The 241,376-nt window shown below is 41.2% G+C and overlaps 11 protein-coding genes across 33 annotated transcripts in view; 5 read left to right on the plus strand and 6 right to left on the minus strand.

Moving 5' to 3' along the window:
- ccnyl1 (cyclin Y-like 1) overlaps positions 1-1,746 on the minus strand; it is a 19,044-nt gene extending 17,298 nt beyond the window's left edge. The window contains exon 1 of one of the 2 annotated variants that reach the window (XM_061792405.1): positions 615-1,741. In XM_061792405.1, the coding sequence (XP_061648389.1) occupies positions 615-777 (163 nt within the window). In that variant the 5' untranslated portion in view covers positions 778-1,741. Of the gene's footprint in view, positions 1-614 lie in introns of both variants that reach the window. The other variant, XM_061792406.1, reaches the window with a different exon arrangement.
- Positions 1,747-5,388: 3,642 nt separating this feature from the next.
- On the minus strand, positions 5,389-28,064 carry creb1b (cAMP responsive element binding protein 1b). Of its 2 annotated transcripts, none has more exons than XM_061792360.1 (8): positions 27,876-28,064; positions 23,258-23,370; positions 20,148-20,294; positions 18,746-18,846; positions 13,904-14,055; positions 13,649-13,831; positions 12,425-12,578; positions 5,389-12,353 (listed from the first exon to the last, which is right to left on the minus strand). In XM_061792360.1, the coding sequence occupies exons 2-8, from the start codon at positions 23,360-23,362 to the stop codon at positions 12,209-12,211; spliced, it is 987 nt and encodes a 328-aa protein (XP_061648344.1). In that variant the 5' UTR covers positions 23,363-23,370; positions 27,876-28,064; the 3' UTR covers positions 5,389-12,208. The 2 variants fall into 2 exon arrangements, with proteins under 2 accessions (XP_061648344.1, XP_061648345.1); XM_061792361.1 differs by having other exon boundaries at positions 27,782-28,064.
- A 27,842-nt stretch (positions 28,065-55,906) lies between these two features.
- LOC133486831 (Krueppel-like factor 7) lies at positions 55,907-91,715 on the minus strand. Its single transcript, XM_061792555.1, has 4 exons — positions 91,250-91,715; positions 67,701-68,295; positions 61,819-61,942; positions 55,907-60,969 (listed from the first exon to the last, which is right to left on the minus strand). Exons 1-4 carry the CDS (start codon positions 91,349-91,351, stop codon positions 60,918-60,920), a joined length of 873 nt encoding a protein of 290 aa, XP_061648539.1. The 5' UTR covers positions 91,352-91,715; the 3' UTR covers positions 55,907-60,917.
- A 7,538-nt stretch (positions 91,716-99,253) lies between these two features.
- On the plus strand, positions 99,254-120,852 carry LOC133486956 (MAGUK p55 subfamily member 4-like). Of its 7 annotated transcripts, XM_061792838.1 has the most exons (20): positions 99,254-100,141; positions 100,613-100,727; positions 104,327-104,382; positions 105,197-105,318; positions 105,404-105,481; positions 106,727-106,810; positions 106,875-107,006; positions 107,116-107,197; positions 109,220-109,305; positions 109,422-109,493; positions 109,572-109,768; positions 111,158-111,243; positions 111,357-111,386; positions 112,137-112,175; positions 112,282-112,449; positions 117,192-117,272; positions 117,399-117,492; positions 117,637-117,745; positions 118,686-118,820; positions 120,547-120,852. In XM_061792838.1, the coding sequence occupies exons 3-20, from the start codon at positions 104,361-104,363 to the stop codon at positions 120,730-120,732; spliced, it is 1,803 nt and encodes a 600-aa protein (XP_061648822.1). In that variant the 5' UTR covers positions 99,254-100,141; positions 100,613-100,727; positions 104,327-104,360; the 3' UTR covers positions 120,733-120,852. The 7 variants fall into 7 exon arrangements, with proteins under 7 accessions (XP_061648822.1, XP_061648820.1, XP_061648827.1 ...); XM_061792836.1 differs by having other exon boundaries at positions 99,255-100,141; positions 104,327-105,318; XM_061792843.1 differs by having other exon boundaries at positions 99,259-100,141; positions 104,327-105,318; positions 106,640-106,810.
- A 1,134-nt stretch (positions 120,853-121,986) lies between these two features.
- Positions 121,987-129,782, plus strand: tmem237a (transmembrane protein 237a). 3 transcript variants are annotated; one of them, XM_061792661.1, is made up of 11 exons: positions 121,987-122,268; positions 122,921-123,073; positions 124,383-124,505; positions 124,705-124,810; positions 124,887-125,041; positions 126,512-126,635; positions 127,171-127,362; positions 127,433-127,506; positions 128,782-128,869; positions 128,951-129,072; positions 129,491-129,777. In XM_061792661.1, the coding sequence occupies exons 2-11, from the start codon at positions 123,010-123,012 to the stop codon at positions 129,556-129,558; spliced, it is 1,116 nt and encodes a 371-aa protein (XP_061648645.1). In that variant the 5' UTR covers positions 121,987-122,268; positions 122,921-123,009; the 3' UTR covers positions 129,559-129,777. The 3 variants fall into 3 exon arrangements, with proteins under 3 accessions (XP_061648645.1, XP_061648644.1, XP_061648643.1); XM_061792660.1 differs by having other exon boundaries at positions 121,989-122,268; positions 122,924-123,073; positions 129,491-129,776; XM_061792659.1 differs by lacking the exon at positions 121,987-122,268 and adding an exon at positions 123,886-123,977 and having other exon boundaries at positions 122,945-123,073; positions 129,491-129,782.
- A 172-nt stretch (positions 129,783-129,954) lies between these two features.
- Positions 129,955-150,072, plus strand: LOC133486875 (abl interactor 2-like). 4 transcript variants are annotated; one of them, XM_061792654.1, is made up of 12 exons: positions 129,956-130,137; positions 133,040-133,207; positions 135,447-135,623; positions 135,745-135,762; positions 136,510-136,589; positions 139,631-139,732; positions 139,994-140,109; positions 141,179-141,412; positions 142,982-143,152; positions 143,767-143,844; positions 143,927-144,091; positions 146,544-150,072. In XM_061792654.1, the coding sequence occupies exons 1-12, from the start codon at positions 130,021-130,023 to the stop codon at positions 146,717-146,719; spliced, it is 1,602 nt and encodes a 533-aa protein (XP_061648638.1). In that variant the 5' UTR covers positions 129,956-130,020; the 3' UTR covers positions 146,720-150,072. The 4 variants fall into 4 exon arrangements, with proteins under 4 accessions (XP_061648642.1, XP_061648638.1, XP_061648639.1 ...); XM_061792655.1 differs by having other exon boundaries at positions 140,000-140,109; XM_061792658.1 differs by lacking the exon at positions 141,179-141,412 and having other exon boundaries at positions 129,955-130,137.
- Positions 150,073-152,279: 2,207 nt separating this feature from the next.
- cnot11 (CCR4-NOT transcription complex, subunit 11) lies at positions 152,280-164,519 on the plus strand. The gene is made up of 7 exons (XM_061792075.1): positions 152,280-152,950; positions 155,923-156,087; positions 157,068-157,220; positions 158,339-158,541; positions 159,198-159,400; positions 160,365-160,461; positions 162,889-164,519. The coding sequence occupies exons 1-7, from the start codon at positions 152,647-152,649 to the stop codon at positions 163,084-163,086; spliced, it is 1,323 nt and encodes a 440-aa protein (XP_061648059.1). The 5' UTR covers positions 152,280-152,646; the 3' UTR covers positions 163,087-164,519.
- Positions 164,520-164,827: 308 nt separating this feature from the next.
- lcp1 (lymphocyte cytosolic protein 1 (L-plastin)) lies at positions 164,828-184,628 on the minus strand. The gene is made up of 16 exons (XM_061792073.1): positions 184,480-184,628; positions 181,244-181,383; positions 177,384-177,459; positions 177,158-177,306; positions 176,966-177,089; positions 175,376-175,508; positions 172,802-173,049; positions 171,333-171,475; positions 171,100-171,195; positions 170,008-170,203; positions 169,853-169,931; positions 169,225-169,339; positions 168,272-168,405; positions 168,080-168,203; positions 166,377-166,501; positions 164,828-165,096 (listed from the first exon to the last, which is right to left on the minus strand). Exons 1-16 carry the CDS (start codon positions 184,496-184,498, stop codon positions 164,964-164,966), a joined length of 2,034 nt encoding a protein of 677 aa, XP_061648057.1. The 5' UTR covers positions 184,499-184,628; the 3' UTR covers positions 164,828-164,963.
- A 3,621-nt stretch (positions 184,629-188,249) lies between these two features.
- On the minus strand, positions 188,250-210,960 carry LOC133487116 (serine/threonine-protein kinase Nek5-like). Of its 10 annotated transcripts, none has more exons than XM_061793174.1 (23): positions 210,855-210,960; positions 209,383-209,519; positions 208,276-208,372; positions 208,104-208,201; positions 207,822-207,905; positions 205,140-205,210; positions 204,934-205,020; positions 204,810-204,864; positions 201,849-201,962; positions 201,671-201,739; positions 201,483-201,537; positions 198,968-199,047; positions 198,768-198,832; positions 196,666-196,815; positions 195,011-195,089; positions 194,829-194,942; positions 194,678-194,758; positions 192,800-192,892; positions 192,638-192,718; positions 192,213-192,465; positions 191,069-191,191; positions 190,909-190,990; positions 188,250-189,910 (listed from the first exon to the last, which is right to left on the minus strand). In XM_061793174.1, the coding sequence occupies exons 2-23, from the start codon at positions 209,512-209,514 to the stop codon at positions 189,751-189,753; spliced, it is 2,223 nt and encodes a 740-aa protein (XP_061649158.1). In that variant the 5' UTR covers positions 209,515-209,519; positions 210,855-210,960; the 3' UTR covers positions 188,250-189,750. The 10 variants fall into 10 exon arrangements, with proteins under 10 accessions (XP_061649158.1, XP_061649161.1, XP_061649156.1 ...); XM_061793177.1 differs by having other exon boundaries at positions 210,775-210,908; XM_061793172.1 differs by lacking the exon at positions 210,855-210,960 and adding an exon at positions 210,116-210,210 and having other exon boundaries at positions 192,800-192,889.
- Positions 210,961-212,123: 1,163 nt separating this feature from the next.
- dhrs12 (dehydrogenase/reductase (SDR family) member 12) lies at positions 212,124-221,378 on the plus strand. The gene is made up of 10 exons (XM_061792028.1): positions 212,124-212,302; positions 212,732-212,865; positions 212,941-213,023; positions 214,847-214,939; positions 215,011-215,092; positions 215,776-215,837; positions 216,676-216,780; positions 216,866-216,956; positions 220,836-220,973; positions 221,053-221,378. The coding sequence occupies exons 1-10, from the start codon at positions 212,247-212,249 to the stop codon at positions 221,163-221,165; spliced, it is 957 nt and encodes a 318-aa protein (XP_061648012.1). The 5' UTR covers positions 212,124-212,246; the 3' UTR covers positions 221,166-221,378.
- Positions 221,379-222,127: 749 nt separating this feature from the next.
- On the minus strand, positions 222,128-238,262 carry wdfy2 (WD repeat and FYVE domain containing 2). The gene is made up of 12 exons (XM_061792027.1): positions 237,947-238,262; positions 234,646-234,713; positions 231,398-231,471; positions 231,222-231,276; positions 230,993-231,143; positions 227,894-228,006; positions 226,448-226,574; positions 225,062-225,167; positions 224,887-224,988; positions 223,698-223,828; positions 223,505-223,613; positions 222,128-223,419 (listed from the first exon to the last, which is right to left on the minus strand). Exons 1-12 carry the CDS (start codon positions 238,084-238,086, stop codon positions 223,390-223,392), a joined length of 1,206 nt encoding a protein of 401 aa, XP_061648011.1. The 5' UTR covers positions 238,087-238,262; the 3' UTR covers positions 222,128-223,389.
- Positions 238,263-241,376: the final 3,114 nt, after the last annotated feature.

Here is a 241,376-nt window from a genome sequence, read left to right on the forward strand (position 1 = left end):
ACAATTTAAAAAGTTCATTTTCAAGAAGAAATTTTTTTTCTTCGAAAAAAATGTAAAATCTTGCGAGAAAAAAATATTGATTTTTCAGGTATTAACAATTTTTGCAATACTGTTTATATGTTAGATTATAGATTCTCGTTGGATCATATTCCTTTAAGGAAAAAAATATTACTAGAACATGTCCTGCCTCTATATGAGATTAAAAAAAAAAAGCCATGAGAAAAAAAACTGAGCAAGAAATTTTTTATTAATGTTAGAACTTTTTTTCCCCAGTCAACAATTCTTAAAAAGTAACACAATTGGGGGGGGGGGTCTATATATTTATGAGGAAAAAAAAAAAAACTAAACTTGTTTTGTTTTACGATAAAGGGCGTAATGTTATGAGAATATTACATTTTTTCAAATATAATGATTACAGTAAAAATATATACATATTTTGTAAAAATATATTCATTTTACCCAAAGTTTGAGTACTCCGAATTCCCAGTTTTATCAAACGCAGCTTGGGTAAAACTGGGTCAGGCCCGATATTTCTTTTTTATTAGGTTTTTCCCCCCCAGACAAACAAGATAAAAAGTAATAAAACTAAAAAGAAATAACCAAAACTGACGAACCGTCTGGGACTTCTCTGTCGCTGATGTGCTGCAGGTAGGGGGCGCTGTTGTCGTCACTGACTTCCGTGCTGGTGAGAAACTCCTCCAGCCGTTCGGCCGGCTGCCTTGACGGCAGCTTGGGGCTGGACTCCGGGGAGACGCAGCATGACACAGTGTTCCCCATGCCGGACGGGCCGCCGGGAGGCTGTGTGCGCGCAGCGTCCCAAAGTGGTCCAAATGCTTGTAACGCTTCGCTGGCTGATTGCCTGATACCTTGCCCTGCTCTCACACACCGGGGCTCAGTGTTACCATTCCAATTAGCTCATCATGCTAAACGGCTGCCGTCCGCCAACTCCCAGCGACGGCATTCCCCTCGGCCATTAGCGGGGGAAGCGACAGCCAACAAGTCCCGAGTTACTCGCACCCCGAAAGACCAATGAGGAAGATGACGACTTTCCCAATAAAAAGGAAGCGAGTGGCTATAAACGTCCCCCGGCCTCATTCATTCATTCATTGCGCTAGCGATCTTGCAACCTCGGGGAACTTTTTAATCACGTAAGACACTAAACTCACTTGCAATTAGGTAACGAATGGATGTACCCACGTAAATTTTAATACGGTACACGGTTAAATGTCGCTAAAATTGTTTTAGCGACTTTCCAGCTAGTTCCGAATGTCCTCCTGGGCCAGCGCAATAAATCCAGCCCGAGGCTTCTGCGGCCTTTCGAAGATTATGGCGAGTAAATCAGCGAAGTCCGACAGCGCGAGACAACCCTTCTATATTAAATTAAAAGCATATAACTAAATGTATATCGACACGTCACGTCGTTAAATGTCGCCACACGGGCTTTATGAGACTTCGCAGAGAGCTCCAGATGCCCTCTCGGTCTAGTGACAATAATCCAGCCCGAGGTTTCTGCGGCCTACCGCGACCAAGACGGAACTCCAACACTGCAAGACAACCTATCGAAATCCAATTAAATCCTCGAGGCGTTCTCTTGGTTTCCCATCGCACAAGCAACTCGAGTAACCCCTCCAGACTCCGTCCTAATCGTTTGTAGGCCGTACAGCTGACATAATCGCCATCTCGTAGCTAGTTGCGCTCATACCGCAGCAGCAGCGCTTTGCAATGAAATGCCTCTTGCCCCGCCCATTTAGGATTCCAAACGATCCAATTGGTCGAGGAATCTCAACAACTAGTATCCCAGGCCGCCTATTGGTCGAGACAGTTGCCCTTCACACAGTATTTACAATAATGCTATTTTCGTGGCGTCACACCCTTTTTTTCGGGAATCACTGCGCTGTCAATCCCCCCAAAATATTGGATGAATTAATTTAGCTATTATTTAAAGTATAAATGACTATGTATGTCAAAATACAGTAAAGTACAGATACAAAGTCTAGATTTTTTTTCTTCTCTGTTTAATAATTCGCTGAAGCCCACGGTCATGTCTTTTGCTGGTGCATCTTCTCCTGCCACTAGACTTTCCATTGATATGCTTGGACACAGCATTCTGTGAACAGCCAGCCTCCTTAGCTATGAACTTTTGTGGCTTACCCATCCTATGGAGGGTATCAATGATGGTCTTCTGGCCAGTGGTCAAGTCTGCAGTCTTCCCCATATTTAACCCAATTGAGACAATTGAACCAAAGTGAAGCAATTTAATAACACCTGGGGAAACCTGTGCAGGTGCTTTGAGTTTAGTAGATGATTAGTGTGTGACACTCAGTTTAAAACATTTATGGCATGCAAAATTTGAACTGATTTCTTCACAGTATTCAAATTTGTTGAATTCCTGATTTTGTGGGTTTTATGAGCTGGAAGCCCAAATTACTTGAACTTGTTTAAATTGTGGACCCTGAATTGATAATTTATTAAAGTTTACCTTTTTGAATGGAATCATGGAAATAAATAAACTTTTTAATGATATAAAATTTGTTGGGAACGGGTCTGTATATATATATATATATATATACACAAACATTAAAAATGTAACACCAAGTGCTTTACAGAAATTAAAATGACGACAGTAGCTTTAAATATGTTTGAGATTGAAGACGGCGGGCGACTGGTTAGCACATCTGCCTCACAGTTCTGGGGACCAGGGTTCAAATCCCGCCTGTGTGGAGTTTGCATGTTCTCCCTGTGCCTGCGTGGGTTTTCTCCGGGCACTCCAGTTTCCTCCCACATCCCAAAAACATGCATGGTAGGTTAATTGAAAACTCTAAATTGCCCATTGGTGCGAATGTGAGTGTGAATGGTTGTTTGTTTCTATGTGCCCTGCGATTGGCTGGCGACCAGTTCGGGGTGTACCCCGCCACTCGCCCAAAGATAGCTGGGATAGGGTCCAGCATGCCCGCGATCCTAGTAAGAATAAGCGGTGGAGAAAATGGATGGATGGAGACTGAAGACAAGACTATCTGACTGACAAGACGTGTGTTCAACCTATGGATGAAAACCACTTGGTGTGAGTGACTGTGCGGACTGCTGACTACTGTTGTGTTGATGTATGTGTGTGGTGTTTGAGAGACAAATAGTGGAATCTTGGCCAAGTGTTTGGTGAAAGTGCATTGTTTGATTGATTACAGGAAGATCTGTTGTTCGCTGTGGATACTATATGTATCTGTGTGGGTGTTATTACTTATGTATTGCGCTGTCAGCTGTTTCTGAAGGGGAAAAATAAATTGTGGGAAAATGTTTTTTGAGGATTGTTGATTAACTAGTGTGACGCTTTGATTTTGAAGTAGTAAGAATGAGGCCTAGAGACCTGAAAGGGAGTAGCCTTCTGATAACAAGACAGATTCCATTGGAGGGAAAAAAGAGAAAAGGAAGATGCTCAAAGTCTTAGAACAGTGCAACTCAAAGTTCAGACAAAATAAGAATTTTTATAGAATCCAGTTATTAGTTTGGGATAATTATCAGTGTGCATTCAAAGTAAAATATAGTACAATTTTAACAATTTCAACATAAACAGATATTTAATCGTTAAAATGAATGTTATATGCTGTATCTAATATGTATTTCATTATGGCATTTTGAGAAGATTTTTTGATTTTTCTTTTTACAAGACATTCAGTCAATATCGGCAATTTTTTTATCCCCCCCCAACAGTGTTTTTTATGTTGGTTGTCTGTTCTCCTAACCAAAACACTGCACATTTCTCTGGCAGAACATTTAAAATTTTGCAGCTGACCTCTGCAAAAACTGTCTCACATGTCCAATCCAATCCACTTTATTTATATAGCACAATTTAAACAAACACAAGGTTCCCAAAGTGCTGTACAATGGAATTAAAAACAAATAAAATAAATCTCCCTTTGAGATCCTCTTTGCAGGGCCTCCAAATGTCAGATTGAACCCTCTAGGCTTGCTGACGGACACACACCTTTGCAAAGACAACATGATCAGGTATTGCCCGTCTTTGACTAATTTACTCCACAAGTCTTCTCAGCACTGCCCAGAGGACCCCCGCAAAACATGACATGTAGACATCAAGCCCCGGCTTGGGCCCTTTCAAATCCTCTTGCAGTCTGTAAAGATGGCTCACTTTTGGATACAATCAGTGCTGGTAACTGATTGCAAGGTGACACTTGGCAAAGGGTTGCCTGTCAATATGTCATAAGATAAGCAGACCATAGGTCATGACCTTCAAGCCGGGCAACTATCCATCAACTCAAATGTTGCGCGCACACTACACACCCTTGTGCACTTTCGTCCTGCAAGAAAGATGATGACTTTTCCCCGGGGTTTCAACCCCTCCTTTGTGGTTTAGCATTAATTGCAATAATTATTGTGATCAATGTGTATTGATGCTCCCACTTTGACAGTTTTGTACCTTACGAGAAGTGGTAACTATGACGAACTTCTTTTGTTACATGCGATCGCCACTATGCTAATTTCCCTGAATGGTTTCTTTGCGCTCCTTCATATGGCACGCTCTCAAAATTGTTCTAACTGCTGTTTGTTTTTTCATGCCGCTGCAAACCCACATCACAAATCATCATCACTCTTTCCTCACACCTTAACTTCTATTATCAGTTCACAGTACCTTAACCAAACAGTCCGTGAAGTTCTTGATTCTAGCTGGTTCACTGGACTCGGTTGGCAGACTTGGCTATATCGTATTGCACTTGTTTTCTGTGCTGCTCTCCTTAAGCATGTTTGGCTCTGCGTTTGGCCAGCATACGCATGTGGCCCCCATTTACCCTCTAACACTGTCCTCTCCTACTTGTGACCAACATTTTCCTGAACTTTTTCCTCATGCTGACTGTTTGGATGACATGACTGACCCGAACTCGGATTCTTCAGTCTAGCTTTTTTGTGAGCCTGAATTACAACCTGCTTATGAAGGATTTTCTTAAACCTACTTTACGATGTGAAACTCTGGATGTTTCCCCCCCCCCCAAGTTGTTTGTTAAATACACGTTGTCCGTATCATACCGTTATTTAAAAAAATATATTTTCAATTGACTGATTATCAAAATGGGGGATTTGTTATGACAAAATATAGTCTATATTCTTTTATTATATTATCCCATAGTTTCTGTGTGATTTTTGTTACTTCAATAGTACATTGTTCTTGTGTGACTTTTTCAAATGTACGTAGTAGCGTAATTGTTTTTTCCTCCCTTCTCAGTGGCTCTACCAGCCTCCCTTTTCGCTCAAGGACAAGATAATTGTGTGAATATGCCTTTCTTCCTTGTTCTTCAGAGACAGGGAGAAGCGCGAAGCAACTGCAGGTTGCTCTCTTGACTGTTTCTCCCTTTGCAAAGATTTCATTAAAATGACAAAAGACAAGATTGTTTCCTGATTTAATTCCAAAACAACTGTACACACAACAAATATCTAGCGCCTTTATGTCCGTTTGATTGATTTGAGCCATTTCTACATCTGCTCGTGCAGTTTATTGCAACAAGTGCTTGCAAAAAGAATAATAAGACGCTATGGTATCGTTAAGCGGAGTACAGTAACTCATATAGTGACCTTAACGAGATAACATTACTTAAAATGAATAACCTGCAAAGGGCTCCCATATAGAAACTAGAAAGTCATCAGGATAGAAAATTCCTAGAAATGTTCCTGTTATTACTTTCCTTGTGTAGACCAGCACCAGCACAGCGTGTGGATGTTACAAACAAAATAAAACATTCATCTATGCACGAATACATCCCCGCATCCATGTACACATACAGTACATATGTATACTGTAATGACTTATCAGAGCTCCTCAGGACATGAGAAACACACAACAACCAGAGCACAGCCGCCATCTTGTTTACACTACAAATGTCTACTGTACAATAGCAAAATCTATCAGCTAGAAAAATACTGCTGCCAGAGCTCCTTAATCATGAAATAAAACAACAAACAAAAATGATTACACAGCGGTGAATGATTGATGGTGTGTAAGGTTCAAAGTAACAAATCATGAGTTTGGAGGTGGGTCTAAGGACCACCTGACCGTCAGTCAATGAGAAGGCTGCGGTGATTGTCAAGCAGACGAGCCCACTGGCTTAACAACTGACATGTAGATTAGCCAATAGAGTAGGTGATGTAATCGACTGATCCTTGCATAAAGATTGACATTTAGACTAGCCAATGACTGACATGTAGACTAACCCCAAAAGTTAAGCAACCAACTGGTTGGTGCGTAATAATTGAAATGTAGACCAGCTAATGAAAAAAATATGTAGGCGCCCAAACTGCTGCATTGTGATTGGGATGTAGACTAGCCAATGTGGAGTGAGCAGTGACTGGTAACAATTCAGTGATCGACATTTAGACTAACCAGTGTGGGATGACTGGTGAAACAGACCATTCACTTTAATGATTGAAATGTAGACTAACCAATGAGGTGATGTAATCGTCCAATGGATGCTTCATGAATAACATGTAGACTAATCAATGAGTGAGTGATGTAACCGACTGAGCACGACATGATTGCCAAGCAGACTAACCAATGAGTGAGTGATGTAACAGGCCAATAGATGTGTAATGATTAACATGAACTAATGACGAAATGATTTATCTGACCAATCGCTGCAAATTGACAAGACTACACAATGATTGACATGAATTACCAATGAGTAGTGAGCGATAACCAACCGATACAGTCATAGCGATTGACATGTAGCGTGGTCAGTTGAGCGAGTGGTGTCACGAACCAACAACTACATAATTGGTATGGAGTGACACAACCCACTAATCACTGTGTAATGACATGTAGTTGAACCAATAACGAGTGATATATCAGATCACTTCGTAATGCTTGGCAATGATTGGACCAGTAGACCAGCTAATGAAGAGTTAAATCATTTAACCAACAGATTGCCTGCGTATTGACTGACATCTTAACAAAGGGCGTAATGAATTGGCCGTCAAATAGTTCATAAGACATGAAAGACAAAACCAAAAAAGTCCACTTGAAAGAACCTTTGTGCTTTCATTAGCTGCTTGTGTCTATGTGATAAAATACTATGGTTGGTTATATTTAACACAAACAGTTTGATGTTTGCCTTATAAAGATAATGAATGAAAATAATAGAAAAATATGGCACTGCAACCTCATACACCTCCAACAAACTCATAGCTGCCGTGACCGCTAGGCCTCGCACACACCGATGTACAGTATGTTACAAATATATCAATAAACAGAGATACATCAAGTCTACACATGCAGTAGCATCTATGTACACATGTTGTATAAAAAAATAAACACGTATAAGACTGGATGTGTTACTCATGCAAATATTTGAAATCACACGTCTTTTTTGTCAGTTTGTGTACTAAAAGTTGTCATACCTGGTGGTTTTACTGTAAAAGTGAAATAAATTTAGTCCAAAAAGGACATGTTGAAATAAAGGACCTCAGTTTGACAAATACAATGTTAAAAGTGTTGTCACATTATGTTGTTGACCGGAAAAAGTGGACTGTGTTTCAGCCCTACTGGTTCTTGAGTCCTGGGGTGTCCTCCCATGGAAAGCAGGCCTTCCAAACGACTTTGAAGTCTTTGAACTGTCCGTGGCTAAGCTTGCCCAACTTATCTGTAAATGGCTACCAGGGGTCCGTTAGATTTTGTAATCCTAGTAACAATGATTTTTTTTGGTATTTGGATCAAACGAATGACCTGTTCATGCACTGTGACTATGACCACCACAGTATGTTTGCTTCATTATGGTGTTTGGGCCAATAACCTGTTCCTGCCCCAAACCAGGGTTTAAAGCCCTGTTCTACCAGACCTAGTACCGGATCAATGGTTTAGGATAAAAGCTAAAAATCTTTCAGAAAAGATGCAATTACCTGTTACTGCACTGTCTGCACCCAAGCTGTCATACACTACCAGGTTAAAAGTCTGTTCTAGCAGACATAGAACCTGGTCTACCGTTTACGCCAAAATCAAATATAATCGGGAAAAGATGTAATTAGGCAAAAAAAAAAAAAAACGAACCTGTTATCATACTTTCATCAAAGTTGACATACAGGTGTTAAAGTCTGTTCAAACACACTTAGAACCTGGTCTAAAATAAAAAATAAATCCAGAAAAGGTGCAGTTGGGACCAAACAAACGACTTGTTTCTGAAGTATCTGTGGCAAAGTTGACATACGCTGTCAGAGTCCGCAAAGGTTGAATCAAGGTAACTATACTGTTCTTTTTTGTTGAAGACATTTCACCTTTAATCCAAAAGGGCATCCTCAGTTCTAAAATTTTAGTTGTGGAGTCTCCCTATTTATGCCTCGGCAGGTGTAGTCCTTGGAGGTGGTCAACAATTGGTTGTTGTTGTTGCCTGATGTGGTTAGTGAAAAGGCCATCTTGCATACTAGTCCATTGTTCACACGATTTGTTGCAGAACAGCTTATTAGGGCTATTCTTCCTGTTGAATGAGGAGACCTTTGGGGGGAGAGATGTCATGACGTTGTTACGTATATGTCTCAAACCTCCTCTGTTGAGAGATGGCTTATCTAGTTTAACATAGATGGCTTCTCTTACACCTCTATAAAACCAGCGGTCCTCCCTATCCAGAATATAGACATTGTTGTCCTCTAAGGAATGTTCGTTCTTCTTGAGATGCAAATGAACTGCTGGAGTCACACCTAAAATTATAGAAGTGCAGAATCTATTTGGATTAAGGGCAAAACGTCTTCAACAAATAAAAATAGAGCGGCCAACCTATAAATATTCAGCTCCAGAACAATTTGTCCAAATTTGTCTGAGTTTACATATTTTAAAAATGTTGTTAAGAACATGCGGACGTAAAGGGGGGAAGGGTGCGTGAAGGAGGACGCTAAAGCCACGCCCCCAGTAGGTATATAGCGCCGGGGTGTGTATTGTGCAAAACAACATCGGTTTGGCTAAGGACCCCCCCCAAAAAATGGCACCTACGAAGAGACACGCTTACGAAGCACAGTTTAAACTGCAAGCTGTCAGTTATGTGGAGGAACATGGGAATCGAGCAGCCGCGAGAGAATTCAAGATCAACGAATCCATGGTTCGCAAGTGGAGGAAGCAGGAAAACGAGCTTCACCAAGTCAAGAAGACGAAGCTGAGTTTCCGCGGAAACAAGGCGAGGTGGCCCGAGTTGGAAGACCAACTCGAGCAATGGATTAATGAGCAAAGAACAGCCGGGAGAAGCGTCTCTACAGTCACCATTCAACTGAGGGCAATAACGCTGGGTGACTGGTTAGTACATCTGCCTCACAGTTCTGAGCCTATGTGGAGTTTACATGTTTTCCCCGTGTCTACGTGGGTTTTATCCAGGTACTCCGGTTTCCTCCTACATCTCAAAAATATGCATGGTAGGTTAATTGAAGACTCTAAATTGCCCGTAGCTGTGAATGTGAGTGCGAATGTTTGTTTGTTTATATGTGCCTTGCGACTAGCTGGCAACCAGTTCTGGGTGTACCCTGCCTCTTGTCCAGAGTCAGCTGAGATAGACTCTAGCCCGCCCGTGACCCCAGTGAGGATAAGCAGAGATAGGCTCCAGCACGCCCGTGAGGCGTGAGTGAGGATAAGCAGTACGGAAAATGGATGGAATGGATCTCTAAACACTTATTAATTGGCCTATTATTTTGTTGATTAAAGTTGGTTACGCTCTGCAAAAACACGGTTCCACCCAGACCTATGTGACAACTGTACTGTATCACCAAAGCACCTGTCGATGTTTTGCGACTGCTTGTAATGCTAGCTGAACAATTAGCATGGCTTTGACATCATCTTCACCTATCCAGTCCTCGTCCTCCCTTTGTGACACTTGGGCGGATAGGGTAGGGTAATAAAAGCGTGCACCAAGCAGCTGTTCAGTGTGGACGCACCGATAATGTTGGAAGCTGGATTTCCCCCCCCAAAACATCCGGAACAATCAGCGTTACGGCAGTAACGAGTCAACGTTCAGTGATTTCCGTAGCATATAGGGACGTTCCGTAACATTTGGCAGCTCTGCAAAAACCATCAAGTTGCCACGATTCAACCTTTGCAGATTACCCATGACCTGGATGACTGACAATCTACACACACATATGCTAGCAGGATATTAAGATTTCTTGTAGCAGACCCTCTGCTTGGTCTGTAAATTTAGGCTAAAAGTTAAAATTGTCCATCAAAACATACACTTTGGAATGAACGGACGACCTGTTTCTGCACTGTCTGCGCAAAAGATGACTTATGCTAGCAGGTATTGAAGTCTGTTCTAGCAGAGCTAGTACCTGGATATACAACCCCAATTCCAATGTAGTTGGGACGTTGTGTTAAACATAAATAAAAACAGAATACAATGATTTGCAAATCATGTTCAACCTATATTTAATAGAATACAATACAAAGATATTTAATGTTCAAACTGATAAACTTTATTGTTTTTAGCAAATAATCATGAACTTAGAATTTTATAGCTGCAACCCGTTCCAAAAAGCTGGGACAGGGTCATGTTTACCACTGTGTTACATCACCTTTTCTTTTAACAACATTCAATAAACGTTTGGGAACTGAGGACACTAATTGTTGAAGCTTTGTAGGTGGAATTCTTTCCCATTCTTGCTTGATGTACAGCTTCAGCTGTTCAACAGTCTGGGGTCTCCGTTGTCGTATTTTACGCTGCATAATGCGCCACAAATTTTCAAAGGGAGACAGGTCTGGACTGCAGGCAGGCCAGTCTCGTACCCACACTCTTTTACTACGAAGCCATGCTGTTGTAACACGTGCAGAATGTGGTTTAACATTGTCTTGCTGAAATAAGCAGGGGCCTCCATGAAAAAGACGTTGCTTGGATGGCAGCATATGTTTCTCCAAAACCTGTATGTTACCCATGCCATTGGCACTAACACAGCCACATACCATCACAGATGCTGGGTTTTGAACTTTGCGTCCATAACAGTCCGGATGGTTCTTTTCCTCTTTGGCCCGACGACACAACGTCCAGAACTTCCAAAAACAATTTGAAATGTGGAATCGTCGGACCACAGAACACTTTTCCACGTTGCATCAGTCCATCCTAGATGAGCTTGGGCCCAGAGAAGCCGGCGGCGTTTCTGGGTGTTGTTGATAAATGGCTTTTGCTTTGCATAGTAGAGTTTCAAGTTGCACTTACGGATGTAGCGCCGAACTGTATTTACTGACATTGGTTTTCTGAAGTGTTCCTGAGCCCATGCGGTGATATCCTTTACACATTGATGTCGGTTTTTGATGCAGTGCCGCCTGAGGGATCGAAGGTCACGGGCATTCAATGTTGGTTTTCGGCCATGCCGCTGACATGCAGTGATTTATCCAGATTCTCTGAACCTTTTGGTGATATTATGGACCGAAGATGATGAAATCCCTAAATTCCTTGCCACCTAAGTTCAAGACCCCGACGTTGGAACACGTTGGAACGTGTTGCAGCCATAAAATTCTAAGTTAATGATTATTTGCTAAAAACAATCAAGTTGATCAGTTTCAATATTAAATATCTTGTCTTTGTTGTGTATTCAATTAAATATAGGTTGAACATGATTTGAAAATCATTGTATTCTGTTTTTATTTATGTTTAACAAAACGTCCCAACTTCATTGGAATTGTGGTTGTACATATGCTATAGACTAAAAGCTAAAAAGTACCGAGAAAAGATGCAGTTCGGACAAAACCAACGACCTGTTCCTGTACTAATTGCACCAAAGCTGAGAGTTTAGAGTTTAGAGTTTCAGATCTCTTCTATCAGACACAGTACCTGATCAGTAGGTTTTGGCTAAAAGATCAAATAATCTGAAAAAGAAGCTTAAATTTTGAAGGACCATCACCTCTGACCTGACGCAAGGTAGACATACGCTAGCAGTTTTAAAGTTCTCTTATACCACTACAACCTGGTACATGGTCAGTAGGGTCAAGATAAAAGCTAATTTAAGATGTTCAAGTGAGGACCTGAGGGGGAATCACAACAATAATCGGAATCAGCATCCACTTCAAGTCTTGCTAACTCACTAATTTTCATTTGTTTGTACTTTTATACCCATGGACCCATGGCAAATGAAGTATGACATTATGAAAAAGTTGAGGCAAGTGAAGCCAAACAGTCAAAGACAATGAGCACAAAGGCTAACCAGGTCCAAAGTGAGGACGTCGTTCTGGGCTGGAAGGGTCGAGGGGGATTTAGTCGGATTTGTGACAGTAAAGGTCTTTGAGGGCTTTGAGTTCTTCGATGAGTGTCTTGTTTTGGTTCTCCAGGACAGCCACCCGGTTCTCCAGACACTTGACGTACTCCTTCTTCTTCCTGCGACACTCACGCGCCGCTTCTCTGTTGTGAGATATGTTTACAAACAATATTCTTGCGGACGTAATCTCGGTACCGGGTCTACACATTCGTACCTGTTCTTCATGAGGCGGACCTCTCTCTTGCGGGTGACCTCCTCGGTGGCACCTTGAGTGGGCAGAGCAGGCGACGAGGCCATGACCACCCCAGAGGTGATGGTGTTGGCAGGCGCCGCTCGGATCTGGTAGGCCTGGACATCTCCAGACGCAGCTGAGTATGAGGTTAACATAAGTGTCAAGCAAACATAACCAGGTAGGAAACAGATTTCTGTTGTTTGTTCTTTAACATGTAAATCCCAGATTTAATGTTGTTTGGCATTTGATGTGTAAATCACAGTTAAAAAGTTCAAACGCTTGGATTGGAGATTTATTAGGTGTTTCAAAGGGATTATGTTTATATAGGTGTTTGGGAATCCATGTTAGGAACACTTTTCAGTATGTTCCCTTGAAATTCTGCTCAGAATACATACATTTGATCATTGTTTATAATAAGACAAAAACCTAAGACAATCATATTCCTGTCAAATGTGATTTGGAGTAAATGTGTCACAAACTCACCAGGCTATATCCAGATATCCCCATCCTGATTATATGTTATTTGTCCACAACGTAAAACTTAATAAATCCCACTCAACACATTCAGGAGCTTATTTTGGTCTTGTATTAGGTCTTTCAAAGAGGTTAACTTTATATAGGTGTACAGGAATGTATGTTTGACAAGATTTAGTACTCTTAAGAATGTTCCCTTGAAATTCTAGTTAGAATCCACACATTTTATTATAGATTTTATGTACTGCACGTTCTTACAGCTGCAGTTTTTAAAGTACTCTGAAATATAGCTGAGTTGAGTAGATCCAAAAGGGCAAAACCTAAAACAATCTGTCAAATCTGATTTGATCTGTTGTGCTGATGCATTTGCAGTGCCAGAAACTGTCAACCAAGTTTGATCCAGATCTGATGACATTTGTCTACAACGCAATTGTAACATGTACTGTATAAACCCCATTTAATACATTAAAGCACTTTGATTTGAGATTTATACATCTTTCATAGAGGTTATGATTGCGATGTATCTTAATGGCTAGATTGATAACCATGATAACCATCTTTGAGCTATTGGGATTCTAGGGCCCGTGGGCCAGATGAGACCCAGTGAGAGACTTTGATCTGATTGCTGTGCAGTTCTAAAAATAAAAAAAGACAAAAATCCCAAGATAATTTTGACAATTGAAGGAAAAACAGATTTGACAGTTCAGGCCTACGTAAAAGTATCCCGCTCACCTTGCACTACCACTTGGTTACTGGGCACCAGTATCTGCTGGCCGTCGCTGGTCTGAGCATACTGCAAGATGGTGGCCCCAGGCTGGGCGGCGGCCGCGTTGGTCATGGTGAGCGCCTGCAGGCCCTGAACGCCGTCTGTGCCGTTATTGGCCAGCTGGATAGCGCCGCCCTGCGTGATGGCGACTGCGTGTGACACGGGAAAAACTTTAGGAAGTCTCCCAGAGATATGATGGTGTCACATGAGAAGAAACTTACTGTACTGGCCGCTGCTGGTCTGGTAAATAGGGGTGGGCACGGTGACGGTGGTGATAGCGGGCGTGGCAGCTGCCGCCAAGTCGTCCTCTGCCTTTTCCTCCTCGATGCGAGGGACAGCCGGTGCATCGGATGACAGGTCGTTCAGGATTTTCCTGTCGGGAGAAAGAGCTCAGGTCGGTTTCTTTTTATAGAATATTGAACATTTTTATGTCTACAGAATCATGTTAACATTTAATTTTGATCCGCATTTTACTATTATTAATTAAATGTTTTAGGAAAAAAATAATTCCTCCTTATTTTTTCAAATGTTTAAATAAAAAAATAAAATGACTTTTTGTGAAAAAGAGATTCTATTTTTAGGCCATATACTATCATTCGTCCAGCCCTACCTCAACTTGGAAAAACATGCCCGTTTCAGTCCAGTGCTGTCGGTGGCAGCACAAGACAAAGTGAGTGGAAACAAACCACAGCCCCATTTAATGGAAGTGGTGGGTCACTGCCCCACTTCGCCCCGATACAGAGACGGATACGCATGCCATGCGGAGTCAACTCCACACGTCTCTGCTCATGCGCATGCCACCGCTCTGTCTCGGCGAGACTTTAGTTTTCAAAACACTGTAATTTCTCATGTATAATACGTCCTTGAGAATAATACGCACTCCCAAAGTTTACACCAGAAATCAGGAAAAGTCGCCCACTTATGTACAATGCGCACCCAAAACCTTCTGTACTTTAGTATACTCACATGCTATACGTAAATGATGGTGGTAATTGCCCTTTACGCTATACAGTGGAACCACAATAAAACAACCCGGATATAACAGATATCAGATAAAACGGACCTTTGGGACTGAACAATGTGTCCAAAAATAGTTTTCATTTGTCACTTAAACTGCCATTGACAACGTCTGTTAGTTCCAGAATTGTTGTTGTTTATTGGCGCTGTGGCGCAATAGAGGCAGAGAATGGGACATGCGTATTTCAGGGTCACAGATATACAATATGACGAGATCAAACCATAAGACTTGCTGCGAGAGCGTGGCATGACGGTGGTTTTTACAAAACAAGTCCCTGGAGTTTGGAACACACAATTTTTGGTACAGGAACATTTTTCTTTTGTCGAGCCATTCGTCTATGGCAATGGATTTTGAACTAAGAGGGCACACTAATTCCTCATGGCTCATGAAAGCGACCTCGATTCGCCTATGACAGGGGTCGGCAACCCAAAATGTTGAAAGAGCCATATTCGACCCAAAAAAAAAAAATCTGTCTGGAGCAGCATAAAAATAAAAGCCTTATATAAGCCTTATAATGAAGGCAACACATGCTGTAAGTGTCTATATTAGCCTGCTATCCAAATGACATAATGAGCATTCATGATTAAATGTTTATTTTTCCTGCAACGCATCCAGGAGAGAATGACGCACCACCTGACTACTCTGCTGTACGATGCTGTTTTAAGCTTAACTTCCATTATTGATGTGTTATATTTCGTTCATTGATGAAATTCTAGAAATATAATAAAAAAAACAGACTTGTTTATGTCATTTTTATTTTGACGATTTAAAAAAAAAAGCAAAATAGAACATGCCTCCTGTAATTTCAGACCTTCCCATGGACATAAAATGCAGTCCTCTTTAATCCTCAATAATACAAACAATCCTCTTCTCTTTTCCCCCCGTATCTGGGCAACAGACAGAGTGTACTAAAACACAGCCTGCAATTATAAAAATAAAACAGCAGCCTTTTGAAAAGTACTACGAAAATAAGCCAGTTTCATTCCAATTAATAAACTAAAATAATGCACAATCCTTTTCTCTTTCCCCCCTAATGGCGTTAACAGACACAAATGAATAGGCTACAATTGCAAATGAGTGTGATAAATCACAGCCTGCAATTAAAACGCAGCCTGCTTAAATAATAAAACAGCAGCCTTTTGAAAAGGTAAAGTATATAAAATTTAAATAATACAGTTTAAGTTCTATTTCTGTGCATTATCCTCTTCTCTTGAGTGTTCTACAAATGCTATGTAAGTGCAAAGTAAAAAGCAGCATCCTCTTCTCTTTTGACACGCACAATACAACGCAGCCATCCTCGGACCTGAGCAACAAAACACAATAATATCCCTATGTGTCATTCCAAATATATACTGACAAAAATCAGAAACCACTTTATAAAAACAGAGACTTTGTTGCTAAATATGTGCATATGGCAGAATTGTGTCATTTAATGTGACTTCTGTTTTCAGACATCACTGGACAGCTTCTCAACATCGGCCATGTAAGATGTAACTTTAATCTTGGCACATGACTACAAACTCATCTGTGAGGTGGTTGCGGTATTTGGATTTAATGTAGTTCATGTTTGAGAACATCTGCTCACACAGGTATGTTGATCCAAAGATGGATAATACTCCAAATGCATATTTCTTCATGTTCCTATAACTGTCAGGAAGAGCATTCCATGTTTCAAACAGTTTCTCGGGTGTTGCAAGGCTTTCAATTTCGCTCCATTCACGGCCTTGGGCAAGCTGGGGTTTCTGGCGAGTGACATTTTCAAGCACGGCTGTCAGAGGGTTAGGACACCCATAAATCTTTGTTAGCTAGATCGGCCATTTCCATTTCGACGTTAGCTTGATTTACTCCTGGGAATGTGTTCAACAAGGACAGCTTGCATGCCTTCCCTGGAAATGTTTTTCCACATGACTCTTTGTTATTTGACAACTTCTCATTACAAAGCAGACATGTAGCCAAACCTTCCGCATTGGCAATGAAAGCAAATGATTCGGTCCAAGAACTGTTGAATCCTCTGTTCTCCTCAGGTATCTTTTTATAGCCGAGCTCAAAGAAGCGCGCGTCGCAGGCTATGGCGCAAATCTTCGTTGACAGAAATGTTGAAATGTAATATTTATTTCACACATTTTTACAGTTTTTGTCATGTTTTTCCTACTACAGAAACCACATCAAAACAAAAAATATGTTTTTCTCCCCCCATCTATTTTCAATTTTCATACATTTTTGAAAAAGCTCCAGGGAGCCACTAGGGCGGCGCTAAAGAGCCGCATGCGGCTCGAGATCTGCGGGTTGCAGACCCCTGGCCTATGATGACTACGTAAACAATGTCACAATCAAGCACACCAGCATGGTAAGTTTGGATAAAATTTTAAAATGTTTAAAAATTTCAAGCTTTTTTATATTTATTTACAATAACGTTTTACTGGTCTGGGCTTTTTAGGCCATGAAAAAAGTAAAAAAACGATAATTTTGTACTGTACAGTAATATGGGTGCAAATGCCCACAAAAAAGTGCTTCAATGTAACAGACAAACGGCTGCAACAGACGAGCCCCCGTCCCTATTAGTCCGTTATATTGAGGTTCCACTGTACCGCTAATAAATTCTAATCAGTTACACTGACTCTGTTGAGTTCCTGTAATTCTTGATTAATGTATTTAATATTGTGTTTGTGGTGCACGCTAGAGTTTAGTTTTGACATTGTGGCTTAAAGGTGGGGGCTTATCCCTCCCACATAAGAATTGACAAGCCGACTTGCATGATGAAAGAAAACGAGATAGGTCATATGTTGGGATGATACATTGACTTTTGGTTCCATAATAAAAAATATATACATATATTTATATTTTTGATTTATTATATGATTTCTGGTGTAAACACGACCCTTGTGAGGATAAGTGGCTCGGAAAACGGATGGTTACTTTTCAATCACGTGATTGAAAAGTAACTCCCTATTTTAAAAACTATCCATATATTTTCCGAGCCGCTTATACTCACAAGGGTCGCGGAAGTGCTGGCGCCCATCCCAGCTATCTACGGGCAGGAGGCGGGGTACACGCTGAACTGGTTGCCAGCCAATCGTAGGGCACATATAAACAAACAACATTCATATCTAAAGGCAATTTAGAGTTGTCAATTAACCTATCATGCATGTCTGGGATATGGGAGGAAACTGGAGTGCCTGGAGAAAACCCCCGCAGGTACGGGGAGAACATACAAACTCCACACAGGCGGGGCCGGGGATTGAACCCCGGACCTCAGAATTGTGAGGCAGATACTCTAACCAGTCTCCCACCGTGCCGCCCCTATTTTAAAATACTTATTTATTCATATGTTGTAATATTCTTCTCAATTATTTTGTGTATGTTCCATGATTAAAGGAGCAAGCCTATTCTACCAAACCAACGACTTTGGAAGAACTTGAAGGGCACATACAGGAAGTTATGTCTTCCATCCCACAAGAGTTCCTTGTGAAATCAGTTACTGCGGTTCCCAGGCGGCTTGGGAAACTGGTGGATAATTCTGGTGCCCATATCGAATTTTAAATAAAACTCCATGCAATACACTTTCTTCCCGTGTTCATTTCTTGTAAGAATTATAGTTCAGAAATAAATTACAAGTACTTAAAAATAGGGAGTTACTTTTCAATCACCCGGTAGTTAAAATGCAACAACAATATGCACACACACACAAGGTCTATTAACATTCATATTATTAACTATTTAGGGGATTTGGGCACTAAATTACATAAAACGGCATCTTATCAACTATTTACGACGTTAAGCATGCTGGGAAATACTCTGATAGCAAGCTGCCATGTCAGAGTATGTGTGCATGTATGTATGCATATATGTATCTATCATGGATCTTTTTTGTTTTTCCCTAAATTCCCCAAGCTTTTGCATCCCGCAGTCGTATACATCCGATTACCTGATTATAAGTAAAATATATACAGTGGAACCTCGATAGAACGGACTATTGGGGGGATTGAGCCACATACTGCTACACTAAGTTTCAAGACAAAGCCAGAAGAGTATCCGTAAGTGTCACCTGTACGAGGGTCGTCGCGATAGGATTTCGCGGCGTTTCTGCGAGTCAGTGACGCTGTCCACCGACTCCTGCGAATCCTCGCTTTCGGCGATGGTGGAGATCTACAAGACATACACGCACCAGAAAGGATATATTATGAATACATTTTTATATCAACCGAATTATGATACATGTTAAGCTAAATAAGGAAGTTAAAATAAAATGCCAATAAGCTGGAAACACAGAATTATTCTGCCTGTGGGTTTCTTCTACCTGAAACAAGTTGTTAGTTTGCATATTTCTTCTTAATATTTACATAAAATGTTTCATACAATGTTTTATATATAAAAATATATTAAAAAGATAGTACGTCTTCAATGAAAGAAAGTTATTCTCAATTTCTGCGTTTTTATATTTATGTCATTTGACTTTTATACCGGTACCTTAAAAAATGTAAACCATTTTTCTACTTTAATATTTTTATATTATATTAAACATTTTTTAAATGTAAAATTAAATTGGACTTTCCTGAAAGGCATTATATAAATCCAGTTTCTTATTAATTTGTGCAATTCTTACATGTAACTGTAGGTCATTCCACTTCAATCTGAAAAAATATTTGCAATTTTAATAATTGTATTTTTCACATTCAACATTTAAAACTTCACTGGCCTCCCTTAAAAGGCTATTTAAATCTTAATTTTCCTCATCTATCCATTTATATCTGTCCATCAGTTATTATTACAAACCCTAATTCCAATGAAGGTGGGACGCTGTTTAAAACGAATAAAAACAGAATACTATGATTTGCAAATCGTTTTCAACCTATATTCAATTGAATACACTACAAAGGCAAGATACTCAATGGTCAAACTGATGAACATTGTTATATATATATATTTTTTTTGTGGGCAAATATTCTCTCATTTGGAGTTTGATGCCTGCAACACATTACAAAAAACTGGGACAGGGGCAACAAAAGATTGGGAAAGTTGAAGAATGCCCAAAAAACATGTTGGAACTGTTTGGAACATTCCACAGGTGAACAGGTTAATTGAAAAAAGGTTAGTGTCATGATAGGGTATATTAGGAGCATCCCCAAAAGGCTCAGTTGTTACCAAGGATGGTGCAAAATTCACTACTTTGTGAACAACTATGTGAGCTAGTGATGTCACGATACCAAAATTATGACTTCGATACCACACCTTGATACCGGTACTGAAACGATACCACAGCAAAAATATAATATTTACTAATTTCATGTTTACATTGATTACAATAAATGTGGGTACTTGTTATTGCAAGTGTGTAGAAAAAGATCACAAAAGCGAGTGAGACCAGTGGAGGAACCCTATTAAGTAAAACCTATCCAGTAGACGTCCTTGGAGATGCCTGACTGTCAAAAGCAAAGTCTCTGAATTACCTGCACAGCTTGCAATTGTGGGGACTGTATGACGGATGACTGCGCCGCCTGAATCACACCATGCACTTGGACCGTCTGTCCATTTGGAAGCTGCACCAGCGTCACTGTGGGACCTGTTGCCGAGCCGTGGCCAGTTGCCATGGATACCTGAAGAAAAACGTATGCAAGACCAGATGGCGGTTGTAAGGGGCAGGGAACAGTGTGAAGTTTAACACCAGAGTCTCACTGGTTATGGCCATTTGTTTCGAAAGCAATTGTCTAGGGCGGCAACTATTATTTTAATAATCGATTAATCTGTAGATTTTTGGGGGGGATTAATCAATTATTCTGATTTAAAAATTGTTTTTTTTGGTCAAAAACAGGACATTATTCTAAATTGCCAGGATAGAAATTGTACAAAATGATTATTATTCAGTTACCGGTTTGGTCCATAACATCAGGAAATCAGCAAATGTTGATCATTATTTTCCAAAGCAAAAGCAGATATTTGCAAATGTCTTGTCAGGGCCCGACACTCATTTTTGCACTTGTAGCACTTTCAGCTAGCTGCTCATTTGTTTGACTCAGAGGGGCCAGTTTTTATAGTGAGGGCTCCTAACCCTCTTCCCCTGGGAAAACCACTTAATTTTAAGTATTACCACAACCATATGATTGACATACATTTAAAAATGGTCGCATTAGTGTACCACCACCATATGATAGAATTGTTTATGATTATTAATACTATTTTGCAAAACAAACCAATTACCTATTTAAAATCATAGTCCCAAACAGAACATGGATAAACCATTACTGCTGCAATTATTGTACTTTATTTTAATGATAGTTTGTTTTTCTGTACAATCCACTTTAAAAGAGTCTGGGCTTTTTAACTTTGGACATACAGTATCTTCATATGTCTATGTTATGTTTAGACAGATTTGATAGCTTTGATAGCTTCATAAAGTTATTAAAATCTTTGCACATGACTCTGTGTTTGTAATAATGAGTAAAATGAAAACGACAAGCAAATTAAGCAGGCAATCTTTGCAGTTACTAGTATAGCCCCCCAAAAACACACATACACACCCTCCTAATTCTGAAACAATTATGCAAGACTTCACTCGGGGAAACTACTTTTGGTTTTATTCCCGTGACAAATGTAGTAGCATTGATAATCCATCCATCCATCCATCCATTTTCTGAGCCGCTTCTCCTCACTAGGGTCGCGGGCGTGCTGGAGCCTATCCCAGCTATCATCGGGCAGGAGGCGGGGCACACCCTGAACTGGTTGCCAGCCAATCGCAGGGCACATAGAAACAAACAACCATTCGCACTCACAGTCTTGCCTATTGGCAATTTAGAGTCTCCAATTAATGCATGTTTTTGGGATGTGGGAGGAAACCGGAGTGCCCGGAGAAAACCCACGCAAGCCCGGGGAGAACATGCAAACTCCACACAGGCGGGGCTGGGGATTGAACCCGGGTCCTCAGAACTGTGAGGCTGACTCTCTAACCAGGCGTCCACCGTGCCGCCAGCATTGATAATGTTGTGTGTAAAAAGAAAAGCTGGAAGTGACTTTCGGCAGGAGGAGTTTACCACCTTACCGGACTTTACAAGGTAGGTACGGGCTCGCTCGCTTGCTCACCTGTAGGCCAGATGAGTTGACGGCTCACACTTGCCTTTTAAAATTACTAAGTAGCGGGCCAGCGTCCACAAAGGTACGTGGTGACCACTGGCCAGACACAACCGCATACTAGCCTGTCTGTGACGAGCATATGTGGCGCACATGTACACAACGGTGCTGTGATAATAGCGTGTCCTAAGCAGTCAATTACTGTAGTTGCAGCAGGCAGCCAATCACATTGCAGCAGGTCACTATTAACTCAAATGGAATTCATAACAATGATTGAGACGGCGCCACAGAATTCTCTTGCTCCCGCTCTAGTGATTGCAGTGGAAAAAAGTCACTTTCAAACAAAACATGCATTTGCACAAATGCAACAAGATGAACATTTTTAATCGCACAAACTGAAAAAAAGGTTGCTTATGCAACCAATTGGGTCGCACCCTCGGGCTCTGTTTATTTTGAGTCAACACAAACTATACTGTCTGCTTTCATGAAGGATGACAGAAATTGGAGAATATTTACTGGTGAGAGGCTGAAATCAGAGTATTAAGTTAAACAAGATCCCTAAACAATTAATCGATTATCCAAATAGTTAATTAATTTGACTTTAAGATGATTTTGCCACCACACATGCAATTACCTCAATGTGAAACCGCAACATCTGCAGGAGAACACGGCACTGTTTCACTACGGCAAGTTTTTCCTGAGTGTGTGAAGTTTAACACCAAGGACTCCCTGGCTATGTCCTTTTACATTAAAAACAATTTTCGCTGCCGTACACATTGCCGATGTTATCCGAATTACTCGGCGTCTGACGAAGTAATGTTCTGCTTCATCGAGGCCTATCACGATTAATAATAATTACTACATCAACTTATCGTTCGATATATAAAATGGACACGATCGTTTCCCCCTGACTTTTCTGGATAAATTCTCGTTGTTGTGGCGCCTCGCGCGCGGCTCACGCATCGAGCCGATGGCGAGTTGGACAGCTCCACTGTGAAGTGGTCTGCTACTAGCGGCTAGGCTCGTACGTATTAGCCGCTAGTAGGCTTGTGGACCGCCGGTGGACTGGCGTTGGCTTCGCCCAATACTCCCCAACCTTGCTCCATTCACCGTGAGTAGATCACACGACAGAGCCACTCAAGGGAACGCTAACTGTTAATTAAGTTCACTAGGCTGCGAGCTAAAAAACTAAGGAGTTTAACAGCTCGCTCAACTGCGGCGACGTTGTTGTGTGTGGGTCCCCACATAACACACAAGGGAAAGTTAATTGTTTATTAACCATAACTGCAGTGGCACATTATATTCAGCCAGTAGTTGACGACAGAGAAAGTATTTGATTGACAGGTGAAGGGCTCTCATCACCACCTTCAGCAGACACAACCACACAGTCTTGCACATCAAGGGCAGGCCTTATTTTAAATGATTTCAGAGCCTTATTTTACATATGTGATGATTTTTTAAATTTATTTAAAATTGGCAGGCTTTTAAAAATTACCTGCGCCAATGTGGCAAGCTGTGCCGGCGTGATCTGCTGCTGGTTTTCAGCCTCGGCAGACTCGGCCGCCTGCTGAGCCTCGGCCGCTGCTGACTCCATCTTCATCGGCTGAGCTGGGGAATGAAGAACAACTGTTAGGCATTGGAATAGAAGACAAGAACACAACCACCCACCCTTTTTCTATACTGCTTGTTTGCCCTTGTTAGGGTAGCTGTGGCGATACCAGCTGACTTATGGTGAGAGGCGAGATACACCCTCAGGGCTCAAGACTATGACCAAATTGGTCGTATTTGCTACCTTTTTTCAGCTTTTGCGATTAAACATGTCATGCGGTCGCACTTGCGCGAGTGCATCTGCTGAAGTATGATTGGCTGCCTGCTGCGACATAACTGGCAGCTTCTCCAAGATAGGAGACATGCTATTATCCACAGTGCCGTCGCGTACACGCATACCAAATACTCTATGTGCATTACAGACAGGCTAGTGCGCAGTGTCTGGCCACCACGTATCTATGTTGACACTGCCCCACTTGCGTTAGTACAAATTAACAAGTGACCCAAAAACTTCACCCGCCGAAAATGGCCCCAAACTGATATTTTTATCATGGAAACATCCCTGAGACAGGATGCTGTGATGATGTAAAGAAAAACCACAACCGGCTCGCGCGTGATTGCTAAAAGCGGCCACTTTGAAAGCGACACCGAGGGAATGGAATAAAGTAGTGACTATTCCTTGGAGTGGAGACAAATTCCTTGTGTGTCTTGTAACATAACAACATAAAATTTGTCAAAAAAGCAAGATTCTGATTTGGACCATGTTCAATGGAGTACTTGTTCTTTGGAAATGACACTTACAAAGTGTGAGCTGTCAACTCATCTGGACTGCTGGTGAGCGAGCTAGCACGCACCTTGTAAAATACTGGTAAGAATTTCTCCTCCCGCTGCATGTCACCCACAGCTTTCCTTTTTACACACCACATTATCACTACCAGCTTATGCTACATTTGTCACAGGAAAAAAAACAAAAAAAACTTGTTGTTCACAGTAAAATATTTTTCAAAAATGTCCCTGTCAATCCATCCATTTTCTGTACCGCTTATCCTCATTAGGGTTGCGGGCGTGCTGGAGCCTATCTTAGCTATCTTCGGGTGAGAGGCGGGGTACATCCTGAACTGGTAGCTAGCCAATCGCAGGTCACTGTCAATCTTCATACGAAATCAAGGTATGCCATGGTCATGCCGTACCTCCTCAAAAAAGGGTGCGACTACCTTATGTACTGGTGTAACTAACAGAAAAAGATGGTCGCACCAATGCTACCAGTGCAAAAGTTAGTGTCGAACCCTGACCCTGGACTGGTGACCAATCAATGTCAGGAAACATATAGACAAATACATAAACAAGCACTTACGCTCACATTCACACCTGTGGACAATTTAAGGCTTCTTTATACTCGCGCGGGCGGTGACCGCGCTGATGCCACTGCGGCTATCCCGTGCGCAGTTTGCCGTTGTATTCGAGCGCAACCCACGCACGCTGTTTTGAAAATGTACTGCAGTTCTCCTCCAAGTCGGGGGTGTCGCTATGGCTGGTATTGGCTCAGACACCACAGGGTGGAGTTTCCTCTGCATTTTTTGGCCATTTCCGGTAACCGTTTTTACTTTTCTTTCCGTAACAAAAAGAAAGCAACAACAATGGCAACCGTGGAACAGTGTCTGCTTGAACAAATGGACCTCGATGACCAGATGGTACGGTGAATTATGCTACAAAATCGATCAAGAAGGCGGCGGCGTAGATGGTATGTAGAAACAAGGGGCACGCTGAGTACATCATCACAGCATGTGATTAAAACGGACCAATCACGAGAGATGATCTCTGCGGCATTCTACGCGCACCAACAATGTTTGCCTTGTGCGCGTCAAGTGACGCAGGGGGGCCTCGTGGGCCAATGCGTCGGTCACGTGATGCAATGGAGGCGTTGTCGGCCGTGCAAGCGCGGGTGTATAAAGACGCCTTTAGTAGTCAATGAAATTAGCATGCATGTTTTGGGAATATGGGAGGAAAAACCCTCAAAGCACTGGGAAAACATTAAAATTCCAAACAAGGAGGCCTGAGCCCAGATTTGAACCCAGAACCACAGTAATGTGAGGCAGAAGTGTTAAAGACTAGACAGGGGTGTCCAAACTTTTTTCGCCGAGATCCACATACAGAATATTTCCAGGATACAAGGGCCACTTTGAAATTCCATCCATCCATTTTCTGTACCGCTTACCCTCACTAGGGTCACGGGCGTGCTGGAGCCTATCCCAGCTATCTTCGGGCGAGATGCGGGGTACACCCTGAACTGGTCGCCAGCCAATCGCAGGGCACATATAAACAACGAACCATTCGCACTCACATTCACACCTACGGGCAATTTAGCGTTTTCAATTAACCTATCGTGCATGTTTTTGGGATGGGGGAGTGCCCGGAGAAGACCCACGCAGGCACGGGGAGAACATGCAAACTCCACACAGGCGGGGAAGGGGATTGAACCCAGGTCCTCAGAACTGTGAGGCAGATGGGCTAACCAGTTGGCCATCGTGCCACCCCACTTTGAAAGTCTTCGACTTTAATCTATTATAAATGCTAAAATCAATCTGCGTCACAGCTTTCTGTTAAAGGTGATGAAGCAAATAGTTTAGAATTGTTTAAAGCTTTTGGGGTGCTTTGTTACTGTTTTAGTTTTAATTAGTTTATTTGCATCTCCAGTACATAAAATTAACTAATTAGTAGTAGTGGTAGTCCCCATTAACCACATCACTGATTTTTTTTCAACACACACACACACTTCTTATGCTGCCCACCTCCACTCTTACAAAACTACCATTACAGGCCATCTCAAATGTCTTTTTTAGTACATGCTGGGGGGGCCACTGAAAAATTGACAGAAAATGTCACTCGGGACGTAGTTTGGACATCTGTGCACTAGCACAACGTGATGTCCTAATCTAATAAAATTAGGGAGCGACTGATTATAAATTGACCAATTATCAGAATTGTGACACATATTTACATTGGCCTTTTTTTTTTTAAATCCAAAAGTGGTTAATAAATCAATTTAAAACTGGGTACGCTTCTGGGAACTATCTATTTATTCAAATTTTTAGTTAACTTGAAGAGATGCTGCTGAACATGGGAACTCCTTGCACTTTTTATTTTTTTAACTTAAAACAAAATGAAAAACATTAGCATTTCAATTATATTGACATTTTGGAAAATTTTATTTACTGTAGAAAATTTAAGGCTGCGATTGGCTGGTGACCAGTTCAAGGTGTACGCCGCCTCTCGCCCGAAGATAGCTGGGATAGGCTCCAGCACGCCTGTGACCCTAGTGAGAATAAGCGGTACAGTAAATTGATGGATGGATCGAAAACTTCAGGGAGGTATGTACTTGTTGAAGTTTTCACTTAGCTTTATAAAACATGGTCTTAAGTCTGGGATCTCCCTGAATTTTCATTACAAATTTAAAACAATGACGCCTATTGTCTAAGATAAAAAGAAAAACCCTTTAACATGTTACAAATCTCAAAAACTCTTTAATAAACATGTTTAAAACTATTGAACAAAGTGCTGGAGTTTGTATTATTAAAAATGTTGATGCCAATATTCCCTTTTACTCCAAATTAATATCAGCTCCCAATACTTGATTATTAATCGGTATCGGTGCAAAAAAACAACAACAAACAAAAAATAACGTCTCTCTCAATGAAATAATAGCGTATTTCATCAAAAGCACCAGTTGCTGTTATTCAGATGTTCAGTGAAAATGAGTAGGGATGTGTGCATTGTTTGTGACGGGTTTTACTTTCCCCATAACTTTATTTAACATTATATCACACGTAACAATGTTCTATTATACTGTACATGTAGTGACTTGTGTGATGGTAATGGAGGCGGTGAGCTCACACTTTGCGTGGCTGCTGTGCGCGACATGATTGGCTTTGCGCATTTCTCCCTCGACTTTTCAAAATAAATAAATAAATAAATAAACCAAAAGAAGGACAACCATCATCAACATCACCACCACTCGCCAGCCGGCCACATGGCCAGCTCGGGCGACACCTCCGTCTGCCACCGCAGATCCGACGGCCCGGTGTCCGAACCGGGGGAGCCCCGAGGGCTGCCTTACACTAGAGCGGCGGACCACCCTAACCTAACGAAAATTTTAGGTTGATTAAACTGTGAGGGAGTAAAGATATGTGGAACAAATTAGTCCAACATGGACAATTTATACAAAAAAAAAAAGAAGAAAAAAAAAGAAAGAAAACTGGAATTTGCAGGGGGGGAAAAAAGCGGGAACCTGATCCAAGCTAGCTTGGATGATAGCGCACCATGCTAACATCGTAGCTGCAATGCAAACAAGCCGTCAAGCTGCTTTCCATTCATTCAAAGCATATAAATTCATTTGGGTCCAATCTCCCACCGAAGCAGCCGCAGAGCGCCCCTCCCTCTATCCTTCTCCAAAATGGGGGAAAAAAACACACACCACCGAGCCGCCATGATCTCTTTGTTTCCTTCGGGCCGAACCCGACCAACACCGAACGTTTTCCACCGTGCCGCCTTCCTTCCGCCGTCCTTACCGACACACGCTCCCTTCACTTTTTTCGCTCCCCGGTCGGGACTCCGTCCGGAGCTCCACTTTTATTGTGGCCGCCCGCCGCCGACACGTAAGAGGCCGCGTCAGGCTACACCTCCGCCGCGTCACCGCCGACAACAAGACAGAGATTGGAGAGAAGAAGGAGCGAGCAGATGGCGACGCTCTCCGGAACTTGCCGAGGAAAAGCGGAAGAAGACGAAGGTAGGCGGAAAAAGACGCTGTGACGCGGATGGAGCCGAAGAGGCAACTTGCCCCTTTTCCTGGTAAAATGGGCACTTTTTCTCATGTATCCGCCATGATTTATTTGATTCAAAGTCCAAGTTATGTTTCACGTAGTTATATAAAAAATATATAAGAAAGGATTCGTTCACCAAATAACAGAAAGGGCATCATACTCCTTGTTGCCTTTAGAGGGCAGCAAAAGACCAAATTCACATTTGATAGATAGATAGATAGATAGATAGATAGATAGATAGATAGATAGATAGATAGATAGATAGATAGATAGATAGATAGATAGATAGATAGATAGATAGATAGATAGATAGATAGATAGATAGATAGATAGATAGATAGATAGATAGATAGATAGATAGATAGATAGATAGATAGATAGATAGATAGATAGATAGATAGATAGATAGATAGATAGATAGATAGATTAGATTAGATTAGATAGAAGGTTTGTGTGTCGGGCTCACATCCACACACAGCTTGCGCTTCGGTACAAGTCCTCTTGGACTCTTTTCCACTCTGGAGTTGCCTACGATTAGAGGTCCGATTATACGTTGGGGTTCACCCCGGTGGATGAGAGGGTAGCCTCCCTCCGCCTTTGGGCGGGGGGACGGGTCCCTGACTATTGTTTGTGCCTATGCACCAAACAGCAAGTCAGAGTACCCACCCTTTTTGGAGTCCTTGGAGGGGGTGCTGGAGAGCGCTCGCACTGGGTACTCCCTCGTTCTGCTGGAGGACTTCAACGCTCACGTGGGCAATGACAGTAAGACCTGGAGGGGCGTGATTGGGAGGAACGCCCCCCCTCGACCAGAACTCTAGTGGTGTTCTGTTATTGGACTTCTGTGCTCACCATGGATCGTCCATAATGAACACCCTGTTGAGACATAAGGGTGTCCACATCTGCACGTGGCACCAGGACACCCTAGGCCGCATTTCGATGATGGACTTTGTGGTCGTTTAATCGGACTTGCGGCCGCATGTCTTGGACACTTGGGTGAAGAGAGGGGTGGCCAAGGGTGGGGAAAGATGCCGGGGGCGACCTGGCAGACCCAAATGTACTGTGAGGGTCAGTTGGAAATGTCTGGCAGAGTCCCCTGTAGAAGGAGGTTCAACTCCCACTTCCGACAGAACTTCGCCCACGTCCCAGGGTACATTGAGTACGAGTGGACCTTGTTCCGTCCCTCCATTGTTGAGGAGGCCAACCGGAGCTGTGGCTGTAAGGTTGTCGGTGCCTGTCGTGGCGACAATCCCCAAACGCGTTGGTGGACACCAGCAGTAAGGGATGGCGTCAAGCTGAAGAAGGACTCCTATTGGGCCTTTTTGGTCTGAGGGACTCCGGAGGCAGTTGATGGGTTCCGGCTTGCCAAGCGGAATGCAGCTTTTCATGGTTGCAGAGGCTTTGAGGACATTTTGGTCCACCATCTGACGTCTCAGGAGGGGGAAGCAGTGCACCATCAACACTGGCACTGCCACGGCTGCCCTTTGTCACCGATTCTGTTCATTACCTTTATGGACAGAATTTCTAGACGCAGCCGGGGTGTTGAGGGGCTCTGGTTTGATTCCGCAGGGCAGCCATGTCAAGAAAACTGAAATGACATGTAATTTTATTTCTTCAACCAGCCATTTATTGGAGAGGTGTCTATCCATTCATCCAGGCTTGTCCTCATCAAGGTTGCGGGTGAGCTGGTGTCTATCCCAGATGACTTTGGGTAAGAAGCAGGGTACACCCTGGACTGGTCACCAATCAATTACAGCGCACATATAGACGACCATTTACACTCTCATTCACATCAATGAAAAATTGTAGTCTGAGCCTCCAAGGCCTTTATTCGTACAAACATTAATGTAAAAGGTGTAACAAAGACTCGCTGCTTTCTGTTAAATGTTGGATTTCTTTTTATTTTTCCTGAGGCGAAAACAGCAGGCATCAATATGAAGTGAGGCATTTATTTCTTTAAATGGAGATGCAACCAAAGAGGTGAATTGATGCACAGTGTTTGTTAGAGGCTCAAAACATCAGACACATCTTATAATGATCCACTACAGTTTTACGCCCATTGCGGACTACAAGCAGTTTTCTGTTTTATGGCGAGTCGTCAAATTTTGCTGCCATGTTCAGCCCACACACAATGATTAAAATTCAAACTCTTCCCAATTTAGCATCACCCATCTGTCCAGTATACTGTATAAGGTTCAAAGTTGATAGCTATTGGACTCATTTTCAAGTACAAGTTTGCCTTTGAAGAAGACCTGAAAAAAATGAATCTATTGGCCAGTTAAAACCAAAATGACAAACTTCCTTTATCTTTTTGGGCATGGCTTCTTGAGACTTTTTCATTGGTCTATTCATGATAGGAATGCCCACCAAATGTCATCTTGCTAAATGAAACTGGTTTTGGGGGCTGGATTTTTACATCGTTTGGTTCAACTTTTAGCTTGTGGAGTTATTCAAATTTTGGTGCCTGGCTCTGCCCATACGCAAATTATGGAAACTCAAATTCTTCGTAATTTTGGATCGCCCATCGGTCTAGTGGTCTTCAAATTTGGTAGTAATCAGACAAAGTTCTGTGGGAAAAGTTCCTTTTTGAAGGACATCTGGAATTGGGAAAAAAATCACTCTTAAATGGTAGCCTCAAACTAAAATGGCAGACTTCCTGTGACTTTTGCAGCAAGTCTTCTCTATACATTCTTCTGGGTCTACTCATGATAAACGTATACCAAATTTCTTGTTGCTACTTGACACTGGCTTCGGGGCTGAATTTCCCCCAAAAATGAAGGTCCCATGCAAATGGCCAAAAGGATCATAAAATGGCTGTATCAACACTATAAAAAAACGATTTTGGAGGGTTATGGTTGTACTCTTGCTAAACATGTATACCAAATTTCATGTTGCTACATGAAACCGGCAACCGGGGCTGGATTTTCCAAAGATTCCAGGGATTGTCCAGGTACCTCATGGTGGCACTGTAGAGCTGCAGACCCCCATCCATTTCTCTAACTATCCTCCCCCCTGTCAGCTCCACGGAGGCCCGGACGGCGCAGATATGTGCGGAGTTTATCAAGGCAATTCCTTTTATCATCCTCCTGATGCTCGTTGGCGGCTGTTTTATCTGTTTAATAGCGTTTTACGGCTGCGAGGCCGTAAAAGGAGCCTTTTTATTGTGACACCAAACACATTGTTTGGGGAATTGACCCCGCCTGACTAATGAACAGCCTTGAATTTGCACCCAGTTGTGTAAAATGCAAGCAGAAGCAAGTGTGTGTGTGTGTGTGCGCGTGTGTGCATGCCAGCATGTGTGTGTGTGTGCGCGCGCGCAGTTATGTCTCATTTGAGATTTGAACAATAGCGTCACTTTATGATGGTAAGCAAAGCTGCAGTAACTTGAAGCCAAATCAAGTAGCACGCGTGAGAGGATAAACATGACAAACAACAAGAACAACAACACACGTGTGTGTGTGTGTGTGTGCTTTTGTTTCTCCCCGTCCAAGAGTTTTTAATGTTTTGACTTTATTTACAACTGTTCATTAAATCCAACCTTTAGAAGTGGATGTAGCAGAAAATAATAATGTATGTGATAGTTAAATGTAAAACAGTGGAGCCTCTCAGGTGGAAACCAATACAGTGCATCCGGAAAATAACAGCACTTCCCTTTTCCACATTATGGTAAAGTCTTATTGAATACATTCATTTGTTCCACCTCAAAATTCTACACACAAAAAACCCTATAATGGCAAAATGAAAAACCTTTTTTGTACATATTTTGCAAATGTATTAATAATTTTAAAAAAACTTAGAAATCAAATGTACTGTATCTCAAATTATCTTGCCATTAATTCGTTACAGCCTCCTTCCCCCAAAAATGAAAACATTTAAAAAAAAAAACACTATATGATATTGAACTTCATAAAAACATACAGTAAGCTGCAGTAACAGTTGTTCTTCACAGAGGATAAAGATTATATGCCCGTGAGTACTGTTATATTTTTTGTCCACATGTGTTGGTGCACGTTTGTGTAAATATCCATTGCGTAAAGCGTTATAACCCCACCACATACAATAGATGCTATTCATTAGCCCGTCTATTGCGTTTCCCATTATGTGTTAGCATTATAGGTGCCATATTTTACCATACCAATTTTTTCTCGTATTTGGGATGTAATATTGGCTCTTTGGTGCCTCAGTAAAATATGAATTAAAATCATCCACGCATTCCTGACTTCCAGACGTGTTTCTGCCGAGAGGTCTGAAATTAGATCATTCGAATTTCTCGAGCTTATCTATGTCACTAGCGAAGATCGGCGGTGTCAACATAACAAACATGTGCTCTCAGAAGTGGGTCTTCTACATGGGGGCAAACGGTGAGAGGAAAGGGGGCTTTCTTAGCCAAAAGTCAATGTTCGATTGGCCCTTTAAACTAAGCAGAGGAAAAGCTTTTTGGTTGTTTTAAATACACAATTCTCTTTGTTTCATGGGTATTTTGACAGTAAACTTCAGCTGGGAGTGGCGATAAACAGCTTGAAGCCTCTTTTTGGAAGATTTTTTCACTATCTGCTAGGGGTGTAATGATTCACAGACGTCATGGTTTGGTTTTTCTTTAAAAAATGTGTTTGTCTACATTGTCAACAGTCAGGGCAGACTACTATAATATAGAGGCACCTGCTGTTGAGAAAACTATCGTTGGGGACTGAGGGGGCAGGTACAGCTGGGTAAAATCTGGTAAAATTCTAAATAAAAAAACTTGCTTGTTTTACTCTGCTGCATGCAACCAGGTCAACATTGCAAAAGAGAATCTGTTCTCAATTGCCTTACCTGCATAATAAAGGTTAAATAAATAAATTGGGTAACTTGCCAACATGGTTTGATTTGGATAAACAGACTTACTAGCCATCCACCCGCAATAGGTTTGGAATGGACTGAAATGCACTCAGAGTTGAGTTTTCTGCCACCAAACAGTGCTTGTATCTCAAGTTTGCACTGCAAGTCAAAGCAAAAAATCGGCCAATCGACGGCTGGTGTCTTGAAAAACATATAAATCGGGTTACTCTTATCTCAAGGTGCCACTGTATTTTATTATGTTACTGCCTTATTCTAAAATGGAATACATTCATTGATTCATTTTTGGCACTTTTTCAACCATTTTTATCATAGGCGTTGGAGTGTTTCAAAATGCAGTCCAATGTCAAAATGAAAGCGCACACACACACACACACACACACAAAGCTGAAAGAATCAATGGCAGCATTTGGTCCATTATCATAAATACACTGCGTGTGTGTGTCCAGATGGTTGACTGAGACTTGGCGGGTGTGTACAGACGAGGACGGGAGAGAAAACAGTATGACGGTGTGTGTGTGTGCGTGTGTCTGTGTGTGTACGTGCGTGTGTATGTGAGTGTGTGTGACCTTGAGAAACGAGTCTCAGTTGGAGGAGAAAGGGATAACATCCCCCCATCTCTCTCCCTCCCTTAAACCCCCCGTCAGGGGTAAAGATGAACTAGACTCTTCTTCTTCTTCTTCTTCTTCTTCTGCCTTTTCTATTTTGGCGCTGTTGTTGCTTTTTGCATTCCCTCTTTTCTCCTTGTACAGAATTCTTGTATTTGGGCTCCAGTACACACCAATACCCTACCCGTGGAAATTAGAGTGGGCACCTCTGTAGAAATGTTAACATCTTCACTTAAGACTAATTTATACACTCTTGCAATTGACTAAACAACACCTGCCTCCAAATTTTGTTGATGCCGGGTCAGACAGTCGCCGTAGCGTTCGGGTTAGATTTTTGTAAACAATATTTGCTCGTCAACGCTCCGGCATGCTCTCGAGGGAAAATGAAACATTTCAAGTTTCAGCGATCAAAAACTACGAGTGTCGATTATTGATGTGTGGCGTTTTCTTTTGATTTTCATGTGTGCCTTTGTGTGAGGCGTCTATAGTATTAGCCCGTGTGAAAGGCAGCCGCACACGGCCTCGCCGAGTGAGGCGCGGGTAAAATGAGACGACCGGGAGAACTTTTACACTCGTGTAAACATTATGCCAACGAAAAATATTTCGACACGTTGCCTATTAAATTTTGAAGCTTCTGGAGGATCAAAGGCTGACTTGGAGCCACTCACACAGAGTCGGGCCGCGCTATTAAGCCACGTAAGTATGATGTAACTCCTCTCAACTCTGCGTTTCTTTGCTTATCCAGGTGTATGTAAGTTTGAAACACAGTGTTACGCAGGATGGGCACATACCTGTACACCCGATGCTGTCAGGGCTAGTTAAATAAAACAAGAATCCCCCAAATTTATTTTATGTTCCTCAGTATTATATTTGTTAGGCTTCCACTAACAAAGCACAAAACCCTATTTCAAATGATTTTGGGCAGCGTAGCGCATAGGTTAGATGCTTTGGAGACAAAGTTTCCATCCATCCATCCATCCATTTTCTGAGCCGCTTATCCTCACAAGGGTCGCGGGAGTGCTGGAGCCTATCCCAACTATCATCGGACAGGAGGCGGGGTACACCCTGAACTTGTTGCCAGCCAATCGCAGGGCACATGCAAACAAAGTAAATTTTTAAAAATAAAATAACACAAAATCACATATCCACCTAAATTTGCAGGAAATCTTTGTCCTTGGTGTGTAAAAGGTTCCACTCAGATATGACCTCAGTCTAAAGGTTCCTGGAACTCTCAAGAGTATTATCAAGCAAGCAGGATCTTCTATTGTCCCTGATAAATTACCCTGGAATTAAATTTAGACAATAGTTCCTGTGGTCCAAAAACAAAAGCCTCATTTTTACCTAAAGTTCCAGAAACCTTCTCGTAGTTCCTGGAACTCAAAGGTTCAAGTCAATTCAAGTCAAGTTTATTTGTATAGCCCTTAATCACAAAAGAGTCTCAAAAGACTTCACAGGCCCACAGTTGCCAATGATTGACGACATCCCCCAATCTAAACCCCCCAAACGGACAAGGAAAAACTCAAAACCTTGAGAAGGGACCACAGATGGGGGTCAACCTGGAAGGGGGGCTTCCAGGTTGACCAGGCTGCAATGGATGTCGAGTGTGCAACATTTATCACATAGTCTGGTGCTGTACAATGTTCATTACGATGGCAAGATGCTGTACAATGTTCATAAAGATGGTGTAACAGTCAATTTAAAGAGAAAAGGCGCCGCAGCGTAGACGCCTTTGGTGGTTCTACCTCAGGACCTGGCCTGGTTGTTCAGAGCAGAATCCTCCATGGCAATGATTCCGGGGGAAGTGGTCCACATCAGATCTTGTCGCAGTTGGTCGGTGCAGAACCCAAACAGGAACAGCCTCAGATTCGGTCAACATCACGTAGCCCTCTCTTCGAGCAGGAGACGAGGGGCGGCAGTAAAACAGGCCTACTTTTACTGTACTTTAACTAAATGTCATCCCGTCCATCCATTTTCTACACCGCTTATCCTCGCTAGGGTCGCGAGTATGCTGGAGCAAGGAGGAGCCAGGAGGCGGGGTACACCCTGCACTGGTTGCCAGCCAATCGCAGGGCACATAGAAACAAACAACCATTTGCACTCACATTCACACCTACGGACAATTTAGAGTCTTCAGTTAACCTACCATGCATGTTTTTGGGATGTGGGAGGAAATTAAAAAGTTCTGTCAGTCCTAAAGGTTCCTAGACCTCTCAAACGTACTACCCCCGCTTCGAGAGTTTTCTTTTGGCCCCTGTTACATTACTCTGTACAAAAGCCTCTTTTCCACCTATATTTCTGAAATCTTTAGTTCTTGTAGTTCCCGGAATTAAAAAGTGCCATGCTAAAGGTTCTCGGTCTTGCAGGGTCTTCTTTTGGCCCAATAAATCACCCTAGAACTACGTTTGCACAATAGTTCCTGTATTCCAAATAAAGTTCCAGGAATTTCTTTGCACTTAGGTTCTTGGACTTCTCAAAAGTCCTGCCCTCTGAGCAAAGTCTTCTTTTAGCTCTGACAAATTACCCCAGAACACAACTTAGACAAAACGTTTCTAGTTCCAGGGTAACGAAAATTCCTGCCGTGGAAACGCGCTGTAAAATTATTAGCAATGGCATTTTGGTTGTGTTGCGTAACACAAAGTCACAAATAGATCCTGACAGTTCCACAACCTCCCACGTCCATTGTCTGCGTGTGCGATTGAAGTCTCCACTGACCAGATGGGGGCGCTGCGATGCTGAAATGGTAATCTCACGATCAAAGAGTACATGACGTCACTCCCGTTTAAATGTAAACAAACAACTGCAGTTTTCTGAGAGCCGTTAATTCGTCCGCTGGCGAGGAACACACAAAAACAAGGAACGGTTCAAATCCCGTTTAGTCGTCTTTCTCGCTTCACTTGATTTTATTGGCAAAGCTCCTTGTGGTTGTAGCATCGTAGACAAACAATATTCTCCGTAAGGCTGTCACTAGAGTTGCTATGATTTATTGATCAATCAATAACTAATCGATTATCAAATTCATCGGCAAGTGTTTTGATAATTGATTGTTTAGAGATCTTGTTCAACTTAAAATTGTGCAAATCCTCGAAATTTCAGCCTTACACTAGATATTCTGAGATTTCTGTAGTCCTCCATGGAAGCAGGCCGATTAAGGTTTTTTTTTGTTTGTTTGTTTTTTAATCAAAATAGGACATTTGCAAACATCCGCTTTTACAACAATTATTAACATTTGTGCCTATTTTTTGACATGTTACGGACGAAAACATAATCAGTTTATGTTTGGGCATCAATTTGATATAATGTCCTGTTTTTGAGAATAAATGGATGGAAATTGAATTTTTCAAATCCGATTCATCGATTAATTGAAAAAGTAATCAACAGATTAATAATTTTTTAAAATAATTGTTAGTTGCTGCCCTAGCTGCCACTATAGAATATTTTATAATCTATGATTCAGTCGATTATTCCATCAATTAATTGATTTATTGAATCAAAAAATATTTTGCATTAAAGTTTATTGCATTTTTTCCCCCAGATTAGTTTATTCACCAAGTATTGTTATTTGGTATTGTTTACCATGTTGTGCTCACCAAGCTTTTAAAAGTGAGCGCGACTTCTTGACAACAATCATTAAAAATGTTGGTCATTGTTTTCCATAGTAAAAGAAGTTGTTTGCAAATTGCTTAATTGCAAATGTCATTATGATTACATTGTTCTAGAAGTGGCGGCACGGTGGCCGACTGGTTAGAGCGTCAGCCTCACAGTTCTGAGGACCCGGGTTCAATCCCCGGCCCCGCCTGTGTGGCGTTTGCATGTTCTCCCCGTGCCTGCGTGGGTTTTCTCCGGGCACTCCGGTTTCCTCCCACATCCCAAAAACATGCATTAATTGAAGACTCTAAATTGCCCGTAGGTGTGACTGTGCGTGCGAATGGTTGTTTCTTTGTATGTGCCCTGCGATTGGCTGGCAACCAGTTCAGGGTGTACCCCGCCTCCTGCCCGATGATAGCTGGGATAGGCTCCAGCACGCCCGCGACCCTAGTGAGGAGAAGCGGCTCAGAAAATGGATGGATGGATGGATGAATCATATTATTCTAAAGTAAGAGTACACTTACTTGAGTACAATTGTTGGCTACTGTACCCACCTCCGGCATGGATGCCTCTCACTCATGATGACACTCTTCATCTTCCTGCTGTGTGACCCTCAGTTACTCTGTTCTTTAATTAACATGTCTGCTGCGTGTGTGTGTGTGTGCGTGTGTGTAGGTGTGTGTGTAAGTGTGAGAGAGAGATACTTTCAAATTAAGGTGACTTCCCTCTGATCCACGGAAAATCTGAGGTCACAATTGGGAAGATCCACAGGGATGGATGGCAGCCTTACTGGAACAGTGTGTGTGTGTGTTGTGTGTGTGCGTGTGTTCGTGCAAACGCATCATCAGTCCGTATACTTGAGTGTGTGTGAATGTGTCCTTAGGCACTTTTGCACCAAAGGTACTAGAAACTAAATGGCACTTCCTTTACCCCAGAACTAGGAACCTGTGTGGGGCCATTGTGAGTTTGAACCACAGAAAGTTTTCTAGGCTAATATACCAGGGCCATAAGAAGACCCCTCTAGTGATCTAGTACTTTTTAAATGTCCAGAAACCTTTGGAGGGGGGTATTGTAGTCGTGCCTTGACATATTGTGGTTCACTTTTCGCAGTCTCACTTTATCGCAGATTTCTAAATCGTACCTATCAAATTTTACATCTCAGATTTTACGCTCTACCGTCGCGGGATTTTGCGGTGACCGGTTTTCCACACGGACAAATGGTACTGCAGACCCCCGTAGCAATGAGCGCGAGCCAGGAGGAAAGAGTGCATGAAATACAGACAATGGCCGAAGTTTGGGATCATTTCACACTTAGAAAATGAAGATAAAGTGGAATGTGTTGACTGCAAAGCTGAACTGGCTTAAACAACTGCACGTCTATGATAAAGTAAACATCATTAGCTAATTGAATACAGCCTGCCACTGCTAACGAATTGTAATCGGTCCACAGGTGGTCAAGGATAGACACAGCCGCGAGGACATTTTCAATAACTTTAGTCAACAAATGCTAACAAAATAAACATGTAACAAGTGCACTCATACACAAGTTGCTGATAGACACAACTGATGCCGAGGCACTCAGCACGCAGACTGGCTAACACTTGGCCAGTTAACAGCTGCTATCCTGAGCCAACAAGAGCCAAGTCTACACTCTAATTCGCATACACCCATGTCACTCACCAGGTCAGGCTCAGCCTTTTAGAGCCACACACATTCAAAGTCACAGATACTACAGTGTAAAACGTGAGGATGGCAAACCCAAGCAGACAAAAATAATACCTGCCCCTCACATGCATATTTTGTATTGGTATTATGCGTAAAGCCTTGAAGTATATATACATACTAAACAGGTGAAGCGCACACACGCACACACCTGCGCGCGCATGCACGCATACACCCGCGCAGATGGTGGTCATGGTCCTTGCTGGTTCTGGTATGTTGTTGTTGATGGGTACACTGAACCACGCATGATGAAGTGGAAACACATGCACACACCTGCGTGCACACACACGCACACATCCACACACACACACACGGTCGGCCTTGGCATAAAAGTCAGAGTGTAAATTGACGAAATCAACTTCAAGCATGGCAATGCATGGTAAGGGCGGAGAAGCTAATCAAGCGATTTGTCGCACAAAAGCATCGCATTCGGCCTTCACGCTGAAAGGAGTGAAAAACATTCCTGGCTTTTCATTGGACACGAGACGCTCAAGGCTACAAAACAAATGCAAAACAACACGCAAAAGAGAATATGAAATCGTTTTGACATGCAAGACTTAAAGAACGTGTTCAGTGAAAAGGGTGACGTGTCCTGACTGCTCAGTACAATAATCACAAAGCAAGAAGCAGATGAGGGACTGACTTGCAGGAAATATAGAATAGAACACAACTTTATTGTCAGTGTCACAGGAACAATAAAAATCCATTAGTCATCTCACAATTCGCAGCGTTGAGGTAAAAAAAAAAAAAAGAAATATAAGTACACGATTATCAAAAGACACTTACTGTATTTACAGAATGTACAATTACATGGAGAGATACAGTGTGTGCGTGTGTGTGCGTGTGTGTGTATGTGTTTGAGAGAGAGCGAGAGAGACCTATGACTTCCTCTTCCTCCAGGTGCAGCACACACACTCACAGTCAAACACATACACGAAACTCGGACTTGAAACCCTAACCTTCGTTTGAAACCACAACACTGGTTGGCTGAAAGCCCTAATTTAAAAAAAAAACAACAACAAAAATATCCCTTGTTTGAAACCCTAATTTTGAGACTTTAAAATTTGTTTGAAAACCTAATTTGAAACCTAAACCCTTAATTCAAACCTTAACCCCAGGTTGAAACCCTAATTTGACACCCTTCCCCTTATTTAAAACCCCAAGCCTTGCTTGAAACCCTTACCCTTGTTTGAAATTTCAATTTGAAACCTGAACACAGGCTAGAAAACCAAATATGAAACTTTAAACCTTGTTTGAAACCTAATTTAAAACTCCAAGCCTGTCTTGAAATGCTACTTTGGTGAGCCAGGAAGAGTTTGTTTCCCTTTACATGATCTCCTGTCGGGGAAAATGTATTTCATTCTATCATACAACAGCAGCAGCATTCAATTGTAAAACAACAGGATAAGAATATACAATATGGATGTTCTCGTAGAATAAAACATAAGCTTGTTTGTGTGTATGCGTGTGTGTGTGTGCTGTCACGTCCTTGGCGTGTCCGCAGGTGACATCACAAGTTAGCTCCCTGACAACGTGTCAATGTTTGCCTTCCGCGTGGAGGCCAGTGGGCCAGCGCCACCATCTGGATGTGCGGGTGTCAAATATAGGCCAGCACACACACACACACACACATAGACACACACACACATTAATGAGGCCCACAGTGGCGGCCTCCCGAGAGCAACAAGATGATGGCGGGAAGTAGGCGACGTGGACGTGAGGCGAGCGGCTCTGACAGCCTGACAAGATGACCCCCAGCACACACGTACACACACACGTACACACACACGTACACATGCGTACACACACACGTACACACGGTGGTATCCTGCAGCCTGGCTCATTGTCTCACTGGCCCGTCTCCATGTGAGTCATCTCTCCCCTGGACGATTTCCAGTCAAAATAAACTCAAACTGGTCTCCTTTTTATGAAGGCGCAACAACAAGTTGTTATGAAGTCACAACCTTTTGTTTGATAATCCTGTCAACTTTTAATTGCTGAAAGTCAAGTGTTGCGGAGTAACTAATTACATATAAGGAGATTACGTAATTGAATTTCAAATGTATGTAGTTGTTATCCATTATATTACTGTGAGAAAATGTGTAATTAAATTACAGTTGCTTTTGGAAATATCCATGATTACAATTTTAGTTACATTTGAAATTAGCCGCAAAAGACAAGATTTCTTTTCAGATCACTTCCTCCTTCTAAAGCTGACACTTGTGATTGGCTCACTCTGGTTAATATGTCAAACATGACATATTTTTCAAAATATGACCTCGAAGCGTCACCTTGTGGTTCAATCTATTAGTTTGTCCGAGATTTTGAAAAAGTTATATTTGCAGTTTTGAATATGGTTGGACATTGTTTGAATTTGAGCCATTCCGATTCCGGTTTGTCGTTTCAATTACGGTTCCAAACGATTCTCGATTCTGATTCTTTTAGGGGGCTGGGTCAAAAAATTTTGCATGGCCAAAATGTACATTTGACACAGTCCATATCGGTTGCCTGCATTATACTAAATACTTACTTTCTACACTGGGTGGCAAGGCAGGAGAAGAGAAGCTTGTTCTCATCTCTCACTTTTCTCACATTTTGTCATGCTACTGGCCACCCCAAAATCCTGAAAAATCATTGTTTTGCGTTATTACCTCGCTGTTTTTTTTTTTTTTTTTTTAACAATACAGTATATATAAAAAAGAATATATTATAACTTCACATAACTTTACCTATACTGATTGATTGGTTTATTATATTAAATGGCCCTTGGGAGAAAAGGTTTGGACACTCCTGGTTTAAAAGAAGAAACTAACCAGTTATTTATGGATTAAATCATCTGAACTTGTCTATTAAGTTTAATTGTATTCACTTTTTACTTTCAATGGACTTTGCTATGAATTTCTTACAGGGTTCTTTTTAACCAGTATTAATATCAAACCTATGAACTTGAATGTATATGTTATAAATTTTCTTTTCACAGGATTACTGGTAATAACTTTGTCAAGAGAGCTTTTTTAAAAAAAAAAAAAAAAAAAAAAACTTCATAAAAATACATTTACATGTGAGTGTCAATGCTGCGGGACATAAAACATGTTACTGAGATGAGCTCCCACTGATGCTGTATCCTGGTTTTTACAACCCTAATTCCAATGAAGTTGGGATGTTGTGTTAAACATCAATACAAACAGAATACAATGATTTGCAAGTCATGTTCAACCTATATTTAATTCAATACACTACAAAAACAAGATATTTAATGTTCAAACTGAAAAACTTTATTGTGTTTAGCAAATAATCATGAACATATAATTTTATGGCTGCAACACGTTCCAAAAAAGCTGGGACGGGTGACACAAAAGACTGAGAAAGTTGAGGAATGCTCATCAAACACCCGGTTGGAACATCCCACAGGTGAACAGGCTAATTGGGAACACGTGGGTGAAAAGTGGAAAAGTGTTCTGTGGTCCGACGACTCCACATTTCAAATTGTTTTGGGAAACTGTGGAGGTCGTGTCCTCCAGGCCAAAAAGGAAAAGAACCATCTGTTATGGACGCAAGGTTCAAAAGCCAGCATCTGTGATGGTATGGGGCTGTGTTAGTGCCAATGGCATGGGTAACTTACACATCTGTGAAGACATCATTAACGCTGAAAGGTACATAAAGGTTTTGGAGAAACATATGGTGCCATCCAAGCAACGTCTTTTTCATGTACGCCCGTGCTTATTTCAGCAAGACAATGTCAAACCACATTCTGCACGTGTTACAACAGCGTGGCTTCGTAGTAAAAGAGTGCGGGTACGAGACTGGCCTGCCTGCAGTCCAGACCTGTCTCCCTTTGAAAATGTGTGGTGCATTATGAAGCGTAAAATACGACAACGGAGACCCCGGACTGTTGAACAGCTGAAGCTGTACATCAAGCAAGAATGGGAAAGAATTCCAATGTTGTTAAAAGAAAAGGTGATGTAACACAGCGGTAAACATGACCCTGTCCCAGCTTTTTTGGAACGGGTTGCAGCTATAAAATTCTAAGTTAATGATTATTTGCTAAAAACAATAAAGTTCATCAGTTTGAACATTAAATATCTTGTCGTTGTAGTGTGTTCAATTAAAAATAGGTCGAACATGATTTGCAAATCTTTGTAATCTGTTTTTATTTATGTTTAACACGTCCCAACTTCATTGGAATTGGGTTTGTATTTGATGATCATATCTGCCCTTTCAGCCAATGTGCGTGAGTTTCGTGGCCAGAATGACTCACCGTTTAATTTGTTGGCTGCTTCAATGTAATGACAAGAGACGCATTTTATTATATTACTCACCCAATTGACTTCACTGAGGTTTGGCACGCTGTAGGCTGAGGCCTGCAGCGGGAAGGAGCATGTCAGATGTGGCACCGCGTTACTTCTACACATCGTGAAACCTCCTTTGCACAATATAATCTTATTTCAACTGTTGCAATGAGGCGACTGGTCATTTATTTTAACAAATTTAAGACACATGATGAATCACGATGAAGCACTTTGTGCTTGTTCTTCTTCGTTGTTTTTTGCAGTTTCTTCTTCATTGGTTTTTGTTGCTTTGTTCTTGGGGGTCAGCGGAGTGGAGGCATCAAAAATAGGAACCGAAATTTTATAATATGAATAATTCCAGGAGCATCGGAACGTTAGTCCTGCTTCCCATCGATTCTCGATACTCTGTGCCCAGCCTTACTTTTTAACACATAAAAGAGCATGGACTTTTGAACAGTTTCATATTTATAATTTTGGAGTTTTTTATGGAACATTCACTTATCTGGTTTGGCATATGAAGCTCTATTGTCTAAATTGTGCACATTCGTCATTAGGTCAACATGGTGTCATGTTTTTCATATGCTGTACACACATATATATATATATATATATATATATATATATATATATGTGTGTATGTATATTGCTACCAACATTTTTTTATTATGTAGTTACATTTCATCATGTTTTATCATCAGTTTATTATTTTTGTAAAGAACAAATATGTGGTTAATTCCAAAATAATGATCAACAGTTTGAATCCACTTTTTTAGAGGAAACATCCAAGGATCCTGTTGATGCATTCATTAGAAATTGAGAAAAGTAATCAAAATGCAATAAAATGTAATTAGTTATATTACTTTGAGAAAGTAATTGAAATAATTACCCACTTGAAAATGTAATAGTTGTATAACTTGATCATTGGAACCAAGTACATTTCCAGTGTCAGCTTCCCAACACTGCTTATAGTAAAAAAACAACAGGAAACAGTTTTTGTTCCCGCTCCTGGATGTGTCATTGTGTCTGTAAATCGTTTCACCGTATAATGATTGACTTGTAGATGAATACATGCCAATCCTTATGTGGTGATTGCTTGGTTACATCAGTCACACTTCACTGGCTAGTCGACATGTCTATCATCACACGGGAATTGGTCACAATTGATCGATTAATGAATAACGAATCGATCATCAAATGAATCAACAGCTATTTGGATAGTCAGTTCATTGTTTAGAGCCCTTGTTTAACTTAAAATGGTCCAAATCCTCAAAATGTCAGCCTCTCGGCTGTAAATATTCTTTGTTTTCCGTCATCCTCCATGAAAGCAGCTTTATCTTTGTGTTGAATCAAAAGAATCAAAAGATTTGCAAACATCTGCTTTTACTTTTGCAAACATCTGCTTTTACTTTGGAAAACAATGATCAACGTTTTTGCTGATTTTCTGACATCTCATGGACCAAACCAGTAACTGAATCATAATCAATTTATTCAAAACAATAATAGGCAATCGTTGACATGTAGACGAGCCAATGAAGAGAGCGACGACATCAACCAATCAGTGTTGTTGATGACACAGCCGTATTGTGTTGTACTCTTTGCTCCACCAATGACAGAGGAAAATAGGTGTGTAGCAGCAGTAGCGTGTGTATGTGAGTGTCTTTGTGTTTGTATGAGAGAGAGAGCTATTTGACTTCCTCTTCCTCAAAGTGCAGCACAAATTCTCATGCGCACAAAATGTGAAGCCCTAATTTCAAACCCTAATCCTCATTAAAGCCTTGCTTGAAATTCTAATATAGGACCTTAACCCCTGTTTGAAACCATAACACTGACTTCAAATCCTATTTTCAAACTCTAACCTTGGCTTGAAACCTTAAATTGAAAGCCTAATTTAAAACTTTTCCCCTTGCCTGAAACCCGAATTTGAAACCCTAACTCTGGCTTGAAACCCTAACCTGAAACCCTTACTTTTGCTTGAAAACCTAATTTGAAACCTTAACTCAGTCTTGAAACCCTACTTTTAAACATTAACTCAGTTTTCAAACCCTAATTTAAACTCCCTAGTACTGGCTTTAACCCTAACACTGTCTTGAAACCCTAACCTTGATTTGAAAACATAATTTGAAACCTTAATCTGTGTTTAAACCCTAATTTCAGAAAATAACTCAGTCTTGCAACCCTAATTAATACCTGAATTTAAACCCCTAATCCTGTCTTGAAAACCTTACCCTGATTTGAGACCTTAACCAATATTAAAATCCCAATTTGAGAAAGGAACCCTGGCTAGGACCAATAATTTGAACCCATAATCCTGATTTGAACCCATAATTTTAGACCCTAACCCTTGTTTGACACTCTATAATCAGACTTGAAAGCCCACGTTGAGCCCAAAGCCAGGCTTGATATCCTACTTTGAAACCCTAACTCTTGTTCAAAGCGTGTTTAATGTGGTGGAAAAGTAAGAAAAAAGAGAAGATGCAATGCGTCTTGTTCATCATAACGTCGCTGTCGATTGCTTTTAGGTGTGAACAAATCTTCTGTGCGTCTTTCAGAATTCTCCCAATCAGATTCTTGTTGTGTGTTTTTTTTCCCAGCATGCTTAGCTCTACCCGCCGTCATCCATCAAATAAAGATGAAGGTGTCGCTGCTGCGACCGACATTGTCCCGCATGAATCATTCAGCAGTGTTAGTCTAACGTTCGCCTTCCAGGTCAGCGCGTCTCACTGCGGCTCCGGTTCCGCCCATCCAAACCCGGCCCCCTAACCCTTGGGCACTGTGTCTCCCCCCCCCCGCCCTCTCCTCTAACTTCCCCCAAGCAGTAACATGCTGAAGGCACTACGACTATACCACAAATGACAACGTGACATTATGAAAAGTTGTAGTGCCAAAAGATGATTTGAGATACGAGTGTTTTGAGTTATGAGCGTGGTCACCAAACAAATTCAACTCATGTCATGTCTGTATACTGTATGGTGGACCCGTCAAGTATTCACCCTGCTTCCCTTTTTTCACATTTTCATGTTACGCAAATTCTACACACAACATCCCATAATAACAACATGAAAATCCAACTTCCATCACCGCTACTCAAGATCAAACAAAAGGATGACTTTCAGATGCAAACAAATGTTGCACTGTTGATGCCATTGGACTGGGTGTGTGTGCGTGCATGTGCGTGCGTGTGTGTCAAAGTAGGTCAAGCAGAGGAGGCTTCCCGAGAAGCCGACGTGAACTTGTCACCTTGAATCGCCCGCCGAGGAAGGAGACGAGGAGAGACGCTCCAGCGAAGACGAGGATGACGAGGATGTGATGAGGACAAACAGTGACTTCCTAAATCTCATCTATTATATACGCATTACATACACACACATCCATGTGTGCATTTTGCAATATGAGCAACTGCACGGCAGCTTTAAAACTCCTTTCTTGTGTGTAAATTATTCACGATATAATGCGAACGCCAAAATCGACCCCAGAAATCAGGAAAACCCTTCTACCTATGTATAATACACACCATCAATTTCCTGCTATCCGGATGCTCAAAATATGAAATTATTTTATTAGGGTTTTAAAAGAAATATTCTGCTCTGTGTGCATGCGCTGACGTGCATAGATTTTTTTCTAACACTCTGGGGGGGGGGGTGGATCGTGTTTTGTTGAGAATTATCCCCCCCAAAGATGGCTGATTACCTTTGTGTTTCACAGCGTAGCTTCTTGATTTTTCTGTGCCTTGTCAAGATGAACATGGGTGTTGGATTTTGTGTAAATTTGACGCACTGGTGCCGTTTACTGATATTTTCTAACACATCCGCGGGTGTATCATGTTTTCGCAGCCAACTGTCAAACCCCCCAAAAAACGTCAATTACCTATATATTTCACAGCGTTGATTGTTGAGTTATTTTCGTGCACCCTGTCATTATGGACATACTTTATGTGACAGATTTTGTGCAAATTGGACACACTGGTACTAATATTTTCTAACACTCCACGGCATGTCTCTCTGTGTTTCATCTTCGGAAAACAACCAAAAAACAAAATGTCTGACTACATATTTGGATTTTTGTGTGTCCTGTCATGATGGACATGTGTGTCAGATTTAGGGTAGGGACTATTACCGCATGGTAGTACTGTATTTTCTAACTCTCTGGGTAGCGCAACCCCAATGCGGAAAATCAGCACCTTCAAAATATTGGACTACCTATGCATGTCAGCACAGTTTCCAAGATGATTTTCATGCTTACTAATGTCATGAACACACGTGCCGGATTTCCTAAAGTCCCCCAAAACACAAACAAAACCATTAGAGTTTTTAGCCTGTAGCTTGTCCATCAAGCTTTGACCGTGAACTTAATGGTTTCAGCGTGCCATCAACCACGGTACTTGTTGACTTTCTACCTTCGTTTTTCAGAAAACATATTGCAAACCCTGAGATTTCATTTTGGACACATAATGGTAAAGCTTTTTTGGTATTAAAAGTGAGAACATTTTACTTCAAGACACTTTTTTCTTAGAAACAATTATGATCTTTTGAACAATAATAACTAACAAATTAATTGATTTTCAAAATGAAATTCAGTGAGGTATGTCTTCCCCGTGATTGAACAAATTACATATTTGAAAATGACCCATATGGAATAACTGCTCAAACGGCTTGCCATAGGCTTTGATGTTGTTTGCGATGGAGGTAATCAGAAACTGTGCTGCTTTGGTCTCTCATTCAATAGAATCGTAGAAAGGAAAATGACAATGACAGTCACACGCATGCATGTGCACACACACAGACGCAACAAAAAAAAAAGTCAGTTCAATGCTGCAATGACGTGAGCAGGACAGTGTGCTGTCTCCTTGAACAATCTAAAAAAGCTCAACTTGAAAGCAAATGAAAGTATGAAAGCCATAAAAAAAAATTTTGAAAAACATGCCAGTGAGGACGTCAAACAAAGTCGGACGCGGGTTATCGTCTCGCGACAAGCATATTTCGGAGCACATGAAAGGCTGCCGGAACACTTTCATCACCACGACAACCTGCCACCGTTTACGCACACAAAAAGCATCAAAATGTTGTCATGGAACACGCTACCCCAAGGCTTTGTTTCGTTCTTCAGCAGAACAATGACCATCAAAGAAGCTGTATGACGCCGTGATGCATTGCCATTGTTACCAAATTGCTGTTTACCTCTCCTAAGTGGAATATGCATCACAACAGTCACAGAACATCTTAATCCAAGTCATTTGTTCACAAAAGCTGCTGACTGAGAGTCCTACCATCCCAAGCTAGGAATGTGTCCGCTTACTTGATCTTAACTTTCCACATATGGCAACTAGCCAAGCCAGGGGGTCACTGATGATGTAGTGGTACACTCGCCTGACTGTGGTGCGAGCAGCGTGGCTTCAGTTCCCACTCGGTGACGGTGTGAATGTGATTGCAAATTTGTTGCCCGAGCAGGATAAGCGGTGTTGAGAATGGATGGATGGCAACTAGCCATTTGATGGCAAGTTAGCGAGCAGATAGCATGAGAAGCTATGCTGTGTCGAACAGTCACAGACGATCCAAATCAGTCCTGGGTTTACAAAAAGATGATCGATACGTCAGCTGAGAGGTTTACTGAGCCAAGTTTAAAATGTGTCACGCTACCGTCCGACACATGGCAGCTAGCCAGTTGACGACTAGCCAGCTAGCAGCTAGCGTGATCAGCTAATGTCACAAAGAAATGGACTCACACCAGTCACAGAAGATCACAATCAATGCGAAGTAAACAAAAAGCAGTTGGCGGCTAGCTCGCTAGCGACGAATCTGAGAAAGTAACGTAACATCACACCACACCACAAAGTCAAGTTTATTTATGTATCCCTTAATCACAAAAGAGTCTAAAAGGGCTTTACAGGCCCACAGTTTGCAATTAACGCCATCTCCTATTCTAAACCCCCAATCGACCTAGGAAAAACTCAAAACCACCACGCAACATCCAAATCAAAGTCCTTTGTGTGCTGATTAAGCGTATTTTGGGCCACTGCAGCTACACCACTAGGGGGTAGTCTAAGTAAAACCTTACCTAGCAGTAGAAGCTGCAGCAGGATATTAATGTTGTGATTTTGAACATGCAGCATCCAAGTTCATTAAAAGGCTAAAGCTAAAAGCCACATCTATTTTTTGTTTCATTGAAAACATAACACTTTGTTTACAAAAATCTGGGCGAGAGACCAATCAAGCCAACGGGATATGCAAGTCAACAAAAAACAGGAAGTAGAAAACAAACATGGTCTAATCATTATCTGCATATGCAAGCTAGCCAGTTAGCATGAGAAGCTAGCATAGTGTCAAACATCCCAAAAAAACAGTCACAGAAAATCCCAATTAAAGTATTTTGCTTACAAAAGGCTTCTCGACATTCTCAAAAGGGAACAAAAAAATAAATAAAAGCAGAAACAGCGTTCAAGGGTTAGCACGAGAAGCTAACGTAGCGTCAAACAGACGCAAACGCAGTCACACAGGATCCAGATCGAAATTCTTTGTTTACAAAAAACTGCTGGACCAGCTGACAGAGAGGCTTCATCTACTGGTCAAAATCATTTGGACACCGCCACAGTGGTTTCTGCATACGTCTTGCTTACTTTGGTCCATTCGTAAAAGGCATCCAAAAAGCCACAAAAAAAGCCAAATAAAAAGCAAAGTGCACTCAGACGTGATCCTTTGAGGTCTAATGAGGACATTTCTAAGCTTTTATGGACACTTTGAGTCCATAATCTCGAGAAATCGATAGCGAAAGAGAAGCGGAAAAAGACGCAACCATTAGCTACTGGGAGCTAATTAGCATCCATTAGCTTGCAGAGGGCATCAACATTTAATGAGAACACACACGCATGCACGCAAGCACGCAGACACATTCAGTGTGTGATGCTTGTAAAAAGGGGGAATTAATACATTTCAAAACACAATATAGAAATATTAAAACAAATACAAGCAATATAATAAAACTGAATTTATTTGACCCCCCACCCAAAAAAACGAAATATTATTTCCAAAAATATTGTTTACTATAAGCCTTTTACATGTGTAACTCTTTCAGTGTTGAACATTTTGTTTGAGGTGGTATCGGATTCAAAATCAATACGATGCTCGTTCTACCACGGAACAAACATTTGTGAAAGCGTCCAATAGATCAGAGTGTGCATGCATCCGTGAGTTTCATCCTATTTCCTGTCAAGTAATGACATCATGGCTTGTTCTTCTGTAACATAATTTATTCAGAGATGACATCATTTTCCTGGAACACACACACACGCACGCACGTACGACACACGCACCCACATGCATGCACATTAGACTGCCTCAGTAAGACCACATGATCCACAAATGAGGATTTTTATGTGTTGGGAGATTTTTTTTCTCCAAACTTGAACTCCCAACCTGCGTCCACCCACCCACCCACACACACACGCACACACACACACACACATACACACACACACTGGCCGCCCCCTCACCTCCTGTTTTTCCGCCTCCAACTTCCTCTCTCTCCTGCATCTTTCAAAACTTGCTGATGGATTCCAAAATGTTGCTTGATTTGAGTTATCTGTTGTGGGGACATCACCCCTTTTCATTACAGTATATCAAATGTTTGTGCCAAAATACAACTTTTTGTGGTCAATTATAGCATTTTTTTTTAAGCACAGATATGAATGTTTTGGAGCCAATTCTTTTTGGGGCAAAGTATAGCATTGTTGTGCTGAAATAAAATTTTCTGTGATCAACCATGCCATTTTTGTCCACAAATATTACACTTTCTTAATAAGTAAAATTTTGTGTGTTAAAATGTACATTGGTTGGGGGAAAAAAGTGTAGCATTTTTTGTAACAAAAATACAACTTTTTGTTATTAACCATTGCATTTTTGGGCACAAATCTTACACGTTTGTGGCCAAATATATAATTTATCACTGTTTTGGGGGAGGGCGGCACGGTGCCCCACTGGTTAGCACATCTGCCTCACAGTTCTGAGGACTGGGGTTCAAATCCCGGCCCCGGCTGTGTGGAGTTTGCATGTTCTCCCCGTGCCTGGGTGGGTTTTCTCCGGGCACTCCGGTTTCCTCCCACATCCCAAAAACATGCATGCAGGTTAATTGACAACTCTAAATGGCCCATAGGTGTGAATGGTTGTTTGTTTCTATGTGCCCTGCGATTGGCTGGCAACCAGTTCAGGGTGTACCCCGCCTCCTGCCCGATGATAGCTGGGATTGGCTCCAGCACGCCCGCGACCCTCGTGAGGAGAAACGGCTCAGAAAATGGATGGATGGATGAATGTTGGGAACGTCCAGCAGAGTCCCCTATCAGAAGGAGCTTCATCTCCCACCTCCAACAAAACTTCGACCACCGCGCGTGGGAGGCAGGGGACATTGAGTCTGAGTGGACCATGTTCCGTGTCTCCATTGTTGAGGCGGCCAACCGCAGGTGTGGCCGTAAGGTTGTCGTGCCTGTTGTGGCGGCAATCCCTGAACTCGTTGGTGGACACCAGCTGTAAGGGATGCCGTCAAGCTGAAGCAGGAGTCCTATCGGGCCTTCTTGGCCTATGGGACTCCGGAGGCAGCTGATGTACCGGCTGGCCAAGCAGAACACAGCTTTGGTTTTTAGCTGACTTCCGGACAGCTTTGAGAAAATTCTGGTCCACCATCCGAAGCAGTGCACCGTCAACACTGTGTATAGTACATTGCTGACCTCAACTCAGGACTTTGTGAGTCGGTGGGCCAAATACTTAGAAGACCTCCTCAGTTCCACTGACACGCCTTCCCACGAAGAAGCAGTGTTTGGGGAGTCTGAGATGGGTTATTCTATCTCTGGGGTGGAGGTCACTGAGGTTATGAGAGCCACCCTGAGTTCCTAAAGACTGTGGATTCGTTGGGGCTGTCCTGGTTGACACGCCTATGCAACATCGCATTGGACATTGGGGACAGTGCCACCGGGCACGTCCCACCTGGAGGAGGCCCCGGGTACGACCCAGGACACACTGAAGGGACTAAGTCTCGGCTGGCTTGCGAATGCCTGGGGATACCCTCGGAAGAACTGGACGAAGTGGCTGTGGAGAGGGCAGTCTTGGCTTCCCCGCTTAAGCTGCTGCCCCCGCGACCCGACCTTGGATAAACGAAGGAATGATGATGGTTGGATGGAAATTCTGACCAAATTTAAAACATTTTATTTAGAATTTTTTGATTTTTGTGCACAATTATTAACCTTTTGTAGCCAAATATACTCCCCTCTATATTAGTAACAGGCAGTGCTTTGAATCCCGAAGCTTTGGTGGGACTTTTATACACATTTGCAGTTTTTATCGCTTAAAATTGCTGATACAATACATCTTTTTGTGATCAACCATTTCAGTTTTATGTACAAATATCCTACTTTTAAGGCCAAATGTAAAATTTCAGCGAAAATAGAATTTTTGGGCACTAAGTCCAGCATTTTGTGCCAAAATACACCTCTTCCTAATCAGCCATTAGATTGACTTTTTACTTTTTTTGGCATACCTTAATGAATAAAAGCCAGAGCAGTCCTCCATTTTGTCTCAGGCACAAACATGTGCACTAAAGGGCATCCCTGGTAGGTAAGGCATCTCCTTTGGGGAGCTTGTTTCCATGCCAACAAGGAAGGACAACAAATGAGAAACGATAAACACACCCAGCACCCTATCGCAGGCAGCCACAGTGAGCTCCCTAATTTGACACGGCCGCAGTGGCACTCAGTCCGAATGGAAAAGGTCCATCTTGTTAGCGTGTACCTCTCTAACGAGCGATATATCCAATTAGTGCTAATGAGACAGATGCTGAGGAGGAGTTGCCGTCTTCCGCCATGTGAACAAAACAAAACACTTTTGACAGCGCATGGTCAGAGCGATGAGCGTTTTGCTGCCTTGCTACCTTAGCATGGCAGTGTACGATTCATTCCAATTATGACGCGATATGAAAAAACGGGATTCACTCAAGATTCAGTACCCGTATGAATCAGTACAATTATGATAGATACGTGATAGGATACAAATCACTCTGGTTACAATGGCATACAATTCATTGTAATTACAGTGCAATACAAAGCACTACGATTACGATATGATGTGATACCATACGATTGAATCCAATTACAGGATTTGATTCGACTTACTCCATTTACAATATGATACGATTCGATTCACTCCAATTACAATGTGATACAATGCCATACGATTTAATCCAATTGCAACAGGATGTGATTTGATTTACTCAATTTACAAAATGAAACGATTCAATCCAATTATGAGGTGATACCATTCGATTCACTCCAATTACAATGTGATACAATGCCATACGATTTAATCCAATTGCAACAGGATGTGATTTGATTTACTCAATTTACAAAATGAAACGATTCAATCCAATTATGAGGTGATACCATTCGATTCACTCCAATTACAATGTGATACAACGCCATACGATTTAATCCAATTGCAACAGGATGTGATTTGATTTACTCAATTTACAAAATGAAACGATTCAATCCAATTATGAGGTGATACCATTCGATTCACTCCAATTACGGTGCGATACAATACGCTACAATTCAATCAATAATAATTTGATACAATATGAGTCACTCCAATTACAATGCGATTTATATTCACTCCACTTCTGAAACGATTCAATCCAATTATGTTATGCGATACTGTATAATCGGAGTCACTCCAGTTACGGTGCTGATACGATTCACTCAACTTACGACTCGATAGGATATGAATCAATCCAGTTACGATGAGGTAAGATTAATTATTTTTACGGTGTTGTACAAATCACTATGATTAGGTTATGATATGATAAAATATGACGGAATCTAATTTGAACACAATACGATACGATTAACTCCAAATACAAGGTGATACCATTCAATTCACTCCAATTATGATGGGAAAGGATACGAAGCACTCCGGTTACGATGAAACACAATTCATTCTAATAAAGGAGTGATACAAATCACAAACATTTGTTCTTATAAGGATATGATATAATTCACTTCATTTACAATGCAGTACGATAAAATCCAATTATGAGATGATATGACTAGATTCACTCTCATTACAATGGGAGGTTTTTGTTACAAGATGAATGCCACGTAATGTGGTTACAAACAAACAACGAACAAACCTCGCTACCTTTAAGTTTCTGAGAAAGCTGGATTAGTCTTAACATGAGTCAATGTTCATGTTTTGACCTGCAGGATGGATGAGAAAAAGCCCAAAAATTTGGAAGCACTGATGAAAACTCAAACAGTGCTAAGGAGTTCATGTTTTATATTGATGAGTTATTAAAGATGCATATAAGGAAAACGGAGCACAACCTTATTCGAGCTAAATACTTGATAACGACCATGTTTAACATTTATGTAGTCCCGATTTGATAGTGCATAGGGTTCCTTTACATTTAAGAAGGTTGTAAATGTGGTTCAAGTAAACTTTTGCACGACATAGTCTGAGAAACCACTAGTTTCCAAAAAGTTGGTCTGACCATAAATTGCTTTTCACTCCACTAACGATGCGATGCCGTACGACTCGATCCAGTTATGATGCGATACAGTACAATTTAATACATTTTGAATTTGATACGATATGATACGATTCACTTCACTGATGATGCCATGTCATGCGAAACAGTCCAGTGATGCGGTGATACAATTCACTCCAATTACAATTGCTCCATTCGTGTCTTGACCTGGCATTCCACTAACACGTTATCAAATCAACATTTCAACAATGTATGAGCAGACTTGCAGTGCATTGTGGGTAACTGACCATGGAGCTGATATGATCTCCCATACTGTATGTAGTGTGTTAATCACATCACGTGTGAGTCATGTTGCCCGGTCGACACCCGCGGTAACGCCGGTGGGCATCGCGAATGTTTGACTTTTAATTGGTCGCCTCCACGCGCTGGCTGGCTTTTAATTGGCCGACTTCCCATCAGCCACCTGCTGGACACACAGCAGCAGAATGCTAATGTGATAAGGAGCTTTAATTGGGTACAGTCCATGCTGGGAAAGCAGGCACGCACAAATGTACGCAGGCGCACGTCTTCTACTTGTTGCATGACTGAACAATCTCGGGCTCTACTTTGAAACCCTAACCTTGCCTTAAAACCCTAATCCACACTTGAACCCGACTCTGAAACTCTAACACTGCTTTTGAAACCATACTTTGAAACCTTTACCCTGGCTAGAAACCCTACTTCTGAAAAGATAACCCTGCCCTGAAACTTTAATTTAGAACTCTATCCCTACTTTGAAACAATTAACAGTGTTCGTAATCCTGATTCAAAACCATAACCATACCTTGAAACCCTACTTTGTCACCCTAACCCTTGTCAGAAACCCACTGCATTGACACCCCACTTTGACACCCCCACTCTTATTTGAAACCTAACCCAGGCTTGAAACTCTAACCCTAGTTTGAAACCCTAACAATTGCTTCCAACTCTCATTGTACATTGAAGTCCTATTCCTGCATTCTATTACGGTATGAAATGTTAAGGTAGCGTGACATGATGAAAAAAAACAACAACAAAAAAGACGATACCTTCTTAACGTCTTTGGGAAAAGGTGACTTTTTTCTTTCATTACTTCCTGTTTGGAGGGGAACTCAGTTGTGTGCCCTTCATGGCCACACTTACACCTGGTGGCTCCTTGCAGCATTAGAACACCAATCCGTTCCAAATGAATACACAAAAGCCAGAGTTGAGATTCTACCATTTATGACACAGATTTGTACATTCTTAAATAAAAAGGCTCCACTGAACACGCGTTGCATAGATATGATACAATACCAATTTAGAAAAAAACAATTATCAAACACATTCAGTAACAAAAATAAACTCTCCCTCGTCAATAAACAACATAATGTTGTATCATACAAATCATATCATTTCAACACTTTGTACAGCAAAAAAAGGTGCCGGCTATGGGACTCGGTGACCACAAAGAAAACTGATTTGATCTGAGTATTTTTTTCCTGAAAAATATCACTTTTTATGTCATGTTAATTGATGTTCAAACATATTATCAAAGTGTTGATGAGAAAATTATTTGAATGCCTTTAATGAGCAAACGAGCACGCTGTTGCAGTACCAATTTGCTTCTTTGGTGGGCGCCACTAACTTCAGTGGGGGTCAACATTTCTTTTGTCAGAATTTCATGGCAAAATATTTTGAGAAAAAAAAAGTTCAAATTCAAATAAAAGAATTTCATTGTTCCCACTTATGATGGTTTGATTTATTTCTTTATTTATTTTTGGCCAGATTCGTTCGGTCGATTCGTTGGGGTGTGTTCAGTGTGTAAAATGTTGCAAAACAAACATACGTTAATGATGCTAGTGCGTCTCTGCTTTGGGACTCAGTGACCACAGCTAAAATCTTGTTGATTTGAGTATTTTCACAAAATCTGTCACTTTTTAAAGTTTTTTTATTTAATGTTAAAAAATAAATAAATAAAAGAAAAATCCTTGTGAAGGCCTAGCATGAGCTCGCTCTGTTGTAGTACCACTTAGCTCATAAAACCAAAATGTTTCGAGTGACTTTTTCGGGAATTCTCAACATATTTGGTGACAGATTTCGCTTAAACCCCCACCACCCCCCCAAAAAAAAAAAAAAAAAACAAACAAAAAAAAAAAAAACATTTGTGGTATGTTTGGGTTATAAAAAGGTGCTAAAAAACACACACTAATGATGCTAATGACGCTAGTGAGTCATGTGATAGCAGCGACGCCAAGAGAGTCACGTGACTGAGTGTCAAGGCATTTGATTGACGGGTATGCGACGCGTTGTCGCCCTGGTGGCGAGGCGTGGATGTGCGACGAGACTACGCTAGCAGTGCAGCAAGTGTGATCACATACGTAGTGGAACGTTGGCGACAACTAAAGCAGGAAGTGGCTCAGGAAGTCACGCTATGTACAAAAGCTAACAGACGCAGCTGGCAACTGGTGAGATGGCCCCGCCTCCTTCAGGCAGTCCTGCACCACGATTGGCTGGTGAGTCTCTCTTTGGAATCCTTCGGAGTCAACAAACCTAACCTAAAACTTAGGCCTGGTACACACATAAGGATTTTTCAAATCTTAAAAGATTGTTTATCTGTTACACATGAAGATCGAAATAAAATACAAATAAATCAGGCATTTAACAATTTTTGTCATACTGTGTATGGTGTGCTCTGATAATGTGATGATAAAATTGTGGAAAAACTTGCCAGAGACATTAAATAAACACTCTCAGGCTTCCCACAGCTTCACGAGCTTGTCCTCCATTTCTGAGGTGCGGCGGTCTTTTGTGTTTTGGGTGTGTGAACTCTGTTATTTTACTGGTATGCTTTTATTTTGAAGGGCTGATTTTACAGGCAACCAGAAATATTGCGCCAATGTTTGTTGCGTTGCCTGGAATTGGGAGTGTTGTAGAATGGTGACAAAATATGACAGCTGGTACAGGCGCCACAGTGAAAAACTGGTAAGGACATCTGCCTCACACAGTTCTGAGGTCCCGGGTTCAAATCCGGCCTCCCTGTGTGGAGTTTGCATGTTCTTCTCATGCCCGTGTGGGTTTTTTTCCAGGTACTCCGGTTTCCTCCCACATTCCAAAAACATGCATGGTAGGTTCATTAAAGACTCCAGATTGTCTGTAGGTCTGTCAGATTTTTGGTTGTACATATTGAGCACGTTTAATATTTCCCATTGTCAAACCCGACCCTTTTGCACTGTAAAAACGCAAAATCTTACCTAGTGAATTATCTTATTTCTAGTGAAAACATCGTACTGTACTTATTTTAAGAGAGTTTTGACTTTTCAATTTTCAGCAAGATAAAAAGACTTGTTTTAATATACAGCATCTTATTTTAAGAATCTTAAGAACTTAGTTCATACTAGTTCCATTGACAGATTTTCCACTTACGGAGAAAATGTCTTGTTTAAAGTGAAAAAATCTTACGATTCTTAAAATAAGACCCTTTATCTTAAAACAAGTCTTTTCATCTTGCTGAAAATTTAGAAAAAAAAGTCAAACTTTCTTTAAGTACGGTAAAAGTTTTTTTTTTTTTTTTACTAAAATAAGCTAAAATCACTACGTAAGGTTTTGCGTTTTTGCAGGGTGGTACCCTATTACCAGGACAAAACCACTCTTAAAAAACCTCAGACCACAGGATTATTTTACAGGATAGTCTTGTAGACATAAGATAGCCTGGAATTTGTCATCAGTTGCGAAATCGGGACAAATAACAGCCCGATTATCTTTATGTGTGTACCAGAAGAAGTCCTTTGCCGATGCTAAGCTAGCCATTAACTAGTAGCTACTTGCATTACGTTAACATGACGTAACTACACTAAAGCTACAGCTCGAGCTTCTACCCTGGCTAGATAAGCCACATTATTTTACACTAAAAGGCCGTTTTTAGCATATAGCGGCTGTTCATGCTAATCTACTCATTTGTTAGCTCCCACTAAACGGATCCACAGGGGTTGGACGCGAGGTGTCACAATTCATTGATTAATTGACAAGTAATCGACAATCAAATTCATCAGCATCTGTTTTAATAATTGAATAATTGTTGAGAGACCTTTTTTTTTTTTAACCTTAATATGGTCCAAATCGTTTGATTTCTGCCTCACAACAATACAGTAACTATTCTCAGATTGCTGTTGTCCTCCATGAAAGCAGACGGATTAACTTTGTGTGTAATCAAAATAAGACAGTTGCAAACATCTGCTTTTACTTTGGGAAACAATGATCAACATGTTTGCCGATTTTCTGACAAATGTTAGGGACCGCTATCACTATCGAATATTTTTATAATCGATTATTCTATCAATCATTTCAATCCATTGAATAATTGGATACAAATTGACGATGCATTAAAGTTGCAAAATCATTTTTGTCTCATTTTGATTCAGCACAAAGTTAATCAGTCTGCTTTCATGGACGACTACAGAAATCAGAGAATGTTTACTGCTGAGTGGTTCAAATGAGAGGATTTGGACAATTTCTAGTTAAACAATGGCTCTAAATGATGAATCAATTATTAAAGTAGTTGTGTATTAATTTGATGATTGATTAGTTGAAGATTAATCAATTAATTGTGACGCCTCTAGTGCTTATGCTAATCGGGAGCTAGCGGGGGAGTCAAGCTGAAACAAAACAAGCAGGCCGAGCGAGGCCGAAGCGTCGGGAAAAAAAAAAAAATGATTTTGATGAGTTTTGTAATGACCAAATTACGAGTAAGAGGTTTTACACAGACGCAGCCACACGTTCGTGCCTTGAAAAGTGCAACTGGCGTCCCTCCGTGATTGTACGTCTCATTATGAGCCCCTTTCACGTTGAAACTAGCAAAGCAGTATAAAATATTTGGACAATTGCTTTTGACGCAAAAGGGCTGGAAAAGTGAGTGTCAGTGTTAGGAATTCCACACAGCTGTCATCCCGCTTCTGATCATACCTCAGAAAGACGGAAATTCGCTAGTCCACTTTAACAGCCTTTTCCGCTTGGGTACCTTTTACACACAACAGCAAACGGAGGGGAAATTGGCTTTGACGGACGGCGGTGTATTTTTTTTCGTACCCCCTTTTCCTCCGTAAGGGAACGTGGTGGAGCTGCCTCAAAATGGTGAATCCACGCCGGAGGTTTTTGGTATCGATTGTTCCAAGCTGCACTGTGGACCCTCCCGTGCCGCCCTCCAGGTTTTTACGCCGTCGACGGCACCAGGCAGGCGCAACTTTCCAGCGCACACGGTTGATGTTTCCAAAGAGAAAAGCATGAGAGAAGCTGATCGAGAAAAGGTCGCTATGGAAACCAGGATAAGATCATTTGTCGTCAGAAAAAAAAAATTGTGAAAAGCCATTTGAACATCAACAGTGTGTGTGTGTGTGTGTGTGTGTGTGTGCGCGTGCATGTTCATAATGTTTTTGTGGTTTATCTCCATTTTTTTGTTGATTTTTTTTTTTCCATTAGCAGTAGCAAAAAGCATGGAACATTAGAAAAACAGTCAGTGCAGTCATCAGCTAACAAGTTAGCGGCTAAGTTTACGGTTAAGTTAGCGGCTAATATAGGCTAATTTCGGCTACATCAGCAGCTAACTTAGCAGCTAATTAGCGGCGTTCCTTGTGACCTCCCACATCGTGCGGCACAAACAGGAAGTTTTAAAAGAAGCACTCCCTGTTCCTGTTTCTTTGATTGGCCAGTCCTCTCACATTCTGCTGAGTTCCAAGACATTTTTCTTCAAATGAGAAAAAGAGCAAAAAGTGTCTCAAATGTCATCAACAAGAAGAATCCTTGTGGTTCTCCCAGTAGAAAAAAAATCAAAGTGGCGCTGCGCATTTTCTCCCGCCAGGTGCCACGCATCGGCTTCCGTTGCGTCATTGGCGTCGGAGGAGAGCCGGCAAGATGGCGGCGAGTCTCTGGGATGTCAGATTGTGTAGTTATCTTGGACTGGATGGCGCTCTCGAGAGGAAACGCCACAAAACCAAAATCCAGAAAGTTGGACTGTACAAAGACGAGCATGTGACGACTTTTTCTAAGAAAGGTCAAGAAGTTAAACCGGTGTGATGCGTTCGAAGACGGCGTGTTAAAAACAGCGAGTGTGTGTAAGTGAATGAAAAGCAACAATCTAACTATTCCTCCTCCTCCTCTCCCGCGAGACGCCGCGCGGTGGTCGGCGGGCTTCTTCCTCCCTTCTTGTTCTTGTTATTCTGTCCTGCTGGGTGGTGCGGCCCCCTTCAGACATGGCGCTTCATGTGCAGCGCCAGGTGGTCGGACCTGGAGAAACACCTGCATGCACCCACACACACACACACACGCAAGCATCCATATTCAATAAATACAACACAGGAAAACAGCATCCATCTGTTTGTGGATCTGTCCATCCATCATCCATTTGTTCATCCACCCTTTCATCTATGCATCGATCCATCCGTTCAGCCATCATCGATCCATTCATTCACGCAGCCGTGCATCTATCATCATCATCCATCCATCACTCACTCCATTTATGGATGCATTATACATATATTCACCACTCCATGCATCCATCCTTCCATCTTTGTCAATCCATCTATTCATTCATCCAGTCATTCGTCCATCCATCCATCCATCCACCTATCAATGTATCCATCATCTATCATCCATCCATCACTCCAATTATTAAACCATGCAATTGTCAAGTTTTTTTTTTTTTTTTTTTGCAACCTCAGCAAAAAGCAATACAAGGACACACACGACTCAAATGTGTGTGTGTGTGTGTGTGTGTGTGCACGTGTGTGAGCGCGTTTGTGTGTGTGGACAGATGGCCATGCGGTTATTGTGTGCTTCAGTTTTGGGGGTCCAGCTGGTTACATTGAGAGCCCCTCTCCCTCAAATCCTCTTCCTCTTCACTCTTCTTTGTGTCCTCTTCCTCACCTCAGGGGGCCCCAGCTTGATTATGCCTGATTAATGTGTGTGTGTGTGTGTGTGTGTGTGTGTGTGCGTGTGTGTGTATCACAGCTCAGGTTGTTTTGCTTTTTTTTTGTGACTGACTGACTTTTTTCCATTTGAAACTGACTCACTGTATCGTCACAGTGGATGGTTATATGATGTTAGATGTGCGTAAAAGTGCGTGTGTGTGTGTGCGCGCGCATTTACCTGTCGCAATGGTTGCACTTGAAGGGCTTGGCTCCAGTGTGTTTGCGATAGTGTCGCGTCAGCTCGTCGCTGCGGGCAAAGCGCCACTCGCACCCTTCCCATGAGCACTTGTATGGCTTCTCGCCTAGTACACAAAACACACCCACCCAAACACACAGACAGACACACACACACACACACACACCAGAGTGTATCACCTCACCACAAAAAAATACAATAAAATAATAATAATAGGTGGCACGGTGGACGACTGGTTAGCACATCTGGTTAGCACGTCTGCCTCACAGTTTTGAAGACCCGGGTTCAAATCCCGGCCTTGCCTGTGTGGAATTTGCATGTTCTCCCCGTGCCTGCGTGGGTTTTCTCCGGCTACTCCGGTTTCCTCACACATCCCAAAAACATGCATTGTAGGTTAAATGAAGACTCTAAATTGTCCGTAGGTGTGAATGTGAGCGCGAATGGTTGTTTGTTTATATGTGCCCTGCGATTGGCCGGCAGCCAGTTCAGGGTGTACCCCGCCTCTTGCCCAGAGTCAGCTGGGATAGGCTCCAGCACGCCCCCGCGACCCTTGTGAGGATAATGGATGGGTGAATAATAATAATAACAATTAGCTTTATAGAGCACTTCATAAAACTCAAAGATGCTTTACACACACATAAAACAAGCAATAACAGGGAAAAATAAACATACACAAAATAAATGGTTGATGGGTAAAGTGAGATTAAATGCTAATTGTAAGAGGTCAGTTTGTAACAGTTGTTTGAATGATTATGGTGAGTCAGAGGCACAGATATGTGTGTGGGTGTGTGTGTGGGGACGGGCAATGGTGACAACATCCCGTGTCCCACTGGTTTAACACAATAAGCAGTCATAAATGAGTAGGAAATTAATTCTTTACTGGTGCACTGTGGTTATTACAAATCATACACTCACTCACTCACACACGCACACACCACACACACACAAAGGCAAACACCTTTATACATACAGTGGGCACGGAAAGTATTCAGACCCCCTTAAATTTTTCACTCTTTGTTATATTGCAGCCATTTGCTAAAATAATTTAAGTTAATTTGTTTCCTCACTAATGTCCACACAGCACCCCATAATGACAGAAAAAAACGAATTGTTGATATTTTTGCAGATTTATTCAAAAGAAATACTGAAATATCACACAATCGTAAGTATTCAGAGCCTTTGCTGTGACACTCATATATTTAACTCGGGTGCTGTCCATTTCTTCTGATCATCCTTGAGATGGTTCTACACCTTCATTGGACTCCAGCTGTGTTTGATTATACTGATTGGACTTGATTAGGAAAGCCACACACCTGTCTATATAAGACCTTACAGCTCACAATGCATGTCAGAGCAAAGGAGAATCATGAGGTCAAAGGAACTGCCTGAAGAGCTCAGAGAGAATTGTGGCAAGGCACAGATCTGGCCAAGGTTACAAAAAAAAATTCTGCTGCACTTAAGGTTCCGAAGAGCACAGTGGCCTCCATAATCCTGAAATGGAAGACATTTGGGACAATCAGAACCATTCGGGGGAGAAGAGCCTTGGTGAGCGAGGTCAAGAAGAACCCAAAGATCACTGTGGCTGAACTCCAGAGATGCAGTCGGGAGATTGGAGAAAGTTCTAGAAAGTCAACCATCACTGCAGCCTTCCACCAGTCGGTGTTTTATGGCAGATTGGCTCGACGGAAGCCTCTCCTCAGTGCAAGACACATGAAAGCCTGCATGGAGTTTGCTAAAAAACATCTGAAGGACTCCAAGATGGTGAGAAATAAGATTCTCTGGTCTGATGGGACCACGATAGTACTTTTCTGCCTAAATTCTAAGCCGGATGTGTGGAAAACTAGGCACTGCTAGGCACCTGACCAATACAGTCCCAACAGCGAAGCATGGTGGTGAGAGCATCATGCTGTGGGGGTGTTTTTCAGCTGCAGGGACAAAGAAAAGATGAATGCGGCCAAGTACAGGGATATCCTGGAAGAAAACCTTCTCCAGAGTGCTCAGAACCTCAGATTGGGCCCAAGGTTCACCTTCCAACAAGACAATGACCCTAAGCACACAGCTAAAATACCGAAAGAGTGGCTTCAGAACAACTCCGTGACTGTTCTTGAATGGCCCAGCCAGAGCCCTGACTTAAACCCAATTGAGCATCTCTGGAGAGACCTGAAAATGGCTGCCCACCAACGTTCACCATCCAACCTGACAGAACTGGAGAGAATCTGGAAGGGGGAAAGGCAGACGATCCCCAAATCCAGGTGTGAAAAACTTGTTGCATCATTCCCAGAAAGACTCATGGCTGTATTAGCTCAAAACGGTGCTTCTACTAAATACTGAGCAAAGGGTCTGAATACTTATGGCTGTATATTTCAGTTTTTCTTTTTTAATAAATCTACAAAAATGTCAACAATTCCATTGTTTTCTGTCAGTATGGGGTGCTGTGTGTACATTAAGGAAGAAAAACAATGAACTTAAATAATTTTAGCAAATGGCTGCAAAATAACCAAGAGGGAACAATTTAAGGGGGTCTGAATACTTTCTGTACCCACTGTACACAAACATATTAATATACACACACTCACACAGACACACACATAAAGACAAACAAAACACACACGCACACACAGATCCACGCGCTCACAAACATACTTATACTTAGTCTCATAAACACACGCACACACGCATGCACACATAAACAAAAACAGACACACACAAAACAGATGCGCACACACACACACACACACATTTGGATACAACAACACTTCCACACGCACAAGCAAAATGAATAGAATGCTTGCTTTGCCGTGTTGTCCAATCAGATGAGTGAATGTCTAAATGAGTATTAGTTGTGTTTACTGGTCATATGATCTGCTATCATATGATCTCAGTGACAGTGACCTGCCTTGCCCTCGCGGCACTCTTGCTCTTGTTTGCAGATAATCCTGCACGACACTGCTGCTGCTAATCCACCATGATGCTACGTCTCGTATGTGTGTGTGTGTGTGTGTGTGTGTGTGTGTGTGTGTGTCTGGGCGGCGTCCTCCCCTCCCGGTACAAGTGTAGCGCTTTCATTAGCCGTTTAACAAGCTTAATCCTCCTAATTAATGTTACCCAGTTAACTTCTTTTTACACTTGACATGAAAAATTGCCTGTACGGTTATTAAAGGTTTCATGATGGCCACAGTTTGACCCTGGAACAGGCTATTTATATTATTTCCTATCAGAGAAAACCTTTACCTGGGCTGTAGCTGTACGGATGGATGGATGGATGGAAATATGGACAGCTGTATAGATGATATATGGATGGATGAAGGTTGCAGCAATGGATGGATGATAGATGCATGGATGGATGTACTGTGTACAGTAGACAGTTGGATGACAGGACGGATGGATGCCAGTGGATAGACCTGGCACAATATAAATATATCAAAATGTTCATTTATTAAATAAATATGACGGTGCATGCCCACTCAATACAGCGCCCCCCTCCCCCTCAATGCCCCCCTCCTCCGGTTGCTTGACTTTGGTTGCTAGGAAACTGCATCACTCTCCTCCCTAATTGGCTGCTGGGTTGTTCGTGTCTGTTCAGCTCCCTCGCTCTCTCTCACATGCGCACACACCTTCCCACCCTCCACGCACACGCACATGCATGCACACGTTCTGTCAGTTGCTAGGTGACTGGCGTCATGGTTGCCGTGGCGTCAGGCGTCCCGCTTCCCTCAGCATGTGTGTGTGTGTATGCATGCGTGTGTACACTTAAGAAACGCGGGGTCGGGTTGAGATGGGGGGTGGGGAGGACAATTAGAGAAGACGGGTGTGATACGAGCGCCTGTCTGACACCTGCGGCCCAGCACACACATACACACACACACACACACACACACACTCACACTCATGAGCGTGCATGTTGTGCATGTGTGTCATGTGTCAAGGATCCACACATATGTCAAAAACATGATAATTGTCTTATTGACTTGTATTCATGTATGCAGTGTATAACATTGTAGTGTGATGCAGGTGGATGATGTTGTGGTGTACCACAAGGCTTTATACGCAATCTTCTGTACTTTTATGTATTTACTTATACATGAGCCATGTTATACTGCTATGTTATAAACATATATTGTAGGGCCATGTTCCAGAATATAAAAATCATAGAAAATTATTTGTCAAAATTAAACAGCCATGTTACATAACCATATTTTAGAACCTTGTTGTAGGACTATTGACACGTTAGAGGAACATGTTATAGACCCACAGTACAGGACTATTATACAGCCATGTTACAGAAGAATATTGTAGACCTTATTATAGTACTTAGTTATAAAACCACATCATCATGTCATTAAATGACATTTATTGAAGCACATTATAGAACCATGTCATAGAAACACATAATAGTCCCATATTATAGAATCACATGATAGAGAAGACCATGTCAAAGGACCTTGATTTGACCATTTTATAAAATTACATTATATAGCACTATGTTATAGTACCAAGTTATAGCAGAATCTAAAAGTACCATTAAAGTACCACATTAAATAGCAATGCTATAGAACCACGTTATAGTACTTGTAATAGGACCATGTCATAACACATGCGAAAGAACGACATTATAGACATCATAGATCCAGGTTATAGCTCCATATTATATAACAATATAACAGAGCCTTATTATAGGTCCACGTTAAAGGACCACTTCTAAGACAACCGGAAAAAGTTCAGTTGCGATTGAGTCAATGCCCTGAAAAGGAAATGACCTGGATGAATGACAATAGTCACGGACGGTCATTATAGGACCACGTTATAAACTCCTTCTTTCCAACCCTATGGACCCATGATATAGGACCAACTTATAGGGTCATGCTATAGACCAGGGGTCTAGTCACAGAAGGCCAAAATTAAAAATTGGGACCAAGTCGCGGGCCAAACGCAATATTTATCGAAAATTGACTGCGATTGTGCGTTTTCCCTTCTCTCCAGATATGTAATGTTAAACCTTATCATATGAAAACAAACATAAATTTTGCTTAAACAGAGACTCAGGAATAAGCTAACTTTAATATTCTAAACATGAAAAATCAAATGTGCAATAAAAGACACGTCAGTGGTCTTTGTTTCTTTTTTAAATAGATCAATTATTTTGTCTCTCTCTGTAGCCTTTCAAGTTCCTTGTCAACTAAACCAACAACAAAACCCACCGCTATTTGTTTCTTTTTTAAATTGATAAATTATTTTGTCTCTAGCCACCTGTAGCCTTTCAAGTTCCTTTTCAATTCAAATATTTTTCAAACAACAAAACAACCCCAAAAATAAGAATGTCCTTCTATGAAAATCCAGGCTTTAAACTATTAACCGTTAAGTGCCATGGAATAGAAAAGTACAGAAAGAAAACATTCATTCAAGCTTTGTTATATTCTTTTATTACAGCCAAGTTGCCGCCGCACACAAGAAAATGTCTGTCCTTTACTTTCGTGGACAGATCATCTGCCTAACACCTGTCTTTCGTTTGGCCATTTGCCCAAGGAGACTGGTAGCATGGTTGCTAATGACTGCAAAAGAAAAGGGCGGAGCGCTTGCTGGCCTCAACTGACGCGCCAACACAGCAGCAAAGCATTGTAGGATTTGTAGTATTAGCGGTGCATGCGCTATACAGTATACCGGCAGGCCATTTTTTGTTGGACATATATGCTATAGACCCTTGCTGTAGAACCAAGTTATAGTACCACATTACAGACCATATCATGGAACCATGTCCAAGGACCATGATTTAGCCATTTTCTTGAGCCACATTATAGAAATGATGGCATTGTTGAACAAGTTATAGGAGCATGTTATGTCGTAAACGTGTGTAGTATTTGTGTTACCTGTGTGCGTCCTCTGGTGTGCCTTGAGGTGCGAGCTCTTGGTGTAAACCTTGCGGCAGCCATTAAACTGACACCTGTGTATTCTCTTCTTGTTCTCAGGCGAGTCTCGCGCCAGGCCGGGCCCGCCTCGCTGCTCCCCGTCGCTGAGCGCCCCCTCCCCCGGGCCCGGCGGCCGCGGCGGCGGGGGAGACGTCAGCGCCCGCGCTGCCACCAACTTGGCCGCCCCCAGGCCCTCCTTCTTGGCCACCAGCTTGAGCGTGAGCGCGCCACCCGCCTGTTTCCCCTGGTGTCGCCCCAACTCGGGGGACGAGGGCGGCGTTAGCGACGTGACGGCGGCGCTGAGCTGTGCGGCGCTCACACCCGACACCAGGACTTGATCCTTGCTGTCTGTCAGAGTCTGAAGGAGTTTGGCGTGGACTTTGGGGAGCGGGCTGGGCTGCGCCGGGAAACTGGGCAGGAGGGGGTCCGTAAGCTCCTCGTACCTGTCGCTGCCCCGCGTGAGGGCGGGCGCCAGGAGGCGGTCCAGGTCCTCGTCCAGGAGTTCCGACAGTCTTCTGGGCTCCGTCTGGAGGTAACGCTCCAACTCCAGACATGTCTGGCAAAGAAAAGACACAAAAGACAAATTAATGCTGCACTACTGCGCCTGCTTGAGGCCTGGAGGGCTCAACAAGATGTCGAGCGCATCACCAGGGAGAAAGGATTAACTCTGTGATCGATTGATACTGCCTGGCTGAGCTACAAATGACAAGAATCTCACATACCGGTACTTACATACAGTTGTGCCTTGAGATACCAAAGATCCGAGTGTTGAGTTTTTCGATATCTGAGCCATCGTTCGGACGATTTTTTGCTTTGACTCGAGAACAGAAAATTGAGCTACGAGTGCTGTGTGGTGGCAGCGAACTCAACTCAACTCACTTCACAAGCCACAGTTTGGAAGATTGTTAATTACACGTTGTGTACTTACAAAAAAACACATAACCTTGCCTTCAAGTCCACCAGCTTAATATATATTTCAATATACATATTGAAAAACGCCATAGAGGGGCTAACTAATAGCGTCTATGCTGCGGTGTTATAACGCTTTACGCAATGGATATTTGGACATAAACTGTGCATCAACACATGTAGACAGACATTTTTATGTAATTTGATCAATAACGGTAAAGACAAAAATTCTAATTTAGCAATTATTTTATGACACCTTCATTTTACTGTCTATGTATAAATGTCTTCCATGCTGAAACAGCCATACTTAAACTCGTATTTTCCAAAGGTTCTTGATGATTTAAAATTTTAGGCATTCATTGTAAAGGCAATCTTTATTAACAGAGCAAATGGTGGTGGCCCATTGAAATGCATGTCTTTTTATAACGGTAAAGACAAACAGTTTCATAAAAATCGTGTGAGCTGCACAATTTACATGTTGCCCTTCAAACGGATAAAAGTGCATAAATGATCCTTACTACTACGTCTTTATAAAATCTTAATAACGGTAAAGACATGCAATAGTTCCAACATTTTCATAAATTCACACATATTCACTCATATCGCTGAAATAACACCATTTACAGTATTTTGCTGTCTGCCATTGTGTGAATGCAAAATGGCTGCCTCATCCTGGCACGCCAGCCCACAGATCCATCTGGTGTATTGCAACTACATAATGAGGCTCGCTTCAGCGGCATTAACGGTAAAGACAGCTTGAGCGATGAAGAAGGGCCGTTTGTAAAAGAACCCCCCCCCCCCAAAAAAAGCAACTCTGAAGGCGGGAAGATGCTTTTGTGTTAGTTCTCATGGGAAAGGCATATTCAGCAACAGCAGAAAAATCCTATATACTGCATCCAAAAATAGAATCAGCATCTTCAGACAACATAATTCCAAACAACATCCCATAATGATGCCGTAAAAAATTTTTTGGGGAAAAAAATCAAAACAAAACAAAAAACAAGAAATCTATATCAGTGGTTTTCTTAACAGAAAATATTATCACGTATGTTTCCGTGCCTTTAACACTGAACCAGCAAAACAGGACATTTTCACACATCACCAATCAGATAAGCGCCACTGTCTGGTGTAACAAATTGTCGCTGGATAGTGACAATTGCTTTCGACACAACAGGACGGTAGAAGTGAGCGTCGGGTGTCAGTCAACTGTACTAGCTACCGAGGTGGAAAATTGCCAGATTGACTTTGTCCATGACACGTCGACGCTCTTCAACAAGCTGTGTGAAAGGGGCTTCGTGAGAGAGTATAAATGTATGCATGGGCGAGAGAGGGCGGGCGTGTTGAATGTCAGCATCATCAGCTTGCGAGCTTGACGTCTACGGCTGCCGCACGCACTCGCGGGCACACACACACGGACACGTAACACACACCATATAGAGAAAGGTGACATTGGGTAACACACACACGCACACACACACACACAGAATAATCAAGTTGTGTTACCTTGACAATGACGTTGAGTAGTTTTACTGCTTTTATATATTTGAATATTCAATTTACTACTAAAGATTAGTTGACATTTTAGAGCCCTGTTTATAGACTTAAATGGGTCAAAATATTAGGAACCAGTCTCAGAATGACAGTCCACAATTACATGCACAATAATTAAGATGGTGTGTAATGAAGAGCTCACTAACGATAAGAAGTCAATGTTTTTACCTCCGCCAAGCATGCAAACACAAGGGGACAGCTTAATTTTTTACTTAGTATTGTAGCTAATACGTTAGCATGTTAGTTAGTAGGTTAGTTGGTACATAAGTCGATGTACTTAGATATCACTTAGATATCACAGTTAGTGAGTGAGTGAGTGAGTGAGTGAGTGAGTTAGTTAGTTAGTAAGTCGGCTAGGTTGTTATTGTCTAGTGCATGCATTAGTAAAATATGTTTTAAGCGAGCTTGTACATTAATTAGGTGATCAGCTGGTAATTGAGTTCCTTATATAGTGAGCCACTTTTAATTTGTTAGTTAATCATCCAATTAGTCAGTCAGTTAAATAGTTTATCCGGTAGTTACTCAGACAGTCAGTGCATTGTTACGATAGCAAGTAGGTAAGTTAGTTAGTTGATGAATTGGTAATTTAGCTTCGCCTGTTAGTTTGTGAGTTCAATAGCCAGTCAGTCAGTTAGTTGCTTAGTTGTTGTTGTAAGTGATTTAGCTAGTTAGTTAGTCAGTCAGTTATTTAGATATTATTGTTACTTAATTATTTAGAATGATAGTGTGCTAATGAGTTAGTATGTTTGCTAAGTGACTAAGTTAGTGTACCTGCTCATTATTAAGCTACCTAGTTCCTGTGACTGACACAGGAACTAGGTAGTAAGTTTATTTTTGTTGTTACTGTCTAGTCAGTGTCAATAGTTGGTATGTAAGTTTGTCTGTTAGCTACCGGTAGTTATTTCATTAGTTGGTAATTTAGTGAGTTAGTCAGCCTCTTAGTTTGTTAATTCTTCAGCCAGCCAGTCCGTTAGTTAGTGGGTAAGTTAGTCTGTAAGATAGTAGGTTCGTTGGTCAGTCAGTTAGACTTAAAAATGTGTTAGTTAGTTAGTTAGTTAGTTAGTTAGTTAGTTAGTTAGTTGATTATTTGGTAATTTCAGCCTGTTAGTTTGTTAGTTCATCAGTCAGTCATTATTTAGTTTGTACTTTAGTTAATTAGTTGGTGTGTTAGCTGGTAATTTCAGAATTTAGTCAGCCCATTAGTTTGCTAGTTTAGCATCTAGTCAGTCATTCAGTGAGTTAGTTGGTATATTTTCATTTTTGTGGTTACGGTCTACTTGCATTGTGAGACACAGGGCCTTGGGGGAGGTCTCCTGCTCAGTGACATTCATTCAAACACACACACAACGTTGTTTCTAGTCAAACAAGCGCTGATAAGACAAAGACAATAAAACAGTTAATGTATATTGAGTGTGTGTGTGTGTCTCAGGGGTTTCTCCTATCCCCGGAATGCAGGGGCCTGCCAAGCCCTGCAGTGTCTGTGTGTGTGTGTGCGTGTACGTGCGTGTCCATCCATCCATCCATTTTCTGAGCCGCTTCTCCTCACTAGGGTCGCGGGCGTGCTGGAGCCTATCCCAGCTGTCATCGGGCAGGAGGCGGGGTACACCCTGAACTGGTTGCCAGCCAATCGCAGGGCACATAGGAACAAACAACCATTCGCACTCACAGTCATGCCTACGGGCAATTTAGAGTCTCCAATTCATACATGTTTTTGGGATGTGGGAGGAAACCGGAGTACCCGGAGAAAACCCACGCAGGCACGGGGAGAACATGCAAACTCCACACAGGCGGGGCCGGGGATTGAACCCGGGTCCTCAGAACTGTGAGGCTGACGCTCTAACCAGTCGGCCACCGTGCCGCCTGTACGTGCGTGTGTCAATCAATAATAAATGCATGCAGGCAGCTCACCGAGAGGCTTTTGACAGCAAAAAGCAAACAGTCAACTGGCTCCTCCAGGAAACATTTGCGTGCACACTGATGAGATCATTAACCACAATGATGATGACGACGATGAAGTCATACTATGCCACAGCATGGACTTCACACTTCAAATATGAAGCGCCATAATCATCAGCAAATGTCATAATGTACAAGGCTGAAGCATTTGGACAACAAATTCAAAGCAAACACGATGCTGTTCTCCACAAAAATGGCATAAAATGGCATTGTCTCAGAAAGTTGTAGTTTGCCACAAATATGATACAAAAATGATACAAAAATTTGACAGTAGTGCTTTGAGAGATACGAGTTTAATTCTTTTTGATGACCATGCACATGACTCAAAACACTCATATGGCAAATCATCATTCGCCATTGAAATGAATGATAATGCCATGAATACAGACATATGGATACACAAAGAGACGGTCACAAGCCCTCAGTAAGCCGCAGTAGTATCAGGCGTTTTTCCTCAGAGGATTCAGAATATATGCCTGTGAGTATTGATATACTGTCTGTGTACATGTGTTGCTCAACTGATTGTCTTCAAATATGCTTGAAGCATAACACCGACAGATAGATGCTTTTCGTTAGCCCTTCTATGGCATTTCCCATTATGTGTTAGCATTAAGCAAGCAGCCGTTAAAGCAAAGTTACGTGGTTGTTTTAAATATGTTTGAAGCCTCTATTTACATTTTTTTTTACTATCTGTTAAACTGATGCTTCCTGTGAAGAGAGTTCAGTTCACTGCCACCATACAGCGCTCGTATCTAAAACATTTTTGCTCGCAAGTCAAAGCAAAAAAATCGTCCGATCTCGAAAAAAACTCACTCGTATCTCAAGACACCACTATATTGTAGTCCCAAAATGTTATTATTTTGTTCAGGATCAAGTTGTATTAGGCCACAAAAACATATTTTGTGTCAAAATGCCAAAAATTGCACAAATAGTGTAGTATTTGAGCACAAAAAGTGACACCGAAAACACCACGTATTGTCACAACAAAATATAGTTTTGGTCAGGAGAGTTATTCCTTCTCATGAAAGTATAACATTTTGCCATTAGAATGCTCTATATGCTCACAAAAAGCATATATTAGACCAACCATGCAATTTTTCCATCATCAACATTAGTGATCAAACAAAAGGACAACATATTCCCCCAGACAAACACATTCCATCGTCTTGTAGAAAGTCTTCCAACAATGTTTATTTGCCACAAAAAGGCAATATTTCACCACAAAAATGCTACTCCCCCACCCCCCAAAAAAGAAAAAAAAATCTATATTCTCACAAGAATGATATATTTGACAAAAGTGGTCGTTTCCCATGCAAATGCATTTTGATGCTGTTAAAACAAGATTTGCTCACAAAAAGCATACACTAGGCTATGAAAAACGTTACAATAGGCTATAAAAATTGCCTCAAACGGTGGAGCACATTAATCATGACTCAGCGTGTGTGTGTGTGTTTATTACCCTCTTCAGCTGGTGAGTGTTTTCTTTCCCTTTTTGTGTACAAATGTCTCCTAATTAAAACCCTTTTTGGGATCTGTAAAAGAGGCTCATTGAAGCGCCGCCTCCTCCGTGGAGGGGAGCGCTCGGATGGCTCATTAGACGCGAAAGAGGCAAGAAGGATGAGTGTGTGTCTGTGTGTGTTGTGAAGAGGATAATGACTTATAACTGATGATTGTGCGTACCGCATATTAGAAAATTACCGCATCCAGCACCAATGCATCTGATTTGCACGAAATCTGGCACGCATGTTACGCACAGGAAGTCGTCCATTTTGATTTGAAAGAGCAGTTTTCTGGATTTTGAGTAGCACCTCCCTAGAATGTTGGAAAATATTAGCATCCGGCACCAGTCCGTCCGATTTGCACGAAATCTGGCACGCATGTTACGCACAGGAAGTCGTCCATTTTGATTTGAAAGAGCAGTTTTCTAGATTTTGAGGAGCACCTCCCTAGAAAGTTGGAAAATATTAGCATCCGGCACCAGTCCGTCCGATTTACACAAAATCTGGCACACATCCATCATGACAGGACCCATGAAAATAAAAAATAGCTTACATTGTGAGATGCACAAGTAGTCGGCCATTTAAATTTTAGTGAGCAGTTTTTCAGGACTTCAGGGGGCAATACCTTAGAGTGTTAGAAAAAAATCAGCATCTGGCACCAGTGTGTCTGATTAACACCAAATCCGGCACACATGTCCATCATGACAGGACACAAAAAAATCATTAAAAACCTCTGCTTCAAAACACACATTTTGGTTCGAAGCGGAATTTTTTTTTCCAGGCCATTTCCAGGGGTCAACCCCAGAACGATTGTTAGATAATATTAGTGTCCGGTTAAGATGAAATCAGGTATGCGTGTCCATCATGACAGGACGCAACAAAATGCTCATAGAACCCATGTTGTGAAATGCCATTTTGGTTTGAAAGTGCCATTTTTCAGGAGATTAGGTAGGCCCCTCCTCCCAGAGTGTTAGAAAATAACCACATCCAGCACCACTCAGACCAACTGACACGAAACTTGGCACGCATATCCATCATGGCAGGACACACAAAAATCCAATCAGAACCTATCCTGTAAAAGGTTACGGGAAGTTGGGCATTTTGTTTTGAAAAAGCAGTTTTTCAGGAATTCAGGGAGCACGCCTATAGAGTATTATGATTTGCACGAAATCCCACACACATCCATCGCACGAAAATCAAATAAGAACATATGCTGTGAAACGCACAGGGAGTCAGCCATTTTGATTTGAAGGTACCCTTTTTCAGGACTTGAGGTAGCGCTCCCTGGAGTGTTAGCAAATATCCGCATCTGGCACCAGTGTGTCCGGTTGACACAAAATTTGGCAGGCATGTCCATCATGACAGGATGCTTGAAAATCAAATAAGAACCTACAGTATGCTGTAAAATACCCAGGAAGTCAGCCATTTTGTTTTGAATGTGTGGCTTTCTGACTAGTGATTAGCTAAGTGCCACTCTGGAAAGATAATATCAAATATCCACATCCAGCACCAGTGAGTCTGATTTGCACAAAATCTAGCTTGGTGAATACGTAGTCGAGTGTTTTGGTCTGAATGTGCCACAAAACACCACATTTGTAGCTCCCCCGACACACAGACAGACCCCCCTACCCCACACACACACACAAATACAAACCTACATCATAAACACATACGCCCACACACTCACACACACAAGCACATGAACAAACACACAAACATTTCTCTGTCACTGCTTATTAAATACGGCGGCATAAAATTAATTAACAGCTTAATCGCACACACATGCACACGCGCACACACCCCCACGCACACACACACACACACACTAGACTAAGGGGACAAGGCAGGTACAAGCTTTTAATTTGAAGCATAATTTAATACTGCTTAAACAGGCTTATGCCTATTGTGTGTGTGCGTGTGTGTGTGTGCGTACGTGTGTGTCTTTGTGCGTCTGTGAGTGTGTCTGAGTCCCTGGCCATTTGAGTAATTGGCTGAGATGGAGGGATTGGAATCGGCGGTAGAATCATCTGTTCCTCCGTCAGCTGAGCTTTCTCTTAATTAAACTCTCACTTTGTGTGTGTGTGTGTGTGTGTGTTTGTGTGTGTTTGTGTGAGTGCTAGTTATTTGTCATGTCGCCCTGCACTGCCAGGAAGACGATAGGTCTGCCGTCCAGACATCCTATTCAGACGCACTCGCACACACATGTGCACACATACACACACACACACACACACACACACACAGTCACGCACGCATGCTGTTTATATAGAATTTCCAGTGAGAGCAGCAGATCCTTCAAGGCACATTTTGCTGCACAATTGATAACGAAAAACAAATCCTAATCTTGAAAGGCAAATAAATAAAGACTAATTAACTGATTTAGTGTTTGTATGAGGGTGAATTATTTGTCAACTGTAGGATAAAAGATGCTAATTGGACAAGAGCTGTTGAAATATGTCCCGTAATTTGCCATTCAAGCGGCATTCTTTCATCTTGATAGTGTTTGGTGAGGCGACAATGCGTCTCCACGGCATCGTTAAACTTTCTTCTCCTGAAAAAAGACAATCGTTCTCAAAAAAAAAACCCCAAAAAAACATGACCTTTTTTCTTTAAAATATACAAACCCCAATCCCAACGACTTTGGGACATTGTGTAAAATGTAAATTATAACAGAATACAATGATTTGCAAATCATTTTCAAACTATGTTCAACTGAATACACTACAAAAACAAGATATTCAAAGTTTAAACTGATCAACATTATTGTTTTTGTTGAAATATTCTCTCATTTTGAATTTAATGCCAGCACCACGTTCCTAAAAAGCTGGGACAACAAATTACTGGGAAAGTTGAGGAATGTTAAAAAATAAATAAATAAATAAAAATAAAAAAACCTGCTTAGAACCCACCTGTAAATGGAAACAGGTGGGTATAAAATGAGTATCCCCGAAAGACTCAGTTGTTCACAATCAAGGATGGGGCGAGGTTCACCACTTTGTCAACAACGGCGTCAGCATATAGTCCAACAGTTTAACAACAACATTTCTCAATGTACAATTGCAAGGAAATTAGTTATTTCATCATCTACGGTTTATAATATCATCAAAAGATTGAGAGAATCTGGAGAGATCTCTGCACGGAGGCGGCAAGGCCAAAACCAACATTAAATGTCCATGACCTTCAATCCCTCAGGCGGCACTGCATTAAAAACCGTCATTTATTGTGTGAAGGATATTGCCACGTGGGCTCAAGAACATTTCAGAAAACCATTGTCAGTTAACACAGTTCGTCGCTACATCTACAAATCCAAGTTAAACTCTACCGTGTAAAGGAAAAGCCATATATCAACCTCACCCAGAAACACCGCCGGCCGGGCTTCTCTGGGCTTCAAATTGTTTTGGGAAATCATGGATGTCGTGTTCTCCGGGGAAAAGATAAAAAAAAAAAAGGACCATCCCGTTTGTTATCAGCGCAAAGTTAAAAAGCCAGTACAGTGGAACCTCGATTTAACGCACTAATAGGGGCGGGTACTCGCCCGTTACAGCAGATTATCCATTATATCGAAGTTCTTTTTGTGGCCATATACACCGCAGTGACGTGCGGTGAGGTTCATGATTGGTGAGGCACGTGACGTCTGGAAGTCGACGAAGCTCAACTCAACACTGCCACATGCTGGTTGTGGCACCGTACATACCAGACTCCACTGTGCAGTTTTAGTGGCTTTTCTGGTCGATAAGAAAGACTAAATGTCACACACTTTGAGTAAATATATTAGACAGTCTGTTAAACATCAGTAAGTGCAGTACATGTGTGATAAAACGTATATTATTGGCAATGTAATGAGGAAACAGCAATGTCTCTCGTGTGAAGCCACGGACCAATCACAGCCTGCCTGGATGGATGTGTGCGTGGTCTCTTGAAGCATCGTGCGAGCGGTGACTCAACGTGACTCGGAGCTGCGCTTCCTATCCATTTGAACAGGAAATATGAAAATTCTGCTATTTTAATGATGAAATCATTGAAATTATTGGATTGAAAAATAAAATTTATGTAAAGCACGGACCATAGAACTCAAATGCAACAATTTAATGTAATCATAAGGTTTTATTTACTATTCACATGCAGTGGAAAGGAAAGACCATCCGGGGGCAGTGAGGCTCTGCCTCACTTGCCTACCCTGACCGCACATCACTGATACGCCCATATTAGTATACAGTACAACATTTTTGTTTTGTACTTTCTTCGTGGCCGTGACGAATTAGCATGCTTCCTATTTCCAAATCTGTTCCCATAAATGAATGGCTTGGCAAAAAAAATAAAAAAATAAATAAACTGTTACTGTACCAGAAATAGCATGTTCCAGACTTGTGTCATATTCCTCTCCAACATCATCGCCATGTGCGCTTTCTCTGCGCAGAACTCTATGCACAATAGATAGAACTGCTGCCCATCATGGCCTCCACATCAATGCATGCATGTTGCCACAATCAAGATGGCCACCATAATCAATGCATTGCCTATATCCATCCATCCATCCATCCATTTTCTGAGCCGCTTCTCCTCACTAGGGTCGCGGGCATGCTGGAGCCTATCCCAGCTGTCATCGGGCAGGAGGCGGGGTACACCCTGAACTGGTTGCCAGCCAATCGCAGGGCACATAGAAACTAACAACCATTCGCACTCACAGTCATGCCTACGGGCAATTTAGAGTCTCCAATTAATGCATGATTTTGGGATGTGGGAGGAAACCGGAGTGCCCGGAGAAAACCCACGCAGGCACGGGGAGAACATGCAAACTCCACACAGGCGGGGACGGGGATTGAACCCCGCACCTCAGAACTGTGAGGCTGACGCTCTAACCAGTCGGCCACCGTGCCGCCATTGCCTATATATATATATATATATATATATACATACATATACATATATATATATATATATATATATATATATATATATACATATACACATACATATACATATATATATATATATATATATATATATACATATATATATATATATATATATGTATATGTATATATATATATATATACATATATATATATACACATACATATATATATATATATATACACATATATATATATATATATATATACACATATATATATATATATATATATATATATATATATATATCCAAAAGACTTGCCTACGTGGCAGCCATGTTGAATGTGGGGCATGACGTGACAGCCATGTCATGATGGATATATCTATTGTCTATTGTATGTAGACTCGCAGCGCAGAAAGAGAGAGAGAGAGCGTCATGGCGGCAGTGTTAACTCTGAGGAACACAAAACACAAGTCTTTGGAGTTTGGAACATGGTTTTTTGGTACAGTAAAAAAAAAAATGTCAAGCCCTTCACCTTTGGCAACAGATTGGGAACTAGGAATCACACTAATTCCTTGCAGCTCATGAAAGCACACATCTTTAAAAAAAAGTCACATATCTTTAAAAAAAAAAAAAATCGATGTTCTACAAAAAAGTTGCACATTTTTCAGAAAGAAATGTGCATCTCCTTTAGTAGGGCAGAGAAAGAAAAGGAGGACGTCATAATGAGAGAAGACTAATGATAATAAAAACAACTTAACGTCATCATTTCGGCCTCCAAGGTCAGCAGAGTTTCATATGTGGCCAATAAATAAGAACACACTCATTCACACACACACAAACACACACACTCACACAGAGAAACACATGCTCACTAACATATCCACACGAACACACACATGGACACTGTCACAAACACACTCAAAAACACAAACACATGCACACACAAGCACGGACACTCACACAATCTCGCTACACATCCGCACCAACACGAACATGCACACGCACACAAGCATGCACACTTACACACTTATACACACACACTCATACACTCACTAACACACACACACACACACACACAGACACACACACAACCATCACTAACACACACTCGCTCGCTCACAGGCGTACATACACACATACACACACAATCACACACATGCGCGCACACAAATACACACACACGCAGATGTATGCACACTCACACACACGAACAGACTCACTCATATGCACGCACGCACACACACCCAAACATACAAATGCACAAACCCAAACACACAAATATTTACAGGTGCACACACACTCTGTCTGTGTTGCTAATTGAGCGTGAAAGTAGCACATCAATGGCGTGATTTAAAAGCGCTGTTAATGCTTCAGTCGTCCTCACTCGGACGTTCCGGGGCTCTTTTGAAAATTCGGTCCCCAAAGTCAGTTTCACTTCGTCACAGGGAATTCGGTAGACGTGTCTGTCATGAGTAGACCCATAAAAAAGTTGTTTTGAAGTGTCTAATTTAGGGTCACTTTGGCCATTTCCAGGGGCCCTTCAAAATGCTACAGAAACTGACTCCACAAGGTCAAAGCTTGACCAAACATTTCTCATACAATAATAATAATTAGTGCTGTTGTAATTATGATTACTGTATTATAATGCAAGTTGTAGCTCTGTGATGGATGACGGGGTGTTAAAGGCAATGAAGTGAACCTGAAGAAGGTCTCAGCTGTTGTTGAGTCCTTATGGATTAACCCCTTTGTCTTCACTCGGTCTGTGTGTGTGCATGTGGTGGGATGATTTGAGCGATGAGGTCATTGTGAAGTGTGAGCATGCGTGACTTGGTGTGTGTGCGCGTGAAACAAAGGCTTCCGGGAGTATCTGTGTGTGTATGATGACTTCACTGCTTATGAATGTATTTATGATCAGTGTGTGTGTGTGTGTGTGTGTGTGTCTGTGTGTATCTTTGTCTTTGTCTGCACTGATTGTTTTTTGCAGCCACGTGCAATCAACGGCCACTTCATTAGGTACACATCTATCATGAGCTATTTGGACCCTTGTTTGCAAGCTCAATCAGGTGGTCATAATATTAAGAACACTTCCCAGTATGATGCAGTAGGATTCAAGGATCTCAGGATTTTTAAAAGATTTTTATTGCCAATCAAAACGCCATTTCTCTCTTGCTGTAGTAACAAGTTGAAACAAGGCTACAAACAATATTATTTAGTTTCTGTTTAACCTTTAATTTCACAATTACATTTTTTAACATTTAATTAAAATAAATACAACTTGGCAAAATTGCATTTTTTTTCTATTTGGTCCTAAAATTAAAAAAATGAAATTAAAATACATAAAATAAATATATAATTACTTTATATGCATTTTATGTATTGCACATTTATGTGTATTTAATACAATTAAAATGGATTGATAATACATTTTAAATTACTTTTAAATGTAAACATTATATGTGTGTGTATATATTTAATTACATCCACATTACAAGACTAACTTTTAAAATGTTATCATTTTATATTTAATGTAATAATTAAAAAATAAAAATTGCTCTTTTTACTTATGAATTCATTACTATTAATGTACATAGTAACAATATAAATAAAATATTGACTTTTCCACTCACCAGTCATAATTAATAAAATTAATAAAAAGAAAATACAGTTAAACTAACTTATTTTTTAATCAATTCATTACTCTTTATTTAATAAAAAATAGAAAATAATAAAATACAACTGTGAGTGGCTGGCGACCAGTTCAGGGTGTACCCCGCCTCTCGCCCGAAGATAGCTGGGATAGGCTCAAGCACGCTTATCCTCACGACCCTCGTGAGGATAAGCGGTGAAGAAAATGGACCGATGGATGGATGGATAAAATACAAATAATATGCTGCTACTATGAGTAATGATTGGCAGGTCGACTGACCAACAAGCAAACAAACGTAAAGTGAGGACAACCGCCCGCTTTCAACTCAGGACGCGTACAAGAGCGCAGATGGGGTTGCCCCGGCAACCAATCACGCCAGGGGACCAAAGAAAGCTCCTGGTTTCCTCCGGGGGCCTCCATCGCCTGCATGGCCTCACCGCAGTCTGACCTCCAGAGATTTTTTTTCTTTTTTGGCGAGGGGTGGGGGCACTCACTTTGCTGGAAAGCAGAGCGGGTGGTCACATGATTCATGCGTGCACGTGTGTGCGTGTGTGCATTAGAGAGCCATCCTAGGGTGAAAAGAGAAACACCCTCCACATTTCCATTTTGCTTTGTCCTGCAGTTCAACCCTAAATAATTCACATGTACTGTGCGCACACGCACACACACACATAGAATGGTGGTCTCCTACTGGCATCACAGTGATGTTCCCTCTTGGAGAAAAAAAACAAAACAAAAAAAATGAGGTCATTTTGGAAGAGTCCCAATTGACTGACTCAAAAAACAACAGCGAAAAGGACATTTTCACACAGCTTTAACAATAAAAAAAAATAAAATAACGGACATGCCATTAATCCATTCCAGCCTTCCCCCAAAAATTTTTGTAGTGTCTTTTTCCAATAAGAAAAACAGCATTCTATCATATTGCACTTCATAAAAACACAGAGCAATAACATAATACAATAGAATGTAAAGAATTCAACAGTTTTTGACAATGGACATTGTGCTGCTCCATCTGACATGCATACTTTGGCCACCTGTGGGCAATACAACATAGACATAGGGGATACATGGAGACATCACGTCACACACAGCTACTCGCTAAGCCGGAGTAAAATTAGTTGTTCTTCACAGAGGATAAAGAATACATGCTGGTGAGTATTATATTGTCTGTCTGCATGTGTTGTTCCACATATTTGTTATTTGTTAGGCAGTCTATGTTTTTTTTCAGTTATGTCCTAGCATTAAGCTAGCGGACTTAAAGGCTAAGCTATGTGGTTGTTTTAAATACACAATGTGTAATTCTCTTTGTTTTATGATTAGTTTGATCGTAAACTTCAGCTTGGAGTGGCAATACAGAGCTTGAAAGCTCTTTTTTGAACAACTGCTCACTATCTGACAAATTGCTGCTTGTTGTGAAGTGACTTGAGTTGAGTTCACTGCCACCATACAGCGCTCATATCTCAAATGTTTGATCGCAGGTCAAAGCAACAAAAATCGTCTGCTTTTTTCTCCAAAAACTGGTCAATCTTTCACACATCGATCACAAAAAAAATGTCTGTCACACAGAACACAGCAAACATTTTCCCCCAGCAACATGGCATCCCAGAATCAACACCACATCCCGGGATCAGATAACCACCAGTGTCTGGTGTGATGTATAAAATACTTCGTACGGCATTGCTTTGAACCCAAATGTCAGCTTTTCCAGTCAGTCCCATTGTGTAAAACCTTTCACACAGCCGTTGTGCCGCCTTTGTTACAACTGTTCTCCAAATAAGAGGCAAAGTGTGCTTGCTTCAAGCTGTTATTCGTCACTCCCAGTTGAAGTTTACCGTAAGATTAACACATACAACCAAAGAGAGCTAAACATTGAATATATAAACACCCAAATGTTCAACCAAATCATCTGATTCTGTCAAACGAAAGTCTGCTAACATGATGCTAACACACAATGTGAAACACCATAGATACGCTAACAGATATTAGCATTGTTGTTGCAGTGAGTCGAACATTCCAAACAGCTCCTACTTTAACACACACACACAGAGCAGCGACACATGCAAATAGAGCATACAATAATATTCACGGACATATCTTCTCTCTGTAACATGAAAACAATGAACGCACGCACACACACACACACACACACACACACACACACTCTCTCTCACTCTCTCTCTCTCTCATGTGTTCCCTGTGGACTACACTAACCCACAAAGCAAAAGTCATCGTGGCCTCATGCTGCGTTGCCGCGACAACATCATCATTCGTCTGCTGGCCTACATGGACCACATAGACGTACAACACGTAGACTTACATTATATATGCGTTTAAAAATCACAAAGTACACCACAGACATCCATCACATAGAAATACATCGTCCGTACAGACATCCTGACCAAAGTGGACCAGAGGCCAACAGGAAGCATCACCTACTACTTCCTCTATTTCCTGTAATACAACTTCTCCTTGGTCTACTTCCTGTCCCGATGTTTGTCTTTGTGAGTATCTTAGTTTTGACTGAGTGCGCCGAGGCAAACGTCTGCAATCGTATTCCCAAGGTCATCCTCCTCCTTCCTCTACATCCACCCATTTACCCGAGACACACAACAATCATTCATGCGTGAACCGGAATGGCGGCACACTCCGTTCTCACACTGTCTACAACACACGCACACACTCGCGCACGCAGAGTGTGTAAACGATTTGGGCGCCATGGCCAAACGAGCGTCCTGAGAGTCTTTGATGTGGCTGTGCCGCAATCGATTTGAACATAAACGTTGCGTTAGCGTTCGGTTCTGCTAGATCGATGCCCGCCACGCAGAGAGAAGTCATCACACGTCTATCTGAATTGCCACGAGCCCAAATGGTTCGCTGATGCTCATCAAGTGTTTGTGTGCGCATCTTGTCACACTTTTCGAGAAACACACACTTTCCGTTTTCTCCAAAATATGCAGCCTTTACTTGAAAAACGCCTTCACGAAAATGTCTTTCTCACTCAAAAATATAACTTCTCTGAATGAAAACATGCAATACGTTTTCTTATCTTGACGATATATGGGTAGGCCTTTTTTCAAGATGTACTTAATCTTGAAACTTTATTATGTTTTCATGATAATAATGCACCTTTTTCATGAAAATAAATGCACCTCTTTCTTAGAGAATATGAGTTTTCTTGAAAATATAGCCTTTTTCAAGAAAATACACCAAAAATTAATATTGGCTTATATGATATACATTATATCATATACATGATATTGAATTGAATTACATGATTTTTTTTTTCTTGACAAAATGCAACCTTTTCTTGAAAAGAAGACTTTTATGCATCTTTTATGTTAAAAATATTTTTTTTTCTCAAATTTATACAACCTTTTTCCTCAAAATTTTTTTTTTTCCCCCTTGAAAATATAGAACCTTTTTCAAAGATATATTGTATCTTCTTTTACTTTGGGCTTGTCCCTTTAGGGGTCGCCACAGCGCGTCATCCTTTTCCATGTAAGCCTCTCTCCTGCATCCTCCTCTCGAACACCAACTGCCCTCATGTCTTCCCTCACGACATCCATCAACCTTCTCTTTGGTCTTCCTCTAGCTCTCTTGCCTGGCAGCTCCATCCTCATCATCCTTCTACCAATATACTCACTATTTCTCCTCTGGACGTGTCCAAACCATCCAAGTCTTTGTCTCCAAAACATCAAACCTTGGCTGTCCCTATGCCGAAGAACCTGCTTTCCACGTCTTCTTCTTCGACTTCGACCCACAGTAGCTGAATTTCCACCGGCACCCAGCAGGTTGACGCCGCCGGTGGCGGACGTTGTTAACCCGGGCCACGACTGATCCGGTATGGAATTCTTTGGGTGAACGCTCATATTTGTTTGGCAAAGTTTTAAGCCGGATGCCCTTCCTGACGCAACCCTCTGCATTTATCCGGGCTTGGGACCGGCTTACAGTTTGCACTGGCTTGTGCCCCCATAGGGCTGCATTCAAAGATATATATATATATATACATATACACATACAGACAGACACACACATTTTCTGTACCGCTTATCCTCACTAGAGTCGCGGCCGTGCCGGAGCCTATCCCTGCTGACTCTGGGCAAGTGGCGGGGTACACCCTGAACTGGTCACCAGCCAATCATATATACACAAAATATTTATTTTCCAGGAAATATGCAAATTTTTTTTCATGAAAATATGCATTTATTTTTTTGAAATGTGTGGGTTTTCTTGAAAAGGTGTGCCTATTTTCTGAAAATTAAGTCTTCATTCCTTGAGGCCTGTATTTATTTAATTTTTTCTTGAAAACATTCAACCATTTTCCTGAAAATACCTAACTTTTCTACCACACACGCGCAACAACACACCCTAAATGGACCTAACATGTCTCAGCCAGGCCTGCGAGGCAACTATGATTGTTACCATGGCAACGCAACTCATGGGGCTAAAAGTTCGTGCAAACCAAAACTTTGTGTAACCTTTACATGTGTGTAGTAGTGTGTGTGTTGTTCTGCTAGCTTCAGGCATTGTTGGCAAGCTCGCTCTTACCACACACACACACACACACACACAAACATACACATGCAACAATACAATAGAAAAATGTAGGATGCACATAATTCATTAATGCAGATAAAAGTTGATTTTGCAGAACTGATGAATCATGTCTCGAATCAATTGATTCAAAATGGACTCCACTACTTGGCTGCCACCACAAGAGATTCAAACACAACGAGTTTGCTGGCGAAAGAAGGACAATCATGTTTTGACTTTTTGATCATCAAGAATTTGGAAGTCTGGAAGCAACTGAGCCACATTGTGGGGAGGAAATAGGAGTTCAGAACATTCAGGCAGAACCGCGAATCCATCTGTTCACTGTTAGGTATTCGGTCAAGTTTGCGGGATTGTCTTCAAGCAGTTAAAGAAAAACTTTGTACTTTTACAACCTGGGTTAATCTTTTTATTGACACACAAAACTTGTTGTGTACTTCCTGTTTTCTATGACAGGCCGTTTAAGCAGCTGTTTTGAAATAATCAATTATTCCCAAGTAATTAATCCCGCCTAGCCCTTGTGTCTTTTTATTGACACACACACAAATCTTCGCTGCCTTGCTGTTTATTTCCTGTTTTGTTTTCGATTGCAGCCCGTTTAGGCGACTGCTTTAAAGTAGTCAATGATTGCCAAGCAATTAATCATGCCAAGCCCTAGTCTGTCTGCCTTTACTGACACACACACGCGCTGACACACACTTGCACGCGCAGGGAGAGGTGGCCAAGTGTAAAGATGAGGACGACTTTCACAACCTAACTTTGTGGTCGTGCCTCATTTGTTCCGCTTTGACGGCGTCGCACTCCCAACTAGTTTGTCGGGGTAATAGTCTCTTATTTAATCTCCCGCACCGGCGACTGAACGCCTCATTCGCTTCCTGAATTACACCCTGGCCAGGTGTGCGTGCGTGCGTGTGTGTTACACAGATGAATCGATGTGCAGCCTCACAGGAAGGAGAATGTTAGCAGCATGCAGGATGATCAATCAAACGCAGATTGTTCATCAAAGATCGGCTCGCCTTTTCATCCCTTTTTTTATTTTTTTATTTTTTGTTCCTGTCTGTGAAACCTGCTGATCTGCAGTTTGATTATCCATGTCTGGGCCTTTGCTTTCACAACATTCGCTGAGCGAAATGTCACGTGCTCGCCTTTCAAACTTCAAAAGGAAATTTGATTAAGAGGATGAAGAAGATGAGCAGTCATTCAACTTCCCTGTCCCTCACTTCCTCTTTTCTTCATTTTGTTTCCTCTTTTTTGCCTGACCAGGAAGCAGCTGTTCACTTACGCAACGGCGTGCGTGTATGTTTGTGCATGTGTGTGTCTCAACAAAAGCAAAGACCGGCCCTAGGGACAGGCGTGATTAATTGATTGGTAATCACTGACTATTTTCAGAAGCAGCTGCCGAAACGGGTTGCCATACAAATCAAAGCAGGAAGCAAACAGGAAGTTTGGTTTCCTGTTCGAGAGGATGCCAAAAATGGGAAGACTACAATACAAATCTTTTTTTCTGTGACACTTTTGGTACACTTCACGATTTGACGTCACAAAAATGTGGTTGGTTACCCAACTGGTAGACTTTTGGTACCTGTCAAACACTGTGGCAACCCTAAAAACATGTCGAACATGACAGGACGCATGAAAAAGTCTCAAGCACCCATGCTCCAAATTAAACAGGATTTCAGCCATTTTTCTGTATTGGTTTCGAGGATTCACTACAAATAAGTGGATGCATTTGTTTTTTGGTTTTTTTTAGCGCCTGACCCCAGTTTTACCAATCAACACAAAATTTGGCAGACATGTCTGTCATGACAAGATGCACGAAAGGTTCTCAAAGGCCCATGCCTGGAATTGAACAGGAAGACCATCCCTTTGCTTGGAAGTTTTGGAAACGGAGTTCCATTTTTTGAACAATATTTGTCCCCAACACCAGTTTGACCGATCAACAATGAACTCGTCTGTGGATGCACAAAACAGTGCAGTGTTTCCCACATATACATTTATTTATTTGTGGCGGTGGATCTTCTGGTATCAGAGGCATCGACATTTCAGACAGTGTCGATCCTCACACTACTCCAGCAGGCATAATGGCTGGCATCTCTTCACAGCACACTCGCTGCTCTTTTTTCTGTATGTATTAGTGTGTCTTTTTTTGCTTGGAAACACCACTCCATGTTGAATAAAGCTTATGTACAGTCGTCAGGATCTTCAGAGTTTAGGATTACGCAGAGAAAAGACCAACACGGCAAATAGATTCCGGTCCAGTGGGAAACACTGAAGACTCAAGGACTCATGCCTGGAATTGAGCAGGAAGTTGGCCATTTTGCTTTGAAGCCGCCATAACGTCAAAATTTGATATTATTGCTATTGAAATGTGAAAAAAATGTTAAATGCTTTAGGTACGCTACCGCTGCACTTGGTATCCCAACAGCAGGCTGGCAAAAAGTAATTCATGTGGAGACGATAGCGCTCGATGTGCGTGTTTCTCGCCGCTCTTATCTCTCTCGCCGCCATGATTCCCATCGGGAATTCAGCGCAGCGTCACAACAGATCGGCGGCGTATCGGCGCCACGCAAGCGTCTGGAAACTCCCCAGGATCCACGGTGACACCATGGTGGATCAACGCATCAATCGCAATGAAAGTAGATGAAACCACGACAGAGAGCAACAGGCAGAAAGGGAAAGACTCTTTTTAAGTGGAATGTGGTATAAAAATGAAAAATGAAAAAATAGCAGCAGAAAATGTTATGTGAGGCTGGAAAGTCTGGATTTTACTCTCCGTCACTCACACACACACACACACATACACACACACAAATCTCAAAAGGCCATCACATCATTGCCAATCCGCACAGACGCAGAAATTATACGGCGAGGAGGAGCTGCTGATGTCAGACGCAACAACGCTAACAGACAGGCAGGACTGTGTGTGTGTGAGTGTGTGTGTGTGGGGGGGGGGGGGGGGGGGGGGGGTTGGTGTGTGAGTGTGAGTGAGTGTGTTTAATGGTTGAGCAAAGCAGTTGATGAGAGAGGACAAAGAAGAAGAACACACAGGAAGCAATGAAACATGACGAAGCCAGTGTGTGTGTGTGTTCCTCTTCACGCAAAAAGAATTTTGAGGAAACTTGACATACCGTAGCTTGATATATTTAAAGGCCCAGTATTTTCCATAGAGTGACTCGCTAAAATGGACTTAATATAAAACTGTCAATTTCATTTCAAAAAACACCTTGGTTTTGTCGTACAAGTGTCCAGAAAAGGCCTCCCTGACGGCTACATCTGTTTGACCCAGTTTTGTATCCACCTTGTCCATATTTGGCTAAGAGCGCCCCCTTTCCTCTGATTGGTTGGACAATTTTAATTCATATTTCACATGTTTACTGAGGCACAATAGAACCAATATCACATCCCAAATACTAGAAAAAGTTGGTCTGGCAAAATATGTCCCGTTTAAAATGCGAGATTTCTTTTAAAATAGCACATTTCCATCTGCAATAATAGTGACTGGAAAGGCCTTCACTACAACTACAGATATTACGACTATATGACTTTATGTCATGTGACACCGGTGTAAAATGTTTTTAAAAAAAGGACCATTTGGGAACATGGATGCGCACAACATTGTGGAGCAACCACATGATCCATATACAGTAAATGCACGCATACTGCGCATGTCAAGGGTCAAATGCTAATGATTTCTAAACACGCTGTCCCCACATAGCGGAAGATCATCTAAAAATGCTAAGTGGTTGGAACAAAGACGGACATCGCTCCCTGGAACATAAACACGAACGCACACAACATTGTGGAGCGACACCAAGTCAGAGTCGACCGGAATGCACATTTTCGCTAAAGACGCCACATAGATGCTGCTGGTTTGGTTAGCATCTTAGCTCCAATGGGCTACCTTTCAAGCCAGAAAACCGCTGACTTGGTCAACTTCATCTCCCTAGTCTGTGGCGGTGCCTCGAAAGTAGAATAGTGACATTTCCGACCACAACGACCACAAGATCGCAATCAGGCCATTTAATGATGTTCATGCAGGCATACTTTTTATTGCTTTCAAGACAACAGTGTGGGAGAAGTGAGTAACTGGCGTTAAACTTTACTTGACTTGTCTGTTTGTCGTACTAGAGCGGCTCCAACTACCGGAGACAAATTCCTTGTGTGTTTTTTTGTTTTTTTGGACATACTTGGCAAATAAAGATGATTCTGATTCTGAACAGCTACGCTTAAAGTCCTAGTTTCAAAAAGTTATTGCTGATTTTCAATTTGAGACATTCATAGTAAAGGCAATCCTTATTGACAAAGTGGTGGCGCCAGATTAAAATTCACTTCTTTTTATACGGTAAAGACAAAAGTGTATAATGGTAAAAGCAAACAGCTCCACAAAAATCGTGCGAGCTGTACAATTTACGTGTTGCCCTTCAAACTCTGCGGGTGCATAAATGAACCTAGAGCCAAGCTCATTACACTCTTTGTACAATCGTAACAACAGTAAAGACATCCAACACTTTCACAAATTCATACATATTCATTCGTATCTCAGGCATAGCACTGTTTATTTTGCCGTCTGCAAGAAACGCGGCAATGTCTATGCTCTGAAGGCAGAATCCAGTAGCGACTTGTCCCCCCTTTGACGTCGAGAAAAAAAAAAAAAAAAAAAAAAAGAAAAAAAAAAAAACCTCACAGTTTCTACTGCTCTCGAGTAAATGTAGACTTAATGGATGGGACGGGCCTTCATTCACAACTGGAGGCGTAATGGACATGTGGGCCCCATACACACACACACACACACACACACGCACGCACGCACACACGCACGCACACACACACACACTGGTCACAGCTGTACCCATTCCGTGTCCATCAGTGTGGAACCAAAACCACACACACACACACACACACACACACACGCACGCACGCACGCACGCACGCACACACACACACACACACACGCACACTAATTAACGCAATGTGATGAGCGTGAATATGATTTACAACGTCCACAAAACATTTTACACACGCACACACAAGGATGAAGATGATGATGATACATAATTCAGTCTGCAAATTCACCGTGACAGGTGTGCATGTATTATTTAGGCAAGGGAGCCAGCGGCCATTAGGCGCGTGCGTGCGTGTGCGCGCGCGCTCATCGATCAGATCGGAGCTGACGCGGGCGCGCGCATGCACCACAACAGAACACACACACAACAGAAGAAAAACAAGTTTAAATGCGTGTAGGGAAAAAAAAAAAGAAAGTCGTTATAAGCTGTTCCGGGATGGAGATGGAAAAAAATATATATATTTAAAAAGAATTAAAAAAAATAAAAAATTATGACAGAAGCCACGTGACCGTTTTTACAAGTGCGTGCGCGTGCGTGTGTGCCTGTCAGCGGACCGCGCTGCGATCCATGTGAGTGATGAAATTAATAAATCAGAAGTAACGACAAGCCAAACTGGATACTAAGGTTTTAGAATGAATAAGATGGATACAAATTAATAAATTTTTATTTCAAAAAAAAAATTGCAAACTGACCTGCTGCCAGTTCTCCTCCAGGGAAGGCATCGCGGAGAAATAACCAGTGTCGTGCACCAGTTGGAGTTCCTGGAAAATGCTGTAATTCGCCAGCACGTCCATGCTTGTTGTGCAACAACAACAACAACAAGAAAAAGGTCCACCAAAAAACAAAAACAAAAGTCCGCACGGAAGTGTCACATCCAAACAATTGTTTCCTGATCTCGCGTTTTGGTGGGGAGAAAAACAACAACACAGAAAACAACTACTGCTGACACAGGAGAGCTAAAATGAGCGCGCACTTTAATGTCAATATTCAAAAGAGGAGCGAAATGAAGGTTCGTTTTGTCGGTTCCTGCCTGCCAGTTTTGCTTCCGCACAGGCAGCTCGCCATGCAGGCTGCCAGCGGGTTGCCAGGTCCGCTTCTCCCCCGCTCGCTCTGCGCAAGGCAGGCAGCTTGCGGGTTGCCAGGTTCGACCGGCAGGGGGCGGTGCGGTCACCTGTCACTCGCTGGCTCTCGTGACCATACAAGGTAAATGAAGTCCGTGACGTCAACGACGCTCGCGTGAGGAGGGAGCAGCTCGTGGGGGAGAGGGGCGGGGCTGGAAAGAAGGTAGGCTTCCCATTGGCTGGAGCTCGCTCTCTGCCCCGCCTCTTCACGGAAGGAGGGGGTTGAGTTATTTTTAGCGGGCTTTAAAAACAGCCGAGCGGGAGCCAGAGTACTGAGTCCGGTGAGGACCTCAGAGAGGACGCCCAGGACAGCGGGAAGCAAAAACAAGCAGCCTCAAAAAGCAGCGTGATCGTACACGTGAAGCGCGAGCACAACACAAGCGGCGTGAGCTCGCACGTGAAGCAACAGCAAACCTTACGCCGCTTCCTGTCACATGACTTGGAGGCCTCGTCTCTGTGGCTAAATATGATGCTAGTTAAACAGAAATGCCCCTCTCCTTGTACGTCGAACATAAGAAAAGTAAGACTTTATCAAATACAATATTGTTTAAAATATATATATATATATTAAACGTAGGGTTCTAATTATATTCAGGACCTGAATGAGACAAAAACAAAATAGTTTGCTAGCACAGTATAAATAGGATTAGCTCGTTTACAAACGGAATCATACAACATGGTCAGGCTAAAAAAACAATTATGCTAATTGGAAGCTTTTTTTTAAACAATACATAAACTAAGGCTTTCTTCAAAGTAAAATACAGTCAGGTACACTACAAAATAAATAATAGAAGAAAATTACCTGGAATTTTCACACAACATACATTCCTGTTATATAAGTAAGATTAATAGCATTTCTATTTTTCATAAGTCAGATGGCTTTTGAAAAAGAAACTAACTCATTGTAAAAAAAAGAGGAATTTGTGTTTCACTTTCAAAACTTGATATTAATGTAGAAAAAAAATTACCAGGGACAAGAGTAGTATTTACCATATAGAGGTTTTCCAGATATATGGACTATCAGGCAAACGTCTTATTGTCATATTAGTTTTCTCTTATTCAGCAACACAGATATCGTGATAATATATATTTTTTGCAATACATATATGCATTATCACACAATCTGTGTATCTTTTTGTAAGAAGTATATTACTTTTTCAGTGACATAGATATCGCTACATAACATAAATGCCAAGTGAAGTCTATTTAGTGGAATCAGGTGCGGTATGTAGAGTTTAAATGTGTTTGGTAAGCAGCAGATGAAGCAAACGTTGCGTTCGCAGGGAATTAAGTCCAACAAAGAAAAAGTCACCACGTTTCCCTCAGGTGCGCCACGTCACGTCTCCAGAGACGGAGGTACCCGTCCCGACGTCTCGGAGGAGAATGAGGCTGAATGAAAGGGGGTTCGAGGGGGAGCAGATGGCTTCTAGATGAGCTCTTAAGACATTTTCAGCATTGATTAGGACTAAGGGGGAGGAGGGCTTGATCAATACCGGCTGACAGATTGACATAAACAGCTGCTCACATGCAAAATACAAAATACATTACATTTCATATCATTTGATCTCAGGGCATGCACAGATAGACCCAAAGCGGTGCTCAAGCACCAGCCCTTTTTTCTTACTCCCACATCACTACAAACGGATTTTTGGTGGGCGTTTTCGGAAACTCTGTTGGTCTACAGGTGGAACTGGTCAATCCTGGCAGATTCAGCATTTTTACACATTGTCATTTTTGGCAAATCTTGTCACGTTGCTACTACTACTACTACTGCAACTAGCTCGACTCATACAACAATGGCTATGACTAGCACTAGTACTACTACTAGCACTACAACCACATACTTGCATGGTATCTGAACATTATAATCTATATTATCTATAAATTGTGGTGTATTAACCAGTGTTAAATACATGGCACCGCCCCCACAGGTGTCAAAGTGTCTTTTTGTAAATGAAAGTCACATTAAGATATCTCATGCGGTTAGCAGAGAGACAAAATCGCCATTTAGAAGTTTGTGTGTGTGTATACAATAGAGGTGTGTGTGTGTGTGTGTGTGTGTGTGTGCGTGTGCATGTGTAGTAGAAGAAGAGAGACGTTATCTACTTTTATGAGGTCATAAAACATCTTCGACAGTGACCTTCCTTTGATGGGCGCCCTTGCTAATGCGCGTTGATACGCCACAAACATGTCGCCGCGTCATTGCCTTCTTGTCCTGTGATTGACAGCTGCAAATACATCATTGATAACACACGCACACATATACACGCACACACACAAATCCATTAGCAGTGGCCTGTGTCCAATGTGTTCTTTTCAAGGAGATTACACGCGGCATTAGTAGCTTCACGCTAATGTACACGCTGTTTGTGTAATGGCGACACAGGCCACAGAATTGAGCATTATGTGTTTGGATGCTCACTGGCCAAATGATTCATTATAGCGCCCCTGTTGCTGGGGCATACACCTGACAACTTTTACAGTGTATGTTCACGCCAATTTGTATAATACGAAATAGGACCGTGGTTCTCAAACACCAAATACCAAGTACACCAATTACCGTAGCACCTAAAAATATACTTAGCCTTCTAAGTACCACCATCATCACTAACTTAAAAATACAGGGGGGAAAAAATGAGACAGAGGCTTTAATCCTAAAAAGTATATGTTATATTATTGTAAGACACTGTAATGACACATAATGCAGAGTTAGAATAGCAACAGTACGCTTAAATATAGGCAACTAAAACACTGTACTTAATGATTCAAATAAAATGAGGCAATGAGGCGAATTATGACATTAAAGCCGATCAGCATAAAATGCTAAATATCGGCCGATACCGATCGGCCCGATTAAATCGGTGTAAAGTCTGAAAAAAAAACTGTACTTCAATAATGATTACATTAGAATGCATTGCACGTTAAAAAAGATTTACCTAAATAACTGTTTGAAAACAAAGAGTTCGAAAAGTTGAAATGAAACTCAACTGAATTGTACTTAAGAAACACTGTATACTGTACTGGATTAGAAAAATAGGTTTAGGCCATGGCAACATTATGCCGTTTGAACATTTAATTGAGTGGTTCTACGGGCACCACTAGGGGAAGTTTTCGCACCACCATTGGCACTCGTATTACAATGTGAGAATCACTGTCGGATATAGGCAGGGCTTTACGTTAACACCGGCCAACTATCCAAATGCAGGTTCGGTTTCAGCAGTTGCTAGTAACATTGCCTCTCCCACTAGCCAGTTTTATGTGAACAACGGCATGTGTCGTGCAGGCGACCTAGAGGCACTTTAGCTTTGATGATGATATTCTTCACTTCAAAGGGCAATGACATGCATTACCCACTAGACTGCACAAGTGAGCGACAACGAGGCAGGTCATTAATCACCAGTGAAAAATCACTTACGAGGCTTGAATATATAAACCAACAGTTAGTAAACAATAATACAATACCACTACTGCTACTACTACTACGAGGGAATAATTAACATCCAACATCAACCATAAAGTCTATCAATAAGTCAGCTATTTCCACAAAGCCGCTCGGCGTGCTGGTATCCCAGCGTTAACTTCCTCGACACTGCAACATATTTAATTTTAGTTTTCTCAAACGGCATCTGACATAATAAACCAGCCCTATTTAACTAGTGGACCGTTTGAAATTTAATTTGATATCGAATCGCCAGACTTTGAAGGAATTTTCATTGTTTTTATTTTGTTTAAATCATGGAATTTTTCATGACTTTTTTTCAAGATTTGGTGGTCAAGAAACCTGGAATTTGTCAAGATTTATTTGGAGTAAATTAGAAGTTTTTCATGATTTTTGTGTGGGAGATTTTTATGTTTTTTTTTTTTTAAGAAGTCATGTAAAGGAGTGACAAACAAGTCAGTGTCTCGTTGTACCTCTCGATGTTTCTACGCAACCTGTCGATGTTTCCATGACACCCATTCTACTGGGATCTTTAGCATATGTTTGTTGCCTCTTATGGAACCTGAGTGTGTGTATGTGTGTGTGCGTGTTTTTTTTTTCTTTCTTGTTGTGCATTCACACAAACATCCAGATGTTTCTCTCCATGTCACGTCTGAAACACCTGTGGCTTGTCATCTCTGTGCCACATAACCACAACAGTGCAGCTGCTTTTAATAGACACACATATGCACACATGGACATAAATACACGCACACACACATACTGTATATATACAGAATAATCAAGTTCTTGAACTTCATTGGCAAAAATCTTGGGACCACGTTCACCAAAAAAGTGTGTACAGTACTACTAGTTTGGGACTAAACTAGAATATTTATGTATTTTTTTTCATAAAATTTAAATGTTTCAGAATTTTGTGGGGAATCTGGACAGCAATCTGGATGTTTTTTGTTTAGTTTTTTAGGGTTTTGATGGAGAAAATAGATTTTTAGAAAACTGGATTTTATTTCATGTTTCGGGGACAAACTGGATATTTTTTTCTAAGGTTGTTTTGTAGGAAACAGGAATTCTTCTGAATTTTTTGCAGGAGAAATTGCATATTTTTATGAGTTTGTTTTGTATAAATGATTATTTTGGGGGGGAGAAAACAGTAATTCTTTTGGACATTTTGGGGGTAAACTGAAATTTGTCATTTTTTTGAGAAAACAGAATTTTTTTCAGATTTTGGGGGAGAAAATGGAAATTTAAATGTATTTTTTTCGGGGAAGGGGGTGATTGCACACTTCATGATTTAGGGGGGGAAACTTTTGATAATTTTGGGGAGCGACAACTCGACATCGTTCATGATTTTGCGGCAGGAGAAAGTAGGAATTTTTCATAATATCGTGGCAAAACCTAGACATTTTCTTTTTTTCCATTTTGAGAAAACCTTTTGAGAATTTTTTTTCTTTCTTTTGGGAGAGCACTACCTTTTTTTTTTAATGATTTTTAAAAGAAAACTGGAATTTTTCAGAATTTGGGGGTAAAGGAATGTGGAATTATAATAATTGTATTATTATTATATATTTTTTTTCAAATAAATTCAGACAAATATGATCCATAAATGAGCCACTTTTCCTCTCAAATAGTGGCGGTGGTGAAAGTATTAGGGACTGTTCGGAGTGTGATGCTGTGTGCCTTTCCACCATTGCTGGTAGAACAAGAAGAACAAACTGGTGGACGCAGGTTGATGTCGATGTCAGTTGTGATGATGATAAGAATAATAAGAATGTTTATTTTCTGTGTCTTGTCAGTCAGTTGGTCAGTGAGAGTGTTCATCATCCATGATTCATTCCGGACCAGCGGACGCAAGCCAGGCTCCACAAGGGAGGGGACTGACATCATCTAAAAGCCGACACACTACATCACATCCCCCCCATCGAGCCAACCCCACCCCACCCCCGCCCCGACCCTTTTGTGGCCCGGCCCTCCATCATTCCTCGTCCTCATCCTCTCCCTGCATGGCCCACTTCTTCCTCCGTGGCGTCGCCCCGGGTCCAATTCAGCAGCGACCTGACACTCTCATTTAGTTTCGATAGCGATGCGCCCCCCACCCCCCTCCTCTATGACCCCACCTCACTTCCTACCGAGAAGTAGAAGAAGAGGCGTCGCACATAAATCTCGGCTGGTGACACCTTCTCCTCCTCACTGACCCACTTCCTCCTCCTCCTCCTCCTTGAATGTCATCAGCTCCTCCGTCCATAAATCTTCACATGGTATATTGAAACACAAAAGTGCAATATTTGCGCAGGGAAATGCCACGGTTGACACAAAATTTGTATTTTGGCACAAAAAGGCTACATTTTGCCCACAAATCACTATGTAGTGTCACAGGAAAGTAGTAGTTTCCCACAGACATGCAAAATTAATGATTTAATGATCATTAAAACATTGGTTTGATTACAAAAAGCCTGCATTAAGGTGATGAAAATGTTCTGTTTTTCGTCAAACACGCTGTTTAGACACTAAAATTAGAAACGTGACAAGTGGCGTTGTGTCCAAATGCTGAGTGTGGTTTGATTGGCCACTTAAACTTGTGGACCTAGATACTTCCCTAAAATGTCCACCGAAAATCCCTTTGTAGTGATTAGGCAGTAAGGAACAAGTGAATTATTGCAAATCATTGACTCATTCCTTACTCCCGAATCACTACATTGCCGTTTTTATATAGTGGACCTACAAACCCCAATTCCAATGAGGTTGGGACGTTACGTAAAACAAAATAAAAAAACGGAATGCAATGATTTGCAAATCCTTTTCAACCCATTTTCAATTGAATACACTACAAAGATATTTAATGTTCAAACTGATGACCATTGTTGTTTTTTGCAAATATTCTCTCATTTTGAATTTGATGCCTGCAACACATTCCAAAAAAGCTGGGACAGGGCCAACAAAAGAATGGGAAAGTTGAAGAACTGAACAATGTCATACGCTGTGTTTTTGTTTAGATTATATTTAGTTTGTTTTGTTTTATAATTGTAAATTTTCATCTACGGTCCGTAATATCAAAAGATTCAGAATGTGGAGAACTCACTGCACATAAGAGGCAAGGCCGAATATCTGTATTGAATGTGCGGTGCTTCGATTCTCTCAGGCAGCGCTGCGTTAAAAACTGATATCATTGTGTAAAAGATATTGCTATGGGCTTAGGAAGTCTTCAGAAAACTATTGGGAGTTTAAGTTTGTTGCTACAAATGCAAGTTAAAACTCTATACCATCTAAGGTTAAAAGCCATATACAGTATCACCCAGAAAAGCTGCTGGCTTTTATGGGCTTGAGCTCATCTTAGATAGACTGACACAAAGTGGAAAAGTGTGCTGTGGTCTGACGAATCCACATTTCAAATTGTTTTTGGTAATCATGGATGTGTCCTCCTGGCCAAAGAGGAAAAGGACCATCTGGATTATCAGTGCAATGTTTAAAACCCAGTGTCTGTGATGGTATTGGGGTATGTTAGTGCCCATGACAACTTGCACATCTGTAAAGGCACCATTAATGCTGTAAGGTACATTCAGGTTTTGGAGCAACATGTGCTGCCATCCAAGCAATACCTTTTTACAGGGACGTCTCTACTTATTTCAACAAGACAATGCCGAGCCACATTCTTCTCGTGTTATAACACCGTGGCTCCGTAGTAAAAGAACAAGTACTAGACTGGCCTGCCAGCAGTCCATACATGTCTCCCACTGAAAATGTGTGGCCCGTAATGAAGCGCAAAATATGACAACGGAGACCTGGACTGTTGAGCAACTGAAGTTGTACATCAATCGAGAACGGGAAACAACTCCACCGACAAAGCTTCAACAATTAGTGTCTTCAGTTCCCAAATGCTTATTAAGTGTTGTTAAAGGCAAAGGTGAACTAACACAGTGGTAAACATGCCCCTGCCCCTGTTGTGTTGCAGGCACCAAATTCAAAATGAGTGAATATTTGCCAAAAGACAAAGTTCATCAGTTTGAACATCTTGTACACATCCTGTCTTGACAATCTTATCTTTTTAGTGTATTCTATTGAAGATAGGTTAGAAACGATTTGCAAATCATTGTATTCTGTTTTTATTTACATTTTACACAATGTTCCAACTTCATTGGAATTGGGGTTTGTAGATAGTTCCTTAAAATGAGCACACAAAAAAACCTTTGTAGCGATTCGGGGTGCAGTAACTGCATTCACAATCTTTCATCATTCCCCTACTCCATAATCACCAGAAAGGCCACAAAAACAGAGTATTTAGCCTCAAAGTAAATGTTTTGTAAATTTGACACAACACAGAAAAGAGTGTTCTTAACAACACTGCCAATTAGGAATGATTGAAATAAATCGTCACGTAGCCCATATAAAACGAGGCATGTTTGAGCCATAAAAATATATCAATTAAAGCCTCTGGTGGCTGGAATATATCCCACCAGGTCAACACAGTGACAACGAGGCGCTGTCGAGTTGCAGTCAACATGCTGGCTGTGAGGTTTTTTTTTTTTATATAAATGCATATTTTGAAACTAAAGCATTACATTTAGCTTTGAAAGGCTATATTTTGCCTATAAACGGAAACATTTTTACTCCAACGGGCTATTTTTTGCCTGTAAACGCAATATTTGTCCCATTAAATATGATATTGGCTCACAAAAGGCCGCATTAGATGATCCAATCCACGCACGGCACACACAGCTGGTGACCTGCATGCCTGAGGGCTGGGGAAGTACTTTGCAGACGTTTCTGTTTCCCGTCTGCTGCTGCGGAGAACCCAAACAGCAGCAGCTCGTCCATAACCTCACTGAGGGGGACCAAGAGGGGGAGGAAGAAGGGAGGAGGGAAGAAAAAGAAGGGAGGAAGAGAGGAGCAAGAGGTGCTCAAGAAGAGTGAAAGTGCTCAAGCTGAAGTGCTAGAAAGACCTTCCGTGTGCTTTATGACCTCGAGTCACAAGCGTCGTTCACGATGACCGCCCCCGGGAACAAACAGACGAGAGAGAGGCAGTGACCAAGGTAGACGAGAAGACGCTTCCTTACGTGGAGCGCCTTGCTCTATGTCTTCCTTCCTTCCTTCTTTTCATACACTCCTGTTTCCTTCCTGCCTCATCCCTTCCCTCCATCATTCCTTCACCCTTCTTCTTTACACCATTCTTTCTTCTTTCCTCCCCTCTTTTCATACCATCCTTGCCTCCTTACTTCCATCAATCCTTCCTACCTCCTTTCTTCTATCCTTCCTTTGTTCTTCCATTCTTCCGTCCTTGCTTTCATACATCCATTCATCTATGGCCTTCCTTTCTACTTTCCATACTTCCTTCCTTTCCTCATAAAAGTTAATTTAAAAAGTGTATACCTGCTTTTGTCGCACCCTGTATGTCTCCTCTCCAACCTGGCACGTACACTCACATGACTCGTTATGATGGGCACAGTTTGACCCAGGTACAGATGATTTCCCACTTCCACAATTTCCTGTGGTTTCTTTCACAGTAAACATCCAATGAAAGAGCACATCCTGTCGCTGCTATTGACTGTATGGATTATTTTGGACGGTTGAGTGGCAGCTGCTGTCTTGTTCAACATGCCCTTTGCGTTTCGCACGCATGTAAGTTGGCCATTAGCACGTCGCGTAAATGCCACGTGTCCTAACACGCGTGTAAGTGTTCCATTAGCATGCTTGTCATGAAACACACACATGAAACACACGCCGGCTCTTGTTACTGGGCAGGGTAGACTCCATTAACATTGATCAGGTGTGTGTTCGTGTGTGTGTGTGTGTGCGCGCGCACGTGCATGTGTGTGTGTGTGCGTGACTCACTTATTTTCAAATTAAAGCTCTCATCATCCTGATTTATTTATTTATGTATTTATTTATTTTATCAAATGAAAGAATATTGTAACTCATGTGCAGCGTAAATTCAATGTCATTTTATTTTTAATTCAACGCAAGATAGTTTTTAGTCAATTGAAAACATTTTATTGTATTTTTCATTTATTTTTTTATGGTTTTTACCTCGTTAGTTTTAAGTATAAGTATTTTAATAGTTTGTTTGTAAAATTTTTTCATTTTAATTTCTAGGTTGTTTTATTTTTGTATTATTAAGATTTATATTATGTATGCATGTATGTATTTCTTGGACTTAGGTTTTTTTCCAATTATTTTTATTTTCATTCCTATTTGAAGGCACTCGTAAACGCTTTGTCTTCTTTTTGGATATCAGACCTGTGCAAAAGAGAAAAAAAACAACTTTTTTTTTTTCATCCATCTGGAGCCACAGCGCCCCCTGTTGGTCAACGGCCAAACCAACCTGTTGGACACTTTATTAGGGACACACTGACAGTGCAAGAAAAAAAAAAAAAAACGCTTTTTCTTTCAAAATAATCAACTTTTCTTCCCTAAATAAGTCTGACAATATTCTCCTGAGACTTTCCGACGGTGTCAGCTTTAATGCGTCACATGATGCAGTTGCAATTGCAGTCGTTAAATTAACTCAGAAGAAGTTAAATTGGCTCAGTGCCTCTGGCCTGCGTTTGCCTCTTATTATATACTGTATGTACATCCTTTATAGTTCACGCTTATTTCCCTCGTGCACCCGTTAACTAAATAAATAATAAACATAAAAAGTAGTTGTTGGATGCTCGGAAGCTTCAACTTCAGCCAAAATGGACTCCACACTTAATGCATTGGATCTCTTGCAGACGCCCATCGAATCATGATCATGACATAAATGTTTCATTCAAGTTCAATGAGAGAAAAGTGTACTGGCATACTATTATTGTAAATATAATTATGAACAAAAAGTTGCCAACGCATTTTACAGCATTAAACAATAAATATTTGTACATACATTTTTAAAAAAATTATCTATTTTTTTGTATTTTGATTTGACTTTTTTAAATTATGTAATTATGATATGTGATTGTGATTGTTTTGCATTTGTATTTTTTATGTATTTTTAAATCAAAATTTTAACCAGTATAAATTGAATTCTGTTACCCCCACTTACAGTGAAATAAAAGTGTATTATTACTCTAGTACACTATTATTGTGAATACAATTATAACTTTTTTTTCTAAAGTTACCTAAACATTTGACAGCGTTAACACTTAAAATATATCTATTTGTTATTTACAATTTTTGAAAACGTGTATTTATTTTTTTTATTTGTAGTGTATATTTTTTAATATTTGCTTTTTTACTTCAATAATTATAATAGTTTATTGTTGTTTTTTTTAAATTTAATTAATATATAAACAGAAATAAGTATACCTAATCCCCAGTTTGTCATCGAGACAAAAACTAACTTTAAAAAAAAATACATCACCGCCCTCTAGTGGTTTGTGCTTCTAATTACAGTGTGTTTGGGTGCGTGTGTGCGCGTGTGACTTTTAAGGATTAGCGTCTGTTTTAAGTAAATGTCGGATGTAAAGAGCTAACATCAGCGTGAGTGTCCAGCGAGAAGAACCCGAGGTGAGTTGAAACTTTTTTTTTTTTTTTCACGTGGTTTGCTGTGACTTTTCGCTGAGCGATTAATTTCGCAACGTGGAAAATGTGACTTTGTTTTTGTCGTAATCATGGCGATGACGTACAAAAGGAGCATATCTCACAGCTCATTTGTAGGTAGTGACTGATTTATATATATATTTTTTTAACCATTTAATGAAAGTTAAAAAACAAATCGAAATTCGTTTAGTGTCTAGAGTGGATGCAGAATTTTTTTTTTTCAACCCAAAAAAAAATCACCTTCATTTTAAACAGCGACTGGTCACATGACAAGCGCCATGCTTTAGAAATCACCTGACATTTATCTCCCGTGGCTCTGATTGTGGTTTTAATTCCGATTCGCACTTTCTTAGCAGTTTGACACGAAAAAAAAAAACTAAACAAAAAAGGTTCAATTCCCACAAAACTTTGCAGAGGTATGTGACATGGGTCAAAGCAAAAAAATATTATTATTTTTTTTTTTAAGTTTTATAATTTAAACATTTCGTTAAATTCAAATAAAAATAAGTTTAATTTGTGGTCTGGATACAGAAATTGTTTCCTTTCATTTTACGCAACGACTGATGGTTTAACGCAAAAATACGTTATGTTTGACAAAAATACGTTATGTTTGACAAAAAATATCAAATCAAATCAAATTTTAATTGTATTTTGTATAAAAATAACAGTGTTTTTATAATTCTTGATTTAAAAATAAGAAATTATAGAAATGTAATACAAATTATACCATAAAAATTCTGTTGTATTTTTAAATAATAAATGAACAAAAATATAAAATGAAAAATAGGTGTAGTATTTGTTTTGGAAACAGGACTTCTTTTAGTTTAAATATTTTTTTGTGATTTATTTTTCCTTTTCATTTTTAAATTAATAGGAACACACGCAATAATATATAGGAGCTATTAAAAACCTAGCTACGAAAGTCACTTGGATAAAACTGATATATATGAATTATTTATGCCAAATTAAGACGCTTTTGAGTTTTTGCTCAAATATATACTAAACAGAGAATATATGATATGTCCACTGAAAAGTTTTAAGTACTTATTGGGGAAAAAAAAAAATAATTGCACAATTTACAAGTGTACAATTGACCCTACTTCAGAACTGCAATTTAGATCAATGTGTCCTTATTGAAGATATACAAACACAAATCCACACAAGATAAATTATAAGATAAAAGGAAAAAATTAAATAAATGTACAAATGTACATTTTCAATAGGACGAGGAAGAAGTAAAATACATAACGGGTCCTAACCCCTAATTCTTAGTACAAATTTGACTGATATAATAGTAATAAAATAGGAACCTAATCATATACAGTATACTCTAAGTAGCCAAAAATAACAGGTCTATCTAAAGTACTAAGCTATTAATGTCACATGGATAAAGCTAATATGATAAATGTGAACTTTTGACGCCAAATGAAGACTCGTGTTTCATCAAGTGCTTTCAGACCACGTGACCCATTTGGGAGCGTCTTCTCATCAGAACTGAGCGAGTTCTTGGAATGTGGCTAAGATAAGAAAGCTCAAGCTAAAGCTGGCATGGGTCCACATGTAGAGCCATGCTGATGGAGGCTCATCTCTATTTGTGGCGGTCTAGCTCCCTGGCGCATCCTTGTGGAACAATGCTTCTATACGTAGTCGGAAGTTCCTGCGTGTTCCAGCATCAAACTTGGATGTGCTTTGTTTTGCAGGGCGTGCTGATGTTGTAGGAGGAAATTCGTCGTCATGAAGCCCACTGACGAGGGTGGTAGGAAACACATACACAAAACTGCGCAAGAGGAAGTCATTTGGGCCGCTTCCGGTGTCCTGCTATGAGATTTTGTTTTTGTTTTTGTCCCATCCCCAACAAATTTGAACCACGTATACTAAACAGATCTTTTTTTCTTATCTTTTACCTGGTTAAATAAAGGTTACATTTACAAAACAATATTCAAAAAAATGCAAAATTGCAAATAATCTGTGTTTTGGTAATTGCGTGTGGGTAGAGTATGGTGGCAATGTTTGACAACTTGCCACAAAACAAAACTTTATCAGCTTTTTTTTTTTTCTTTGAGTTTTTAAATTGACCCACTGAGAAGTAGAACGGGCTAACTCCATTTCTGTCATTTTGCAGTAGAGTGATCATTTAAAGTTTTATGGCTGTTGCTAAACATTTAGGAATTGCTGGTGTGTTTTGGATCATTGTCCTGCTACAGAACTCAAGTTCGTTTCAGCTTCTCCTTCAGGATTTTTTTGGTAGACAGCAGAATTCATGGTTTCATTTTTCACAGCAAGTCTTCCAGGTCCTGAAGTAGAAAAACAGCCCCTGACCATCACACTACCACCACCATATTCCATGTTTTTTTTTCTTTCTGAAATGCGGTGTTACTTTTCCGCCAGATGCCCAAAAATGCTTTGAAGCCGCCATTTTAAGATCATTTCGAGGTGTCATACAAGAAGGAACTTTGCCCTGCCTGATTTAAATCGATTGCTACCAATGTCGTGTGGTTGTTTGTATGTATGTATGTGTGCGCGCGTGTGTGTGTGTGTGTGTGTGTGTGTGCGCGCGTATTCGCTTGCAGGTGTCGTTGAGTTGCTGTCCGTGTTTGTGGAGGACGTCAGCGAGGCCGCCAGCAGAAACGTGATTGGTGCTCATCTTCTTCAAGAATTCCTGAGCGCTCCATGGCTGTGTGCCCTGCTGCAGGTACGACAACAACCAGCAGGGGTGTGAGGACTCCTACACACGGTCGTCGCATTGTGATATCGCTTTCTGTCTTCTCTCGCTCCAGATTTATGAGTGCCTGTTGACTTTCAAGAGACTCTGGCCCTGCCCCGTCCTGCCTCACGCCTCGGGACTCTCACGCGAGGTTGTCGCCAACAATTATTACAGCAATGATTAACACACCTGACTAACAGACTAACTTGCTGGCTAAGTAAGTGACTAATTGACTAACTGACTGCCTTAACTGATTGTCTAACTGACTAAAAAAAAAAATTGGCTGGCTGATTGACAGGCTATCTACTTGAATAACTGACTGACTAAGCAACTGATTGAGCGACTGGCTAACTAATTGAATGATTGACTGACTGCATAACTAACTGTCTGACTGACGAGCTAAATCCTTGAATAACTGACTAATTGACTGCCTAACTAAATGACTAACCAACTGACTGACAGACTGACTAGCTAACTTACTAAATAACTGTCTGACTGACCGACTAACAAACTGGATATCTGACTAGTAAAATTAGTGGCTAACAATGGAAAGACTACCTAAAGGTTACTCCTAGTTCCTCGTTGTGATCATTGTACAGTATGCAATGTCCAGGCATCCTTGTTATTTTGATTTTCCTGCCGTTCACTAACATGGAATGCGCTGACTCTTTGCCCCCACTAGCTTTGCGTCATCGTAGTCATGCAGCTCAAAGGAGCATGTCGTATCTACCTATTGTTCACACCTATGGGTGGGATGTTCTCTGTAAGCTTGAATGTAAACCAAAAAAGATTATGCACGAACGTCATAATATGGCTCTAACTGACTAATAGATATTGGATAATTAATAATCTAAATAACTGATTCACCGAATTACTAAATGGGTAACTAATTGAGTACGACACTAGCTGACTGACTGTCTGATTAGCGAATTAAACAAAGTAGCTCAGTAATTTCCGGTGGCCTGGAAGTGCAAAACAATATAACAAATTGTGAAACACTTTTTCCATTTCAGAAAACAAATGAACAAAAGCAGAAACACTTTTACATTTCAGGATTTTGTTCATTTGTTTTCTGAAAACTAAAAGTGTTTTGGCTTTTGTTCATTTGTTTTCTGAAAAGTGTTTCTGCTTTTGTTCATTTGTTTTCTGAAATGTAAAAGTGTTATGGCTTTTGTTAATTAGTTTTCTGAAAATTTTCACAATTTGTTATATTGTTTCACACTTCCAGGCCACCGTAGTAATTAGCTGACTGACAGACTAACTAACTATGCAATAAAAACATTCATGCTCACTACATTGTCTCTTTCAGAAAAGTTGTAACAGCAGTTGGTCAAGCTGCCCCACCCTTCACACAGGTTAATATTAACCATGGGTTGTGTTCCGTGCTGTTGTTGAGGTCCAGGGCGTGCTGCACATGGTCCAGACTCCTTCCGTGGAGGCCACAGAGCTTCAGATCCTCCTCAGCTCTCCACATATGAAGGTCCTCCATCTAATCACTTGCCGGGTCCTTAAGCCCAAGCATAACGGTTTTCTCCTGCTGTCAGGCCCTGTTGTCCTGTCACGACGCCGTCGCTCAGGCGGACTTTGGACCTGTCATGGCACCGCTACCCGACGTGCTGCCCGAAGATGAGGAGGCCGTCAGGATCGTTCGTTTGGTGAAGAAGGAACAAACTCTGGTCAGAACAAATCGGAAAAACCTGAGTGGTGAACAACATACCTATTTGTCCTCAATGTGTGTGTATGGGGGGGCGTGTGCCTGTGCATGCTTGCATGCATGTGTTTCAGGGGGCCACCATAAGGAAGGACAAGGAGACAGGAGAGATCTTTATCGCCAGGGTGATTCCTGGAGGACTTGCGGACCGCAGCGGTGTGTCAATGTGTGTGTGTGTGTGTGTGTGTCAAGTCAAGTTTATTTGTATAGCCCTTAATCACAAAATAGTCTCAAAGGGGTTCAGTTGGCAATGATTGACGCCCCTAATCTAAACCCCCCAACCAATCAGGCAGAGGGAAACCTCAAAACCCCATTTGGGGGAAAAAGGAAACCTTGAGAAGGCACTTCAGACGGGGTGATCCTTCTTACAGGATGACCAGGCGGTAATGGATGTCGAGTGGGCAACATTTATCACAGTCTGGTGCTGTACAATGTTCATTACAATGGCAAGATGCTGTTCAATGTTCATAAAGATGGCATAAGAGTCCATTTAAAGAGAAAAGGTGCCGCAGGGTAGCGCCTTCGGTTGTTCTGCCTCAGGACCTGGCCCGGTCGGGCAGAGCAGAGTCCTCCATGGCAACAACTCCGGGGGAAGTGGTCCAACTCAGATCTTGTCCCGGTTGGACGGTGCAGAACCCAAGCAGCACCATCCTCAGATTCAGTCAACGTCACCTAGCCCTCTCTCCGAGCAGGAGATTAGGGGAGAGGAGATAGGACAAGCGGCATTAAAACAGGCCTACATGTACTTTAACCGAATGCCAAACAGAATAAATAAGTCTTAAGTCAGGATTGCATTAATTTCATACATTCATAAATTTCTACTGAGGTAGCATGTCTAATATCTACAGGTAGGGGATACTGGAGACCGAATAGAAAATGCTCGAGAGCCTGCGGACTTCATTCTGGCTCTTTGAGTCACCAAAAGACCAGCATTTTGCAAGCATAGGTTCTGGGACAGAATCTACGGTACAACTAAGTCAACGAGATACAGTAGGAGGGTGCTAACACGTGTAATATTTTATGAGTAAATAACAGGACCTTAAAATCGCATCTCAAGTAGACAGGGAGCATTGCAACGCAAGTTGGCCAGAAAGGGGGTAATATGATCGAACTTTACACGGTGCGTCCTACCCGAGAGATAAGCTCTAAACCAAGAAAGTGCTGGGCCTGTAATACCGATATGCATTTCAAGGTGATCTAGTAGTATATTGTGATCAACGGTGTCAAAGGCAGCGCTGAGGTTGAGTAATAATAGTATTGATGAGGTGTCGCAAACCATAGCTAATAAAAGATAATACATCACTTTTGCAAGGGTGGTCTGCCCTGAATCCGGACTGAAGAAGTTCAAATAGATTGCTAGATGCCATGTGATCATGAAGCTGGTGTACTACATTTTTTTCAAGAATTTTTTTAAATAAATGGGAGATTTGAGAGTGGCCTATAATTGCAAAGACTCTCAGGGTCGAGGTTGGGTCTTTTAAGTAAGGATCGAATAACGGCTGTCTTGAAAGCTGCAGGTACAGCGCCGGAGGAGAGTGATACATTTATAATATTTAAGATTGAAGGTCCTAAGATTAAAAACAGCTCTTTAACAAGTTTTCTAGGAAGAGGGTCGAGCAAGCATGTTGCCTGTTGCCGCACTAACGAGTTTTGTGAGTCTGTCAAGAGATACTTCCTCAAATGAGAAAGGATAGCCGGATAGGTATACTTTGCACTTCTTTACAAATATTTTATTTTATAAAGATTATTTATTAGGTTTTAGTGATATTGTTCAGCAATATCTCAATTTGGCAATTCATATTTTAGTTATTTTGAATGTATTTGACATTCATACTGATTTCAAAAATAAATCAAGTTACTCACTAGTTACTCAGTACTTGAGTAGTTTTTTTTATGAGTACTGTCTTACTCTTCCTCAGGTAATTATTTGGAAGACTACTTTTTACTTTTACTTGAGTCATATTATTCTAAAGTGACAGTACTCTTACTTGAGTACAATATTGGGCTACTCTACCCACCTCTGATTTTAACTAAGTCTCGCAAAAACCAATCATATTAAGATTATGGTCTCTGATAAGATCATTGACTAACAAAGCTTTTGAGGAACGTGATCTAATAGTCATAAGACCGATTTTCATTGTGTGTGTGTGTGCGCGTGTGTGTGCGTGTGTGTGTCAGGTCTTCTCCATCCCGGAGATCTTCTGGTGGAGGTGGACGGGAAGCCACTAGTGGGCTTGGAACCCGAACAGGTCATCCAGATTCTGGTTGGTATCCGAGCAAGCGTCACCACATGTTCCTCATGGTCCTCATGTTCCTGGTGTGTCTCAGATTATTCGTCTTCCTCATCATAATCCTCTATCTTGTTTGTTTGTGTGCTTAGATGAGGTCTGAGGGCACCATCCTGTTCAAGGTTGTTCCAAACGGATCCCAACTGAGCAGCACCAACAAACCAGTGAGGAACCTTCAGCAAACTTGTTGAGAAAAGCTCATGTGAGAGATGTTTTCTGAGTGTTTTCTTCCTCTGTGTGAGGTCTACATGAGGGCAATGGTGGACTATTGCCCCCTGCAGGACTTGGCCATACCCTGCCCTGATGTGGGGCTGGTCTTCAGTAAGGGGGATGTGCTGGAGGTCTTGGACCAATCAGATGGGCGCTGGTGGAAGGCCAGGAAAATGAGCAGCTCGGCCTCCTGCACTGGATTGATTCCATCCCCTGCCACGTTGAAGAGGTTACCTCACACGGCAACTAACTAACTAATTGAATGGATGACTGATTAACCAATGAGCTCGCTAACATACTACAGTGCCTATATCTTAGGGCTGCACAATTAATCGAACTTTAATCGTGATCGCAATCTTGGCTGCCACGATTAAATGAGCCTGATCGTCGGCGATTTTTCACATTTAAAATGTGGGCACTGAGGCGGCACGGTAACCGACTGGTTAGCACGTCTACCTCACAATTCTAATTACCCGGGTTCAAATCCGGCTTCCCTGTGTAGAGTTTGCAGGTTGTCCCCGTGCCCGTCTGGAGTTTTCTCCGGGTACTCCGGTTTCCTCCCACATCCCAAAAACATGCATGGCAGGTTAATTGAAGACTCTAAATTGCCCATAGGTGGGAATGTGAGTGTGAATGGTTGTTTGTTTATATGTACCCTGCAATTGGCTGGTGACCAGTTCAGGGTGTCTCGCCCATAGATAGCTGGGATAGGCTCCAGCACACCCGCGACCATAGTGAGGCTAAGCGGTACGGAAAATGAATGACTAAATGAATGTGTGCACTACTGCAAATGAAAAGTGCTTAATTTGTAGCAGTCCCTGCAACTCAGTCAGCCAGTCACCAGGGGGCGAACGCATGGTTAAGGCTTTATTAAGCCTAGTTTCAGGAATTGTCATGTATGTGGGTATCAGAATGTTTTAAATTATGTAAACAGTTTTTATACTTTACATATTTGAGACAAAGATTACAACAGTACATGTATTTACTTAAATCTTTAATTATAAAACTTTATACAGTAATTAACATTCATTAACATTGCCTTCTGAGAGAGGCGAAGAGGCTTGCGTTGGTGGCGGAGGAGAGGCTCTCACTTGACTCGTAGAGGCTTTAGGTTCACTCGGAGACTCTTCTGATGGAGGCGCTGATGGTGTAGCTGGGGTTTTACCTGGGAGAAAAACACGGTGATGGGTAGTTGTTGTCTTTGTTTTTTCTTTTGCTTCAAAATTCCCCTGGGCCCCCAGAGTAATTTGAATGCACCATACTTTTTACTTTTACTTGAGTATTTACTGTATGTAAAAATAATCAGTCCCAAGCCCAGATAAATGCAGAGGGTTGTCATCCGGCTTAAAACTTTGTTAAACAAATATGAGCGTTCATCCAAAGAATTCCAACTGGATCCACGGCTACCTACCTACCTACCTACCTACCTACCTACCTTCCTACCGACCTACCTACCTACCTACTTTAACTATTTAACTAACTGCCTACATAACTCCCCCATAATGTGACATGTGTTACTGTATGTCAATGTAAGATGTTGTGTGATTGTGATGTGTATTATGAACACACAAAATGTTGTGATGTTGATGTGATGTGATGTTTGTGACGATATCATCAGTAAGCAGAATGAGCCAAGGGAGGGTAAGGAGCGTACGGATAACATCAAGGACGACGAGTGTGGCAGTGGCGGAGGCGGCAGAGCACGTGAGGACCATCTCGTGACATCACCACCAATCTTACACAGAGCTGATGCTAATATGTTTCTCCCTTCTTGATGCTGATCAATGTATTTGTACACTGAATGTCTTCTGTTTCAGAGGAGGAACCTCAAGACAAAGTCACTTCAGGTAATATACAGTATAGTGTATACAAATCTTTGTACACTTCATATAGAACATGTTATACACTGTTAACATAGGACACTGCACTTAACAGGCTACAAACGTTTTAATAAATGACGTGTTTTTTGTTTTTGGGTTTTTTTTTGTCCACCGGCCCAGGAAAAAACATATTTTGGTAGGTAAGTCAGTCAGTCAGTCAGTCAGTCAGTCAGTCAGTGAGTGAGTCAATTGGTTGCTTGACAGACACGGTGGCTCAGTCAGTTATTTCATTAGTTAGTTAGCCAGTTGGTTAGCAAGTCAGCTAGTTGATTGGTCAGTCTGGCAGTCAGTCAGTTGGCTGGTCAGTCAGTTAGTCAGTTATTTACTCAGTCAGTCAGTTAGTAGTTAGTTAGGTAGTCAGATAATCAGATGGCCGGATGGTCGGTCGGTGGGTTGGTGGGTCAGTCACTGACTTCATTAGTTAGTCAGTTGGTTGTTTGGTCAGTCAATAAGACAGTTAGTTAGTTTGTCAGCCAGTTATTTATTTATTCAAGTCAGTCAGTTAGTCAAGTAGTCAGTCGGTCATTTGGTCAGTCAGTTAGTTGTTAAGACAATTATTCATGAATTTGGTTTGTTTGTTAGTAAGTTAGTTTGTCAGTATTTGTATGTCAGTCTGTTTGAGTTAATTGGTTAGTTATTAAGTTAGTAGGTGAGTGAGGTAATTAGTTATTTGTTGTAATGATGTGATGCAGTGTGATGTGTTGTCATATTTTTCAGAGGCAGAATTATCAGATATTCCTGATGGTCTCTACCTCAGTAAGATTATTCATTTGTTGACTTTTATCAGTTTATTTACTGTACTTCCAGCATGATTTTTAGCTGGATTACAAATGTCCTGAAATAAATGTCATTGTGTTCTCAGCTAGTTTCCGTCGTAGTTTCTGTCTGTTGAGGAGGTCGATGTCCAAGAGGCGGCGTCAGTCCTGCACCAGCATCAGCGCCTCCTGCAGCACGTTGGCCACGCCCTACGAGGAAGTGGTGCACTACCGACGACCCCCGCAGGACCGCCACCGCCTCGTCATCCTTGTAGGTGAGAAGAGCGTCACTCGGCACCGTACCTTCTAACGTGATAAACAGTGTCAGCAAAAGTCAGCCCCGTACCTTCTTCCGCATAACAGAGGTCATTACTTCCGTCAGATCCAAGCAGGAGAGACTTCATCATTTATTAGTTGGTTGGTCGATCGGTTGTTTGTCAGTTAGTTGGTCGGTCAATCAGGTTATTAGTTTGTCACTTACTTATTTAGTCATTTGGTTAGTCAGTTGGTTGCTCAGTCAGTTAGTCGGTGAGTCCGTTCGTTAGTTAGTCCATTAGTTAGTTAGTTCAGTAGTCAGTCAGTTGGTAGGTCAGTTCACCACTTAGATAGGTAGGTATTCTGTTTGTTGGTCAGTTAGTCCACTGATTAGTCAGTTACTCATTTAGTCAGTCAGTCAGTTAGTTAGTTAGGTAGTCAGGTGGGTGGGTACTGTAGATAGGTCGGTAGATAGGTAGTTAGCTTATTGTCAGTCAATCAGTCAGTCTGTAACTTGGTTAATCAGTTGATTAGTCAGTAACTCAGTTAGTCAATCAGTGTCCATTGGTCAGTTAATCATTAAAGTAATTAGTTTATTAATAATTAGTTAATCAGTCAGTCAGTTGCTCATTTCATTAGCTAGGTAGGTAGGTAGGTAGGTAGGTAGGTAGGTAGGTAGGTAGGTAGGTAGGTAGGTAGGTAGGTCGGTCAATCAGCCCGCTGATTGGTTAGTCAGTTAAAGGTCCTCTTCAATAATTTTTTAAAAATTATTTTCTATCATCTTTGATGTCTTCCTACCTGGTTTACAAGATAATTTGGGTTGAAAATGCCCAGACAGTCCTTTTTCAAGCTATTCTAGTTGGTCTTTCATTGAAGGTTGAGAAGGTTGTATTTCTCATTAATATGCGACATGTAAATAAGCTTTGCTCTGATTGGCTTGCTTATCTTCTCAATGTAAATATGGAAAACAGCTTCGCTCTGATTGGTCGTTATCTTGGGGGCCGGGCCAAGCATTCATAATGATTCTCAGGACTAAACCCGTCTGAACACACTAGAAACGAGCCTTCACATATGTCGCCGGATAAACACTGTATTTGGCAACCCATTCAGTGGGGCCACGACCGCCATTCCTGACAAGCACACGAGGTGCATTCAGGGACACTACATAAAAGGGAGTGAACGTGTTCTTCGGTGGTTCTTTTGTAATACAGTACATAACTGGAAAAATGTAGTACAAGAAAAAATATTATTTGTTTCAGAATGCTTAAGTTAAAACACTGTATGATCACACTGTGATAAAATAGAATTTATTTTGTTTTGTAATATAAGTCAGCCAGACCTACGAGGAATGCAAAGTTGTCAATGTCCTTTCACCATCGTTCCTGTCATACTGTGTTATGTGTTTTTATTTGCACATGAAGGACAAAAGTCCTGTTTGTGTTTTATTTGACGATTTTTGTTCTTATGTTTTGGAGATTGTAGGGTGAAAACTGTAGCTGGCTACTAGTGTGGACTAAATGGGTGGCAACAATGGGAAAATGAAATTTTGAATTATGAACTACGAACTGAACTAATTCATTTTTGGAACGGTGAACTGAACTTTGAACTAGTTTGCGTAAAAAATTAACTTTCCTAACAACGCTCACCATTGCTGTGGACTGTTGACCAAAAATATTTAAAGTCCTCCATCCTCGCTATCTCTTGTCCTGGAGCCCAGTGCTTCTCAATTGTTCTCTGTTACGACCCCTCCCCCCTTCTCCTAGTAAGAAGTAAAACATTTGCAACTGCAGCCCCCGTGAGTACACCTCCATATAACATTGTATATAAAGGATAATCTAATCTAATCCTTATAAACATTGAAGAAAGTACTTGTACAAAAGAAAGAGATATAGACTGCCATCTACTGCAGTGGAATTACACTTTATTCTAGTACGGCAAATCATGTTCTTCAGGGTCTCACACGCCGCCCCTGTCATCGCAACGTGACCCCCCAGGGGGTCGCGTCCCACTATTTGAGAAGCACTGCTGTAGCCTCACTCTTCCCCCTCCACCCTTCTCATTCATTCACATATATTCTGTTTTACTTCGGCTAATCTTCATTACTCTCCTTTCCAGTGCATGTCTCCAACTTCTGAAATGTTCTTCCACCTGCTCCCTGCTTTCATTGCAGATCACAATGTCATATGCGAACATCACGGTCCGTGGGGATTTCAGTCTATCCTTATCTGTCAGCCTATCCATCACCACTACAAACAGGAAGGGGCTCAGGGCCGATCCCTGATGCAGTCCCACCTCCACCTTAAATTCGTCTGTCACACCTACAGCACACCTCACCACTGTTCTGCTGCCCTCGCACATGTCCTGTACTATTCTAACATACTTCTCTGCCACTCAAGACTTCCACATGCAGTACCATACAGTTCCCCTCTAGATACTCTGTCATAGCCTGTTTTCTAGATCTACAAAGACAAAATGTAGCACCTTCTGACCTTCACTGTACTTCTCCATCAACACCCTCAGAGCAAATAATGCATCTATGGTCCTCATCCTAGGCATAAAACCATACTGTTGCTCGTAAATACTCACTTCTGTCCTGAATCTAGCCTCCACTACTCTTCCCCATAACTTCATTGTGTGGCTCGTCAACTTTATTCCTCTATAGTTCCCACAGCTCTGCACATCAGCCTGGTTCTTAAAAAAAAGCACCAGCACACTTTTCCTCCATTCCTCAGGCATCTTTTCGCCCGGTAGAATTATATTGAACAAGCTGGTCAAAAACTCCACAGCCACCTCTCCTAGATGCTTCCATACCTTCACAAGACCAGCAGACCAACATTTTTCATCCTCTTTAGCGCCTTTCTAACGTCCCCCTTACTAATCGCTGCTACTCCCTGGTCCACCACACATGCCTCTTCGACTCTTTATTTCTCTCATTTTCCTCATTCATCAACTCCCCAAAGTATTCTTTCCATCTATCAAGCACACTGCTGGCACCAATCAACACATTTCCATCTCTATCCTTAACCACCCTAACCTGCTGTACATCCTTCCCCTAATTATCTCTCTGTCTGGCCAACCTGGATAGATCTTTTTCTCCTTCTTTAGTGTCCAACCTGGCATACATGGCGTCATCATATGCCTCCTGTTTGGCCTTTGCCACCTCTACCTTCACCCTATGTCGCAGCTCCATGTATTCTTGTCTCCTCTCCTCGCTCCTCTCAGTGTCCCACTTCTTCTTAGCTAACCTATTTCCTTTTATGATGTACTTTGAGGTTCCACTACCGAGTCTCCTTCTCCCCTTTCCTACCAGAAGATAAGTACTCTCCTGCCTGTCTCTCATATTATCTTGGCTGTAGTGGTCCAGTCTTCTGGAAGCTCCTCCTGTCCTCCTCCCTGCTGTTATCGCCCATGATCGATCCAGAATTCTTTGGATGAACACTCACATTTGTTTGGCAAAGTTTTAAGCCGGATGCTCTTTTTGAGGCAACCCTCTGCATTTATCTGGGTTTGGAACCGGCCTACAGTTCGCACTGGTTTGAGCCACCTGTTGGGCTGCATTAATGAAATAATAGCCCATAATGTAATAAATGTGCCCTTTTAAAAATGTAATAGGCCCATAACGTAATACCTTGCCAGTAACGTAATGAAAATCCTTAACCTAAAATGTAAAAACTAATAATATAATAATTTATTACACTTTTCGCTAATTATTACGTAGGTATATAAAAATAATAAAAACATCTTTCCAAATGTAATAACTGAGCCCATAATGTAATAATATACTAAAATCTCTTTAACTTTTTATTTTTAGATAATACTGTAAAATTACATTTTACATTTTATTTATATATATATCCATCCATCCATCCATCCATTTTCTGTACCGCTTATCCTAGGGTCATGGGCGTGCTGGAGCCTATCCCACCTATCTTCGGGCGAGAGGTGGGGTACACCCTGCACTGGTCGCCACCCAATTGCGGGCACAAATAAACAAACAACCATTCGCACTCACATTCACAACTACGAGCAATTTAGAGTCCTCAATTAACCTACCACGCATGTTTTGGGGATGTGGGAAGAAACCGGAGTACCCAGGGAAAACCCACGCAGGCACGGGGAGAACATGCAAACTCCACACAGGTGGGGCCGGGATTTGAACCCCAGTCCTCAGAAATGTGAGGCAGATGTGCTAACCAGTCGTCCACCGTTCTGCCTTTATAAATTTATATTAGATTTATTACATTATGGGCTGTTATTACGTTTGCCGTTTTTCGTCTAGTACTTTCAATTGACAAATCACATAAATGTCAAACTTCAACCAGGTCACAGACTCATTTTGACCTATGTTTTGCATAAAACAATGGAAGAAATTGGATTTTGATAGACGGGGACCTTTAACCATTTAAGTAATTAGTTAGTAAATTAGCCAGTTGGTTGGTCAGTTAGTTAGTCACTCACTTGTTCGGTTGTTCAGTCAGTTCAGTTAGGTTGGTAGGTAATCGGTTAGTTTGTCTGTTAATCAATTAGGTTGGTAATTAGTTAGTCAGCCAGACAGTTAGTCAGTCTGTCAGTTAGGTCATTCGTAAGTCTGTTAACCAGTTAGTTAGTTAAAACAGGAAGTAACCTACTAGCGAGCTAAAGAATACCACATTTTTGTCATGTTTGTAAACAATTTGACCTTTGTGTTGTTTTCTTGCCTTACTGTTCATTTTCTGGTGTTGTCTTTTTTTGTATTCTTGTTCATATTGTGTACGCTGGGCAGGCGCATCAGGCGTGGGGGTCAACGAGCTGAGACAGACCCTCATCCAAGTCAAGCCAGACACCTTCCACGGACCTGTACCACGTACGGCAACGCCTCCTTCAGGCTCATTGTGACCACTGCACGTGAACACACACACGCACACACACGTTCAGTGAAACAAACAGTAAGTCACCGAGCACTGTTTTGTGCTGTGACTGGCTGCTGCAGACACTACCCGACCAATCAGAGCATGGGAGCAGACAGGCAGGGAGTATCACTTTGTCACCAAAGAGCTCTTTGACTACATGCTGTGCAGTCACAGGTGAGCTTCTCTTTGGCTTTCACCCTCGTCACACACACTTGACTTAAAGTTTGTGTTTGTGTCTGTGTGTGTGTATGTGTGTGTGCGTGTGTGTGTGTGTGTACGTGTGTGTGTACATGCGTACGTGTGTGCGTTTGCGCGCAGGTTTGTGGAATATGGCGAGTTTGAGGGCCACAAGTACGGGACCAGCATTGATGCCATCAATGAGGCCATCAAACTGGGACGTGTGTGCATCATTGACATCGAACCACAGGTAGGAATACATGTAGCATAGTTGTAGTACTATGTAGCACAGCAGTAGTACCAGTAGTAAAACAAATAGCAGACTGTAGTAGTACCGGTAGAAATGCATTTATCATAGTAATAGTACCAGTAAGTGTAGGATAGTACTTACCTAGTTGGACTAGTAGTAATATGTGTGTAATAGTAGTTGTACCAGTAGTAATACGTGTAGCATAGTAGTAGAAGTAGTAATAGTAGTAGTTGTTGTTGTAGGAATACATGTATCACAGTCATAGTAGTAGTAATACCCGTAATTATATGTGTATCATAGCAATAGTAGTACAAGCCCAATTCCAATGAATTATTTTCTAAAAACAATAAAGTTGATCAGTTTAAACATTAAATATCTTGTCTTTGTCGTGTATTCAATTAAATGTAGGTTGAACATGATTTGCAAATCATTGTATTCTGTTTTTATTTATGTTTAACACAATGTCCCAACTTCATTGGAATTGGTTTTGTAGTACAAGCAGATATATCACCTACTGTATAGAGCATAGTAGTAGTACCAGTACTGATATGTGTCACATAGTACCAGAAGTAATGTGTGTAGCACAGTAGTAGTAGTATCAGTAGTAATGCTTGTAGCACAGCAATAATAATAATAATAATAATAATAAGTAATACATGTTGCAAAGAAGTAGTAGTGGCTGTAGTACTATACAGAGCATATAAGTAGTGATGTGTTGCATAGTAGTATTACAGTAGTAATGGGTTGTAGCATACAACTAGTACCAGTAGTAACATCGGTACCGTTCTAGTAGTGCCAATAATAATATATATCGCATAACAGTAGTGCCAGTAGAAATATGTGCAGCATAGTAGTTTTACTAATAGTAGTACATGTACCATAGTAGGAGTACAAGTAGTAATACATTGAAGTGTTTTACTGCGTATCGGTTATGTTGTAGAATATTCCTCCTCTGAGGACCAGGAAGTATAAGCCGTACGTGATCTTCATCAAAGCTCCCAGCTTGGAAAAACTCGCTCAAACTACAGAGAACGCCAGCATCGTTTGCACTTACCAACACAACAGAAACTTCACCCTAAGATTGCGCAGTACACGTACATACATGTGTACATACACACATACATACATACAATACATACATACAAGGTAGGGGTGGAACTGTTCACGAAATCCTCCTTTCAATTCGTATCTTGGTTTTGTGGTGACGGTTTGCTTATCGGTTCTGTTTGGTAAACGTTAACTCTTAAGAAATTCAATTAGTATTGTCTAGTTAGGTTAAAAGTGAAAGAATGAACACAGGAAGTATGTTGACAGCATTATCATTAATTATTATTACTGTTGTTTTTGTTATATGATTATTTTAATTATTTTTATGAATTAGAAATATATCTTTGTTCATCTGTCTATGCCAGCGGCATATAGTGACAGGCAGAACAATGAAATGCTCTTCCATTGGATGGCAAAAGGTACAATAAACCTGTTTATCCACCTGTTGCAATTTATATAACAGAATAAGTCATGGCTCCTGCAAATATACCAGCTTTGTGTTAGGCTAAATTAGCCCTGATTTCACACTGAATAAGTATTTCTTTTTAGTAAACTGAGCCAAGATCATTATGTCAGTACTCTTACGTTTTATGATATTTTAGATTTTTCTCATGTTAAATCTGTGCCTTGGCTCAACAACGGTTGGAAAACACTGATCTAATCATTAATCTCTTAAATAAAAGCTCAAGTTATTAAATAAATTCCATATGATGCACATAGACTGACATGTTTGTACGAACAGCGATTTCCAGCGAGTTGTAATCTGTCCAATGTATGCTCTCAGGCAGTGGCTTGCAAAGGTTAGCAGGCCAGTCTATCTCTTTTACAACGAAGCCACACAGTCGTAACACGTGCAGAACGTGGCTTGGCATTGGCTTACTGAAATAAGCAGGGACGTCCCTGAAAAAGACGTTGCTTGGATGGCAGCATATGTTGCTCCAAAACCTGTACAGTTAATTACCTTTCAGCATTAATTATGCCTTCACAGATGTGCAAGTTACCCATGCCATCAGCACTAACCCAACCCCGTACCATCACAGATGCTGGCTTTTGAACTTTGCGCTGATAACAATCCGGATGGTCCTTATCATTATTGTCCCGGAGGACACGACATACATAATTTCCAAAAACAGTTTAAAATGTGGACTCATCAGATCACAGCACACTTTTCTACTTTGAATCAGTCTATCTCAGATGAGTTCGGGCCCAAAGAAACCGGCCAGTGGCGTTTGTGGTTGTTGTTGGTTTATGGCTTTCACTTTGCAAGGTAGAGTTTTAACTTTTACTTTTTACTTTTACTTTCAGCTTTTTTGGAACATGTTGCAGGCATCAAATTCAAAATAAGAGAATATTAGCAAAAAAACAAAAAAAACACTTTATCAGTTTGAACATTAAATATCTTGTCTTTGTAGTGTATTAATTGAATATAGGTCGAAGAGGATTTGCAAGTCATTGTACCTGGTTTGTCCATGTAATTAGTTATTCCCAAACACTGCATACATACTGGACATACATACATACAAACATACATACATACATGCATATGTAACCTACCAACTTACGTGCACATCTAACGAGCGACTGACGTGCTTACATACCTATCTAGCTAGCTACTGGCCTACCTACTTAATTACTTACCAACCTAACTAGCTACCGAACGACAAACCTACCTCACCTATCTACCTACTGTATTTAGCGAGTGACCTACCTACTTCAATACTATTTAGCCAACCACAGCTGTATGTGTGCTACAGAAGGAGGACATTAATGATCTGATGGAGACATCTCGGCAGATGGAGCTGAAGTACAAACATTTGTTTGACGAAGTGCTAGTCAACGAGCAGCTAAACGACACTTGTGCTAAGCTATACGTCGCCGTCCAGCGGGCGCAGGAGGGCGCTAACTGGATACCTGTCAGCTGGACCCGAACCCAGGACTAGTTGGTCGCTAAACATGAACTAGCCCAGGGGTCTGCAACCTGGGGCTCCAGAGCCACGTGTGGCTCTTTCATCCTTCTGCTGTGGCTGTCTGTTTCCTAAAAATAAAGAATGTGTATTTAATTTTAATTTGTTTTTATTTTAGTTAGTTCATTTTTTCAAATGTAACTCTAAATGTTAAGATTATGGTGCACTTGTTAACATTCAAAATAAAGCGCTTGTTTTTTTGGTTTCTCAAAATATGCATGATATATAGAGTTTACACATATACTGTATATACAGTGGTGCCTTGAGATACGAGCAGAAGTGGGTAGAGTAGCCAAATATTGTACTCAAGTAAGAGCACTGTTACTCTAATGTGACTCAAGTACAAGGAAAATAAATACAATAAATAATAAATAAAATCTTTACAAATTAAAATCAAATTAAGGAAAATTCAGCTCCAAGAAATGGTCTTATACTATATTGTTTCCACTTGTTAAACAGCCCAATAGACTCACCAGGCAGAGATGACAAAAACAGGAACAAGGCAGCAGAGGATATAAAAAGCAAACACACCCCTGTTCAAATACCAGGTTTTTGTTTTGTAAAATAATTTGCCAATCCATTCCAATTCACTTTTTTTTATATAGCACAACTTAAACAGACACAAGTTTCCCAAAATGCTGTACAATGCAATAAAAACACAGCAAAAATACAAAATAACGATATCCAGCCATCCATCCATTTTCTGTACTGCTTTATCCTCACAAGAAGAGGCTTCAAGTTGTTAATTGCCACAATTAGAGTTCAGTAAACTAACCATAAAACAGAGAATTACCCAGCGTGTATTTGAAACAACCACATAGTGATTCTGAAGTGACATAACATTACAAATGAAGAACTGAAGGTCTTGTGCGGGTACAAATGTTACTGTGTTTGTGTGTGTGTTTGTGTTAGCACTATCACCACCTACCAAGCTACCAACCGACCTACTTTCACACATATTTAGCTCACTATCGACTAACCAACTTAACAACACAACCTCGCTCTCCCTCTCTGCTAATCTGCCACAGGGAGCTAATCAGCGATAACAGGATTTACTACTAGAGCCTTTTTGTGAGCAACTAGTGTTTTAGTGGCAAAATATTTGATTTGTGTAAAAATGAACACTTTCCTATATATATATATAAATATATCATTTTCGTGACATCATGTAGTGTTGTGCGTAGTATTGGAAGACTTTCTACAAGATGTTGGCATTTTTGTGCACAAATATCGCACTTCAAAAGGTGAGTATTTCCACTTGTATTATGTATGGTTATTTTAATCGATCATCCAATATGATTTAGTATGATTAAAGGTCTTTTGATGGCAACAGTTTGACCCCGGGACAGATCATTTGCGAAGCCTCCTGCCGGTCAGCTTAGCGCCGGTTGCTACTTTGCTGATGACATCATCACAAAGCTCCCCCAGAGGCTCAGCACGCGTCCACCTGTCACTCACTTCAGTGTCCATGTCGCCATCGTGAAGACAAGCTGAGCACAGCACAGACGGCGGGTGAGTGACATTAGCTTTAGCATGGTTAGCATATTTGATTTGTGATCATATTTGTGTCGAAACAGTTACAGTGTACAGAGCTGCACAGGACCAGTAGAAATATGTGTAGCATAGTTGTAGTACTGGTAGTAATACAAGTAGCAAAGTCGTAATACCAGTTGTACATATACATATATCATGCCAGTAGTAATATGTGTAGCATAGTAGCAGTAGTATACTTGTAGCATAGTGGTGGTAGTTCCTGTAGTAGTACATGTAGTAAACCAGTAGTGCACATGTAGCACAATAACAGTACCAGTAGTTATATATGTAGGATAGTAGTAGTATTAACAGTAGTAATACATCTAGTATTGTTGTGGTAGTTCGTGTAATAATACACATAGCATACCAGTAGTAATACATGTATACTAGTACTAGTGCCAGTAGGAGGAGTACATGAAGCAAACTAGTAACACTATGTCTAGCATAGTAGCAGTACCAGTAGTAATACACGTAGCATGCCAATATTAATACTTTTTAGTATTAGTAGTAGTAATAACACCATTGTCCTAACATGTTGTTGTTAGGATGTTAGCATTAAGTTATTGCTTCAAATGTTGCTCTTTTTGAATCAAACGTGACCCGTTTTTGCAAACTTTTGCCGTTTGCTCAGCAGCAGCTGCGCTCGCAGGCTAATCCAATCACAGCAAACGTTTGGCGCTAATTGACTGACCTCAATCACTGATTGGCAGACGGGTCGCCATGCCAACAGTCAAGGGCAGGAAGAGGAAGTCCAGGAAAGAAGTCAACGATGGCGACGGTGAAGGTCTGTCATTTACTACTACTCTGACACATGTACTACTGTTGGTAGTGCTACTGGTATGCGACATTTATTATGCTACACATATTGCTACTGGTACTAGTACTACTATGCTACACGTATTAGTGGTGGTATGATGCTTGTACTACGACTACTACTGGTACTGCTACGATACCACATATTATTAGTGGTACTACTTCTATGCTACACACATTACTACTAGTAATACTACATGACACGAGTACACCTATTACAACTGGTACTACTGCTATGCAACACATATTAGTGGTGGTATGATATATGAATGCTATTCTGCTACATGTATTACTACTAGTATGCTACATGTACTACTACTGATACTACTACTATGCTAGATGTACTACTCCTGGTACTATTACTATACTACACATATTACTACTGGTATGCTACATCTGTGACTATCGGTACTATTACTATGTTACACGTATTAGTGCGTGTATGCTATAAACTGTATATTACAACTGGTTCAGAATCAGAATCAGAATCAGAATCATCTTTATTTGCCAAGTATGTCCAAAACACACAAGGAATTTGTCTCCGGTAGTTGGAGCCGCTCTAGTACAACAGAACACTTTGGAGACATAAAGACATTGACAAAAAAACAACAACAAACAACAATTGTGCAAAAAGATGCAGAGTCCTCAGTTCGAATGGCTAATATCGCAATAGTCCGGTGCAATGACCATTGTGCAAAGGGCACTGAGACTTCAAGGAGTGTATGCGGTTTAAAGTGACGAGTAGTGCGATAATCTGGGACAATGGTTGTGCAAATGTTACAGATACTCCTCAATCAGTGTGCAAATGGAGCAGATGCTACTCTGGCATGAATGGCCACTATATGCAAATAGTGCAGCACGGCGAGACAACTACAGTGAGTGCACGAGTAATACATAATACAGAAATGTGACAACGAACTCAAGTCAAAAAATTGCCTGCTTGTTGTAATGGAATTGTAAGTTAGCTGTTTAAGAAGTTGATTGCAAGAGGGAAGAAGCTGTTGCTACTATGCTACTATTGGTATGCTACGTGAACTGCTACTTGTATTACTACTGGCATGCCACGTGTAGTACTGCTGTTACTACTTTGGGTATGCTTACATGTATCAATAATGGTAATCATAGTACTATTATGCGGCACGTATAACTACTGGTACTGCTGCTATGCTACTACTGATATGCCATGTTTACTAAAAGATTCAACCAAAGTTGCATCATCACCAGTCCTCTATGACATCACGATGACATTATCATGGTCTTGTCTTGTTTGTTTGTTTCAGTGGTTTGCGTAGACGTGGAGAATGAGGAATTGACCAATCAGAGAAGAGAAGCCGCCACGCCGCCCTTCCTGGACGTGGCGGCACCACAGAAAAAAAAGAAGAAGAAGAGGACGCCAACAATCGGTTCGTCCTAATCCAGCATTTTTCGAGTGTGTTTGTAGGAATTTTTGTTCAATGTATATAGTGTTTTTGGTGGCAAAGTCACTTTTTCGTGGCCAAATATAGCCTTTTGGTCACCTTCTGTTACAGCTCTGGTGCGGCTCCTCTGCAGGATCTCTGTGAAAAATGTTCAATGTGTCAAATTTTGTTGTTATGCTTTCAGATCAGCAGGTGGAGCATGTCGACACGCCAAACGGGAACACGGCCGAAGCCGCGGTGGACGAGGACGAATCCACGGTCGCTGTGAGCAGAAAGACCAAAAGGAAGAGGTTTGTATTCCAATCATCTCATTTGTTGATTTCTTTAGATATTCAATCGTCAGTGCTGTATCGTCGTGTTGCGCAGGAAGGCCAAGCCCACGGAGCCTCACAGCGACGACCTCGGCGCCGAAGATGACGACATTGTGGCGGACGCCCCCTCGCCCATTCCCCAGCATTCCTTGTTCTCCGCCCCCCAAGGACATAGTCAACCTGTTGGCAGAGTCTTTATGGAGCGAAACAGTAAGTTGGAACACCTGGAATCATACTCTTTACATTACTCTGTTTTTTATCAAGTAGTATTACAAAAAACATATTACAAAAAGTTTTGTTAAGGCTTTTTTGAGCAGGCTGGAACGGATTAATGGCATTTGAATTCATTTCAATAGGGGGGGAAATGATTTGAGATATGGATGTTTTGAGTTACGAGCATGGTCACTGAACAAATTCAAGTCGTATCTCGAGGCACCCTTGTACAGTGGAGAAAAAATGTATTGGATCCCTCACTGATCTTGTACAAAGACATGAGCGGTCTTTAATTTTAATGGTAGGTTTATGTTAACAGTGAGAGACGGAATATCTAAAAGAAAACCCAGAAAATCTAATTATAAAAAAAGGTAAAAATGTATTTACAGTTCTTTGAGTGGAATAAATATTTGATCCCTTACCACCAATAAAGACTTCGTGCTCCCACAGACCATCCATTTTGTTTAAGTGATTTTCTAGATTTTATTTTTGATATTCTTTGCCTACCTGTTAAAATACACCTACCATTAAAATTATAGACTGTTCATGCCTTTTGTCAGTGGGTGAACTTACAAAATCAGTGACGGATCTAATTATATCCTCCGCTGTATTTGATCTTAAGGCTATACAAGCCTGGAAAAACTCCCACAGAGACACTCCAACACGTACGTAGAAGGGCTTAAAACAATGCTTATCTTTAACACAAAAAATAATCAGACACAAAAGTTGAGTATTGGATGACAAAATGCAATAGTTAACCACAAACATTCGTATTTTGGCACAAAAATGATACACTTTTGTCCCAAAACGTATAATGTCTTTAATAATATAATTGGCCAGGAAAATGCAATACTATACTGTACCATCAAGCAACATATTTGCTCACAAAAAGGCTACATTGGACTACAAAAACAAAAGACCACATCTGACAGAAAGCCTTCCAAAAATGCTATTCTTTGAAACAAAAATGCTACATTTGCTCACAAAGGTGTATATTTGTCCAGAAAAATGCAACGGTTGATCACAAAATGTTATATTTTTATATAAAAATGCTATACTTTGCCCCGAAACTGCTATATTGTTTCAAAAATTATGAATTCGTCCAGGAAAATATGTTTTCCCATTAAAACAGGATATTTGCTCACAAAAAGGCTAAATTACGCTATGGAAATCTTCTGTTTAGGAAAAGGCTGTACGGTTGTGTGCTGGCATTAAAGTGCTAGATTTTGACATACGTAAACATTCTATTTTCCCATGTAAATGCAAAATTTTGTACCATTTACTCACAAAAAGTGACCATTAGGCCACCAAAACCGCAATATTTGACTTTCAAAGGCTATTTGATGCCATTGAAATGATGCACTTTTGCTTAAAGAGGCTAGTTTCCCATGTAAATGTGATTTTTATTCACTCAATAAATTTGTTCACAAAAAAAAAAAAATCACATGCGTGCGTGCGCGTGTGTAGGGCGTTTTCAGGCAGAGCGAGTGGAGCAGTTCCGACATCCCGAGCAGGTGGACGACTACTTGGAGCCCAGACAGATGACGTGGACCACCAGAGACGTAGCCATGAAAGTCCACAGCAGCTTCAGGTGTGCATGTACCATTGAGTCGAATCATTGAGTCTTATAATAGAGTCGTGTCATTTCGTCATAGCCTTGAGTCTTGTATTTGAATTGTATCATTGAGGTGCATCTTTGGGTTGTACCCTTGAGTTGTGTCTTTTGAGTCGTGTCACTGAATCGTATCAGTGTGTCGTACCTTCAAGTTGAATCATTGAGTCATAACGTTGAGTCTTATTATTCTGTCTTATGAATGAGCTGTACAGTCAAGACGTGTCATTGTGTCGCATCGAGTCATACTATTGAGACATGTCATTGAGTTATTAAGTTGCAACAGCGAATCGTATCGAGTCATATTGTGTTGCGTCATAGTTGTATTATTGAGATATGAGATGTCATAAGGTTGTATCATTGAGTTGTATAATTGAGTCGTTTAATCAGGTTGTGTCATCGAGTCGCATTGTTGCATCGGGCCGATGTTTTTGTCGTATCATTGAATTGTCTCCTTTTTTCCAATGATTGTGTGTTTTGTTCATTTGGCGATGTCCCTGCGGTACGACTGCAGGGTTGTGGGCCTTTTCTGCCACGGCTTCCTGTCCGGTTACGCCGTGTGGAACGTGAGCGTCGTGTACGTGCTTGCCGGCGAGCACATGTCCACGCTGGCCAATCTCCTGCAGCAGTATCACTCTCTGGCCTACAGCGCGCAGTCGCTGCTCTACCTGCTGCTCGCCATCAGCACCGTGTCCGCCTTCGACCGGTACGTTGGCCGCTTCCTGTTTCCTGTCCCGTCCGCGCTCATCTGATTTTTGCTCTTGGACGGCATGCAGAGTGAACCTGGCCAAGGCCTCCATGGCCCTGAGGGGCTTCATCACGTTGGATCCGGCCGCTCTCGCCTCCTTCTGTAAGTTAAACACGTCGAACTTGAAGAGTTCAAACGCAAAAGCCCGAAAGCGCCATTTAGACCAAAACAGAGACTCCTGTAATTGATTTTTATTCACATAGCATACAGTAAATACGTTCCTTTTCAGTGTCACTTGAAAGTTAGGTGAACATTTTGCAATTGTCTGTTTTTGAAGAAAATGATTTTCTTGGCGTTACCTGGTTTTGCGATGAAATGACGTCAAAGACCTCTTAGAAAGACCTTATCAATAAAAGTTAGATGTTTCCATTTAGCCTCTTAATTGATTAACATATATTAACTTTGAACGCCCACACAAAAAAAATATTGGCTTCAAGATTTTTGTAAATTGAAAATTATAAAGTATAACATTGTTATGCCAAATTGCAACTAATGTTTTTGTGATCAACAATTGCATTTTTTGTGGACAAATGTACTATTTTGAGGCAAAGATGAGCATAATACCGCATTTACTTGAGAAAAGAGCCCATTCAAGTATAAATCTAATGACAGCATTAGATCTATTGGACCTATTGTAGCCTTTTTGTGAACAAATATAATATTTTAATGACAAAATATTGCATTACCATAGGAATATACTCATTCCCTTCCCAAGTGTATTATTTTTAAGAGAATATTATTCTTTTGTATGAAAGTTTTGCATTTTGTCTGCCAAAATACTACTTTTTGTGCACAAATGTTGGACATTTGTGACCAAATATATCATTTTTGCAACAATACACTGAATATTTTTGGGGGGCAAAGTAAAACATTTTACTGCCAATTTTTGTGGACAAATAATACACTTTTGTAGCCAAATTTATCCTTTTTGAGATCATATACAGTGTATTGCTTTTAAGGCATTTTTGTGCCTCGTTGTTGAACTTTTGTGGCCACTTGTTCTGTTTATCATTTTTGTGTTGATATATAGTATATTGTTTTGGCGGTTAAGTCAAGTATTTTAAGTGCCGAAATACAACTTTTTGTGCTTTTTGTGCACAAATATTGCACTTTTGTAACCAATTACGCCTCATGAAAATAAAATATTGGAATACAGTTACAAAATTTTGTAGTATCTGAAGGAATTTTTGTCCATTTTAGTAAAATGTAAGATTTTAGTGCTCTGATGTTGCCTTTTGTGAGCATACGGTGTTAAATGTAAAAAGATTATTTTTACATTCATACCTTTCCTGGCCAAATATATCTTTTTTTTGTCTCCTAGGGTTGAAGTCATCAACTCACCATTGTAGTTCATTTGTTATTCTGTGGTCTTTTCAGTGTACTTCATAGCGTTGATCCTGTCCCTCAGTCAACAGATGACTAGCGATCGCATCCACCTGTATCCCACCGCCAACAACACTTTGTGGTGAGAACTTAAAAAAATGTCGATTTACAGTCGTGTTTTGTGGAGCATGTTATGATCCAATTAATAATCATAATTCTCCAGGCCTCCTGGATCTGAGGAGCAGATCTTGCGACCGTGGATCGTGGTCAACCTGGTGGTGGCGCTGCTGGTGGGCCTGGCTTGGGCCGTCATTTCCACGCGGCCGAGTGTCGACTACACGGAAGGTACACTCAAGTGGACATTTGGTTGTAATATTGTAGTGTATGCATGAAAAAAAATTCAGCCCCTAACACCAGTTTAATGAATATTTACAAAATTGGGTGGACAAGTCTATCATGATAGGACCCACTAAAGTGGACCCATGGCCAAAATTGAACAGGAGATTAGCCATTTTGGTTTGACGCCATCCTTTTGGGTCAAATTCCAGGGCCGTCACCTTCAAAATTAGGATGATTTTTTTTATTTTTTTTAAATCCATTTATAATCATGGCGGCACGGTTGGGCGACTGTTTGCCACATCTGCCTCACAGTACTGAGGAATGTGGTTCAAATCCCGGCCCCACCTGTGTGGAGTTTGCATGTTGGAAATGGATGGATGGGTGGATTTATCATCATAGTTTTTTTTTCTTTCTTTCTTTGCAGAGTTCTTGATGTCCATGGAAGTTGAGGGCTATCCCAGAGGCGATGAGAACTCGGACATTCCAGCCTGAAACCTTGTCTAAAATGTTTACTGTATTTATATTTTCAAATTTTTTTTTGTACAATATGTCTTCTACATTTTTTTGTATTTTTGTGATTTGGTGAATGTGAAAAATAAATGTAGCGTCTGAGAGCCAAATTGTTGTGCGGTGCTTGTGCAACTTTTAAGCATGAGGTGGCGCTGGTTCCTTCTGAATCCAATAAACGAGTACAGGTACAGTACATATTGGGTAGGGCATCTAATTAACTCATACAGTAATGTCTTGTTTTAGCTCACTATGTTTGACTTAATACTGCAAAAAGTGTCATATTTAATTCCACCATTATGAATGCAATTATCTTAACAATTCAACGTTTTGTTCACGTTAATTGCCGTCTCTCCTCGTTTTAAAACTCGCCTATTGCGTCACAGCGTCGCTTTATCCAAAGGTCCTTGAAGGCATCACAATACGCCGGGCTCCAAGCATGTTAAGATGGCGGAGCTGCAAATGCTGCTGGACGAGGAGATCCCTGCGGGCAGAAAAGCTCTCCTGGACACTTTCCCCAACCTGGAGAGGGTCGCCGAGTACTGCGAGGCCAACTATGTCCAGGTAGGCGCTCCCCTGGATATGATATTATATTATTAACTGGACGTGATGTATGACCCCCGTTTACCGCGGAGGATGTGTACCAGACCCACCCGCGATAGGTGAAAACAAGCGATATAGGCAGAGCGTATAAAATCATTTTTGCTTTCAACAACGTATTAAAGCACACTTAAACGTATTAAAACACTTTTAAAGTGCAGTTGGGCATAGACTTACAAGTGCCCATACACGTGCTGGAGGCGATCCCAGCTAACTGCGGGCAGGACCCTGAACTGGTCGCCAGACAATCGCAGCGCCACATAGAAACAAACAACCATTCGCACTCACATTCACAGTCTTCAGTCAACGTCCAATACATGTTTTTGCGATGTGGGAGGAAACTGGAGTACCCAGAGAAAACCCACACAGGCACGGGGGACAACATGCAAACTCCACACAGGGAGGCCTGATTTGAACCCGGATCCTCAGAATTGCGAGGCAGACGCGCTAACCAGTCGACCGCCGTGCCGCCGCCAATTCTTTGAATTTTTCGTTATTTTTATATTTTTGCCTTTGCTTGCGAGCAAGACGAGAGCTACGAGTGGGGGTCCTCTAGTCCAATGATTCCCAACCAGTGTGCCGGGGCCAATTAGTGTGCCGTTAGTGCTCTTCAGTTATGCCGTGGGAAATACCAAATTTTACTTAGTTGCTCCAAAAAAAATTTATTTCCAAGAAATAAAATAAATATCTTTAGTCATCTATTTATGCCAGTGAGGCAAAGTGACAGACAGAACAAATGAATGGTCTTCTATTAGGTGGCAGGAAGTACATACAGTAATTAATGTATCCACTTTTTGTGACATTTTAGTTTGTTGGTGTGCCGTGAGATTTTTCAATTGCAAAATATGTGCCTTGGCTCCATAAAGGTTGGAAATCACTGCTCTAGTCGAATATGACCACTTTTTTAAGTAGCGTGTTACCGTTTACAAATTTATGATCACCCTAAAATGACTGATCCTAGTACCTGTGTGTTACTATTTTGGCGTCTGGCGAGGATGTCCAAAAGAAATATCTGGGAAAACTTGTGAGATTGCTACTTTAATGAACGTTCCTGAAGACTCTTGACTAGTGGTCGCTCCACAATGTTCTGAGCATCCATTTTATATTTGTCGATATAGTCCTTGACACTTGACATAAATCTTGTGTCGGAGTATTACAGAATTGCATTTCAACAAATACAGTCCCCCCCCCATAGAAGTGTGCATGTATGCGTGCGAGTGTGTGTGCGTGTGTCAGTGCGTTTCACATCAACCTCTGGCATGAATGAGTTTGCGCTGACCTACATCACTGTAGTCCCACTTACACACACACACACACACACATATACACACGAAGACACGCGTTACACACACGTCATTTGCATGTAAGTGCTCAGCTTACACACAATAAATGTAGTCACACAGATGGTATGCCCCCATGTCTCAAGGAGCAAAGAGTGAAAGACGCAGACTGTGATTTGGCAAATCTTTTCTGACAGAATAAGTAAGGAAGCAATCTTGTCTTTGTGGGCTTCTATTACAAGAAAAAAAAGGAATCTTTGCAAAGAGAGCAAAAGATACAAGTCGTCACGAGTCGTTAGCCCTTACTGAAGTCCGACCAAAACATCACCTTCGTTATAAGTGAGAGAGACACAGAGAAGAAGCTTCTTGTGCTAGTAACAAGCTCGCTAACTCATTAAAATAGTTACTTGTGATTAGGGTTGTCACTATCAAATATTTTTAGAATAGATAATTCGATAATATTTTTAGAATTGATTATTCTATTGATCCGTCCATCGATTAACTGAATGATTGGATAAAGATGTATTTTGCATTAAAGTTTATTGCAAAATATTTTTTACATGATTACTATTTATTAACTGATTATTATTGTTTATTTGTTGTTGTTTAAGGATGAAACGAAACCAAATAAACAACAATAAAGCAATATCACATGAGAGGGAGTGTGTTTTTACCAACCTTTTTGAAACTAAGAGCGACTTCTTGGGTACTGATTAATGCCAAACGAAGCGCAAGAATATATGAAAATGACATTTGATTGAAAATAACGACTTGCTATGTTTGCGTCTCATGCAAGCTGATAGCTCGCTAACCATCGTACTTGTGTTCAAAATGTAGTGTTTGTGTCAGTCAGCCATCTTGAACACGATTAACATGAATGCAAGCTCGTATGACGGTGCTGTTTAGAGGTGCCACAATTAATCGACAACCACCGGTAATCGAGGCCTTAATTAATTGACAACTGTTTTGATAATTCATTCATTGTTTAGAGACCGGCGGCATGATGGTGGCCTTTCTGAGGACTGGGGTTCAAATCGCGGCCCCGCCTGTGTGGAGTTTGCATTTTCTCCCCGTGTCTGCATGGGTTTCTCCAGGTACTCCGGTATTCTCCCACATCCCCAAAACATGCAGAGTACGTTAACTGAAGACTGCGAATGGTTGTTTGTTTACATGTGCCCTGCGATTGGCTGGTGACCAGTTCAGGGTAGCTGGGATAGGCTCCAGCACACCCATGACCCTAGTGAGGATAAGCGGAACGGAAGATGAATGACTGAATGAATGAATGTTTAGCGACCTTGTTTAACTTGAAAACATTCTTTAAAACTGTCCTTTTTTTGCAATGTTCTGGTCCAATCGGGTTCGACCGCACCCCGCAGTGTGTGGCAGGTTTTAGTTGCAGCCCAAGTGAAGATGTAGACATCTATGTTAGCATCCCCCGCTAACCCGCTAGCCACTATGTTTGTCACTTGTGCTCAAAACCCTGGCAGTCATCTTGAACACACAATGAATTTGATTGTGGCTTAGCTATGCTTGAAATGATGTTTTTTGACTGACTTCCTGTGTGCTTCCTCTGACTTCCTGTGCAGGCGTGGGACAAGCACGGAGCCCTGGAGGAGACCAAGAGCTACACCACGCAGTCTGTCGCCAGCGTGGCCTACCTCATCAACACGCTGGCCAACAACATGCTACACATGCTCGACATTCACACGTGTCAGCTGCGAAGCATGGAGAACGCCGTCAACCACATCGCGCAGGTCCCACGTGACAACACGACAATAGCGTCACTATTAAGTCAACATGGGCAATAGTATTGGGACACATATGTGAGTGTAGTGACCCGGGTGAGCCAAAAGGACTGGAGGTACTTTTCAAATCAACTTTCGTTTAAGGAAGGAAGGATGGATTGAAGGAAGGAGTCAAGGGTGTTATTAAGGAATGAAAGAAGGTAGGGAGGAAGGAAGAGGGGATGGAAAATGGGCAAGAAGAATGGATGGATGAACGAAGGAGTTAAAGATGGTGTTAGGGAAGGAAGGATAGAATAGAAAGTAGTCAAGAACATTATTAGGGAAGGAAGGTTGGGAGGAAGGATAGAAGATTAAATGAAGAAAGGAGTCAAGGATGGTATTTAGGAAGGAACAAAAGAATGTTGGGAGGAAGGATGGAAGCTAGGAAGGAAGGATAGAAAATGGTGAAGATGGTAAGGATGCCAAGGATGGTACATAAAGCAAGCAATGAGAGAAAAACGGGAATAAGGACAAAAACTAGAACGGAAACAAAGATGTATGAAAGGAAGGAAGGGTGGAAGGATGGTATGAAAGAAAAGGAAGGGAAGAAGGAGTCAAGGCTCGATTGAAGGAGAAAAGGATGGAAACTAGGAAGAAAGGATGGATGGAAGGAATCTGTCAAGGATGGTATGAAGGGAAGGAAAGGAGGAAGGATCTACGAAAGGTAGCAAGAACGACAGAATGAAATGTGGATTTAAGGAAGGAGGTAAGTGTGGAATGAAAGGAAGGAAGGAAACAAGACATAAAGGGAAGGAAAGGATGAAGGAGACAAGGATGGCATGGAAGGAAGATCAGGAGGAATGATGGCAGCTAGGGAGTAAGCAAGGATGGAAGGAAGATAGGGAGAGAGGCTGGAACCTAGGAAGGAAGGAGTGAAGGATGGTGTGAAAGAAAGGAAGGGAATGAATAGAAGGAGGGAAGGTGACAAGGATGTAGTAAAGGAAGAAAAGGAAAGGAGGAAGAATGGAAACTAAACAAAGGATGGATGGGTCAAGAACGGTATGAAGGAGAGGAAGCAAGGAAGGAAGCAGCGATGGAAAAAGGAAGGAAGGAAGGTTGTAAATAAGAATGGATGGAGGAAGGAAGGAAGGAATCAATCAAGGAGTGTATGAAAACAGTGGAGGAAGATGAATGGAGAAAGGAAGGAAACAAAGACTGGATGGTGGGAATGAAAGAAACAAGGATGTATGAAAGTAAAGGAAGGAAGGGATGAAGGCTGTATGATGGTGTAGCCTAAGTTAAGTTTTTGGATTGTTTGAATGGCAATGTATGATCTTTTCATGAGAAACTGGTACATCTTTGTGAGAGGCGGCGTCACTGCCTGCGCGCAACACTCGCTCGCCTACGCAACAGCTGCCACCGTCCGCGCACACACGCCGTTGCTTCTGACAAGCCCGATAGAAGACCGACGGCGCGCCGTTATTTGCGCATCACAGCGACGTGATAATGAAGGCGGAGTGAATCTGAAACGGACGATTATACAACATTTAAAAAGGACACTTGTGTGTGTGTGTGTGTGTTCCATTACTCACAACACAACTTGAGACGCATAATATGCATCATTGTTTATTGTTCATCTTAGCAAAGATTGAATGGTGGTTCTTGGCAGACGTTCCTTTAGTCTTCCAGAGGCGTGCTTTGAGAAGTTTGGTGTGAAAGAACAAGACCATTACTGGGATGAACGGAAACATTCCCGCAGACACACACTTGTACAAAGCCTTCCCACAATGATACAAAAATCCAATATTTGTGCACAAAAGTCCACAATAATCCAATGGTTGCCTATTACAAAAATGTTTTGTTCCCAAAAACGCAACATATTATCACAAACATGAAATATTTGACAACTAAGGAATAACATTTGTGCACAGAATTTAAATAGTTGACTACAAAATTGCATTTTGGCACAGAATTGCCACTTTTCCCCCTAAAACCCTATGGATTGTTACAAAAATAATAATAATTCACAAAAGTAAAACATTGTCATAAAATGGTATTTATTTCCATGATAGTTCAACATTTGCGCACCAAAATGAAATAGTTGACTACAAGAGTTTGGTTGTCACAGATGTTTTTTTCATGAAAGTGAATCGTTTTCATAAAAAATGATATATTTGTATAGGAAAGTGCAACATTTTGTCATGAAATTGACCTATTTGTCCACAAAAGTCTGTTTAGTCTTATGTGGCTAGTGTGGTGTCCCCCACAGACGGTGGCCATCCACAAGGAGAAGGTGGCGAGGCGTGAGATTGGGGTGCTGACTGCCAATAAGAACGCAGGCCACGCCCACAAGATTGTGGCGCCGGCCAATCCGGAGAAGCTGCTGCGCTACATCCGCAAGCCCGTCAACTTCGGCGCGCTGGACCACGTCGGGCACGGCGTCAAGGTGGGGCCAATGACCGTTGTTGTCACGTGACTTCCTTAATGCCGATGTTGTGACACTGACCTCTTCCTCCTTGTCTCCTTTTTTTTGTTTTTTGTTTTCTTGCATTCATTGACGTGTTTAGTGCTTGTTGAGGATGAAGGTAAGCCAACCGAAAAAATTAAGCCGTCAAAAGCACCTGTGGCGGGCACAGTTTTCAAATTAGGGTTTCATGCCAGGGTTAGGGTTTCAGATTATGGTTTCAAGAGTCAGTCAGGGTTTTAACAAATATCAAGGTTCCAAACCCGGGTAAGAGTTTCAAACAAAGGTTAGGGTTAGTAATTAGAGTTTTAAGACAAAGTTAGGTTTTGAAAAATGGTTAGGGTTTCAAATTAGTGTTAGGGTTTCAAACTAAGGACTCAGTCCAGGGTTAGGGTTTACAGTTTGTTTTTTTGAGGGTTTCAAACAAGAGTTAGGCTTTTATAGTATTGTTTCAAGAGTGGGTTAGGGTTTCAAACAAATGTTACAGTCTCAAACAGGGCTTAAAGTTTCAAAAAAGGAGCAGGGTTTTAATCCAGGGTTAGGGTTTACAGTTGGGGTTTCAACCCAGAGTCAGGGTTTCAAACAGATGTAAGAGGTTCAAATTTTGGTCTTAAGCTTAGTTTGCAAACAAGGATACAATTTCTAACAAATGTTAGGGTTTTAAACCTGGGTTAGGGTTACGAATTAAAAATAAAGACAAGATTACAAATTAAATACAACTGAACTGTTTGTATTCAATTGAATCATTCTTTCACATACCACTAGAGGGAGCCCATATGCAACTAGTGATAATCACTGAAATACATGTTACATCATCAAAAGTATGACATCATGAAAGCTCAAGATTGTTGTTGTATTTCTCTCACAGGTGAACGGCCAGGAACACGCCAAGGTGGGCAGGTGCGGCCCACCCAGCCCCCCCACTGCAGGACACCGCAGCATCTTCGGGTACGTGTCGCCGCCAACTTGAATCACCGGCCACCATTTTGAATTGTGCTCCCCTTTGTTGTGTGGAGCCAATCAGGAAATGGAAGAATATTCACTGATGGTGGTGCATCCTGATGCCACATGTTTACACGCTTGAATGGCCATGATGCACGCAAGCAAAGACACACATACACACACACACAAATAGGATATGCGGGCGCGTATCCTGAAGCCAAACAATTACACTTTTGACTCGGCACACATGCGATGATGTCAGACACGCACACAGGCGTATACACACGTACAGTGTTGGGAGGAATAACATCATGCATTATGAAACCTTGCTGTTCCCTCTGTCTCCTTGCTCTTCCGGCCGGCATGATGTAGGTCAGCACCCACTTGAGATGCAGCTCCTCTCGCTTGGACCTCCTTACCGTATTTTCTCATTGAATCGCTTTTTTTTTTTTTTTTTGCGTCACCCTAGACCCAACATCCATCCATCCATTTTCTGAGCCGCTTCTCCTCACTAGGGTCGCGGGCGTGCTGGACCCTATCCCAGCTGTCATCGGGCAGGAGGCGGGGTACACCCTGAACTGGTTGCCAGCCAATTGCAGGGCAGATAGGAACAAACAACCATTCGCACTCACAGTCATGCCTACGGGCAATTTAGAGTCTCCAATTCATGCATGTTTTTGGGATGTGGGAGGAAACCGGAGTGCCCGGAGAAAACCCACGCAGGCACGGGGAGAACATGCAAACTCCACACAGGCGGGGCCGGGGATTGGACCCGGGTCCTCAGAACTGTGAGGCTGACGCTCTAACCAGTCGCCCACCGTGTCGCCTAGACCCAACATGTTTTATTTTGAAGGTTGGAACAAAATTCCTAAACCTTGCCCTAAAATGCTATATGTTATCACAAAAATGAGATATCTGTCCACAAAAGTGCGTTTTGCCCCAAAAATTATATATTGGGTCACAAAAGTACTGTATGTATGCATATAAATGCAGTAGTTGTCTACAAACACAATTGCGATGGTTTGCCCCAAAACTACTATATATTGTTACAAAAATGATGTTTGTACATAACAGTGCAACATTTGTGAACATAAATGAGAGAGTAAACAACAAAAAGTTACATTTTGGCAAAAACTTGCTAACCCTCTCCTGCAAAACACTATTTGCACGAAATATAAGTTTGTCCACAAAAGAGCAAGATTTGTGCATAAAAATGACAGTTGTCTACAAATGGTTGGGTTTTAGCACAGAATTGCTCAACCTTGGCCCTAAAACACTAGATTGTCACAAAATTTATAGTTGATCTTGAAAATATTGTCGCAAAAAAGATATAGTATATTTGGCTCCAAAAGGGTAAGGTTTGTGTACAAAAAGAAATAGTTGACAAAAAAAGTGTCGAATTGTGGCGCAAAATAGCTAAATTGTTGTCACGGAAATTATTTTCCACAAAAGTTTGTATTTGTCTACAAAAGTTCAATATTAGTGTCCAAAAATTTTATATTTGTTTACAGAAAGTTAGATTTTAGAGCAAAATTGCTAAACCTTGTTCCCAAAACACTATACTGTATTGTCACAAACATTTATTCAGTGAGTTGCACTTTTGTGAACAACCGTAATTTCCCCAGAAATTGCTAAGCAGTATTTGTCCGGAAGTCCAACATTTTTGCATGGAAACACAATAAATGAACCCAAAAAAAAGATACATTTTGACGCAAAAATGAGACATTTGAACACAAAAGTTTGCTAACAGCTGACTGTTGTCCGATTGGCCGAGCACAGGTAGTTTTAAGCCTGGGTTAGGGTTTTAAATAATGAAGAGGGTTTCAATTTAGTTTCTACAATCCTGAGTTAGGGTTTCAAACAAGGCGTTAGCTTTTCGGATTAGGGTTTGCAAGCCTTTACTAGGGTTTCCTTTAGGGTTTTGAGACAGTATTATGGTTTCAAGACAGAGTTGCTGTTTTAAAGTAGGGTTTCAAGCCAGGGGTAGAATTAGAATTAGGTTTTGAAGTCTGCATTAGGATTTCAAATTAAGGTTTCAAGTCTGGGTTTGGGTTTTAAATGAGGGTTTTAACCCTTCATGGGTTTCAAGCAAGGGTTAGAGTTTCTTACAAGGGTTAGTGTTTGAAGCCAGGATTCGTGTTTCAAATTAGAGTGTCACACCTGGGTTAGGGTTTCAAGCCTGGGTAAGTGTTTCAAATTGGGGTTTGTGCGTGTCTTTGATATTTTGCAGGGGCGTTACTCCCAGAGATAATATTTTGGTTGCATATGTGACTAAAATGGTGGGAGAAAAATATTACTCAATTACTTAAAGTAATATTACTGCAGTCTTGAAAATATCTGGACAGATTAATTTGTCTAATACTGTATTTATCTCTTGGCTCACTCCACTTTCTAATCGTTACTCTCCTAAATAAAAGTTCAAGTTCAAGACGTCGTATACGATGCAACTTGACTGAAATGTTTAATATTTTATATCCATATTGAGTTCCATATGATTCCGGGACTGCATCACAAATGGCGTTATTCTTTGAAGTCCTGTAGACGCACATTTCCAGCAGATATCGCTCCCTTACTCTCTCAACTCATCTGTCCTGAGTCCTACAGTTCAGTATGGGTCGAGGAGTTATTATTATTGTTATTATTAGTGGTATGAGCAGTAGTAGTGCTAGTAGTATCCACCGATGAAAACTGAGTGTATGAGCTCAGCTCCTGTTTCGTGGTGTGAAATCATGCATAGTTCACTCAAAAACCTCCTTCATCTTTATATAAAGAGCTTCACAATGCACGGCTGACTAAAAGCAGCGTTAGGAAAAGAACAAAGGATGGACATAACGTTTTTCAAGTAAGTCTTTATCACTGCTGTTAGAAACAGTTTGTTAGCTCCGGCCCCCAGCTAAACAGCAGAAAGTCCCATGCTACTACGAAGTAGCTTTTCAATTACGGTGGACCCCCGGATACTTGTGGTTTGGAACCCACGGATTCACCTATACGTGGATATTTTTCAATGTCTGTTCTTGTCCCAACGTAACGTGTATGTGCACGTACAGGAAGGGCTCCCCCTACAGGAGCCTGGAGCCCGTGCGGCCTCCGCTGGTCCCCAACCGCTATTCCTGCAGCCCTGCCACCAAGAGGCGACCTCGCACGGACAGGTCAGCCTCGACCGCACGCCCGCTGTGGCCACCTAGGAGTCCCACTTCTACGTCTTTAGCCAATCACAGCGCTTGGCAACGCTCCCTCCCTGAGCCGTCAACAAATCCCATTCTCACATTTTGTCATTGCTGTTTGTAATGCTTGTCGCTAACATTTTTCTTCGTCTCCGTCAGTGCCGCTGCTGTATGCTTCTTTCGTTTGTAAAATAAAAATATTTTATCTTTATTTTAATGACTAAACAATAATTGTCTGTTTAAAAGTGGCAGTAGCGGAGGGAGTCACCAGAGCAGCAGCAGCAGCAGAGAGACCAGCGGCAGCGGGACCACCGCCGTGCCCATCGCCGTGGCAACGCCGTCCCCTCCCGCCGTCTTCCCGGGTAACGCAAGCAATTGATACCCCCCCACACACACACACACACACACACAGACAGGGTGACACAGTGATGCCTTGAAATCTGAGTTGAATTCGTTCTGTGACCACGCTTGTTACTCATCCATACGTTCATATCTCAAACCATCTTTCCCTATTAAAATGAATAGAAATGCTATTAATTTTTTTCCACCTCTCCAATAACCAACAAACATTTTTTTTTTTTTTAATATGCAAAATAGCTCTGTATAATATTGTATAAAAACATATAAAGTACCGATTTTGACCGGATACAGTCGGTCAAAACTCCTCAGTAAGCCGCAGTAATATTAGTCGTTCTTCACAGAGGATAAAGAATATATGCCTAAGTATTGTTATATTGTCTGTCTACATGTGTTTCGTCACCATTTGTCTTCAAATATCTATTGCTTTAAGGGTTACTCATCGATGCTATTCATTAGCCCGTCTATGGCGTTTTGCATTGTTTGTTAGCATTAGGCTAACTGCCCTATTAAAGCTATGTGATTGTTTTAAATATACATAATTCTCTTTATGTTTACTTTGACACTAAACTTCAGCTGGGAGTGGCATTAAACGGACGAAGACTTTTTATTTTTTAACAGTTGTTCGCAAACTCCCAAACGACTGCCTGTTGTGACGTTGTTTGAGTTCATGCAGTGGTCATATCTCAAAATTTTGCCTGTAAGTTAAAGCAAAAAATCATCCGAATGCCGACTCGTATTTCGGGGCCCCACCCCAAATGCCCTTAGATCCCACAAGATAGCAAAGCACTGCGTTTCTATTACACGGCTTTCGCGCCATCTTGTCACATCTTAAACAGTTTTAGAAAGAGCACAAAAGCAGTGAATAGGCAAGTTTCCTGGCAAATAACAGAGGATAGTTTACCAAAAGAAATCTGGGTTAAACAGGTTAATTCCCCAAGTAGCGAATGGCAAATAGGGAAACAACCAACACTCATTTCTCGCGCCGTGTTGTGTTAAAAGTTCACAAAAGCCAAATAATTGCAAAAGAGTTACTCCTTTGCTCACTGGCCCTTCCCAATGTTCTCCCTGAAGTTTCTCCGAGCGCCGGACCCCAAAGCTCGTCCTCCAGCGCCCCCAACTCTTCTCCGACCTACTCTTTCTCCTCCTCGTCCTCCTCTTCCTCGTCCGTCACCCTAACGCTGCCGCCGCCTCCGCCCTTGCCGCACGCCGCCCCGTCCCCGCCATCCGAGCCCAATGAGAATCCTGGCACCCCCTGCGTCCATCCTCCACCACCTCCCCCATCCTCCTACTTGTCCCCCGAGGAAGGTGAGTTTATGGGTCATTTTCATATAATTTGATCAATAATGATAAAGACATTTGTTTACAAAAAAAATAATAATTGAATTTGGCAATTTTTTTAATCCCGCTGTTCATAGTTGTTGGATTTATCTCACCCAACACCAATAAAAATGCACAAAAGGAATGAAGACGCTGGTTTTTATTTCTCATGAGGAGGGCGTATGGGAGATTATTCAGTTCACATCCTCTCAACACGCTCAAAACAATCTCTCCCGTCGCTCCTGCATTTATTTGAAATAGGAGGGATTTACAAGTCATAATGTTCTAAGCAATAAGACACAACACAAAATATTTGAAAATAGGAGGGATTTACAAGTCATAATGTTCTAAGCAATAAGACACAACACAAAACATTGGACCAACACCTGTCACGTCCCCGACCACATCCGATCACGTCCTTGGTCCAGGCGCCCTTCCATCGGATGATGCTGAGTCATCTTTTTGAAGGCGAGACATCTTCCTTTCTAAAATCGTCCATAATACTAATGCAAGCTAAGCAAATAAATGATAACTTCTAAAATATATTTAACAATAGTAAAGGAAATCTTTATTGACAAAGCACAAGTGGTGTTGGCCCACTGAAATACACTTCTTCAATAACGGTAAACACAAAAGTGCATAACGGTAAAGACATAAACAGAACAGTGGTTGCAAACCTTTCACAAATCCATACATATTCATTCATATCTCAGAAATAACATTTATTGTGCTGTCTGCTATTGTGGGAATGCAAAATGGCTGCCTTATCCTGGCGCTTCCGCTGGTGCATTGCAACAACATAATCTCTCCAGTGGCATTAACGGTAAAGACCGCTCGAGTGACAAAGAAGGATTGTTTGTAAAAGAAGCAAAAAAATAAATAAATAAGACACTAAGATGCATTTGTGTTTTTTTTGGGGGGGGGGGGGGCATATTAAGCAATAGGAGAACAATCCTATCCATCCCAAAATATAATCGGCATCTTCAGGAAACATGTTGCAAATCAAGAAACTTCATTTTGGACACCTTATAGTCAAGACATTTTGGCATTAAAAGTTTGAAAACTATTTAGCATATTGTTTTTCTTTGAAACAATTATGACCTTTTGATGGATAATAACTGCCAATAATAAATAACTGTCATCCACCCATTTTCTGTACCGCTCACACTCACTAGGGTCACGGCCGTGCTGGAGCCTATCCCAGCTGTCATCGGGCAGGAGGCGGGGTACACCCTGAACTGGTCGCCAGCCAATCGCAGGGCACATAGAAACAAACAACCATTCGCACTCACATTCACACCTACGGACAATTTAAAGTCTTCAATCAACTTACCATGCATGTTTTTGGGATGTGGGAGGAAACCGGAGTGCCCGGAAAAAAACCACACAGGCACGGGGAGAACATGCAAACTCCACACAGGCGGGGCCGGGCATTTAACCTCGGTCCCCAGAACTGTGAGGCAGATGTGCTAATCATTTCTACTCTTCTACTTCCTGTCTGCTTCCTCTCAGCCGTATTGAAAAGTGATGCAAAATGCGTGTGTGTGCGTTCATCAGGTGGGGCGGTACCTCAATTCTTCAGCATGAATCGCCCTCAGCCCCGCCAGCAAACACCGCAAGTGGGCGGCTCCCTGCCCTACCGCCGCCCGCCCTCTGTCACCGGGCAGCCAATCGTCACACAGAGCCACCAGGTCAACGGCGGGCCCTGCTACAACAACCAAAGCCCGGGTACGTGCTGGGAAAATAACGTTCCCACGTGACATCGGCATGCGTGTCACGTGCGCGCTAATGGAGAGGGGTTCGTTGAGAGGGGACGGGCAGAGAGTAAAGAGACAACAAAAAGCAACAACCAAAGACGACGACAGCAACATTTGGAAGTGGGCTGATGACAAAAAAAGAAGACGACATAAAACACATTCTGGTACTTGAGAGAGGACAGACCAAGAGAAAAAAGACAACAATATCAATAATGACACCTCCTCGTATGTAGTTTGAAAAGGGGGAGAGTGACTTCTCGTACTTCTAGAAAACAAAAAGCAATTATATCTCCTGGTACTTAAATTGACAACAAAAATTAAAAAAAATTTATACTAAAGGCAAACACATAGGAGTGAGACAACAAAAAGCAATTACACTTTTGGGTACTAAAATTGAAAGGGTATAGACAACAAAAAGCTACAAAACTACTTCTGGCACTTGATAGAGAGAAGAGAGACAACAAAAAGCAACAACTTGATGTAGAAAAAAAGCAATAGGACCACCTTCTGGTGCTTACTTTGAGAGGGGACAGACTGCGAGAAAAGAGGACTAAAAGCAATAACGTGGCCTTTTGATTTTTGCAGCTTCTCCGCCGCCGTCCCTCATCCAGTTCCCCCCTCAGCTCCCTCTCGTGGGCTTCGCGGCTCGCCTCCAAGAATCAAGTGAGTTCATGACTTCACCCGTCGTTCTCATCATCCAATCACGTCTAAGCTAACTGAGCTGCCGTCTGGCTTCCGGTCTCAGACGCGCCACCGCCGCCCCTCCGGCCCACCACCGACCAGACCGCGCCCGCTGGGTTTCGGGGAGACTGCGCCCATCTGGGCGAGGAGGACTCGTCCGTGGTGGAGTATGACGACCCGTACGCCGAGGAAGACCCTCCCTGGGCCCCCGCAAACTACATGGAGAAAGGTATTATATGTTAGCTTAGCATCATGAGAGTGCACAGAGATTTTTACACCATTTGACACATTTGTGCTTGGCGGAGGCAACAAGATTATTGCTGTGTTGACAGCAATGGAGTACGAAGTCGACCTGGCAATTTCCCGCCTCGAGAGGTAGAGGTTGTGGAAGGGTATTCCACAATGGCGGGACAACGTTGTGTTAAAAGTAATGGGGGTAACAGAGACACTTCACACCCCTTTTGTGGAATACCCTTTCACACAAGTTTTACACCCCTGCCCTGACATTGCAGAATACCCTTTCAAAGAGTCATTGCCCCCCTTTTGTTCTGGCTCTGACACTACATGCAAAAGCGGAAAATTGCTGAGTCAACATTGTCACCCTCATTCTAGAAGTATGAATAAAAAGTAACCTCCGAGTCAATTCAACCGAATATTCAGAGAAGTTCTATCGGGCATTGCTTGTTAATAGTAAATGATTCTTTACTCTGATGTGTACAGACACGCACTCGCCGGCCGTCAGTGATCAACATGTGACGTTATGTATGTGACATGTTTAGTTAGGCCTGTCACAATAATTACTACATCGACTTGGATGCGAAGGTTTTTCCGGATTCGATAAATTGTCATTGTTGCGGTGAGCCGGCGTGCGGATTACACGGTGAGCCGACAGAGTTGGACGGCTGCGTCATTAGCCGCTAGCGAACGTGAAGGGCTCATCTTCAGCGGACGAACCACATGGTAGCCGGGTTTACACGGAGACGTTTTTGTCATTCTCTGATTGAAATCATTCCGGTTGAAGACTCTGGTCTACTGTTTCCATGTGATGTGATCGATTCCAAACGGGTATATAGATGTGCACGGCATTTAACAGGAACAGCCGCGTGGCATGCGCACTACGTAGTGAACGTCACGTCATTTATTAAAATGGAAATCCGTCGTCTATTCAGCACAGTTGTCGGAATTGTTTATTTAAAAAAACTTATTTATGACGAGACGAAGCATGCGCAGACAGAGCTTTTCTCGGTTCTGTTCCGAACGACGGTATGCACGGCAAAAATGTGCTTCTGATCGGTTTGGCAAAGGCGCCACGGCGGACGACTGGTTAGCACATCCGCCTCACAGTTTACATGTTCTCCCCGTGCCTGCGTGGGTTTTCTCCGTGTACTCCGGTTTCCCCCAACATCCCAAAAACATGCATGGTAGGTTGATGGAAGACTTTAAATTGCCAGTAAGTGTGAATGTGAGTGCGAATGGTGGTTTGTTTCTATGTGCCCTGCGATTGGCTGGCAACCGGTTCAGGGAGTACCCCGCCTCCCGCCCGAAGACAGCTGGGAGAGGCTCCAGCACGCCCACGACCCTAGTGAGGATAAGCGGGACAGAAAATGGATGGATGGATGGATGGATGGTTACTCCTGAACACAGCCACGTCCCAGTTATATTTATTTGTATTTATTGTATTTAAACTTTTATTTAACCAGGTAAAAGAGCAGTTAAAACAGAACACCCCTCTTGCAATGGTGACCTGGACAAGAAGACGGCATGTTAAACATCGAGTCCAAGACAATCACATGCAAGACCTTTCTCAAAAAGATTAAAAATAAATAACATAGGTTATACAACTTGTAGATCACATAAATGGTGGAAAAAGTTTTAAAATTATTTATCTTGATCTAAATTCTTGTACATCAAGAAAAACCTGGCATTTGAACAGAACAGGGGTGTGCAGATTTTTTATATCCACTGCCGCCTTGTTGCTGTTTTTCTAACGGGCCTATTGTGCTGTTTGACAAGTGGAAACAAAAATACCATGAAACCATTTCTTGGAGCTAAATTTGCCTTAATTTGTTTTTATAAAGACTTTATTCACACGGTGGCCGACTGGTTAGAGCGTCAGCCTCACAGTTCTGAGGTGTGGGGTTCAATCCCTGTCCCCGCCTGTGTGGAGTTTGCATGTTCTCCCCGTGCCTGCGTGGGTTTTCTCCGGGCACTCCGGTTTCCTCCCACATCCCAAAAACATGCATTAATTGGAGACTCTAAATTGGCCGTAGGCATGACTGTGAGTGCGAATGGTTGTTTGTTTCTATGTGCCCTGCGATTGGCTGGCAACCAGTTCAGGGTGTACCCCGCCTCCTGCCCGATGACAGCTGGGATAGGCTCCAGCACGCCCGCGACCCAAGTGAGGAGAAGCGGCTCAGATAATGGATGGATGGATGGACTTTATTCATCATTTGTTATTTTATAAAGATTTGATGTTTTAGATGAAGTGGTTGTTCAGCAATATCTGAATTTCCATATTCATATTTTTATTTTATTTTTTATGTTCATGCTCTGATTTAGAAAAAAAAATAAATCACTTATTCACCAATTACTTAATGCTTGAGTAGTTTTTTTTCACGGAGTACTTTCTTAAGGCCTCTTTTCTGCATGAAAGACTAAACTATGGTATGTGGCCCCCCTAGTGGTGGCCATCTACGACTACACGGCCGACAAGGAGGACGAGCTGTCTTTCCAGGAGGGCGCCATCATCTACGTGCTGAAGAAGAATGAGGACGGCTGGTTCGAGGGCGTCATGAACGACACCACTGGACTCTTCCCCGGGAACTACGTGGAGGCCATCATGCACTACGCCGACTGACAGGTTTTGTTTTGTTTTTACCCACAAGCCCTTGCACTCATGGTGACGCCCAAAGTCGTATATAAAGAAACTCTGGACATTCGCTGTGAACTCACTGCACTGCTCTGTCATTGGTTAAATCGCCATCACATGGTTTATGGGCACCATGTTGTTACCCAGGGTCTCCATTTCTCCCTCATAGGCGTACGGTTAGCGGCGGTGGCTTTGTTCGACTTCAAACTATCATGTCATTAAACCGTAGTTTTGGCAGCATACACAGGAAGTCCGCCAACCTGTTTTCCGGGTTTAATCACGTGACCTTCCGCATAGCAGCTTAACCCCTACTGAACGTACTTCCATGTTGGCTGTGATAATGTGTCAATAAGGTTTATTCAAACCAAGTATAGCAGAGGAAAGCAGTATAAAAAGGCATGTATTCAATATGTAATTGCATATTGAGTTATCATTATGCAGTATTAAACACAATGAAGTTCCTTGAAGTTTTTTTTTTTTTTTTTTTTAATACTGGTAGGGATGAGCTAACAGAGTGCAATCATGAGGTTTATTCATGCTGCTGGGTAACAACATGGTGCCCATGCAGATAGCTGGCCAGATTTCCTTTATATCCGACTTCTGTCACCGCCGAATCCGAGCCTCAAGAGTGTTGTTGACGGTATGAAGTGGACCCCGGCGGAAAATGTCCGCTCTTGAAGTTTACATGGTGTGTTTGCGTACATTGCAGTATTTACAACCCCAATTCCAATGAAGTTGGGACGTTGTGTTAAACATAAATAAAAACAGAATACAATGATTTGCAAATCACGTTCGACCTATATTTAATAGAATACACTACAAAGACAAGATATTTAATGGTCAAACTGAACAACAAACTGTTTTTTTGTTTTTAGCAAATAATCATTAACTTAGAATTTTATGGCTGCAACATGTCCCAAAAAAGTTGGGACGGGGTCATGTTTACCACTGTGTTACATCACCTTTTCTTTTAATAACATTCAATAAACGTTTCAATAATTCTTTCCCATTCTTTCTTGACGTACAGCTTCAGCTGTTCAGCAGTCCGGGGTCTCCGTCGTCGTATTTTACGCTTCATAATGCGCCACACATTTTCAATAGGAGACAGGTCTGGACTGCAGGCAGGCCAGTCTAGTACCAGCACTCTTTTACTACGAAGCCACGCTGTTGTAACACGTGCAGAATGTGGTTTGGCATTGTCTTGCTGAAATAGGCAGGGGCGTCCATGAAAAAGACGTTGCTTGGATGGCAGCATATGTTTCTCCAAAACCTGTATGTACCTTTCAGCGTTAATGGTGCCTTCGCAGATGTGTAAGCTACCCATGCCATTAGGACTAACGGATGATGAGCTCGGGCTCAGAGAAGCCGGCGGCGTTTCTGGCTGTTGTTGATAAATGGCTTCTGCTTTGCATAGTAGAGTTTCAAGTTGCACTTACGGATGTAGCACCGAACTGCATTTACTGTATTTTGTTATTTTCCTCTTTGGCCCGGGGGACACGATGTCCACAATTTCCAAAAACAATTTGAAATGTGGACTCGTCGAACCACAGAACACTTTTCCACTTTGCATCACTTTTTGATGCAGTGCCGCCTAAGGGATCGAAGGTCACAGGCATTCAGTGTTGGTTTTCAGCCTTCCCGCTTACATGCAGTGATTTCTACAGAATCTCTGAACCTTTTGATGATGATATGTACCGTAGATGATGAAATCCCTAAATTCCTTGCAATTGTACGTTGAGGAACATTGTCCTTAAACTGTTAGACTATTTTCTCACGCACTTGTTCACAAAGAGATGTAGCTCACCCCATCTTTGCTTGTGAATGACTGTGCAGGTAAGCTCCTTTTATACCCAATCATGGCACCCACCTGTTCCTAATTAGCCTGTTCACCTGTGGGATGTTCCAAACAGGTGTTTGATGAGCATTCCTCAACTTTCTCAGTCTTTTTTGCCACCTGTCCCAGCTTTTTTGGAACGTGTTGCAGCCATAAAATTCCAAGTTAATGACTATTTGGGCGGCACGGTGGCCGACTGGTTAGAGCGTCAGCCTCACAGTTCTGAGGTGCGGGGTTCAATGCCCGTCCCCGCCTGTGTGGAGTTTGCATGTTCTCCCCGTGCCTGCGTGGGTTTTCTCCGTGCACTCCGGTTTCCTCCCACATCCCAAAAACATGCATTAATTGGAGACTCTAAATTGCCCGTAGGCATGACTGTGAGTGCGAATGGTTGTTTGTTTCTATGTGCCCTGCGATTGGCTGGCAAGCAGTTCAGGGTGTACCACGCCTCCTGCCCGATGACATCTGGGATAGGCTCCAGCATGCCCGCGACCCTAGTGAGGAGAAGCGGCTCAGATAATGGATGGATGGATGATTATTTGCTAAAAACAATCAGGTTTATCAGTTTGAACATTAAATATCTTGTATTTGTAGTGTATTCTATTAAATATAGGTTGAACATGATTTGGAAATCATTGTATTCTGTTTTTATTTACACAACACAACGTCCCAACTTCATTGGAATTGGGGTTGTACATGTAATATTTTATATTCTTGTTCTGTGCTTTATTCTCAGCTTTTGGCTGTACTGGCCCTTTAAATGGTGGATAAATGCCGTGTATGTGCGTTTGAACTGTCATGAATGAGGTTGTATGCACTAAAAAGGAAAATCAATAATATGCTAACATCAGGTCTGTTTCAAATGTTTAAAATAAGATATACACTGGACCCTCGCAAGTTGTTTTATTTTTATATGTATATATAATATGGGTGTGTGTGTGTGTATACCAAATGTATTGGAACGGCAAGGTCAATTCCTTTGTTTTTGTTGTACACTGAAGACATTTGAGACAAAAGTTCAGAGTTCCAGCGTTCATTTCATGGTATTTACATCTAGATGTGTCAAACAACTCAAGACAGAGCACCTTTTGTTTGAAGCCACCCACTTTTCAAGTGAGCAAAAATATTGGAACAGACATTATTGAATGGAATTAAAGTGAATAACAGTGAATATTTGGTGGCATAACCCTTATTTGCAATAACTGCATCAAGCCAGTGACCCATTGACTTCACCAGACTGTTGCATTCTTCATTTGAAGCCACCCAGGCGTCAGGGTTCCAATCCCCGCGAATAAGCTCGGGGTCCACTGTACTGTGATATTTTGTGCTAAAGCCTTGTTTTATGTATCTTTTGATAAAAATGTGTGTTTTCATATGTAATGTGCGTTACAAATCCTAATGGAAAAACAAGATGTCTTCAGTATCAAGCTAGTTGTCTCATTTGAGCTTTTTTGTCTTTGATTTATGGTTCATATTCGTTGTAATAAATCAGAAATGATCGATCAGTTAACGATTGAGCCCTTATTTTGTCTGTTACACTTTATTTTAATGCACCTATGAACTACACCTCCCATAATGCACCTTGGGAAGCGGCTGGTCATATCGTTTTTCACATTTTAACTACATTTCCCATGAAGCACCGTTCAATCTGGTCAATCGTGCTTCGTCACCAACTTTTGAACTACACCTCTCATGATGCACCTGTCACAGTAAACTGTTTCTCACATGCAGATAATTTTCTCTATATATAGTACAGTAATATATATATATATATATATGTGTGTTGTGTGTGTGTGAGTGTATAGCGAGAGAGAGGCTGGGTACACCCTGAATTGGTCGTCAGCCAATCACAGGGCACATTCTGTATAAACAACCAACCATTCACTCACTCACTCACATTCACACCTGCGGACGATTTAGTCTTCAATGCATGTTTTTGGGATGTGGGAGGAAAACGGATATGCAAATAGATATTTCGCTGTTCAGAATGAAACTACTGCAGGCACTCGCACAGCTGCGTGAGTGCGCGAGGTGCATTCAGAGACACTGTGTAAATGGGAGGAAATGTGTTCTTTTGTAATACAGTACATAATTGTAAAAACAAATGATTATTATTTGTACCAGAATGCTTTAGTTAAAACGCTGTGCGATCACATTATGATAATATGGAATACATTTAGTTTTGTAATATAAGAATAGATACGTTATTTTGTTAATATAGTCAGCTAGAGCTTTGTCAATGCCGTTTCAACATTGTTCCTGTCATACTGTGTTGTGTGTTTTTTTTGTTTGTTTTTTTGCACATTAAAGACTATAGTCATGTTTTTGTTTTAATTCCTCATTTAAAAAAAACACCATTAAAGCAACCCATTTTTCCTCATGTTTTTGAGATTGTGTGGACTGAATGGGTGGCAACAATGAGGAAATGAAAAGCCAGTATTTTGAGAGTAATAGCCTGTCAGCTACAGACGATATTGAAAAAAAAAAAAAAAAAACCTATGAACTAGTTCATTTTTGGACTGCACTGAGTTAAAAATTTAGAACTATGAACTGACCTAGTTCATGTTTGGAATTGTGAACTTTAAAGTAATTGACAGAAAATGAACTTTTCCAACACTGATCCTGTACTATCGCAGATCGCAATAATATATAACGCAAGTTTTAAAAAAATGTCATTTTTTTCCAATATCGTGCATCCCCAAATAATATATATATATGACCATGTATATATATGATCTATCATGATTTGACACAATATTGAACACACCTTTCATGATGCACCTGTCACGAAGCGGTAGATGTAGATTCTTCATCCAAATTTCCACTATTAATAATAGCAACAAAACTAAACAAGTCTTTGATATACAATTATTCTTCCAAAATTTCTTAGCGAAAAATCTAAATTTAGTCATTCAAAACATCATTTTAAAAAACATTTTTTATCATGAAACCAGACAATACATGAGTACCATATTTAATTCCAAAAACTTTGTTAAAACTGTTCCAGGTGTGTCAAAGTCATTTTTGTCATGGGTCACAACGTAGTTATGTTTTCTTTTGGAGGACCATTATGAATCCATATATATGTATGATCGTCGCATATTACCTTTACACAACATATTGATTGATAAAGAGTTTTGAAATCAGAAGACAAATTTATTTTTAAAATATTGTTCCATTTATTTTAAAAGGGGATTGTAGCATAAAATGCTTGCAATATCTCAACATAATTAAAAGTAAAGACAATTTCAATTCTTCAATTCAATTTTCATATTTTAGCAAGAAACTAAGTCTTTGATGTCCATGATGTGCCTTTGCGGGCCACATAAAATGATGTGGCGGGCAAGATTTGGCCTCCCGGGCCTTGAATTTGACACCTATGTTTTTATCTGTTTTGTTTTCTTGTAAATTGAATTTTTCAATAAAGATTAAATTACATTTAAAAAAATTCAAAAAACATTTCAACTATAGATGTGTCGTTCAAAAGTGACATTTCAACTACTCCTCCCATGACACCGTAAGAATACCTAAATCTTTTTTTAACTATCTGAATAACATTACAAAACAGTACATAACAATGCACCTATAATAATCAGTCTTATATAGTCTCGAGCACAATAGTTACAAAAAATACGTGAATCGTGATGTCACCAAATATCAACTACAACTCCAATGATGCACCTCTCGAAATAGGCACTCGTGATTGGCCGCCGCATTTAAACTCCACCTCCCACGATGCACTTGTGAGGAAAGGGTGAAATCCCGATTGAAAAGTACAACCTCGCCGGATTTTCCGCGTTGTTTCGTTCGAAATAAGGCGCCTACTAGCCGGCAAGTGTTTATGTTTCTGGGCCGCAAAGACATTTGTGCAGCTACTGAACCTTCTGGAGCGGAAAATTGACGACGGCGACTCTTTTTCCTTTCGCCATGGCTTCGACGTTTTCTGTCGGTCAGCGAGGCTAAGCTAACTCGTTGCTAGCCACCGAGGTCGCCTCCTCCACTTCGACTTGCACCCTTTCGGAACTTGTACTAAATATGGCAAAAGTGCGGTGAAAGCTCTTTTGACGAGTCCCCGGAGAGCACCATGACGCTGGCGCCGAAGGAGCTGTCCAACCTGCTGGGCATCATGTCGGAGGAGGCTTGCAGCAACACGTTCGAGACGCTGTCCACGCACTTCCACCACTTCTTTAGCAAGGCGGAGCACTTCCGCGCCGGCTCGGTGCTCGTCATGCTGCTGCAGCAGCCCGACCTGCTGCCCAGCTCGCCGCAGCGGCTCACCGCGCTCTACCTGCTCTGGGAGATGTACCGCACCGAGCCGCTGGCCGCCAACCCGTTCGCCGCCGTCTTCGCGCATCTGCTCAACCCCGAGCCCGAGAAGCTGCTCTCAGGTCAGTTTGCCACAATGCACGACAAAAAAAAAAAAAAGGCACGTCACTTTCAAACGACGCGCGTGACGTCGTTTTCTCAGCCACTGACCTTTTGCGTTCATGTTTTTGATCGAACGCCATCAACTGTGACCACAAGTGTAGCGCACAAAATGCATGCAGTAGCACGAAATGCATGGAAAATAGAATCGGTTGAATGTATGAGCACCCTGCAATGTGTCGCTACGGTGTCCGTGTCCACTCAAATATTTCAAATAATAAAATACAACCTCGTACAACACAAAATTTCAATTCATTTTTAAAAAAAATAGTTTGAGCACGTTTGAAAAATATTTTTTCATTAAAAACAGTCATACAAATCTTTTCATTAAAAAAATATTTTAAGCTCAATTGTTGCTGCCTTTTTTTGTAAATTTCACAAACATTTCAAAATGTTTATTTTTTTTAGAATAGAATCGGTTGAATGTATGAGCACCCTGCAATGTGTCGCTACGGTGTCCGTGTCCACTCAAATATTTCAAATAATAAAATACAACCTCGTACAACACAAAATTTCAATTCATTTTAAAAAAAAATAGTTTGAGCACGTTTGAAAAATATTTTTTCATTAAAAACAGTCATACAAATCTTTTCATTAAAAAAATATTTTAAGCTCAATTGTTGCTGCCTTTTTTTGTAAATTTCACAAACATTTCAAAATGTTTATTTTTTTTAGAATAGAATCGGTTGAATGTATGAGCACCCTGCAATGTGTCGCTACGGTGTCCGTGTCCACTCAAATATTTCAAATAATAAAATACAACCTCGTACAACACAAAATTTCAATTCATTTTTAAAAAAAATAGTTTGAGCACGTTTGAAAAATATTTTTTCATTAAAAACAGTCATACAAATCTTTTCATTAAAAAAATATTTTAAGCTCAATTGTTGCTGCCTTTTTTTGTAAATTTCACAAACATTTCAAAATGTTTATTTTTTTTTCTCTATAAAATCACTTTTTTTCATTCAAAATGTATTGACCATTGCAAATTTAACAACAAAAAAAATCCAACTTTGTACAATACAAAACGGAATTTATTTAAAAACAAATTTTTTAAATAGTGATGGAGCATTTGTTTTTTTTTTATTATTATTAAGGAAAACGTTTTTTTAAAATGTTTTATTTTAAGGCAAAGTTTTCAGTTTAAAAAACACTTTTTGTCATATATTAAAACTGTCTATGTATTATCTAACTGATTCCTTGGGAAGAAAAAAAAACATCTTTTCAGCCCCATCTAATGCTTCTAATTTAATATTTCTCTATTATTTTAAAACTTGGCTTGGTGAGACAAAAGTACCCAATTGGACACTGTACAGAGTAGACATTACACCGATCTTATCGGCCTGATCGGTATCGGCCAATAATTAGCATTTTATGCTGATCGGCTTTGTCATCATTCGCAGATCCGATCAATGACGTCATTTGCTCCGTCTTTTTAAATGACATGTTCATTTACTGTATATACTTGTGTACTTAATTGCTCCAAAAGTTATATTTACAATAAATAATAATCTTTGTTGCTCTATTTATGCCAGTGAGGCATAGTGACAGACAGAACAAATCAATGATCTTCTATTAGCTGGCATGAAGTACATGCAGTAATTAATTTCTCCACTTTTTTTGACATTTTTGTTTGTTGGTGTGCCGTTAGATTTTTCAATTGTAAAATATGTTCTTTGGCTCCATAAAGGTTGGAAATCACTGTAATGAAATTACTTTATTTTGAATTAAATTACTTCACCCACACTGAAACTTTAGAACATGATTCTATTATTATATATGATATTAAAAGTATCTGAACATACCTCAAGCAAGCCTTAAACGAACGCCCTCTCCTGAGCAGCACGGTAACGTGTATCCAGTCGCATTTGAGTTGACAAGATAAATCCCAATGATCGTAAAAAATGGGATGCGGTGGTATCGGAATACAATACTTTATTGCACTAGTCTGACATACTGCAATCGTGAAAGAGCAAATTTATCTTGTAGTCTGATCCGGTACGTGTTGTCTGTCTCCTACGTGTTGTCTGTTCCACACTGCCGACATGTTTTTTTTGTTGTTGTTTTTTTTTAATAACTTTGTTGGCCGTCAGATATTTACAGGACTATGCCAAAAGACACGCGACAAGGCTAAAAAGAAACTAGCTTTTCAGAAATCGCCATCTTGATACAGTCAATGGAAGTCCTATTGACTATGCTAGATTAGCGTAGATCGCGGGAGGGATTTACCTTCAAATAATGAATATTCACACACGGGTGCCATAGCAACACATGCAGACAGGTGATGTAACAATACTCACAGGCATATATTCTTCCTAATCTGTGCATGAAGAGTTAAAGTTTTATTGTGATTTTCTTCTACTGTTTTTTTATTTTATTCATTTATTCATTTTTAAGCTTGCTGTAAATATAGGGCTCCGTGCATGTATCTCACCACACTGCCCCTAAGAGGCCAAGGCGTGCACAGAAGGAACAGCAGATACTGTCATTGCGGAGTATAAAAAGAGACACCACCCCTAACTGGCTGACATGAAATCCGACAAATACATTCCTGTTTTACGTCAATTAGGATTACTGACATTATTTCGACTTGCTAGATGCCAGAATATTGAAAGAATGATTTTTTTTTCTTTGTTTTTTTGGGACAAATGTATGTAAAATAGACAATACAGTCACCCCAGCCATGCCTATGTTTTAGCTATGGCTGCATCTGTTTTTTAATTTCTATATTCTTTTTTAATATTATTTTACTTGTTAGTAATTTATTTTCTGGTTGAACTTTTAAGCTATATTTATAGTGGAGTTTTGTTAGTTAAATCAATACTAAGTTTCAAAATCAATGAATAGCCGTGTTTATTAATCGTGATTTCAATATCATAATAATAATATAATTGTGACAAAGTGAGCATGCTGTTTTTGTGTGCGTCCACCCCAGGCTTCCTGCCGCCCATCACTCAGCCCGAGAAGTTCTTCCTGTCGCAGCTGATGTTGGCGCCGCCAAGAGATTTGTTCAAGAAGACCCCCCGCCAGGTGTCCTGCATGGACATCAGCAGCATGCCACAGTCCATCGACATCAGCGGCCTGCAGCTTGCCCTCGCCGGTACGACATCGCCGTCGGTGGAAAAAGTCTACGCGCCCCTGTTCAAATGCCAGGTTTTCGTAATCGAAGAAAATGAGACTCCCATGAATTTGACAAATCACCTGCAAAAATCAATTTATAAAAACCTTCGAGAGAGGGAGTAAAAATAACACCCCCTTATAACTGGAGGGTTTTGCTGTGTTCAGAACTAACCGATCACATTCAAACTCATGATGGATGGGACTCTGCACACATTAACCGCAAATAAAGTTAATATGGTCTTGTAGGCTTTTCCAGACATTTGCAAGTGTGTGCTGACCAGAGGTGGGAAGTACAGTAATGACAAGTCACATTTACGCTGTTACAATTTCTCAAGGAATTTATTGGATTATTTGCACTCGTCAGAGTAGTTTTAATTCAACATACAGTAATTTTGATTGTTTTTTTTCTCGTTTATTGCATTGATAATAATTAGGGCTGCAACTCACGATTTTGATAATCGATTAATCTGTTCATTATTTTTTCCGGTTTAATTGATGAATTGGATTAAAAAATCATTGTGTATTTCGCTCCCTTTACTTAGAAACAAATAGAAATTTGAAGTAGAAATTGTGGAAAATGCACAAACATGAAGTGATTATGACTCAGTTACTGGTTTGGTCCGTAACATCTGCCAGAAAATCGGCCAAAATGTTGATCATTGTTTTCCAAAGTAAAAACTGATGTTTGTAAATCTCTTATTTTGACAAAAAACAAAAAAACAGTCTGTCTGCTTTCATGACGGGCTACAGAAATCAGAGAAAACTGTTAAGAGACTGAAATTTGGAGGATTGGGACAATATTAAGTTCAACGAGGTCTCTAAACGATTAATCGACTATCAAAATAGTTGCCAATTAATTTGGTAATTGATTGTGATCACTTAATTTTTGCCCCTCATAATATAATAATAATGAGCATAATAATAATATAAGCAGTATGCATTTGTTGTTTGTTGGTGTAGAGCGTCAGTCCGAGTTGCCGACGCAGAGCAAGGCCAGCTTCCCCAGCGTCCTCAACGACCCCGACCCGGACTCTTCCAACTCTGGATTTGACAGCTCCGTGGCCAATCAGATCGTTGAGTCGCTGGCCACCGGGCCACGCCCACCGCTGGAGAGTGCGTATACTCATGGAGAACACTACTTCTGTGACGTACATATGTTATGTATAATTATTTGGCTCATTTTCATATAATTTAACAGTAAAGACTTGTTGTGGGGTGGGAATCCAATTTAGCAAATTGGTATACCGACTTAGTTTTATATGGGTAAATCTCTCCCATGCCTTATCCTGGCACTTCGCCTCACAGATCCCTCGGGTGTTTTACAACAACATAATGAGGCTCGCTCCAGTGGCCTTAATGGTAAAAACTGCTTGAGTAACACATAAGGTCTCTTTGTAAAAGGAGCCAAAAAAAAACTACTCTGAGGACACTAAGATACATTTGTGTTAGTTTTAATGGAAAAGCCATATTAGGCAAAAGGAGAAAAATCCTATACATTCATAAATGGAATTAGCATCTTCAGAAAACGTTGCAAATCATGAAACTTTATTTGGGACACCTAACGGTGAAGACATTTTAGAATTTTTCTTTTCTTTTTTTTATTGGAAACAATTGACCTTTTGATGGATAACGACTGCCAATAATTGAAATACTCATGAATAGATTTTCAAAAGGAAAATCAGTGGGCGGTGTCTTTACTGTTATTGATGAAATTATGAAAATTACCCAACAGTTTACACGTATTTTAGGGATAGGGTTTTAAGCCAAGGTTTGAGTTTCAAGCTAGTGTTAGGGTTTCAAAGTAAAGTTTCAAGCCAGGATGAGGCTTTTAATTTATGGTTTTAAGACGGGGTTAGTCTTTCAAACAAGGGTTAGGGTTTCATTCCTGGGATGCATTTTCAAACAAGGGTTAAGGTTTCAAGCCAAGGGTAGGGTTTCAAGTTGGAGTAGGGGTGTCCAAGTAATGTTTGAAGCCAGGGTTAGGCTTTCCAACATGGGTTACGTTTTTAAAATGAGAGTTTCAAGCCGTGGTTAGAGTTTGAAATATTTGGTAGGGTCTTAAGGGTCTCAAGTCAGGGTTAGGATTTTAAGCAAGGCTTAGTTAGTGTTTAAAAACGAGGGTGGCATGCCTTGGTTAGACTTTGAAATGAGTAGTAGGGTGTTAAATGAGGGATTGGGTTTCAAGCACTCAGTGTCCATGCGTGTTTGTTTGCACGGCTGGCGACGGTCAGGCCACTTCCGTCCCGAGTTGATCCGTCCTCCTCCTCCGCTGCACGCGTGCGACGACGAGCTGGCGTGGCTCACCCCCACTGAGCCGGACCACCGCGTGCACTGGGACCGCTCCATGTGCGTCAAGAACAGCACCGGCCTGGAGGTCAAGCGCGTCATGGCCAAGGCCTTCAAGAGCCCGCTGTCCTCGCAGCAGCAGGCGCAGGTAAACGGACTCACAAACACATTGGCGAGCTTTGAGCCAGCTTGAGCGCCATATTGCGTGCCCAAGTGGCACTATGATGCCTCATTCATATGCAGAAACCGTTATGCACTCAAAACCATATTTTTTCCCCATTACTGTTTATTAACTGATTTATTGTTGGTTATTTGTTTAATGATGAAACAAAACCAAATAAGCAACAATGAAGCAATGCGACATGGGAGGGAGTGATGTACTCACCGGCCTTTTTGAACGTGAGAGTGACTTCTTGGCTATTGATTGATGCGATTTCAGGCTGCTTCCGGTTCAACTACTTTTCAGTTGCACGTTATCCATCCTGCGGCTGCTAATAACCCTTATTTTCTTTTATATTAAACAGATATCGGAGAATGTTTACTGTTAAAAGACTGAAATTCCAAGGAGTTGCAACAATTTTAAGCTAACCGATGTCTCTAAACCAGAGAGTCTCAAAGTTTGCTACTTCCTAAAGTTCAGTTGTAGTTAACTTTACAGTACAGTTTTATGTTTTAGGCACAGTGTTAGTGTTCAAACTGCATATGAAGTAACTCTCATCATATCAAAATCTGTTTAATGATGGAGTGGATGAAAAGTATTCATTATAGACCACGATGATGATAATGACAGTAATGCCGCCTCAGTTGCTGACCGAGCTGGAGAAGGACCCGAAGCTGGTGTACCACATCGGGTTGAGCCCCGCCAAGCTTCCCGACCTGGTGGAGAACAACCCGCTGGTGGCCATCGAGATGCTGCTCAAGCTCATGCAGAGCAGTCAGATCACAGAGTACTTCTCGGTTCTCGTCAACATGGACATGTCTCTGCACTCCATGGAGGTCGTCAACAGGTACAAACGCCGACATCTTGCATCTTGTTTCCACTACTTCCTGTGTTTGGTGGAGGGTGGGGCGGTATGGCCTAAAAATGGAATGTCATGCATAAAAATCAGATTTTCACTCACCCTTTGCTAATAGAAAAAGCACATGACGACAGTTTTTTTCCCCTTGTGGGCTTTTCTTTATTTATCCTGATACTGAATAAGCTTTGAAATATTGGTTTCACCCAAAGTAACTGGCATCAATTTACACAGAAATAATAGAAATAAATGTTTTTTCTTTATAATATGAAAATAGGTGCTTCCTCTTAGGGGTGTTCCTTTTGTCAGAATGTGAGGGGGAAAAGTACTTTGTAAATTTACCCTGTTGAAAATGTAAAGGTAGTGTAACTATTTCAATTAGTTTCTCAAAGTAATAAAAACTATCCATCCATCCATCCATTTTCTGAGCCGCTTCTCCTCACTAGGGTCGCGGGCGCGCTGGAGCCCATCCCAGCTGTCATTGGGCAGGAGGCGGGGTACACCCTGAACTGGTTGTCAGCCAATCGCACTCACAGTCATGCCTACGGGCAATTTAGAGTCTCCAATTAATGCATGTTTTTTGGGATGTGGGAGGAAACCGGAGTGCCCGGAAAAAACCCACACAGGCACGGGGAGAACATGCAAACTCCACACAGGCGGGGCCGGGGATTGAACCCGGGTCCTCAGAACTGTGAGGCTGACGCTCTAACCAGTCGCCCACCGTGCCGCCCTAATAAAAACTAATGACTCTTAATTAGCTTTTGGTCCATTTTTAACTTTTAATGAAAGCATCAATAGGACTCTTGAATGGTTCTTTGAAAAAAGTGGATTCAAACCATAGATCATTGTTTTGGCAAGTGAAAATGTTTTGAAATTAATGTTTAACATGATTGACTTTTGCAGCCCTAGTGTGTTGTACTGTCACTTAATCGCATGATGTGTGTGTGTGTGTCAGGTTGACCACGGCTGTGGACTTGCCTCCGGAGTTCATCCACCTTTACATCTCCAACTGCATCTCCACCTGTGAGCAGATCAAAGACAAATATATGCAGGTAGGGCATAGTGCGCACAGCAATGCCTCCTTGGGTTGGGGGGGGAAAAAAACCCAGCAGAAAATCTTTGACCCTTAGGTGGAAATACAATTTTTGTTCCATGAACTAAATGATCCTGGAACCTTTGGTAAAAATGTGTCTTTGCACTCCTATCTCACTGGCAGAGACATCAGTCGCGGTGACTTTGGCACCCGGGAGACCAAAATATTGCTTGCGCTCGTCTCCAGACACCATGACAGCCAGTTCACCCAGAAGTCGCTGATATTGACCCATACACTGTGTGTGTGTGTATATACATTCTTTAAATAAGAAAGACTCCAGGAGAGGTCACAGAGACGTCCACTTGAGTCCCCATCAGGTCGTCCACTCGTCTCCAGGCCAGTGAGATAGGGGTTTTAGTTCCAAGGAACTTTAGTATCAGGCACTGCAAGTACCAAGAACTAAATGTTCAATAATAAGAGGATATCCCATTTACAACCCCAATTCTAATGAAGGTGGGCTGTTGTGTTAAACATAAACAACAGAATACAATGATTTGCAAATCATGTTCAACCTATATTTAATTGAATACACTACAAAGACAAGATATTTAATGTTCAAACTGATCAACTTTATTGTTTTTAGCAAATAATCATTAACTTTGAATTTTATGGCTGCAACACGTTCCAAAAAAGTTGAGACAGGTGGCAAAAAAGACTGAGAAAGTTGAGGAATGCTCATCAAACACCTGTTTGGAACATCCAACAGGTGAACAGGCTAATTGGGAACAGGTGGGTGCCACGATTGGGTATAAAAGGAGCTTCCCTGAATTGCTCAGTCATTCACAAGCAAAGATGGGGCGAGGTTCACCTCTTTGTGAACAAGTGCGTGAGAAAATTGTCGAACAGTTTAAGGACAATGTTCCTCAACGTACAATTGCAAGGAATTTAGGGATTTCATCCTCTACGGTCCATAATATCATCAAAAGGTTCAGAGAATCTGGAGAAATCACTGCATGTAAGCGGCAAGGCCGAAAACCAACATTGAATGCCTGTGATCTTCGATCCCTCCAAAAACCGACATCAATGTGTAAAGGGTATCACAACATGGGCTCAGGAAACCTTCAGAAAACCAATGTCAGTAAATACAGTTCGGCGCTACATCCGTAAGTGCAACTTGAAACTCTACTATGCAAAGCAAAAGCCATTTATCAACAACACCCAGAAATGCCGCCGCTTCTCTGGGCCAGAGATCATCTAAGATGGACTGATGCAAAGTGGAAAAGTGTTCGGTGGTCCGACGAGTCCACATTTCAAATTGTTTTTGGAAATTGTGGACGTCGTGTCCTCCGGGCCAAAGAGGAAAAGAACCATCCGGACTGTTATGGACGCAAAGTTCAAAAGCCAGCATCTGTGATTGTATGGGGCTGTGTTAGTGCCAATGGCATGGGTAACTTACAAATCTGTGAAGGCACCATTAATGCTGAAAGGTACATGGAGAAACATATGCTGCCATCCAAGCAATGTCTTTTTCATGGACGCCCCTGCATATTTCTGCAAGACAATGCCAAACCACATTCTGGACGTGATACAGCAGCGTCCCTTCGTAGTAAAAGAGTGGGGGTACTAGACTGGCCTCCCTGCAGTCCAGACTTGTCTCCTATTGAAAATGTGTGGCGCATTATGAAGCGTAAAATACGACAACGGAGACCCCGGACTGTTGAACAGCTGAAGCTGTACATCAAGCAAGAATGGGAAAGAATTCCACCTACAAAGCTTCAACAATTAGTGTTCTCAGTTCCCAAACGTTTATTGAATGTTGTTAAAAGAAAACGTGATGTAACACAGTGGTAAACATGACCCTGTCCCAGCTTTTTTGGAATGTGTTGCATAAAATTCTAAGTTAATGATTATTTGCTGAAAACAATAAAGTTTATCAGTTTGAACATGAAATAACTTAAATATATAGGTATTTTTAACAGTCTCATCTAAATATAAGTTGAACATGATTTGCAAATCATTGTATTCTGTTTTTATTTATGTTTAACATAAACGTCCCAACTTCATTGGAATTAGGGATGTAAATAGATGGAAAATGGACTGTAGTTTCCGGAACTACAAGAACTAAAAGTCCCTGGAACTTTAACTGTAGCTGTGAGCAGATCAATGACAGTTATCCCTTCCGGGGTCAAACGGTCACCATCTTAAAACATTTAACAAGACGAAGTAGCATTTTTAACACATAAGTGGCAAAAAGAAGTTAAACACCATAAAAGTAAAACCACTTTTGGCACTCCTTTGTTGAAATACTTCAAGGTTTGGCACGCTTTTGTTTCCAAAAGTTGTTAAAGGGTACCAAAAAACAGATGTGGACCGTTTTTTGGCACTCTTCCGTTGAGGTACAAAAGTGACAAATAAAACTGACATAGCTGTTTTTGTTGTCATCCAGAACCGTTTGGTGCGTCTGGTGTGCGTGTTCCTTCAGTCTCTGATCCGTAACAAAATCATCAACGTTCAGGACCTGTTCATCGAGGTCCAGGCCTTCTGCATCGAGTTCAGTCGCATACGTGAGGCGGCCGGACTCTTTCGCCTTCTCAAAAGTCTGGACACCGGGGACGGACCCCCTGATGCCAAGACTGCTAAATAACAACTACAAATAGTGTAAATAGCTTTACTTCTTTCAACACATGAAAATAAACTTTTTGGGGCGGGATGTTTGAAATTGTCGTACATCGGATTCATACTTGTACCCCACAACTAGGGACTTTTTAGAGGACCAGTGTGTGTTCAGACCACGGGAAATAAAGTCGGCATGCAGTGGTATGCAAAAGTTTGGGCACCCCATAGGAAAATCACTGCATCCGTTTATCCCTTGCGAAGCGTTTGAAGCTATTTTTTTGTACTGTTGTAATTTATATTTTGTACCTTATGGAAACAGAAACATCTCTGTACTAGTAGTACAAAACTCCTCCAGCTCAGTCAGGTTTCTTGGCTTCCGTGCGTAGACTGCCTGCTTCAAATCAATCCATACATTTTCAATGGTGTTAAGGTCTGGGGACTGGGATGGCCATTTCAGAACATTGTACTTGTGCCTCTGCATGAATTCCTTGGTGGATTTAATAACAGTGCTTCGGATCATTTGTCCTGCTGAAAAATCCAACTCCGGCGTAGCTTCAACTTTGTGACCGACTCTTGAACACTCTTCTCAAGGATCTGCTGATACTGAGACGAATTCCATTTCCAAACACAAGCCAAGCATTTCCAAAATACTTAGCTGGTCCGCGTGTGCTCTTGCGGTATATACCGTATGTGACTCTTCCTGTGACGTCTGTCTATGACCATTCTTCGTCTGCGCCTTTCCTGTATTATTTTTTTCGACTTACCACATCTTTCTTTCACAAGGTCTGTTCTGGTAGCCTTCCATTTCTGAGTATGGAGACAGAGAGTCCAAACCTTCCAGATAACTTCTTGTACCCTTGTCCAAATTCATAATGAGTTATCTTTGTTTTTAGGTCAGTGGAGAATTGTTTAGAGGCCCCCCATGTTGTCACTCTCACAGAAAGAACCTAGGACAAGTACAATTGGCAAGCTACTTGTGTTAAATAGGCTTTTTCATGATTGGTTCCATGTCTTTGTAACTGACTGTCTGATGAGCTAATTGAAGCAATTTTGTGCTGCAGCCTGTCTGTCAGCTGTAAATCCCTACAAGTCTTGAAATGAGCGTGAATGAAAAGGTGCCCAAACTTTTGCACATCCCATTTTTTTATACTGAAACTAGGTAATGTTACTCAAAGAATTTTGGTCTGGAAAACAGTCAAATGTCTACATCTCTGTAGGTAAACAAATGTTGTTGCTGTGATCTCTTATAAAGTTAGAGCAAATTATCATGAAATCTCAGAGGGGTGCCCAAGCTTTTGCATACCACTGTATAGTTCCAGGGAATTATATCACAAGTGGGGTGAGGTGTGCAGCACTGAACATAACTGATTGCAATCTTAAAGTTCCAGGAACTACAAGTACCGAGAACTTTTCTGGAACCACAGGTGAAAATGTGACTTAAGTTCAACGAACTAAAATATCCTGGAACTTTATGTGGAAATTAGTGTGGGTGAGAGAGCATTTGTAAGTGTGTGGAGGGAGCATTGTGAATGTGTGAGAGCGTGTTTGTGTGTAAACAACTGTTGGCGAGAGCGATCGTATCTCTGTGTGTAAGCGTTTGTTAGTGCATCTGAGTTTTTGTTTTGAGAGAGCATTGCGTGTAAGTCTGAGAGAGTGTTTGTATGCGCTTGTGTGAGTGCGCATCAATGTGAGAGCGTGTGTCATTGTATGAGAGCATGTGTGTTGCATTGTGTGTACGTGTGCGCACACAAATGAGATGCCTCCATATGTCCAGTAGTGAATAATCACTTTTATTTAATTAGGTTTAAAAAAAAAAAAAAGTTCTTATTCTTTGGTCCTCTCAACCTGTTTTGGACTTGTATGACATCATCAGTTATCGTCTGTTTTGTTAGCGTGGGGAATGAGTCAGGCCCGCTTCATGGCACGCGCCATCAGACAGGCGAACACGGTCATCACCATCTTGGGTTTGACCTCCACCAAGTCCTCGGGCAGCGCGTACACCCGAGCGCCAATCTTCCTCGCCGTGGAAATGGCGTACCTGCCAATCACATCGTCAGCATCATCAATGTTGGGAAATGTAGTTGGCTACACCTGCAAGTTACCCTCTTGAAGATCTTATAGTAGTGTAACTATTTTAATTGCTTTCTCAAAGTAATAGAACTAAATACATTTGATTACACATTTTGAATGAATGCACCAACAGGCCCCTTGGTAAAGTAGTGAATTAAAACAATCATTATTTTGGAATTCACCAATGTTTGTGCTTTGCACAAAATAAACTGATAAAAAGTAAATACATAATTAAAAAAAAAAAAGTTTCTTACATTATGTGTACAGCATGTGGAAAACCATAATACATGTTGACCTAATGACAAATGTGGACAATTTAGACTCGCTTTATAGACAACCTAGGTAAGTGAATGTTCCATTAAAAAGTCTTAAATTATAAAGATGAAACTGTTAAAAAGCCAAAGTTCTATGTTCAAAATTTTAACTATTGATTCTAAACCTGGTCAAACCTCTGACAAACTAATAGATTGCAGCACAAGGTGACACTTCGAGGTCATAATAGAAAAACCTCATGTTTTGAGACTACGGCAGAAAGGCACTAGAGAGCCAATCACAAGCGTTGGCTTTCAAAGGATGAAGTGATGTGGGGAAAACTGAGCTTTTGAGGCAAATGTGAGCTTTTGATCTGAAACCCAAATGTCTTCAATATACACCAAAACAAAGGAATTGACCTTGCCGTTCAAGGGGACTTTTGGAGGGGACTGAATGTACTAATAACAATAGCAATAATAATAATGCACTTAAATTGCACTTTTCTATTTTTCAATGGTTTCACAGTCTACAACAGTCCTCTGTGGAAAACCATAACTACAATGTGGCCCGCAATTAAAATGAGTTTGACACCCCCGGGATAGTGTTTAGCCCCGCCAGCTAGCAAACGCTGAGCAAGTTAGCTTAGCATGTAGGTGGCTAGGTGGACGCGCTGTTTTGTTTTGTTTGTTTTTTACCAGCTGATTGATTTGCGCGACCCGTCCACCAGTCCAGGCGATATGAAAAAAGCTAGCGAATAAAATGACCTTCACATTATTTTTTGGGGGCGTATTTTGTGTTGGGTGAAAGTCACCCAATGAGTGTGGCAGAAATGTGTTTTTTAGCCACATTATAACATGTCTCAATACTAAAATTCATTTTTCATCTGAACCCCCCACTGGTACTCATAGGGTTTTCTAGTTTGAAAAGTTGTCTGGTATGCTTTTCCACATGTAATCTGGAGCCGATGTGGATGAAATCTAAACGTGTCAGCCTTACTTGGCGTTGTTGAGCTTTTCCTCTTGGGTCAGGTCGCCCGTCTTGAGCAGGTCGTATCGGACCGATCCGGCCTGGATGGCGTCAATCAGGTCCAGAACCGGCATGCTGCTGCTGATGGAGCCGTCCTACGCAAAGCCAAGTAACACTCTTACAACTACATTGGAACCAGCAAAAAAAAGTGCTATAGATTTTGTACACAAAAATACAACAGTTGGTCACCAAAAGTTGTATTTTGGCAAAAATAAATAAATAAACGATTGCCTTTGCCTCAAAACACGACGCATAGTCATAAAAATTACAGTATATATTTGTCCACAAAATGTAATGGTTGATCACAAAAATGCAATGGTTGAGGTCAAAAAGTCATTTTCACACAATTGCTACCTTTTGCTTCAAAACACAACATCTCTGTGCAAAACTATTAAATGGCCACAAAAGTGTAATGTATCAATCCACAAAAAATGTTATGCTTGATCACAAAAGTTGTATTTTGGCCAAAGAACACAATATATTGCCCCCCAAAATACTGTTGCAAAACTTGTTTGGCCTGGAGAGCGGTACATTCCCACGTAAATGCAATATTTTGCCATGAAAACACTATATGCTCACAAAAAGTCAACATAATTTCTGACCTCAAAAATTCCAACGTCTTGGAGAAAGTCTTTAAACTATTTTATGTCATATTTCTCATTCTTATGTTTTGTCACAAGTGCATTATTTGTGCAAAAATGCAATAGTTGACCACAAAAAGGCAGAAAAAAACTATAGTTTGTCCCACAAAATAATATATATTGTCACAAGGATGTATTTGGTCGTTTTCCACGTAAATGCAATACTTGGCAAAAGACTATTTGTTTACAAAAAGCCTGTATTGGGCTATGTAAATATTGTTTGGTAACTAAAACACTATTTGTTGAGGAAAGGGCTATAATTTGCCGTAGGACTTAGCTCAAACAGGCTACTATTCCATGTAAAATACACTATATTGCCAAAAGTATTCGCTCACCTGCCTTGACTCAGATATGAAATTAAGTCCGTAAAGCTCCATAAAAACATGGATGAACTTGACTGGGCTGCACAGAGTCCTGTCCTCAACCCTATAGAACACCTTTGGGTTCATTTCAAGTGGACAGTTCGCCAGGCCTTCTCGTCCAACATCAGTGTGTGACCTCACAAATATGCTCACGGGAGAATGAGTCACTCCGAAACCTTGTTGAAAGCCTTCCCACAACATTTGAAGCTCTTATAGCTACAAAGGGTAGACCAACTTCATATTAAACTACATGGATTTAGACTGGGATATCACTTAAAATCATGTGAGTCAAGACAAATGAGCGAATACTTATGGCAATATAGTGTATATTTTAGTCATTAAAAGACAATTTGTTCACAAAAAGCTTATATTATACAGTAAACAAGCTTCGATTTGAAAGGTTTGTTTTGCCACTGAATCGCTATTTGTTGGGGAAAATGCTATGTTTCACTATCGACTCTATACAGCTCAAAGAGGATACTTTTCCATTCAAAACTATTTGTTTGCAAAAGACAACAATAAAAATGGTAGGTTTTGCCACTAGAGCACTCTTTTTTTGAGGAAAAGGCTTTTCAGTATTCCACCTATAGAATTGAGCTCAAAAAGGCTCTTTTCCCATATAACTTGAACATTTAGATATTTTGTTCACAAAAAGTCTACATTGGGCTACCTTAAAACTGGAGATGGATGACGGTTTCCCGGCTTGCGCGAGCGTTTGATTGGTCCACGCCACGATGGTGTCGTCATTGACTTTCTGTCCGTCACCAAGCTCCTCCAGGATGTTCAGCGTGTACCTAAAGGAACACAAAAGGTCAACGTAGTGCTAGAGTGCGCCTGCGGCTGGCGCAGCGGCGGTGCTAACCTCCGCATGAGCTGCCAGAGCAGCGCCAGGGTGAGTGTTCGATTCCCAGCGTGCAGGTCCTGGCCAGCGATGCCCACCAGGGAGAACTTGGCCTCCTTCTTGCCCAGCTCCACCGCGTAGTTGCAGTTCTCCAGCTGTAGGCGGTAGCAAAGCGCTGCTTAGTCATTGCTTATTGTGTGTATTTACAACATACCGACAATAATCCACAACATGACGGCATTTAAGCACACCGGAAGCGAGCGAACCATTTCCGCTCCCTCCAACTGGATAATTTGTCCGGGTTACCGGGGACTCGCGTTGCCGACGGACCAATGGGCTTAAGGAAAAATCTATTTCAAGATTATCCTAATATCACCTATCAGCAAAAGCTAAAGAAACACATTTCAAAACATTCAACAATATCTATCCTATTAACGACTTTAACAAAGTTAAGGAAAAAAGTGACTAACTATTGCACTAGTTTTGGTGAAAGTGAGCTCTTTTGGATTGTCATAGTTCATTAAAACTTGTGCAACTTCCCAATTTAGTCACTTAATCCGTCAGCAATATGAGTCCCCGGTAACCGAGACTAATTATACAGTCGGAGGGGAGCCGGAGCTCACGTGGGGTTAATGCCGTTGTGTTGTGGATTGATGTTGTTATGTTGTGGCGTTTGCATTTGTGTTGTGTGTTAATGCCGTTGTGTTGTGGCATATCCCATTGTCGTGACCTGTCTTGGTTTGCGTAATTTCACCATTCATACACAATTGCTCCAGGAAAAAGGATGGTCTATGATGGAATGCTTACGTGCATTTTGATGTCTGTAATCTGTTACATTGCGATGGCGTGCATCAACGAATCAAAAGCCCCAAAACCATAAAAATAGTTGCCGAACACCGCACACAGCGCGACAGTTCAGTCGAGTTCAGCCACATCGCTCGGTGTGCGTGAGGCATTGGTGAGTTAGTAGTCACCTTCTTCATGTTGCTGCCCAGTTTGGGGTATGGTGGCTTGTTGACTCGCTCCCAGTCCACGGGAACCTTGATCTTCTCGTACAGCTGGAAGATGACCAAGGCGTCCTCCATGTCACTTGAGCGCGCAAATCAGGGGTAGGGTTTAAAGCCAGGGTTTGAATTTTAAAGTAGTAGTTCAAGGCAGGCTATCAAACAATGGTTAGGGTTTCCAGATAGGTTCACGGTTTCTTTCAAACTGGGGTTTCAAGAGAGGATTAGGGTTTCAACACAGATTGGGGTTTCATGATAGGGTCTCGAGCCATAAATTAGGCGTTTAAACCTTGGGAAGCATTTCAAAACAAATTGGAGTTTCAACATAGGTTTCTAGCAATGGTTAGGGTTCAGATTAGGGTTTCAAGTTGCGATTTTGAATCAGAAATATGGCTTCAAGACAGTTAAGGGTTAGCGATGTCATCTTATTATGCTTACCGATTTCATCTTAATATGTTTAACTATGTCAACGATTTCATTTTATTATATGCTGAACTATGTCATTTTATTATACCCAACAATGTCATCTTGTGCTTAACAATATCATCTCATTATGCTTAACGATGTACTTTTGTTATACTTAACGATGTCATCTTACGCATAGAGATGATTGACACGAGGGTTGACCCCCAAAGAGTTGATCCAGTTCCTGAAGGTCCGTTCTTCTCTGGTTTCGCCTAAAGACGGCAAACAAAGCCATTAAGATCTTCAGGAGGGTTACAATGAAGTCAGTACCGTCTTCGGGGTCCTCACCTTCAATGGAGCTCCAGTCTATGTCCTGGTTTTCAGGTTTCTTGAGGGCAGGGTATTTATTGAAGAGGTTTGCCACGAAGGCCAGGTTGAGTTTGGGGTTCCCGCGGACCACGTCGGTCGCCGTGACAAACTGACGACAGCCCAGCTTCTCTGCCTGCTCCAGCATCAGCTCTGCGCGCCGTACCTCGTTTTGCTCCTGGAACACACGCAGCTTTAGGGAGGGGTTTCGACACTGGGCTAAGGTTTCATGGTAGGGCCCCAAGACTGGGGTTGGGTTTCAAAGTAGGGTTTAATGACTGGGTTAGGCTTTCAAGCAAATGGAATAGACATACTGTTAGGGGTAGGGTTTCAAAGTAGGCTTTGAAGACTGGGTTTGGGTTTCAAAGTAGCGTTTTAAGGCTGGATTAGAGTTTCAAAGTATGGTTTTAAGACTGGGTTAGGGTTTCAAAGTAGGTTTTGAAGACTGGGTTTGAAGACTGGGTTAGAATTCAAAGTAAGGTTTTAAGCCAGGGTTTGCATTTCAAAGTAGGGTTTCAAGACAAGATGGGGCTTCAAACTAGCAGTAGTGTTTTGAGTCAGAATAAGGGGTTGAAAATAGGTTTCAATACAGTTATTACATACCACAGCATTAGAGGTAGGTTTTAAAGACTGGGTTAGGGATTCATGGTAGGGTTTGAAGCCAAGGTTAGAGGGTTGAAGACCGGGTTAGGGTTTCAAGACTGAATTAGAGTTTGATGGTAGGATTTGAAACCAAGGTTAGGGTTTCAAGGTAGGATGTGAAGACTGGGTCAGGGTGTCAAGGTAGGCTTTGAAGACTGGGTTAGGGTTTTAAAGTAGGGTTTCAAAATAGGGTTTCAAGACTTAGCGTTTCAAGACTGTTTTAGGTTCAAACTAGGGTTCAAACACTGTTATTGTTTCTAAGTAGGGTTTCAAGACAGGTTAGGGGTGCAAGTTTAGGATTTCAAGCAAATTTTAGGGTTCCAAATTGGGCTTTGAGCTAAGAGTTTCCAATTGGAGTTTTCAATCCAAAATTAGCGTTTCAAAATTGGGTTAGATTGAAGCGAGCTTTAGGGTTTGAAGACGTCTCCTCACTGTGAGTCCTGACATATCGATGGCGATCGGTGGGATCCCTTCATCATCCCCTTTGGGTGAGACCTGACTCAGCAGCTTGTAGTATGCACGCGAGTCCTGAACACCACAAACAGGAAACACAACATGTAACGCACGTCAACACGCTTAGCAAACATCCACCCTCCGATCCATCTATCCACATCTATCAATCCATTTCTTCCATTCATCATCCATCCATCCATCCATCCATGTACCTTGATATCTGAGCTGAAGTTGTTGATGTGGGGGGCGTTGGCCTCCGTCAGGTGAAAGTTGGCCCAGCGAAGCAGCAACTCCTCAGGTGACAACTTCATCAAATCCTCCAGACTCTCACCATCTCGCAGCAGAGCAATCAGAGCTACAGTAGCCATAAAAACAAACAAAACATCAGGACAATCCACAGTCCATCATCCTATGAACAGGCTGCACCTTCAATCAGTCCATGGTCATGGTAAGCCACGGGCCACGCCTTCAACCAGTCCTTCTTCATCATACTAATGTGCCGCACCTTCCATCAGTCCTACATAAGGCTAAACTACACTAAGCCCATGTCGTTAATCAGTCCTTTTCAATCAGTCCCACATATTGCTAAGCTACCCTAATGCCTAGATCAGACTACAGGATTTTAGCCCTGACATTGGCCCGATTTGCCAGATCGTGCCCGACATATTTCGTCGGAAACGACACAACTTCTTGTAGTGTGACATAATCCATGACCAACGATTTGGCCCTACCATAGCCCTACGACACTAAAATGAAACGTTTAGCATATTTGATTTTTTTGGATATCTTGCGTCTAGTGTGACATTGCAACGACAACGCTCCGACAGTGCACCTTGATGTTGACCAATAGGGTTGCGTATTGTGACCGGCGCGTTGCTTCCCGTGCTTGCCATTGTCAACATATTTGGCTGTCAAGATGTATTCACACGCACAAGCCAATGTTTACCAAAGCTTTAGAGCATGATTTGACAAAACGCCGGCATGTTTATGAACAAACGTTAGTGCTAGCACTAGCTTTTGTTGCCTACTTGTGAGCCGTATCGTATTAAAAGTATGTGAACGTACCTCAAGCAATCCTTGAATGGACAGCCCAAAATGTCCTCCACTGAGCACCAGGTGACACCGCACGTTTTCCCCCTCTTTTTGTTCTTGTTTTCTCGAGATTGCCGCGGTGATCCATTGTTTGACAACAACTTGTCGCCATTGTAACGGTTCAGTGAAAGGTGACAGGTTTTCTGTTTACGCCTCCCTGGTAGTGTTTTATTCAACAAGATAAAAGCCCAGTGGTCATAAAAGACGGGATACGGTGGTATTGTAATAAATGTCGTGTAGTGTTGCCACTGTCTGATCGAGATACGGCAAGATTTTATGGTAGTAGTCTGACATAGAACAGTTGTGGAGACCAAATTTGTCTTGTAGTCTGATGCAGGCATAACAGGAAGCACCTTCAAGTCAGTCCTTCTCCATCTTGTTAAGGTAAACTAACAAGCCACACCTTCAACCAGTCCTCCTTTATCTTGCTAAATGAGCTAATGGGATACAATTATGATGAGTCCATGATCCTTAGCTAAGCTAACGAGCCGTGCTTTTAGTCAGTCCATCATGATGCTAAGCTACATTACCGGACTGCACCTTCGATCAGTCCTTCATCGTCATGCTAAGCTATGTTACCGGGCTGCACCTTCGTTCCTGCTGAGCTCAATGTCTGCGAACAGTCCGATCTTGATGATCTGCCAGAGCAGACCGAGGACCAGGTGCTGCCGGCCCTCTTTCAGGTCCTCGGCTCCAATGTTGACCACGTGGCAGCCGATGGCCGAGGCAGAGTTGAGGGCCAGGTTGAGATTCTCCTGGATGGTGAATGGGGTCAGCTTCTTCTTGTTGATGGTCCTCTCGTCGATGGTGTCATCCACAGACAGGTTGATCATCTTACTGACGGAAATACAGGGTTTCAAATTAGGCCTTGGGCACAGGGTTAGGGGTTCTGGACAAGGTTAGGGGTTTTAAGCCTGGGTTAGGGGTTTAAACTAGGGTTATGGTTTTAATTTGGGTATCAAGCCAGGGTTCTGGTTTCCAATTAGGGTTTGAAGCAAGGGTTGGTGTTTCAAATTAGATCTTCAACCCAGGATTTGGCTTTCAAACAAGGGTTAAGGTTTCAAATTTGTGTTTTAAGTCAGGGTTAGGGTTCCATGTAGGATTGGTAGGATTGTAGGGTTGGGTTTAATTCTAGCGCAGTGGTTTCTCAACGTTCATGGTGGTAAACAATTTTCATATGGACATTCACAGAACCCTTCGTAATTGGAAAAATAAAATGTGGTTTATTTCAAATTCAAAACAGGTAAGTATGTTATTACTGCACAGAATGAACCATGCATTCTGTGCATACATTTCACTGTGTTAAAAGAACAAAACCAACAAAAAATGATTTTCACACAGAAAAAACATTTCATTCAACTCTCATTATCATTTTCACCACAAAGTCTGTTTCTTTGTTTTTATGTCTACAATTCTTCGCTAAGAGACACCTAGTGCAAGCTTGCCCATATTCGGGAGTGGTTACTTAGCAGCCTATCAGAAAGTAGCATGGATGGTTTTCCCTGTTAGTCTATTAACAGATATGAAGACTAGATACGCCAGCGCACTATGTCAACCGAGCTAACCAACATGACTATGCGGTGGCCATGTTGGCAGGGAAGACATTCCAATTAAAGGCAATGCATGGACATTTAAATTAGAGGAACTAGTTAATGGTGAGAACATTGGCACTTAGTTCTGGACTTAAAAATTATGTTTGCAGCAAGAAAATTCCCCCCAAAATTGACTCAGTGGTAATTTTTGGCTCGTTCTCGGATTAAATATTTGATTTTCATTTTGGACTGCCCGCATTTGGCACGTCAGCCTGTCATAGCCTGACACGTAGATGCTGAAGGCGAGAACCTCATTCAACTTCTATGTATTCCGTGGTGTAATTGTTCCATTTATTGAAAATCTGGATGTTTTTTTTAATAAAGTGCAGTGAAAAGGTATTGCCCCCCCCCCCAAATTGTTATATTTTTGCATAGTTTCTCCACTTTAATGTTTCAGGTCATCAAACAAATGTAAATTTTAGACAAATATAACCCAAGTGAACTTAAGTTCTGTTTTTAAATGGTGATTTCATTTAATAAGGAAAAATAACTATTCAAAGTTACGCAGCCCAGTGAAAAAGTAATTACCCCCAATGTTAAAGAATGAATTAATTGTGGCTAATCACCATTTTTGGTTAATTTTTACTGATCATACCCAAGCCTGATTACCTCCAGAGCTGTTCAATCAAGAAATCACTTAAAACAGAATCTGACCCGACAAAATCAAGTTGGACAAAAGATCTAAAAAAGCTGTAACAAAATGGCACGTTCCAAAGAAATTCCATAACAGTCAAGAAATAAAGTGACATATATCAGCCTGGAAAGGGCTACAAAAGCCATTTCTCAAGCTTTAGGATTCCAGTGAACCATCGGGAGAGCCATTATCCTCACATAGAGAAAATATGGAACAGTGGTGAACCTTCCCAGGAGTGACCGGTCTACAAAGGTTACCCCAGGTGAATAGCAATAACTCATCCAGGAGGCCACAAAGGAACTCAGGACAACTTTTAAAGAACTTTGGGCCTCCCATTGCCTCAGTTAAGGTCAGTGTTGATGACACAACAATAAGGAAGAGACTGGGCAAAAATCCATGGCAGAGTTCCAAGGCCAAAACCACTGCTGACCAAAAAGAACATAAAGGCTTGTCTTACTTTTGCAAAAAAAAAAAAAACATTTGAATGATTCCCAAGACTTTTGGGAAAATATTATATGGACTGGCTGACTGGCGACCAGTTCAGTGTGTAGTCCGCCTTTCGCCCGAAGTCAGCTGTGATAGGCTCCAGCGCACCGCGACCCTAAGCAGGATAAGCGGTGTTGAAAATGGATGGATGGATTTTTCAACTCGAGGCGTAGCACCATAATCAGAATCAGAATCAGAATCAAATGAACAGCTTGAGTATCGCTATGCAAATTGCAGTGTGAAAAGAGCTTTACGAATGGACGCGCACACACGCCGTGTGTCTTGTCCTCCGTCAAACCCGACTCACATAACCCCTGGAGAGCGATCAAACCCAGGTTAAGAACCACTGTTCTAGTTTTTCAAGTTAAGGTATCAAACTAGGGTTAGGGTTTCAAATTATGGTTGATTTTAAAAAAATAATAATAATAATAGCTACAAGTTTTTCAAGTACCAGAGAAGAATTCCGTCTCCAACGGCCGTGAAGAGCTCGTCAGTGTCTGGATCGGCAGGCAGGATGTGTTTGCAGTCCGGGTCCTTCTCCAGAGCTTTGTTGATCCAGTTCACAAATGCCACCTTCTCCTCCTCTGTGGACACAAAAACCACCATCAACATCGACTGGTCCCCCAAAATATTGGGCTGAAAATTCTTCAATCTTATCTCCTTTAAGAGTTTGGTCTGCTGAGATGTTTTGTCATCAAAGACTTCAATCAGTACCTATTTCAGTCCTTAAGGACTTACAGTAGTTCCCCAAAAATCTTTCATCTTCAGTACCTAATGAGTTGAGACCCCTTAGTTGTTAGTCCCACAAAATATCAGTCCACAAATTCTTCAGTCTTTAAGGAGTCCAGTGCTCAAGACCTCATTCCGTTCCTAAAGACTTTTGGCCCTAGATTTCACACTGGGGACTTTAGTTCCCACAAATTTTCAACACCTAAGATGGAATCCACCATCTCCATCCTCCCATCCATCCATCCATCCATCCATCCTTTCATTCACTTATCATTCTATTCATCAATCCATCATTCCATCAATCTTACAATCTATTGATGGATGTTTCCTTCCATTAATCATTCCATCTGTCCATCCATCCATCCATCCTTGCTTCCATGCAAAATCCATTCATCCATACTTCCTTCCGTTCATGCATCTATCCATCCATCTATCATTGTATTTAAAGAGTCCAGCCCCGAAGGATGTTGTTCCCGCAAGTGTTTTGGCTTTAGCCTTTCAGAACTCAAAGACTTCAGACTTGTTGGTCCCCCAGAGTTTAGCCTGTAGATTCGGCCTTCAAAGACTTTAAGGCCCTCAAGGATCTTCACCCTCAAAGACTCAAATCTGTAAAGTATTCCCCATCGGTATTAGCCTTTAGGCTATTAGCACCCCAAAAACATTAGTCCCCAAAATACTGCAATGCAGTGGTTCTCAAACCGGGGTCCGGAGGGAGCAGAGTCATAGGATCATTTTCATACAACGGGAGCACGCTGTGATTGCAACATCTACAGTATGAACCATTGGTGAAGAACGACTTCAAATCTCATCTTTTATCTATAACTGCTTCAAACAGCAAAGAGTATGTATGAATGAAGACGAAATGATTGTATTGTTTTATTTTTTGTGACAGTGGGCCTTGAAAAAGAAATGCAAGTCCTCGGTATACTTATACATATTGAGGCGTGACAGTAACGCATACCATATAATTTGATCAATAATGGTAAAGACATTGACATTTGACTAATGATATTTTTGGATATATAAAAGAAAAAGTGTGTACTTCAATAGGCCAACAACATTTGCTCTCGTAGTAAGGATTGCCTTAATTATGAATGCTTAAACTTTTAAATCATCACTAATAACCTTTTGAAAATAGGACTTTAAGTGTGGCTGTTTCAGCATGGAAAATATGTACCTATATAAAACCAAGGCAGCATAATGAAATATTTTTTGTTTTGTCTGTTTTTAACAAGTGTCTTCACTGTTATTGATCAAATTATATGAAAATGACCCAGTAGCACTTTTCTACCTGCTGGCTTATTGTTCTTACCCGAGTACGAGTGCTGCGTTCCAGCCTGCTCTGAGGTTCCGGCCACGTTTCTGATGCCCTCCTTCTTGTTGATGGCCTTCCGGAAGGTCTTGGCCACCTCGGTGCTCTTCAGACTGTGAACGATCTGAGAAGGAATACAAAAAAATGTGGCGGTGGACGATGGAGAGCATCATGCTGTTTTGGTGGACTGACCTGCGTGAACTGCTGGAAGGTGAGCTGCTCGCTGGTCTTGGTCAGCTCCTCGACTATCTCTCGGACCCTGAAACCTGGCAGAGCCAGGTTGGCGGTCCGAAAGAGCTCATTGAGTTCTCCTTTGCTGATGAAGCCGTTGCCGTCGATGTCTGCCAGAAAACAAAAGGGACAGTCAGAGTCGACTGACGGGGGAAACGAACAGCAGCGGCGGTGGCGGCGTTCTCACCGATCTTAGCGAAGGCCTCTTTCAGGTCCTCCAGCTCCTCTGGGGGGATGCTTGCCGTGGCGTCCATGTCGGAGTGCTGGAAGAGCAATGTAGGATGAAACGAAAAAGGTGAAATGAAAGCATGGCAGCCCACCCGAGAAGAGGAAGTGTGGACACCCGTGAATTTGTGCTGTGATGCAAACGCTTCTCCTCGCTTCTGTCAACTTCCTGCTTCGCACCCCACACTTCCTGTTGCCAGTGTTTCAGACACCATGATCCAAAAGATAAGCATAATCCTAATGCCAATCAAACATGACGACCATGTGTACTCCTAAATGACAGAGGAATTAGAATTTGTCTATTTCTGCGGAAAGAAGACACAAAAGGAATCTTTACCAGAACAAATACATATTTTGTCATCATGATCAAAGTCCTAATCTCACGAGTAGAGCTGCAGCTATCAAATGTTTTGAGAATCGAGTATTCTACCCATAATCCCATCCATTAATCAAGTAATCGGACAAAAAGTATTTTGCATTATTAAACAATGACATTTATGTGAAGGTGTTATTTTTGTCCACTTGATGTCGTAATCCTCACGTTTTACGGCAGTATTTGCGACTTCAAAACCGTATGTGAGACTAAGGAAGGGCCTGGTGAGTTACGTGAGTGTCAGGGAATGAGAGTGTAGAGTTGGTTTCGCGGTTAACTGGCTAACCTGTCAGTCAATCTGCTTGTTGAGTGACTCGGCTTGAGTTGTGGCCGTTATGTGTTTGTTTTCATACCGTTTCTTCAATAAAGCGATTGAAAGTCCACCAGCAGGAATGTCTATCCTCGCATTACAATTCTAACTAGCGATAGTAGCCTATCTTAAATTTGCTAACATCGACGTCATCATTTGTTGGCGATCGTAGACATACTGTTGTGGTAAACATTGCACTTGATCGTCCTTGTTAATAGTGAAAGGATCCCAAACGTTGATATTGTCTGTCTTTTGCACATGCTTTTCCTCCAGGTTTCTAAACAAAGTGGTGCAGGTGTACAAAAATGACTCCTGTGAAGCTTTGAGGCCAAAATTTTGCTATAACTTATTTTTTGTAATCAGATTTTTCGACTTACTTGAGTAATCATTACAAACTCAATTTTTACGAGGATAAAATATTGTCCAAGATAAAGTCATAATATTATGACAAAGTCAAAGTTTAATGAGGGAAGAAAGCGAATTACAAAAATATGACTTTAGTCTCGTAATATTAGACTTTCTATTCTAGAAAGGCCAACCTTAATTCTCAAAAAAAAAAAAAAAAAAGGACTCTACACAAAATGTATTTTGTGCTTGTAAAAAATAGGACTCCATTCCTGTAATAAAATAAATTGCTGTCCATGCAGGAATGCCAAATTTACATGATGATACGTCAATCATATCCAAACTTTTAATTGGACCAAAGCTAAGGTAGGGAGGAGTAAATGCTTTATTATGATTCATTATGTGTACTCAGGTATGCATTTTCTTTCTTCAAAATTATATGAAGCTCCTGCACACCCCCGCCAATAAATAAGAGGGGCGTGCAGGGTGGGGGGGACTCAAACCACAGTTTCCTCTGGGAGTTAATTCATTTTGGCTTGGACCCCTTATTTCAGGTATGCCCAAACTACAACCCACCGTCCAATTTTTTAACGGCCCTTGGCATATACTAAAAATAACATTTGACACGGCCTGTGGTCAAGTATTGTACTTCTTACAGGGGCACACCCATGACAATAACATATGGTATATATTCTTTTGTTGAGATTTTAAGCAAAGATGCAAAGAAAATAGGATGATGAAAAACATTGCTATTCATAAAGCCCCAATGAATAAAGATCTGTTTCACATACAAATCAAGAAAATTGCAAATTAGTCGACTTTCTGCTCCATGTCAAGGTGTAATTTGTGAAACATATCACCCTAATGGTCCAAATGAAGTAAAAACTCCTTTAAAGATTGTCAACTTGCTATATAGGTTGCTCTTGTTTTGTTTCGGAAGGCAAAGATGGGATCGGGCTGCTTCTCAGTGCAGGAGCAGATCTATTCATGTCCACCGTAAAATCCTGAAAAAACCTAAACTATCCGCCTTATCACCCTCATCAGTAAGCTATGATGCAACAGTTGTTGTTGTTTTTTTTAAAAAAAATAACTATAATGTAGACAATATATGGGTAATTTTCATATAATTTGATCAATAATTGTAACGACAATTGTAAAAAATATATATAATTTTGCAATTTTTTTATGTTAATGTCTCCGATGCTGAAACAGCCATGCTTTAAGTCGTACTTTCAAAAAGTTGTTGGTTTAAAATATTTGGCATTCAAAGTAAGGGAATCCGTATTGACAGCAAATCGTGGTGACTCATTGAAATACACTAAGGTAAAAACATCAAAATCACTTGTCTTACAATCATAATAATGGTAAAGACATGCAGTCGTTCTGACACTTTCACAAATTCAAAAATATTCATTCGTATCTGAGAAATACCACCATCTATTTTGCTCTCTGCTATTGTGTGAATGTAAAATGGCTTCCTCATCCTGGCACTTCAGCCTGGTGTATTGCAACAACATAAAGAGGGCTTGGATTGCATTCATGGTAAAAAAAGACAGCTCGAGTGGTAAAGAGGGACCGTCTGTAAAAGAACCCAAAAAAAGGAAATTTGAAGGCACTGAGATGCATTTGTGTTAGTTTTTATGGAAAGGGAATATTCAGCAATAGGAGAAAAATCCTACAGTATATAAAAAAAAAACGGACACCTAATGGTAAAGACATTTTGCCATTAAACATTTGAAAAATATTAATTGAGAATATTTGTTGTCCCTTAGAAACAATTATGACCTTTTGATGGATAACAACTGCCAATAATTCAAATGCTCTATCAGTAAAATTAATTGATTTTCAAAAGGAAATTCAGTGGGCCATGTCTTTACCGTTATGACCCACATAATTTCTTGATAATTGGTTTTAGCATGTTTAATATATAAAAGTGGCTCCTGCGCGTCATCACGCTCACCACGGTTGAAAAAAAGCACGCCACGTGATCGCGATAACGCCCACCCCACCACCCCCCACCGGACGAAACCTCAAACTTCCTTTTCTGCTCTGCTGCTGGCTGACTGACTTCTTCCTCATGACAGATTTCAACCCTTTACACTGGAACGTTTGAGAAGATACGTGATCTTTGATGCGTACCAAAGAATGTTCGTCCAGTTTATTAAGAATTCAATCAGAGTTGAGCTTTTAAACAAGAGTTAGGGTTTCAAATTCAGGCTTCAAGCTAGGGTTAGCGGGGTAGGGTTTAGAATTTGGGTAACAAGCCAGGGTACGGGTTTCAAATTAGGGTTGCAGACAAGGGTCATGATTTCAAATTATGGTTTTAAAACAGCAGTTTCAAGCCACGGCAATGGTTTCAAACTAGGTTTTCAAACTAAGGTTTCAAGATGGGGTTTGAGTTTTAAAGTAAGGTTTCAAATAAGGGTCAGCATTTAAAATTAGGGTTTCAAGCAAGAGTGAGGGTCTTAAAGTAGGGTTTTAAACAAGGATTAGGCCTTCTTATTAGGGTTACAAGCCAAGTTAAGGGTTTACATCGGGATTGCAGATGAGTATTGTGATTTCAAATTAGGGTTTCAAGTCAGGTTCGGGGTTTTAAAGGACAGTTTCACAGTTAGGCAGGATTAAGGTTTTAAAAAGGAGTTAGGGTCTCAAGTTAAGGTTTCAAATCAGGAACAGGGTTAGGGTTTGAGATTACGGTCTCAAGTGAGGGTTAGGGTTCCTAAGCAATCCATTTGGCAATGGTGTCGCGGTGCGTTCAGGGACGCCCGTGTTAAAGCGATGTACAGTAATTCACCTGAGCGTTGAGGCGACGAGGACGAGCTGAAGATGGCGACGAGAGCGACCGGTCTGCTGCTGCGTGCTCGAGAGTGTGCGACCGCTCATCAAGGAAGGAAGTGACAACTGCGGGCGCCTGCCTCAAAGTCCTACTTTTGTCTTTATAAGGCAATGACAGACAGAGACACGGCAAGGTGACACCTCAGCCACTCCAGCACATTTCAATCAGAAAAATGCCGTTTTTGATACATGGGTCATTTCATATAGGTAATTTGATCAATAACAGTAAAGACAAAAATTAACATCTTCAAAAAACGTGTTGCAAATCATGAAACTTCATTTGGGACACCTAACGGAAAAGACATTTTGACATTAAAAGTTTGAAAAATATTACTTGAGAATAATTTTCTCAGAAACAATTATTACCATTTGAATGATAACAACTGCCAATAATTCAAATACACATCCGTAAAATTAATTGATTTTCAAATGGAAATTCAGTGGGCCATGTCTTTACCATTATTGATCAAATCATATGAAAATGACCCTTATGAGTGCACTCGCGTTACCAAAAACAAAACTCCCTGATGAGTCAAAGCTCGTGATGACAAAAGTGACTCAAGTGTTGTCATCATTCATCGGTTAGGTCACGAGTTAGGGTTTCAAGTCTGATTTAGGGTTTGAAACAAGGCTTAGGGTGGTTAAGGATAGAGATGGGAATGTGTTGACTGGTGCCAGTAGGGTGCTGGATAGATGGAAAGAATACTTTGAGGAGTTGATGAATGAGGAAAATGAGAGAGAAGGAAAAGTAGAAGATGCAAGTGCGGTGGACCAGGAAGTGGCAATGATTAGTAAGGGGCAAGTTAGAAAAGCACTAAAGAGGATGAAAAATGGAAAGGCGGTTGGTCCTGATGACATTCCTGTGGAGGTATGGAAGCATCTAGGAGAGGCGGCTGTGGAGTTTTGGACCAGGTTGTTCAACAGAATTCTAGCAGGTGAGAAGTTGCCTGAGGAATGGAGGAAAAGTGTGCTGGTGCCCATTTTTAAGAACAAGGGTGATGTGCAGAGCTGTGGGAACTATAGAGGAATAAAGTTGATGAGCCACACAATGAAGTTATGGGAAACAGTAGTGGAGGCTAGACTCAGGACAGATGTAAGTATTTGTGAGTAACAATATGTTTTCACGCCTAGAAAGAGTACTGCGAATGCAGTATTTACCTTGAGGGTGTTGCTGGAGAAGTACAGAGAAGGTCAGAAGGAGCTACATTGTGTCTTTGTAGATCTAGAGAAAGCCTATGACAGAGTACCCAGAGAGGAACTGTGGTACTGCATGCGGACGTCTGGAGTGGCAGATAAGTATGTTAGAATAATACAGGACATGTACGAGGGCAGCAGAACAGTGGTGAGGTGTGCTGTAGGTGTGACAGAGGACTTTAAGGTGGAGGTGGGACTCCATCAAGGATCAGCCCAGAGCCCCTTCCTGTTTGCAGTGGTGATGGATAGGCTGACAGATGAGGTTAGACTGGAATCCCCGTGGACCATGATGTTCGCAGATGACATTGTGATCTGCAGTGAAAGCAGGGAACAGCTGGAGGAACAGTTAGAAAGATGGAGGCATGCACTGGAAAGAAGAGGAATGAAGTATGACAGAATATATGTGCATGAATGAGAGTGGTGGAGGGGGGAGAATGAGGCTACAGGGAAAAGAGATAGCAAGGGTGGAGGACATTAAATACTTGGGGTCAACAATCCAGAGCAATGGTGAGTGTGGTAAGGAAGTGAAGAAACGGGTCCAAGCAGGTTGGAACGGGTGGAGGAAGGTGTCAGGTGTGTTATGTGACAGAAGAGTCTCTGCTAGGATGAAGGGCAAAGTTTATAAAACAGTGGTGAGGCCAGCCATGATGTACGGATTAGAGACAGTGGCACTGAAGAGACAACAGGAAGCAGAGCTGGAGGTGGCGGAAATGAAGATGTTGAGGTTCGCTCTCGGCGTGAGCAGGTTGGATAAAATTAGAAATGAGCTCATCAGAGGGGCAGCCAAGGTTAGAAGTTTTGGAGACAAAGACTTGGATGGTTTGGACACGTCTAGAGGAGAAATAGTGAGTATATTGGTAGAAGGATGATGAGGATGGAGCTGCCAGGCAAGAGAGCTAGAGGAAGACCAAAGAGAAGGTTGATGGATGAGGAGATTTAAGACAGGGTTAGGGTTTCAAAGAAGGGTTGGGGTTACAAATTTGGGTTTCAAATCAGGGTTAGGGTGTCAAATTAGGATTAAGGTTAAACAAGGATTAAGGTTTCAAATTAGGGTCTCAAAACATGGTGTAAAATTAGGGTTTCAAAACAGGATTAGGATTGAAAACAGTTTTAAATTAGGGGTTCTACCATGGTTAGTGTTTCAAATAAGTGATAGGGCCTCAAATTAGGGTTTTAAATCAGGATTATTGTTTCAAATCAAGGTTAGGATTTCAAAACTAGGGGTAAGGGTTTCAAAGTACGGTTTCAAACAAGGATTAAGGTTCCAAATTAGGGTTGGGGTTTTACATTAGGGTTTCAAAACCAGATTAGGGACGAAAACAATGGTTAATGTCTCAAATTAGGGTTTCAGACAAAAGTTTTTCCAAATGTCAACATTGTAGGGCTGCAACTAACGATAATTTTAACAATCAATTATTCTGGCAATTATTTTTTCGATTAATCAAGAAATTGGATGAAGTATTTTTTTATTTCTATCTTCTTGTGTTCAAAAACAGAACATTAGGGTACAAATATATGTATATACTGGTTTGGTCTGTAACATCAGTCAGAAAATCAGCAAAAATGTTGATCATTGTTTTTCACAGTCAAAGCACATGTTTGCAAATGTTTTATTTCGTTTCAACACGAAGACAATCTGTCAAAAAAATGATAGACGAAAATTTACTGTTATGTGGCTGAAATCTAAGGATTTGGACAAGTTCCACAAGGTCTCCAAACAATTACTCGATTATCAGCGTAGCTGTTGATTAATTTCATAATCGATTAGTTGCCAATTAATTGTTGCACTTTGACAATATTGTTATTGTCATGCGACCCTGATACCTTTCACATTGCATTAGCATTAGCGTTAGAGGTAACTTTTACCTTTCAGAATTGGTGCAGCTTCTGTTAGATTTAACATAGTTTTTTGTTTTTTTTTAGCTTAGCTTTATTAGCACCTTGAGTTTTTCTCATTTGGACGCTTTCACCCATAAAAAAAAAATGACGGCCAAATGGCACCTTTGTTTGAACGCAGCATTCAACACTCTCTGGGAAGCAGTGCAGCACTTTCGCTTGCGGCGCAGCCGAGATTGCCGTTGACGTCGGACAACGTGGCACTCACTGATGACATCACACACGGCCACACTAACCCATCTGGATGACAGAGGAGTTACATAACGCCGTAATGTCGTCGTCAACAGTCGAAAGAATAAATAGGGTTTCAAAGTATGGTTTCAAAACGAGGGTACTGGTTTCAAATTGGGATTTCAAAAACAGGGTTATGGCCTTGAATTATGATTTAATGTCAGGGTTACTGTTTCAAAGTAGAATTTCAAAGCCAGGGTTAGTGTTTCAAACAAGGATAATAATTTCATAGTAGGGTTTCAAACAAGGGTTCTGGTTTCAAATTAAAATTTCCATACCATGGGTAGCGTTTCCATTTAGGGCTTCAATGCAGGGTTAAAGTTTCAAATCAGAGTTTGAAACAAGGATTAGGGTTTTAAATCCATCCATCCATCCATCCATTCTCTACCGCTTATCCGGGTCGGGTCGCGGGGGCAGTAGCTTCAGCAGGGACGCCCAGACTTCCCTCTCCCCAGCCACTTCATCCAGCTCTTCCGGGGGATCCCGAGGCGTTCGGAGGCCAGCCGAAGGATGTAGTCTCTCCAGCGTGTCCTGGGTCGTCCCCGGGGTCTCCTCCCGGTGGGACATGCCCAGAACACCTCACCAGGGAGGCGTCCGGGAGGCATCCGAATCAGATGCCCCAGCCACCTCATCTGGCTCCTCTCAATGCGGAGGAGCAGCGACTCTACTCTGAGATCCTCCCGGATGACCGAGCTTCTCACCCTATCTCTAAGGGAGAGCCCGGACACCCTCATTTCGGCCGCTTGTATCCGGGATCTTGTTCTTTCGGTCACGACCCACAGCTCATGACCATAGGTGAGGGTAGGAACGAAGATCGACCGGTAAATTGAGAGCTTCGCCTTTCGGCTTAGCTCTTTCTTTACCACAACGGACCGATACAAAGTCCGCATCACTGCAGACGCTGCACCGATCCGCCTGTCGATCTCCCGTTCCATTCTGCCCTCACTCGTGAACAAGACCCCAAGATACTTGAATTCCTCCACTTGGGGCATGATCTCATCCCCGACCTGGAGATGGCATGCCACCCTTTTCCGACTGAGGACCATGGTCTCAGATTTGGAGGTGCTGATTCTCATCCCAGCCGCTTCACACTCGGCTGCGAACTGCTCCAATGAGAGTTGAAGGTCACGGCTTGATGAGGGCAACAGAACCACATCATCTGCAAAAAGCAGAGATGCAATACTGAGGCCACCAAACCGGACCCCCTCTACGCCTCGGCTGCGCCTAGAAATTCTGTCCATAAAAGTTATGAACAGAATCGGCGACAAAGGGCAGCCTTGGCGGAGTCCAACCCTCACTGGGAACGAGTCGGACTTACTGCCGGATATGCGGACCAAACTCTGACTCCGGTCGTACAGGGACCGAACAGGGGGTTCAGGTACCCCATACTCCCGAAGCACTCTCCACAGGACTCCCCGAGGGACACGGTCGAACGCTTTCTCCAAGTCCACAAAACACATGTAGACTGGTTGGGCAAACTTCCATGCACCCTCGAGGACCCTGCCGAGGGTGTAGAGCTGGTCCACTGTTCCACGGCCAGGACGAAAACCACACTGCTCCTCCTGAATCTGAGATTCGACTTCCCGACGGACCCTCCTCTCCAGCACCCCTGAATAGACCTTACCAGGGAGGCTGAGCAGTGTGATCCCCCTGTAGTTGGAACACACCCTCCGGTCCCCCTTCTTAAAAAGGGTGACCACCACCCCAGTCTGCCAATCCAGAGGCACTGTCCCCGATGTCCACACGATGTTGCAGAGGCGTGTCAACCAGGACAGCCCCACAACATCCAGAGCCTTTAGGAACTCAGGGCAAATCTCATCCACCCCCGGGGCCCTGCCACCGAGGAGCTTTTTAACTACCTCGGTGACCTCAAACCCAGAGATAGGAGAGCCCGCCTCAGAGAACCCACACTCTGCTTCCCCTTGGGAAGGCGTGTCGGTGGAATTGAGGAGGTCTTCGAAGTATTCTCCCCACCGACTCACAACGTCCCGAGTCGAGGTCAGCAGCGCCCCATCCCCACTATACACAGTGTTGGTGGTGCACTGCTTTCCTCTCCTGAGACGTCGGTTGGTGGACCAGAATTTCCTCGAAGTCGTCCGGAAGTCTTTCTCCATGGCCTCACCGAACTCCTCCCATGCCCAGGTTTTTGCTTCAGCGACCACCAGAGCTGCATTCCGCTTGGCCAGCCGGTACCCATCAGCTACCTCAGGAGTCCCACAGGCCAAAAAGGCCCGATAGGACTCCTTCTTCAGCTTGACGGCATCCCTCACCGTTGGTGTCCACCAACGGGTTCGGGGATTGCCGCCACGACAGGCACCGACCACCGTACGGCCACAGCTCCGGTCGGCCGCCTCAGCAATGTCCACTCGGACTTGATGTCCCCCGCCTCCCCCGGAACATGAGCAAAGTTCTGTCGGAGGTGGGAGTTGAAACTCCTTCTGACAGGGGATTCTGCCAGACGTTCCCAGCAGACCCTCACAATACGTTTGGGCCTGCCACGTCGGACCGGCATCTTCCCCCACGATCGGAGCCAACTCACCACCAGGTGGTGATCAGTTGACAGCTTCGCCCCTCTCTTCACCCGAGTGTCCAAGACATGCGGCCGCAAGTCCGATGACACGACCACAAAGTTGATCATCGAACTGCGACCTAGGGTGTCCTGGTGCCAAGTGCACGTGTGGACACCCTTATGCTTGAACATGGTGTTCGTTATGGACAATCCGTGACGAGCACAGAAGTCCAATAACAGAACACGGCTCGGGTTCTGATCGGGGGGGCCGTTCCTCCCAATCGCGCCCTTCCAGGTCTCACTGTCATTGCCCACGTCCCCCAACAGAACAATGGAGTCCCCAGCGGGAGCGCTCTCCAGCACCCCCTCCAAGGACTCCAAAAAGGGTGGGTACTCTGAACTGCTGTTTGGTGCATAGGCACAAACAACAGTTAGGACCCGTCCCCCCACCCGAAGGCGGAGGGAGGCTACCCTCTCGTCCACCGGGGTGAACCCCAACGTACAGGTTTTAAATCAGGGTTCAAATTATGGTTTGAAGTTAGGGTTAGGATTCAAATCAGTGTTTGAAACAAGGACTAGGGTTTGAAGCCAGGGTTAGTGTTTCAGACAAGGGATAAGGTTTCAAAAAGGGATGAGGGTTTCAAATTAGGATTTCCAAATCAGGGTTTGGGTTTCAAATTAGTGTTCCCAATCAGGGTCAGGCTTTCAAGCAAGGGTTTGGGTTTCCAATTAGGATTTCAAGTCAGGGTTAGGGATGAGGTTTTAAACAAAGGCTAGAGTTTCCAAACCAGGGTTAGGCTTTTAAATGAAGGTTTAAGCGTTCCGCTGCGACGCTCACTGATTACATTACACTCAGCATCATCATGGTATCACAAGAGTTGCGGAGTCGCTCGCCGCTGCGATGTCATTGGCTTTAAAAGCCTCCTTAAGTTTCAAACAAATCATGCACATTTTTATGTTTTTTTGGGGGGGCCGTGTCTGAGGACTATGAGGTGCGGGTGTCTGACCTGGACAAGAGCTACCGGGAGCAGGAGTTCTACTGCCTCAACCTGGAGGCCAACCTCCGCCTCCTCGAGTTCCTGATGGCCAAGATCACCAAAAGGCTGGAGAAGACAGAGCTGGTTTACATGCAGGATAAGATGGACGGGGACGTGCACAAGGCTTCGCAATGGAAGCAGCTCTACAGGAATGTCTGCAAGCAGAGCCAGGCCAGATACCCGGACCAGGAGCCCGCCTGGATGGAATGGAACCACGTGGAACCTCCCTTCAGGGACCTTGCGAGCGGGGCTCCACCTGAAGTCGCCGGGCTCCAGAAGCTCCTGGACGATCTGGAGGAGTTCCAAACAGGGTGTTGCTGTGGGACATAAGCCTCCAGTCCAGGACAGGCTTCCCGGGTAGCCTCAGGGATACATGGGTGCGGGTGTCGGCGCGGCGCTGGTGGGTTGTCTGGTCCTCGCCAAGGTGGTTTCTCCAAATGGTTAGAATAGCTGCTGTCCCGCAATCCAAATCAGGCTTTGGTCAAATGTGCATCCAAATCGCACATGAATAAAATGTTTGCAAAGTGACCACAGTGTAGATGTTTCCAACTGTGTAAATGTCAGTGGCCTTATGCTTCCAAGTGTCAAATTAGGGTTTCAAATTGGGGTTTCAAACCAGAGTTAAAGTTTCTAGCCTCCGTTAAGGTTTCAAATTAGTGTTCTAAGCCAGGAATAGGGGGTTTCAAATTAGTGTTCTAAGCCAGGGATAGGGTTTCAAAGCGGGGTTTCGAAGTGTGGTTTGAAGCCTGGGTTAAGGTTTCAAATTAGTGTTCTAAGCCAGGGATAGGGTTTCAGACAGGGGTTTTAAATAAAAAGAAATTTAGGTTTTAAATGGGGGTTTAAGTCAGAAATAGTGTTTCAAATGTGGGTTGCAAGCTTGGGTTACAGTTTCAGATTAGTGCTCTAAAACAGGGGTACAGAAAAATCTATGGGTTTCAAAATAATGTTTCAATTCAGGTTTGTGGTTTCAGAGAAGGATTAGGGTTTCAAATTGTGTTTTTTAAGATAGGGTTAGTGTTTCAAATTAGTTCCCTAAACCAGAGCTACGGTTTCAGATAAAAGGTTTCAAATTTGGGTCTCAAGCCATGGTTAAGAGTTTCTAAATAAGGTTTCAATCCAGGGTTCTGATTACAGACAAGGGGTCAGGTTTCAGATTGGGGTTTCAGGCAACGGTTGGGTTTTCAAGCCAGGGTTGGGGTTTCAAATTCAGCTTTTGGTCTTGGTTTAGGATTTCAAATTGATATTTCAAATTAGAGATTTTAACCAGGGTTAGTGTTTCAAATTATTGCCACATTGTCACTCTCCACATTGTTACTCTTCTTGTATTATTGCACACGACAATACTGTTGGGGCAACCGCACAGTCTTTAGGTTGCACGTCAGTTTTAATTGACATCCGCCAATTTTCAGAAGACACACAGGAAATGACGTCTACCCAAACAAAACAACTGTGAGCTCTATTAACTGCAAAGATTTTAATGGCAGTGAGGAGCCCACCTTGGATCAGTTTTTCTATAATTTTTCCGCTAACTCAAATCGAATACTGCTTGATGTCCAAATAAAGACTAAGACTAAAATGAATCACGAGTCTGTTGTGATCTCATGCTAGGGATTCTCCTGGAGCGCCCCCTTCCACCGCCACCGCTCCATCGGGAATTTCCGTCTCCGTGTTAGCGGTTGTGGCGTCCTCGGCAACAAACAAGTTCCCCATGGAGTCGGACAGCGCCTCCCTCACTTCGTCGTCCGACTCCTCAAAGTTCCTGAAACGAGCACGGAATACGACAAAGTCAACTGAAGGCCATTCGCTAAAGGTGACACAACAGAAAGATCGGGATTTATCTGCTTTACTCGTTTCAAATAAGGGTAAGGGTTTCAAGTTAGGGGTTTCGAGCCAGGGTTTTAAACAAACGTTAGTATTAGTTTCAAGCTAGGATTAGGGTTTTAAACAAGGGTTAAGAGTTTCCGAGTAGGGTTTTAAACAAACGTTACGGTTTCAAAGTAGGGTTTCAAACAAGGGTTAAGGGTTCAAAATTTGGGATTCAACCAGGGGTTAGGGTTTAAAATGAGGGTTTCAAGGAAGGGTATGGGTTTAAAAGTAGGGTTTTCAAACAAAGGTTAGGCTTTCAAACAAGGTTTAGGGTTCCAAAGTAGGGTTATTAACAAGGACTGAGGTTCCACAGTAGGGTATTAAACAATGATTAGGGTTCCAAAGTAGGGTTTTAAACAGGGTAAGGGTTTCAAACATGGGTTAGGGTTCCAAGACAGGGTTTCGAGCCACAGTCAGGATCTAAAACAATGGGTATTGTTTTGCCATCACCCTGTCTCAACTTAGAAGTCACCGTGTGTCAACTTACGGCGTCATCACCATGTGTCAAATTAAAGTTCAGTGTGTGTCAATTTCATCGTCACCCTGTGTCAACTTCCATCTCGTCGTCAACTGGTGTCGTCATCATCTTGTATCAGTTTACGGACTGTCACCATGTGTCAACTTACAGTTGTGTTGACCTTGTGTCAACTTAAGAGTTGTCAATTTATGTGCTGTCATCACCATGTGTCAACTTAAGAGTATGTCTCACTGTCACCTTGTCTCAACCTATATATCATCGTCACCATATGTAAACTTACCTGTCGTCGTCACCTCATGTCAACTTGTCGCCGTCATGTATTAACTTACATCTCATCATCATCTTGTGCCAACTTACATCTCGTCATCACCTTGTGTCAACTTACGAGTCATCGTCACCATGTGTCAACTCACGTGTCGTCGTCCGACCTGGGCTCCAGCACCTCTTGGTCCATCTCCATGTCTGAGCCTTCCTCCTCATCTTTCCCTTCAGGGGCTGAGTTGAGAGTGAAGACGGTTAACAGTTGGTGCTGACAACCAGCACATTCTCAGTTTTGTCATGCTGATTTCTGACCTGCGCTCTGAAAGTCCACAGTCGACGACATGAGCTTGGCCTTAGCCAGGGCATCCAGTAAGGACTTGGGTGGTCCTGAGACCCACTGCCGGCGACCTTCCTCCTCCGCCTTCTCGTCCTCACCTGAGCGGACCAACAAGGCTCTTTCAAGCAAACAAACTCATATGGAAGCACTGTTTCTGATCAGTGCGTCACATCTGTGTTGGATGGACAACCTATGGTACCTGAAAAAGACTTGAAACCCGGAACAACTGGACTACCACAACTAATGAGCTAGAATATTAGTTCATAGGTTCCAGAAGTTGAGTTTTAGAAAAGTGCTTCAGGTCTGTGTTACATGGAGTCCACTAACTCTGCCACCTGTAAACCATTCTTCAATTTCAACACCATAGGACTACAAGGCTGAAAGAGCCGTTATCCGGTGTCAGAGGTTGATGGACTCTATGCAACACAGATATGAAACATTGTCAGAAAAGTGCTTATATAACTCTATAGAGTATAAATATATACTATATATATAAAAAAACGACTTATATCAGTAATTCATAGGAAGGTAAAATCTTTAAGTATTTTTCATAAGCGCTGTTTCTTAGATGTGCTACAAGTCTGTGTTGCATGAAGTCCACCAACTTCTGGCATTAGTAAATTGTTGTTCCAGCTCAGTCAGGACCATTGGACTACTACTAATAGTAGGCTGGAAGATCAGTCCACAGGTGCTAGAAGTTGAAAAACATGTTCTGAGAAGTACTTGACATCTGTTACATGGAATCCACCAACTTCTGGCACCTGTCAACTGCTCTTCCAGCCCAGCAGCAGTAATAGTCGTCGTCGTCGTCCAATGGTCCCGCCAGACATTAATGGAATCCATTCTTCTGGCTCAGTATCATTGGACCTACTAGTACTACTATAGATTGAAAAATCAGTTCAACGGTTCCAGGAGTTGAAAAAAATAAATGAGAAGTGCTTCATGTCTTTGTTACATGGAGTCTACCAAAGGCTGGCATTTGTGAACTGTTCTTCCAGCTCAGTCAGGACCATTGGACTACTACTAATACTGGGCTGGAAGCAAAACAAATGTGAAGAAGCCCTTCGAAGCAACCCAATCTTTCTTCTACAATTTCTGTGACAAAATAACAAATTAGACCTGGCTTAACTTCCAGCGTTGCGTGGGAGTCCATGCGCACCAGAGCCTCCATCAGTGTCTCTGGTGGTCCCTGGCTCCATACCCTCCTCGGCTTGGCCCAATCACCGAGCTTGGTTCCCTCACCCTCCTGTGAGTGGACCATCTGGTTCTGACGGTCCAGTTCCAGTCGGCTTTTATCCTCTGGGTTCTTCTCGTCGTCCTCCTCCGAGGTGTCCCTCACATCATCCAGACAAATCTCAAACATGATTCCCTTCTGGAAGATGCCAAAGAATATTTCCATGATGGTTTATGCAGGGGATTTTGAAGTTGGAGGAATTTGGTTTTACAACAAGGACCATAAAAGTCCTGGTTCTGAACTAGACTAAAATACTTTTGGGATGCGAGAAAGACCAGCATTGATTCTGTTTTGGTGTCCTTCAAGTCACCTGGTTCTTGTGTTTATTCTTCAGCTCTCTCCTCTGTTTTCGGTTCTCCTCCCTAATCTTCCTCAAAGCCACTTCCATGTCCTGCATAAGACATGGTATCTGTAAAGCCATAAATAAATGCCTTACCCCTAACAGATGCCTCATTCTCTCTGCATTGTTTACCTGCCCAGATTGAACTTGGTGTTGTTCTTTGGTGTGTGTAGTAGAAGGTTCTGCTTCTTTGTCCAGGACAAAGATGTCATATTTGTGTGGCTGCTGATAAAAAAAAATTAAAATACAAAAAATACCCACAGGGTACATAAATACACATACAATACACAACTGTCTGTGTGTGTGTGTTATCAACGTGTCTTGCATGTGTTACTGTTGTCTAACATGTTTACATGTATTGAGCATTCATGTGTGTAACGTGTTACATTTGCATTAACTGTGTCACATGTAAAATATTTGTATTGTATGTGTGTGGGTTAGATGTGTTACATTGTCCAACACACCTGAGTTACGTGTTACATTTATTTAACAAGTTTATACTTTTTCAGTTTTTTGGTTTACACTTGTTACATTTATAGATATATTGATCGTGTTTAACAGTGCCTTCTATCAGTTAACTAAATAACTAGGAGCTGACACAGCACAGCACAGGTGGTCTAAACGCAACACTTACCTCTCCGTTTACCATTTGGGAGCCGTGATAAATCATAATCTGTAAATCATACCTGTCACACTGCTGTTATATTGTGTTTTGCATTATTTTAGGTTTCTCAGTGACATATTTTTCTCTGTATTCAGGCTGTATAGAAGTAGGCCTGTGCTGTTAGCCGCTAAGCTAAAGCTAATGTTAGCCTAGGTGTGTTACACAGGTTATAAGGGATGTTGCTCACAGTGGAATAATATGTTATGTTTATGCAGGAGCACGTATGAACTTTAATTAGTGTATATGATGCAGTTTCACAAGAAAAAAGATGATAATGATACAAATAGTCTGCAGTAAAGACAAAGGCGACAACAATGTGTCCTTTTATTGCTGGAACCATTTAGAATAGATGTTTAGCTCACTGTCTAGGTTACGGACTTTACACTAATCAAGGGCAGAAGAACATTTGTTAACACGCGTCTAATTATTAAACCCCTGTGTTGCATTTGTATAATGTGTGTTAACATGAGTGATACATTTTCTAAGGCTGCCAAGATTAGTCGACTAGGTACTGTGACGTCGATGATCAAGATCATCGACAAGTAATTGAAAAAGTTGCTGTCATAGTTTTTTTTTTAAAGCTTTGTTTCTCTCTCAAAACGGCCTATATCCTCCCACTGCTTGCTGTTGTCTGCGAGCATGCTGGAGCCTATGCTAGCTGACTGTGGGCGAGAGGCGGGGTACCCCCTGTACTGATCGCCAGCCAATTGCAGAACACATATAAACAAACAACCATTCGCACTCACATTCACACCTACGGGCAATTTTGAGTCTTCAATTAACCTACCATGCATGTTTTTGGAATGTGGTGGGAAAACAGAGTAGCCGGAGAAAACCCACACAGGCAAGGGGAGAACATATGCAAACTCCACACAGACAAGGCCGGATTTCAACCCGGGTCCTCAGAACTGTGCGGCAGATGTGCTAAGCAGTCGTCCACCGTGCCGTGTCTACTTTACTATTATCTTTTTTTTTTTAGTATGCACATATCTTAAACACTTCAAGCTGGAAGCTAATGATGGTTATATAAGAGCAGCTGCCTGCTGGTGCGATAAGGTGCATTTTACATATGATCTAATTAGTCGACTAAATGCACACATATTCAGTGACTAGTCGACTATCAAAATAATCGTTTGTGGCATCACTAACACGCGTTGTATTTGTTACCGTGTGATACATTCGTTTAACAAGTGTTGCATTTGTTTTAATGTGCGTTACATCTGTATGTGCCTGTACTACATGTTACTTGTCTTAGACTTGTCTAAACTGTAACATGCTACATTTGTCAAATGTTTTGTTACATTTACGCTACATGTGTTACAATACCATTCAACTGTTATGTGTACCTCTGCCACAGCTCTTAACCTCATCTGTTTCATCTCCTGATGATATTGTTGTCTGATGACATCCAGCTGCCTCAGGTACTCCTGTAAACACACACACGATTAAAGCCCCTTTGTTGCTAGGCAGAATTTGTGGCATTTCACGACTCTTTACCTGCTGGCTGTCCTGCTTCGTGCCTGGAGGTGCATGCTGGGGTTCACAGGGTCGCATGTCGCCTTCCCATCTCCCAGCTGGCCTGCAGCCCTCCGCCGTGCTCGGACGCAGACCCTGACAAGGCCGTAACGCCATAAAATATTCTGTGAAGAGTCCATTAAGGGATAAACACCGTAGCTCACCAACTGTTTCTCTGCCCTCAACTTGTACTGGCTGGCCTCCTGCCTCCTCTGAAGGTACTCTTCACGAGCTGCTGCCACCCTGTAATACACAACAGTATATTACACTGGTGTGTTACATTGGTCCAACAAGTGTTACATTTGACTAATGTGTGTTACATTTGTCTGTAATACAAATTTGTCTAACATGTTACATTTGTGTAACATGTGCTACATGTTTTGTCAGTTTAACAAGTGTGCTACATTGGATGTGTTAAGCATGTCAAACATATGTTAAAGTTGTCTATAGTGTGTTACATATGTTGAACATGTTACATTTGTATCATGTGTGTTAGGTTATTATCACGTGTTATATAGGTCTGTGTTAAATCTGTCACTTGCCTAGCATGTGTTACGATTTGTTCATCTTCAACATGTCTGTCACATTTGTGTAATGTGTTTACATAATGTTACGTTCAACACACATAGGTTACATTTGTCTAACTGGTGTGTTACATGTGTTAAATTTATTTAATGTCTCTTGCATGTGTTACAGCTGACTGGCACGTGTTACATTACACATTTGCATCATGTGTTACGTTAATACAGTATTTGTTACACACATATGTCCAACGTGTCACATTTATTTATAGCATGTGCGTTACGTTTTACAATTAATGTGTTCCATGAGTTACATTTGTCGAACGTGTGTTACGTATTGAATTTCATGTTATTTTCACATTACAAAGTGTGTTTCAATGTATAATATTGCACTTGTTACATGATTGATTCATACAGTGTTTGGAAAGTTCACTTTCTATGCGAACTAGTCCAAAGTTCAGTTTTTTTTCCCCCCAATATGTTGCTGATGGGCTATTTCCCTAAATTTAAAATTTAATTTCCTCATTGTTGCCACCCATTCAGTCTGCACTAGTAGCCAGCTGCAGCTTTCACCCTCCAATCCCAAAAACATGAGGACAAACTTGTAGCTTGAAGTCTTTTTTAAATGAGGAACTAAAACAAAGACAGGACTTTTGTCCTGAATGCACAAACAAAAACAGTGTGAAAGGAACGATGGTGAAAGATGATAACTGCATTTCTCACAACTCTGGCTGATTATATTGACAAAATATTTGATCTTAGCTATTCTTATAATAAAAAATAAAAAATCAATTCCATATTATGATCATATAGTTTTTACTAACGCATTCTGATACAAATAATACTTTTCCTAGTAAACAATTTTTACAATTGGGTACCAGAGAGCACATTCACTCCCATTTATGTAGTGTCACTGAATGCACCACACGCAGCTGCAATGTAAACATGAATGGCGGCTGCGGCCGCACTGAATCCGTTGTCAAATGCAGCGTTTTTACCCCGACATATGAAGGCTCATATATATTTTGTCCAGTTGGGTTTTGTCCTGGAAGTCCCAAAACAAAACCTGGCACTCTTGAATGAAAATGAACTTTCGTTTGAAAACCTTTAACAGACGCCAGAATGAGCGGGTTCTCAATAATGTTCATCAGGCAGAAATTAACTAAGTTCAAATCATGTTTGCCCAAAATATGAACTAGTCCATGAACTTTCGTGAACTCGTTCAGGTACAACACTGGGTATTGGTGTAGTATGTTACACACAAGCATGCAAGACGCAGCCTGGCTTTGGCCACTCACAGCTGGTAAGGTTCAACTGGAGGAGCGACATAGTCTTCACACAGCTCACATGGAGGAAGAGGATGATGAAGAGGTTGTGCTGGAGGAGGAGAGATGTCTTCCCTGTGGAAGGCGTCCAATTGGACAAAGTATTGCTGGTACTGTCCAATCCTGTATCAGTAAAACAAAAAGGAATCCGTTCAAAGCGGTAAAAAAAGTAATCGGACTCTATTTTCGTAGACAACGGCGGGGCACAAATGCAGGTGGATTCTGATTTTTGTGCAAGAGCAAGGGTCGCTGTCCATGTTTGCAAATTTGGCAGACCAATCTGTGACAAGCTGGGTGAGTGTCCCTGGAAATGCGCCCGTTGGAGTAAAAATTTAGTGGCAGAAAGTCGGTCTGAACTTAAACCTGCTCAGACCACGTCTATGTTCTCCCACTGGTCTGATGCGATTTTGGTGAATTTGATCCGGGCGCAGACATACTGAGCTCTGTGGACGTATTTAAGTTACCTGCGGCTATCACAAGCTCATTCTGTATTTAATAAGGGTACCCACTCACATTGTCTGTGAGTGGGGACAAGAGCGGTTACAATGCTCCACTCATGCACGGATTGCTGCGATTCGCACAGAGAATGGTTAATTACTTTCCTGTCTATATGACTTGGCTAAGTGTTTGTGTAATCCATCCATCCATCCATTTTCCCTACCGCTTATCCACACTAGGGTCGCGGGCATTCTGGTGCCTATCTCAGCTGACTGTGGGCGAGATGCAGGGTAAATCCTGAAGTCATTGCCAGCCAATTGCACGGCACATATAAACAAACAACCATTCACACTCATATTCACACCTATGGGCAATTTAGAATTTTCAATTAACCTACTATGCATGTTTTTGGAATGTGGAAGGAAACCGGAGTACCTGGAGAAAATCCACGCAGGCACGGGGCGGACATGCCAACTTCACACAGGGGAGGCCAGATTTAAACTCGACTCCTCATAACTGTGAGAAAGACGTGCTAGCCAGTCGTCCTCCATTCCACCCGTTTGTGTAATCAAATAATTTAAAACAGCCTAATACAGTGGAACTTTGATAAAACGTAACCTGATATAATGGATATCGGATAAAACGGACCGTCGAGACTGAACAATGTGTCGAAAATGTTTTTCCATTTGTCACTTAAACTGCCGCTGACAATGTCTGTGAGTTCCAAAATTGGCCACTGCTGTTTACTGGCACCGTGGCGCAATGCAGACAGAGAATGGGACTGATGTATTACGGGTCACAGATTTACAAAAAAAATATGTCCAATTCCAAAACATGTGCCTTCCATGCCCACGTGGCGGCCATGTTGATTGTGGGACATTGACGTGGTGGCCATGTCATGATGGATATATCTATTGTCTCTGGAGTCTGGAACATGCTATTTTTGGTACAGTAACCGTTTTCTTTGTCAAGCCTTTCGTCTTTGGCAACGAATTTGGAACTAGGAAGCACATGAATTCCTCGTGGCTCATGAAAGCAACTCGCTTATGATAAGTAATGTACATCAATAATGTCACCATGACCAAGCACACCAGCGTAGTAAGTTTCTATAGAATGTGAAACTTTCAAACATTTTCAAGCATTTAAAAATATTTATTTACAATGTTTGTACTGTACAGCAATATCGATGCATTTGGCCTCAAGAAAAAGTGTTTCAATTCAACAGACAATCGGCTATATCGGACAACCCCCCCCCCCCCCCCCCCCCCCCCGTCGTTATTAGTCCGTTCTATCGAGGTTCCACTGTGTTAATGCTATTAGATTTTGAGGAGGAATCCGATTAATTAGCAGATAGGCCAGCATTTATGCTGTCAAATCCTTTTCGGTTTACGGTAGGGATGGTGGAAGCCACTAGCGTGCCCTCATTCAAAGGGAATAAGAGGAGCCGCTTTGTTTGGCGGTGACTACAGTAGGCAGTAAACACTCCCACGGCGGCGCAACCCAAGATTTGCCAGCCTGCGCTCGTCTACAAAATTACCAACACCGGTCTAACTGCCTCTGGCACAGATCTGCGCCGCCCGCCGCATAGGGCTTACGCCGTTCACGAAAATAGAGCCCATTGTCATATTTGAGCCCACTTTTGGTGGTGATCCCCCGTGGCGTCTCCTGCTGCAGGCTGAGGAAGTTGTCCTGCTCTGTGGTGCTGTGCAGACGTCACAAAAACAAACTCAACTACAAGAATGTGTTCCACATGTCCTCTTTATAATGATTTGGACTTAACGTGATGTACGTGTTCATTTCTCGTTTATTAGGTTGTGTGAAACATAGCAGTTATTACCATGTAGTTAGCAGGGCTGCACACTCTCCATTCTGGCTTGACAGCAATTTTCTTCACTGCCGCTTTGTACTTCTTCTTGTCTACATAACACAACAACGACTCCATGTGTGTTACGTGTCTGGCATATGTGTTACATGTGTTTAACTTGTGTAGTGTCTAACGTGTTACATTTGTTGAACTTGTGTGCTACATGTGTTACGTTTGTTTGAAAAATGTGTTAAATTTCTATCTGTAACCTTTTGTTAATTGTGTCTAAGTGGGTGTTACATATGTTTATCGTAATGCGCGTCACAAGTGTCCAATGTGTGTTACGTCTAACGTGTTACATTTGTTTCAAATGTGGGTTGCATTAATTACATTTGTCTAACATGTGTGCTACATGTGATCCATTTGTTTGGAATACGTGTTACATTTCTTTATGTGTGGTTACTTTTGTTACATTTGTCCAATTTGCTTCTAACGCACGTTACATTTGTCTAATACATGTTACAACTGTCTAATGTGTGTTACATTCCTCTAACGTGTGCTGTAGTACATTACATTTGTTTTGAAACCTTTTTACATTTCTTTGCAGTGAATGCAGCCCAACCTAAGCAGATTCACTGTCCAACATTGGCCGAGGAGATGTTAAGAAGTTGGCCTTATTGCTTTTTTCATTACGTACATGATTACAGTTTCACTCTATACATGGCTGCATATAAAATAAAATACAAATCAATACATCAATATTCCATTATACTTGTAGGCATAGTAGTTTAAAAAAATATATTATTTTTTTTTTTTTTTTTTTTTACTATAAGTGCTAAATAGGATTTTTGTTGTTTTGCAAAATGCATTGCTACTGTGAACTGTGAACAATCAAGATTATTCCTGCAGCTTTATGATCTGATGATTGTGTTTTCCTTTTTTCTATGGAGTATGTAATAGATAATAGATAATAATGTAAATGTATGTAAAAATCCCACTGTTTAGTGGGAAAAAAAAAACAAAAAAACTAGAGAAAACGGTTCAGCAGCTGAAACCATCAACTAGCTGTCTTGACTCATTACCATCTGACTTTTTCAAAATCGTTTTGAACTAGCTGGTTTGGAGCAAAAAAAAATTGCTCAATTGAGTCAGGCGAGTTTCCTTAACCTATTCAAGTAGCTGCCACTAAGCCATCTGTAAAAAAGAGAATGCTGGACGTTTCCATGTTAGCAAATTATAGACCCATCTCATATATCCCCTTCATATCCAACATTGTCGAGAAAGTGATTTTTAATCAATTCGGCAATTACTTGAACTCAAATGCGGCATTTGACAGAGTAGATCATAACATATTGGAAACGTGGGTAGAACTAAATTGAACAGTCCTTAAATGGTTCGGATCCGACCTGGAGGAAGAGTTACAGTATTTCGTAACCATTGGAAGTTTCCAGTCTCATCGAATGGCAATAACATATGAGGTCCCTCAAGGGTCGGTTCTTGGACCCCTCTTGTTCAGCCTGTATATGCTACCCTTGAGTCAAATTCTTCAGAACCTTAATGTTGACTATAATAGCTATGAAGAGGACACACAGTTATAGCTAGCAGTGTTTCCAGATGACCCCAGTTCAATTGAGGTGTTGTGTCACTGTCTGACACAAATAAATAATTGAATGAACCAAAACGTCCTCTAATTAAACCACAACAAAACCGAGGTAACTGTTTTCAGCAGTAACACATTTTTTTTGCTGGGAGTAAATACCTGGAGTCACGCTATCTAAAAACCAAAGACCAATTCCGAAACCTTGGTGTGGTGATAGATTCTGACCTGACTTTCAGTAGTCATATCAAATCAATTACTACTAACTGAAGAACATATCTTAAGTGAAGACTTGCATGTGTCAAGCAGACCAGGAGAAGCTCATCCATGCTTTTATTTCAAGTAGACTTGACTATTGTAATGGTCTTCTGACTGGACTCCCCCAATATACAGCTGCAACTGATTCAGAACGCTGCAGCTCGGGTTCTGACCAGAACAAAGAGGTCAGATCATATTACTCCAATTCTAAAGTCTCTACACTGGCTTCCAGTCAGCTTTAGAATAGACTTTAAAGTTCTGCTACTGGTCTCTAAATCATGAAATGGTTTCAGTCCTGAATATATGAAATAAATGCTATTGGAATATAAACCCAGTAGGGCTCTGAGATCTGCAGACTCAGGTCAAATAATGGAGCACAGAGTCCAAAGCAAACATGGTGAAGCAGCTTTTAGCTGCTATACTGCTCACCAGTGATGCCGTTAACACCGGTAACGCCAAAAATACCGCCATTTTAAGTAATAGCAACGTAACACGTAATGTACAAGCTATTACCATTGAAGTGTGTGTTTGTTTACTGAACATTTTATGGTGGAATTGATGACGCAATGTGAAGAAATTTAACAATGTCTGTTCCACGTGATACGTATTACATGAGTGTTATGTGACTTGTCTTCTATTATTCTTGAATGGATGTTACATGTGTACTTGTAGTTACATGTGTGTGTGTGTTACCTGGTGTTGTTTTACAGGCGTTGGTGGTTGGTGTGTAGTTATTGTGACTAATCTCCTGCACACACAACATTAACACACACACACACAAAAAACATCATATAGACAATGGTCTCAGTTTTGGAAGGAAAAAAAGTGTGTGAGGAGCTAGTAAAGATTGAAAATAAAAGTAGTCAAAGACAAAGTTGTACCTGAGTATGTTTGTTGAGGAAAGGACGCTGGAGGACGGAGGTGACGGAGGGACGATCGTGAGGGTTCACCTGAACACAACACAAGTAAACGTGAATGACTTATGCTGAAGTCATTAACATGCGTGGCCAGCACACTGTAATAAATGACACACCCGCACACACAGAATCCATGTATGACCTTGAAGAGTTGCGTGATGAGCAGGCGAAGCTCATAGGAGTAACGCACGGACACGGGGTTGTAGCGCCCTCTGCAGATCTTACTGACCAACTGACTCAGGCTGCTGCCCTCAAACTGAACAGTAGACACATACACACATTCAGTAACGTGCTTTAAACATTGTAAATTGAGCTCTTCAGACGGGAACCTTCCCTGCGACCTTCAAAACAGCATTGGTAAGGCCCCTTCTGAAGATGAACCAATTTCGATATGAATGATTTTAACAGTTACCTACCTGTATCCAACTTAGCTTTTTTAAGCAAAATTCTAGAAAAAAAATGTTTTTTTTATTCAACTCACTGTCTTCTTAGCAAATTTTAATATTCTTGAAAAGGTTTTAGGATGAACCACACCACTGAGACGGCCCTCCTCCAAATTTTAGATGATTTTAGAGACAAGGCTGATAACCGTAAATTAACTGTGTTGGTTTTACTGGATCGTTGCGCTGCCTTCGACACTGTAGACCACACTATTATTTTTTAAACAGACTTAAACACCTGGTTGGCCCCGCTGGCACTATGTACACAAATGGTTCTTATCCTACCTCACCAACAGAACGTTTATGGTAAGTCTGGATACATGCTCTTCAGAAATCCATGAATTAACGTGGCGTGCCGCATGGATCAATTTTAGGCCCTGTCCTATTGACTATGTACAGTGGGTACGGAAAGTATTCAGACCCCCTTAAATCTTTCACTCTTTGTTATATTGCAGCCATTTGCTAAAATTGTAAGTTCATTTTTTTCCTCATTAATGTACACACAGCACCCTATATTGACACGGAATTTTGGAAATTGTGGCAGATTTATTAAAAAAGAAAAGCTGAAATATTACACAGACATAAGTATTCAGTATTGCATGTCGTGGGCCTTCTTATCCCTCAGAGTTGCTTTTATCCAATGAACCATCGCGGGCTCTGAGGTCCTCCGGTACTGGCCTTTTAGTTAGGCATCATTCCAGTTTTACGATGTTGTGCCGCAGACATTTATGTTTTTAAGACCAGGCTCAAGACCCACATTTATAACTTAGCTTTTAACTAATATTTAATTTACATTTTAACATACAGTACAAGTTTTATACTTTTTTTTCTTAATGTCTTTAATGTTGTAGTATTAATTATACTATTTTATGCCATTTTTACAGTCTTAGGTTTTTATTGTTTTATATGTTTTTTTAAGTAGGTTTATGATAATTTTATTATTTTTCAGTGTTCCCTCAGAGGGAGCCCTCTATACTGGGAGCTGTGGTTGACCCTGGCCATGGTCCTGCCTCATGGGGTCCTCAGTCACTATATGTGGCTCCCCCTACAGTGCTACACTGCGGCCCCATACCGGTGTCCTGTGGCCCCGTTCTGGTGTCTGCTCTTGGTGCAGACGCCTCCCTGAGATGGCGTTTCCCACTTGTTTTTTTCTGTGCCCAGTTGTAGGCATTATTATTTTCTTATATTTCACTGTGTGTGTGTGTGTGTGTGGGGGGGGGGGAATACATACATTTCTGCGCATGTATGTATCTGTGTGGATGAGGCAATTGATTTTAACTATGAAATGTACTTTGAGATACATATTGTATGAAACGTGCTCTATAAATAAAGTTTTATTTGATTTGATTCAGAGTTGGGGGGTTACTTTAAAAATTTATTCCATACAGTTACTTGGTACCGGTTAAAAAGTGTAGTCAGTAATGTAATCCAAGTACCACAACATTAAAGTAATATAACTTGATTTCTTTCAGATTACTCCAAACCCAAATATGATAAAATAAATTCAATATCAATAATAGATAGATAGATAGATAGATAGATAGATAGAGAGAGAGAGAGAGAGAGAGAGAGAGATAGATAGAGAGATAGAGAGATAGATAGAGAGATAGATAGAGATTTATATTGATCTATATATATTGATATATATTTTCTGTATTGTTCTATAAATGTTAAACATGCATGTTTTTGTAATGCAGGAATCTGTAATCCCAATTTTTAATAAATGTACCTGTAATCTGATTACATGGTGTTTTTTTGTAACTGTAATGGAATAGTTACCTTTTGTATTCTGATTATGTAATCTGTTACACATATTCCGTTACTCCTCGAACCTGCATGTGTTACATGTGTGGCAATTGTCTAACATGTTAAATGTATTTAACTAGTGTGTTACATTGTCTAACACGTTACATTTGTCTAACATGCATTAAGTGTTTCATTGTCTAACACACGTTTGTCTACTTCACGTTCTTCTGTAACCAAATTTCAAATTGTCTTCACGTTTAATAACGTTGGGTATGGCAAGCCTTTTAAAAGAAGAACGTTGGGCATGATGCTGGCCGGAGGTTGCATCTGGCGTTTGGACCATTTTCAACTGTACGAAAACTAAGCGGATATTTGAAAACTGGGGCAAAATTTTGGCAAATATTTTTTAGAAAACTAGGGCATGAGTAAACCGAGGTTCTACTCTATTGATATGATGTGTCAATTATACATTTATATGGTTAACCAGTCATAATGAGGGACTTTCCTCTGAGGGAAACCATAACTACAGTGTGGCCAGTGACAAAAATGAGTTTGATTTGTCCTACATGTTTTATGTGTTACACTCTTTAATATGTTACATTTGTCTAACGTGTGTTACAATTTTCAAAAAAGTGTTCTGTGTGTTAATTTGTCTAACTTGTTTTATTTGGGTCAACTTGTCTATCACGTGTTACATTTATTTAACAAGTGTGTTGCATTGTTTAACTCATCTTACATGTGTTAGATTTGTCTAACGTGTGTTACATTTATTTAAGAAATGTGTTACATGTGTTACATTTGTGCAGCGCGTATTGCTTGTGTTACATTTGTATATATGTGTATTACGTTTGTGTGTTGTTTCAATTATGCTACGTTTGTTACGTTACAGTCCTTTGTTTGTGTGTGTTGCAGCTTACTGGATGTCTCAGAGTGCAGAGTTCATAGAGGACGCAGCCCATGGACCAGATGTCACTGCACATACACAAACGCACCACGTGACTTTAATACGTTGTTGTTGTTGTGAGAGTTGTGTGTACATACGTTTTGTTATTGTAAGGTCGACTCTCGCAGATCTCCGGCGATAGGTACAGAGGGGTCCCCACACAGGTCCTGGCCAGCTCCAGAGTGCTACACACACACTCATTATGTGACATTCAGTCTCATTTGTGTGTGTGTCTGAGTGTGTATGTGTGCGTGCGTGTGTGTGTGCGAGGGTCAGTGCATTGGTGTGTGAGGCACTGACGTACTGAGTCAACATCCTGGCGATGCCAAAGTCACCCAGCTTGACTTTGACGCCTCGCTCCGTCAGGAAAATGTTCTACAACACAAACACACAAGTTAATAGACTCACTCAATAAGGGTCGGGTGCAGTGCGAGCTGGGCGGTGGCCGAAGGCGGGGACCTTGGCATTCCGATCACCGGCTACAGAAGCTGGCTCTAGAGACGTGGAATGTCACCTCTTTGGCAGGGAAGGAGCCCGAGCTGGTGTGTGAGGTCGAGAAGTTCCGACTAGATATAGTCAGACTCGCCTCCACGCACAGCTTGGGATCTGGTACCAGTCCTCTCGAGAGGGGTTGGACTCTCTTCCACTCTGGAGTTGCCCACGGTGAGAGGTGCCGAGCAGGTGTGGGTATACTTATTGCGCCCCGCCTCGGCGCCTGTACGTTGGGGTTCACCCCGGTGGACGAGAGAGTAGCCTCCCTCCGCCTTCGGGTCCTGACTGTTGTTTGTGCCTATGCACCAAACAGCAGTTCAGAGTACCCACCCTTTTTGGAGTCCTTGGAGGCGGTGCTGGAGAGCGCTCCCGCTGGGGACTCCATCGTTCTGCTGGGGGACTTCAATGCTCACGTGGGCAATGACAGTGAGAACTGGAAGGGCGCGATTGGGAGGAACGGCCCCCCCCGATCAGAAACCGAGCGGTGTTCTGTTATTGGACTTCTGTGCTCATCACGGCTTGTCCATAATGAACACCATGTTCAAGCATAAGGGTGTCCACACGTGCACTTGGCACCAGGACACCCTAGGTCGCAGTTCGATGATCGACTTTGTGGTCCCCCCCTCACCCCATCTACAAATAAGAACACGATTTGACTGTTGTAACGTTACTTGTGGTCAAATATCTAGACTGCCTATTGTTCTGCTGTAGTTCGCACCCCTATTTCCGTTTTCCATTTTGTTCCTCTGTCTGTCCCCGAAAACCCTTTTCTGTCCGGCTGCATTTTCTATAATTTTAAGAATTAAAAATTTACAAAATGAGCAGAGGGAGTATTTCAAACTACCCTGCTGCAGAGCAAAACTGTTTCAGCACAAAAGGCATACAGATCCACCATTCTGCATGGCCAGGCAGCTGAACCAGACAAGTTTTAATTTATTTTTATTTTTTTTATAAATTATTAAATAAATTAATAAATACCAAGATTTAGAACCAAAATGATGGAAATTAGCATAGAAGTGAAAAGTGTGAAATTATAGAAGCTAAAGAAACAAAAGACTCAAGGTCAATTAATTAATTTAAAAAGCTCATTATATCAAGGGTTTTTAATAATTATGAAATGTTTAACTAACACAGTGATCTACAAAATAGGTTTGAAAATGATTTAGAAGACCGGTGATTTATTTAAATACAGAGACTAAAGGAAAATGTCATTGTGAAATGTACTTTTTTCTGTAAAAAAAGGCAGAAAATATGAGATTTTTCTCTGCTGCTCTTCATTCGAATTTTGTGTTTTCAGGTAAATTTATGTGTACGTTTCTTTTCTCCTGTCGGTAATGACATTTTAAAAAACTGATGCACAATGACCACATTGCAGCACAATGAAGTCAACTGAGTTAAAGCTTCCTTTGATGAATTTGACAGACAGAAGTAGTTGTTGTGTGTCTTGCAATAGCCCGCCATTCCTCAGGAGGTGCTTGTGTGAAAATGATTAGGTTACAAAAATACTAAAATTTTAAAATCTGTTATTTCCTCACAAAAATAAATTTATTTTCATAAAGAATGTGTTTGAATATATTTTTTAAGTAATTGGAACCTTTTCAAAAAGTTTTTTTTAAACAAAAATTAAAAACTTTCTCCTAAAAAAATAACTTTAAAAGTTCTCAAAAATATGTTTTACTTTGAAAAATATATTTTTTGTATTGAATATAAATATTTAAACGTTCTATTTTTTTCTCAAAAAAAAAAAAAAAATTTAGAAAGGATTTAGAAATAAAATTACTTTGGTCTAAAGATTTGTTTTTTTCTGGGATAGGCTCCAGCGCGCCCGCGACCCTAGTGAGGACAAGCGGCTCAGAAAACGGATGGATGGATATAATTTTCCTTAAAAAATGTTCTTGTTTTTTCTAGAAATGGTTGCACGTAGGTGCAAATGTGAGTGTGAATGTTTGTTCGTTTATATGTGCCCTGCGATTGGCTGGGGACTAATTCAGGGTGTACCCCGGCTCTAGCTGGGATAGCCTCCAGCACACCTGCAAACGTAGTGAGGATAAGCGGTAAAGAAAATGGATGGATGGAAAAATGTGCCCCAAACTAAAACTATTGTGTTCTTAAAAAAATAAGAACATTTTTCCCAAAAATAAAATTAAATTTACTTCACCAAGAAAGTGATTTTATTTTTCCTGAAAAGGTAAAAAATGCTAAAGAAAATATATAACTTTCATTTTTTTCCCTCATTGATTTTGTCTAAAAATATGATTTTTTTTTTGCCCCCAAATTATTTTTTCTCAAAATATAAAGTTATATTCTGGTGAATAATTTTTTCGCCTAATTTTACACTTTGTCGTTATTTATTAAAAAAAAAAAAAAAAAAAAAAAAAAGTTTAAGCATTGTAGGAATTTGATTTGAGTGTGTATTTGAATGAGTCACAGGCGGAACGGGAAACAAAGCTGCTGCGTCTGGTTGAGTCTTATTATTCCGTTGCCGTTACAGTACCTGACTTTTAATGTCTCTGTGGAGGACCTTCTTGTCATGGATGTGTTTGAGTCCCAGGCAGATCTGAACAAACCAGGCCAGGATCTGAAGGACAATAAACAATGACAAAGAATTAAGAATAATCAAATATAAAATTGACTGAATGAAAGCAATTCCACCAGGGAACTATGTAAAGTGAATTAATGTGTTACAAATTGCATATCGATTGACATGATTTTTGTATGAGCCGGTGTACCTAAAGAATTGTCCTGTGTACCTAATAAATCGTCCTGCATGTAATACCTGCTGCTCAGTAAAGAAGACTCCTCTCTGCATGTTAATCTTCATCATCAAATCTCCTCCGTCGCAGTACTCCATCACGATGCACAGGCTGCCCCTGTCTACACAGACACACACACACACACACAGTAACACACCCACCCACACGCGCACACACACACACACACACACACACCTTGGAAGGAGCGGATGAAGGCGACAATGTTGGGATGTTCCATGTTGGACAAGAGCACCACCTCCTTCCTTGCCGCTTCCTTCTCCCTGCTTGACATCTGAACATGCGCATAAAATAATAATATTTATCCATCCTCAACGCCGCTTATCCTGTTCAGGGTCGTTGGAGCCTATCCCAACTGACTTCAGGCGAAAAGGCGGACTACACCCTGAACTGGTCGCCAGTCAGTCGTAGGGTACATATAGACGTGGACAACCGTTCGCACACACATTTTCAGAAATATACATATTTTTAAGGGACATTTTTATTTGTTTTAGGGGGAAAAAGTTTTGGAAATTTGAAAGAAATGTTTTTGAAATAAATCATTTTGGGGGAGAAAAAACTAAGGGAAAAAATATTTTTAAAGTAATTTTTAGGAAAAAAGTTTAAAAAACGCTTCATATTTGAGGAGTCTTAGGGAGAAAAGTGAAATTGTTTTGAAAATATTTCTGCAATAAAATATTTTGTTAAGATTAAGAAACAAACCAATTCTTGTTTAGAAAACAATGTTTTTTTTAGAAACGAAATACATAAAATGTTCTAAAAATGTAATGGCGGCACGGTGAAAGACTGGTTAGCACATCTGCCTCACAGTTCTGACGAGCAGGGATCAAATCCGGCCTTGCCTGTGTGGCGGGTACTCCGGTTTCCTCCCACATCCTCAAAAACATGCATAGTAGGTTAATTGAAGACTCAGTGAAAGTGTGAATGTGAGTGCGTACGGTTGTTTGTTTATATGTGCCCCGCGATTGGCTGGCGACCAGTTCAGGATTTACCCTGCCTCTCACCCACAGTCAGCTGGGATAGGCTTCAGCATGACAGCGACCCTAGTGAGGATAAGCGCTATGGCAAAGGAATTCATGAATTAATAAAAATATAATAATATTACAAAACTACAGTTATATATTTGAGGGCTACATTTATATATGTATATTGATATTTGAGAGAAAATGTATTAGTAAAGAGTCTAATAATTAAAAGTGGAATAGGCTATATGAATTCTATGTAAAATGAATAATGTAATATTATGTTGCTGTGTCAGCATGCATGCATTGATGGCATAGTGACCTTTGCGAGGTTGATCATTTTGGCCACACACAGCGCGCCATCGTAGTCATCACGGACGGCCTTGGCTCGCACCAAGAAGGCCTTTCCGAACGCACCCTCCCCGATTGGACGCACCACCTCATAGTCGTCCATCAGAGCTGAGGGACAAAAAAATACAACAATAATAATTTTACGAGTGTTAAGTCTCATCACCTTGTTTTTAGACAATTTTCACTTGTTTCAAGCTAATTTGTAAATGTTGGGCAGGGGAGTGTGTTTGTTTTCTTTAATACTCCACTGGCAATTTTGTATTTTTTGAACTATTTTTTACTTGCTGCGTCTAATTTTAATTAGTTTTGACGAGCAATAAAATATTATTGGTAAGATTTTGAGTTTCTGCACACCATAATCTTAAAAAAGAAGGGGGAAAAAAACACCACTGAATACACCCTATCTTGGCTTAAGATACTTCACGGAGACATTTCATATCATATCAGATATACTGGGCAAAAACTCTTTGCTATTCAATTAGCTAGCGATAGCTCCAAGTGCCCAATTAGCTTATTAGCTAAAAGCTACACAGGAAGCACCATTACAAGCCCCTGCCGAGTCAACGCACAGTGATCCATAATTCAAGCAATTCAAGAGGAGGCACTGAAGCGTCGCCGTGTGGTCAACTGTCATTTCATAGATGATGTCAGGGTTGGAAAATCAAACACTTCCTGGTCATTAGCGATAACGCAGCTGTTCTGACCAGAGAGATGAAGACAATACACCAGCATGCTGTAGCGGCCCAGCGAACCGACGTGCCTATGCGGCGGCCATGTTGGGATTCAGTCATGACTTGCTCATTTTTACTTTTTTGTCAATGCCCAAACTTTTGCTGTCCCCACATACACATTTTTTTTCAAAAATAAATAAAAAATCAAACAAACGAAATATTTTTGTTTCATTAATTTGAGGACGAATTCATAGGGTGGGCTAAGGCAAGTTTTGGGTGGGCTCAAAATAGGGCTGGCTTCGCCACTGATCTATAGTCAACAGAAATAACTCACTCGTTACTCATTACTTGAGTAGTTCTTCCACTCCAGACTAACTCAAACTTACTCGAGCAATTATTTGGAGGAATAAATTATACTTTACCTTGCGTTATTTATGTTTTTTAAGTTATCTAGTCTCATATTCATATACTGTGTATATCGTGTAATCAGCACTTTTGTAGTCCGAGTCCATAAACTATCCTTACATTTACCGAATAATACAACAGTTAAGCATTAAGTTTAAATGGAATAAATGTATGTAAACAATGTCATTCTTAGGTGAAATATTTGTTGAGTAAAACACAATTTATCGACATATTCAAAGCATAACGACGAAAAAAAAGTGTGTTGCCATGGCGACAGGTATACGCACCAGTCTAACTTCAAAGCTAAGGCTAAAACAAGTTCCCCGTGGTTTCCACGCTACCTAATTAAATCGAACAACAGTGTTACCTTTGCTTCAAAAAATATATATATAAAAAAAAAAGTATCGCGGCGGTCATGAGTGTGTTGACAGACTGAGTTTAATCGCCAAGGAGAGTTCAAAAGCGGAAAGACACGTAATAATACAGGAATTGATTAAAGGCACGGCATTCTGGGAGTTGTAGTTGATCGACGCTTAGGCAGACTGTCGACATTTGTGATATGAGGTAAAAAAGATGGAATTGAATAGAAAAAGTCCCTTTTGATTTATAAATGAAAGAACAGCATCAATGCCCCTTTTATTATTATATTTATTTTGTTTGTTTATTTTATTTGTATTTATTTATTTGTGCACTGATGCACAGTCATGTTGGATGGGAAGGGGCCATCTTCGAATTGTTCCCACAAAGTTGGAAATGTCCAAAATATTAGCCCTTGAGCACCAGTGAAAGGAACTCTGAATGCTTCAGCATACCAAGAGATTTTGGACAGTCAAACAGTTTGAGGAGTACTCCTTCCTGTTCCAACATGTCTGTGCATCAGTGCACAAAGCAAGGTCCATAAAGACATGGATGAGAGAATTTGGGATGGATGAACTTGACTGGTGTGCACAGAGTCGTGCCCTCAACCCGAATGAACACCTTTGGGTTTATTTCGAGTGGACAGTGAGCCAGGCCTTCACGTCCAACATCAGTGTGTGACCTCACAAATATGCTCCTGGAAGAATGGACTCATTATGTTGCTTATATACTGCATCCATCCATTTTCCAAACTGCTTATCCTCACAAGGGTCGCGGGTGTGCTGGAGCAATATTTTTTCTTCAAAATAAAAAAACAAATGTTCAGATACATGCTTTTTGTCCCTTTTTTAGTTGCAAGCTCTGCCATAACAACGTATTAAGTAAGCAATATTGTGACGTTAAAAATCGTCTTCCAAATGTATTATTTGTATCATCAATTAATTTAATTAGTGACCTAAATTGTTTCTAGAATCAGTATAACGGTGAGAAGTTCTGTTTGATCCCCAGAGTACTATATAGCTTCCCAAGATGGCGGCCGGTGTAAGACCGCTTACTTCTTTTGCTAATATTCCCAAGCCACGAAAAGCGGCCATTCCTCCTCAATCGCACGAAAAAAAAGCAATTATATGAGGAAAAATAATTTGGATGTTGAAAATAATCACTATCAACTGACATTATTGTGGAATCCAATACATTTCATTGTTTACCAGCGAACAGCTTGTTGGAGCAGTAACTCTCCTGTCCTCGGAGGGGTGCTGTGAGCGATTGCGGCTATAAACCATACTTTCGGTTTCCGCCCACTACTACGTAACCTGACTGGAGTGAAATCTTACGAAACGTAAACATTTGTGTTATTTCTTAGGATAAAGCGAGATAAAGTTTGACATTTTGTGAAAGAAACATGTCCATGTACAGGAACGCCGTGTGGTTTATGAAAGGACTACAAGAATACACCAAGTAAGTTGAAATAAACACAACTAAGGTTGGACGTGAGCATTTGTGTGGCGTTTAGGGACCTAACCGCTCTGTCAATTGCGAATGAGTAATTGACGGTGGCCATAAACGCTTTTTTTTGCACGTTTTCCTTTACTTTTTGCGTCCAATATATTAATAATATTTAACTAAATTAATTGTGTCGGTTTGTGGAGACTTCCATTCTAACAGCAAACAGTGTCTCTTGAAATATGACCAGTAATATGATGTAAAAAACAAACAAAACAAAACAAATTCAAATAATTGATACGCAAATTTCTGTCATTGAATTTAGATGTTAAATAAAACATTACTGGCTAACTTGCTTTATTCAGAAGAATATTTAGTTGTTTTTCAGTTGATAAAACTGAAAAAAAAGTGTCTTTTAAGTATTGTTACGTGAACTCTGACCAGGAGCGGCTATGAGGCGGCCGCCAAGACTTTTGTGGTGTCTGACCTGGACGTGAACTTGACTGGTCGCGCCTTCCTGATCACGGGAGCCAATAGCGGCCTGGGCAAAGCCACTGCGCAGGAAATCGCCAGCAGAGGTGAGCGATGACAACCTTGCTGCTTTGACCTTTAGTCACCTTTATGCGCCCGTGTGTGACGATGTGCATTTGCAGGGGGAACTGTGCACATGGTGTGTCGCGACAAAGGGCGAGCAGAAGCTGCTAAGCAGGAAATCATGGAGTTGAGTAAAAACCAGGTGAGGCATCCTGGCTCCATAGTGCCCCCCAAAATTCTTTGGAAATTCAGCGCCCGAAGCCAGTTTCACGTAGCAATAGACTTTATGCCGATCTGATCAGTGTGATCGGCTTTCATGTCATAATTCGCCAATCCAGTCAACGACATCATCGATCGGCTCCGCAAAAGACTTAACTCCGCGTCGCCGTTTCGTATGAATCCAAAAGCTAGTTTATTTTTAGCCTTGTCACGTGTTTTGTGGCGCAATGCTGTAACTCTCTGACAGCCAAGAAAGTATTTTTCAGTCCTGTCGGTGAAAAAACACAGTCGGTGTGGGACTATTTTCCGGTGTCTCAGACAAATAACACAAATTATTTGCAGTCTGAGGTCATTGATGTTTTCACTTTTGTCTAAAATGCTAGAGAATAATTTTGAGCTGGGATGGGCTCCAGCACGCCCACGACCCTAGTGAGGATAAGCGGTACAGAAAATGGATGGATGGATGGATACAGTACTCAGTATACAGTAAACAAGTATATACAATGAAAGAATAAGTCATACAGTACACAAGCATATCCAATAAATGAACAAGTCATGTAAATGGGCACATTACTCCATCTTGTAATCGGATCGGTGAGCAGTTATCGTTTTTTTAAAGTTGCCGATCGGTGATCGGCCTCAAAAATCCTGATCGTGTAAAGCCTACTTAGCAACAGGAAATTTGGTCTATCATGAGTGGATCAACCAAAAAAGTCTCAAGCAGCCATGTCTGAAAAGACACAGGAAGCCGACCATTTTGTTTGTTCATCATTAAGTACAAAACATGTCTCGTGAGTCATGAATTCTTTTAAAAAATTCCCCAAAATGGGCCGGGCATATTTTGTTGGGAACGGCAAAACATTTTGTAGTGTGACATAATCCACGACCAACGAATTGGCCCTACGATAATCCTACGACACTAAAATGAAAAGTCTAACGTTTGATTTTTTGGGATAGTTTCTGTGTAGTGTGACATATCAACAACAACTCTCCGACAGCGCACCATGATGTCGACCAATAGGATTGCGTATTGCGACTGGCGCATCACCTCTCGTGCTTGTAGTTGTCAACATTGATTTGCGCTCACAAACCAATGTTTACCGAAACTTTAATAAGAGTATGATTCGACAGAATGCCGGCATGTTTACGTACAAACGTTAGTGCTAGCACTAGCTTGCTAGGCTGCCGAATGTTATCGTATTAAAAGTACATGAACATACCTCAAGCAATCCTTGAATGCACAAGACGTCCTCTCCCGAGCACCCAGTGACACCGTATGTTATTTCTCTCTTTTTGTTCTTATTTTCCCAACATTGCTGCAGCGATCCATTGTTTGACAACAACTTGTTAATGTTAATGGTTGTATCCGGTTGCGGTGAACGGTGACAAGTTTTCTATTTTCTGTTCATGCCTCGCTGACGGTGTTTGATTTGACAAGATAAAGCCCAGTGATTATAAAAGACAGGATACGGTGGTATCGTAATAAATGCGTCGTGTTGCCACTGTTTGACCGAGATACGGCAAGATTTTATAGCAGTCGTTTGACATAGTGCAATCGTGAAAGACCAAATTTGTCCTGTAGTCTGATCCAGGCATTAGAAACATAAACTATCATAAAATAGAGCGACAAAAATGTTTTCAGGGCATTTCCAGGGATCCTTCAATAGCAAACTCCTCCTTGATTTTTTTGTTTTGTCTAATTGTTACCAAATTTGCAGCACGTAGTAGAAAGATGCAAAATTGCCAATTTTTAGTTTTCTTAATTGCTCAAGTTTGATGACTGGACTTTTTTGTTGTGTGTTTTAGAACGTTTACATTCACATCGTAGACATGTCCAGTGCCAGACAAGTGTGGGAATTTGCACAGAATTTCTCACAGAGTAATGACCTACACGTGTTGGTAAGTGTGCGTGTTTGTGTGCGTCTACACTTCATATATACAGTAACTGATTGTGTCCTGAATGTCACCAGATCAATAACGCAGGCTGTATGGTCAACCAGCGCGAGCTGACCGAGGAAGGTTTAGAGAAGAACTTTGCTACAAATACGCTTGGTGAGCAAAGTAACACAATAGGACAATTCACAAGGGCATTGTGAATTCTGAGAAAAGGTGATAAATACTCGGCTTTACACGATCAGGATTTTTGGGTCTCCTTGCTCCTCCTTGTGTACATTCTTCAGGTGCCCGATCAAATTAGTTGTGTTGAAGCATTTAGATGACGTTCCCCACGACGTACTTCAGTTGTGCACAGACTGCAAATAACTTGCGTGTTGTTTGTCTGAGACACCGCAAAATAGTCTCACACAGACGTGTTTTTTCACCGACAAGATTGAAAAAAAATTATTGGCCGTCAGATAGTTACAGTACTGCGCGTCGTTAACATATTAGCTTTAAAACAGTTGGGGAGGGGGAAAAAAACGGTTAATGGGTTTATTTGAATAATATGACCAGGCTAGTAAAATAAATTGTACTCTGTTAAAAACTTTTTTTTTTTTAAACACCAGAAACAGTTTTTTGTCAAATATGTAATGTCCAAGATTTCATAAGTGATAAGCATTTCTACTGAGAAAAGTAATTTTGAAAAACAACTATGCTTAAACGCTCCGTAAAAACATCCAGCTTTTTTCAAACTGTAAATGTGTGACTTTCTCAGCATTCACTCAATATTTACAGTCTGTACATGCACACATTTATCATATAAAAATGTAAAGTAACAACGTTTACCTTGATTTCAGGTACGTACATCCTCACCAGTGCACTTATACCTGCTCTGAAGAAGACTCAGGATCCCAGAGTGGTGAGTGGACAATCATATGACTCATGAGTTTAATTCTTTGTGTGACCATGCTCGTATCTCAAATTATCTTTGCTCGTTGAAATGAATGAAAAGATGCCTTTGAATCAGTTACAGCACCCCCAAAAAAAATTGTAACACGTCTTTTCAATAAGAAAATGAGTACTCTACAATGTTGTACTTTATGAAAACATGCAGTAATAAAATTATCAAATAGAATGTAAAGAAGTAAACGGTTGGGTGCATCGTGATGATTCAGAGGGCATTGTGCTGCTTATTCTGGCGTGTGCCTTGGCCACCAGGGGGCAGTATAATACATAGTAATACCACACGCAGATTTGATGATGGAACCAAGGCCATCCCAACTAAGCTGCAATATGTTGTGTAATATTTATATGCCAGTGGGTATTGTATGCTCTTTCTGCATGTGTTGCTTGTGCTCAAATATAAGTTATCTAAAGGTTTATAATTACCACGACCACGATGCTAGTTTCATTAGCTCATCTATGGCGTTTTACATTGTGTGTTAGCATTACAATACTGGACTTTGGTAAGATGGTGTGGTTTGGTAAAATACACAGTGTAATAGTCGTTCAGTTTTACAGTAAACATGGCGTGAAACAAGCATTTGGCCTCTTTTTGAAGAGTTGTTTACTATCTGCCAAACTGCTCCTTGTTGTGAAGTTCACTCCCACCATCTAAAGCTTGTAGCTCAAATCTTTGCTCCTAACTCAAGACGACAAAAAAAAAAAATCAGCCGATAAGTACTCGTATGGTGAGGAAACATTGTATATCATCACATATACAGTGTGTTTCACGGTTCACGTACTTGCCTTGGCAGGTGACGGTGTCGTCAGGTGGCATGCTCACTCAGAAGCTCAACGTGGACGACCTGCAGTTTGAGAAGGGAGCCTTTGACGGCACCATGGCCTACGCTCAGAACAAAGTTGGCAACACAAAAAACACCAAAGAACAACAAGTGTGGAAGGCAGGCTGACGTGTTGTGTTGCTGTTGTCGTGTGTTTGTCCAGAGGCAACAGGTAATACTGACCGAGAGATGGGCCGCGCAGCACAAAGACATCCACTTTTACTCCATGCACCCGGGATGGGCTGACACGCCGGGTACATAAACTCAGCATGTTTCCAACCATTAAAGGCATCAAACAAATGGGATTAAAATTAGAGGTGCAACAATGAATTCATTAATTGGCAATGAAACTATCAGTTTAATTAATAACGATTTTTGACAACCGATTAATCGTTTCGAAACCTTGTTTCACTTAAAATTGTCAAAATCCTAGTAATTTCAGTCTCTCAACAGTAAATAATATCCATCCCTCATATTTTCTACACCGATTATCCTCACTAGGGTTGTGGACGTGCTGGAGCCTATCTCAGCTATCTTCGGGCGAGAGGCGGGGTACACCCGGAACTGGTCGCCAGCCAATCGCAGGACACATACAAACAAACAAACATTCACACTCACATTCACACCTACGGGCAATTTAGTCGATAATTAACCTACCATGCATGTTTTTGGAATGTGGGAGGAAACCCACGCAGGCACGAGGAGAACATGCAAAGTTCACACAGGCAAGGCCGGATTTAAACCGGGGTCTTCAGAACTGTGAGGCGGATGTGCTCACCAGTTGACCACGGTGCCGCCTAAATATTAATAATTATATGATGATAGCTGGGATAGGCTCCAGCACGCCCGCGACCCTAGTGAGGAGAAGCGGCTCAGAAAATGGATGGATGGATATTTATTCTAATTATAAAGCAGTAAATACCAATTATATTTATAATAATAATAAAGCACACTGATTATCTTTGTTTCATCAAAATAAGACATTTGCAAACATCTTGTACTTTAGAAAACAATTTAAAAAAAAAATTCTGACATGTTACAGACCAAACCAGTTACTGAATCATAATCACTTTGTGCATTTTATGCACTGTCAATTTGAAATAATGCCCTCTTTTTGAATGAAGGGAAGGAAATTTTAAAAAGATGTTTTAATCCAATTAATTGAAAAAAACATTGACAATGAAATAAAAAAAAGAAAAGTCTGTTGCAGCCCAAAATAAAATACATGGGCACATCCTGGAAAAAGGCACATTTTAGTCAGTTTTGTTTAGTTGCATGTCGTTAGCCACTAAAAGTGGTACCTGGAGTTGTTAGAAAATTCACCCTCCAGAGGTATGTTCCCTTATCAACATGACATTTTTGAAGCAGCCATTTCTGGGTCATTCAAGCTGTTTCCAGAGGTTTATCAATTTCTTTGAAAATTCAGGCCCTGGAGCCAGTTTCACTTTGCGATATGAAATTTGGTTGACATGTCTCTCATGATCAGACCCACACAAAAGGCTAACTCATGAAGCCATGCCTGAAAAGAGACAGGAAATCTGACAGCAGAAATGAATATAGACACTTTCCCAAAAATTTGAATATCATGGAAAAGTTTATATATTTCCATAATTCCATTCAAAAAGGTAAACTTTCATAGATTATAGATTCATGGCCCACAATTTAAACCATTAAAAAGTATTTGTTTATTTTTACATAATTTGGGCTTTCAGCTCATAAAACCCACAAAATCAGGAATTAAACACATTTGAATACCGTGAAGAAATCAGCCCAAATTTTGCAGGCCATAAATGTTTTAAATAGAATTTACACCGATCTGATTGGCCTGATCGGTATCTGCCAATGATTATCATTTTATGATGATCGGCTTTAATGTCATAATTCTGATCGGCTGCGCAAAAGATTTACTCCGCGTCGCCATCGTGTACAGTATATTTGAATCCAAAAGCTAGTTTACTTTTAGCCTTGTCGCGTGTCTTTTGACGTAGTACTGGAAATATCTGACCACCAATAGTTATTTTTTTAAAAACATGGCGGTGTGGGACAGATAACACGTAATGCCTGGATCAGACTACAAGACAAATTTGGTCTTTCACGATTGCACTGTTAGACTACTGCAATAGAATCTTGTATTCTGGGCTACATCTTGTCAACTCAAATGTGACCGAATACACTCGTTACCATGGCGACGACAACAATAATGGATCACACTGTGTGTTTATAAGAACAAAATGGGGGGAAATGTGTGTTGGTGTTCACCGGTGCTTGGGACAGGACGTTCATTTAAGGCTTGCTTGAGGTATGTTCATGTACTTTTAATAACATACCGCTCGCAAGCAGGCAACAAAACGTTATGTAGCCTAGCAAGCTATTGCTAGCACTAACGGTTGTAAGCCAACATGCAGGTGTTCTGTAATCATGCTCTAAAGTTTCGGTGTGTGTGAAGTAATTTAATTACAATAAAGTGATTAAATTACAGTAAATTAGCACCCATTATTTTTGTAATCTTGGTTTGACCTGACTGATTAGAATACACGATCTGACTTGAGCAGTGATTTCCAACCTTTATGGAGCCAAGGCACATATTTTACAACTGCAAACTCTCACGGCACATCAACAAACAAAAATGTCACACAAAGTGGATACATTAATTGCTGTATGTATTTCCTGCCATCTAATAGAAAACCATTCATTTGTTCTGTCTGTCACTATGCCTCATTGGCATAAATAGATGAACAAAGATACATTTATTGTAAATATAATTTTTGGAGCAATTAAGTACACAAGTATATACAGTAAATGAACAAGTCATTTAAATAGACATTGCTCCATCTTGTGATCGGTTATCGTTTTTTTCTTTTTTTTTTTTTTTTTTAAACTCGCTGATCGGTGATTGGCCCCAAAAATTCTGATCGTGTATAGTTTTAAACTGAGTGTCACACACTCATCATCTACTAAACTCAAAGCACCTGCACAGGTTTCCCCAGGTGTCATTAAATTGCTTCAGTTTGGTTCAATTGTCTCAGTTGGGTTCAATATGGGGAAGACTTGACAACTAGCCAACTGACCCATCATTGATTCCCTCCATAGGATGGGTAAGCCAAAAAAGTTCATAGCTAAGGAAGCTGGCTGTTCACAGAGTGCTGTGTCAAACAGAGAAGATTAAAGAATCTAGCAGAGATTCAGAAGGAGTGGAATGAGGCGGCAGTCACAGCTTCAAGAACCACCACATTCAGACGCATCCGGGAGATGGGCTTCAACTGTCAGGTTCCTCGGGTCAAGCCATTTCTGAGCCTGAGCCAACGTAGGAAATGTCTCATCTGGGTCAAGGAGAAGAAGGACTGGACTGTCGGCCAGTGGTCCAAGGTCCTTTTTTCCGATGAAAGTAAAGTGTGCCTTTCATTCAGGAATCAAGGTCCAAGGTTTGGAGGAAGACTGGTGAAGAACAGATGCAGATGTCATCTTCCAGCTGGACCTGGCCCCTGCCCATCCCCCTAGAAGCACCAAAACCTGCTTTGATGCCCATGCCATCACAGTGCTTGACTGGCCAGCCAACTCGCTGGATCTAAACCCCATTGAGAATCGATAGGGTATTATCAAGAGGAAAATGAGGGGCACCAGACCCAAAAACAAAGAAGAAATCTGGGCTTCCATAACTCCCACGCAATGCCACAGGCTGATTGCCTCAATGCCACGGTGCATCGAGGGAGTGATTAAAGCAAAGGGATTCCCAACCAAGTATTGAAGATGTACACATCATTTTGAAAGTGCCATATTTTGATTGATTTAATGTCTTTTTTTTTCTACAAAAACCAAAAATTAAATGGTGATTTCTTCACAGTATCCTAATTGTTTGAATTCCTGATTTCATGGGTTTTATGAGCTGGAAGCCCAAATTCCGTAAAAATAAACAAATACTTGAAATTGTGGGCCCTGAATCTATAATCTATGAAATTTTAACTTTTTGAATGGAATTATGGAAATAAATAGACTTTTCCATGACATCAAATTTTTTTGGAAAGGGTCTGTATATTTACATTGAGTCCTTCGTCTGGCACACCCCCCAAAGTTCATGGCTACTTGTAGCTTTAATTTGTTACCAGTTGGGCAATCTTGTTTCTTGTTGGCTGTAGCCGTGAAGTTGTCCATGCCGTCCTTCCACGCCAAGATGCAGAACAAACTCCGCACGGAGGCCATGGGTGCCGACACGGTAGTATGGCTGGCTGTGTCCGAGGCTGCCGCAAAGCAGCCCAGCGGACTCTTCTTTCAAGGTCTGTAACAAAGTCTTATTTTTGTTGTTTAAAATGGATTCTGAGCAAAAACCACTTTGAATGTGGTCATTTCTTCCAGATCGGCGTGCTGTGGCCATGCACTTGCCGCTGGCCTGGTCCAAGTCCACCACGCAGGACCAAGACAAGCTGCTGGCGGCACTCCATGAGTTAGCACTAAAGTTAAAATCTTGATGGTCTTTTAAAATTATTCTTAAACACTCCTCAATTCATATTTACATTGTCTCTTGTGCTAATTGCCATGAACCAAATATGAAATAATCATATTTTTTAAATTATCTGCTGATATTCGCGGTCTTTCTCGATTTAATTCTTAGTTAATGGAACTGAATGTACTTTTAAACTTGAAATGTTGACCAATGTATAATAAAACTACTCACGTCCATATCAAGAGCTTCTTTGGTCACTTTCATACAAGTCATTATTTAGGCTAAACGCTATGTTAGCATTTGCCTGCTAAATTTAATTTGTGCACAGTGGTGCCTTGAGGTACAAGTGGCCCGTTTTTTGAGATACGCGGCATCATTCCAATGATTTTTTTCGGCTTTGACTTGTGTTGTGGATTTCTTGGTCTGTGAAACACCCTCATCCAGATGAATGGCGAAAGAGGGGAAATTACTTTTCCACACAGGGCCATGTGTTTTTTCTTAAATTAAATCACAATTTAAAAAACAGCATTTTAAGTTCACTTGGGTTATATTTGTATAATAGTTACATGTGTTTGATGAGCTTAGTGGGGAAACTGCAAAAATATAAGAATTTCAGAAGGGGGCCAATACTTCTTCACTGCACTGTATATATACATTTGTAACATTAGACATGACATTATCATATTGAAATGAAAGTACTGTGGTGGTTGGTTGATGTGATTCCCCTACGCAACTGTCCATCCATCCATCCATTTTCTTCCGTATACATTTATACAATGTGAATTATTACTTCCATTTTCCTTATACCCATGTATAATACGCTCTATTCACTTTTGATTAAAAACTATTTTGTAAAAAAATGCAATACAATTATACTCGAGAAATTACAGTAAATACAAGTGTGGGTTTTTTTAACTGCAAATTATCCGTTTTTGAGAGGATAAGAACACTAATAATAAAAAAAATGGACCTCAAACATGACACTAATTCTTGAGGAGGGTCTTTATGTGCTCCTTTAATATATTGTTCACATATGATCACAGTTCTTCAAACAAGTTCACCCCTCCAAAAAAAAAAAATCAATGGCCTCATATTCAAAACATTTTTTTCACATTTTCAGTCACCCTCTTATGAAAGTCCCGTGTCATAATGCAAGTTGAGTTATATATTCGCATATTAAGACTTACATGAAATGATAGCAGCTCATTCCAACCAATCAGCACACCACACTGTCCCTTCGTTTTGTTGCCCTTCCACTTTACTCATAACCCTTTATTTAATGTCATGAATTTGGGAAGCCAAAAGAAGACCCTGCTGAGGGGGATGGGAGTGGGGGACTAAGTACTTTTGAGAGGTCTATGAACCAGCTTCCTTACTTTGGCTACCCTATCACTGCTGCTGGTGCTTCAACAGGTAGTTGCTTACATAGCATTTCAACGGCAGGAAACTTAACCGCGGAACTAGGAACTTTTGAAGAAATTCGTTCTGGGAGATCAATAAAAATTCACATCAGATTATATATTTGTCTTGTAGCTTATGAACCATGGTTATTATTCTTGTACACTAAGTAACTATGTTTTTGCTTTTTCACAAGGCTACTTTATGTTTTAGTATAAGGATAGAAGCTGTCCAGTTTGTAAGAATTTCTCTTCTTCCTTGCCAGGAATAAACTAGGACGACAGCTTAGTCGTACTTTCGAGACATCTAGGACCCTCTTTGAGGATCTTCACAGCTACTGAAACCTTTTAGTTTTTGGAACTACAAAGTACCAACAACTAATGAAAGTCCCTGCAACTTTAAGCTTTATTTTGGTCCCCTTGACTGTTTTAGGGAGGAAAATTAACTTGGGTTTGTTGAATGCGGCTTATATGTTCCTTGTGGCTCATTTCAAGAAGACTATTGTTTTTGAAAGATGTCTTCTGAAAAATAAAATATATTTTCCCATCTTTGGACAGTATTCCAGTGAAATTAACATACAGTTTTGACACAATCAAACAGTAACATTGACATCAGATTAGAGCTGCAGCTGATTCATGAGTGTGTGTTTTATGCTGTTATTAGATTGACACACCACTTAAATAATAAATAATCACAAACTGTACACACCTATTGTGTGGAGCTTACAAACCCGCACCCGTGAACAGCCACTATCAAAAAATGGCCTCCACCTCCCTTCTCGTCCTGCTCGAGGGTGACGGCTGCCATTCTGCCGTTGGCGTGCAAACCTTTTCCTGGCTGTAGGGGTGACTTCATGATACCACGGGCGTCATGTCCCAAAGCTGAGCAACACACACGATGATGTTAACTCCTTCCGCCATCTTTCACTCCTTCCAAAATCAACAGTGCTCTGAACTCCCGGCCTACCTTGACCACCTTGTCAGTGCCGGAGGTGAGAAGACATCCGGTGGTAGGCTCATAGTGCAAGTACACAATGGCGTGCTTGCTGTCATGGAAGGTTGCCGTGGGGGCGCGACTGGGGGGAGGACACAAAATGGACAACAGGTAAAAGGGGGTGTCTTGTAGAAAAATGGCAAGCGGCGGGTGGCATCATACTTACTCTTCGTCTGTGATGGAGGCGTAGCAGCCGTCGCACATGCGCACCTCAAACTCAAATCCCATGAGTGGGATGGTGGAGCGCTTGGACGAGCACTTGCCGCACAGAGCCTGGCCACACTTCCTGCAGTGATGCTGAACAATGGGGAGACAGTAGCAAAGAGGCCAAAAAAAGGTATCCGTTCAGTGACACCACATTTACGCCGCTAAATTTAATCCCTAGAGAAGTTATGGGAAACCAAAAGAAGACCCCGCTAAGGGGCTACGTTCTTTGGAGATAGCGCCCTGCCTTTTGGTTCCTTACCCGAGCACATTTTGACCGCAGGAAATTCTGGAGGACCTTTTTGCCTGAAATCTAGTTCTGGAGTAATTTGTCGTTGGCCAAAGGAAGAACCTGCTAAGAGGTAAGTGTCTTAGAGAGATTCAGGAACGAGCTCGCTTCCTTTTGGGACCCTATCCAAAGTGTATCTCAACTCCAAGAACTTTTGGACCTATTGTCTTAAATACTATCATGGTAAATCATCGGGAGCCAAAAGAAGACCCTGCGAAGTGGGCAGGTACTTTAGAGGGGTCCAGGAACCATCTCCCTTATTTGTGGTACTTTACCCAAGCACATTTCAGCCACAATAACTTTTGGGGGATCCTTGTGTGCTTGGACTTTTGTCTGAATTACAGTCACGGAGTAATTTATTGGGAGTCAAATGAAGATCCCTGGTCAAGGGTTAGGTTCTTTGGGGAGGTCCAGGAACCAGCTCCCTTCCGTTTAGTACCCTACACGAATGCATTTTGAATGCAGGAACTTCGGCAGGGTCCGACATTAACGGTGGACTGGAGCCACTATGCCGCTATGTCGGGCCACCCCCTACGTACAGCGGCTAAAATAAGTATTTAACACGTCACCATTTTACTCACTAAATATACTTCCAAAGGTGCTATTGAACTGAAAATTTCACCAGATGTTGGGAACAACCCAAGTAATCCACACATAAAGTAGAACAAATAAGCTCAGAAATTAAGTTCTATGTAAAAATGTGAAATGACACAGGGAAAAAGTATTGAACACATGAAGGGAGGTGCAAAAAGGCATGGAAAGCCAAGACAATACCTAAAATCTATCAATAATCAAACAGCAATCCAGCCCCGGGTATGGTAAAGGTTTCTATTACTGGCTACGGGGAAACATGTTTTTGTACCTGCCGTAGCCCGATCTTCTTGCTGTCCCACATCTGCTTGAAGTTCCAAAAGAAAGGCTGCTCGCACTTTTGACACGAGTCACTGTCAAGCCACTCTGGGGTCTATACACATATAAACAAATAAAAACTACATACAAACGAACTGATAAGACGTGTCCATGTCAGTCACTTTCACCTCTTGTCGTGTCACGTCCATGTTCCAGATGACAATGCTGCCATCAGAGCTACAGGAGATGAGCTGGCGAGTGTGCGAGGCGTAACACAGGCCCTGCACCTTGTCGCTGTCACACACACACACACACACACGCACACAATCCGTATTAGACAACAGCAACACTTGAAACACATGGCCACACTTGCATAAAATAGAAATGCACGACAATAGGCGATGACAAAGTATTTTGTTTACTGTATTTTCCTGTTTCTTTTTTCATCTATTATATGTTGTATTATTTTTGTTTTCTTTAAATTATTGGATTTTTACACCAATATTTTTGTATTTTCTGTAATATTTTTACTTATTTCTGTATTTTTCTATAATATTTTTGTCTAGTCTTTCAAACTAATTTCCTCGCATGTATTCTTTTCCAATATTTCTTTCTAATATTTTAAAATGTTGTTCTTCATATTGTTGTATTTTTCCTCAATTTTTGCGTAATACTTTCATATTTTTCTCTGAATATTTCTTTCCTATAATATTGCATCGTATTTGTGTGTGCTATTTTCATATTTTTCTCTTATTTGTTTCCTATAATATTATATTGTATTTTTGTTTAGGCTTGTAGTACATTGTACCGTTTTTTTTTTTCAAATATTCTTTTATTTAAAACTATGTTTGTATTTTTGTCCTCTAACAGTGTTTTGTTTTTGTGTAATATTTTCATATTCTCGCCTCTTAATTATATACTTTTTTGTGTGTTTTGTAGTATTTTTGTATTCTATGCTTAATATTTGTGTTTTTATAATACTGTATGTTTTTCCCAATATGTTTTTTTATTCTTTTTTCAAATATTGTTAATTTTGTGTGTAATATGTTCTGTGAATAATTTATTGTATTTTTCCAATATTTTTTCATTTTGTTAATGCATTTTTGTCTTTATCTCAAATATTTGTCTAGTTTTTCAATATTTGGGTATTTTCCATGGTCTGTAAAAACTAAAATACTATAAATACATCATTTTACTGGTGTCAAGTGGAATGCCATTATCTCCAAAACCATCAATTTTAAAGAAAACACGTTCATTGAGCCATTACAAATGCATAGTCAAAGAAAAAAAGACATTTTCAACACTTTATATTGTTCCGTAATTTAAAAATCTAACATTCCCACATGGAGAGGGATCAATCGATTTGTGGAAAAATATGACATTGACCAAATTTGGACATACAAGGTTTCGGCCCGATGCCAGCAATATAGCAAACAGTTGGAGGGTGTCAGTGGGGTATCACTTGAGGTGCTCACCTCCATGTTTTGTACTGCTATAAACAATGTACACCTATTGCCAATAGATGATATGGAAACTAGTGAGAACAAAAGAAAAAACATGCTTTGTACACATACTTGTGTCCTTGCAGTTCGATGGCGGTGCCTTTGCGTCCGCCTATGTCCCACATAATGATGGAGTGGTCGGAGCTGCCCGAGAACAGAACCCTCTGGATGGGGTCCCAGCACAGCGCAGTCACGTTACCTGAGAAAGGGATGGGTTACTCTTATTGCACACACAGTGCCACACTAACCCCTGCAGAAACACAAGGCATTACAGAACAAGGCCATTGTTTAAATGCGCTGACTTGGGTCTGATTTTTTTCCCCCCACACCATCCAAAAGGTCACAGTCCACACGCTTATACTGAAATAGTGTGCACACTGTACTGAACGATAAATGCTGATTCATTACTCACAACAGGGCAACCTCCTCTGGTTTTTGTTTAGTGAGATGGTCACTCATTCACTTAGTCAGACCGTCAGTTGGTTAGTTAGTCAGTCAAATAGTCAATTAGTTGAATCAGTCATCTGGTCAGTCCGGCAGTCAGTCAGATAGTCAGTTATATAGTCACTTTATCATTTAAATAGTGCTTGAGTTAGTTAGTCAGTTAGACAGATAGTCAGCCAGTCGGTTGGTCAGTCAGTTAGATAATCGTCTGGGGCCTCACTTAGCAAAGGGTGCGTAAGATTCTTATTAAAAGTGTACGCATGCACAAAAGCTGAAAATGGCATATGATCAAAATTTGCCTTGATAAGTAAAAATAAAAAATAAAAATTGTGGCTACCACACTGAAAAAACTATTTAGAATTTACTTAATGTTATTATTTTTGAGGAGAAGAGTGGAAATTAGATCACAATTTATTTTAAAAGGGGTATTTGGTAACAAAAAAATCCTTGCATTATCTCAATGTTATTAAAATTGAAGACGCTTTGCAATTTTGGTATTTTAGCAAGAAACATAAAGGCAACGCACATGATTTGTTTTTGCGGGCCACATAAAATGATGTGGCATGCCGAATCTGGCCCCCAGGCCTAAGGTTTGACACTTGTGATATAGACAGTCAGCCAGTTGATTGGTCAGTTTATTAGAGATAGTCAGTTTGGCATTTAGTTAGCCAGTCACTCAGTCAGTCAGCTGTCAGCCAGATAATTAGTCAGTAGGATTACCCCAAAACAACATTTTCCAATTTCCACTAAAACAGAGGTACAGGGGCCAAAGAAGAAGCCATTTTATGTTGGTGCAGATCCAGTGACAGTTGCACATTGAGAAATTTGCTCGTTACAGTCTGCTTACATTAGAGCCAAGTGAGGCAGATTCCATCAGATCTAGCAGATGGAACTGTGGCAGAAAAATGCTTGCTGTTTGTGGTACTAATTACTAAGCAGCATTATCGCCACATACAGTACTGGAATAGAGTAGAGAGTCTTGTTTTTACGCACTCAAACAAGTCAGACAGAAATGTTTAGGACGATTTGTTCTTGGTGGAGGTCGTTGAGTGTGTACATGGTGTGCGTATGTACCCGTGTGGCCCTTGAAGGTGGTCACCAGGCTGCAGCTGTCCTGCTCCAGCTTCAGGATGGTCACCTGACCCGACTGATCGCCGACAAAGGCGTGTCGAGTCTCAACATCAAATCTTAGAGAATTAGGTTAAGAGGGGGAAAAATAATAATAAACAAGAGACATAACAACCATCTCGTCAGTCAGATATTCTGTTACATAGACAGTCAGTGAGTCCGTCAGCCAGTCAGTTACTGACTTACTCACAGAGTCAAATTGTCAGTCAGCCAGAAAGTCAATCAGTCAGTTCTTTAGTCAGTGAGTCATAAATACAGACAGCTAATCAGATATTAAGTCAGTCACTCAAATACCCAGTCATGCAGTCAGATCGTTAGTAAGTCAGTTGGTCAGATTGTCAATCACTTGGTCAGATAGTAAATATAAATGCAGTCAGATATTAAGTCAGTCAGTCATTCACTCACTCAGATAGGCAGTCAGACAGTTAGTGAGTAAGTCTGTTGGTCAGCTATTTAATCAGTCGGTCAGATCGTAAATAACTTGGTCAGTCAGTCATTTCGATTAGGGCTGTAACGATTGATTCACTGCATCAATGTATCAATTTATCTCCCTATGATCTAACTGTATCAACCTGTGCTTGGCAAGATGGCCTCCAGGACGACATAAATCGATTTAAAATCGTTTTAAAAAGTAATCAGTCACTTGTAACGATACCTGGAAATAATGCATCGGATTTAAGCACAGCGGGTCTAAAATGGGTGCGTGTGTTTTTTCAGCACTTTTAAAGACGTAAAGCGTTACTCGATTAAGATGGCCTGTCTATAACATCATCGCCTCACACCGGCACTGCCGGTCGGTGGACAACAAAACTTGGCATGGCGGAAGGGGATGAGAAACCGCCGAGTGAGAAATTATCATTTTGGTCCAATGTGTGGAGACACTTTGCCCTTTGCAAAGACCAAGAAGTTCTAATGCTCACTGTTTTGCTAACCACCTACTAAGGCACCATGGGATTTCACAAAACGCCGGCAGTTGTCGAGGCATGTCTTGCAGTGATCCCGCTACAGCAGTAGCCCAGGTTTATATTTAAAAAAAAAAATAAAAATAAAAATCCGCTCCTCACTGTCGTCTCAAAGATTACAACATCATACTGTTTGTGTGGGTAACTTTCAGAACAGCAGGAGCAGAGGAAAGTACTGTCAATTTTCACTCAATAGCTTTCTTCAGGTTACATGTCAACACAAACTTAAAACAGCTTATCATCCACTACTGGTTGAAAAACTCTCCCGTAACACCTTGCTAAATGGTACCCCTGTGTATTCCCAGCATTAGTGTGCCAGCAGAGCGAGTTTTTGTAATGCGTTTATAGCTGCTCATTTACTGTAATTTCTCGTGTATAATGCACAATATTTTCTCAAACAAATTGTACAGAAGCAGCCCACTGCAGTGACTAAAATTAACATTTGACACGGCCCGTGTCGTTTGCCTGCATTATAGTATTGGACTTACTTTCTACAATGGGTGGCAAGGCAGAAGAAGAGAAGTAGTAGTTCATTCTCATCTCTCACTTCCTTGTTTTCAACCAATCACACATTATTTGGTAAAATGTGACACCAAGGTCAGCTTAGTAAAGAATGCTCCTGTTATGGTTCTAAATGTGGAGATGATTCTGCTGGGTAAAGGGGAGGGATCTAGTCTAGTGGGATAAAGGGCCAACCCAAAATCCTGAAATATTATTGACCTTTTGCTTCATTCCCTTGATATTTTTTTAATTAAATACTTCAGTGTAGTGCTATTGCGTCAGAGCCGGAGGGAGCATGTCTAGTTCAAAGACGGGACACTCCATTACTTCAACAAGATGTTTGTTGTGCACTCTCCTTTGCACGATAATCTGATTGGAAGTGTTGCAATGAGCCAACTTGTCATTTATTTTCCCAAAGTTAAACCACACTTTCGATCGCCGTTACTTTCTTCTGTGTTGGTGGTCGGTGAACGTAGCACTTCCCTGTTAATGTAAATTTTAATTGCATGTTACACCATTTGATTTACAGTATTTTACACATCCTAAATATTATCTATGTAATATTTCCATGACTTTTCCAAAACATTATAGACAATGCTATTTTTCCCATAACTTTTCAAGGACCTGGAAAATGCATTTTAAATTTCCATAACCTTTTCCAGGTTTCTCATGACTGTACAAACCTTTGTTTTATCCATAATTATTATTATTTTGCTTTAAATCTGATTCCTGTGTTGGAAAATGTATGTCCCACACACACACACACACACACACACACACATATATATATATATATATATATATATATATATATATATATATATATAGTTTTGGACAACCTTCACGTGCTTTATTGATATGTTATGTTATGACTATCAGCTCTGTGTGCGTCATATTTATTCCTAGATTGTTAGACAACCTTCACATGCTTTATTGATATGTTGTGACTACTAGTTCTGTGTGCGTCATACTAGTTGCAGATAATTGTTTGTTTTTCCTATCTCTCTCACTTCAATATAACAAGGGGGATTTTAGTCTGGGCTTCAGTAAGGGGTGACAAACTCGTAAGACTTGTACCTTTTCCTCTCTTTTCAAAGATTTTTCTTTCTTTTTTGTAATAAAAACCCACAAAGACAAGATTGCTTCCTTACTTATTCTGTCAGAAAACGATTTGCCAAAACATTCCCTTACAAGAAACAATAGAAATCTAGGAAATTTCAACCGCTCTGTCCAGTATCCATTTATTTATTTCCCAGTCAAACTGGTTGAACTTTTGGCTAAAATATTACTGGATTGTTTTCAAGCCACCGAATCCTTTTTTATTGTATCAATCTAACTTAACCAATATCGTTCTTGAATAGAATTGGCAACCACCAATCGTGATGTAAATCGAATTGTTACACACCTATCATGAATGCAGTCAGATAGCAAGTTGTCAGATAGTCAATCACTTAGTCAGACAGTCACTTAGTCAGTCAGTTAGTCAGTCAGCTGGTCAGAAAGTCAGTCGGTCAGGTTGTCAGACAGCTAGTCATCAGTCAATCAGCCAGTTAGTGAGTCAGCTAATCTAGAGGAAGGATACTGCAGTCCAGACACCCAGGCTGGGGTGTGGTATGATCCCAGCTGCTGTCCGCTCTCCGAGCAATGCCAGATGAAGGTCTTGTCCTGGCCGGTGCTCAGCAGCCACTCCATCTCCAGAACAAACAACACCACCGTCACTCTGCCCTGGTGTGCTGCAAATACAGTAGCATCCATGACAACAACAAACTAGCACAATACACAAACAAACACACACACATACCCAAACTCACCCTGGTAGGTGTGCGTGGGAGTCATCTTATTGTAATCCTCAGACAAGATGAACTCCTGGAGATACCATGACATCGGAGTGGTTAGCTTCTTTTTGCACTTGCGTGACACTTAAGAGTGTTCAAATTAACAACTCGAAATATTTGAAAACAGATTCTATTCTATCGAGGCTACTTACACAAACACTTCCGATGTCCATGCCCACCAGCAGACGTCTGGTCTCTGGGTTGAAGGTCATACAGGAGCACAAGGCTGGACGCACAAACACGCACAACTTGCATCAAGTGCTTGTAAATAGCAATTCATTCACCTTTTTTGTCAATCAGTTCAGTGAGACAAGACTCACTGTGACCAACTTAGGGGTTTGGTTACTATATTTAGCAATTTTTTCTGACTCCTCTCGCAACTATTTTTGCCCCAAAAGACACCAATGAGTTTGCAATCATTTTCACATTGTTTTTTTGTAGGTCAAGAAAGGAGCCCACTGGAAGGCAATTACAGAGTCAATCTCCAAAGACATGGGGCCCATTTATACGATGCAAAAGCAGTCATTTACCCACGTTGGAAACATTTGACTTGAGATGGGCGGTCAACAGATTAATTTTTTAAAAATCACATTAAGCACACTTTTTCATTTTGATTAATCGTGATTAATCACAAGCGCCAAATATACCACACATAGTACCACATTTTGCTTTCAGGTGTTTTTTTTTTTTTTTTTTTTTATAAACGTGCTCCGATAAAAGGAAAGTTTACCACTGCACTATATGCAAATTAACTTTTTTTTTTTTTTTTTTCTTTTTATAAAAGTCTTATTGGGCTGACTTTTGAAGTAAAATCTGCCACCGGACATTCTCCACTAGGGCTCCAGTACTCTGCAATGCCCTGCCTGCGGAAATTAGAGTGGCTACCTCTGTGCAAATGTTGAAATCTTGATTTAAGACATATTTGTACATGCTCCCATTTGGTTAAAGTACATAATATGCCACTAGTCTCTCGCCTTGCTTCACCTCCTATCATCTGGATTTGGACCTCTTTTACTGCCACTTCTCTTCAAAATGCTTGGGGGTCACATAGATGTGTCCTTAATTTTTATTTTTTTAAAACCTATTTGTTTCCATATTAACAATGTCTTGACTTTATTTCTGAAAAATTTAATGTTATCTTAAAAAACGTTTTTCAAAGTAGCACCAAACCTTTGAACAGTAGTGTACGTGTCGACAAAAGAGGGAGCAACTATTTTCACATTATCTGTAAAAAAAAAAATAATAATAATAAATAAATAAATTATTATTTCTGTGGAGGTTAATGCTGGGGGAAAAATGGTTCAACCAATCAACATCGGTTGTCTGAACTTCTGTAGTTTTGGACTCAAGGCAAGTGATGATAAACAAAATAATAGCACATTTATTTAGTTAGCCCTTGGTAAATTTTAAATTCTTTGGAAAATTTAATTTTATTGTTATTATTTATCATTTATTCTAAAATAATTGTGTATGTGTATTTTTAAGTTTCAGGTTGTACTGAAAACTGTTGAAAAGTAGTGCAATAAAAACACAGAGGTTTTCCCTAACATGATGAATAATAATTGTGATTACAATATTGATCAAAATAATCGTGATTTTCATTTTGGCCATAATCTTGTGTGCATGTGTATTTGTCAGTGGTGCACGTGTTGCTGAAGCGAGCTTCCTTTCATTGCCCAGCAGCTCAGGTGTTGTTCCAACATGTTCCAATGCAACCGTCCAAAAAGACACTCATGCATGTTCTTGTTAAAATTTTTTTACAAAAGTTACATTTTGTGTTTAACAGGCTACCTCCTCCTCAGTGACAGAAAACATTAACCATTACAAGGTCGAATGACGTCAAACTGGTCATATTGAAGACCTAACTGAATTGAGCTGCCGTCAAATAATTAACACATCTGTTCTTTGGCTTTTTGCAGCACTTTTTCCACAAAGAAGGCCAGGTTGTCTTGTGACGTGGGATTTGAGAAGCCTGCGATAGAGCCCAATGCAAATTTTCATCACTATCAGCTTGATTACTAACACTGTAGCAGTGTTTTTTTGCCAAGTGTTTGCATACACACAATTCAAACACCACAGTTGGCTTTTGGTACAAAAGGTTTCTACTTTTTATTTTTGGGAGTTTCAGTCAGACTTGGCTTTTTGTGAACAAAGGACTTTGTTCGAATCTTGTATGTGGTGTAGTGCATTTGAGTCCATCACGTTTATGTTCAACAGGAAGGAACACTGATTCAAGAAGAGGTAAAGAATCATTTTGTTTATTAAGATTTTTTTAACAAAAAAAAAATTAAGTTGCAATTGTTTCTCTGGATAATTTTTTATTGTATTTATTTATTTACTTATTTATTTTTAAAATATATATATATATATTGTAATTTTTTTAGAATGTTTTTTACTTTTTTCAGGTTTTTTATTTCTATGGATTTTTTCATCACTTTTTTGGGATCATTTTTAGAAGTCATTTTTGGTCAATATATATATATTTGTTTAAGAATTAAATGATTTTATCAAGATTTTCTTTTCCCTGAAAATGTTTTTTTTTTAGAAAATATTTTTTGGGTAAGTACAATATAATGTTCAAGATTTCTTTTTTCTTTTTTTACCCCTATGGATTTATTTTCAAGTTTTTTTTATATTTTCTGTGAGAAAAAGCCATTTTTTCAGTAAGTTAAAAATAATGCAATTCTTCAAGAATTTTTTGTTTTCAAGGAAAGTTTTTGGGGGGAGAAATAAGTCAAAAATATATATTTTTTTAAAAAGCCATATTTTTGGTCAGTAAGAATTTTCTTATTATTTTTCCAAACATTAAATATCTTCTCAAGAAAAAAACATTTTAAAAGATTCTAGGGGGAAAAAATGTTTTCTCAATAAAAGTGACTTATTTTAAAGAGGCATAGTTTCGGTAACCCAAAAATATACATATATTTTTTTTTTCCAAAATTAAATATTCCTTTCATTCTTTTCTCGTGGAATAAAGAGAAGTCATATTTTAAAATGTGACTTAAAACACTACCTGTTCCATCCCCTAATAAAAATTTTGTGGCAGCGCCAACTAGGGAAATTCCCTTTTTTTTTTTATACAGTATATGTGACTACTTTGGCAGCTGCAGAAGACAACGTTGCTTCTTTATAGTGTATTTTGAGAGTCTTGGAGGTGTCAAGTGTGTGTTTGCTTATTAGATTCCTTCACAAAGCGAGTAAAACGTTAACTCGGGTGCAAACATTCAGAACATGATTCACACCCAGAGAAGGCTCAAATGGAAACGACTCGACTCGGAGTTTGTCAGTGACAATAAAACACTGTGGATTTACTTGATAATAAATCAACAGTTTTGTACTTTGTCCACATTTATAACAAGTATACAGTACATACGGAAAGGCAAAGGAAAAGTACACTCACATGGCATAGTGTGGTAGACACTGGGCCAGTACTGGCCACTGTCCCGCTTCATCCAAACCCGAATTGTCCTGTTCGAGTCCAAAAAAAATAGTTTTTAGTGAAAACTATAGCAAGCATGGATGAAAACTAAAGCCTAATTAAAACCTTATCTATAGTGGACTTTTCATACATTGGCATGCATCTCAAAGTGCTTTACATACAGTAATTTAAATCAATCCCCTCCCGTCACTCATGCACACAGATACATATGTACATGCGCGCGCACACATACGCACGCACGCACGCAGTTAAAATACAAATAAATGTAATGACCTACGGCTGGGCACAAAGGAACCAAGTGGGAAACACCATCTCAGTGACAATCATAAGCATATATAAAAACACCAATGTTGGACTGCCCTTATATAGCGCACACCCCACACCTACCCAGGTGCACCACCGACCACCATCGCAGCTCTGACTCCCCTCCTGCGTTGACCATCCACAAACAGGAGGTGAGACGCATCTTCAAACAACAAAAGATCAACAAAGCGGCAGGCCCAGACCTTGTGTCCCCATCCTGCCTCAAAGTCTGCACGGACCAGCTCGCTCCAGTCTTCACACAGATCTGCAATAGATCTCTGGAACTGTGTGAAGTACCATCCTGTTTCAAACGCTCCACCATCATCCAAGTCCGCAAGAAACCTGCAATCTCGGGTCTAAATGACTACAGGGCTGTCACCCTGACATCTGTGGTCATGAAGTCCTTTGAACGCCTCATCCTGGACCACCTCAAGAGCGTCACAGGACCCCTGCTGGACCCCGTGCAGTTTGCCTACCGAGCAAACAGGTCTGCGGATGACGCAGTCAACATGGGAGTGCATTTCATCCTAGAACACCTCGACCGTGCGGGGATCCTGTTTCGTGGACTTCAGCTCTGCGTTCAACACCATCATCCCGGAACTCCTCTTCTCCAAGCTTCTCCAGCTCAGCATCTCGCCTGGCATCTGCCAGTGGATTTACAGCTTCCTGACATGCAGGACACAGCAGGAGAGGCTGGAGGGATACCATCTCATCCACACGCACCACCAGCACTGCGGCGCCACAAGGTTGTGTCCTCTCTCTCTTTGCTACTCTTCTCTCTCTACACGAACGACTGCATCTCAACGCACCGGCTGACAAACTCCCTGAAGTTTGCAGACACCACAGTCATTGGCCTCATCAAAGACGGTGATGAGTCTGCGCATTGACAGGAAGTGGAGCGTCTGGAGCTGTGGTGCGGCCGACACAACCTGGAGCTGAACACGCTCAAGACTGTAGCAATTCCATTGCAACATCCGGCCAATTTTGTCTTGAGATTGTTGTCACATCACTGTCGGACCAATTATACATTACTCGTGCACTCACTGTAGTAGTCTCGCCACTCTGCACTATTTGCATATCAGTTCTTGACCAATACTGCCCACTCATGTGCCTGAGTAGCATCCGCACCATTTGCACAATTGACATTGTCCCAGAGTATCACACTACTAGTCACTTTAAACTGCATCAATTTCTAGAAGTCTCTGCGGCCTTTGCACAATGGCCATTGCACCGGACTATTGTTCTATTAGTCCTTTCAAACTGCTCTAATTGCTAGAAGACTCTGCATCTTTTTGCACAATTGTAAAAATAAATAAATAAATAAATTGTACCGGCATTACCACATTACTGGTAACCTTTTATTGCTCATTGACTGTGTTTTTTATCTCTTTTTGTCTCAAAAATATTCTCCGTCAATTGACTGTCTGTTGTCGTACTAGAGCGCCTCCAACTACCGGAGACAAATTCATTGTGCGTTTTTGACATACTTGGCAAATAAAGATGATTCTGATTCTGCTCTACATCATCACAGTGTCCAAAGCGCTTTACAAAGCCTCACATTCACAATGTTCAATGAAAACTAAAATGAAGACTTAAGACTTTAAAAAAAAATACAAATAAATAATACTAAAACATTTTAAAAAATCAAAGTTAAAAGGAAATAAAACTGCTTAAATGTAAGTTGAAACGTAAATAAAATATTAGTTAAAAGCTACATTAAAAAGGTGGGTCTTGCGCCTATTCTTAAAAATATGAACGTTCTCTGCAGCCCTGAGCTACTCCGACAGGCTATTCCATAGACGGGGGCCGTAAAAGTGGAATGATGCCTCACCATCAGTGTATGTCCTGACTTTGGGAATAACTGAAAGGCTTGAATCGGAGGACCTAAGGGCCTGCAAGGGTTCGCAGGATAAGAGATAAGAAGGCCCAAGACCACTAAGACACTTAAAACCAGCAAAGGAACCTTAAAAATTGACCCTGAAACACACGGGAAGCCAATGGAGGGATTTTAAAATTGGGGTAATGTGCTCCAGCCTTCTGGTCTTCATCAAGACACGTGCTGCCGAATTCTGCAATAATTGTAGGGCTGAAATTGTCTTTTTGGGACGACCAGAACGCAGGGCATTATGGTAGTCGATCATCTGACAGGAGATAAAAGCATACATTAGAAAACTATGTGGTGGTGATTTACTATCATTATTATTATTATCCATGAAAAGTAACCTTTGAAGTAAAATCTGACGATGCGCTTGCTCTCGGTTTGACCCGCAAATTGAAATGGCTCAAGTGGATGCCATCATTGAAAAATTGGAAAATAGCCATTTTGGTTTCAACAAATAACAAATATCCAAGCATCTTTCCACCAAAGAGTTAAGGTTTTGATCACACATTTCCTTATGATTTACATTGATTTCTGGGCAAGAAATTTGGACCAATTTGCTCCATAAAAAGTGGCATAAAATCCTTAAGAGACTCTTACAAACCAAGGCTCATTTTATTCGTGTGTTACTCCTCTATCCAATGATAACGTCTATTGTGCTATACCGGTATTGTGAAAATTTTAGTAACGTACCTACTATATGGCCACAAAATGTAAATAAGACAACCATGCCATTATTTAAATCGACGAGCAATAAAAAGTTTGTGGTGGGATAATACATTGATACAACTAAAATAGAAGATTTAAAGTACCTATAAAATGAGAAATGCACACACAATTATGTAAATACTGCAAAAGCAAATGTGTAGCTAACTAGTGCCAATGGCAGTACTACGACTTAGCATGTTGCTAACTAGCATGTTGAAAAATAGCTGGTCAGATTGACTGCGACACTATTAGGTCATAATAATGTATCAAAAGGGTTAAAGCAAGCATTCAGGCGGGGTACTTTTGGGTCAATGGAGAAGAGAGGGGAGGGGGTTTCGGGCCGCGGCGTCAACGCGGGGGAGGCGGGCTCACCTGTCTTCAGACACGCTGATGACGCCGTCTTCCTTGGGGATGATGACGGCGGCGCTCACCACGTCCCCGCAGGAGTCGATCTTGCTCAGCAAACACGGCTTCCGAACCTGCGCTCGCGGCGGCTCGATTTCGGCCGCCATGCTGCTGCTGCGGTCATGTGCGACCCCCCCACCCCAGAGCGGGGAAAGCAGCAACCCTCACCCCGCGTAGGAGGTTGGCGCGAGAAGCGATCCCTGGGCTGCGGTGGTTGGATGTCGCGTGGCAGGTGGCACTCAGTCGGTCACTCGGTCACTCGGCCAGCCACTCACTCACTCAGTGGTTGGGGGTAACAATGTCAGCTGACGATACACGCGCTTGGAACGGCGCCACCTACTTCCGGTCAACAAAATAAAACTTCCGGTATAAGAAACTACAAATTTAAAAGATCAGTAGGTTTTTGAAATATTTCCAGGGGTGTCGAACAAATTATTTTAGTTCGTGGGCCACATTCACTCTAATTTGATTTCAAGTGGGGCGGACCAGTATATTTGTGGCCTTATAAGCTATAAATTATGACGATTCCAAAAATTCTCCAGTATTTTATAATTACAAGTACATTTAGGAAAATATTTACATTTATTGATTTTCATCTCGTTGCAAATGTTGTTCTAAATCGGATGAGCAATTTCTTAAAAACGATTGCAATTTCAACAGTATTATTAATCTTTTTTTTCATTTTCATGTCACAGTGGATCTATACTGTATGTAGCTTTTATAAAACAACTTAGAAATCATATTCGTATGATGATTAGTATGATGTATTAGTTCCACTTATTCTACCACTACCGCTACTGATGGTAGAGGTAGTAGTAGTGGTAAAACAAGTGGTAATAGTGGTGGTAATAGTATACGCAGTAGTGGTAGAACACGCGGTAGTGGTAGCAGCGTTAGTAATGATAGTGGTAGAAAAACTACTTGTTCTAGAACAAATGGTGGTGGTAGTAGTTGTACTTGTTCGACCTCTACTACCACAACCATTCCCATCACTACTACCACTACAACTTGTTTCACCACTACTACTACCAAGTGGTCGTCATGGTGGGAATGGTAGTGGTAGTTGCGCTAGCACTAGTACCAGTACCATTACCATCACTTCTACTACGGGTTCTACCACTCCCATTGCCAGAACTATTACCACTTGTTCTACCATTACTGTCACCACTACTACAAATACTAGTAACCACTACCAGTACCTGCCATCAACATTATTACTACTGAAATCACCACCAATACAACTCGTGTCTGATCTCAGAAGCTAAGCATCGTCGGTCCTGGTTAGTACTTGGATGGGAGACCACGTAGGAATACCTGTGGTTGGCCAATCACCTGCTCCTGTAAAAACATGCGGATTACAGAAACCACAATTGTGACCTATGTGTGCCTCATGGCACCGAGAGCTCTAACTACTAGCAATACTATTACTACTGTACTACTACCACCATTGCTGCCACTAATACTGCTGCTGGCAATACTAAGATTACTACCAGCACAACCACCACCACACTACTACTTGTTATACCACTACTACCAATAATTCTACAGCACCACTCCCATTGCCACCACTGTTACCACTTGTTTTACCATTACTACTACCTCTAACACCACTATTACTAATACTACTACCACAATACCAATACTACTATTGCTACAATTACTTCGACCATCAACATTACGACTAAAACCACCACCACTACTACTAGCAATACTGCTATTGTACAATCACCACTACTACCCCTACTGCTGAAACTACTAAGATTAGTACAACTATCCCTACTACTTATACCACTACTACTAATGCTACCACTACTACTACCATTATTTCCTCCAATGCTACCACTAATTCTGCTACTTGAACAACTACCACTACTTCAGCTCCTCCCACCTCCACTACTACTAGATAAAAGAAAAATGAATGAATAAAATCAATAATGTTATGATCACATTTTTCAAATTTTTAAATAATTCATGCCTTTCATTAGACATAAGCAATTAATATTGATGATCTTCTTCGGTGGTTTTCAAACATGCTTTTAAGTACATTATGACTGGGAAATGGGTAATTATATGCATGAAAATTTTAAAAATAAAGTTTACAAAAAAATCGAACAAAAAACTATAATTAATGTCTGTATGTGTGGAGAGTCATGAAGTGAATTCCTGTTAACTTTAGACTCATTGTGTACATTGTGCAAACCTACCCTCACAATGGCCCATGTCAACATGCTTTTTTTTTAACTTCCTCCTTTCATCATCAGGACTATTTCCACTCCATTTTATGCGGAAGTGGTGGTGTTTTCCAAGGAGGCACATCATTATGTAAATTGCTCGAGGGTCATATGGCAAATACAGAGAGCCTCTTCGTCTTTTTGCAAAAAAAGTCATACTAATCCAAACATGAACGTTGGGTGGGAGCCATTTTCAGGTCTTTCCAGAGATGCTGAATTGGTTTTAGGTCAGGGCTCTGGCTAGGCCATTCAAAAACAGTAACGAAGTTGTTCTGAAACCACTCCTTCAGTATTTTAGCTGTGTGCTTCGGGTCATTGTCTTTTTTGAAGGTGAACCTTCGGCCCAGTCTGAGGTTCTGAGCACTCTGGAGAAGGTTTTCGTCCAGGATATCCCAAAACTTGGCCACATTATTTTTTTTCTTCAATTGCAACCAGTCTCCCCGTCCCTGCAGCTGAAAAACACCCCCACAGCATGATGCTGCCACCACCATGCTTCACTCTTGGGACTGTATTGGACAGGTGATGAGCAGTGCCTGGTTTTCTCCACACATGCCACTGAGAATTAAGGCCAACAATTTCTATCTTGGTCTCATCAGACCAAAGAATATTATTTCTCACCATCTTGGAGTTCTTCAGGTGTTTTTTAGCAAACTCCATGCGGGCTGTCATGTGTCTTGCACTGAGGAGAGGCTTCCGTCGGGCTACTCTACCATAAAGCCCCAACTGGTGGAGGGCTGCAGTGATGGTTGACTTTCTAGAACTTTCTCCCATCTCCCGACTGCATCTCTGGAGCTCAGCCACAGTGATCTTTGGGTTCTTCTTTACCTCTCTCACCAAGGCTCTTCTCCCCCAATTGCTCAGTTTGGCCGGACAGCCAGCTCTAAGAAGGGTTCTGATTGTCCCAAACGTCTTCCATTTCAGGATTATGGAGGCTACTGTGCTCTTAGGAACCTTAAGTGCAGCAGAATTTTTTTTGTAACCTTGGCCAGATCTGTGCCTTGCCACAATTCTGTCTCGGAGCTCTTCAGGCAGTTCCTTTGACCTCATGATTCTCATTTGCTCTGACATGCACTGTGAACTGTAAGGTCTTATATAGACAGGGGTGTGGCTTTCCTAATCACGTCCAATCAGTATAATCAAACACAGCTGGACTCCAATGAAGGTGT

Source organism: Phyllopteryx taeniolatus, chromosome 12 (assembly GCF_024500385.1).
Source record: "Phyllopteryx taeniolatus isolate TA_2022b chromosome 12, UOR_Ptae_1.2, whole genome shotgun sequence".
Taxonomy (NCBI): Eukaryota; Metazoa; Chordata; class Actinopteri; order Syngnathiformes; family Syngnathidae; genus Phyllopteryx; species Phyllopteryx taeniolatus.

Coding starts and splice junctions, on each gene's coding strand:
- creb1b (XM_061792360.1), bottom strand. CDS start 23,362: ATGAAGATGGAGTCAGCAGCGGCCGAGGCTCAGCAGGCGGCCGAGTCT. Junction 13,832..13,903: donor GACCAGCAGCGGCCAGTACA/GTAAGTTTCTTC, acceptor TGTCACACGCAG/TCGCCATCACGCAGGGCGGC. Junction 12,354..12,424: donor GTCCGCCTCATGAAGAACAG/GTACGAATGTGT, acceptor ATCTCACAACAG/AGAAGCGGCGCGTGAGTGTC.
- LOC133486831 (XM_061792555.1), bottom strand. CDS start 91,351: ATGGACGTGCTGGCGAATTACAGCATTTTCCAGGAACTCCAACTGGTG. Junction 61,943..67,700: donor ACACCAGAGGACGCACACAG/GTAACACAAATA, acceptor TTTGTGTACTAG/GCGAGAAGCCATACAAGTGC. Junction 60,970..61,818: donor AAGTGCAACCATTGCGACAG/GTAAATGCGCGC, acceptor GGGTGCATGCAG/GTGTTTCTCCAGGTCCGACC.
- LOC133486956 (XM_061792836.1), top strand. CDS start 105,112: ATGTCGTGTGGTTGTTTGTATGTATGTATGTGTGCGCGCGTGTGTGTG. Junction 109,494..109,571: donor TGAGCAGCACCAACAAACCA/GTGAGGAACCTT, acceptor CCTCTGTGTGAG/GTCTACATGAGGGCAATGGT. Junction 112,450..117,191: donor CCGCCTCGTCATCCTTGTAG/GTGAGAAGAGCG, acceptor TACGCTGGGCAG/GCGCATCAGGCGTGGGGGTC.
- tmem237a (XM_061792659.1), top strand. CDS start 123,908: ATGGAGCAGATGCTACTCTGGCATGAATGGCCACTATATGCAAATAGT. Junction 127,507..128,781: donor GGCCGCTCTCGCCTCCTTCT/GTAAGTTAAACA, acceptor TGGTCTTTTCAG/TGTACTTCATAGCGTTGATC. Junction 129,073..129,490: donor GAGTGTCGACTACACGGAAG/GTACACTCAAGT, acceptor CTTTCTTTGCAG/AGTTCTTGATGTCCATGGAA.
- LOC133486875 (XM_061792654.1), top strand. CDS start 130,021: ATGGCGGAGCTGCAAATGCTGCTGGACGAGGAGATCCCTGCGGGCAGA. Junction 136,590..139,630: donor GGACACCGCAGCATCTTCGG/GTACGTGTCGCC, acceptor GTGCACGTACAG/GAAGGGCTCCCCCTACAGGA. Junction 144,092..146,543: donor CGCAAACTACATGGAGAAAG/GTATTATATGTT, acceptor TGGCCCCCCTAG/TGGTGGCCATCTACGACTAC.
- cnot11 (XM_061792075.1), top strand. CDS start 152,647: ATGACGCTGGCGCCGAAGGAGCTGTCCAACCTGCTGGGCATCATGTCG. Junction 157,221..158,338: donor GCCACGCCCACCGCTGGAGA/GTGCGTATACTC, acceptor GGCGACGGTCAG/GCCACTTCCGTCCCGAGTTG. Junction 160,462..162,888: donor TCAAAGACAAATATATGCAG/GTAGGGCATAGT, acceptor GTTGTCATCCAG/AACCGTTTGGTGCGTCTGGT.
- lcp1 (XM_061792073.1), bottom strand. Junction 169,340..169,852: donor CGTGTCAATCATCTCTATGC/GTAAGATGACAT, acceptor TGCGCGCTCAAG/TGACATGGAGGACGCCTTGG. Junction 168,204..168,271: donor CTCTGGCAGCTCATGCGGAG/GTTAGCACCGCC, acceptor GTGTTCCTTTAG/GTACACGCTGAACATCCTGG.
- LOC133487116 (XM_061793171.1), bottom strand. CDS start 210,143: ATGCTGGTGTATTGTCTTCATCTCTCTG. Junction 201,538..201,670: donor TCCTCAACAAACATACTCAG/GTACAACTTTGT, acceptor TTGTGTGTGCAG/GAGATTAGTCACAATAACTA. Junction 195,090..196,665: donor CCAGTTGAACCTTACCAGCT/GTGAGTGGCCAA, acceptor TGTGTATTACAG/GGTGGCAGCAGCTCGTGAAG.
- dhrs12 (XM_061792028.1), top strand. CDS start 212,247: ATGTCCATGTACAGGAACGCCGTGTGGTTTATGAAAGGACTACAAGAA. Junction 212,303..212,731: donor GGACTACAAGAATACACCAA/GTAAGTTGAAAT, acceptor AACTCTGACCAG/GAGCGGCTATGAGGCGGCCG. Junction 220,974..221,052: donor CAGCGGACTCTTCTTTCAAG/GTCTGTAACAAA, acceptor CATTTCTTCCAG/ATCGGCGTGCTGTGGCCATG.
- wdfy2 (XM_061792027.1), bottom strand. CDS start 238,086: ATGGCGGCCGAAATCGAGCCGCCGCGAGCGCAGGTTCGGAAGCCGTGT. Junction 234,714..237,946: donor ATCAGCGTGTCTGAAGACAG/GTGAGCCCGCCT, acceptor GGACTCGAACAG/GACAATTCGGGTTTGGATGA. Junction 226,575..227,893: donor CACCTTCAAGGGCCACACGG/GTACATACGCAC, acceptor TCCCTTTCTCAG/GTAACGTGACTGCGCTGTGC.